Genomic DNA, 238851 nt, shown 5'->3' on the forward strand with positions numbered 1-238851 from the left:
CTTTGACCTATTACAACTTTGTTAGGAATAGTGGGATTTCCACCAAACTTGGTTGGAGCATATATGCTATATGTTACAGACTAAATCGTTGCAAAATTTCGTGGTGCTAGGATAAACTTAAGAGGAGTTTCGCAGCTAATTACTGAAAATTATAGTTATATACATATTATTAGATTTATTTGAACATCGGTGCGTTCGGAGCCTAGACCCCATATAGTAGCAGTCTCTTGATTTTTTTTTCAGATTTTTGGGTTGGGTAGTTTCTGAGAATGGGTCCGTTAAAGGCACGATCATTTTCAACCCCCTGACTCCCCATCTTCCTAACAAATGTCAAAATTAATACTAGCTTTGGAAAGTACTAATCGGGGCCTTTCCTTTGATACACCACATGCCTATATTTGATGAAAAAAAAAATTCACACCTCCCTTTCGCACGTATGGAGACGACTCCCCTTTAAATTTGACGTAGAACGATGTAACTCACTGTATACGCGGGTGTTCACAGTTCTCACCTTTCTACCAAATTTGGTGTCAATCGCTGTAGCCGTCTCCGAGAAAAATGCGTGTGACAGACGGACAGACAGACAGTAAACTGATTTTAATAATGTTTTGTTTTACACAAAACCTTAAAAAGCACTTCAGGATATCAGCTATGGATCGGACAGCGTTAAATTTTTTCCTGAAAAGTCCCTACCACCCCACAATAAATATTAGTAGATTTGACTCATAGTTCTTTACTTACTAAATTTACTAACTTCAATCCAAATATTCATCTTAATAAATTAAAATTATACAGTATTATCGAGTCCAAGTTAGTTTTTTGGTTTACGTTTCATAAATGTAGATACGGAGCAGAACGAATTCAAACAATAATATTAACTCAGATATCTCACCGTTCCCTGTTCTCTTAACAATGACATGTATGAAGCATTTAAGTAATTTTTTACGCTTCGTTTTTCGCGCCATGAGAAATACATTTTTTTCATTAAAATATAAATAAGATGAGGAATGCAGCAACGATAGAAACTACATTGTGTTCATTTACAGCTGGTAAATGTTTATTATGAATTCATCCTAGGGGCCCAGTTAGCGAACGAAGAACAGTATAAGAAATTTATCCAGTCAAACTGCTTTTTATAGGCAGAATACGAGTTATTCTAAAAATCAGATTTATTAATACTTTAAGATATGATATTGCCATTTTTATTTATGGCCATTATGCCAGCATTATCTGCTTGACTTCCCTTCTTGATTTAAGGCACTGCAAGCGGTAGAAATGAGATTTTAATGGTGCATTTATTACACCGTTTATTGACAAGGAAGCTAGTGGACAGTCAGTGATGGTTGCTGATTAAAAAGCAATTTCCCAAAGTACAAGCACACAATGCTCGAGATTACATCATGGTGTTCGTGGGAGGGTGTAAGTGAAGTCATGTAAAAGTGCATGTCAAGTGCAATTACTGTGGGATCTGATAGTGCGTACATCGGTGGCATGAATTCATATCAATGAAGATTTCATAGCTGCATTGCCGCCACCTCCACCAGCAACGAAGTAATTAACGTTCAACGAAAAGGCTAAAAAGCTTTACGACATCAATTTAGCCGCTGGCTGGTACCTTTCCATTATTTGCATGCCCGTGATGCTAGTGTTAGGTGCGGAGCCCGGTCACCGTGATTTCTTTCGTTGATTGAATCATAGTTGAGCTCGCGCATACACGGTTTGCGCTATTACGTCCGGGGCCCGAATTTGCGCTGAAATTCGTATTCCGCTCGGTAAGAGAGAAATATTTAGTTAAAATTCATTAAACTTTTGAATTTTTCCCGAATGTACCTTCCCCGCTTTTTCACTGCTTTTGGCAAGTGTCGAGGCTGCTTATTGTGGTTCTCCAAACAGAGAAACACTTTCGTTGAAACCACAAAAAATTTCACGTCCAGTAGTTAGTAGTTAGTTTCCAAGCCGCCAAAGAGTTAAGTCCAGAGGTGCTCGGGTCAGAGTCTCATTCGCAGTGCATGTATGTAAGCTGATCGCCAAATGCTAACGAAAGTTCGAATTCTTTTGTTGTCTATTTCGTCTACTTAGAGTCCGAGGGAAAAGTGCTCCGAGCGTGAACCTTTCTTGCGTAACACTTGGACGCAGAGCCTCACAATTGTTTGCGAGCACACTCGATATTGCTACCGGTAGTCGTGGGCCGGCGAAAAGTCATTTTCTAGGACTTTTCCTAACATCCTGACCCGAAATTCTAAATGAGCGCACCCTAATATCCCTGCTCACATGCCACACGCGTAATTTGTCCTGCCGCGATGTTATCGATATCTTAATATCTTCCTAGTGATAGTCGCTACTGGGTTTCGTCCGTCGATTCGAATATTATCGCCGTTATTATATTATCGTTACGAGGTGTTTTTTGTTCCTAGTGACTCCATCGAAAAGGTAAATTGATGAGTCCGCCCGCCAATGCAAGTTATGGGAGAGCAAAATTTCGGTTGTTTTTCTTTGATTCGATGAACTTTCACTTCACATTCAGTGAAGTCTAGTCAACCGGAACGGAACGGTCTACGGAAGCGAAACGTCGAAGTTACGGCGGAAAGGTCATAAGTGCAAGTATTAATGATACTAAATCGCTGATATAGTGGCTTCTCCCAGGGTTCGCATTTGTTCCCTGAAGTGTCTGATTCGGTGATGTGCAGAGTTTGCATAGCGTGATATCTTTCAGGTTGCATTCCTATAAAGTTCTTGTGTAAAGGGCGGGTAGTGCAAGGTAAAGTTCTCTCTGGATTACGAAGCAGCCATGGTGCAGTGGTCTCTCGTCACAGCCGGAATCGGGGTGTTCGCGGCTACATGTGGAGCCATTCTTGGATGGGGTGTCTTCCCGTGGATGGTGCATAAGAAGGTGGCAGAGGTAAGTACCTTTCATAGTACTATTTTAATGGACATAAACATTTATTCTATTTTTGGATACACTTTCGTTTGAGATAAACACTGAACCCCTCGACATATGAAGCGTCGAAAGAAATACATCGTTACATCGTTGTCTCTATGTATTCCCCTGTGAGTGTAAAAAATGTAACGTGTTTCGAGAGACCGGCATAAATCGTAATCTAGTGGACCATATCGCATGTGGAGAAGATTGAAATACCATAACCTGAATTTGGATTAATATCCGAAGACACACCGAACCGAGTAATTACATAAACCGTCTCTAGACGCCAAACACTATATAATGCAGAAGATGAATCTTCTAAATTTTAAGCGATTTGAGAAACAGCGATTCAGTTTCGGTTATGAAGGGTTTTGTAACAATCTGTGACATAACCGAATTCGCGAATTCCATAAAAGTCTTCTCCAAAATAAAGCTTTGACCAGTTGCACTTGGTTAAGATTGGGAGGTCGATAAATTGGCATTGTTACATTTGAAAGTTACCAGTGACCGTTTGCTTGCCTTATTGCAGGCATATATGGTCATGGCATATTAATAACGTTGACCAAGCCAGAGTGCAATAATTTGATAGTTTATTTTGACAATATACGATTTGCACTAAATTTCAATTTCAAATCACTTTGACTGACTGACTGAGCTCTTTTCGGTGTTCATTTGTAATTCTGAGTAGGAATTCTAGATTTTTCCGTCAGATAGGTGTAACCATCTTCCAACAAACTTTATTTTCACTTTTTATTTATCTGTTTTTTGTGCTTCAACCTATCACTTGATTATGCTCTCGCCATAAGCGAAATTAGGCCGGTTGCAAAGTTTCCCACACCTAATTCGCTAGTGAAGAAAATTGCTAGCGATATTTCAACAAGTGATTCAGATGCTTATTATATAAAACCCTCGCCAGTACCGTGAATGTTGTGAGGTCCGCTAATGCTACTAAATCGAGATATCATGATGAAATTAGAAAAGATACAATTTGAAAACTTTACAAGCAGTAGATTCTGGACGCAAATTAATTCATATATGTACATATGTATGTGCATATGTATATACAGAAACTTTTTGGATTTCCGGAAATAGAATTAAACAGACGATCAACTTTTACACGATTCAAGCGCGATGATCAAAGTGACTGCGCAGCGGTGTCTTGATCACGTGCCTGAGTTCGAATTGTAGATGTTTATGTTTAGCTTTGTGCTTGTTTCACTGCTGTGGGCTGACCACTAGCATGGCGTTAATGATGATAATGTAGCTGAAGCATGCTGGTATAAAAGAGATATAGGAGAAACAAGAAATAACTAGGTAGGAAATTGCTCCAGGTAAGAAAAATTCTGTTATTTTTGCTAGGTAAAGAAGTTTGGGGACAAGACTTGAAAATGGAGGAGCACTGTATGAAGAATAATACACTTGTGTCAGCATTTGCCTGCAGGATGAGAGCTAAACGTTATTTTCTAGTTCTCGTAGAATGTTAGACCATTCAAGTTTTTAATTTGTACTTACACAAACAATGTAATCCCCCAGTTGATTTGAAACAAGTCGGGAAACCGGAATCTTGACGCTTCAGGTATAAAAGGTTTTGTGTTTCCCTATGTGAGGAGCATAACTTCTCCATTTGCTTATAGCATTGATCCGAGATATTAAAATCGCTGTCCTGGCCAGGTTACTGCCATTGCCAGAACTCAGCAGTTTAAATATCTCGAGTCAATGCAATCAGCCAATGGAGAACTGCGTAATGAAATTGTTTCACGCATTAATGCAACCTGGATGAAGTGGCATTCCCCAACTGGTGTTCTTTGTGATCGACGTATCAGCGCACGTCCCAAATCTAAAATTTACTGCAATGTCGTCCGTCTGCCGCTTTCTATATTTCTGAGTGTTGGCCGACTATAAAGGACAATGAACGGCGTCTTGCGGTAATGGGGACGAAGATGTTGCATTGCACTGGTGGCGTGACATGTTTTGATCACGTCTGAAATGAGAATATCCGCGATCGATATGGGTTTGCACCGATCGAGAGAGGCGTTTTCTGCGAGAGAGGCGTTTTCGATGGTGTGCTCACGTAATTCACGCTAACGGGAATTCAATAACCAGTATTGGTCAGAACATCGAAGGCACTGGTAAGCCAAAAAGTCGGCCAAAACAATGGTGGTTTGATACACTGGATGGGGATTTAAAGGTCTCGCGATTACATCCTGATCAGGCATTTGATAAAATAAAATGACGAAACCCATCACCACGAGCCGACCCCGCTTGTGAATTGAAGGCTGAAGAAAAAGAAAAAGATGTGAGGAGCGACGAGTGCACGATAGCTCCGTGTCCCATAGCTAAAAATTCCATTGCCCTCCATTTCCTAGAAAGCGATTTAAATTAATCATTTGATGGAAAGCCCTGTATTGATAATAGTCAATCTCATACGCTTCACATTCTGAGTTTAATATTATTAGCAAATGCCAAGAATTTAACCAACACCAAATATAAACAAGTTCGAAACCGGAAGCTGAACGCTTCAGGTATGAAAGGTTTTGTTTGCTTCTTCTGTGAGTATATTTGAGTGTAGAACACGAATTTACACGGTAAAGACAACTTTGAGCTACTGTAACTTTGTTACTAATAGCATGATTTTGATAAGATTCGGAGATAATATGCTTCATATTATATTTTATACTACCATCAACTTCTATAACTCTAAGATAAACCTAAGGGGGTTTTACTCAATTTTCCCAAAATAATGGTAATATACTATTATTAACTTAATTTGAACAGATATCTATATGGAGAGTATTTCGAGGCCTGCGCACCCTCTTCATGTTTTTTTTCAGATTTTCCGGTTGGGTAGTTTTTGAGAATGGGTCCTTTAAAGAAATCATAACTTTCCACCCCTCCCACTCCCCGCCTTTCTAACAAATCTCAAAACTCATGCCAGCTTCGTAAAGTACTAATCGAGCCCTTTCATATGATACCCCACATGACTATATATGGTAAAAAAAAATTTACACCGCCCTTTTACATGTATGGGGACCTAAATCTTAACGTAGAAGGATATCACTGACTGCATGTCTGGGAGTCCATAGTTGCCACCTTCTCACCGAATTTTGTGTCAATCGGTATAGCCGTTTCTGAGAAAAGTGCCTGTGACAGGCTAACAGACAGACAGACATTTGAACCGAGTTTTGCAAACAAAACCTTAAAAAGGGCTAGGGAGAATTAGATTCTTCTTGAATGGAATTTTAATGTTTCACTCGAATGTCAATTATTCTCGTTAATTATGACGTCAGCATCTTATTTGTATGGCTTAGGATGCTGTTAATTAGCACGAAATTGATAAGTTTGAACTTCTATAACTTTGACACTAATAGTTGGATTTTCATGGAACTGCACGAGACTGTCCTCTATGTCGATGCAAAATTTGGTACACCTAGGATGAACTTAAGGGGAGTTTTTTAGTCAATTTCTAATAGTTGATAATATACTATTAGTAAATTTATTTGAGCAGATACCGGAATAGGACATCTCCCGAAGATTAGATTTCACATAAGTGTTTTAAACAAAACCATAAAAAGGGCTGCAGATAAATAGATTCTTCATAAATGCGGGTAATTATGACGTCAGCATCTTATTTGTATGGCTTTGGAAGCAGTCAATTCGCGTGAAAGTTTGAACTGTTATAACTTTGGCGTTAATGGCCAGACTTCCACGACATTGAGTATGTATATAGGAAATATTGTCCTCTATGCTGGTACATTTGAAAGTCCAAGGATGAATTTAAGGGCGGTTTTCCAGCAAATTCCTAAAAAGTAGTAATACACTATTAGTAAGTTTATTCGAGCAGATATCGGAATGGGACATATTTTGAGGCCTAGATTTCATCTAAGCGCACCACCCTGAAAAGGTTACAGAGTGAATCCTACGTGCTAATAACTTCTCCTACACCATTTACAGAACAGACGCGAAGAAAAGGAAGCCAAAGACGTGAATGAAACTGACTTGATGCCAGTTCGAGTTATCGGATCTATGCAAACCGGTCAAGATGTTAAGTGGAAAACAGACTGTGTGATGATGTGAGACCTTTTATGAATGGGGCATGGGAACTTCTGTACCTCTAAGTGCGGCATGCCAAAGCCTGCTCCTATCTGCTGGCAACGAGAATGACAAAGCTGCAGGATTACCACTATATTTTTCTCGTGCAAGAGCCATGGGTGCGATTTAATAGAATCTGTGGCATTGGATCAGTAAAGGGGGTTAGGATCTTTTACGATGAAAGATCCATAAGACCGAGAGCTTGTGTTTTGATGTCAAGGCGGTTAGAGGGAACCATGTTGAGAAAGTTCTGTTCCTAGCGCCTAGTTAACGTACATCATCGTGCAATACCACATTAATGGCAAGAGGAAAAACATCATAGTTGCCTCTGCTGTCTGGCCATAATTCACTAGCTGTGTATGTTTTGAATAGAAATATAGGATGTGTGTCCAACCTGTAATGAGGAAGCGGAATCCACGGAACACCTATGGACGCATCAGATGTTTGGTGCCGATGTGCTCCAGCTGCAACGAGCAGCATCACATCCATTAACGGAAATCCTGCGATGCATTAATGAGTTCGGGATATTCCGCTAGACGGCAGAGTCGGTTACAATGAGCCACCACGGTTTGAGTGCTCAGAGGCTAAAGTTTCTCCCCCACCACAAACGCACACACATACACCAGCATACATGTCATCTAAGTAATCGGGTATGGTAGCTCGCACCTAACAAAAAGATAATATTTGTTTGCAAACTAGTCCCTCTAGGAGGTTCGATGCCATGCAAAACCAGAAAGGACTTAATGAATCCCTTTGTAAAATGCTTTTCTGTATTCGGACGAGGTGCTGTTATCATCTGTGCTGCAACACGATACAGGCGTAGGCTTGCTCCTTGGGGAGAACCGTGTTGGCTTGGAGATACGTATCGAAGGATATAAATTATTCTCTTTTCTTTCGTCAGTGCAGTGGTGAACTCCTTGTGCCAGAAATTCCACACCTGTCCAGACCAGAGCCACTTCACTTTTACGGGGTTGCATTGCTGAATGGATCTCTTTTTCGGTGACATCCATAAAATTTATACTCCACCATCCCGCACGCCGAACACCTTCGGCGGTAATGCACTCAGCTTGGTTAGCATGTTGGGCGGGTAACCTCCATTCTTTTGGTACCATAACCGAAACCGCATTATTTGTATGCTCTGCTAGGATTCATTGAAATATTTTTAAATCTGGTTTCTCCGTGTTTCTGGAAAATTTGTTTTTGAGTATGTCCCAAAATTTCAAACACTTGCCTTTCATTGGGAGTAGCATAGTTTCGGTAAATCCTTTGTACTTCTGTAATTGCCAGTGTCGATTTCAGTCAACCTAACAATGTCCTACTTCAATAAGTCATGCCGAATGTTGCAAACGAGGTTATCATTGTGGATCTCCTCCAAACCGTTCAAATAGAACTGATTTTTTTTGCTGTGCAGGCTGACACCACAATTGACTGCTGCTGCAATAGCGGGACATCAGCACACACACGAGACGTAATCCCATTGATTTGAGATAGAATTCTTGAAGTTGCTGGAGGAACATGAACCATGGGAGTGGGGAATGCTTGGCATATGCAAAAAATCCATTCCCTAAAAACCTATACACGTTTTTTAGTAATCATTTTGAATCTTTGCGAACATTTTGATCTTCTAGCGAAGAAAAGTGCTTCTTTTTTCTATATTTTTTTTTTATTTTTTAACTCGCTCATTTGCGGATTGCATTTGTCTCTTCCTCATAATTTCTCGGGGAACGAAAAAGGTTATTTATATGTATGTGGTGGCTTCAGTTAATATGGCGGGAAGATGCCGTGGTAGAGTAGAGACCTCAAAAGGTTGCCCTTATCAACGTCGGTGTCAGAAGAAATATTGGTTGGTCACGAATTTCCTGATAGTGGCTGTAGACATTTTGTACCTGGTCAAGACCTTTCCTCTCCATCGAGGCACTCAGGGCAAAAGGTTTTCCGTTCCGTACACGCAATTGAGCGAATATTTTGGTATATTTTTCCAATGTTCAACTTCGCATTTCGTTTCTTAAATTCTCGCAATATTTCTTTTGTAATATTTCCAGTTCTAGGGTGGTCGCATCCACAGCAGAACGCATTGATTCAGTAAACCACTTGAAAAAGAGCTGTGTGTATGTTGTTTTGCCTGGCTTGCTTATAGGTAAAAAAAAAACAAAAAAAAAGCTTAATTTTCATTTAATCTCGAAAACACACTGATGAAGAGGGCAGCTGGTCCCCGAAATATCCCTATATGAAAAATTTCAGCATTCTCGGAAAATTTAGTATTTCATTGGTTCTATTCAATACTAGCAAAATGTAAAGAATTGAAGATTTCATGAATTTTTTTATCTAAAAATGTTGAAAATGAAATTCGAAGTCATTTTAAAGCTGTAACTTTCGAAGTGCCATTCTTTCTGCCGGAGGGAGAGTGCCGAACTTCTCTTAATCTATCTCAATATGATTCGTTTTGAGGCAGTTGAAGGATTACAGTATGGGACAAGAATCGCTACCCATAAATCCTTATAAACGCGTTTCTCTCAAAATGGCATTTTACAAGTTATTATCTCATTGTTATTACCGGTATCTGACTAAGTAATGGTCCACCAGCCGCAAAATGCACTGTAGCTTCCGAGGGTGATGAATACAAAATTATATTTACACAACATATCAAAAAGTATCTTTGCTAATTACACGACAATTCGATAAGTGACTAGTATTCAAGTCATCACATATAATGTAGCCAATAAGCTATTTGTACTTGTTAGCAGCTTAATATTGTCTTCAGAGAGTGTTAGTTTCTGCTTATTTAATTTGGGACCCGGGGAATTACTCACGAAATTTTCACATTTACACCTTCTGAAAGCTAACGATCGTTTCAATAACTTCATATTTCAAGCTGATTTGTAGAAAATACTTTACCTTTTGATTAATACCAATTGCTACGCCACCCCCAGAAATTTGGGTGAAATACTTTATTAGTAGGTTTTAGTCAAGTTATCAATATGATTGCATTTGCAAAAATCAATCGGTTGTTTCAAATATGTTTTCGAGATGCAATCCATAGTAAACTTTCATCATCATCATCATCAAGAGCGCAACAACCGGTATCCGGTCTAGGCCTGCCTTAATAAGGAACTCCAGACATTCCGGGTTTGCGCCGAGGTGCACCAATTCGATATCTCTAAAAGCTGTCTGGCGTCCTGACCTACGCCATCGCTCCATCTTAGGCAGGGTCTGCCTCGTCTTCTTTTTCTACCATATATATTGGCCTTATAGAATTTCCGGGCTGGATCATCCTCATCCATACGGATTAAGTGACCCGCCCACCGTAACCTATTGAGTCGGATTTTATCCACAACCTGACGGTCATGGTATCGCTCATAGATTTCGTCATTGTGTAGGCTACGGAATCGTCCATCCTCATGTAGGGGGCCAAAAATTCGTCGGAGGATTCTTCTCTCGAACGCCGCCAAGAGTTCGCAATTCTTCTTGCTAAGAACCCAAGTTTCTGAGGAATACATGAGGACTGGCAAGATCATTGTCTTGTACAGTAAGAGCTTTGACCCTATGGTGAGACGTTTCCGGCGGAACAGTTTTTGTAAGGTGAAATAGGCTCTGTTGGCTGACAACAACCGTGCGCGGATTTCATCATCGTAGCTATTATCGGTTGTGATTTTCGATCCTAGATAGGAGAAATTATCAACGATCTCAAAGTTGTAGCCTCCTATCTTTATTCTTCCTGTTTGCCACCATATGTTTGTTTTGCCTTCATTGATGTGCAACCCAAGATCTGGCGCCGCCTGCTCGGTCTGGATGAAGGCAGTTTGTACGTCTCGGGTGGTTCTTCCTATGATGTCGATATCGTCAGTATAGGCCAGTAGTTGGGTGGACTTAAAGAGGATCGTACCTCTTACATTTACCTCAGCATCACGGAACACTTTCTCGAGGGCCAGGTTAAAGAGGACGCATGATAGGGCATCCCCTTGTCGTAGACCGTTGTTGATGTCGAATGGTCTTGAGAGTGATCCTGCTGCTTTTATCTGGCCTCGCACATTGGTCAGGGTCAGCCTAGTCAGTCTTATTAATTTCGTCGGGATACCAAATTCTCCCATGGCCGTGTACAGCTTTACATTAACGCAGACTTCACGATTTCGCATAATATGTACACAGGGTTATCTCCTAAACGGAGTGTAGCGCATCAATCCTTCTCCATCATTGCTGGTTCGGTGAAATGTGCTTCCTTCCAGGTCTTCCCAAAGAGCCTACCTTTCATCTCTACTGTCCTGATCTCTTTTGGTGCTAGTGGTCCCAGGACAGGCCGACGAAGAAAATATATCCAATGTCGTTGAAACAAAATGATCGGATTGAGTAACAATGAACCTTGGAGAAATGCTAGGGCGTTCACCTCAGTCGACGTGGCAGGACAGGCCCGGGTCTTGTCGAGAAATAGATAAGGATTCTTAACGCATGGACGACATCAGGACGTAAGTAAATTAGTCCGAGCAAAACAAAATTTCTGCACGTTAAGTATTGGCACCGTGACTGGAAAGACCCGGGAACTCGCAAGAGCCTTTCGGCGCATTGATATCTGCGCTCGACAAGAAACCCGATGGTCTGGTGCCAAAAGCTGCGACATAGAACGCGAACGCGGTAAAAATGGCTATAAACTTCTCTATTTTGTGTATGGGCTACACTCAGTGCGGTTTTGGCATCGCTACCTCAGAGGATTTCTGTGACGCCATTAAAAAAGTCGAAAGATTTGGTGATCGGCTGATGAAGCTCACCATTATATCGGTTGATCGCACTATTCATTTCTTCACCGCGCAGGCTCCATAGGCAGGTCGACCTGACGTCGAGATGGATGCCTTCTGTAATGTGCCTGCTGATGACTACATCATCATTGCAGGTGTCCTTAATGTCCATGTGGGTGAAAAGGCAGAGGGTAACAGGTGCCGTAGGGGAAAGGGGTTTGGAGCCCGCAATGAGGGTGGCGAGCGTATAGCCAATACTTATGAACACATGGTTAAACAAACGATTATCTGATCTTCCTACATTTTAAGGTGGGAATAGTAAAACGCAAATTGGACTATATTCTCATAAGACGCCCACATTTTACCGCCGTCACTACCGGCCATTGACTGCCGCCTTACCAATCAAGCCACCGATAAAACAGCGTGAAGAACGTACTGGCCCGCCGCGAATTAAACGATGGCGATTTAGTGAGAAGAAAGAAGAAATGATTTCACTTACGCGATTATCAACCATTACGGAGGAATCCTGGAACCAAATTAAAAACATGATCCATATACAACCCTCGGGGTGACTAAAACAGGTAAGAATTTCATCAACCGATGTACTTGGTTTTGGGATGACGATCTTGAAATGAAGGTCCATGAAAAGAAACGCCTCTATTACAAATTTCTCGACGATAAAACGCTCGTGAATTGGCAAATTTATAAGAATGGCAACCGGGATGCAAAAAGAAAGCCATCGTTCTCACCCAGTCTATTACACAGATCTTTACGATAAACTGGACACTCGGGATGGCGAGAGCAATAAAACGAATGAAATCGGGAAAAGCAACAGGAGCTGATGACATCGCATCTGAACGCTGGAAAGTGAAGAGCTGTGACCCAACCCTGTGAATTGAATTCTTCAATCGGTCTGAGTGTAATTACGCGGTGTTTATAGCGTTAGCGAAATAAAAATCAACACTGGCGAATAGGAAAAACAAGTTTTTATTGTATCAAATTGGGTTACTGAGAAGGGTAGAACACCATCTGACTGGCTAGCAAATACCACAGTTCCAATATGGAAAAGAAAGGTTGTCCAGCAGAATGTTCAAATTACCATCAGATCCGGTTACGTTCCCATACCATGAAGATTTTTGAACACATTCTTGGCAAGAGAAGACCTGCGGTGCTACTGACGCTATACACGATACGCGGTTACTCAAGGAGAAACACCGTGAGAAGCATCGGTCTCTTTACATTCCATTTCTGGATCTAGAGAAAGCATTTGACCGTGTACCACACGAACTCATCTGGTATGCTCTACGACAATACTTAGTATCTGAAGAACTCGTGTGCTGGGCTTAACAGCGCTAGCACAATCCGAAAAGTAAAGTTCGAAGTGAGGCGGGTGTATCAAAACCGAACCATGTCTGTGTCTCTCATCAAGGAAGAGCCCTTTCAACGCTCTTCTTTCTTCTTGTTATGGATACTGTCATACGGGACATCCAACGTCCAGCGCCCTATACACTGCTTTATGCAGATGCTGTTTTTCTAGTATCCAATAGCAAAAATGATCTCGAGCAACCTGGATGAATGGAGAACTACTATATGAAATTGGATCACGCATTAGTGCAATTTGGATGAACTGGTGCTCTTTGTGATCGACGTATCAACGAACGTTTCAAATCTAAAATTTATCGTAATGCCGTCCGCTCTGTCGCCCTTTATGGTTCTGAATATTGCTGAACTAGTAGCGTGACACGTTTTGATCACATCCGAAATAAGGATATCCGCGATCGATATGGGGTTGTGACGATAGTGGAAAAATTGTGAGAAAGGAGTCTTCGATGGTATGGTCACGTAATTAGCGGTAACGAGAATTCACTTGCCACGATTGGTCTAAACATCGAAGTCGATGGTAAGCGACTAAAGGCCAGCCAAAACAACGGTAGCTTGATACGCGAGGACCCGGGGAACATTCGCTTCGTGAGCATGGCAAGCATGTCCAAAACGAATTAGATACCGGCGGTATCCGCCATGCTCGGTCAGAAACTAGGTCAAGTGATAGTGGACATCTCCATGCTTGAGCATAATCTAAAACTTGATATTTGGAATCACACCTTTCCTTACAGCTGTACCTGCACCTTCTCAGCCAAAATAGCAATAGGCACCATTGCCCTAACTGCGAAAGCTGCTTCGTCTGATATTGTTCAAAATGCGTTTGCGACTCTTAATGCAATGAGACTATGTACTGCAGATAATTATTAATAATTAATTATCTGCATAGAGAACTTTGTCCAAACTGGTGCTGCGTACACATTCTGGCTAGCAACAGCCTCTTGGGTTTGGGTCCACGAATACCCAGCATAGTGCCAGTTAGTGCAACTAAAACTAATCGATGATGCAGCAGAACACCGAGATATTTGATAAACGGCTTCGACTCTATCACATCGTATCCCGCATGAAATCTTGCAGTTGCTCACTAATGCAGCCCCAGACCTGTATTCCGGCAACTTATCCATGTGATACCAGCCATTCCCTGACTCTCACATGGGCAAAACACATCTTCAAAATGGTTGTCTATTATCAGCTGGATGTGCCCACAGGTTAGGGCTCTTACAACATGCTTCCATTGCGCTAAGGGGGGAAATAGCTCAGTATTTTTTGATATCGTCCTGCCACCTTATACCTTTAAATGTTTTATTTGCCTGATTAACCTTTGCATTGATAGCATCCACTGTTGATTGCCAGCGCGAAAACCGCACTGTTGTATGGACATGCTTTCTGTCGCCCCTACAATCGGTTGCAGCCCAAATCATCCACTAAACAAATGGGTAGGTTGTTGGTAGCAGCACCAAGAACTACGTTTTCAACAAATTCGGAAACCTGCTGCCTTCTTCCAAACAGCTATTAAAATTAGAAATGAGCCACTCTGATTTTGCTTTTACCACCGGTTTCAAAGTCATGTTGGGTATTCTGTCCAGCTTCAGCCGAGTGCTAGCCCCTAACTTTGCGTAGGCAATGGTGAGCTCTGTTCTGCTGGGATATCTTTTGGGGGAATGCTCCTACTCGTTCACAATAGTGCATTTGCTTGGCTGTGGAAACAGAGATGTCATTATTTTTCGTAATAGAACTGGGCATTTGATCTGCGCGGCCCTGCTTCCTTCCCTTCACACAGTTCCCTAAAGGAATTCCGTTTGCTCTCATGGAATGCGGTCCGCAGCTTTTTCCAGCATTGTATTTGTATATTTATTTATTCCAGCTTTTTCCAAGCATTGTATTTAGCGTTCCTGTGTGCAATTTTCTGCTCATTATTCGTGCGTTGGTAATTTCTTCTTGATCGCAGGCATTTAGCACGTAGCCCACCAGGGTTTCGTCTGAGGGGCGGTATTTTCTACATTGGCAAAGGCTGCGACCATGTTACTGACAATTTGCTCAGATTCTTTCACTGTACCCGTGAGCATCGAACTTACCTTGAATATCTTAGCGAAAATGTCCATGACAAACATCTTTAAACTCTCACTATCCCTCGGATACTCTATTCTCCGGTCTTGAATTACACTTAACAGAATAACTTGATGGTCGCTATGGGTGTAGGGTTCACTAACTTGCTAGGCAATTACTCTCGTCAAACTACTGTTTACGAAGATAAGACCATTTTTTTGAAATTGTATGGTGGAAAAAAGTCATTGCGCATGTTCGACTTTCTTCGGTACGTACGCGAGAAAAATTCCGCGTTAGCTCTGGTGTAACTGCCATGTATGTGAAACAATGCATTGATGTGTGACTATGTGGCTGTGAGTACATGTTTATGAGCAGAACTGCTTATGGTTTGCCATATGGTACGGGGAAACGCACAAGAAAACCATCTAGGTTGCATTGATACACCATACATAAACCAAAAGGGCCACGGCCCAATTAGCTACCTCGTCCCTGCCACGCGAAGACGCATTGGCATTCCATGACCCCGAGACACTTGATTTATTCCATCTGTGTTTAGCCTTGATAATATCTTCATTTTTCGAAAGGGATAGGAACTTCCAATATTCACAAGCGCAATGTTCAGCAAAGAAAAGGCGTCCAACAATATAAGTCCCCTATTATTAGAAACTTTGCTACCCCACTCGATAAACTATAGGTTGAAGTCTTCGATGATGGTGATCGTGCACTTACTTCTAACACGAGTTCTTTTAACATCCGCTCATATTCCATCCTTATTGAGCTTCGCGGAGTGTTGCAACTATAAACACGAAGATCGTTCATATTGACTCTTACAAACCGATTACCAGGTGTTGTGATTATTTCTTCGAATGGATATTTTCCCGTCCCCTGAACTCTTGGACTGACTGACGCAGTGATTATGGTTTATCTGAATAAACCTTATTTCTTTTTTTCACCACTCCTTGAAAATTGGACTGTTTCGCCACACGCCTGCAACAATCAGATCTATATGACCGTACAAGCATCTAAAATAAATAGTACGAGATATTCCCTTCTAAATTCTACAGGCAACCCATCTGATCTTAACTTTGCCAGCCTCCAGGAACTCGTTTGGCCAAATAGCTGGCAAATTGACTGTTTCCGTTTGCGTGTCGTCGTATGATTTGCGAAAATTTTTTAGATACTCCCGCTGCCTATCAAGTTCTGGTAGTAAAGCGTCCTTTCGTCTTACGTCTTCCTTAGCTCTCGGAGAAGCTCTCCCTTCTCTCTGATTTTTACGGCATTGTCACTTAAATCGCTTGGAGTGGATCTCGGATCTCTCTTGAATTTTCGCCAAATCTTAGCGCAATAATATAACAATCGCGACCGGATGGGGTTCTTTCGTTTAACATTTTTCTTTGGCTTCACAATGGGCCAAACATTTGCTCCCATATTGTGCTGTTTAATTTGTGTACCCGATTCGAAATGGAGGCGCTGCACTTCCTCTGCTACTCTACGAGTTCTCTGCTAGTCTCTCCACTTTTTTGGTGTTGGAAGCTTTACCTCAATATCAGCAGTCCTTTTTCTACTCCTCTTTATGCTCTCTACAACTTTTCACTTTGAGCTTGTTTGAGAGGCTCCCTGATAACAGAAGTTTTTGCAGGTCAATAGATTCGCTATAGAAACTTCTGATAATTCTGCATGCCACATACATTGGGCCGGCAAACATAATTCGCTAATGGCCTTTTCGCAGAAGTTCTCAAGATTTGAGATCACTGCCTTAGTATAGCAGGGTATGTATGCTTCGGCCAGAAGAAATCGTAGAGCGCGCGCTCTTACCCATCTCCTTCAGGCAACTTTCCTGTCTAACTACTTTAGCTAACCCTGCATTATTTTTCTCTTCTCTGTAGTGTTCACTGTAGAAAGCCATATTTTAAAAAATCTCTCACGTATGTTACCCACAATTCTTTGTCCTTTGGTTTGAAACTGGGAGTCTTTCGTAGTTCAATTATCTAGATACTTACAAAAAAATACCATTAACATCTATGAACGCCAATCCTTGCGTCGCATACTTGATCCACTAAAGGAGGGATCAGAATAGAGAACCACATCTGTGACGATCCGGTCACCATGTCAGTCAAACTTTGCAAACTACAGTGGGTACGTTATGTAGAGCGTATAGATGGCGTTAGAATCGTCAAGCGCACGATGAGATCCAAAAGGAAAACTACAGAAAAAATGGGAGGACACGATATATGCGTGACTACAGAAGCTCGGGATCAGCGGCCTGAGATTTTTCGGGTCAATGTATTCTGGAGGTCAAGGCTCGATGTAGGCACCTCATCCCGGTACTATACTGCTTCCGTTGGAAAAATTGAGGGTCAGTATGTAAAAAAGTTATTTCGATCGCATTACATGAGTAACTCTCCAAGCAAATACTGATTTTAGGTAGAAATTTAAATTTTAAATTGGATAGCGTGTCACTGGGAAGGGCTACCCTAAATGAAACTTAATCGCTGAGTTGCCTTGACATAAAAACTTTTCTGGTTACCTTGAAAATGTAAAACTGTTCACGTTACTTTCAAGGTTGGACTTACTTAACTCGAAGGCAACGAACGGTGAGTCCATGGTATGAGTTGCAAGCACCAATATTGGAACTTAGTAAGACAGTCACGTAGGATTGAGTCAACTCCTAATCACGTAAATGTTGACAAGCTTACTTGGTGAAGTATTCTCTTTTGATATGGTGGGTTAATGTAGATTTTTGTACCCATTTTATTTTAAATTCAGATTTTCAACAAGTCTTAGAAGGGTTTACAACCTTTCAGAATTAAAAATATTCCTTCTGAAATTAGTGAATCCTTGAATTCTGAATGAATAAATGAATCTTCAAATTTTCACCGGATTAATCAATAATAATCAACCCCTTTTTTAAAGCTTATCAAAAGTACTATACTGTATATGTTGTATTATGTACTATACTCGTATATTTAAAATTTATGAAAAGGGGTATGTCTCTGAAGCAGCAAGGTGAATTTATTATATTTCATGGCCTCTAACATCCTCAAAAGTGAATAAATAAATAATATTGGGTATATGTACAGGTATATGCGTTTACATGACATTATTTGGAATGGAAACCTCGAGGGTCTGCAAGCCAACCATCCATAAAAATGTGAACAATTAAACTTTCTGTCCAGGGTTTGAGCCATTCACTGTACTTCTATCAACGGTCTATCAAGTTGAGTACACTTTTGGAGGTGCCAGCGGAGAGTGCTGTCTGCCGAAGTCGCATGGTCTCCCCAATGAGCGAGTGTGAAAGTATCACTCGTAACGTAACATTTGATTTGGTGAATTCGAAATGTGCGCCCCAGCTCGCGCTGGGAAGAAGTAACTGATATTGTTGTTTTTCTGGGTTTGGGGCTGAGGAATTGGACGGAACAACACATGTCCGATATCAGGTGAATTAAGGTAAGGACTACCGGGGCAATTAGACGAGGTGCACACATCACCACACACAGTGCCCGACGACGTGGGGTCACTTTTGGTAGGCAGTCGAAAGCGAAGCTATTAACATGTAGTATGTGTGCATGTATGCTTGTATAGCATAATTGTTGAGCGCGAAGCTGGATCGCCGAGCGCCTATTATGATGTAAATTTCAAAACCACCATGAGATAATGATGAAGGGGAAATCCCGCAAGTATTTATTTTGATTTTTGAATGCATATCCGCACACTCACACAAAATCGGTTGGTGATATGCTTTGCGAATTTTTGAAAATTTTAGGTAATTGTAAATTACGTATGGTGGTGAATCTTTGCCTGTGTTGGAAATCTTTTTGGATTGGAATCGTATGAAACCAGCTTATTTGAGCTTCGCTGTACATACGTATGATATTTTAGATGATAATCAAAATGTTTTTGGTTGCAAATAAAGAATTTTAACAACTACCTGAAATCACCGCAACTATCCAATAAATATATACATACGCGCATAATTGACATAATGCCTGTTTGTTTAGAGGCTGCTAATGCAGATAAACGGTACCTACTATCTATCTATAAATTTAGTATACTAGCTGAACCCGGTAGATGCTGTTCTGCCTGGGTATATTTTTAAGAACTGGGTATTTCCTTCGAGTACTGGAAGAACTGAACCAATCTAATGATAAATTTGTCTTTGTAGTTTGAATATCATCATCATCAACGGCGCAACAACCGGTATCCGGTCTAGTCCTACCTTAATAAGGAAATCCAGGCATTCCGGTTTTGCACCGAGGTCCACCAATTCGAAATCCCTAAAAGCTGTCTGGCGTTCTGACCTACGCCAGCGCTCCATCTTAAGCAGGGTCTGCCTCGTCTTCTTTTTCTACCATAGATATTGCCCTTATAGACCTTCCGGGTGGGATCATCCTCATCCATACGGATTAAGTGACCCGCCCACCGTAACCTATTGAGTCGGATTTTATCCACAACCGGACGGTCATGGTATCGCTCATAGATTTCGTCATTGTGTAGGCTACGGAATCGTCCATCCTCATGTAGGCCAAAAATTATTCGGAGGATTCTTCTTTCGAATGCGGCCAAGAGTTCGCAATTTTTCTTGCCAAGAACCCAAGTTTCCGAGGAATACATGAGGACTGGCAAGATCATAGTCTTGTACAGTAAGAGCTTTGACCCTATGGTGAGACGTTTCGGGCGGAACAGTCTTTGTAAGCTGAAATAGGCTCTGTTGGCTGACAACAACCGTGCGCGGATTTCATCATCGTAACTGTTATCGGTTGTGATTTTCCACCCTAGATAGGAGAAATTGTCAACGGTCTCAAAGTTGTATTCTCCTATCCTTATTCTTCTTCGCGTTTGTGTTTGACCAGTGTGGTTTGATGTTGTTGGTTGATTCGTCTTCGGTGCTGACGTTGCCACTATATATTTTGTCTTGCCTTCATTGATGTGTAGCCCAAGATCTCGCGCCAATCACCGCCTGCTCGATCTGGATGAAGGCAGTTTGTACGTCTCGGGTGGTTCTTCCCATGATGTCGATATCGTCAGCAAAGGCCAGTAGTTGGGTGGACTTGAAGAAAATCGTACCTCTTGCATTTACCTCAGCATCACGGATCACTTTCTCGAAGGCCAGGTTAAAGAGGACGCATGATAGTGCATCCCCTTGTCGTAGACCGTTGTTGATGTCGAATGGTCTTGAGAGTGATCCTGCTGCTTTTATCTGGCCTCGCACATTGGTCAGGGTCAGCCTAGTCAGCCTTATTAATTTCGTCGGGATACCGAATTCTCTCATGGCCGTGTACAGTTTTACCCTGGCTATGCTAGGCGGCTTTAAAGTCGATGAACAGATGGTGCAACTGTTGTCCATATTCCAACAGTTTTTCCATCGCTTGCCGCAGAGAGAAAATCTGATCAGTTGCTGATTTGCTCGGAGTGAAGCCTCTTTGGTATGGACCAATGATGTTCTGGGCGTATGGGGCTATCCGGCCTAGCAAGATAGCGAAGAATATCTTATAGATGGTACTCAGCAACATGATACCTCTATAATTGCTGCACTGTATGATATCCCCTTTTTATGTATAAGACAGATAATGCCTCGTTGCCAATCGTCAGGCATTGATTCGCTGTCCCATACCTTGAGTACAAGTTGATGAACCACTTGGTGTAACTGGTCGCCTCCATATTTAACCAATTCGGCTGTAATTCCATCGGCTCCTGGCGACTTATGATTTTTTAGCCGATGAATTGCACGGACTGTTTCTCCTAAACTTGGTGGTGGCAATATTTATCCGTCGTCTTCATTTGGCGGGACCTCCAACTCGCCGATGTTCTGGTTGTTCAGTAGTTCATCAAAGTACTCAACCTATCGCTCCAATATGTCTATTCTGTCCGAAATCAGATTTCCCTCTTTGTCTCGGCAGGATGAGCATCGAGATGTATAAGGCTCCATCCTGCTGACTTATTGGTAAAACTTCCGCACCTGATGTGGTTGCTCTCTGTACTTTTCTAGTTCGCTTCTCCGCTCGACGGAGTTCGCGATAAGTCTCTGCGCGTGCCGGCGTTCTTTGAGAATAAAACATTCCTCGGTATGCAGCAATCTTCCGTTCCGTTGCTAGCTTACATTCATCATGAAACCAACCATTCCGACTCTTTTTGCGGCTGGGGCCAAGTATGTTTGTGGCCGTATCCATGATAACGTTTTTCAGGTCCTCTTTTGACTGCGGTTATTGCGGCATCCATTTCCCTCTTATAGGCGTTGAGAAGGGCTGTGTTATGGATGGTTTCAGTGATAACTCTCACCTGATTGTCAGAGGGGATTCTAGGTGGTATTGTTATTCGAGTTCGGAGCACCATGCCAACGAGATAGTGATCCGAGTCTATATTGGCCCCCCCATATGTTCTGACATTCATCAAAGCTGAGAGGTGGCGCCGTTCGATCAACACGTGGTCAATTTGGTTGAAAGTGGTCCCGTCTGGAGAGGCCCACGTATTTTTGTGGACTGCTTTCCGCGGAAACCAGGTACTTCCAACAACCATTTCGTGTGACCCTGCTAATTGAAAAGTCCGCAGTCCGTTATCATTTGTATTTTGTATTTTGATGTAAGCAATCGGACCCAGCGTATCGCGTGAATTCGGGCTCCTTCGCTAGTTGGCTGTTAAAACCCCCAAGTATGATTTTGATATCATATCTGGGACAGGGTTCGAGGGTTCGTTCTACTGCCTCGTAGAAGGTATTCTTCTCCGACTATGCAGTCTCTTCTGTAGGGGCGTGAACGTTAATGAGGCTTATATTTCTAAACTTGCCTCGCAAGCGCAGGGTGTATAGCCGTTCGTTTATGTTTTCAAAGCCGATAACAGCGGGTTTCATTTTTTGGCTGTCTAAAAAACCTACTCCGAGCACATGGTTTACTGAATGGCCACTATAATATATGGTGTAGTGGCTCTTCTCCAGGAAACCGGTCACTCTCCAACGCATCTCCTGTGACGTTGTTACATCAGCCCTATATTGGGACAGGGTATCGGCTAGCTGCTCATCAGCTTCATCTCTGTACAGGGAGCGCACGTTCCATGAGAAAATGGGCAAATCGTTATTCCGTTGTCGTTGCCGGGTTCGTCGTTGTGTAATCCGTCCAGTCCGAGGCTCCTGTTGTGGCTTCGTAACAAGTTGTTTTCCGTGTAGGGTTGTCAGCCCTACCCAAACCCCAACCTGGAGGACCAGTTGGTACAATTTGTCCCGTTTTTAAGCGTGGGAGACTCTTCTTCAGTCTTCTCCGTCTGCAGCTTTTCGTTAAGAAAGAGCTTCCAGCGGCCACCACGTGGAGGTGGAGATGGGGTTTGGTAGTAGAGCTGTTTTTGTTGGTTCAGAAGGCATTTCCCAGGTTTTATGCTCCATCGTGGGTACCAATCCAAGTTTCGCCCTGGGACCTATACTACTCTTTGACCGCAGTTTGAATATGGTTGTTAAAATACGATATTTTACAATATTCATCGCTCCAAACGATATTATCTGAAACCGTGCATTGCATTTCCGAAAATGCATCTCGCTATTCTGGTGTTCCTGCGGGTCTTAAAGTAGAAGCTGTAATTCGTTTTGATTCCAGCCGCGAGTGTCGTTCTCCAGGTATTTAGGCTGGATTGACTGTTTTCAGTGGGGCTATAAAGGGGGACCTTTCTTTTTTTTTTTGCATAATTTCTCTCCCTCCGGGTGAAATTCCCAAATTAGAATTTTTCCCTCTCCTCTTGGAAACGCCTTACCTTTTCAAGGAGGGAAGGGTTAACGCTGTGCTTTGTTAACGGGGCTGAATAGAGAGTACCACTCGCTTAGAAGCGCCCCAACTTTTCAAAGAATGATCGCCACTAGTTCTCATCGAAATTGTAGAAGTCTTCCCTTCCCCCTCCACTTCGGAAGGAGTTGGAAATTCAGCCTTTTCCATCCTAACTTCACCTCAGTTTATAGTTCAGCTGACACGAATTCGGTATCGGGTTGTTTCTGACGATTACCGCAAAGCCCGCTCTCTTGACCTGGAAGCCTCTTTCTGACAGGAGCATTACAATTCTACAGCGCTACGTACCAATGGGGGTTTCAGACATAGTGGAGAGGTATTGTTTCTACAAGCAATTGCACGCAGTTCAGGAGAAGCATCTTAAAGGTGATATTATAATCGTGATGGATGATCTGAATGCCTAGATGGGATTTGACAACACCGTGCTCAGACATGTTATGGGGTGGCACGGTCTTGGCGACCGTAACAGTAATAGTGGGAGATTTGTGGTTTTCTGTAGCTTCCACTGCTTCAGCATTGGTGGTAAATTGTTGAGGCACAGAGCCTGCAATAAGGTCAGTTGCGTTTCAACTGATCGACACCGTAGAAGTAATCAGATTGATCACTTTGTGATCAGCAGTAGGTTTAGGAGTTGTCTCTTGGATGTGGGTAACAAGAAAAGTGCTGACATTGGCCTCGAAAGGATTTCTATCAAATGGTAATGTATGTTTGTTCACGTATTGCGTCCGCCACTTCTCGCATGGTTGGAGGTACGTTCAATATCGGCCGCTGGTATGCTGCACCTGCCGCTTAACAGTGGGAGAGTAATTCGTCTGAGCACATCGATGAACATTGGGGTGCCATTTTCTACTCATACGGAAATGCTGCGAATCCAAGACCTTTCCCAGAGAACGGAAGACAGGAATATAATTAAAATTCCATATAAGGCACCCCCATCTGGCGTAATCTGCGCAGGAGGGCGAGTCCGTTGAAAATAAAGCCTATTGGCAGAGCGACATATGATGGTACAAAATATTATGTGCTACACCGAGCTATTCGGTGGAGGAAATTGTGATCCAAAACGAGGTGCATTAGGGTTGCATCTCGTCACGGGTATTATTTCTTTTTGTTATCAGTGAGGTTCCTCATTCTGCCCTTCATTTTTTTATAAAGGAGGTCAGGTACTTACCTGTACGATACTACACTTGGAAAGTGTGTTCTTGTATTACGAATCATCATCATCTTCTTCATGGCACCAAGTCTTTCTTCGATAGAGCAGTCATGACAACTTTACGATGGGGGTACGATGGGAAATGTTTCATCGAATATATTTTGAAATGCCATCTTCAATAAATACCTAGGTAATGCACGTTAAATGAACAGCTATAGGCCTGCTACCAATCCTACCCTCCACGTTAATAATCCTCGAACAACGCAAGCTAGTAGATGACAAAAGATGAATAAACTCGCCGTTCATCTTCTTTACGTCCTGCGTCCTGAAATAAAGATGAACTGAATGTTTCTATGCAACAGGCTCGTTTCAAACGTATACGATTCTATTCGGTTTAATTCATTTTAGGTTCAGTTTCAGTTCGGTGCCTATTCGGCACCTAATTCATACCGCATAGCACCGAATGCTCCGCCGATATGAATACAATGGAAATACAATGACGGCTACAGTAGCGAAAAAGAACTTCGAATTTAGGATGGATGGAACGCTACGCGTATGCTCCCTGATCAGAATTGACGTTCTTAGAACATCCATTGAGTAGGTTGAAAAGTAGTAATAAGTACCCAGGAAAGGAAATTATTATGAATATTCTGAAAAATGACCACTCGAACTCACATTATTTTAAAAAGTGGAAAAAAGTATGGAACACGAGAATTTGGCAAAGAGAGAGAGAATGTCGGCCTCACCAAATAGGCCATAGCCACAAAGGTACGACCGTGTCTACGTTATGCGACATTACATTCAGCGCAACTGCCACGACGCCCCATGCCTATATAGCACTAGCGTGACAGCCAACTGTAAACAACCGCATGTTATGACATTTTACCAGGTGGATATAAACCAAAACTAAAAAATCGTAACAGTCAACTGAGTCCATTATGTGCAAATGGTACGTGACACTGCAAAATATTCTCTGCCAGGCAGCTCGGCCGCGTCACGTCGCGCGAGAAAACCATTGGAAGCGAATTCTTTATTGCACTATGCATTCGCATAGTGCAATAAAGAATGCTATGCTAAAGAGGCTATGGATAAGGAAAATGCTGCATATAACTAATATCAAGAGCGAAATACAAGGGTCAAACACGAGACAACTATGTACAATCAAGACTTTAGGCGCTGACGGGATCTGACCTACTCCACCACCTACACTCGAAGAAGTCAAGGATGAACTACAAACGCTGAGAAAAAACAAACCACCGGGAGTGGATGGAATACTACTAATAGGAACAATGAGTATTAAAATTTTGCCACAAAAGTTTCATTTATCCTATTGATAATAAAGGTGACAAACTCTGCCATGACAATTACAGAGGCAAATCGTTATAGCGTGCATGTTACAAAGAGTCATCAAAAATAGTTAGAAGCGTTCGAGCCATCGCTTATTATATATAATGCGTCACCCTTATCACCCTGATAACGATAGCTGCATGTTAATAACTAACTACTGACGTATGGATTTAGTCTGCTCTTTTTGGACTCTCTTAAAACATCATATACATAATTCCTTAATTCGGCCACCGACCTCTAGGAAGCAGCTAGTGTTATAATTCCAGAAGAAGATACTTATTTGACTCAGGTACTCATTTGCAGCTGTGTCGACTGGTATCCGGTGTTCTGTTACGATGCTGTCATCGCTCAACTTTTTGAAGGTTTTATGGGACACAAAGTGATATTAAACTTATTGATCTATCTGCTACACTTTTCTCAGAAACGGTTCTACCTATTGACACGAAATTTGACCAGAAGTTGACACCACCTATATTCAAACTATTTCCACCAACAGAAGTAACTTTTCACCCGAAATATACGACAATATTTACTGCTAATATGTGTGTTACAATCACTCCCTTTTGGGCGGGAGAACTAGGCTCCACCAAAGTCGCTTAATTGATTTATGTTAGGTCCTGAATGAACTTCAAACCCGAGAGAAATTCCCCTTGACTGTCCCCCACCCCCTTTCCTGGTGTACAATCCATAAATGTATACCGTAAAATGTAAAAATCGTTTCGCTTACTCAACTAGGATGAGCATTTTCTCCACCATCACATATAATCATAAGCCACATTTCGCGTCCTATCTTCCAAAAACAGCAAATTCCAGCTGACGTCTGTCCATCCAAGTGACCAGCGGAAAACATCATTGACAGATCGCAGCGTCAGTCAGTATTGATATTAGGCCCCTGCCAGTCTGAAACTAGTTACCAGATGAGATAACTATCGTATTTACGTATTGCAAGAACAGAGACAATTTGCGTCCAAACTATTAAAACTCATTTCATAACTTCAATAAAACTTCAATGAGCCGCAACCGGCTCTGGTCAAATTGCAAAGCTAAATACAAGCATTGGATACCATAGTTACGTAGACATCTTTAAGTTACTCGTACCAGCATTGTCTTTTAATTAGCAGCAAAACCTTAGTTTACCATAATTTTGGTCAAACCCTCAGCAAAAGTAACTTAAGCTCCATAAATGAGGGAGTAATGGTTTGATGGTTCCCATTAACAAAACAGAAATTATTCCCATTACTTGTCGCCAATCCCAGTGACCCAGTGAAAAACTATTATTTCCTAATATTTTATAGAAACGATTTTACATCAACGGCAAATTTTCGCAATCTTTAAATGATGAGTGATTTCGTAAAATAGATACAATAGACTTGAATAAAAATGTTGCAGTTATTTCTGCGTGAATGGTGACGGTACTAGGGTATTGCAAATTTTAAAAATTGTCACGAAATATTGGTTACAATTGCGTCAAAGAAGATCCGCAAATTAATGAGTTTTTGGTTGTGGGATTTTATTTATTGTTGGGTGAATTTGCAAAACTGCAAAAGTACCAGCAACATTTCTAGAAAAAGTGTAACCTCACCACGAATTGTAACCTTCTTTGTGCATGCTCATGCTCAAATATTGTTTGTAACATGATCTCATCGGGAGACGTTACTATTTTGAGGACAGTATTTTCGTTTCTACTGCTTACAACCCAGATTTGGAAAATCTCGGTCCTAGCAATATGTAATTCATGTAATATTGGCAAAGTACATGAATGAGGTTGTGCGAAATTGTTCTGTTCATTTACGTACATAGTTCTGCAATCTTCGCCTGCTAACCTCTTTCGATTTGTGCTAATTCCATTCAATTATCGCTTGATCAACTGAAAATAAAACTTTTCTTGGGTAAACTCAATTTTAAAAATTCTTTCACATTATTCGTAGTTAAGTTCTCACTATTCGGAGAAAAAGGGACAATTAGCATATCCATCCTTCGCTGACCTTGAATTTATCATCGACGGCCTACTTGTCAATGTGGCCGTCCTTTCCAGTAGTCCTTCTTGATTTTTTTTGGGATCAGTACTAAGTAGTATCATTTTGGCCCGTTTTGACAAAATCTTCTCCGACGCTTGGTTGTATTTTTTATCTGTGAAGTTGTCAATTGGCATCATTCCGGATATGATGAACGCTGCATCGTCTGAGACAGCCCTGAAGGCAGAACACAATATTAGGCTGTTCTGCAAATTTGCCGTGCCCTTTACCAAACCCGGGCCACATAAAGCAAAATCGAGCTCACTACCCTGGCTATTAGTAGCAAGTATACCGGACTCTTCCTACGTTCGTCATCATCCCTTTGTCCCAAGCATATTGCAAGTGTTGCTCATAGTTAAACTTGCCTCCTAAATATTTGATGGTTGGCTTGGAAGTGAAGATATGATTGCCAATGGTTCTGTGTTTGTGATTTCTCCTACGGCATTTGCTGACGAGGACCTCTTCCGCTTTTTTCACAAGTGCCCATGCAGAGCTCTAACCATGAGAATAATCCAGCATTTTCTAGATGCTTTGTAAATACATCATCATCATCATCAACGGCGCAACAACCGGTATCCGGTTTAGGCCTGCCTTAATAAGGAACTCCAGACATGCCGGTTTTGCGCCGAGGTCCACCAATTCAATACCTCTAAAAGCTCTGGCGTCCTGGCCTACGCCATCGCTCCATCTTAGGCAGGGTCTGCTATTGATATTGCCCTTATAGACTTTCCGGACTGGATCATCCTCATCCATACGGATTAAGTGACCCACCCACCGTAACCTATTGAGTCGGATTTTATCCACAACCGGCCGGTCATGGTATCGCTCATAATTGTAATTACAACTAGTGCTACGTCGTCGACGTAACCCACTTCCGGGGGTCAGCGCGCAACCGGAACATTAAGTACGTCATTATACATGATGTTCTTCAGAAATGAGCCCAGTACGAAGCCCTGCAGGACATACGCTTAAACGCTGTGCACCTGGGGTTAATATTCAGCGTAATACTATAGCCTTCTTTCAGCTAAACAACTATTGACAATAGCAGCGAGATAGCTGGGATCGCCAGGGATTTCCGTATGAAGCTCCAATTGGCCGAATTAAAATGTCATGTCAAGAGTCTAACATCTGGCGGCAATTATAAAGGTTTCCTCGGATTTGCACTCTTCGAATAATCCAGTATGAAGTTCACTTCGTGCATAAAAGCCTCATTTGGTAAACCATCCAGACCCGCAGCTTTGTTGTTTTCTATTCTACTATAAATCTCGCCCCGTGGCGTAAGCACCCCTTTCCTCTGTCTCTGGATGATTTTAAACAAGAGTACAAGACAGGTGACCTGTTGAGATAAACGGGTCCTAAATCATCCTAGCACGATTCTGTAAGCACTCGGAACGGGTTACGTTCGCCTTAGAGCAAAGCATAGCTTTCCCTTTGCCTGCGTTGGATGATGCGGACTTCCGTATAAGCGTGACATTTTTATTCGTTAATACAAATTTCCGCCCACTCCCTCTGAGGCGCCCATAAGCGGGGCACTCAATAGTCCAGATTGCCGTCTTTAGAATCGCATACACTTCAAGAAAGGAAAGCCCACTTCCTGTTTTTATTCCAAAGCTAGACACCTGCTCCAGAAACATTTTCTGTTTTTGAGTCATCGGTGTAGAAGACGTCAGTATATCCTGACACGCATTCTTCTGGTTCGTCCCAGTTTTTTCTTCGTTTCAAGATAACAGCATTTCTTCTACCAAAGAGATGTATAGGGATCTGAGAATCGGAAGGCATTGCGAAAACTAGATTCAGTTCTTTCAATGACTCTTCAAATGCTGTGTGTCCCCCACGTCCATTGTTGCCCCATAGATATAATCGAATTTGTCTACGAGCTCCTCTCCTTGCAGTGCTCTGAATAAACAAATTCAAGGGCTGCAAATTGAGTAATGCATTTAAAGCTGCGCCAGATGTCGCGCTCATGGCACCGGGGATACCTAGACATTTCTTTGCAGTGTGGCTAGTCTACAGCGAGAACTCTTTTGTTTCACCTAAACCCACCACACTACGAATGCATAAGCGAATATCGGCCTAATAATAGCAACATATATCCACATTACTACCTCAGGCCTAAATCCCCATGTCGCGACAAAGGTCTGCCTTCATAGCCCATAAGCTGTGACAGCTCGTTTCATCTTTATCTTTAAAGAAACGTCTTATCCAGAATAACTGCCAGATATTTCACTTTTTCGGAGAGGTGAAGGGTTGTAGTCCTCATCTCTGGAAGACAAAGACCATTCAATTTCCCTCTTTTTGTAAATAATACCGTTGTGGTTTTATTTGGATTTACTAAGTCCATGCCTAAGACACTAATTGCCAATCAAATCAACGGCGCGTTGTGTATTTCTACACACCATTCCGAGATCTCCGAGACAAGCTAAAGTGATAAAACCAAACAGCTTTCCTCCTCTAGGATTGCATTTGCTACTACCACGACAAATATGCTGAGAGTTCAAGGCCACTTGATTCTGCATACACCACCAGATCCCACAAAGAATTATAGGGTAAGTAAGCAGAGGCAAATATGACATTTCTCCTGGGTCCTGGGTATGACAGGTCCTGGAAACAGAATTGTCTCAGTACGGTTGCCTCTAACAATTTTGACATCAGAACACCGGCTCTCGGTCTCTGGGATCTTTCATCGAAGAAGACCCTAGTCCCCTTTACTGATCCAATGCCACATATTCTGTGAAAATAAACCCATGGCTCTTGAACCAGAAATACATAAGGACAGTCTTGCAACTTTGCCAGCTTTGCCGCCAGTAGATAGGAACAGGCTTTTGCATGCTGCAGGTTAATTTGACTAACTCGTTGTTGTTTGTTTATAAGTGCAATCTAATATGAAAACCGCCACTAACTGAAAAATCTGCTGCGTTCAGTGTGGATCTCACCGGAGTTACCAGCCTGTCCTCACGTTCCGCCAAAAGTTCCGCTTTCTGTGGATCTCGCCACACTTGGTGGTGTAGCAACGCTCATATCCTCATTCCCAAGCAACTTCGCCTTCTTTCGCAGTGCCTTCCATTATCGTCGGTTCGGAGCCCTTGCAGGTTCACGGAGTCCGGGCTGTGTGGATCCGATTTTACATACCGGCGTTAGATCAGTTGCCTCCACATTACCAGCTTCCCTTTCTTCCCTTTTTCCGTGTACTGGCGGAAAAGAAGATTTTGACAGGCAGGCCTGTAGTCCCTTTTCCTTTGCGGCTAAAGTTTCCTTCTGCCAAGCCTTTCTTTGCCGTATTTCGGAAGAGTTAGGCAACAGTATCGTCGACAGGTTTGCCGTAGTCAGGTTTGCAGTTCTTCTCATTAAGGGAGTTGCTGTACTATCATTTTTGGGTGGCCGCGTCGTAGACACCGGGTGTAGTTTTTCCACTGAAGTGGAGAGCCTGTCTTCCACAGATTTCTCCGTAGGGGAACATGAATTAAGTGAGGCCTCCAAAATCCGTGCCTCGGCCAAGACCTGATTTCTCAAAGTCGTGGGTGGATTCGAAGTCTGTGACTTCTTACTCCTTGGAGAGTTACAATCTTTTGTTACTTTACGGGTTTTTGGACACCCTTAGTGTAGTAAACTACCAGAAGCTCCCCCACCACGACAAGGTAGTGCCCGAGGGAAGTTAATTGGCGGTGCTTGTAGCTGTGTAGCAAGATTAAGCTTCTTGGGGGCACGGGATGTCATTGCGGAGTAGCAATGAATCAGCTAACTGGCCCGTAGCCTTTGTGGTCCATGTATTGGTTTGGCGGGTTGTCGATGGCGCTTAGATGGTTTTCTTGTGTATGTTTTCTAATCCCATGTGGCAAGCTATAAACAGCTTGCAGCCACGTGTCTGGACATCAACGCACAGAATCACGTACATGTACGAATAATCGAAGAACGCGGCATATGCACAATACTTTTCTTCCCTCAATGGGTATTCTTGATCTAGGCATTTAACTTATTGGCCAGTCAGCCGATGCAAAATCTCCAATTTCATCAATTTCATGGTTAGTAGTTTTATAGTCCTCAACACATATCCTATAACTAAAGGAGTGTGTCCACGATACGATCGATTCGCTAACGATACGATACGGCAAAATATTCCCTAGTGTAATTGCAAGATATACATTTTGAAAACACTATTATTATCTTATGTCAGACATAGCTAAATGTCTCTGGTTGCCTCAGCCAACAGACGGACAAACGTATGTGCCTGTTTCAGATATCAGACAAACAAATGTCTGTATCCGTGCTAGACAAATTCTGTCTACAATTAATGACTATTTCAGATAAAGTCAGCTGCTGCCACTTGCCACTTATGAAATACGTATATATAAATAGTTTTGTTTCTGAATTAAGAACAGTCTGATGTCTGAGGCAGACTCAGACATTTGTCTATTACAGAAACATATTTTGTTTGCAACAGACATTTAGTTGAGGCAGATATTTGTTTGACTCAGGCACACCTATTTGGCTGACTGACGTCTGAGGCAGACTCAGACATTTGACTAATGTCTAAGCAGACATTTGTCTGATACAGAAATACACTCTGTCAGTGTCAGGCGGATGTCTGATACAAACACGTACATATTTGTCTGTCTGAGATCTGAGACAGATACAGACAATTATCTGATGCAGAAACAGACTTTGTCTAAGTCAGATATATGCCTGATGTTTGAAGCAGGGACAGACATTTATCTGTCTGCTGACTGAGGCAGCCGAAGACATTTGTCTACGTAAGACATAAGTTAATATGTTAGTAGTTTTTCAATATGTATGTCTTGTAATTACACTAGGCAATATCCTGTCGTGTCGCACCCGGAGGGTGTTAGCCAATCTGTCGTGTCGCGTAATTAATCATACTCAGTGGGTGTTAGCAAAACTGTTAGGTCGTTTCGTGTCGTTTCCAGTGAGCGTGCATGCCAAATACATGATTTCCCAAGGCTAAAAGCAGAATAACTATCGTCAAAAGAAAGTTTCGAAAGAAGAAACTATAACACTATAAAGAACCAACTATTGTAATTTTTTTAGATTTTTCGGTTTGATAGATTCTGACAAAGAGACCTCTTTCGCTGCTCATATGTGCGTGTTTGCATTAAGGTGTCCAATGTTAGTATGGTCCTGGCAAGGATGCTAGAGCTAGAGTGGGGGCTGGACATGGCATGGCAAATACCTGTATAAGTTAAAACTGGATAGCCCACCTAACTTTCCTAACTGCGACGGTATTCCGGAGAACAACGGAGAGAAAAATTCTGATTCGTAGCTAATTTGCTTCGAGTAAAGCCTTTGATTGATGCTTAGTGGTGGCAGCGCTTGTCCGTCGTTTTCAGGTGACAGGACAACCAGATCGCCGATATTCTGGTTATTGAGCAGCTTATCAAAATACTCAACCTATCATTCTAATATTCCCATATAGTCACTGTGTGTCTCGACGTGTATATCGCATCCTGGTGACTTGTTGTTAAAACTTCCGCGTTTGGTACGACAGCGATCATCGTAGTATATTAGAAGTGGAGGTTCACTGAAAACTATATTTGTAAAAATAGTTACTTCTTCATCAGTTTTCCGGCGAAATACACCCAAACGGCTCCAAGATCATGAGACGCTTGCCATAACTGTCGGAAACAGTCCGACACCGGATATGTGTTTGCCAATAGACATTCCAGAAGACAAAAGCTGGGTAGCTTACTTGCAGGAACTTTTGCAATTCAGGTCTATTCGAACTAGTATAATTTCCATTCCAATGACGAATTCTTTGGTCGTTCATTTATTTCGTAGTAGAATTTGTGACAAGCGCGTTCAATTTCGGAGTTCACATAAACCGCGTAATAGTATTAGTATGTTATGTTATCGTTTGCAAAAAACAGCTTCCCTATTCTGCTCAAGTAGTTCAGATTTGATAGTTGAAATTTTGCTGAGTATGCAACGGATTACGTCAGCATCGAAAACCAACCAACCAACAACATCAAACTGCACTGGTCAAATAGGAAGAATAAGGATAGGAGAATACAACTCAGAGACCGTTGAAAATTACTCCTCACAATCACAAACGATTAACAGCTACGACGAAGAAACCTGCGCACAATTGTTGGCAACGTTTGGAAACGTCTCACCATAGGGTCAAACCTCCTACTGTACAGGACTATGATCTTGCCAGTTCTTATTTATTCGTCGGAGACTTGGGTTCTTAGGAAGAAGAATTGCGAACTCTTGGCCGCTTTCGAGAGAACAATCCTCCAAAGAATTTTTGGCCCCCTACATGAGGATGGACGATTCCGTAGCCTGCATAACGACGAAATCTATGAGCGATACCATGACCGTCCGGTTGTGGATAAAATGCGGTTCAATAGGTTACGGTGGGGGGGTCACTTAATCCGTATGGATGAGGATGATCCCACCCGGAAAGTCTATAAGGGCAATATCTATGCTTGGAAAAGAAGACGAGGCAGACCCTGCCTAAGATGGAGCGGTGGCGTAGGTTAGGATGCCACACAGCTTTTAGGGATATCGAATTGGTGGACCTCGGCCGAAAACCGGGATGTCTGGAGTTCCCGGTTCCCGGTTGTTGCGCCGTTGATGATGATGATGCAACGGGTTGAAAAATTTTCTAGATAAACTTCGGTTGCTGAGTGTTTTGCAAGTTATCTAAAATAATACTTGTGTCATCGATTGTTAGCTGAATGCACTTCGCGGGGAGTCGGCAGGTGAAGCACATTCCCGGAAACCGACAACGCTGTCGTGGGGGTGCAGTGGACGTGTGTTTTTAGAGTAAATACTCTTTTCTGGGTAAATTCTCTACCTTTGCTATAGGCCGATAACGGCATAAATAAGTAAATTGGGACTTTGAGTTACACAGAGTTCCCTGGACCCGTACAATATTTTTGGGTCAGCGATTCTTATTTTTCTTTGCACTGAAAAAAATGAATGAAATTCCTTTAAAAAGTAAGAAACGCCGATTTTAATATGCTCAGAATTGCTTGAAGGTTTCCCTTTTGAAAAGCTGGTTTCAGTGTGCACTTTCATTTTATATATTTATTTATAAAGATAACAAAATGATCAAGAAGAGCAAAATACAGTTTGTTTATTCGTTATTACTTAAAATATTTTTTACAACATCAGAAAAGTAAAACAATGAAAATTCTTGATTACAACCCTGCTGCGCCACATGTTGATGCCCACTGTAGATAATGTCAACCTTATATACTACTCTTTTCACTGGACGTGAAGTTATTTGCTTCGCCCAATGCAGAATTCTTGTTTATAAGCCCTGAGGATGTTATAAAGTATGAACCAAAAATTTGGCCAACAACCATTACATAATGGTTCGGCGCTCCGAATTACTATTATAGTTCTCAATTTGCAGTGAACCAAAAGGCGATTTAACGACGAGGATTTCGGTTTTCCACCCACTCCTTTTCTAGCCCATACATAATTTACTACATAAACACCCTTCCTAACCTCACCTGCACTTAATGATGATATGCATACTTCATATTGACATGCCGTATGGAGATCGTATCACCGGTCTGTGCTTGACATAATTAATAAAATTGAGGCAATCGACGTAAGGATTAGTTACTGTTTGAAATACATTACAATACACTACAATTACGCACGTGACCGCCATGATTGCATAATTGTAATGGATCGACGCTGGTTGATTAGATCAGAAATAACTCATTTCAAAAGTTCGTATTATTCCCAATTTTATTTGTTATACTGAAGTGGATTTACTCTAATTATAGCAATATTGATGCTGAGATAAGACACTCACTCCTTGGAGATTTCGTTATTGAAAGCTTTCACGCAATTGCTTCGAATTGTTCACGAAATGGTTATATTCGAAACGTTAAATTTCCTACTCGTATGATTTCAATACGCAACCTTCATTTCAAATGCCCCTATGCATATAAATTAATTTCTGCTCGAGCCAGTGCATGTCTATCTCTGTTAAATGCGCTACATCAGGTGAAAAATATGAATACGATAAATAATTGAAAGGTCATTTGCAACAGAGGGGATTAAGTCCTCATACTCTGGATGACATATCGCTTGCATGTCCATATATTCCGTGTTTGTATATTTTCCGGTAGCTAGTTGGCGTAAACTCTTAGATTAATTGCAACCTCTGGAGAACAACCATTAGTATCATTGGAAAAGTTGAAAATGAAAAAGAATGAAACTGAATTAAGTTGAAATAGCTTTCAATTTCAAGGCTTCCTAGTTGCTGGTTACCTCATCACGCTATCAGTTTCATATCGACGACCTATTCATGTGATATAAATTTTTCTACGCCCTTTACACAAAAATACATGAGTTCGTACATTATATTGATCGTTTTTCCCGCAAGCAAAATATTGTGGAAAATCTTACCTTCCAATAAGTCATCTGCATCTTCATATAAAATAGTCGCATTCCTAAACTTGAAACCGTTTCAAGACTGCATGTTACAGCGGTTAGAACAAAGGCGCAGTACTGTAAAAAATAAGGCGCTAAAGGATCCTAACACTTAGAATAGATCCCAAACTTTTTCGGCGGTAAAATTTTCTATACGAAAGATTTAATAAATACATGCTTATATATCAAACAAATTGAATATCAGAATACCAGAAACTTGGCACTTCGGGTATAAAGGTTTTATGTTCATCCTTTGAGAGAAACTTTCTATGTATGTCTTTCCACTCGTACAGAGCTAAAAATTCAAAGTTAGAGTGCAATAATTTCACGTTAAATGCAAAATGACCTTCTATTACTCTGTTAATAATAGTTGGATTACTTTCAAACATCCAGGAATTACGTTTTATATTTTCCTTTCCACTAACGACAAATTCTGTTCCAGGATATTATCCTTTTAGGGCTGGTAAATTTCTAAAATATAGTAATATGCTATTATTAACTTTGTTTGACCAGTAGCAAATCGGGGTTCTAGGTGGCACGGAATGTCATTGCATATGTGGAGGTTAGGTGCAAGGTAATAATTGGCGCTTACATCGATGACGTCTAGATGGTTTTCTTGTGTACGTTTCCTCATCCAATGCATCACATAGATACCACAATACCAACAGCATCAAAAAGATAATTTCGTCGTCAACATGGGTAATGCTTTTTTTCCACCATACAATTTCAAGCACCGCATCAAGAGACGTCATCAATGGGTCAATATTACAATGTGGAACACTATGCTTTTCACGACTGAACAATAATCCACAAGTATATTCCGCATATTGCTATACATAGCTTGCACTTTCTACGATAATACCGGTCACGACCAATGAATCACATCGTCCCTCCCACCATAGATGAAGCTATCACTGAGAGCGACACCACATTTGCACCGAATCAATCTTGATCCCGCTAATTTTATCTTCCCCCTTATACAACCAACACAGATAAATACAAGTCGGGAAACCGGAAGCTTGACGCTTCAGGTATAAAAGGTTTTGTGTTTCCCTATGTGAGGAGCATAACGTAGTTCTCCATTGGCTTATAGCATTGACCCGAGATATTGAAATCGTTCAGTTCTGGGCAGGTTACTGCCATTGCCAGAACTCAGCGATTTAAGTATCTCGAAGGGCAGGTTACTTCCATTGCCAGAACTCAGCGATTTAAATATCTCGCGTCAACGCTATCAGCCAATGGAGAACTGCGTAATGAAATTGTTTCACGCATTAATGCAACCTGGATGAAGTGGCATTCCCCAACTGGTGTTCTTTGTGATCAACGTGTCAGCGCACGTCCGAAATCTAAAATTTACTGCAATGTCGTCCGTCTGCCACTCTCTATAGTTCTGAGTGTTGGCCGACTATAAAGGACAATGAACGGCGTCTTGCGGTAATGGGGACGAAGATGTTGCATTGCACTGGTGGCGTGACACGTTCTGATTACGTCTGAAATGAGAATACCCGCGATCGATATGGGTTTGCACCGATCGTGGGAAAACTGCAAGAGAGGCGTTTTCAATGGTGTGGTCACGTAATTCACGCTAACGAGAGTATTGATCAGATTACATCCTGATAAGGCATTTGATACAATAAAATGACGAAACCGATCATCACGAGCCGGCCCCGCTTGTGACCTGAAGGCTGAAGAAAAAGAAACGATGTGAGGAGCGACGAGTGCACGACAGCTCCGTGTAATATAGCTAAAAATTCCATTGCCCTCTATTTTCTGGAAAGCGATTTAAATAAATCATTTGATGGAAAGCCCTGTGTTGATAATGGTCACCTCACACGCTTCACGCTCTGAGTTTAATATTATTAGCGAATGAAAACAATTTAACCAACATCAAATATAAAAAAGGGCCAGGGAGAATTAGATTCTTCTTGAATGGAATTTAAATATTTCACTGGAATTTCAATTATTCTCGTTAATTATGACGTCAGCATCTTATTTGTATGGCTTAGGATGCTATTAATTAGCACGAAATTGATAAGTTTGAACTGCTATAACTTTCCCATTAATAGTTGGATTTTTATGAAACCTGGCATGTGTATGCACGAGGCTGTCCTCTATGTCGGTACAAAATTTAATACACTTAGGATGAATTTAAGGGGAGTTTTTTAGTCTATTTCTAAAAGTTGATAATATACTATTAGTAAATTTTTTGAGCAGATACCGGAATGGGACATCTCTCGAAGATTAGATATCACATAAGTGTTTTACACAAAACCTTAAAAAGGGCTGCAGATAAATAGATTCTTCATAAATGTGACTTTAATATTCCACGCGAATGTCAATTATTCCGGGTAATTATGACGTCAGCATCCGATTTGCATGGCTTTGGAAGCAGTAAACTCGCGCGAAATTGCTAAGTTTGAACTGCTATAACTTTGGTGTTAATTGCCTGATTTCTATGAAATTTGGGGCATATACACGAAATATTGTCCTCTATGCTGGTACAGAATCCGGAAGTCCTAGGATGAATTTAAGGGGGGTTTTTCAGTAAATTTCTAAAAAGTAGTAATATACTATTAGTAAGTTTATTTGAGCAGATATCGGAATGGGACATATTTTGAGGCCTAGATTTCATCTAGGCGCACCACCCTGATTTTTTTCGGATTTTTGGGTTGGGTAGTTTCCGAAAATGAGTCCTGTCTCACTTCAAATGCGTACATTTTGACTCCTTACTCACGCACTTTGCAATTTATGCCAAAACTAATGTCAGTTTCGGAAAGTACAAATCGAGACCTTTCATTTGATACCCTACACAACTATATCCGGTGAAAAAAATTTTTGAATCCCCCCTTTGCATGTATGGGGTGCCCTCCTTTAAACTCCACCTAAATTTATGCCACTCGCTGTATGCGTGGGATTTCATAGTTCCCATCTGTCCACCAAATTTCGTTTGGATCGGTTTAGCCGTTTTGGAGAAAAATGCGTGTGACAGACAGACAGACATTGAATCGATTTTAATAAGGTTTTGTTTTACACAAAACCTTAATAAAAAACAAGACGGGATACCGGAAGCTGGCTGGTTTTCTATTCGTACATGTGAAGTGCAAAAGTTTCAACGCCAATAACTTTGTTAATAATAGGTGAATTTCACTCAAACTGCCCAAAGTTATGCCTTATATTATCCCTTATACGAGTACCAAATCTTGTACTTCTAGGATGAACTTAATGGGGGTTTTCAGGTAAATTTGTAAAATATAATAATATGTTATTATAGACTTCATTTGAACAGATATCGGAATGAGATGTATTTCGGGGCCTTTTTTGAGGTGGAATAGGTGAATGCATTTACGCACAGAGTATTCGAGTCCCGCAACCATACGTCATCGGACTATGAACTAAACACCTTCCCAACATCAGATAGCTAGCCTAGAACCCTTTGTCACATTACTTCGGGTTGGTCCCCGAACTCTCCTGCCTTGCGGAACCTTCAAATCAAGGAATTGCTTCCACCAACGGGAGGGGAGAGGGGGAAGGGAACTGTCAGTTTAAGAAATCCCCTGCCATCCGGCTCCTCCACCGGTCGAGCTCTATCTTCTTTGCTCCTCAGCATTACCTTAACAATATTGTCTGGAGAGAGGTCCTCTGTTTAGATAGAGCTGCTGGCGAATCCCATCCCACCTTTCACAAGAAAAGTGGAATGGGGGGGGGGGGGGGAGGCTAGATTTCGTATAGATGCACCATTGTGATTTTTTTCAGATTTATCAATTGGATAGGTTCTAAGAACGAGACCTGTTTCACTTTTGGGGCATACATTTTGAGTTATCGCTTCCCTATGTTTCACCCAATATCAGAAATAGGATCAGTTTCGAAAAACACTAATCGAGGCCTTTAATATGATACCACATATGAATAGATTCTACGAAAAAATTGTACATCCTCCTTTCGCCTGTATGGGGAGCCCTCCTTTAAACCCAACACACACTGCTGGCTTTTTACATATGCCACCTTCTCACCAAATTTCGTGACAATTGGTTCAGCCGTCTTCGAGTAAATTGGGTGTGACCGACAGACAGACAGACTGAAAAGCAAACATTGAATTCGAGTCCCAAGGTAAAAGTGATGGAGTGGGTATTTTTATCCGACTAGTACTGTCCTTAGCCTTCAACAATCCCTTTGACAGCTTGTGATTCCTGAAAATCTCACCTCCCTAAAAAGTAATTTCTGATTGTACACGTCAATGCCAACATTCTTAGTTCTGAAGTCGGGTATTTACTTTTCGTCTGGCTTAGCAATCGGCTGGCGTATGTCACTTACCATCCTTTCTGGTCAATTACAGTATCCAGAGCTTCACCGCTAGCACCTGGTACTAAACCAAACTCCTTATTGAATTGGGGCAAACCGGCGGCGCAACCAGTTTTCCTTTTAACTTTTTAAAAAATTTTCGCAGTATTCATTCTTTTCGAATTTCGCTTCGACTTACCAGTCAATTAACAGGAGCTGCAATGTTTGGAAAACTGGGTATAAACCTTCGATAGTAATTGGCTAACCCATGTTATGATTTTACTTGCTTTGTGACTTTTCGGCCATGGGAAGTTCTTGAGTGTTTCTTGTGGTATGGGGTCGGAACTAATTCTTGCTTTTGGGCAAACGTCCCCTTCTTCAGCAGGAACTAACATTTGGCTGACTGCAAAATCAAATTGACTTTAAGAGACCTCAACTTTCGGTTGCGCTCATTCAGATTTTTGGCAAACAACATCACATCATTCAGGTATACAAAGGTTGTCTCCTAAACCGTAGATGTTGGTACAAAAAACTGAATGCAATTTTACCCCTATCGCACTAATTGATAAGTACCTTCCGCCAAATCAAATTTAGAGAAATGTTATATTTTCAATTCCTGAGCTCATCCAAGATATTATCATTCCGCGCAATGAGTAGCACATACATGGGTACCACTTTCGTATTTACCCGAAAAATTCTTTGGTGCCAAAATAAACGAAACTTTTAAGGACTATTACTCGGCTCAATTCTATTGGCTTCCAAAAGTTTATTCAGTTGTCATCTACATTCATCCTGGTGAGGCTGAGGTATCCGGTACTATGGTTTATTCGCTAGTACCGCACCGAAAACAGGGGCATTATTAAAGACTTGACTTCCATGATTGTCGACTTTTTGGAACTCCAGGTACAACTGACTAATATCATCTTTCTCTTCCTATCCGATAGCTGTGACGTCTCCCTCGATTCCCCCGCTAACATAAGTGGTCTACCCATATCAACCCTCCCTTATTCCCTATCCCCTCTGGGACCTAACCTGCGCCTCGATTGCTATGTGTTTTCAGACTACCTTCACTAGCACTTCCTATATCATTCACACTTACATTTTTGCACTTCTTGCGTAGTACGCAGGTTTTTCCTGTTTATTAGTTTTTCGAATTTCCCGTTGGATATTTTTGGCTTCCCTTAACTACCGCTTCTAATAACTCGCTACCCTACTTAATTTTTCCTATGTCTTACACTCTCTAGTAAGTTAGACAACAGAGTGCCAACAATCTCAACCACACAAGAGTGTCGCTCTTTATAATCAGTCGGATGCCGCAATATACTTTTTAACTGGATGACAGTATCGGTACACAGGCCTCTCTGAATTTGAAGAAATTGAAAAGAACAAGTTCTTCCTTGGTTAACACGTTTGTCATCTAACCCGCAGAAAGCACACAATGGCACAATACTAAAATTGTCCAAGAACAATACCACCCCTAATTTTTACAGTTGAGGTCGGAACTTAAAGACCCATCAACACAACATTTTTTACGTAAAGACTAATAAAAATTCGCTAAATTGATACTTTCATTTGTAATTGATTAATTTGTTAGGGATGTCTTATGTGAAATTTCCGAACCATCAGTGAAAATGAAGACCAGAAAACACAGTTTTAATGATGATAACCCGCCGTTGAGGCTGTTGTGAGCTTATCACTTGCATAACGTTAAGTGTGATGATAGTGAAACTGAAACACTGTCTCGCTGTGTGGATGCCCTATACTCCACTAAGGAGTGAACAGGAAACATTTATACTTCCACAAATCCTGCCAGCAGGAAGTCGATGCATTCTTTTCCACGGTTTTCGACGTAAATTGTAAATGTAAACTTTTAATGAAAGCGAAAACTGCGTTAAAGTGATTTAGAGTTTTTAGACAGGACAGACGGCCAGCCTAGCATTTTCGCAAAATCGGTCGGTACAGGTGACGAAGCGTGGTTCTATAAGTACGATCCGGAAACCAAACAGCAGTCCATGCTATGGAGCCCGGATAAGCCAATCCCGCCGTCAAGGCAAGGCAACAAATGTTCACAGATATCAATTTATTCCACCAGGACCAAAGTTGTAACTGCTACTCCTCTGGAAACTGATCAAACAGTAACAGCAAACGTGCTCACGACAGGTTTTCAAAAAAGGAGCTACTTTCTACATCATGGCGAGCTCTCAGTCTTCAATGAAATTCGTCCAGCTCCATACTCTCTCCATCTAGCAACGTATAATTTCCGGTTCATTCGAAAAATAAAAAAAATGACAGGAAGCGTCTTTAGTACTAATGAAGAGGATAAATGCAATCAAAGTCGAAAACGGAGCTTCAGAAAGACGATTTCAAGGAATGCCTGTAAAAGGGCGGTCTACAGACTCAAGAAATTCATTAAAATCAAGGGAAATGACGTAGAAAAAACATTAACTGTTTAGTAAAGTTGAGCAAAAATTACCATTCGCTTATTTCTTCATATAAATTTAACGAGCTTTTGTTATTCCCCTCGTATATATATATATTTTATATGAATAAAATATTTAAAAATACGAAAAGAAAGAAGGATACACTATTATCGGCAGCGCCAAATTGTGTTGGCCCTTCTCTCCTCTGACTTGAGCAGTCCTCTTGGTTGTCAGTGGCCATAAATGAGGTTCTTCAGGATGGTGGTCATGAAAAAATGCAGATTTAAGGGATTAGATTATCTCCCTAATAATGATAGAAAATTGATGAGCTGCTCAGATTTTTTTGTAAAAAACCGAAGCTTTACCCTTATCCAATGATAGAAAGTCGGTATAGAACTTGATAATAGAATATCGAAAAAATCTGGAATGGAAAAGGAGAAATCTGATTCTGAAATGCATAATTCCGGAATTGACTTGGAAAAATCTGAAGTTGACTTGGAAATATCTGAATTGGTTTGGAAAATTCTAAATCAGACTTGCAAACTTTATATTACGCAATTGAAAGCAGTATGTGTATATGTATACTGAAGACATAATTACTATGTTTATCCTAAGCAAACAAATATTCCACATTACCGCATTTCGCACATTACGCATCTGAATTATGCCGAAATACATGTATCGCATGTATGTACGTATTCATCTAAATCGAATATGCACTGGCCACATATATACGCATACATACATATATATAGAAATCAGAATTAGATATCTGGTACCGCGTAATAGAGTAACTGAGACGGATTTTAAAATAACTAAAACAAGTTGGAAACCGGAGGTTCGGCGCTTGCGGTTTGTTTGTTTCTTATGTAAGTATATTTGATTGCAGAACTATCCCATTTGTATGTGGTCCGTAACGTGTATATATACATTTAGAAAATCAAACTACTCACTTTAGTAGTAATATAGTAATATACTATTATTAGCTTAATTTGAGCAGATATCAATATGAAGACTATTTTGAGGCCTGGATACCGTGTAGAGGCAACTTCCCGATTTTTTTTCAGATTTTTCGGTTGAGTAGTTTCTGAGCATGGATCCATTAAAGAAATCGTCATTTTTTACTTCCCGTATTCCGCGCCTTTCCAACAAATGTCAAAACTAAAAGTGACATGGAAAATGACAATTCGGCTCTTTCATTTGATATATTCGATGAAAAAAATTGACACCACAGTTTTGGATGTATGAGGAACCCCTTAAAACCCAAAAAGGTAACTTACTGTATGTATCGGCATTCACAGTTCCTAACTTCTCATCGAATTTCGTGTCAATCGATACAGCCATTTCTAAGAAAAGTGCGTGTGACAGGGAGACAGACAGACAGACATACAGATATACATTGAACCGATTCTAATTATTATATTAGGTTTTGCTTTATAAATAAAACGTTAAAAATCTAAAAACGTAAAAATAAGATATTCACAAACAGTTACCTATATATTTTGGCCTTTAGTACCTACAACTTTGACTTGATTGTGGTACTGATATACAGTATATTATTATATGTACTTATGTGGAGTAAATTTTATATATGGTGTCCCTAGTAATGGAATGTATTTTGCCTAGATTCTATATAAGTGCATCATTATCATTTTTTTCAGAAATTTCGTTTGGGTATGTTCTGAAAACGAGACCAGTTTCACTTTTCGGGACTCACATTTTAACCTCTCGCCTACTTATATTTCACTCCTGATATAAAAAATAAAATCGGTTTTGAAAAGTACTAACTGATTCGTGCCATTTGATACCGTAGCCCTATTTGCTACTTGCTATATGGGATTCACATAAAATTTGGTGGCAATAGGTTTAGCCGTTTCTGAGTAAATTGGGTATAACCGGCAGACAGGCCAGTAAACAGGCGGACAGACAGACATTGAATCGATTTTAGAAAGTTTTTATTCCACACAAAACCTTAAAAAGTAACTTTGTTAATAATATGCAGTAGAATTTTCACCAAAATTCGAAATATAATGCTGTTGTATGCGTTTTTTGTGCTCAATGTATGGGACAGCGAATCAATACCTGACGATTGGCAACGAGGCATTATCTGTCTCATACATAAAAAGGGAGATATCACACAGTGCAGCAATTATAGAGGTATCACGTTGCTGAGTACTATCTATAAGACATTCTCCACTATCTTGCTAGGTCGGATAGCCCCATACGCCCAGAACATCATTGGCCCATACCAAAGAGGCTTCACTCCAGGCAAATCAGCAACAGATCAGATTTTCTCTCTGCGGCAAGCGATGGAAAAACTGTTGGAATATGGACAACAGTTGCACCATCAGTTCATCGACTTTAAAGCCGCCTATGATAGCATAGCCATGTGTACATATTATGCGAAATCGTGAAGTCTGCGTTAATGTGAAGCTGTACACGGCCATGAGAGAATTCGGTATCCCGACGAAATTAATAAGACTGACTATGCTGACCCTGACCAATGTGCGAGGCCAGATAAAAGCAGCAGGATCACTCTCAAGACCATTCGACATCAACAACGGTCTACGACAAGGGGATGCACTATCATGCGTCCTCTTTAACCTGGCCTTCGAGAAAGTGATCCGTGATGCTGAGGTAAATGCAAGAGGGACGATTTTCTTCAAGTCCACTTAACTACTGGCCTTTGCTGACGATATCGACATCATGGGAAGAACCACCCGAGATGTACAAACTGCCTTCATCCAGATCGAGCAGGCGGTGATTGGCGCGAGATCTTGGGCTGCACATCAATGAAGGCAAGACAAAATATATGGTGGCAACGTCAGCACCGAAGACGAATCAACCAACAACATCAAACCGCACTGGTCAAACACGAAGAAGAATAAGGATAGGAGAATACAACTTTGAGACCGTTGACAATTTCTCCTATCTAGGGTGGAAAATCACAACCGATAACAACTACGATGATGAAATCCGCGCACGGTTGTTGTCAGCCAACAGAGCCTATTTCAGCTTACAATGACTGTTCCGCCCGAAACGTCTCACCATAGGGTCAAAGCTCTTACTGTACAAGACTATAATCTTGCCAGTCCTCATGTATTTCTCAGAAACTTGGGTTCTTAGCAAGAAAAATTGTGAACTCTTGGCCGCGTTCGAGAGAAGAATCCTTTTGGCCCCGTACATGAGGATGGACGATTCCGTAGCCGTCCGGTTGTGGATAAAATCCGACTCAATAGGTTACGGTGGGCGGGTCACTTAATCCGTATGGATGAGGATGATCCCACCCGGAAAGTCTATAAGGGCAATATCTATGGTAGAAAAAGAAGACGAGGCAGACCCTGCCTAAGATGGAGCGATGGCGTTGGTCAGGACGCCAGACAGCTTTTAGGGATATCGAATTGGTGGACCTCGGCGCAAAACCGGGAAGGCAGGCCTAGACCGGATACCGGTTGTTGCGCCGTTGATGATGATGATGTATGCGTTTTAATGTTTCTAGGATGAACTTAAGAGAGGTTTCCACTGAATTTCCAAAAATATAGTAATACATATATTGTTATTAACTTTATTTCAGTATATTTGGCAGCGACAAGGGTCATGAGATGATGTTGTTAAAAAAAAGAAAAAACATTAAAAATTACAAGATGTTACCCCAATGGTATGAAACATCCAGATGGGGTGGCTCATGGCGGCACATTGATAAATTAAACAATACTACTTAAAGGGTCATTCCATGTGAAGACCGTTTTTTGGCTTTCTTTAGAAATTTCTTGTGAAGAACTGGATAAAGGTACAAATACGAATTTTTCGACATAGATTTGTTGATATCTTGAGCGTGCATAGTAATTCGATCGCATAGTTGGTTATTGAAATACAGAGCGATTTATACACCCATTTCCAAAAAAAAGTGTTTTTCTGCTGCCACGCTAGAGGGCGCTGTGATCATCTTAAAGAAAAAGGTAAACGGCATTTTAACGTACAGTCCGCAAACTAGGATTATTAAAAAATATTAAAAGCTAAATTTTTGGTGCCTTGTTAAACTTTTTTTTTGTGAATTTTGGTGTTTTTTCACGGCTTTTTCAGTAAATAAAAAAAACTACTGAATGAATCGTAATTATCCTAGTTTGCGGACCGTAGAAATTTGTTCTGAATAAGGCGTAAATATTTCAAAGAATTTCGTTGGATAGATTTTGGGCTATGGTGGCAGCCGCTTTTCAACATGCGGTTTCAAGAAAAACGCATGGTGCGATTTTTAGCCATAAAACCTTAACTGACCATTAATCTGCTACACCTAATCAATAAAACTTAGGTTTCTTCAAGAAACACATGTACAGCTTTGGCTGACATAAATCTGGCATGTGACTTATTACGTATTTAACACTATAATTTCCGAATGATTCCAAATAAACATATATTCTACACTATATCTAAATATAATTGATGCCAAGAAAAAATCGATTCCGCGGATCCGACACACGAGATGATCCCCTTAAGCGGGCCATCCGGTGAGAAGAGAGTACTTTTTCCTTCTTTGCGATTTTTTTACGAAAAAGTGGATAAAGATACAACAAGTCGGGAAACCGGAAGCTAGATGCTTCAGGTATGAAAGGTTTTGTGTATTTCTTTTATAAAGAGATTTGAGTGTGCATTTGCCCCGTTAGCATATAGCACGTAAAATATGCATGTATTATGTGAAAATAGCCACTTTCAAGTGATATTGATATTCATAGTCTTGAATTTGCAGAGGAGCTACGGTTTTGACCTAGTATAACTTTGTTAGTAACAGTGCGATCTTCACCAAATTTAGCAGGATCATGCTCTATACTATAACCTACATTGCTGCAAAATTCTGTGATTCTAAAGTAAACTTAAGGGGGGTTTCCCTGTCAATTACTGAAAATTATAGTAATGTATTATTATTAACTTTATTTGAACAGCTATCGGTATGGAGGGTGTTTCGGAGCCTAGGGACCATATAGTGGCAGCCCCCTGTTTTTTTTTTCAGTTTTTTCGGTTGGGTGGTTTCTGAGAATGGGTTCGTTAAAAAAATGACCACTTTCAACCCCCCGCACCCCCCACGTTTTCAACAAAAGTCAAAACTAAGACTGGCTTCGAAAAGTACTAACCGAGACCTTTAATTTGATACCCCACATGAATATATTTATTAACACCCCCCTTTTGCATGTATGTGGACCCCCCCTTAAATTCGTCATAAAAGGATGTAACTCACTATATGCGTGAGCGTTCACAGTTCCCACCCTTCTACTAAATTTGGTGTCAATCGCTATAACCGTCTCCTTTTTTTTTTTTTTTGAGGAGGTGGAAATCTTCAAAAGACTATGGCCTGGGCACGTCAGAGTGTGGGATTTTTACCCACTAAAACCACCCCCGACTCCCCCCTGCCCCGTGGGACCACCTTTAGGTATTACATTACGGGGCGGAGTTAGCTTACTTTAGCTAGGTCTCCTTCCGTCTACCCGCGGGGTTCATAACCGCGTCTTCCTCACTTCTTCTGTTTTTCGCAGTTTTTCCTGGATTACAGCGATCATGGAATTGATCGCATCCCAGTCTTCCTGACAGGCTACCATTCTTCGGACAAAATTTTCCGGTGATAGCACTTCACCTAGAGTTTCCTCCAGGTTCCTCCTTTCTTCCACGAACCTAGGACACTGGAAGAAAACGTGCGCCGGGTCTTCTGGGACCCCGCAGTTTGGACAATTAGGCGAGGTGTCCAATTTAAACCTGTACAGGTATTGACGGTATCCTCCATGGCCGGTGAGAAACTGGGTGAGATTATAATTGATCTCCCCATGCTTTCTCTCCAGCCACTCCCCGATGGAAGGGATCAACCTGTAAGTCCAACGACCCTTTTCTGACTGGTCCCATCGCTGTTGCCACCTGCTTATGGATCTCTCCCTTTCGGCTTTTTTCACCTGAGATAAGGGAGAGATGGACCTGGTGTTATAAATGTTCATCATTTCGGTTGCCAGGATGTCAATCGGCATCATTCCCGAGATGACGAACGCTGCATCGTCTGAGACGGTCCTGAAGGCAGAACACACCCTTAGGGATGTTCTTCTGTAGACCGCACTCAGTTTATGTGTATTGCCTAAAACCTGTAGTGCTTTTCCCCAAACTGGGACTGCATACAGCATGATAGAGCTCACCACCCTGGCTATGAGCAGCCTGCAAGTATGCCGCGGGCCTCCTACGTTCGGCATCATCCTTGCCAGAGAAATACTCGTGGTGGATACTCGTTTACAAGTATGCTCTGTGTGCTGCTTAAAACTAAGTCCTCCGTCTATCATCACCCCCAAGTATTTGATGGCCGGCTTGGAAGTGATGATACGATTCCCGATTCTAATGCAGGCGTAATTTCTTTTGCGGCGCTTAGTGATGAGGACCGCTTCCGTCTTTTCCTCCGCGAGTGCCAGTCCAGCACTCTCTAACCAAGCCTTAATAACACTGATTGCTTCGCTTGAGTACAACTCAGCATCCTCGAGATGCTTTGCAACCACAACCAGTGCTATATCATCGGCGTAACCCACCACCGTAGCCTCCTCCGGAACCGGAAGGTTGAGCACATCATTATACATGATGTTCCACAGTAGTGGGCCCAGTACAGAGCCCTGGGGGACACCCGCGGAGACAACGTACTCTTTGGATCCGTCATCGGTATCATACCAGAGTGTCCGCTCTTTCAAGTAGCTATCGATAATAACGGCGAGGAAAGTGGGAACACCAATCGTCGCCAGAGACTTTCGTATAAGGTTCCAATTGGCCGAGTTGAATGCATTCCTCACATCTAGGGTCACCACCACGCAATATTTGCTGGTACAACCCCTTCTGTGAATTGCATTTTCGGCCAAGCCAGTAACCATTTTGATGGCATTGATGGTTGATCTGGCTTTCCGGAACCCATACTGTCTATTTGAAAGGCCCCCTTGGCTCTCGACGACTGGAAGTAATCTATTATAAATGGCCCGCTCCAACATTTTCCCCATAGTGTCTAGAAGACATATGGGTCTATAGGAGGACGGTTCACCTGGAGGTTTGCCAGCCTTAGGCAACAGTACCAGCTTCTGCCGCTTCCATGGTGCAGGAAAAATACCCTCCGACATGCACGTTTCAAACAGCTCCGCGAACATATCCGGTCTACTTTTGGCGGCACGTTTGTGAGCCTTATTCGGTATGCCGTCAAGACCCGGGGCTTTACTGTCGCCTATTCGACTGCAGATCTCTAGCAGCTCGTCCCTGGTGACTGGTGGAATCGGCGTCACATTCAGGGGGCGCTGGAAGGCGTCAGCACCCCCCTCTTGCTGGGGAAATAACCCCTGGATTATTTTCAACAAGAGCATAGGGCACGTGATCTGCGGAGACGATCGGCCTCTGAATCGTCCTGTCACGATTTTATAGGCGCTACCCCACGGATTTATGTCCGCTTCCGAACAGAGCCCCTTAAAACATTCCCTCTTACTCCGCTGGATGGCGAGCTTGAGGTTCTTGCGAGCTTCCCTATAGGCATGCTCCTTTTGCCCCTGATCGATCCTACCTATTGCCCTCTGAGCCGTTCGTCTGGCTCTGTGGCAAATCGATCGAAGATTGGCAAGTTCACTATTCCACCAGTAATTGGGTCTTCTAGTGGGGAATGAACATCTCCTAGGCATCGACGCGTCACATGCTTTAGAGATGCTCTGTGTGACATGGAGAGCTCTATCCGTGGAGGTGCCTGCTTTGCTAGGCAAGTCTAGCCACACCTCCATGAATGTCTGCCCATCCATCGCTTTGGCAGACCATCCTGGTGTTCCTCTGGATTTCGGCTTCCGGGGTGCGGGTCTCCTGCCTTGTGGCTCCATCCTTAGTTCAAACGTGATTGCCTGGTGGTCGCTGTACGTGAAGTCCTCACTAACTTGCCAGGACATGTCACGTGCTAACGCAGGGCTGATAAAAGTTAGATCTACAATTGACCCAGTTCCCCCTTTCCGATAAGTGTTTATATCGCCTTCGTTGGCCAGAACCACATCCAACTGGGCGAATGCTTCTAATAAGCACCGCCCCCTTGCGTTAGTCTCTTTGCTGCCCCACTCGATAGCCTACGCATTAAAGTCACCGGCTATCACCTTTGGACTCCGTCCCTTTGCATCGTGAACAAGATCGTCTAACAGTTCTTCAAACTCGGGCAGTGTGAGGCTCGGTGGGGCGTAACAGCTATGTATATATGAATATACCGCTTATTTTTGCCCACACAAAGCCTCTAGCCGCCTGACCCATGCTATATTGTATGGCTTGACGACCGCACGCCCATATCGCCACTCCACCAGTCGAATCTGTGACCCATACAGCACCGTCAAGATTTCTGTACGGTTCACTAATGATAGCAATCTCCATTGCGGATTCGTAAGTGGTCTACGCAAGCAAATCTTGTGCGACCCTGCAATGATTAAGGTTTATTTGTATTAACCTCATTTTTTCACTGCAGTTAACGCCTTCCTAAATTCTGGGCATTTCCCACTTCCGGCAATATGCCGGTTATCCCTTTCCTCCTTTTCTTCGCACAAAATGCATTTGGGGTCTCTATTGCACTCCTTAGCAATATGTCCTTTTTCCCCACATCTTCGACATCGATCGGACCGATCGATGCCGCTAGTGCATGCCTTCGCGAAGTGTCCAAACATTAGGCATTTGAAGCACCTTTTTAAGGAGATCTGTTCCCTTAGTCGGCAAACAACCCATCCAATCCGAACCTTCCCCACGGCCAACAACTTCTGCGCTGACTCCACTGGCAGTCGCATTGTGGCCGTTTGAGTACCGCCATAAGCCTTTCTTAGGCTCACGAGGGATTCTTCCCTGAAATCCTCCAACTTGAATTGTTCCTTCAAGGCAGTGCAGATCTCTTCTCTGGATGTTACCTCATCGAGATCCTTGCACTGAATATAGATCTCATGTTTTTGGGAACGAACCGCGACATTCTCCCCAAGTGAGTTTAAAACTTGGTTACGAAAGTCGTCAGTTTTACCCACGCTGGATTTTTTCAGCTCAAACATGAGATCACCTTTCTGGGTCCTCCGGATTTTGCTAACATTTCCGCCTAGGTCTTTTAGGTCGGGGTCAGATTTCACCTTCTTCAGTATCTCCGCATATGTTAGATGTCCTCTGCTGGAGATTACAATTGCCTCCGGGCGAATTCGCACCTTTGGTTTCTTATTTCTTTTTTTATTCACGACCTTAGTCCAACCATCGTTCCTATTTTCTTTCAATTTCGGTTCGCTAGCCGACTTTCATACTTTTGGTACTTTGGGCCTTTCTGAACTTTTAGTGCCCTTTGTTGGACTGGTCTGGACTGGTCAAGACCCCTTTTTTCCTTTTTGGGGCCTGTTGATTCGCCAAAGCTTCCCCCCCCCCCCCTTGTCTCTCACTCTTTTACTTGAGCGAAGGTCGGCGACTTTGTGCTTGGGTGTCACTTGGGTCGCCTGTGACACTGTTGAGGCTGGGATGTCCGGCTTTTCCTTAGGCTTTCTTATTTCTTCCTGTGACCTATTATAAAGCACCCTGATGGCTCTCACCATGTTCTTAATGGCTTGGTGCACGTTGTGCTTGTCCTTGATGAATTCGGACAGCTCAACTATTTTAGTCCCAAGCTGCATAAAAGGTAGTTCTTCTGGGCCAGGGCTCTGTTCTCGGTGAGTCCTGGCCAGACTACTCCTTTTACTGACTCCTTCACCTTATTCAGTTGCTGAGCTCCCATGAGCTTTCTCTTTTTCCGGCTTTGATATTGGAGGAGATCGTAAAATTGATGTGCTTCTCCTGAATGGATCTATCTGCTGCTGCTGGAGTACCTCTTGATCAGATCCGATGGGTGTCGAAATCGCCTTTTTTGGCCAGCTATCTCCTTTTAGCCCATTATTCTTTGCCTTTGCAACTGGTGTTCTTGGCAGAGTTGTGCTTCGTTTGAACACCTCCTTCTCCAAATCTAAAACACTTGTAGTATTAGATGCAACGGTGGCCAAGTTGTCCACCACCGAAGCACTGCGGTCAAGGGATATCGACGGCCGGGAGCCCGCTTGCTCACTCCCAAAAGCCGTCGGTACTGGGGTTCCGAGCCCCTGCACCGTAACTTTACTCCTTCTCAATTCGTCCATGTTGGTTTTATTTTCTGGGTGTCCTTGCCATAGCCATTTTGGTCCACGTACCAGAGATGAGCAAAGACTAGCCTATGCACAGTCAGAAAAGGAAAGTGCATGAACACATATTTACACATCAATAGGTATGCCCCTATCCGCCACCTGGGGTCGCGCCTGATGGGAGATCTGGCCACTCCTCACAGGGCTATAACCGTCTCCTAGAAAAATGCGTGTGACGGACAGACAGACAGACAGACAGACGGACAGACGGACAGACAGACACACTGCACCACAATACACAAGTGATTGTAGTTGCAGCAGCGACATATCAGAACACAGTCGAGATGCAATCTCATCATTGATTTGAGATAGAATTCCCGGAGTTGCTGGAGATGCATAGAGCCTGAGAATACCTGGTCTATGCAAAGGATCCATATCCGAGAATTCTATACACGCTCTTTGGAATTCGTCCCAAACCTCAGCGGAAACCTCAGCTGGACGGTGGAGAAGAGTGCTTCGGCGAGTACTGAACCTGTTGCCTGCAGTGCGGCGTGGTGTTGTTGATGCCGCCGCCTCTGCCCCCATCGACTCTCGGTCACCAGTTTCCCCGATGACCTCAAGTCGAACACGCTCCCTGATGGTGGCCGGGATTGTGTCGCTGCGAGTAATAAAGCGGTACTGGTCTGCGACTCGCTGCACAGTCACGTGCGCCAATTGCGGGAAACGCTCGACAAATCTCTGGTGCAACAAGGGGCGGTAAGATGTTGTACCCGCCCCCGCCGTTATTTCATAGTAGGTGCGGATGATGAAGAGGTTCATTTCTTCAGTCCATTTCATCCGCTTCCAACGCGAACCTGCTGAAGTGGTCGCCACAGTTTGTGGCGAAACAGCTGCAGCAGGCGGAGCTGTGTTCCTGGTCGTCGTGGCGCCTAGACGTCGAACCGCCCCACGACTAGCAGTTTCGACGCCGTGCTGTCCATTACGAGAGCCCGACCCAGTCACCAAGTCAGACGACTCCCGCCGGTTATCCGTACCGGACCTCAAATTTCTCCTTCTTCTCATTGTTGGTGGTGCATTTTATCCCTAGCTGCCAGGTGTTGAGATAGCTTCCTTAGTGAGTAATCTGCAAGACTGCAAAGTTCCTGCACTTTCCTCACCTACCCCCTGAGACGCTGTGGTGGCGTACAGCCATTCAGACTGAAGCAATCCATCCCTCCTCCTTTCACAACCGGGCTTGGGACCGGCTTCGGCAGAGTTATTATTATATATTATATCCGAGTTATCACAATCTCGGCAGATGCCGGATTTTACCTAATACTAGCACTAAGTGCCAAGCATTTAGGCTCGGACGACCCTACCTACTTAAAAACTAAAGGGGCACTGGTGGTGGTGGCCGGTGGTAGGTCAGTGGGAGAATCCGTCGAGTACCCCCCGCAACATCGAGCACGTATGCAGAATGGTGTACTTCTGCATGGTTTGAACCAGACTGTGCGAAAGTCCCAGGACATCAAGGGAAGCCGTCAGGGATTTAGGTACAATACCTGTAGCTGACAATATTATGGGAACTACAACCACCCGCTCGAGACGCCAAATTTCTTTGATTTCACGAGCCAATGGCTCATAGTTCACCTTCTTCTCCACGTATTTCCGTTCAATGTTGCTATTATGGGGGATAGCAACATCAATAATATACGCGGAGCGACCCGTCTTGTCAACTAGCAGTACGTCAGGCTTGTTGTGTGCGGTATGGCGATCAGTCAGAACTTGCCGGTCCCAATACATACTGTAAGCAGAACTATCAAGTACTGCTTGCGGCTCATATCGGTAAACCGGACATGTCCCCGTGATCAGCCCATGCTTATATGCAAGGTTTTGATGGATAACCTTACATACAGCATTATGCCTGGTGATGTACTGCACCGGTGCCATAACAGTACAGCCAGAAATGAGATGGTCCAAAGTCTCTAACGCCGAACCACACATTCTGCACTGGTCGTTCTCCACCCGTTCTTTCATGATGAGCTTTTTATAAGCTCGGGTGGCGACCACGCCATCCTGAATGGCACACATGAACCCCTCCGTCTCAGCAAAGAGCTCCCCAGCACACAGCCACCTGTTCGACAGATGCAAATCGACAAATGGCTGCCAAAGACAATTCACGTGTTTACCGTGCATTGGCTTCGACTTCCATTCCTCGATCCGCTCCTGGTCCGACTTCACCCCACTCAGAGGATTGAAAGATCGATCCTTCAAGTTAAGTGGAGTCAGTCCACAGTCTGCCTTACAGGCAGCCGCATGCAAGGGGCTCGCCTGCTCTTTACTGTAAAAATAAGCGCGCAGCGAGTCGACTTGCGATGATGTTGCGCCGCCACGTCAACCACGCCCCTACCTCCGATGTCACGAGGCAGGTTCATCCGCTCCACGGCAGACTTTGGGTGATGCATTCGGAATTTGGACATAGTTGTCCGTATCCGCCGCTCGACGTTTTCCAGGTCGGTCTTCGTTCACGGCAATATTCCGAATGCATAAGCCTGTGAAGGGATAGCGAATACATTCAACGCGCTTATTTTATTCTTCCCCGAGAGATGCGATTTCAGCACCAGCTTTACACGTCGCAGGAATTCGGACAGCAGAGCTTCTTTCAGATCACCAACTCGAGCATGAGTTCCTTGCAGAATTCCTAGGTACTTGTAGAAGTCTGTCTCGGTCATAGCTTCGATGTGGAGGTCACCAATGCTATGTCCGGCATGCGGCTCGTGATGACCTTTGCGAATGGCTTGGATTCGACATTTGTCTAATCCAAACTCCATCCGAATATCACGGCTGAACATGTCTATTATTCGCAACAGACTTCTAAGATGGTTGTCAGTACCAGCATACAGCTTGATGTCATCTAGGTACATCAAGTGTGTCAGTTCGCACTTAGCACGTAGGCCATATTTTATTGCAAAACCATGCCCTCTAGCATCATTCAGTAGCCATGAAAGGGGGTTCAGTGCCATACAAAACCAAAGAGGACTCAATGAATCCCCCTGGAAGATGCCCCTCCGAATACGGATGGGCTCTGAGGTATTAGCACCCTCAGATGTACGGACTGACAAGGTGGTATGCCACCCTTCCATGACTGTCGCCAAAAACTTTATTAGTTTCGGATCAATGCGATACAGATGTAGGATGTCGATTAGCCAGGTATGCGGAACGCTATCAAAAGCCTTGGCATAATCGATATAGCAACTGAAGAGGTTTCTTTGGCCTCTAGTTGCTTGTCCTACAACTACCGAGTCGATAATGAGTTGCTCTTTGCAACCCCTTGACCCAACTCAGCAGCCCTTCTGCTCCTCGGACAGAATTTTGTTGGTCTCGAGGTGCGCATTGATCCTTCCACTAATAATGGACGTGATGAATTTGTAGAGGATTGGTAAGCAAGTGATCGTTCTTGTGTCTGCGGGGTCCTGCACCGTGTCCTTCTTAGGGATAAGGTAGGTAATTCCCGCAGTGAGGAAAGGTGGAAATTCCTCCGGCCGACTCATGACCTCATTTATACTGCGTGCCAACCGACTGTGTACGTTGGTAAATTTCTTATACCAGAAATTCTGCACCCGATCCAGACCTGGGCCCCTCCAGTTCTTCGAGATGTTTATGGCTCGTCGAACTTCCTCTTCGGTAACATCCGCGAAATTCATGCCAGGTGTATTGGCATGGCGGGTGCCTTCGGCGGTGATCCACTCAGCATGCTCTGCATGCTGGGCAGGTAACCCCCAAAGTCCACCCCAATACTCTTTCGCTTCCGTCACCGAGAACTGTATTGTCTGGGCGCTCTGTTGGGATTCGTTGAGAGATCTGAAAAAGCTCCGCTGGTTCCTCGTGTATGTTGCATTCTGGACACGTCTGGAATAACTTTCGCCATACCGTCGTAGCCGACTGCATATGACAGAAAGTTTCTGTTTTAGTGTGTCCAGAATTTCAACTACGGGTGTCTCACAGGGGATGGCATAGTTCCGGTAAACCCTCTGCACTTTATTTCTCACCCGTCGGCTGGCATTGCCAGTGCTGATCTGAATCAGTCTAGCAATATCCTGCCTTAGTGAGTCCCGCCGACGTTCTAGACGAATTTTCCATGGTGGATCTCTTTTGTCACTCAAACCAATAACGCGAAAGCGAATCTTCTGACCGTGCAATCTGATAGCCGCAACTGCACCACAATACACAAGTGATTGTAGTTGCAGCAGCGACATATCAGCACACAGTCGAGACGCAATCTCATCATTGATTTGAGATAGAATTCCCGGAGTTGCTGGAGATGCATAGAGCCTGGGAATACCTGGTCTATGCAAAGGATCCATATCCGAGAATTCTATACACGCTCTTTGGAATTCGTCCCGAACTTCAGCGGAAACCTCAGCTGGACGGTGGAGAAGAGTGCTTCGGCGAGTACTGAACCTGTTGCCTGCAGTGCGGCGTGGTGTTGTTGATGCCGCCGCCTCTGCCCCCATCGTCTCTCGGTCACCAGTTTCCCCGATGACTTCAAGTCGAACACGTTCCCTGATGGTGGCCGGGATTGTGTCACTGCGAGTGATGAAGCGGTACTGGTCTGCGACTCGCTGCACAGTCACGTGCGCGAATTGCGGGAAACGCTCGACGAATCTCTGGTGCAACAAGGGGCGGTAAGATGTTGTACCCGCCCCCGCCGTTATTTCGTAGTAGGAGCGGATGATGAAGAGGTTCATTTCTTCAGTCCATTTCATCCGCTTCCTACGCGAACCTGCTGAAGTGGTCGCCTCAGGTTGTGGCGAAACAACTGCAGCAGGCGGAGCTGTGCTCCTGGTCGTCGTGGCGCCTAGACGTCGAACCGCCCCACGACTAGCGGTTTCGACGCCGTGCTGTCCATTACGAGAGCCCGACCCAGTCACCAAGTCAGACGACTCCCGCCGGTTATCCGTACCGGACCTTAAATTTCTTCTTCTTCTCATTTTTTGGTGGTGCATTTTATCCCTAGCTGCCAGGTGTGTAGATAGCTTCCTTAGTGAGTAATCTGCAAGACTGCAAAGTTCCTGCACTTTCCTCGCCTACCCCCTGAGACGCTGCGGTGGCGTACAGCCATTCAGACTGAAGCTATCCAGATATCGGCATGGAGGGTATTTCGGAGCCCAGGCACCGTATAGTGGCAGCCTGCTGATTTTTTTCAGATTTTTCGGTTTGGTAGTTTCTGAGAATGGCCCCCTTAAAGAAGTGATCACTTTCAACCCCGTGCGCTCCCCACCCTTCCAACGAATGTCAAAACTAAGATCGGCTTTGAAAAGTACTAATCGAGGCCTTTAATTTGATACCCCACATGACTATATTTGATGAAAAAAAATTGTACACTCCCCTTTTGCATGTATGGGGCACCCCCTTAAATTCGCCGTAAAAGGATGTAATTCACTGTATGCGTGAGCGTTCACAGTTCCCACCTTTCTACCAAATTTGGTGTCAATCGCTATAACCGTCTCCGAGAAAAATGCGTGTGACGGACAGACGGACAGACAGACAGTAAACCGATTTTAATAAGGTTTTGTGTTTTCTCCGAGAAAAATGCGTGTGACGGACAGACAGACAGACAGTAAACCGATTTTAATAAGATTTTGTGTTTACACAAAATTGAAAAATGTTGAAAGGTAAATTTTTGGCGCCTTGTTCAACTTTCTTTTTTGTAAATTTTGGTGTTTTTTCACGGTTTCTTTAATGCATAAAAAATCGTCCATTGAATCGGAATTACCCTAGTTTGCAAACCGTAGAAACATGTTTTGAATAAGTCGGGAACATTTCTAAGAATTTCTTTGGATAGATTTTGGGCTATGGTGGCAGCTGAGTTTTAACATGCAGTTTCGAGAAAAAAGGCATTTAAAAATTAGAATATGGTTACTAACCATAAAGTCTTAAGTCAATAAACCTTCGGTTTCTTAAAAAACACATTTAAAGCCTTAGTCATTCGAACGTCGTTCGGACTGGTAAATTCGCACTTCATTATGACGGTTAACGTAAACCTGACATATGACATTTGTTTAACAGTTATTTCTGAATGACTCCGAATATCGAAAAATCAATTTGCCCGAAAATCGAGTCCTTGGATCCGATACACGGGATGACCCCCTTGAAGGATTATTTTGAAGTCCATCCCTATGCGACCTCCACCAAATAAACGAATAGATAGATGAATTAAAAATGGAGCATTTTGTCAAGCAGTAACTGCAATGTAAACAATACTCACTCACTTAGAAGGGAAGCAACTTTAGGCTGCCTTAAAGCGTGTGTGCTACTATCTTTCTTTGGATCAACAAATTTCAAACCAACCCCGAAGATGGAAGTCTTTATGAAAGAAATTGAAGTCAGCATTGGAAATTCACATAATGCAACGTAATATAAGACATAACTTTCATATATATATTTTTTTTTTGTGCGTACACGGAGGTGGAAAATCTTAGAAAGACACGACCGCCGCAGCTCCGCCGCCCGAACGGCGGAACAACAGCGGGCGCGTGTGGGATTCACACCCACTAAAAACCACCCCCGGTCTCTCCAGCTCCAGCCCCGCGGGACCACCATTGAGGTATTACTTCGCGGGGTAGGTTTGCTCTTAGGCACTCATCCTTCTCCTATTTGCAACTTTCCTCCTTCTTTGTTCCTTCTGCAACTCCTCCTGCATTTGGATGATTGCGGAGCCAACCGCAAGCCACTTCTCCTCGGACTCCAGCATCTCAGTAACCAAGCTCTCCGGGGTCCCGCTCCTGCCCAGCACCTGGTTTAAGCTCCTTCTCTCCATCGCAAATCGTGGGCAGTGAAACATCACATGCTCTGGATCCTCCGGTATGCCATCGCATCTGGGACAGTTCGGAAAATCATCCAACCCAAAGCGGTGCAGATACTGTCTGTAGCAACCACCGTGTCCCGTGAGGAACTGGGTAATGTGGTAGTTTGTATCCCCATGTTTTCGCTCATGCCACACCCTAATGTTGGGAATGAGCCTGTGCGTCCACCAACCTTTCGCAGACTCGTCCCATCTGCGTTGCCAGAGATCAAGCGACTCTGACCTTGCCGCATTTCTACGCTGTGCATGCCCCTCCATATGTCTTGCATTGTACAGGACACTCATTTCGTTGGCCAGAATGTTAACCGGGATCATGCCTGCCACCACCAATACTGCCTCATCTAATGTGGTTCTAAAAGCACTGCAAACCCTCAAAGCCATCCGCCGGTAAACCGAGTTCACCTGCTTCCGTCTCTGAGAGTTTGCAAGCGCCTCTGCCCACACAGGCGACGAGTAGAGCAGGATGGAGCGCACCACTCCGGCTAGCACCAACCTCCGACAATGTTTCGGCCCACCAATATTTGGCAACATTTTTGCAAGTGCCGTGCTGGCCCCGGCTGCCTTATGGCATGCATACTCTAGGTACTCCCTAAAACTCAATTTGGTGTCAATTATTACCCCCAGGTATTTGATAGCCGGCTTTGATACGACCGTATGTCCACCGACCTCCACTTTGACAGTGTTATTTTTCCTGCGTTTCGTTATCAAGACCGCTTCCGTTTTCGCGTCCGCCAAGGTCAGCCCGGCCTTTTCCAGCCATGACTTTACCGCTCTCACTGTTTCCGTTGCGTAAACCTCCACATCTTCTGGGTGTTTTGCTGCAACAACCACAGCTAGGTCATCAGCAAAGCCGACAATCGTAGTCCCCTCTGGGACGGGAAGAGCAAGCGCCCCATTATATATGATATTCCACAACAGGGGACCAAGTACCGATCCCTGTGGTACCCCGGCTGTGACAATGTCCTCTTTGGGGCCCTCATCCGTCCCGTACCAGAGAGTCCTCTCTGAGAGGTAGTTTTCCACCAAATTCGCTAAGTATCCGGGGACACCTATGTCAGCCAACGCCCGTTTAATTCTATTCCAGTTGGCCGAGTTGAATGCGTTTTTGACATCCAACGCCACCACGGCACAGCAGCCGCCAGAAATCAGTGCACCTTTTGCCAGGTTTACCACCATTCCAATTGCGTCCACCGTAGAGTGAGCACGTCGGAAACCAAACTGGCGTTCCGACAAACCATTGCTGGCTTTGACGATGGGCCGATGGCCCGATGTTGTAGATGACTCTCTCCATCATCTTCCGCATTGTATCCAACAGGCAGATAGGACGATACGACGTTGGGTTTTCAGGTTGCTTGCCAGGCTTCGGAAGCAACACCAACTTTTGCTTTTTCCACTGGGCGGGGAATATTCCTTCTTTTAGGCACGCCTCGAAGGTGTTGGCGAAAAGGTCGGGCCTAGTCTTTACTGCCAGTTTCAAAGCTCGATTGGGGATGCCATCTAAACCTGGGGACTTGTTGTCACCGAACCTATCACATATTTCCCGCAGCTCCTCCACAGTTACAGGCGGTATTATGCCGTCATTTGGCTGGACAAAAATTTGCCTTCCCCTATTTTCGTGGTGAGGGAACAGAGTGGTAACAATCTGTTTCAGGAGGCACGAACAGGTCACCTGGGGTGATTTCCGAAGCCTTTTCATCACCACTCTGTAAGCCTCGCCCCAAGGGTTTATGTCGGCATGGTCGCACAGTTGTTTGAAGCAGTTCTTTTTGCTCCTTCGAATGGCTTCCTTTAGGCGGCCACGCAATTGCTTGTGTGCCTCCTCTCGACCGTCGCCACCGGGTTTTCCCCTGAGCCTCTGGCAAAGCCTCCTTGCCCGAAAACATGCGGCTCGCAAACTTGCGATTTCGTTGTTCCACCAGTAGTTGGGTTGCCTACTGGGGAGCAATCGCCTTCTGGGCATAGTAGCATCGCATGCTTCCGTCACCGATCGAGTGATCTGGGTGGCTTTCTCTCCAGCCGTACCATTCAGGGATATGTCGGATTTGAGCAGCGCGGAAAACGTGTCCCCCTCGAACGCTTTCACTGTCCAGCCAAGCATACCACCCGGCATTTTGCGAAAACTCTTTTTCGAGCTCGATCCGCCCTTGATCTCTATGCAGATTGCCTGGTGGAGGCTGTGAGTATAGTCCTCACTGACATACCAAGCGGTTCTACTGGCTAAAGTGGCACTCACGTATGTCAGGTCCACTGTAGACCCCAGGCCCCTTCCCCGGAAAGTGTACGAAGACCCAACATTCGCCAGTACCACGTCCAGCTCCGCGAATGCTTCGAGGAGAACAACTGACATTAGTTATCTGGCTGCCCCATTCAAGAGCCCACGTATTGAAATCGCCTCCTATTATGATCGGCCAACGTCCTCTTGCATCCAAAACAAGAGCAGCAAGCATCCGCTCATACTCGACGAGTGTAACGCTGGGTGGAGCATAGCAGCTGTAGATGTGGATGCCCTTCACCTTCGCTCTGATGAAGCCCTCCTCCGGGTGCTCCATTATTTCCTGGAAGGCTTGTTCTCCACAAGTCCACAGCGCTGCTTGGCCCGTTTGGTCTTTGACCCAAACGCTACCACCGTGGTTTCGGTATGGTTCACTTAGTATGGCCACATCTATGTTTTTCTCGCGGATGGTTTGCGCGAGTAGATCCTGCGCCGCCTCGCAGTGGTTGAGGTTGATTTGTATCAACCTCATCTGCGATTTGTGCTAAGGGCTCTCCTGTATTCCGGGCACCTGCTGCTGCCTGCAATGTGCCGATGGTCCACACCCTCCTTTCCTTTGCACAGTAGACAATTTGTGTCAGCTCCGCAGTCCTTGCTGATGTGGCCTTCCACTCCGCATCTCCTGCATTGCTTTGACCTGTCGTTTGGGTTAGTGCATGACTTCGCAATGTGACCGAAGCCAAGGCATCTAAAGCACCGTTTTAACGCCACCTGTTCCCTAAGGCGACACATAACCCAGCCTATTCTCACTCTCCCTGCTACTAACAGTTTGAGTGCGTTCTCCACTGGTAGGCTGATGATGGCGGTTTGTGTTCCCCCATAGGCTTTCCTTAGCGTTTTCACCACTGACTCTTGTAGTCCGGCAAGATCGAACTGTTTCTCCAACGCTTCGCGAACCTCCTCCTTCGTCGTGATTTCATCTATATCTTTGCAGATTATAGTGATCTCCGGTCTGCTAACTCTTATGTCGGTTTCCTGCCCTAAAGTCTTCCCGATTTGGCTTAAGAATTTGTCCGCGGTAACATCCTTGGATTTCTTAAGTTCCAACATAAGATCTCCCTTCTGTGACCGTCTAATACGGCTGACGTTGTCTCCCAAATTGGTGAGTTCGGGGTCTGCCTTCACTTTCCTGAGAATGTCGGCGTATGACCCTTCGCCTCGTTTGGAAATGAAAATCACCTCCGGTCTAATCTTCTTCCATTAGATGCCACAGTAGCCAAGGTTCCCACTACTGAGGCACTGCGGTCGTTGGATATCGACGGCCGGGACCCCGCTTGCTCACTCCCAAAAACCGCCGGCACTGGGTTTCCGAAGCCCTGCACCGTAACTTCATTCTTCTTCTGCTCCTCCATGTTTGGTTTTATTTCTGGGTATCCTTTCCATAGCCAATTTTTATCCACGGGTGGGCATTTACTTCCCACCTACCCGGCCTGCGCATAAACATGCCCATACACGCACATCTCCGGATGCGTGCATGTGCATGGCCATGACACATTCGCCGAGCATTCCCTTATCCGCACGAAAGGACGCGCCTGATGGGAGATTTGGCAACTCCACACAACCTTCATATATATAATACATATATGTTTATATATAGTACACAGAACATAGCATCGGACGACGTAACATAACAGTTGCCATTTACAATTGCCAGAATGCAAGATTTGTTGCAAAAAAAATCTGAGTATGAAGCAATATGCAATATACACGTATATAAGCGTAGCTATGAATTTATTTTTTAATTATTTGAAAAGAAAAAAAAAAGAAAAATAAAATGTTTGTCCGGTCTGCCATCGGAACACTATTACCACAAAAATGCTTAGTCTTGGTAATCGAACGAACCCCATTTTACTCACTCAAGTAATCTTCAGTTGCACTGTTTCAACAATTGGTAAAGTAATATATTATTCGATAAAATATTATGCAATGTTAGGTCACGCGTATATAAAATGGGTTATTATGACATTACTCGATATATGAACTTACGTAGAATTTTAGATCGCATAAAATAGGAAAAATAGACTAGCAAATTCCTCGATCTAAGAACTAGCCACTCCCCGGGACGCTGAACCTCAATAACCACTCGTCGAGCTCGCCTAATCAGGGTCTCGTGTTGCGAGCTTCACAATTTGTTTACTATTATGGCCCATTTAATCAGAGCTCCTTTAGTAATTGCTAATGCTATGTAGTGTCATGAGTACATATCATTTTTTGGCATTGCTTAAAATACAAATTTTACTGAGCTCTGCGTAGAATGATCATCCGATAATTTGCAACTGTAAAAATAGTCTCGCCTTTAGTACCATGTGTTAGACTTTTTACTTTAATTTCATTATTTCTTATGATGCTTTAGTGTGCATTAAATCCACACAAAAAGTACAACTTTAATTTGTAACAACATTATTAAGGTAATAGTAGGTTCTGTGTTGCCGCAAAAAAGAGGGCTTTGATCTGAACGTAGTTACGAGGCTATGAAATCACCAAACAGAGTATCAAACCATCGTTGTTTCGCCTGGCTTTTGGGTCGTTTCCGTGAGCATGAGGCCTCCCGTTAGCGTGAATCACGTGGCCATACCATTGAAGGCAACCCGCTTGCAATTGTTCGGCAATCGCTGCAACCCCATATCGACCGCTGATATCCTTATTTCGGATGTGATCATGGAGTGATTTGCGTCAAGTTCAATGTAACATCTTCATCTCCATTACCGCGCCGCTTACTAAATATATATATAGCACGTGACGGGAATCTGTTAATCTGGGCTTTTAAAGCGGTCAGAATGAGTAGATTGGCATTTACTGACTAGAAGATGAACAGCAAGTATGCTTTAATGTGGTGTGACTTTATTTGTTACAAAACGCCACCTTAGGCATAGGAAAACTGTTTTTAAAGCAGGACAGCTTAAAGTACACTTCCTTCTCGGCACGAAAATCATCATCAACTGCGGAACAACCGGTATCCGGTCTAGGGCTTGCCTTAATAAGGAACTCCAGACATCCCGGTTTTGCGCCGAGGTCCACCAATTCGACATCCCTAAAAGCTATTGCTCCATCTCAGGCAGGGTCTGCCTCGTCTTCTTTTTCTACCATAGATATTGCTCTTATAGACTTATCGGGCTCATTCATATGGATTAAGCGACCCGCCCACCGTAACCTGTTGAGCCGGATCTTATCCACAACCAGACGGTCGCTCATAGATTTCGTCGTGATGTAGGCTACGGAATCGTCCATTCTTCGGAGGATTCTTCTCTCAAACGCCGTCAAGAGTTCGCAATTTTTCTTGTTAAGGACCCAAGTCTCCGAGGAATACATAAAGACTGGCATGGTGAGACGTTTCGAGGGAAACAGTTTTTATAAACTGAAAGAGACTCTGTTGGCTGCCAACAACCGTGCATGGATTTCATCGTCACATCTGTTATCGGTTGTGATTTTCGACCCTAGTTGGGAGAAATTTTCAAAGGTCTCAAAGTTGTAGTCTCCTATTTTCATTTGCTTGTCGCAGAGAGAAAATCTGATCTGTTGCTGATTTGCCTGGGGTGAAGCCTCTTTGGTATGAGCCAATGATGTTCTGGGCGTATGGGGCTACCCGGCCTAGCAAGATAGAGGAGAATATTTTATTGATGGTACTCAGCAACGTGATACCTTTATAATTGCTTCACTTGTGATATCCCCCTTTTTATGTATCAGACAAATAATGCCTCGTTGCCAGTCGTCAGGCTTCATCTTGCTGACTTGTTGGTAAAACTTCCGCGCCTGGTGCGGTTGCTCCCTGTACTTTTCTAATTCATAGATTTGTTGGTTCTCCCAGGCTTCGTTTTTCCGTCTGTGAAGTCGCTTCTCCGCTCGACGGAGTTCGTGATAAGTCTCTGCGCGTGCCCGCGTTCTTTGAGAATGCAACATAACTCGGAATGCAGAATTCTTCCATTTTGTAGCTAGCTTACATTCGTCGTCAAAGCAGCTGTTCGGACTCTTTTTGCGGCTGGGGCCAAGTATCTTTGCGGCCGTATCAATGATAACGTTCTTCAGGTGGTTATGAAGATCATTTATTGATGCTCCACCTCCAGAATCTCTGTCATCAAGGCTGAGAGGTGGCGGCGTTCAATCAGCACGTGGTCAATTTGGTTGAAAGTGGTCCCGTCTGGAGAGGCCACGTATATTCGTGGACCGCTTTCCGTGCAAACCAGGTATCTCCAACAACCATTTCGTGCGATACTGTTAACCGAATAATCCGTAGTCCGTTATCATTGGTATCCCTATGTAAGCTATGGGAGCTGACGTATCGTCTGAATATGGGCTCCGTTCCTACTTGACTGTTGAAATCTCCAACTGCATCGTAGAAGGTATCCTTCTCCGAATCTGCAGTCTCCTCTGTAGGGGCGTGAACGTTTATAAAGCTTCTAATTCTAAACTTGCCTCCCAACCTCAGAGTGGATAGCCTTTCCCTCATATTTTCAAAACCGATAACAGCAGGTTTCATTTTTTGGCTGACCAAGAAACCTACTCTGAGCACATGGTTTACTGGATGGCTGCTATAGTATATGGTGTACCGGCTCTTCTCCAGGAAAGCGGTCCCTGTCCAGCGTATCTCTTGTAATGCTGTTACATCAGCCTTATGTTGGGGGAGGGTATCGGCTAGCTGCTTAGCAGCATTCGGTCTGTACACGGAGCACACGTTCTATGAGAAAATGCGCAAATCGTTAATCCGTTGTCATTGCCGGGTTCGTCGTTGTAAAATCCATCCTGTCCGAGGTTCCTTCCGTGGCTTCGTAACATCAGTTTTCTGTGTAGGGATGTTAGCACCCCCCCCCCCCTCCAACCAGAAGGACCAGTTGGTACATTTTGTCCTGCTTTTAGGCGCGCGAGACTCCCCTTCATCTTTCTCCGCCTGCATTTTCTCATGAAGAAAGAACTCCCAGCGATCACCACGTGAAGGTGGAGATAGGGTTTGGTTGTAGAGCTGCTTGCTCTTATGCTCCATTGTGGGCACCAATCCACATTTCGCTCTGGGACCTATACTACCCTTTGACTGCCACGACGCGGCACGAAAATATTAATACTTAATTGTGCATGTTGCCAGTAGGGCATTGCATAACTACAATACCAAATGCAATGAGATGAATAAATTCTTATTGCATCTGAGGATCAAGAGGCTAAGGAAGGTTATTCTATATAAGGTTTTGTTACATGCCTCAAGAGAAAGGGTGTTGATCATGGTTAAACACAAGTCGAGAAACCGGAAGCTGGTCCCGTCAGGAGTGAAAGGTTTTGTGTATTTTTTTTATAAAGGCATTTGATTGTGTACTTGTCTCATTGGTAACTAGCATGTAATATACGTATGCATATAATATGAGAGAATATTCATTTTCGGGTGATATGTAAAAACTAAGACCTGTTGTACTAACTCAGAGCTTTCATTTGATACCCCGCATGACTATATTTGGTAAAAAAAAATTTACAATACCCACCTCCTTTGCTTATATGGCCCCCCCCTTAAATTCGACGTGCAATTATGAAACTAAATATATGCGTGAGCGTTCACAGTTCCCACCTTCCGATCAAGTTTTGTGTCGATCGCAATAACCATCTCCGTGAAAAATGCGTATGACAGACAGATAGACATGCAGACAGTAAACTGATTTTAATAAGGTTTTATTTTTTCCAACACCATATGAAGGTCCTACGTCAGCAGAAAATTCTTGTAAAAAAATGTGAAAACTTTCTTACCTTAAGTGCCGAGTTCCCATTTCGAACTTGAAATTTGAAATTTCTTATTTTAGTTAAAACTATCACTGTGGGTGCTCATTACTGACTCGGAAACAACGGTTTCAGTTTTTCGCTGAAAAGGGAGGGATGTCTAAGAACTTACGCCAAAGTAATTGAGATAGGCAAACGTTACTGTGTTGTGATAGGCTCCTAAAAGAAAATCGGTACAAAACTTGAATTTACTATCCAGAATAAAATTGTCCTATGCTATTTATTTTCTAAATGGTGCTTTTCTGCTTTTCTTACAAAAAAAAAAATGATTTGGATCGTGTAGTAAATACTGCTTACCTATTAACATAATGAAGTTATTGTCGCTTTCAAGTAGGTATCTTCCTATACCACTTGACAGCAGATGTTTCAACTGGTTTTCGGTTAAAACCAATTCCATCAGCAAAACTATTGTATAACTCTAGGCTAAATTATAATAACTATGTAAATCAGGCGAACAACCGAAAGACAAAACAATCTTCAAATCAATTACTGTCCATGTAATTACTCTTAAATAAATCAACAATTGTCGAAATTTAGACACTACATTTTTCCATGCTAAGAAACTCTTCGCATCCAATCTACTCGCATTATAAAGTAATCACTTCACTTTCACCAACTTTGCATGTCTGCATCACATACCTACAGTCATACACACAAATATAAATCACACATTTTCATGTGCAAAAAAGTGAGATGTATGTCACTGAAGGTGGTCAATGATTTTGAGAAAATGAATTATTGCTGAAAGGTTGAAAGCCCAATCAATGGGTGAAAGTGCAATTTTTGGGAAGTCATGAAAACAATTAAGGCCCACTTGAGTTCTCTGAAGACTCAAATAGCTTGATTAAGTTTATTCAAATAACTTCGAATTACATGTAGTTCCTTTCGTAGGTAGTGGCATTTTGGCAAATTCCACGAAGAGAGGTAGTTTCGCAATTTGGTTTGCAAATAGAACAATTATTTCATTTTCACTGTGAAAACAGCATGCTTATATAATTTTGGCTATATTTGAATATAAAATTTAAATCACCGAGAAACTGCCATAAAAAAACAAAATACAGAGACGAAAACTGCACAAATATCTTAATATGCGAATGAAAATAGGAAATAATATAATCTGACAACTTGTTATTCGCAAGTTTGACAGCGCCGCTATTATTTTTTTAAATCACTCTGGCCAAACTTCATTGAAGTTAACACATTTCAGAAGCAAAATGATCTGTGCTCAGCCCTCTCAAGCTGTGCTGAAGTTATTGCTCATTTTTTATCAACGTCAGAGGGCGCAAGGCTAATGAGTAAGCTGTAAGGATAACGATATATCTGAATAAAGATTATCATGGGCTCACAAAAAAAAGCTAGTTTGCCTGCTAGTCTTTGTAATTGCGATACCAGCGGGACCCGGGACATTTCGTTTTGATTCAGAGGTGTCCCCATTTCCAAGTTTTTGTTTATTGCTATATTTGTTTGTTTGTTTATTTGATATATTTTGCAATTTTGTATTACTCCCTTTTTTCAGTTGGACATTATCATATTTTAAAAGTTTTCTAAAATTGTATATACACATCTGTGTATTCGGTAAAAATAACAAAAAAAAAAATCCAGTTCGTTTCAATTTTTTTTAGAATCTGTAATCAATTATTGTCCACTGTATAGTTTCTTATTCTTTCCTCTTTTATCAATTCTTTGCTTTCGGAGGTATTGTTTTGAACAAAATTCTCTCTCGTTCTCCTAATCTTCGCTGAACATCATGGCATCGTGCAACGTCATTATCGAAATTCGTATATTCTGTTTCATTTCCGCAACATTTTGTATAGTATTATGTCCATTCGACGGTAAACCCAGCTGTTAACTGCTGTTAAATACTGTTGGTATCTTCTCTCATCTCATTCAATAGCTACGCACTTGGTTGTGGCAATGGAAGATAGCACAACGCTGGCCACACTGCCTCCTACTGTACCGCCACGGTCTTTAATAGAGTGCATTAGATGTACCATTAGCCGTTTATGGTAGTACACTTTTAAGTTTTCAATAATGCCTTGAACTGGAGTCTGTACTTTAGAAGTGCAATCAGGGGGAAGAAACAACGATACTTTCAAGATATATTCCATTTTTAAGGTTTTGTGTGAAACAAGTCCTTATAGAATCGATTCAATGTCATAGTGTCCGTCTGTCTTTTTTTCGACGTTGCGAGGTGAAAAGGTTGAAATCTACCTATGGTCATGCGAGGCTTTTACTCACTAAAACAGACCTCCTGCTCCTTTGCATACCCACGGGACTGACATTTCGATATTACGTCAAAGGGCAGGATCAGTTACGAACTGCGGCTCGTATTGGTACTTCTCATTTTCCTCCAATGTTCCTTTTTCCTTAGCGTGTTTTGGATCGCCTTCATTAATATTTATTCTTGCAAATACCGATATTTCAAGCAGGTAAGAAAGATTAACCAGCTGGATGCTTATGAAAACTGGTTCATTAGCAAATAACCGGTTGACACTAGGGTTAATTCAGATCTGGGTAATTGCTATTCCCCATTGTTTAAAAAACTCTTCAAGAAAACTAAATGAACCTCTTCTCCTTTCAGGATAGAAAAATTAGCTATTAGAATGTAATTAAATATTTATTTGTTATTCTTCTCGTGGAGAAACTCTATACCAAGTATTTGGGAGTGCCTAATTTGGATTAACACTCAATTATTTTACACCTGTTTGCAGAGTTCAACGCATTTTCCACATTAAAAGTAATTACCGAATACGAATTGCCTCTCCGAGAGTCCACTCTCCCTTTCGGTGATCGGTATAAGCCTGTTGTAGATTATCCGCTCGAACAGTTTACCGATGTCGTTCAATAGGCATATAGGCCTACAAGACGATGAATCACCCAAAAGAATTAGCACTAGCTTCTGTTGCTTTCACCTTTTCACGAAAACCCTTTCTTTGAAAAATGCCGTGAATATTTGTGGGAACCAATTTGGAACCGTCTTGACCCGCCTTATTCGGGATTGCATCTAATCTGGAGTTTTATTCACCGCAATCTTTTTCGCAGCATCAAAAACTTATTCTGTGGGTACCTCGGAAATTTCGTCGGGAACTAATTGAACAGTGGGTAGGCTCGATCCACTTGAGGTTTGTTTGAAAAGAATACTAATGATATCTTGCGGCAAATTTAGGTTCGTGATCGCCGGTAAGCGTTTATCCTTGATCGATGCCATGACTGTTTTGTACGCACCTCCACATGGCTCAGAGTCTGCTTCATTGCATAACCTCTGGAAATTTTCCGTTTTACTTCTAGAAATGTCTACTTGTTGTACTACTCAGGTCGGTTCCTGCTATGTTGACTACATCTCCCGGCTTTAAGACGAATTTTAAAACATTTATCAATTTCGGAATTTCATCAGAAGTTGGCTATTTCTTGAATACAGTGCGACGTAACATAGATGCTTTCTGTATTTTCTCAACAACATGCATGACCTTTTCTTCTGCGTTTCCCATCGGCTTTGTGCCCTGCAATAATATTGGTTCGAGCATTCGATCATCGACTTTCTTGGATATCAAATCTCCGCTCACCTAGCAATTAAGTTCTTTGAAAAGTGTCTCGCTACCAAACGTAAGGTATATTAGTGATTCCATATTCCGTCTTCGAAAAGTATTGACCCCGTGGTATTTGCCAGGACGATATTCAGTAGTGAAAATGCTTCAAGTAATATGCGACCTTTTGTATTTGTCTTGCGGCTACCCCAAGCGTTGAAATCGCCAGCAATTATAATTGGGTTGTGGTGACTTGGATCGGTAACAAGTCTATCGACTATTACTATGAATACATCTTGCGTGAGACTTGGCGCAGCATAGCAGCAATATGTATTAATGTTACCTACCTCTGTTCGTGTGAATCCATCTTCTGGGCTATTCATAGTCTTTTCAATGGCTCGGCTTCCGCAGCTACAAATTGCTGCTTCCATCTGATAACCAAACACTCTATTGATCGCATATGATGGTGACATCAATTTTGGTCTCTGTTTTGTTACACTTTGGGAGAGCAGATCCTGGGCTACCTGACAATGGTTCAAGCTCAGCTGTAGGCAATTTATTTGGTTGGTTGGTGGTTGCTTTGGTGCTGACATTGTCACCATATATTTTGTCTTGCCTTCATTGATGCGCAGTCCAACATCTCGCGTCGCCTGCTCGATCTGGATGAAGGCAGTTTGTACGTGTCGGGTGGTTCTTCCCATGATGTCGATATCGTCAGCATAGGCCAGTAGTTGGGTGGACTTAAAGAGAATCATACCCCTCGCATTCACCTCAGCATAACGGATCGTTTTTCCAGGGTCAGGTTAAAGAGGACATATGACAGGGCATCTTCTTGTCTTTGACCGTTGTTGATGTCAAATGATCTCGCCACTGATCCTGCTGCTTTAATCTGGCCTCTCACATTGGTCAGGGTCAGCCTAGTCGGTTTTATCAATTTCGCCGGTATACCGAATTCTCTCATGACCGTGTACAGTTTTACTTTGGCTATGCTATCATAGACGGCTTTAAAGTCGATGAAAAGATGATGCAACTGATGTCCATATTCCAACAGTTTTTCCATCGCTTGCCGCAGAGAGAAAATTTGATCTGTTGCTGATTTGCCTGGAGTGTTGCCTTTTTGATATGAACCAATGATGTTCTGGGCGTATGGGGATATCCGACCTAGCTGAGCTGAGAATATATTATAGATGGTGCTCAACAACGTTATACCTCTATAATTGCTGCACTGCGTGATATCCCCCTTTTTATGTGTGGGACAGGTACTGCCTCTTTGCCAGTCGTCAGGCATTGATTCACTGTCCCACATCTTGAGTATAAGTTGATGAATCGCTTGGTGTAAATGGTCGCCTCCATATTTAACCAATTCGGCTGTAAATTCATCGGCTCCTGGTGACTTCTGAATCTCAAGCCGTTAAATTGTACGGACTGCTTCTTTTATGCTTGGTGGTGGCAGTATTAGTCCGTTATCTTCAGTTGGAGGTCCCGATTCGCCGATGTTCTGGTTGTCCAGTAGTTCATCAAAGTACTGAGCCTCTCGTTCCAATATGCCCATTCTGCCGGAAATCAGGTTTCCCTCTTTGCCTCGGCAGGATGAGCGTGAGTAAGGCTTCATCTTGTTGACTCGTTTGTAAAATTTGCGCGCCTGGTGCGATTGCTCCCTGGACTTTTCTAGTTCGCAGACATCTTGGTTCTCCCAGGCTTCATTTTTCCATCTGTGAAGTCGTGATAAGTCTCGGCACGTCCTTTGAGAATGCATCCTTACTCGGTATGCGGCGTTACTAGCTTACATTCATTGTCGAGCCAGCCATTCTGACTTCTTTTGCGGCTGGAGCCGAGTATGTTTGTGGCCGTATTTATGATAACGTTCTTCAGGTGATTGTGAAGATCATTTGTTGATGCTTCACGTTCAGGATCTCTCTTGAATGCGGTTATTGTGGCATCCATTTCCCCCTTATAGTTATTGCGGAGAGCTGTATTGTGAATGGCTTCAGTGTTAACTCTCACCTGATTGTCAGAGGGAATTCTGAGTCGTGTTGATGTTCAGGCTCGGAGCACCATACCAATGAGGTAGTGATCTGAGTCTATATTGGAATGTTCTGGCATTCATCAAGGCTGAGAGGTGGCGTCGATCGATCAACACGTGGTCAATTTGATTGAAAGTCTTTCCGTCTGGAAGGGCTCACGTTAGATTTTGGATCGCTTTCCGCGAAAACCAGGAACTTCCAAGAACCATTTCATGTGACACTGATAATTGAATAATCTGCAGTCCGCTATCATTTGTATTTCGATGTAAGCTATGGGATTCAACGTATCGCCTGAATACGGGCTCCGTCCCTACTGGCTGTTAAAATCACCAAGTACGATTATGATATCATACCTGGACAGGAGCTAAGGGTTGGTTCCACTGCCTCGTAGAAGGTATCCTTCCCCGACTGTGCAGTGTGACTGTGTCTCTGTATATCCGAAGCGTTTAGCTTCTGGTGTTTCGTTTTGTTTATCAAAGAAATTAATCACAGTGGAGTTTCACAAATTTCTAGTTTCCATTTACATGGTGTTCTATCGTCACGCAATTTGTGTAATTAGTGTCGAGATAGGATGCAAACTTATCAACCACCCATGCTATAATACTTTTGTTTGCAGTCTCAATTGCTAAAATCTGAAATCTGTTGTTGGTGCTGAATTGTCGGATTTCCTATTGCATTAGACGATTATGAACTAAGCCGTCTGTTAACGATGGGGAAGAAGCACCGACGTGTTTGGCTGACGGTGGGCTATATACACCAAGATCGGTATAGTTATTATTCAATTTATTCAGGAGTTTATGGTCCGTTTTGGTGACAATCTCCTTTGAGTCATCTGGTTTTCGGTGAATTCATCTTAGGTAAACAGAAAGTCAGTTGTTTGGCATTGTGCATATTGACGGTGCATAAATGTGTAAATATCTCAGCGGATTATACAAACATCTGTGGCCTTTGCAGTAATTTCGAACTTTCACAGTGACTTAACAGCATCAAAAGATCGAAGGTTTTACCGCAACCCAGCCCTTCCGACGAAATACTATTGGATCTAGCTGACTTCCCATGTTGAATTAAAATTTAAACTTTTTGTAAAGCTTTTAGGTCTTCTCTATACTGTGTTCAAAAACAGTGGACAGTAATACACAAATTTTTCTTTTCACGGTTTTGAATGTAAAACAATCGGTCTGTCTATCTGTCTTTTATCAGAAACGGTTATTCCGATTGACACAAAATTTCGAAAGAAGGTGGGAACTTTGCACGCTCACACATGCAGTTAGTTACATTTTTCTACATTGAGTTTCAGGGGGCTTCCTCATACATGCAAAAGGGATATGTGACATTTTTTTCACCGAATGTGGTCATGCTGCATATCAAATGAAAGATCTCGATTAGTACTTTAGAGTACGGGGACCAAAGTGATGATTTCTTTAATGGACTCATTCTCAGAAACCATCCAACCGAAAAATTGACTATAAACCTAGAGGTACAGTAATATAGAATATAATATAAAGCATGATTTAATACTTCGTTTTGTTGTTTGTTTGATCAAAATCGTATTATTATTAATAAAATTGCTGTAGCTCAATTTGTCTTTTCTTGCTGCAACCCAAAATACTAAATATCAATTGACATACTGAATATACATATACATTAGGGGCTACGTACAAATGGGATATTTCTTGTCTCAAATATACTTACAGACGAAATAAAACAAAACCTTCCAAACCTGAAGGGTCTAGCTTCCAGTTTCCCGACTTGTTTTAAATAATTTCATGGATTAATGACCTTTTTTCGTTTGTCATTTGCTTTCGAAGAAATGATGCTCACTTTTCACCTGACCATCAAATATATTCATTGTCATTCATTGTCTGCAGGTATAAAAGATTTTGTTTCCCTGTGGAAGAAACGATGAGTACATTACAGTTCCGTGTGCACATAGTTAAAAATTCAATTGCCCTCTATTTTTTAAACAACAAATAATTTGATCTGAAAAGCACTGTAATGATAATATTCAACCTCATACCCCTCACACTTGAAATTCGAAATTATCAGCAAATGTGAAGAATTTCATCAATAACAGATCCAAACAAGTCGGTATATTGGAAGCTGGACGCTTTGGATGTGGAGGTTTTGTGTTCACCTTGTCTGAAAAATTGCCTATGCATGGCTTTCCATTCGTACATAGGTCAAAATTAAAAATAGTCCTTAGCTGTATACATTTTCAAACTCTAACTCCACCGTTGATATTAATTTACTGGGTTTGATATGATGACCTCGTCCATGTCTTAGAATGCGATAAACTCACGGGAAATGCACAATTTTGACGTTGTTAATAATAATTGGATTCCAAAAGTGTGTACTATACTATTACGTGTAATGGTACCACATTTTGTACTTCTGAGATGAACTTACGGAGAAAATTTCGTAAATATGGTAATATGCTATTATTATCTTTATTTGAGCAGATATCGGAATGGTATGTATTTTGAGCCTAGGTTTCGAATGGATGTACCATTGTGAATTTTGCAGATTTTTCGGTTGGATAGATTCTAAGATTGAGACCTGTTACTCTTTTTGAGGCATACATTTTTAGCCCTCCCTGTTCTGTTTCAATCAGTATCAGAAATAAGATCAGTTTCGAAAAGTACTAATGGAGTCCTTTTATTTGATACTCTACATGACCATATTCTGTATAAAAATATTTTACAGAGAGACAGAGCCACTACCTTTGATCCTTCACTGAATCGGCTCAGACCCTATAGCTGCGTTAAAACTGACAAAGACATCCTATAATTTTCCAAACGCACAAAACTAACTTTTTGCCCTCAGCATCCTCTAAAATTTACAGTTTATCCGCATTCTGCTTTGTTAACATTCAAATTACTCCAATGACCTCAAATTGAGTACACAAATTAATATTCGATTTTTTTTTACCTCTTATGCGTCTACTTAACATTCGTTTATTCAGGGTTGTATTAGATTCATTTTCTATCGATATTTATAGATTTTTAAAGCTATAGAATATACGCATATACGTACACAGCCTAAATATTGAATATCCATTTTCTATTTCTATATTGTCTAGTTTAATACTCGCATAAGTTAATATAGTATTTTGTATTTTAAATCTTTTTTGTATTTTAAAACTTTGCTAATATCATATTTAGAAATAGTAGATTTGGTTTAAATCAATATACGGACACTCGAGTTAGTGCAGTTGCTTTGTTATTAGTTCATAGAACACAAGTGCGTATTTAAGAGACCGGCAACGTTTACAGCCTTCCTTGTAATGTGACCTATCCACCGCTAGTTCCGCCTTTTAATTTACATGTCTATCGAAACCTGTCTGATATGCCGACACAGTTCATTGTTCCAGATTGTGTCAACCGGAGTACTCCGATGAGATACCATAGAGGGATGTTATCGAAAGTTTGGAGCTTCCGAGTAACAGCGGCGGTCACTGCCCACGTGCTGCTCCCATGAAACAATACAGAAAAGACATTGGTGTGGAAAAACTCAACTCGATGTTGGAGTTGGGTATCTGTATTTCCAGATTTTGGACAAAACAGGGCAGGCGGATCTAACATTAATAATGCGTCGGGTAATATTAAGTTCAATATTAACGTCAGCAGAAACAACGCTATCAGCATAAACATATGAATTGTCCTGTCTTGAAGAAAGAGGTATTAATTCCTCCCGCATCCGCCGAATAAGTATTAAGAAGATCGTCGATTATAAAATGCAACCTAGTTGCATTCCTCAAAGATTTTACCTCGGTGGAGCATTTGGCAACTGACATTTGCTCCATCATATATCGCTGTCAGTGTCTTGGAATGCCTTTCCAGCGTACAAATATACTCAGCTATTAAGTGGTACGATAATTTAGCCGTTTTTAAGGTTTTGTTTCGCAAACAAAACCTTACTAAAATCGGTTCAATGTTTGTCTGTCTGTGCGTCTGTCTGTCTGTATGTCTATCTGTTTGTCTGTCTTTTTTGTTTTCGGCCTTGGAGGGTGGAAAGGTTCAAAACTACTGCTCGCTCCTGCCACGCAGTTATGTGAGACTTCTACTCACTAAGACCACCTTTTTCTCATTCCACTCTCCCCACGAAATTCCTATAAAGTATTGCGTCGCGGGGCTGGATCAGCTTTTAACTGCGGCTCATTATGGTTGCCTCCCTTCCTTGTTTTCGTCGTAGTTCTTCCTGCCTAAGCTGTTGGTGAATAGCTTGCAGTTCCCTTACAACCTGGTTCTACGCATCCGTTGACTCCAGCATAAACTCCACAATGTTTTCGGGTGTTAAACGTTTGTCTGCGACCGCTTCCATTCTTATTTGGTGCGCGGTGAACCTGGGGCAATCAAATATGACATGCTCCGCATTCTCAGCCACGTTACCACATCTTGGGCAGCATGGTGATTCGTCGTGACCAAATCGATGTAAATAAGCACGATAACTTCCATGTCCACTTAAGAATTGTGTTAACTCGTAGCTTAATTCCCCGAACGAAACCAAACCATCTCCGACTATCCGGAATAATGCAGTATGTCCAACGACTAGTTTGGGACTGGTCCCATCGCTTTTGCTACCATTCGATAGCTTCCCACCGTGCCGGCTGCCTTCGAAATGCGCTAGACTCTCCAGCTGCATACGTTTTGTCGTAGAGTCGCCGGCCTTCTTTCGCCAAGATGTCTATGGGGAGCATCCCTGCTAATACATATGCTCCTTCTCCTGATGTTGTCCGATACGCACTGCATACCCGGAGTGCACTTAGCCGATACGCCATTCCCAATTTTCGGCAGTTCACTTTGTTATTCAGAGCAGTTGCCCAAACTGGAGCAGCGTAGAGTAGCACGGAGCTGACTACCCTAGAGAGCAGAAGACGTTGACTTTGTCTTGGCCCACCAATGTTTGGTAGTATCCTCGAGATCGTTGCAGCGATGGAAGACGCTTTAGGTCCGGTGTATTCAATGTGTCTTTTGAAGTTGAGTCTTCTGTCAATAATTATTCCCAAGTATTTGAGCGATGGTTGGGAGTAAATTGTTTTTTCGTCAACTTTGATTTTCACAGTTCTTTTCTTGCTAATGAGAACTAATTCTGCTTTATGTTCAGCAAGTGAAAGGCCAGAATCTCCCATATCGTTTCATTTGCATAGATCTAGATCTCGTTTTGGTGCTTTGCAACCACTGTTATTCCGATATCATCGGCGAAGCCAATAGTTGTCACATTGTCCGGCAGGCGTAGCGTCAACACTCTGTCTGTCTGTCTGTCTGTCACAAGCACTTTTCTCAGAAACAGCTATACCGATTGACACGAAATTTAGTGAGAAGGTGGGAACTGTGGACCCTCAGACATGCAGTGAGTGATATCCTTCTAGGTTGAATTTAGGGGGGTCCCCATACATGTAAAAGAGCGTGTAAAAATTTTTTCAGCGAATGTAGCTATGTGGGGTATCAAATGAAATGTCTCGATTATTACTTTTCGAAACCGGTCTTAGTTTTGAGATTTGTTAAAAAGGCGGGGAGTGGTAGGGGTGGAAAGTGATGATTTCTTTGACAGAGCCATTCCCAACCGGAAATCTGAAAAAAATCATGAAGCTGCCTTTATATGGTGCCTAGGGCCTCAAAATACTCTCTATATCGATATCTATTCAAATTAAGCTATTAATAGTATATTTCCATATTTTTGGTCAAATTGAGTAAAACCCCCCTTAAGTTTACCCAAAAGTTATGAAAGTTGGTAGTAGTATAAAATATAATATGAAGCATATTATCCCCAAGTTTGATCAAAATGATACTATTACTAACAAAGTTACAGTAGCTTAAAGTTGACTCTCCCCTGTAAATTTACTGGAACTAAATATCAATATCACACTAAAGTGTGTAGTCAGACATGCTAAATGCATATACATAACGGGCTACGTACAAATGGGATAGTTCTACACTCAAATATACTCACAGAAGAAGCAAACAAAACTTTTCATATCTGAAGCGCCCAACGTCCTTTTACTGGAATATAATTCGATATCTCTCGAACTTCGCATCATCCCTGGTTTGAAAAGTGTGGGCGTCCACTCAGATTGAACTTGTTACGAGACACCTGTCGCAAATAATGTGTAAACAAGATTTATTAATTCACATTAGGATAAGATGAACTCGATTGAACTGATTGCCGGAAGGTGCGAAGTATAAAATATACATAATGCACACGAATTGGCTTACATAGAGGCAGCCGCATTAGATTGTGTTGTAATTTACATATTTACCTGTAGTTTGTGCCAATGTTGGCTGGCATTTTAACTGTTATGCGAAAACAATTAATGATCTATTTTGAGAGATTAAAGCTCGGAGAAAGTGCTGACAGAAAGAAATATTGCCTTAAGAATTTCAAATATATTTTGAACAGCTTTTGTTGGATGGTAATAAATCATTGATTGGGCAACGGCCTAAAGTTGAACCTGGATCTTAATTCGTGTTAGAGCGCTTTATTTCGAGTTTCAAGGAACGGTTTGTTAAGAAACAATGTGGTCAGTATGTTCACCCAGGATCACTAATTGATATCCAATCTGCCAGTGAGATTTCAACTGTGTCCTTCTGTTGGGGAAGTCCCTAGCCACTAACCGATCCGGGCATGTAGCATGGCAGACTTTGATTAAGAAAAAAACGGGGCAAATGCTTCTATTATAGAAAACATCTTAATCAATGCGAAAGTTCAGCAGAAGAAAAAATGCTAGCCTTGTTATTGTATCATAGTTGCTTTGCTTCAGTTTTAAAAATGTCCATACAAAAACGAGAAGGCCCGCATAAATAAATATGATGTTGGTTGGTTCGCATGTTATGAAATGGCTTTCTTGGCAATAAATTGTGTACATTTGGTCAAAACAGCTTCCATGAAGGCCGTATGAGATTAATTTGTTCATCACAACTGTCCAGGGTGGAATGCGTACTACTTCAGATGAAGGAATTTTGAAGTTAAACTAGTATTCTAGTTTCGTGACGAAGATAAATTTCTACTTTGACTCAGCATGTGGAGATAAGATGAAGATTAATGGCATTCAGCTAAGAAAACGGCATAAGCAGCGTAACATGAATACATATTGAATAATTGTTGCAACAAAGACAGCTTTTTGCAAATGTCACCATGAACTGTATCTTCAAGATGAGTATTGTGTTGTGTTGATTTTCCAAATCATTTTCGCTTTCACTAATTGCTCACCTCGTGGGGAAAGTTTCTGCATTGTGACTGGTCGTCATTCTTACCCTTCTGATGAGCACGCGTTGCATCCTTCACCTTCACTCGACATGGCCTGATAATCATTGGAAGCATTTCCAAGTTCTGGTTGGTTTTCGCACTTACGGATTGAAATTTCATAGTACAGAACAAAGGAATTTTTATATTTTTGATGAAGTGATTGTATCTGTAATTGACAGCAAATTTGAATTTAACACGAATTGATATTTGGTCTCTGAAAATTTCAAATTTGCAAAGTAGAGAGCATGGTTTTCCTTAATGTCGTTTGTTTAAAGTTTTGTAGGAAATGAAAAAATTAAGGAAATTTTTATGGATTGACATCGACCATGCTTTCAAATTATAAATTTCTGAGGAAGCTACTTAAGATCAAAAGTACCGTATTAGCGGGAATATCGGTGTTAATGGCCACTGTGCCCAGAGGAGTCACCCAGCAAACTATATAAGGTGAAAGGTATTTCGGGGGGTTAAATATGATTCGGAACGTTAGGCAGATTACCTGGTATTCCTCCTGCGAAAAGTTTTGTAGTTGGTAGATCAAAGAAGCACACTAGCCACCGGAACACGAACATTTCTGAGTAGGCAACACAAATGCTAGCAAAAACAACAAAATTCGAAGTAAACTGAAGCAAACTACACGGAGAAGTGAAAGAAATTGTTTTAAACGACTGTATGAAGAAATTGATAGACATTATGGTTAAAAAATGAATTAATGTCATACAAAATCGAAGAAAATCGCAATCAAAAATTGTTCGTTAGATTTACGAAAAAAACAAAAATACAACTACTATTCGTTAAAATTTAAAAAATTGAAACCAAAATTAATAATTTCAAAACTAACAGAGTTGATTGATTTCATAAGGATGTTCAGTTCATAAGGATGTTAGTGTTCCATTGAACTCGATTCCCCCCGTCTAACAGAATATCCCGGATTAATTTATGTATCGCAGGATTTCCGGTAGTGGATGTGATGCTATCCGCTGCTGTTGCACTACATCAGTACCATAAATCTGATGTCTGATGCGTCCATAGACTTTCCATTCTTTCCACTTTCCCATTACAGGATGGGCACGTAACATCTTGGATAATTTCTATTCTGAACATATGCCCAGCTAGTGAACTATAGCCAGTCAGAATGCCCACAATACTTTTGCAAGTCTTTCTGCTTTTCGACAGGATAAACTTTGCAATATGTTTTTTAGTTCTGACAGGAAAAGTTTCGTGTCTCTAGAAGAATTAAGGTTTCGCCACCTATCATTATGACAAGCTTGTTCCCAGTTTTTGATTGCAGCATCAGCCAATGCTACCGATACCCCAATTACTGGTTCCGGTCCGGTTATGTGGGAAGTTGAAGCCTCTTTTGCTAAGGCACTCGAGATTTCATTTCCCTCTATACGACAATGACCAGGTACCTAAAATAATTCCACCGTATTGAATTTAGAAACAGAGTTCAATCCGTTTCTACATTTCTGAACTATTTTTGAAGTGATCATAGGACTACTCAACGCCCTCAATGCAGCTTGATTATCGCTACAGATTGCGATTCGCCTGTCCTTCAACCGCTCATCGGTCATCCAGGTCGCCGCCCCTAGGACCACATACACTTCAGCCTGAAAGACCGATGTGCATTGTCTCAAGGGAAACGCCTACTTCTCGTTTTATTGGAGAAGTAGACTCATGCTCCAGAACCATTTTCTGTTTTTGAGCCACCGGTGTAGAAGACGTCAGTATATACTGACACTCATTCTTCTGGTTCGTCCCAGTATTCTCCTCATTTCAAGATAAAATGATATCTTCTACCAAACAGATGTATGGCATTTCGAAAACTAGATTCAGTTTCCCTAGTAACTCTGACAATGCTGTGTGCCCACCGTAAATCTAATCGAATTAGTCTATGAGCTGTTCTAATTGTAGTGCTCTAAATAAACAAATCTGACGGCTGCAAATTGAGTAATGCATTCAAAGCTGCGCCGGATTTCGTACTCATAGCACCGGTCGTATCCAGATACACAATTACAGCGAAAACTCTTTTGTTTCACCTTGACCCAACACACCACGGATGTATAAGCGAACATCTGCCTAATGATAGCAACATATATCCGCATTACTACCTGAGGCCCAAGTCCCCATGTCGAGGCAAAGGTCCATCTACATAGCCCGTGAGCTGTGAGACCCCGTTTCATCCTCCACATGTTCCAAAGAAGCTTCTTATCTAAAATAACTCCCAGATATTTTACTTCTTTGGAGATTAGAAGGGTTGTACTCTGGAAAGCAAAGACAATTCAATTTCCTCCTTTCTGTAAATAATACCATCGTGGATTTCCTGAAAGACCATGCCTAAGACACAAACTGTCAACCAATCAACGGCTCGTTGTATATTTCTATACTCCATTCCGAGATCTCGACCAACAGCCTGCACAGCCACGTCATCCGCATAAACTTGAACGTGTATTGGTAGATTTTGCAGTTCGCATAGTAGTGAGTTGAGTGAGGTATGAAACCCTTGAGCCTTTTCCGTTGTCCTATATAAAACAAAATGTATCATCAACAAAACAAGAAATCTGATAGATTCCACATTGTCCTTGACTTGGATTAAACTGTTTATGCTTACTAATGAGATGTTCAAAAATTCTTTATACTGTATATTATACTGTGTTAAATTCTTATTTGATGGTAGTATATTTTTAAAGGTTTTATATAAAATAAAACGCTATTAAAATCGGTTTACTATCTGTCTACTTGTCACAAGTACTTTCATCAGAAAGGTTTACTCCTACTGATATTACATTTGGTTGGAAGGTGGGACCTGTGAATCTCCACGTCTGTAGCGAGTAACATCGTTCTACGTTGAGTCTAAGGGGGGTCCCATACATACGAAAGGAGGGTCTAAATGTTTTGCACCGTCACGTGCCGTATCAAATGAAAGGTCTCAATTACTTCTCAAAGCTGGTTCTGAAATTTATTGTAGGGGTTTGAAAGTGGTCACTTCTTTCACGACCCCCATTCGCATAAGTTACTCAATCTAAAAATAAGAAAAAGTCGCGAACCTACCATTATATGGTATTGAAGCCTCAAATTACCTTCATATAAAGTTAATAATAGTATTAGTGATAGTACATTGGTGTAATTTTTAATAATTGATTGCGAACCATGGAACTGCTGGATCTATCTTGGATTTCAATTTGAACTTTAAATGGTGCATTTTCAATATATTTTACTTGTTTCACTACGTGAAGAACAAAATTTATTTTTCAATTCCTCACACTGTACTACTACCATAAGCGCATGCATACCAATTTTGCCGTTATTTCCTTATCACATTCGCCCTAATAATTGAAATTTTATCTAATAGAAACATAATCCAAATTAATAATAAAATATTGGCGAAGAACAAATTAGTCCCCTGCCGGTAACCAATCAACAACTCAATTTGATCAAAGTTCATGGGATAATAAGATGAGAAGACTATAGGTTTCCTGATCCGTCGATTTATAATGCCCATTGAAGCAAGTATCTTTACGAAGGTAAACTCACATCTTTATTAATTATTCAAAGTTCCCAATCAAAGTAGCATGACTGTATGATTGTATTAATAAATTCCAATGAGGAAGCGATAATTACAAAATGATAAGAATAAAGATATGCGGGAAGTAATCGTTGATTTTATTATGTTTTCCTCATTATATGGTCAATTAGATAAAAAAAGCAAATGTCAGTACAGTACAATACAGTTAAACATTACTTTTATGGGGTAAGTTCTTTTAATTAAAATATATATAAACACATATTTATATATGATGCCCTTCTGAATTCAAATCTATTTTATCGTTCATGATACATAAATTAGAGAAACCATTTAATATTTCTCGGAAAATATCAAAGCCAATTAACTAGATGAAACCTAAAAGATAGTGAGTACCTCTAGCTTAACCAGTTTTTGTCCAATGATAAAACCAGAAAGCATAATCAATGATTCATCAATCCAATTAAATAGGCAGAAGTTTCATATTCACGATGAATATAAGCATTTTTGTTTGAAAGCATTAACCAACATACATGTTATATTATTTATCAAAAGGTTGTCAAGAAAGTTCTTACGGTGTTTGTTATTTTACCTTGAAGCGATCAGAGAAAGACCTTAATCGGGGCCAAACTGCATTTTCCAATACCAGAGAGAAAATCGCTTTCACCAAAGAAAAATTAAGTGTTCTTAAGCTAAAGATGCTATTGAGCGTTTTCCTTACCTCCCAGGCGTCCTTAATCTTCATCTTAGTTTCACCAACGCGCGTCATGTTTTGGCCACTTTCTACTGATTTTCAAATCTAATACGATTTTGGTTACGGTGTTTATACTGGCCTTAACTTTTGTGCATCTGCCCACCTTGTAAAGTACTTTACTTCAGGATATTGACCATTTTCGAATTTCTCAACGTCAAGAAGTCTTCTCAATTATATCTCCGCGTCTTTATACCTTCAGAGGTGTTCTCAACTTTTGACTACAGAGAAATTGCTGAAAAAGTGTTATAATCGTCTTTTAGAATGCAAAAACCTCTAACGACTAGTGTGTTCACATCAGTGAACATTAAAAAATAGCAAAAGAATAACATATAAGAGCTTATCAGGAAGCCCAATGCATACGTTTCTGGTGAAAGTGAATGACATGAAGGTCTCACTAAATTAATGAATTCAACAACGTAATTGGGCTGGCAGACGCATTCTGATTCATCCATTTGTAAAGTCAAATGATAGACTGGCAAGATAAATTAATTATTCTCTGCCGTCTGTTTTGCTAATTTATAAAATCAATAGACAATACAATTTAATAAGAATCCTGGAAGTAATTAATATCGGCCTTCAGAGAAAAGATGTCTCTGATTAGCTGGCGTTTGTCAAGCGAAAAAGCGATTAGCAAGTTTTTCCAAGTAATACATATATATGTGTGTGTGTTTGAAGTGGGGGAGAGGCAAAGGTTTTGAGTGCTCAGACCTTAGTGGTCCATTGTACTCGATTCCCCCGTCTAACAGAATGTCCCGGATCCGTCTAAGTATCGCAGGATTTCCGTTAGTGGATGTAATGCTATCCGCTGTAGTTGAAGCACATCAGCACCAAAAATTTGATGTCTGATGCGTCCATAGGAGGGGCACTCAAATAGAAAATGTTCCTCATTACAAGACACGTATCATCTGAATGTATACCTAGCTAGTCAGAATGCCCACAAAACTTATGCAACTTTCCCTTCTTTTTGACAGATTATGTTATCTGTCCTGTCTAGCAGCACTAAGGCTTCGCCACCTGTCATTATGGAAAGCTCGTTCCCAGTTTTTGATTGAAGAATCAGCCAATGCTACCGGCACCCCAATTGCTGGTTCTGGTGGTTCTGGTCCGGGTATGGGTGAAGTTGAATTCTCTTTTGCTAAGGCATCCGAGTTTTCATTCCCCTCTACACCACAATGACCAGCTACCTAGAATAATCCCACCGACTTGAAATCAATCGGTTTCTACATTCTCGAACGATTTTTGAAGTGATCAAAGTACTACTCAACGGCCTCAATGCAGCTTGACTATCGCTACATATTGCGATGCGCCTGCCCTTCAACCGCTGGTCAATTATCCAGGTTGCCGTCTTTAGGATCACATACACTTCAGCCTGAAAGACCGGTGTGTATTGTCCCAAAGGAAAAGCCTACTTCTCGTTCTTATTCAAGAGGTAAACTCCTGCTCCAAAAACCATTTTCTGTTTTTGAGCCATCGGTGTAGAAGACTTCAGTATATCCTGACACTCATTCTTCTGGTTTGTCCCAGTTTCCTCTTCGTATCAAGATAACATCATATCTTCTACCAAACAGATATATGGGAATCTGAGAATCGGAAGGCATTGCGAAAACTAGATTCAGTTTTCCCAATGATTTTTCCAATGATCCGTGCCCCCCACGTCCATTGTTGCCCCATGTGCTCTAAATAAAAAAATCCAAGGGCTGCAAATTGAGTAATGCATTCAGAGCTGCGCCGGATGTCGTGCCCATGGCCCCGGTGATACCTAGGCACACAGTTATTTGCAGTGTAGCTAGTTTACAGCGAAAACTCTTTTGTTTCAACTTAACTTACTACGGATGCATAAACGAACATCGACCTAATGATAGCATCATATTACATATTACATTACTACCTAAGGCCTAAGTTCCCATGTCTAGGCAAAGGTACATAGTCCGGAAGCTGTGACAGCTAGTTTCATCTTCACCGCTACATGTTTGTTCCAAAGAAGCTTCTTGTCTAGAATAACTCCGCCTCATCTCTGGAAGGCAAAGACCATTGAGTTTCCTCCTTTTCATAAATAATAACATTGTGATTTTATTTGGATTTACTTAAAGGTAATGTTTAAGACGCCAACTGTCAATCAAATCAACGGAGCGTTGTGTATTTCTACACTACATTTCGAGATCTTGACCAACAGCCAGCACACCCACGTCATCCGCATAAGCTTGAACGAGTATTAGCACCTTTTGCAGTTCGCGTAATAGTGAGTTGATCAGCATACTTCACAGAAGTAGCGATAGCACACCTCCTTGAGGGCAACCATTCGTCGCTTCCATTGTTAGGTAGTGATCAACATCTACTTCAGTACACAACAATCTCTGCGTTAGCATAGCGTAGATCTACTTCATTAGAGTTTCGTCAACACCATGTTCTCTGGCGGCATCACAGAGCTTTTGGAAGGGAATACAGTCAAAAGCCTCTTCAATGTTCACGAACACCCCATTGCTCCCCCTACAGCCTTAGCCTTCTTGCGAATGTGACACTCAACCAGTCTCTCCAGACATTTCAGCGAAAATGATGTTAGGCTGATTTGCCTGAAGTAGCCCAGATCAAGACATCCTGGTAAAATATTTCTTAGAAGTTGCTCTAAGTACTCTGTACCCTATTTTACCATCGATGTGTAGATGCCATCCATGCCAGGCGCTTTGAAGTGCTGAAATGATAGTATAGTAGCTTTATAGCAGCTCTCGCTTTTTCATTGGTAATGCCCCAATTCTCCTTGCAACACCTTCGTGTTGAAAGGTTTGCAGAAACCTCTTATATTCTCGCCTTGAATTTAGGCAGTCTTCATCTCTATTGCTTTTGCAAGCACTATTTAAAAGCCGTCTGGTTGATTTCCTAAGTTTCTACAGTTCTCGGTTTCACCATGGAACCGTTTTTCCGTTTTCGGTTTTTCGTCCAATCCGTTTTCCTAGGATTCCGTGTTTGTATTACAGGCTGTTCGCCTGCAATAGTTAGACTACATTCTAAGTTACGGTGATGTGAGGGTAAGACTTAATCTAGCATTCACCAGTTTCTAATCAACTCTAACAACTTTGAAATCGAGATTGTTAGGTCAATTACTTCACTTCTTCTTGGCCCCACGAACGTAGGGGCGCACCCTACGTTCGCGGTCACCAGACCAGCTGAAGTGATAAAATCAAAAAGCTTCTCTCTTCTAAGATTGCATTTGTTACTGCCCCAAAAAACATACTGAGCGTTCGCCTCACAACCTATTAAAAATTCAAGGCCCCTTGATTCCACATACACCACCAGATCCCTTGGTTCTTGCGTCGGCCGAGGGCAGAAAGAATCATAGGGTAAGTAAGCGGGGGCAACTATGACGTTTCTCCTCTTACCATTAACCTGGTATTGTAAGTTGGCCGCAACAAGGTACTGGGAACAGAATTGTCTCAGCATAATAACAATTTTGACATCAGAACGCAAGCCTTCGGTCTCGAGCATCTTTCATCGAAGAAGATTCTAGTCCCCTTGGCTGATTCAATACCGCAGATTCTGTTAAAACGAACCCATGGCTCTTGAACCAGAAATATATAAGGACAGTCCTGGAACTTTGCCAGCTTTGCCGCAGTAGATGGGAAGAAGCTTTGGTATGCTGCAGGTTAAGTTGACTAACTCTTATGTTTGTAGCCATAAGTGCAGACTAATATGAAAACCGTCGCTAACTGAAAAGTCTGCTGCGTTCAGTGTGGATCTCACCGGGGTTACCAGCTTGTTCTCACCTTCCGCCGAAATTTCCGCTTTCTTGGGTCGGATTTCTGTGGATATCGCCACATTTGGTGGTGTAGCAACGTCCATGTCTTCATTCCCAGGAAACTTCACCTTCTTTCGCAGTGCCTTCCGTTGTCGTCGGCTAAAAGCCCTCCCAGATTGGCGGATTCCGGGCTGCATTGATCTGTTTTCATATACCGGTGTTAGACTAGCTGCGTTCACGTTGCCAGCTTCCCTTTCTTCCATTTTTCCGGGTACAGGTGAAGGAGAAGGTTCTGAGAAGCAAGCTTGTAGTCCCTTCTTCTTTGCGGCTAAACTTTCCTTCTGCCAAGCCTTCCTCCTCCGTATTTTAGAAGAGTTAGGCAACAGTGTCATCGACAGGCCGCCGTAGTCAGATTTCCAATTCCTCTCATTAAGGGAGTTGCTCTACTATTCTTTTTGGGTGACCCCGCCGTAGACACCCGGTGTAGGTTTTCCACTGAAGTGGAGAGCCTGTTTTCCACAGATTTCTCCATGGGGAACATGAATTAAGTGAGGTCTCCAAAATGATTTCTCAAAGTCGCGGCTGGATTCGAAGTCTGTGACTTCTTACCACTTGCAGAGTTATAACCCTTAGTCTAGTAGTAAACTACCCCAAGCTCCCCCACCATGACAAGGTGGTGTCCGAGGGGGAGCGCAATATACATGGTATACATATACCCTACCCAAAATATCGTCCCGCCTTAATTATGTACATTTACTAGAGAGGTAGTCTTGTCTGCATAATTTATCTTACCGTCCATGGTGGAACTCGGATTTTGCGAAACAGAGGAAAACGACAAGCAAGAGTGGAGAGCACAAGCATTTGTGAACAATCTAGCCGTAATAATAATCGGCGAATTCGTGGTAACAGTATGCTATTGCCTGTTTTTGTTTTTTTGTTTTTTAAAATCATTTTTATTTTTAAGAAATAGGTAACAATAGTATATGGATTGGAAAAATGAACAATAAAAAACAATCTTTTAAAATAACAAAAATAACTTAAATCTAATGGCCACTGTGGGCTCTCAAAATTTTTGAATAACGATTTACAGACAGAGAAGAGAAACAGTAAGAAATGAAAATCTAATTTTACAATAAGTTGTCGGGAAATGGTCAAAAACCCGACAGAATTCACTTGGCCTTAGTGGCAAATAAAGAAATATAAAAAGTAATAATAAATATTTAATCGCTTCAAAAGACACTTTTAACTTAAATTATTGTTCTTAAAACTATCATAATTATAGATTTTATATTACACATTTTTTCTTTTTTTTTAAAATAACATCCATACAAAAAAAAACAAAGAATAATAACGTATGTATTTATAAGTTACAACTGGAGACAAAATCAGCACCCGTTCAATGTATACATATTTACAAAGCCCCACCAAGAAACAAATAGCAGGACTGAGCACGGCCACCGCTAACCGGCATCCCGCAGCCACCAGTACCAAGATTTCTCTTTTTCATCCCGCTTAATGTCAATTGCTCTCGCTCTGGAGTATCTCCAGTCGAATCCCGGAGCCCCCACTGTCAAATTCGGGGGGTATTCTATCCTTTTGTCCGTGGCCCGCCTATGTATATGATACATAACCGGATCACCGGCAGAATCAAGAATTAGATCATTCCTGTCAAGATACACGAACGCTTCGGGAGGAATGAAGCCTGTCGTGAGAGTTTTCTCGAAATACCCGTCATTTGGGTAGAACGGCTGCGAAACCCAAGGGTTTTCACCATGCGAAGCAGATCGCACTATATGATTCCGAATCAATCTGACGATAACTGTATCGATTCTTGGCACAGCAGCAGCTGCATACATCACTTCATTAGTTACATAGTGCTCATAGTTTGACGAAGCAGTCCTATTAAGCCCCGTGCAAGCACGCAGACATTTCCTTTCAAAGATCCTTATTTTCTCCATTTGGCTATCACTCAAATTAAACCAGATAGCACACCCGTAGGTAAGCACCGGTCTAACTAAAGTAAGATAGCAAATAATCTTAACCTTCCGGCTAAGATGTGGAGCATAAAAGAGTCTTCGAAGAGACATGAATGCCTTGCGAGCGCTTTCTAGCGCGACTTTAACGTGCTCGTTAAATTGGAGACGCTCGTCAAGACGCACACCCAGGTATCTAACGCACTTCTTATGAGGAATGCGCTCTGAACTATCCTCGTTCGCGACAATGTGGAAATCTCTCCAATTCCTTTTCAAGTTCCTACTGGCATACGCCAAGGAATTTCGAAACAGAATCGTTTCACACTTTTGCGCATTGATTTTCATCCGCCAACTGTTCGTGAAGAACTTAATATCATTGAACATCTTCTGAAGTTCAACTTGCACCTCAGTTACCTTCTTGTGCGCCGTGTAGGCTATCAGATCGTCAGCAAAGGCAACCAACGACCTTTTAGGAGATTTATTAAAATCGAAAGAATTGAGCAATTCGCCGGCAAATACCGCAAAAAGTGTAGGCGCAGTCACTGTCCCTTGCTGTAATCCATTCAGAACATGAAATTCTCTGTTAGTAGTGAGATTTCCGTCCGTAATAACAAAGCACTTGCCATACAGCATACTACACATCATCGCTACGAGGTGACTGGGAAACTCATTCTTCAGGAGCCTGAAAATCAGTCCATCCAACCAGACGGTATCAAAGGCTTTCTCCATGTCTATAAGGCAAGCGCCTACGCACTCACCATTGTTGATCCGCCAGCAAATATCAGACGTTACCTTCGTTATTGCATGTATTGTCGAATGTCCAGATCGAAATCCAAATTGCACGTTCGGCAATAATTCCTTCTTCTTGATATGCCCGTTCAAGGCTTTCAATACCAAAACCTCAAACACCTTGCTGATATGCTATTGCCTGAGTGCAATACTCCATGTACTGTTGGTATCTCCATAATGGATTCATGGTGAACGCTAAGAAGACTGGACTAGTTAGGTTCACTAAGAACTTCAGGTGGAGCAGCTCCACGCTATCCACTTAGCAGGGGCGGAAATGCAGCTGATACAAACAGTAAAAATATTTAGGAGGACGCTGCAGGACTACGATAGGTAAGGCCTGGTGACTTTCACAAACAACGATTTATTGGATGTATACATCCATAACAAAACCCATTTTGATGTATGCATGCGTCGTCTGGTGGCCGAGACTAAACTTTACTAATAGCAAGAAGCTGCTGACGTAGATACATCGAAGCTATCATTTTTTTCCTCTCCATTGGCGAGAGTTCTAAGTGCTTGGAGCTGTGGCATCATTAAGATTCCGAAAAGAGCACTCGTTCTTTGTACAACAATTGAAGCAGGCCTCGCCTTTATTTTCTGTTGAAGCTTTGCAATGTCAAATCCTATGTATTTCACTAGTTATATATGTGTCCAATCGAAATCTTTGTTCACCAAAAATTAAAAATTGAAGGTGATATTGGTTAGGCGAAGGAACCTTTCCAAATGAAACGGTTATGTAGCTGCTATTTGCTTTTGGGTTGTTTGTGAATCCTTTTATCAGAATTTTAATTTACTTCATTGTCCCGCTCAAAGAAAATCCCAAAACACTCTTATTAATTAGGCTAATGCAGTGACCTATAAACACTTAAAGAGGTCGTTGTAGTTCCGCTACTATTTCGGCCACAAGGGTTGTGTCAAAAACCATTCTGACTCCGCTAAACATCCTAGAGCATCTACACGGTTGTTTCACCAGAGCCGGTTTTATACCAGGCAGCTTGATTAGAATCGAAAACCAATTAAACTTATTATCACGAGTACATGCATTCATGCAGTCTATGAAACTTTGTTAAGGAACGCCAGTCATCCCAGGTTTGCGCCAATTTTCGCTGTTATCAACCAACCATCAACGGGACTGAAAATTTTCCTGTGGGGGGTCAAGAATTCGTTGAAAGATTCTTCTTTTGAATGTGCTGATCTTCTTGCTAAGAACCTAAATATATGAGGAATACATGAGGACTGGCAAAATCATTGTCTTGTAGAGTAAGAACTCTGGTATTTAAACTAAAACTGTACATGGCCATGGGAGAATTCGGTATCCCGATCAAATTGATGAGACTATTAGGTTGACCCTGACCAATGTGCAAGGCCACATAAAAGCACCAGAATCACTCTCGAGAACTTTCACCAGCATCAACGATCTAAGAGGGGATGCCTAATTATGGATCGCTTTTGACCAAGTCCACCCAATTACTGGCTTATGTCGACGATATCGATACCATAAGAAGAACAAGCAGAGATGTACAAACTGCTTTTATCCAGAACGAGCACATTAATGAAGGCGGGACGAAATAGATGATAGCGACATCAGCACCAAAAACCAATCAGCTTCAAATGTTACTGGTCAACTGAAAACAATAAAGAGAGGAGATTATAACTTTTAAACAGTTAATAGTTTCTAAGATCTAGGATTGAAAATTTCAATCTGTAACAGCTACGATGATGAAATCCGCGCACAGCTGTTGGTAGCCAGCGGAGCCTATTTCATCTTACAAAAACTGTTCATGTATTCCTCGGAGAGTTGGGTTTTAACAACAAAACAAAACCCACCCGAGGTAAATTACTCTAATAGAGACGTGAAGTCTCAAGGCAGAGTGATACCACCGAGAATTCCAATCCTAGGGCCAATACCAAATCAGCAACAGATCAGATTTTCTCTCTGCGGCACCTTTCTCTTCATGTCTACCCAACTACTGACCTACGCTAACCACGTCAAAATTCAAAGAACGAACAGCATCGAATCGCACTGGTCCAACGAAAACAATCAAATAGGGCTCCTATTGGGACTTTGGGATCGTCGAAAATTTTTCCTATCTAGGGTCGAAAAACACAACCTATAACAGCTTTGACGATTAAATCCGCGCACGGTTGTTGGCAGCCAACAGAGCCTATTTCATATTTAAAAAAACTGTTTCGCTCGAAACATCTCACCATAGGGTCAAAGCTCTTACTGTACAAGACTATGATCTTGCCAGTCCTTATGTATTCCTCGGAAAACTGGGTTCTTAGCAAAAAAAATTGCGAACTCTTGGCCGTGTTCGAGAGAAGAATCCTCCGAAGGATGAACAATTCCGTAGCTTACATAACGACGAAATCTATTAGCGATGCCATGACTGTCAGTTTCTGCATAAAAACCGGCTTAACAAGTTGCAGTGGGCGGTCACTTAATCCCTATGGATGAGGATGATCTAGCGCGCAAAGTCTATAAGAGCAATGTCTATGGTAGAAAAAGAAGACGAAGCCTGCCTGAGATGGAGCGATGGTGTAGGTCAGGACGCCAGACAGCTTTTAAGGATATCGAATTGGTGGACCTCGACATAAAACCGAGATGTCTGGAGTTCCTCATTAAGGCAGACCTAGACTGAATACCGGTTGTTGGGCCGTTGATTCCTTTCTAAAAATAAAACAGCAAATAGAACTTTCAGCTTTAGCTCCAGACAATAAAAAAAAACTTAGATTAGATTAGATATCGTCTATTTAAATTTATAACATTTAAGTATTTGTATTTATATTTATAGTTTCATTATCGTAGAACGAAATTCCTCCTTGTCTTCTTATATATATTTTTTTCTTAATACTCTCTTTACGTTTATTTAAATGTATCTTCTCAGCTAAAAGCGTACTACCTTTCATTTTTTTTTTGGGGGTATTTATTTTTTAATATTCCTTATTTAAGGCGCTCATATCCATCATAGATACAAATTTACAATAACTGTGGCCGGAAACTGAACGCAGAACGAGTATATAAACCGATTTGCGCATTTTGTGGCTTCTTCCAAAATCTACAAATTTTTTTGCCAATTTTTTCCTCTGATTCGACATGGCTAATCATTAGATATCTATCGAGGTGGTCAGAAAACTAAGGAATGGAAATCAACGCGAGCACCTCTTTTGTGATAATAGGAAAAGCAAATATATAAGGAACATAGTCCCATTCTTTCAGGGCAATTAAGCCCAAATTCTTAGATATACAAGAATGATTATAATAAACTACAAAATTAGAAATTATTATTTATAAATTTAAGCTGAAAATCGGCATGGATAACCGGATAGACAGAATATATCCTCAAAGCTAACATATCAAAATTCGCTCTATTATACGCTAAATTGATTCTCGATGGAAGTCATGATATCATTGTAAATAACTTCAGTTGGAAATACACGCACCACGTAGCATTGATTCTGTAACGGTTACCTTAAATTTAGTGTAAAATTCTTTACTCGAAATACTCAAACCTCTGAAGAATTTTTAGCCCCTTAGCCTATATAAAGACAAAATTTATGAGCATCACTATCACCGTTTGGTTGTGGACAAAATCGGGCTCCATAGATTACAGTAGGCGGATAACTTAGCCCGTTTGTGTAAAGATACCAGCTCCACTTGAGAATCGAGGTGGTTGAGGTCAAACCGTTAGTCTGCAAGGAACTCATCTGAAGTGGAGGTTTCCACCAAGCCCTGCAGGGGGCTATCTGGTATCATAGGAACCAAAATGTCCCTTTCAAAGCATATACGCCAGGAGAATTCCTTGTTTCGGCCCAGTTATTTGCGGTTGCCTCCTGGTACTAGTGTTCACGGTGATTGGGGTTGCGCTGATATCATCATCAAAATACAAGCAATTTTAATTACTCTTGTTGCTTGTGAAATAAGTAGTATTTACACACAGTGCAGTAGTATGTTATCACATCCAACTTTATTACACTCACAATTCCACCTACCTAAAACAATATAAAAACAAAGACTTAAATATGGTGCATGCGTCCCTCCATTGTTATTAAAATCACAGTAAGTCGACAAAAAATTTTGTATTATTAATTATTTTTATTCAAAACGTCGCATAATGAGAGGATTGCTTTGAATGAATCTGATATGATGAAACTCGTAAACTAAGAATTTTCTTGTTCGATATTCATTCGCTTCCATTCGCCAATGTTTTTTTCATTCCACCAATCCATCGCCGGACGTAGGTTTGTCTTGAATTAGTATTCTTTCGGCCGAAGATATTTTCCATAATCAATTCAGTCAAGTACATAAAATTTATGTTGCTAATCGTTACTTTTCATGTTTTTTCAGAGCGTTATCATCAAACAAGGGACACCACAATATGAAAGATTCCTAGCTCTCCCGCAACCGCTATTATTTAAGGTCTACATATTTAATATTACAAACCCACAGAAAGTACAAGAAGGTGAACTGCCAATAGTAAAAGAGGTTGGACCCTATGTATATAAGTGAGTAAAAGATCTTAGATTGTCACGTTTATATAATACTTTACAAATTATGTTCACACAAAACAGGCAATTTAGAAAAAAAAACTGTTAAAGAATTTTCTGACGATGGAACGTCGGTAACATACACACAGCAACAGTTTTACGAGTTCGACGGGAAAGCATCACAACCCCTTGTTGAAAGCGACCGTATTGTTGCCCTAAATATGCAAATGAATGTAAGAACTTATGCAATTTCCTTAATTTTGAATTTGAATTATTAGAATTTTTTGTCGTATCAAAAGTTCACTTTTTACCCAATTGCAAGTTAGTTATGAACCAGCTATCATAGATACAATAGAATACATGCTCTAGATATTAAATATCACGATGTCCTCAGAAAATTAGTGTAAGTTGTAATCGTTTTTATTGCACTTTTTGCAGGCATTTTTACAAGTCTTTGAACGAGAGTTAACAGATATCTTTAGAAACTTTTTAACGAAATTCAATAGAACACTTGATCGCACACCTATTGTCCGAATACTTAAGCGACTTCTGGATAGGATACGTGGGAAACGTAAAGTAATTTTGTGATAATAAATTGCGTTCAAAGTATTGTTTTGCGGATAAAGCATGCATACCGCTTGCGCTTATACTATGTATCTTGGGGCGAAAGGTGCAAAGGTTGAATCTGCATGCATTCTGCTAATGTATTGATGTTTGGATCCCTAGTAGAGTTAACAATTCTTGTAACGAATAAGCCCTACTTTGATCACGAATTCTTTGTTCCACTAACTGGAATAAAGTGTCATTGTTTTTTTTTTAGTAATTTAAACTCCACCATTTCTACGAAGTGACTCTAGGTAATTTTTACGTTAAAAACATAAGGATAGATATTTTTTAATAACCGTATTTTTGGTAAATGCTTCGGGTAGCGAACTTGCTCAACTAGATTGTACAGATCAGAAATTAAGATTTCGGGACTTCATAGTTGACTTCTCCTATATGAAAGCTGAGTTCTTGTGAAACTTCGAAGTGATTATGTAATTGGGAGAGTATAGCTTTGGAGAAATAATGAGTTACATTCGCTTCTATGCTTCTAACAAGTGGTGTATCAAATAAAATTTACATTACCATGCGGAATTAAGGTATATAAGGAACATCAGCGCGATGATTGTAGGAGTAGAGTGCTAGCGTCTCAATATCGTTGCCCTGGGTTTCAACCCCAGTCATCGTAGAAGTTTGTGTTCGTCTCTGTGCTTGCTTCGCTACTATGAGCTTATCACTTTCACAAAAAAGAGGTAGTGCCGACTCTTGTGGCCTGTTGTGCTTTACTTGAGTCAAATAACAGAGAAAAAAAAATATAATTCCAACTATGCCTATCCTTGAACTGAGAACAATAGGGGCAGCGGAGCACTTGCAAATTCACACATTTTTTTGCTTCTTTCTGTTTTGAGTTCGACTATAAATGACTAATTGACAATCTAAGTGCAAAATTTTTTTTTTAACTCCCTGACTGCTTTTCTGATCTGACTCCTTTTCTGGCCTGATATCGAAAAACAATTTTCGCTGTTTCCTGACTCACCTGACCTCCATCTTGAAGACAGTGCTTCATCATTCAACTGTTTTAAGTTTATATTATTTGTTACATGTTACATTGTCTTTTCGTCCTATTTTACTGTTTAATCCAATTTTATTCGAATTTTGACATACATAATGTCTTAATTTTCTAATAAAAAATGAACCTCTGTTTCACCCTTACCCAATTAGTGAGAGTAACCGTTCTGGAAATGTGAACCAAAAAATGAAAAAAGACAGAATTTCGGAAAATAAACTAAATTGAAATTACGTATTACTTTTCGTAACATTCTGGTTGATATCTTTACAGCAGCATAACTTATTTTAGAAAGAACCCCTTTTAAAGGGCTTATGCGGTCTTTTGTGTAAACACAAAACCTTAAAATATGTTTACGGTATCTCTTTCTGTTACAAGCATTTTTCTCGGAGACGGTTTTAGCGATTGATAGCGATATAGAAAGGTAGGATGCAGAAAGGTGGGAACTGTGAACGCTCACGCATATAGTGAGTAACATCCTTTGTGGCATCTCCTGTCATCACGACTCTGGAAAATGGAGAGTAGCAAACGATATCACACTCTCAGATCACAGACGCATTGATTTCGTACTGGCCATGGATCCACCTCCACGCACTCCATTTCGGAATCCGCGGAAGACAGATTTGATGATGTATAAAATAGAATTGAGCGTCCCGGTCACGATCCCTGGGAAGCGCATCAAATCCATTGCTGGGATTGAGAAGACAACCCAGATGATCACAAGTAGCATGAGAGAAGCTTTCGAAGAAAACTGTCCACTCAAAATGCCAAAGAAGGGTAAAATACCATGGTGGAACTCGGATTTGGCAAAACAGAGGAGAACGACAAGGATGCTCCTCAATCGTGCTCTGAAGTGTGAATCAGTCGCTAGCTGGAATCGCTATAAAGAGACACAGAAGGGTCTAAAGAAGAGCATAAGATCGGCTAAACGATCGAAGCGAAGAGACTAACTCTCTTGAGCCAACTTCAAAGCTGAAGCGGATTCTGGTCAAAGAACGTAGCCGCCAGAAACTGGGTTATTTACGTTTACAGAACGGGAGGTACATAGAAAGCGATGAAGAAACGGCAAACCATTAGCTTGAAGTGTACTTCCCAGGCAGCATCCTAAATCTAATCTCGGGGCCAACAGGTGCATACGGCCCTCAACCGAGAGACTGGAGTCTGGCATGCAGAGTAGTATCACTGGAGCGAGTGAAATGGGCACTTAACTCGTTCCATAGATACAAGTCTGCAGGTCTGGATGGCATCATTCCTGTGCTAGTAATCGAGGGAACGAATGCCCTGGGTCTACATATTCAGAATATATATCGCGCATGCCTAGCACACGCTTATATTCCAATTAAATGGCATACTGTGAAGGTGTTATTCATCCCCACACCAGGGAAACCCACCTACACAGACGCAAAAAGTTTCCGGCCGATCAGTCTAACGTCCTTTCTGCTAAAAGGACTAGAAAGACTAGTAGATCGATTCATAAGGGATACACACATTCTTAAGTGGCCATTTCACCATAGGCAACACGCCTACCAGAAAGACGAATCCACGGAGACAGCACTCCATGAACTTACGGCAAAAATTTAAAAGGTGATGTTCGACAAAGAATACGCCTTAAGCGCATTCATGGACATCGAAGGTGCCTTTAATTATGCCTCATTCGCGGCAATTTGTGATGCGGCAAGTCAGCATGGAATCGAACCGCTGCTAATCAGTTGGATCCTTCACATGCTAGAGTGGAGAAAAATCCACATATCGGTTGGCCAGAAGTCTTTTGAAGCAGGATGCCTCAGGGGCTGCCCACAAAGAGGGGTTCTCTCTCTACTATTATGGCTCTTGGACAAAAAAGTCTTCGCGCAAGCATTTGCGGGCGACGTAGCCGTAATAATTACCGGCAAGTATGTGACACAGTATGTGACCGCTTGCATGCAACGCTGCAAGAAATCCACAGTTGGTGCCTCCGCAATGGGCTCACGGTAAACGCTAGGAAGACTGGACTAGTTATGTTCAGTAGGAACATCAGGTGCGGCTGGTATACGGCGGAAATCCAGCTGGCACAAACAGTCAAGTACTTAGGAGTACATTTCGCCTCCAAGTTAACGTGGAAGCACCATATCCAGGAACAATATCAGAAATCCTGCAGATTGCTCTGGTGCTGTAGGAACCCGATAGGTAATACCTGGGGACTTTCACGAAAACGGATATACTGGATGTATACATCCATAATAAAACCCATTTTGATGTATGCATGCATCTTCTGGTGGCCAAGACTGAACTTTGCTAACAGCAGGAAGCTGCTAACGCAGATTCAGAGACCTGGTTGCCTAAGTATTACTGGATCAATGAGTACTACCCCGACTGAGGCACTTGAAGCTATCCTAAATTGACCTTCCATTCACTTGGAGGTGGAACGGAAAGCATTCAACGGCGCATATAGGCTTGATACGATTGGGATGTGGAAATTCCGTCAAAAATATCCGGTAGCCCTGATACCGACCGATCATATGGTTTCCAGATTCGTCTTTCAAAAGACATACACTGTCGTAATCACCGAAAGAGAAGAATGGTCGACAAATGGCCATGAGTCTTTATAGATTACAAACTTAACAATCTTCACCGAGGGGTCAGTCATGGAGGGTGGATCGGGGGTAGGGGTGTTCTCGGAGAATCCGATCCGGCGAAAATCCTTGTGAAAGAGCCTAGGGCCACTAGAGCCTGTTCAAATAAAGTTAATAATAACACATTACTATCATTTTTAATTATGGGCAGGAAAGCCCCCCTTAAATTCATCCTAGAATCAGAAATTTTGCAGCAATATAGGCTACAGCATAGAGCATAATTCCACCAAATTTGGTGAAAATCGCGCTATTACTAACAAAGTTATAATCGGTCAAAACTGTCGCTTCTGTGCAAATTCAAGATTTTGAATGTCAATATCACTTGAAAGTGGATATTTTCACATAATATATGCATATATTACGTGCTACGTATTAATGGGACAAATGCACGCTCAAATCTCTTTATAAAAGAAATACACAAAAAGGTCTAGCTTCCGGTTTTCCGACTTGTTTTATCTGTATTCCTTGTCAGGGCTGTGCCCACAATGCAATTCAAACGATGCTTCGAATTCTGTAGCTCTTAAATTTGATACTTGCAATTTGGTTTCCGCGTCAGGAACGGGGCCCCTGGATTTGCTCTGTGCGCAATCTTCGTTACCAATCAAAGTTGAGGAGAATCTCTTCATTTGAGACAGCAAGGAAATGGTTATATCCTATTTCAACAGTATCTGAAGTTGATCATTGGGCTAGTGCGTGTGGGTCATGGGAGGAGGCGAGTAGCTCATGTATCATCATTTCTCTCAGTGCCGTAATGCAAGGCGAGCACAAATCATCCCTGATAAGGATCCCCCAAGATTTTTCACCGAGCTCAACCAATTCCGTACCTAGTGTGCTGGTCGGATTGTACTTAAACAAAACGGTCAAAATATCGCTCATTTACTTTTTTCGGCATTTACAACAGCTCCTGTAGAAAGGGGAAAAATCTCTGGTCACGAGGGTAATAACGGAGAATATCTCATACATAGTACTCGGCAATGTAACACTTCTTTAACTGCTAGAATGGAGGACTCCCTACATAAGAAAGGCATGAAACAGACAGACAGCCGGAAATAAGATTTCTCACTTTATCTCGACAAAATGCGCATCGAAATTTATATGGCTTCATGCGAATCAGTAGTGCGGTTGCTCCTTACACTACTAGAGCGCTCAACTTTTTCGATTTTTGCTAACTTGCTTTTTCTGTCTGTTAAGTCGTTTCTCCATTTGACGGGGTGCATGGTAAGTCTAGGTGTATTGAGATAGTTGCATTTCCCGGTATGCAGTATTCTTCCGTTTTGTTACCAGCTTACAAATCGTTGTCGTACCAGTCTTTCCAGCTTTTGTTGCGATGGGGGTCAAATATGTTTTTGGCCGTATTGAAGTGGATGTTATTGATAATTTTATGTAAGCCATGGCAATTACAGGTCCCGTCCGCACGGGGGTAAAATCTCGAAGTATTTTTTCGATATTATACCTCCTCTGAGATTATTACTTGCACAACGTTGAGTGTCATGATTTTGAAAGTGAAGCACAGTCTGACTGTGTGGATACCTTATACTCCACTACGGAGTGGCCAGGAAATACTAATACTTAGTTCAGGCTTCCAGGATTCATTCTTCTGTCTCCTAGAAGGTCTACTTCTCAGACTGCAAGGTGGATATTTCAAAATATTCGTCGTAAGCGCAGCATGCATACCCCGTACGATGTCTATCCTATTTTCATCCTGAGATGTTTTAACGTAACAGGGAAGTTCAGACTAATGCTAACTCTTCCGTCCTCTTCCCTCAAGAAAACTTAGGACTGGCTACGACCAGGATCCTAATTTTCTAATTTAAACATTGCTCTGTTTTTGGAAGGAAAATATTGCCAAATCAATAATTTTTATTAAATTTCCCTATAATACAGAAAAACTAAACTTTTTGGAGTTGTGTCTCGTCCACACACACTTTTAATCAACGTCAGGATGATATTGAATATTTATATCGGATAGCTAAATTTAACATGTTGTTTGTCAAAAAAAAGAGTTAACCTGAATACTTTCATTAAAGGTGAATTAAAACAAAGCCCAAGATTACAAGGCCTTGATAACCAAAACGCGCTGCACACTTGATACTGCTATGTAAATACACTCATAAATCTCCAACGTTGCACTTCTAAACTCTATCAAAGAGTAGCCTACTCGTAATAGAAAAAAATCCTGACCAGCAATCTTAACAACCTTTTAACAATTAAACGAAGGCCACAAACGGCCTAAAAATGCATGCAAATGTTTAGTTTTTAATCGGTCAAAGACTTGCTGTTTTTAAGCCTGGAGCTGTTTTTTGCATCAACGCATTTTTTCATTTCCATTCTTCTAACATCAACATCTCATCATCCTATTATTTACGTGATCGCTAGTAACTCATTTCGTTCGTTATTATTTATGAGTTGCTAATCGCATGCTTTTCAACACGCCGCCAATGATCGCTAATTGATTTCTGCTTTTTTACTGGGATCTGGACTAACATACTAACCAAGAATCCACTGTAATCTTTAGTCTGTCCTGCAGATTGCCGAAAATGATCCTGGCTTGAATCTGTTGATGGCTCAAATTAATGCTAATTTGAATGGCGTATTCAATAGTCCGACCTCAATGTTCGTCTCAACCACTGTGCGTGAATATCTTTTCGAAGGTGTGCGATTCTGTATCAATCCAACAGGACTAGCCCGTGCCATATGCAAACAGATCAGGGATAAAGGGACCAAAACGATCAGGGCGTTAGACGACGGAAGTTTGGCGTTCTCATTTTTCAATCACGTACGTACAGAAGTAACTGAGACCACTTAGAATTGCTAACTAATAACTCTTGCTTGACTCTAGCTCTTGAACTAGACTCAAAACAGCAAGAGCTGAGTACCACATTGTAACCACCATAACAATTTGTATATCGATTTTTCAGAAAAACCGAACTACCGATGGTGTCTACGAAGTGCACACAGGTCTCAGAGATCCGGAAAAGGTACTGGAAATCGAAAAATATGATGAATTGGATTCTCTTCATGTTTGGCTCAACTCGTCCACCGGTTACCCGTCCGTCTGCAATATGATAAACGGCACTGACGCGTCCGCGTATCCCCCATTCCGTCGACCTGGTGATTCAATGTATATTTTTAGTGCTGATATTTGTCGGTCGGTCGAATTGTATTACCAACGAGAAACTAAATACAAAGGAATCCCGGGATTTCGTTATGTCACTCGTGGCTTTTTAAATGAAATCGGTCCAGAATATGCAAACGAGTGCTTTTGTGTAGACCGGTTAGTGAACGTTACCAAAAAGAAGAATGGTTGTTTGTACTCGGGAGCATTGGATTTAAGCGAATGTATAGGTGAGTTTTGTATTCATACTCTATATATATATCTAAATCTACTTGCCACGAAATTCCTTAAAATATACAAAGCAGGGCATCACATTATATTAATCAGATACAACAGCTTTTATAGTCGTCTTTCCAACTTCATAGTTTGTTAGTTTATTATATAATAGAAAAACAACAACAAACAAATAGAAAAACAAAGAAGATACGATGACCTTCTGAACAATTACCTGATTAAATAACCCCTACTACCAGTAACCATTTACTCGCATACCTAATGGTGAAATCTTTTCAAAAGTCTTCGAAAGAAATTAAATTCTTCTTTATGGTTTAGAATACTGATTTAGTAGATTGACTTTAGCTTATAGGATTTTTTTGTCTCCTTATTGAAATTGACTATACGAGTCTTCAGTATTACAGTATTACGTCGTGGTACTGGATCACAAATTATCCGGCACTGATGTTCACGTTTGTGCTCCTCTGTCGTTCATCCTTCCGACTTCTTCCTGCCTAAGTTTCTAATGGATGACTCCTAATCCCTTTTCGACTTCAATCCATATTGCTTTCGAATTCAACATACAATGCATGGTATTTTGGGCCTCACGGTTGTAGCTTCCAATGCAGCTTTTAAGCTGCTAATCCCGGGGATTGAAATAAATCGACTTTGCGTCCTCTGCAATATTCGGGCGCTTTGGGCCATATGGCAATTCGTTATGCCCAAATCGACAGACGTATGCTCGGCAACCTCCGTGTCCGCTCGAAAGCTGTGTTAGGTCGAAACCTACTTCACCGTGTGATCGCTCTATCAATTTCCGAATATCCTATATGATTCTGTGGTTTCAGCGGCCTTTTTTGACTCGTCCTCCCTCTCCTGTCATTCATCGATAGTTTCAGTTCATGCGAGCTGCGGCCGATGGGCAGGAGTTTCTCCGGTGAAGACGTTGTTTTTCTCTCGCCAGAATATCAATCGAGACTATTCCTACTATCACGGAAAGTACTTTTATAAGCGCAACATGTTCGGAGTGTACTTATCCGATGCGCAGCTCCAATTTTTCTCTAATTTAGTTTATTTTCATTGCATCTGCCCACATTGGGGATGCATTTAATAGGATCCATCCTCCACCCTTCCGATAACCTTGGACCTCCTTATAAACCTTCGTGCACACTTCATAAGTGATTTGAAATTCAGCCTGTGGTCAATCAGTACGCCTAAGTATCTAAACGTATGCTTGGAATGTTTTACTTGTGTTCCAATTTTGATTTTCATGAACGTGCACTTTCTCCGCTTGGTAATAGCCCAGCGCAGAGCATCATTCTCCAACCAGGACTTAATGTCCTGGTTTGCGTCATCTCCATCAAGCTTGACTTCTTTGAGGAGGCACCATCAATCATCACATCAGTGTCGTCGGCAAAACCAATGCAGACCACACTATTTGGAAGGTCTAGTATCAGTACTCCATTACAGATAATAATCCACAAGAGTAGATCTAGGACGGACCCTTGTTTGACTCCCCATGTCATTCGATATAATTTCATTCCATCATTCGATTCGCAGCACAAAAGCCTATCAATTAAGAAGTCGGTACTTCGGCCCGACTATGTTGGCTAGGGACTCAAGTATTTTTCTCCATCTCGCGGAATTGAAAGTATTTTTCTCCATCTCGCGGAATTGAAGGTATTCTTCACATCACTGCACTGTATTTATCCTCGTCAAGTGCGGCTATCTGTTGTAAACGTCCCCTTTCGAAAACCGAACTGATTCTTAGCGAGACCGCCTTCCTTTTCGGCAATCGGAAGTAATGTGTTATTTTTTCGGCACGTTGAAAATATTGTCTAGTGGGCCTAGAATGTCTTTCCATCTTACGGAATTAAAGGCGTTTTTGACGTCAAGTGTTACGAGGAGCAACACCCGTCGAGTTCGGCGGCTATGTGCCTCTGCTCGTCGAACGAAGTCTACGACCTGCATGACAGCATCAATTGTCGATCTCCCTGCTCTAAAACCAAATTGCCGGGGAGATAAATCTCCGGCAGCGTGTATCACTTCAGTGAGTCTACTTCTGATGAGCTTTTCGAGCACTTTCCAGCAGCGTCAAACATACATAGTGGGCGGTATGAAGACGGAAATTCGGTGTCGTCTTTCCCTTTATGGATCAGTGCAAGCCTCGCAACCGTCCAACGAACAGGAAAAATGATCTCTTTCATGCAAGCATTGAATGCGCCGAACAGTAGGTCTGGCCGGTGTTGGAATACCAGTTTGTATACCTCTGCTGGAATACCATCGGGTCCTGGCGCCTTCTTGTTTTTCATAGAGAGGACCGCCTGTTCCAACTATTTTATAGAGAAAAGTGGACAGTCCTCTGCGCTCTCCGCGCCGACGTCATCATCCCATACGGGGTGCGCAGGGAAGAGTGCCCTTACAATGCGGTCCATCTGCTCGGCCTTAAGTGAACACGGTTTCCGCAGAACCCCGATTTTTCGGATTACCAGTTTGTATCTCCATTCACCTCGTCGACCAGATCTTGCCAGCAGCGAGCTTTGCTCTTGTTTATTTCGCTGCGGAGTCTCCTTTCAGCTGATTTGTACTCCATCATTATGGTACATGCCTTCTACCGGTCGCCTAAACGTTGTGTTAAGCGGCGGAGCCTGTGACACTCCTTCCGGAGCTCTGCGATTTCCACTGTCCACCAATACATGGAAGGGTTGCCGCGCCGCGATGTCTTCCTGGACGTGGAGGCTCGCAGACCGTAGTTATCAATTTCATAACTGAATTTACGACAGTGTCAGCTGCGGCGCCACCGCCCCCAGGAGTACCTTCCAGCGTGGCCCCACCTGTTCCCAGAGTTTCGACAAATTTCCCGGTGTTCACTTTCGCATAGAAAGATCGCCGGGGTGGCGCACACCGAGAGTTTGCGTCCACCACTTCGAAAGCAATGTATTGGTGATGACTTGCCGAGAAGTCTTCCAGAACTCGCCACCCGTCCACCAGCGACACCAGGTTACACCAAGGTTACGTCTAGAATACTTCCTTCGCAGCCCGGGCGCCGGAACGTTGGGGTGGATCCGGTATTTGGAACTACCAGTCCTGTTCTCGCCGCCATTTCCAGAATTCGTTTCCCTCTGGAATCCATGTGAGGCATGCCCCATTCAAGTGCCCTAGCATTGAAGTCACCCCCGACCAAGATCCGCCCATTCGTGCTTATGATAGCGTCCTCCAAAGCATCAAGCCTCCGACGAAAGCCCGGCATTGTCTCATTCGGCGTAAGATAGACACTAAAAACCGTTATCCCTGAACACCCAATCCAGACAAAGCCGTCCCCTAGGCCTTGGGCTGGAGTCCATCTTTTAGAAACCAATCATAAACGATAGTCGTAAGACCAGCCCATATCCAAAGTATTTTTGACGTTTCGGTAGTAAGGTAGCTTCGAAATTTGTAGGTTGATAACCCACAAATTTCTATTCCTTTTGGTGGCCTTCACAACAAGTATTGAATACTTTGAGTGTACTGTTCGATAGTGTCAATGCTCGTGGATTAAATTGTTCTACCTCATGAAAAGTAAAGTTGGAAGTGTGGAAAGAATTCGAAACCGTTCCGAACCCCGGTCAGTGTCTATCAAGGAAGCGGCCATGCTGCTCTATACAGATCTCTCACTAAGCTAAGCTGGAGGAACTAGCCAAAAATGAAATGAACGTCTTATACAGTGCCAAAGTTTTTGATAGCCGACCTAGGCGATATTACTTTCTATGTTTTGAGTGCTGTCCTACTAGCAAAGAAAATTAACTTGCTATTTCAGAGATGAAGATGTTTTGTTGAATTAGTGACATAATACGGTATTTACTCATCCGAGGTAAGGACCAATCAATCGACAGTATGCTCATATAATCTACGCTGATGAGAACTAGCTAGCTAAGCTTGGCTTAAACATCCAAACCGATGGAAAACGACCCCAAGGACGACCGAAAAGGCGATGTCTTGATACGCTAGTTGATTTCTGTCTCTTGACTTCTTGACTCGAATATAATTAAGCCTATCACTGAAAAAAAGTTGCAAAGTGCCGAGCTCCTTACCGAACGAAATAACGGCTAAGTAGGAAGAAGGTTAATGGCAAATGACGGTGCGCTTTTCCAAAATTAAGTCGACCTTTACGGTTTTTAGCGGAATTATATGTGTTGAGCATGAGCCCGATTAAAAAATCTAGCACGGTGCAATGTTCAATTTGCTTCCCAAAGTCTCAAACTTACGATGATTATTTATAAAACAGAAAATATTGGCATTTCAAGTTTTCGGGACAAATTTTACTTCTCTTCCGATAGCTACACCTTGTTTCCGGCCATCGCTTCTATCAATCCCTTGCTTTAGAAACCTGGCCTTTTCGCCTATTCTTCACAATCTCATAGTTTTGCACTTTTGCTTCCTAACTTATTCGGTATTTTATCTATTTTTTCCTCGCCACTGGTTTAGACGCGTTCATCCTATCCTAACTGCATTACTTTTATATAACGTTTTCATGATTTTGTGTAAAAACAAAACCTTAATAACGCCTGATTGCTTTTTGACTGTCTATCTATTTTATGCATTTTCCTCGAGAGATTGAATTTGGTGGACATATGCAGGTTGTGAGATCTCACCAAGGATATGATTTTTATGGTGGTTGAAGAGGGGCAGATAGGGGGTGCAATTAATTATTGTTGTCTCCAAATATGGCCGTATGAAGTATCAAACGGAAAGGCTTGATTATTGTTTTACAAAATAAGTCTTAGATTTGACATTGGCTGCAAAGTTGGGGAGTGGCGGATCAAAAAGTGCAAATATAAAACGTGGCGGAACTCATTCTCAGCAACTAATATCAACACAAAAGTCTGAAAAACTCACGAAGGTGCTTTTTATAAAATCTATTCCCCAAAATAAATTTTGTACCGATCTCTGTTCAAATCAAACTAATAATAATATATGTATTATATGTACATATACCCCACCTTAAATTCATCCTAAGATTATAAACTTATGCAAAGACATAAGGCACAATACAGGACATAATACTGGAAAGTTTGTAGGGAATTCTTCTATTCTACTATTATCAACACGCGAGCTAAATCTAGTAGAAAATTAAAGTAGAAATAACGGCTTGATCGCGAGCATGAAGCCGTAAAACTCCGGACCTGAGTGCCGCGATCGAAAGGGAGGATCCAGGATGAATCACATCAGTAGAACTTATATACTTGCGGGCAGACCTTCGCGGTGAATTTCGCCATCTTTTTAAATTTTTGGGACAGCTCTTCCATCTTGATCGTCTCCGCCCATTTAGGATGACTTCTCAGACCATCGCAATCCCATTTAGCTTTTACAAATGGTGCCCAACGTGGGCCCCGACATTTGCTAGGCTAAGACCAACATTTTTCTAGATTCAAAGCCAAACATTTCCTAGGTTGGAAAAATTGGATGAGTGGAAGATAGCTTATTCCCATTCAAAAGTTCGTATTGATGTCTGTCTAGCATAGAGATACGTGCACTTGATTTCATCTTTCCAGTTTTAGTTTGCCCGCATATTTCGCCACAAGCAATTGCTCCTATGCCTCATTTCTCCTGTCCTATGCTACCTTGTAGAGTAGAGTTTCCCATCCTTTCCTTATAGTATAACACGAAAGTTGAGTTATTCTTGTAAGTGTGCTGCGTTTTGTTTAAAGAGTAAAGCGTAGACCTCACAAGAGAAGTCTCTCAGGTGTCGATGGAGATGAGTTCAGCCTCTGTAAAGTGTCTTGCCCTGACCTTCGTTTGTGTGATGTTTTAAGGCCTTAGGTCTCGCAAAGGAGTATCTCTTAAGTTTCTGAAATACGGGCCTTGTTGGCAGAAGGCGAAAAGGCGAAATGTGGATGACAATTCTCTTTAAATTTCTACGCGCGGTTACTAATCCTTTATCTCATGTGCAGAGGGAGAAGCTGATGGTCTGCGGGGCTTTAGTTGGAAACGGGGGACTATAGGAATGTGCTATCCCCGGCCGTCCCCAAGACTTTGCATGCGATTAGTTTTCCGAATACAAGGAAGGACGGAGGGTGAAAAATAAAATGTTTTTACTCCTGTGTCAGGTTAGGGAAGCGAAGTGAACGCGTACTATGTTGGGAACGGAGGATTGTAACGAAGTGCTATACTTGGCCATCTACAAAATTCGTGCTTTCTCGTTTCTGATATCATACATGGAATATTCGCGTTTCAATATTCATGGTGATTGAAGAGACGTCTTTTCTTCCCTATCGGGACTGGGATGTTGGTTTGTGACAGGTATTCGGCTGGAAACAGCGGTACGTAGCGTCAGACTGTGTCTGGCTGTCCCCAATACTTTGTCTCCGGTCAAATTTCCGACATCAAACAGCGAAGATTAAATTGGCGCGAATTTCGCCGTGATTTCGTTTTCATCTTCTCACTTGATAGAGAAGAAGGAATTAATGAGCGTGTAGCATTTGGTTAGATTAGGACGATGGCAGCTAGGTATGAAGTCCGGCCGCCCCCAGTTCACGGATTCCAGACAAAGACGAGACGACGTTTCGTTGTTTTCCCTATTGAGTACATTTTGTACATTAAGAGGTTGAGATGACGCTTTGCCGCCAGTGAGTTTGCGGGAAACTAGGAACTGGATTGGAGGGATAAAAGTTTCTCATTTTTTTTTTAATTAACAGGTTCTTTTCATTTTTTCCTCTCTTTTCTATTCTCTTTTCTTCTAGTTTATTTTATTTCTTTTCTCATGAGCGTAGACTCACCTTTCGGTTTCATTGAGCGTGGGCTCATTTTTTAACCTTATTAAAATCGGTTCAATGTCTGTCTGTCCGTCTGTCTGTCTGTCACAGACACTTTTCTCAGAAACGGTTATACCGATTGACACGAAATTTGGTGAGAAGGTGGGACATGGGGACCCCAAGACATGCAGTGAGTGATATCCTTGTACGTTGAGAAGGGGGGGGGGGGGGGGTTCCCAAACATGTAAAAGAGGGGTGTAAACATTTTTTTCACCGAATATAGTCATATGCAGTATCAAATGAAAGATCTTAATTAGTACTTTTCGAAACCGGAATTAGTTTTGAGATTTGTTAAAAAGGCGGAGAGTGGGAGGGGTGGAAAGTGATGATTTCTTTAACGGACCCATTCTCAGAAACTACCCAACCGAAAAATCTGAAAAAAATAATGAAGCTGCCTCTATATGGTGCCCAGGCGACAAAATACTCTCCATATCGATATCCGTTCAAATAAAATTAATAATAGTATATTACCATTTCTTGGGAAAATTGAGTAACATGCCCCTTAAGTGTATCGCAGAGTTTTAAAGTTGGTAGTAGTATAAAATATAATATGAAGAATATTATCTCCAAGTTTGGTCAAAATCATACTTTTAGTAACGAAGTTACAGTACTATTATTATTATTCTGTTAAGGGAAAGTCGCACCGCGTCCTTGAAGAACTATTATGCCCCTTTTACTGGTTATAGTGTACCTATTGATCATAGTATCTCAAGCAGGCCTGTAACCGTTAGGAACTTTAGTATGTTCCCTACTTCCAGATCTTTCAGCTTTGCATCTGGTATTAAGTGTTCTCCCAGATGTATCGATCTACTTTGCACAAGTGCCAGACACTGTCCCAGGACGTGTATAGAGGTTTCGTCCTCCTCCTCACAAAACCTGCAGGCAGTGTCCGTAGATATCCCTAGCTTCCCTAGGTGATAGTTCAGCCGACAATGACCAGTGATAATTCCCACTATGATTCGGAGGTTCTTTCTGGTGAGGTTTAAGCAATCCTTTGTGCGCATGGGTTCGTATCCCCCAATAAGCACCCTGGACTGCTCCATCCCTGGTAGGCCCGCCCAATATAGTTCCCTCAACCGTCTCTTTTCATTTCTTCGATTCATAGCCATGAAACCGTTTCCGATTCCACAGAAGGGTTCTGGCCCGTGTAAAGGCGTCCCTGCTCCACTCTTGGCTAGTTCGTCCGCTGCCTCGTTGCCTTCCAAACCAGCATGGCCTGGAACCCAAAGCATCCAGACCTTGTTGGACGAGCCGAGTGTATTCAGTCTCTCAAGGCATTTTTTAGTCCATGGATCCCTAGTTTGGAGCGTAGCACCCCAAGCATTAAAAATCAAAAATTGACTGACGGTTTCGTCCAGGGCAGAGGCAAGTCATCAGACGCTGCCTCACCTCTGCCCTGGGAGTTCCCGAGCTTCCGAATATGGTCATGTTATATATCAAATGAAAGGTTTCGATTAATACTTTCCGAAACCAGTATTAGTTTTGACATTTATTGGAAAGGCGGAAGTACGGAGGGTGGAAATAGATTTCTTTAACGGACCCATTCTAAGAAACTGAAAAAAAATATGAAGCTGCCTCTATTCGGTGCACAGACCTCAAAATACTCTCCATATCGCTATCTACTCAAATTAAGTTAATAATAATATATTAGTATGTTTTGGGGAAACCGACTAGACACCCACCTCAAGTTTATCCTAGACGTACCGTATTTAAGTGGATTTGCTCCATATTAAGACCACGTTTTCTCTTATTTAATGCCTAATATTCCCAAATTATCCATGATTAAGCCCATTTTACATTTACATGTCACTTGAATTCTAACATAATGAGGCAACTTTTGTCAACATTGCAGGTTTGTAAGTTTAATGTACCGTTACAATAATTTATATTGAAATTTAGGTGCAAAATCGATTTTGAATTTTTTTTTTAAATTTGAACATTTCTATCTTTGAAGCCATGATGACTTTTACAATTGAAAAATATCCATTCCTAAAAAATTTTGTGCAGTTTCGGAAAATGTTAACAAAGTTGGTATTAATTGATGGAGGGAATGGGAAATTGTGTTTTTTTTTTTGGAAGGTCAAGCTTTTTGACATTATTCGCCATAAATCCTAACCTAACTGTTTAAGGGTAAAAGATAGAGTACCCATTTTTTCAATTTTCCTCAAATAAATGGTAATATCCACCATTAAAATTTGTGTAAAGCGTGTAAAGCGAACCCATAAGAACGGCGGAGTTGGATATATCAATCAATATTTTGAATTTTTAGCTATTTATGAATTAAAACGTGCATAGAAAATATTCGTAATAACTTGTTAACTATAACTTGTTATCTAGAACTTTCACGGGCAATTTCGCCATCTTCTAAGGTTTTTGGGATAGCTCCCAGTTCTTGGTCGTCTCTTAGTGATAAGACGGATTCTTTTAAACCCTATTTGATAATCTGCTATGATTTTTTGAGTATACAGTTCCGTTCTGCTCTTGATAATCGACAGTTTATCCAGAGACAGTTCTCTGTGACCCTTACAGTGACCAGTGGGTAAGAATTTGACCTCAGAATCTGAGTCTGACTCAGGTTCTCCAGCAATGAATCCACGATTATTCCTTCACTCAGGGTCGAATCATCACGATTAAAATTTAATCCTTGTTTTTATTTTAATATATTGTTAGCAATCACGACATTTGCTTTACCCATGTTCTCGGATCGCAGCCAGGTTACAACTTCTTCTTCTTCGCAGCCAGATCAAAACTTCTTCTTCACTCAACCATCAACACGGTAGTCACGCCTCGGTTTCGAGTTTCATTAACATACTGTTTCCATTCAGATTTTTCCTCTAGTTTTCCAAACGATCTTCCTTACTGAGTCCCCTCACTGCGATGAGGTAGGCAATACCCGAGGTAGCGGAAGCATGGGGGAGTAGATTTCCCTCGGAACATTTATGATAACAGCTTCTATCTTTTCCGAATAAGGTGCGATTGACTTGCTTTGCCCCACCTAGAATTTCTCAAGCACCTGTTCCATTATCGAGAAAGTCGATTCTTACATTAGAATCAAAATGGAATGGACTTTCAAAATAAAAATTGTAGTCAATTTATAATTGGCAATATCTGAGGAAACTCTCATGGTCATAAAAATTATAAATCGTAAATCGTATTCATAGATAAATTTAAACGATGTTTGCAGGATTTCTTTACTTGATCTTCATCCTTTAGCTGCGTTAATATTCCGATCTAATCTGCAAAAGTTTATGTAAGCCCGCCTATGAAGCATCTAGACAAAAACTAGTCTACCTTGAAGCAAATATGGATTGTAAGGTAATGGTTTGCACAATATTCATGGGCTTTAAAACTGAAAATACACTGATATTGCGTATTGACCGATAAATCAAGCGGACATTTCTGTTAAGAACGGAAATCAGCAAATAGAATCAGATTTCTAGTTTCCTCTGTTGTGGTCTTCTCAATTGTGTTATAATATTTATATATGCAACTTGAAATTTTCCGGTTGTTTTCGTTCATCACAGAATTCAATGCACTTCGATCAATCACTTGGAAGCTTTTTGTAACCTGATTCTGGTTCTGTGAGAATGTGAAACGATGAAAAGATATAATCGTCGCAAGTTCATTGCCACAGTCTTTATGTTAAATTGGAATTTGACGCAGATAATAGCCCAACTAGCTAAGAAAAAGTTTAAACAAAGCTATCATATGCGTACATGTGTTTGTGACCATGCATTTGCATATCATGTTTTCCACCACAAATAGGAAGTAACACTACAGCGTACGCCTCGATAAAGTTGCTCGACGACAGGATTCATTCAAAGTGCATCACAATATTGATGGCATTAATTCGTATTTATGCAAAGATTTCATAAGACAAATATCACTTTTCAAATTTTTTACTGAAAGAAATATTGATGAGTGTTTTGCTGTTTTCCATATTCTGGTATTTTCAGTTTTATTGCTATTGATGAATTATAAAAGTTACTGAATAACATTTCAGATAGAAGTTAACGACAAAATAATCTTTTGATTTAATAGGCTGTAGATAGAATAAGCATCAATGATAGATGAAGGAATCCAGTTTTGTGTCTTCTCTATCAATTCGTATAGGAAGGTGAGCCATAAAAACTTTTGAATGGAAATAGGGAAAAACGATTTTCAGTAGCAAAACAGCTCACCTGCAATAAACGACACGGAAGTACCAGGAACGACAGTCTGACGCATTTTATTTTAAAAAAAGCATCATAGGTCGCTGATAATCAAAGCATCGTATTAATTTTATGGCCTCCTCAGGATGCAATAAAAATTGTCCCCCAAAGTTAACTTCCACTACAACATATTTTGAAATAATACGCGTCGATTATTCACAGTCGTATTTCTAGAAAAAAAAATTCAACTAAGCACCCGTTTTTATATTTTCCTTCTAGTTTTGCCTTAGGTCGCAATTATAGCTTACGAAGATGTCATTTTTATCCAACCACCTATTAAACAATAATCTGATAGCGGGTACGAGTGAAGAACCAGTTTTTAGTCCATATTAAAAATATTTATAATTTGCTGTTTATTCCTAAGGAAAACATTGTAGACTTCATCTAAGTGAGGATCATCTGTTGATTTCCATAACAATAGTCCTTCGGGAGCAATAATTTGTCTTGATTATTGTGATCTAACTTGATCTGTATCAAGCTAAGTCTACTCGTCTACATTTTATTCGTTCTGACTGCTAAAGCGTTTTTAAATAAATACATTATATGCCGCCTTATTAACATTCCTCACACTGTCTGAAAAAAATAAACTTTCTCGTGGGGCACTGTTCGATAAGAACCATGTGTGCTGAAGAGCAGAATTAAATCCGTTCGCCATTCCCAAAGCACCATTGTCTATCACGTCAAATTGGTGCTATTTCGAACTGTCTTTGGGGCCTATCCTCTAGACTTGGATGTTAAGGCTACAATTACTTATAGAATTATGACTACAAGGTTCGAGTGAAGTTTAAAGAGCATCTGCAAAGTGATACACACCAACATCATCATCATCATCATCATCAACGGCGCAACAACCGGTATCCGGTCTAGGCCTGCCTTAATAAGGAACTCCAGACATCCCGGTTTTGCGCCGAGGTCCACCAATTCGATATCTCTAAAAGCTGTCTGGCGTCCTGACTCACGCCATCGCTCCATCTTAGGCAGGGTCTGCCTCGTCTTCTGTTTCTACCATAGATATTGCCCTTATAGACTTTCCGGATGGGATCATCCTCATCCATACGGATTAAGTGACCCGCCCACCGTAACCTATTGAGCCGGATTTTATCCACAACCGGACGGCCATGGTATCGCTCATAGATTTCGTCATTGTGTAGGCTACGGAATCGTCCATCCACATGTAGGGGGCCAAAAATTCTTCGGAGGATTCTTCTCTCGAACGCGGCCAAGAGTTCGCAATTTTTCTTGCTAAGAACCCAAGTTTCCGAGGAATACATAAGGACTGGCAAGATCATAGTCTTGTACAGTAAGAGCTTTGACCCTATGGTGAGACGTTTCGAGCGGAACAGTCTTTGTAAGCTGAAATAGGCTCTGTTGGCTGACAACAACCGTGCGCGGATTTCATCATCGTAGTTGTTATCGGTTGTGATTTTCGACCCTAGATAGGAGAAATTGTCAACGGTCTCAAAGTTGTATTCTCCTATCCTTATTCTTCTTCGCGTTTGTGTTTGACCAGTGCGGTTTGATGTTGTTGGTTGATTCGTCTTCGGTGCTGACGTTGCCACCATATATTTTGTCTTGCCTTCATTGATGTACAGCCCAAGATCTCGCGCCGCCTGCTCGATCTGGATAAAGGCAGTTTGTACATCTCGGGTGGTTCTTCCCATGATGTCGATATCGTCAGCATAGGCCAGTAGTTGCGTGGACTTGAAGAGGATCGTATCTCTTGCATTTACATCAGCATCACGGATCACTTTCTCGAAGGCCAGGTTAAAGAGGACGCATGATAGCGCATCCCCTTGTCGTAGACCGTTGTTGATGTCGAATGGTCTTGAGAGTGATCCTGCTGCTTTTATCTGGCCTCGCACATTGGTCAGGGTCAGCCTAGTTAGTCTTATTAATTTCATCGGGATACCGAATTCTCTCATGGCCGTGTACAGTTTTACCCTGGCTATGCTATCATAGGCGGTTTTAAAGTCGATGAACAGATGGTGCAACTGTTGTCCATATTCCAACAGTTTTTCCATCGCTTGCCGCAGAGAGAAAATCTGATCTGTTGCTGATTTGCCTGGAGTGAAGTCTCTTTGGTATGGGCCAATGATGTTCTGGGCATATGGGGCTATCCGGCCTAGCAAGATAGTGGAGAATATCTTATAGATGGTACTCAGCAACGTGATGCCTCTATAATTGCTGCACTGTGTGATATCTCCCTTTTTATGTATGAGACAGATAATGCCTCGTTGCCAATCGTCAGGCATTGATTCGCTGTCCCATACATCGTCAAACCAGCCGTTCCGACTCCTTTTGCGGCTGGGGCCAAGTATGTTTGTGGCCGTATCAATGATAACGTTCTTCAGGTGATTGTGAAGATCATTTGTTGATGCTTCATCTCCAGGTCCTCTGTTGACTGCGGTTATTGCGGCATCCATTTCCCTCTTATAGGTGTCGCGGAGGGTTGTGTTGTGGATGGCTTCAGTGTTCACTCTCACCTGATTGTCAGAGATAGTGCCAACGAGATAGTGATCCGGGTCTATATTGGCCCCACTATATGTTCTGACATTCATCAAGGCTGAGAGGTGGCGGCGATCGATCAACACGTGGTCAATTTGGTTGAAAGTGGTCCCGTCTGGAGAGGCCCACGTATGTTTGTGGACCGCTTTCCGCGCAAACCAGGTACTTCCAACAACCATTTTGTGTGACCCTGCTAATTGAATAGTCCGCAGTCCGTTATCATTTGTATTTTCGTGTAAGCTATGGGAGCCAACGTATCGCCTGAATACGGGCTCCTTCCCTACTTGGTTGTTAAAATCCCCAAGTATGATTTTGATATCATATCTGGGACAGGCTTCGAGGGTTCGTTCTACTGCCTCGTAGAAGGTATCCTTCTCCGACTCTGCAGTCTCCTCTGTAGGGGCGTGAACGTTGATGAGGCTTATATTTCTAAACTTGCCTCGCAAGCGCAGAGTGCATAGCCGTTCGCTTATGTTTTCAAAGCCGATAACAGCAGGTTTCATTTTTTGGCTGACTAAGAAACCTACTCCGAGCACATGGCTTACTGGATGACCACTATAATACATGGTGTAGTGGCTCTTCTCCAGGAAACCGGTCCCTGTCCATCGCATCTCTTGCAACGCTGTTATATCAGCCCTATATTGGGACAGGGTATCGGCTAGCTGCTCATCAGCTTCATCTCTGTACAGGGAGCGCACGTTCCATGAGAAAATGCGCAAATCATTATTCCGTGTTCGTTGACGGGTCCGTCATTTTAAAATCCGTCCTGTCCGAGGCTCCTGTTGTGGCTTCGTAACAAGTTGTTTTCCGTGTAGGGTTGTCAGCCCTACCCAACCCCCAACCTGGAGGACCAGTTGGTACAATTTGTCCCGTTTTTAGGCGCGGGAGACTCGCCTTCATCCTTCTCCGTCTGTAGCTTTTCGTTAAGAAAGAGCTCCCAGCGGTCACCACGTGGAGGTGGAGATAGGGTTTGGTAGTAGAGCTGTTGGTGTTGGTTCAGCAGGCATTTCCCAGGTTTTATGCTTCATCGTGGGTACCAATCCACGTTTCGCCCTGGGACCTATACTACCCTTTGACCACCCAATTCAAATGTAGTCGGGAGGCATCGTGAGCATGATGAGTAATGACACGCAGTTCAGAAGAGACTACTTAAAGGTGACATTGTGATCATATTGGATGCATGCCAGGCATAGTCTCAGCGACCGTAACTACAACGGTGAATCATTTGTAGACTTCTGCGACTATCACCGCCATCATCGGCGACACATTGTTGGAGCGCAGGACCTGCCAACAAGTCATTGGGGTTTTCATTGACCAACATCATTCAATCAGATCGACTGTACCGCGATCATTAGTATATCATGGAGCTCTCTTCTGAATGTGCATAAAAAAGGGGTGCTAATATCGGCTTCGAAAGGGATCACCATCTGACGGTCGCATTGGCCGCCATCAAAAATGCCGTTGTCTCTGTTGTGGGTGACTGATTGCGGAAACGTAGGGTTAATCAATAAACTCCAGGATTTGAGGGCTTTGTTGTTAGCTGCGAGCGGAAGTGAACGCAACGCGATAGGGCTCTATTACCGGCGAAAGTACGAGGAGTACAACGTAGAATCCACCATAACAACAACATTACGCTGGGGAAGAAAGCAGAAACTGATGCAAATTGATTTGATTTCGGCATTATATATCGCATCACGAAAGAGCTTGCAAGTCGCCGTAATTCTTTCAATGGTCTTATGAGAAGCGTTAACGGTAGGCTTCTCTTGCACTATAATGAGCATCTGAGCAGATGGAGGGATCCATTTATCACGATTCGTATGACATCCGGTGAGGTTCCACCTCTCATGAGAGTTATGGTGAACCTCCCGCTGCACGGAGTAAAACCGCTGGGCTCGACAGTCTCCCGGCGGAACTCTCCCGAACAGCTCCTGCAATTTCAGCAGAGTTGTTACTTCCATCTTTCCCAGTGAGTGGAAGAAGGGGTGGTGGTTAAAATTCAGAAAAGGGACAACCTCCTTGACAGCAAAAACTTAGAGGGGTATTTGTGTGCATCCTTCTATCACAATAATATTAACTAACTTGTCCTCGAATTCATCAAAGAACATTTCCAAAATTTGATTCTTAAAGAACAGATTGGTTTACGTTTCCAATCGTCCTGCATCGAACACATTAAAACCATGTAGATCATTGTGGAATAGTGTGAGTTTAGATTATCAATCCACTTGCTCTTCATCGATTTCGGGTAAGGTTTCGATGCCATAAATAGCGAGTGCATCTTGGAGAGAGAGAGAAGCATTCCAGGGATACTTATAGCTATTATCAGAGCAACATGTGATGTCGTGTACCAAATTGAAGTAGAACCTCTGAATAATTTGGAGTCCGAAGTGGGGTCGCCACTGCTACTTAATAACTTGTAGCTTTCATTATTTCATGCATCATGTGATGGGGTATTCTGGCCTAATATAATAACTAATGAATGGGTCAGGAACTGGAAGTGGCACTGGCTAGGTTAGATATTAAGGAAAGGCGACGATTCCTTTGAGGGTTATGCCATGCAATGGAAACAGCCGCCCTACCACGGCGTGGCGTAGACAAGAAAGAAGAAGTTGAGACACATTGACAGAAACTGACAGTGGCTTGAGTTGGCCGAATATGCCCCACATAGGGAACTATGGCGACGATATCAGTAGAGCCGCAAATGTATTTTCACTGACCGCTTCCGCCTAAGTTGATTACCCTTTAAAGGTTCCCCTACTATAGTTTTAGACATAGGATATGCTTGTTATATTTTCCTCCCTCTGAGTACGTAATGTAGTTGGAATTATTCTCTTTATTGTTCACTGATAATCAAATAAATATATATATGTTTGTATATGTTGTATATGGTAGCATCATATCTAGAGTTAAAAAATCGGTGCGACCATTACCAGAGAGAGAAAAATCCCATTAAAGCAAATAAAACGAACTACTAGGCCCTTTTTCTAATGCCCTCAAAGAAATTAGGCCGAAAAGTAAACTCCGCATTCACAAGAACCTAAGGCCATACCTATTCTGATAATGACAAGGATATTATAAAGCCACTGAAGAAGAAGAAAATATGCTTTGACTATTAGACAGTTGTACTCTACTTGAATTTGAAAGCTGGGACCTCAATCATAAAATACAAAATGAAATATTTGAAATTCCTAGATAGTTATATTCGGAGAAAAATTATTTAAACGCTCATCCTCCCTTCTTCGTAGGTTTAGGAAGGCTCGTAAACTTAGCCTGCCATTCACTGCATTGCGTATCCATCGAAGAAATTGCTTGCTTTCTAATGAAGTGCCTTTAAAAGAGATTATACCGACTTTAGTAAAGTTTCGTTTTACATGAAACTTTAAAAAGTCAATCAGCCGGAAGCTAAACGCGCATATTTGAATTGGAATTATTCTCATTTGTACCTAGCTCTTAAGGTTTATGCTTTTGATTTATCCGACGATTCACTTTAGTATGACACTTACATTCAAAGTCTAGGAATACAAGAAATTTGCACAAAAGTGACAATTTTGACCTATTATAACTCTGTTATTAATAGTGTGATTTCCACCAAACTTGGTAGTATTATGCTCTATTACAATATATAGACTATATTAATGCCAAAGTTGATGATTCTAGGGTAAACTTAAGGGATGTTCCAATATACTATTATTAACTTCATTTATACAGGTATCGGTATGGAGAGTTCTTTGAGGCTTAGATAGCATGTGTATGGACCGCCATGTCTCTTTTCAGATATTTGAGGACCTCGCATTTCTCTCCTTTGAAACCAATGTCAAAACTAATACCTGCTTCGGAAAGTACTGATCGGCCATTAATTTGATACCCCACATGACTAGTTATATTGGATGGAAAAAAATCTTACACACTTCTTTTGACTGTAAACTCCTCCCTCCCCCTTCAACTCAATATGGAATTATGTTACTCAATGCATACAAAAGAATTCACAATTCCCACCTTTCTACTAAATTTCGTATCAATAGGAGTAACCGTTTCTGAGATATTAGGTGTGATAGACAGACAGACAGTTAGCCGACTATAATTAGGTTTTGTTTTGCACAAAACTTTGAAAAGGACCTTGCGAATTCCTGCTTCCACTGTGTAGAAATTTCTTTATAATTTGAAATTATAATGATATTTCTCAGCTGTGGGATCACTTTTTAAGGTTTTGTTTGTTTGATGATTTCTTTAACGGACCCATTCTCAGAAACTACCCAACCGAAAAATCTGAAAAAAAAAATGAAGCTGCCTCTATACGGTGCCCAGGCCTCAAAATACTCTCCATATCAATATCTGTTCAGATTAAGTTAATAATAGTATATAACCATATTTTTGGGAAAATTGAGTAAAACCCCCCTTAAGTTTATCTCAGAGTTATAAAAGTTGGTAGTAGTATGAAATATAATATGAAGAATATTATTTCCAAGTTTGATCAAAACCATACTATTAGTAACAAAGTTACAGTAGCTCAAAATTGTCTTTACCGTGTAAATTTACAACCAGAAGTACTAAATCTGATATGCTAAATGCATATTCTTAACGGGCTACGTACAGATGGGATAGTTCTACACTCAAATATACTCAGACAAGAAGCAAACAAAACCTTTCATACCTGAAGCGGCCAGCTTCTGGTTTCCCGACTTGTCATTTTTAAACTGGAGAACCACCGCCAATAAGTTGCATCGGTATGCGCAAATTGTTTTCTCTTGATTTCCTTCTCTTTGATGGTAGATTTTACAACTCAAATTGATGCTTTTCTATAAAGGACGAAATAAGTTTTGTCTTTCATAAATGTTTAAAAAAATGTTTACATGTTTGCCTTCCAAATGAGAAATATTATTAATTGTGTTCAGTCCCTTTCACTTTATTACTATTTTCAATCGTATTCTAAGAATACCCCAGGTAATACTAAGTCGCACCCCCTTTTCATCGGCTACAAGTAACCCACATGGAAGGGTTTAATGATATGGTCCACATACCATCCGTTGCCGCAATCGATACATTTACGTTCTAATATTTTCTTTCAAAAGAATCTCATCGCAGTTCATTGATTCGCATTAGTTCTAAGTTCGATCATCTTCTCGACTTTGCTCAAGCTGGACAATTTTACATATGCATCAATACTTTACGAAGGATTTCAACCACGGGATCTTCACTGACCAAGCCAAGGAAGTAATGGAAGACTGAAACGGGTGTCCCTTTCTATTCCACTGAAAACTGGAATTCTCAGTTTATTTGATTAAAAACATTTGCACCTGGCATGCGTGCAACCAGAATGAATTCGGCACAAGCTGTGGTCTTCCCAAGGCCCAAAACTACGTGACTTAGTGCTAAATGGTCATTGTCAAATTGGTATCAAGCTCTAATTTAGTAGCGATGTTTTTCTGGTCACTAACAAATTTTGATATCGAAGACATTTCCGCATGAAAAATATCATTTGCATGGCAACATGAGTCCGCATTGAAATTCACCAGAAATTAACTCGAATCCAAAACTTAACGATTATGGTATGCTTTGATGTTATCACCAGAAATAAATTACTAATTAGTATACTTGGTAAACAACTACAAATAAGTTTTTTATGGATTTTTAAGGTAATTTCAAGAAAGTAATAATGCATCTTCCGTTGTAGAAATTTTAAATTAAGAATTTCTGTCCCATAACAGGATAATCAATCTTAACTTGCTGTGTTGTATTTAGATGTTAGGAAATATATTTATTTGCTTGTTTAGTGTTGAAACGATCAAAATACTTCTAATGACATTTACATTGTGATCAAAGAATTGCAATTTATAAAATTCCCATAAATTTATCAAAAGACACTATTCACATATTAAGTATAGACATATAATCTATAAGAGTGATAAACTTCGACGAAAAGAGAACGTTCAAGGTAAACTTTATTTGGAAATAAAATATTATAAATAAGAAAGCAATTAATCACTTCTCACTTTCAAATTTGCAAAAAAGACTTCGCAAAGAATGTCATGTAAAAAAATTCATAGATTTTGCTACTTTATCTCATGCAACCCTGTGTTGGTTGCTTCTTTCTACATTTATTATATTCGTTATGCATTATAACTGTGTAGCTAAATATATTTGCCAAAACAAATTCTAACCTAACACAATACATGGTTTAGAATTATCATGCTGAAATGCTTTGAATCATTTGCGAAGAATACAAGGCCAAATAAAACCCAAGAAATTGCTAAAGACCGGGATAATTCCTGTTTTCCTATAAAAGAGAAAAATCTTCATCTTCTCACTTACAAAGACCCAATCTTGCATTAAACGGGTAGACTCACGGCTAGCGCATAATAGTCTTCACAAGAAGACGCTTACAATAAAGTCGTAATCGGGATTGTTTAAATTAAACAATTAAGTGCAGTTCAGTCCGCCACTTCTCACAGGGTTGTGGAACTGCGACTCCCTAAGTTCAATATCGACCGCTGGTATGATTCAACTGTCGCTCAATAGTGGCAGAGCTATCTTACTGATCGGTCGGCAGTTATACTGAGTAATCCGCCTGAGAATATCTATGGTGGGATTCGATTGGGCCGCCATCATATATGCTCTTTTCTCGGGTGTTACACAGGTCGTGGGTCACGTGCCGAAGGGGTATCATAAGAGCTAGCTGACTGCGGAACCCTGGTAGCGGATTGATGAATGGACGGATTTGAAGGCTCTACTACGCAGCAAGTGATGGTGGGCTTGACGGGCTTGAACTCTAATACCGAGCGAAATGCAAGAGGTTCAGCGAACAACTGAAGAGGCGGAAAGAACACTTCACCACAGTTCTTAATAGCATTACATTCAGTAAAGTTCCTCCTCTTGTGAATGAAATGGCTATTCACCGTCATATACGGATACGGACTGTTCTGCTAAGCAGAAAAGAAATCATTTCGGCCACCAATGCTCTTAAACCGGATGGAAGTGGTTAGAGCGCTGGGCAGTTTCAGGTACTGCAGATCTGCGGCTCCCACTCGTACAGAAATCTTGGCATCCGAGAGATTTTTCAGAGAACGGAAGAAGGAGACCCGTTTTGAGCGTCACAATTGGAGAGGTATCTGCGTGCTTCCTGTTGTTGCAAAGATAATCGCTAAAATAATCCTGGAACCCATCAAAGAACATCTCTAAAGTTTGATTGAGAGAGAGACTGGTTTCTGCTCCGAATCCTCCTAAATTGACCACATCAGCACCCAACGGATCATTTTGGAACAGTTAACTGAACCTGCTCTTCATCGATTTCAAGGAAGCTTTCGTTAGCGAGAAAATGGAGTGTATCTGCAGTGGTCTAGGCAGGAGGGGCACTCTAGCGAAACTAATAAATTTTATCAGAGCGACATATGACAAGGCAAAAGCTCACGTGCCTAACCGAAGTAAAATCCAAGAGAATTTTAAGATGCAAACAGTCCCAGAGTCCCTCAGGGTTGCATCCTGTCGCCGAAATTATTTCTTGATGTTCTTCATGCTGCCTTGTCCGGAGAATGTAGAAGAATTTTCTTCTCTCGACCGCAATTTTTCTTGCTAAGAACCCACGTCTCCGAGGAATACATAAGAACTGGCAAGATCATTATCTTGTACAGTAGGAGGTTTGACCCTATGGTGAGACGTTTCGAGCGAAACAGTTTTTGTAAGCTAAAATAGGCTCTGTTGGCTGCCAACAACCGGGTGCGGATAGTCATAGCTGTTATCGGTTGTGATTTTCGACCCTAGATAGGAGAAATTTTCAACGGTCTCAAAGTTGTGATCTCTTATTTTTATTCTTCTCATTTGACCAGTGTGTTTTGATGTTGGTTCTTTGGCTTTTGGCGCTGACGTTGCCACCATGTACTTTGTCTTGCCTTCAATAATGTGCAGCCCGAGATCTCCTGCTGCCCGCTCGCTTTGGATGAAGGTAGACTGTACGGCTCAGCAGACTGTACACCTCGAATCTCCAGGGCCAGGTTGAAGAGGCCGCATTATAGGGTATCCCCTTGTCTAAGACCAACATTGAGTGGTCTCGAGAGTGATCCTGCTGCTTTTATCTGATCTCGCACAATGGTCAGGGTCAGCCTAGTCAGTCTTATCAATTTCGTCGGAATAGCTCTCATGGCCGTGTACAGTTTTACCCTGGCTATGCTGTCGACTTTAAAGTCGATGAAAAGATGGTGCATTCGAACAGTTTTCCATCGCTTGTCGCACAGAGAAAATCTGATCTGTTACTGATTTGCCTGGAGTGGAACCTCTTTGGTATGGGTCAATGACGCTCTGAGCGTATGGAGCTATCCGACCGTACAGGAGAATATCTTATAGATGGTACTCAGCAACGTGATACCTCTATAATTGCTGCTCGCAATGACATCTCCCTTTTTATGTATGGGACAGAAAATGCTTCGTTGCCAAGCGGCAGACATTAATTCGCTGTCTCACAACTTGAGCATCAGTTGATGAACTACTTGGTGTAGTTACTCGCCTTCATATTTAACCGATTCGGCTGTAATTCCATCGGGTCCTGGCGACTTATGCTTTTTATGCCGGGGGATTGCACGGACTGTTTTTTCTATGCTTGGTGGTAGCAGCATTTGTCCATCACGTTCACTTGGCGGGACCTCCAACTCGCCGATATTTTGGCAGCTGAACAGTTCATCAAAATACTCAACCCATCGCTTCAATATGACCATTGTGCCGGAAATCAGATTTTCGTCTTTGTCTCGGCAGGATAAGGATCGAGGTTGGTTGGTAAAGCTTCTGCGCCTGGTGCGGTTGCTCCCTGTATTTTTCGAGTTCACAGACTTGTTGGTTCTCCCAGGCCTCCTTTTTTCGTCTGCCAAGTCGTTGCTCCGCTCGATGGGGTTCGTGATAGGTTTCTGGGCATGCCCTCGTTCTTTGAGAATGCAACATTACTCTGTGTGCAGCATTCTTCCGTTCTGTTTCTAGCTTACATTCATCGTCAAACCAGTCGTTCCGACTTTTCTTGCGGCTGAGGCCAACTATGTTTGTGGCCGTATCAATGATAGCGCTCTTCAGGCGATTGTGAAGATCATTTGTTAATGCTTCATTTCCAGGACAGGCAGGAGCTGTCATGAAAATCACCCACAAAAAAGTTAAACATTTTCTGTAGGTAAGCTGAAATAGCGGCTCCTAAAATCAAAGATTTTGACAAGTGCTAGTCAAAAATTTGTGAAAATTAGATCCTAAAACTGATCACAGACGTAAAACCAAGTTCGCACGCTGGATTCGTTTTGTCTGCCACATACGGAGCAACCGATTTTGCAACTTCACTTGGTTGCGAGATCTCGAAGATTGCACATCGTCACGTCGTGAGGTTCTTTACGTTGTGGACTCTTTTTGAGGGTACATAGTCGTGAATTTGTTAGGGTTTTTCGTTTTTGATACGAAATGCTTATAATGCAATAAAACGACCTTTATGTATAGATTAAAGCGGCTTAAGCAAGGTAATAATGTGCATAGAGGAAGTGCAGATATAAACATGCAAATATGCCTCTGCCATCTTTTACCAATAGTTTAATCGCAATTTAGTCGATCAGCTTCCTATTTTTCTGTGCGCATAAATTTCCTTGTGGTCAATACAAACATTATAATAAAGTTGCGGAATCACCAGTAAATGATCAATGAAAATAATTAATTATAAACAAAAAGCAATTAATGGCACATTGAGTTATATGGCCATTGTCGTTTCTTCACTGATATTTCTTTGATTTAGAGTTGCATCTTAGTTAACTTCTTTGCCTTAGTGTCACTTCTTAATCGATTTTTCTTTAAATAAAATCGGAAATGAAGCAAAGGGTAAGTTTCATAATTTGGCATTTTTAATAATTAGGAGACAAGATTACAAAGTCCAGTTATATGGCAAAACAATCTCTAAATAAAGTGAATTTGTTGAATTTGTATGTGAACTTATATTTCAATGCGTTATAATACAAACACGTCAGAAGCAGGAAGCTGAAGGCTTAAGATATGAACGGTTTTGTGTATTTTGTTGAGGGCAGAACTGTTCCATTTGTACGTAGCCATGTCAAATTATTCACTCTAATGAGATATTGATATTATTGTTGTGGGTTACAGTAAATTTACACGGAATGGACAAACTATTGCAAACTTGAGGATATCATGTTTCATACTATATTATATATAAAATTTAATAAAGTTAGGGAGCTTTCTAGTAAATTTCCCAAAAACAAGGTGACATACTATTATTAACTTAATTTGCGCTGATATCGGTATGGAGGGTATTTTGACACATGAATACCGTACGGAGGCGTGATCTTTTTCAAATTTTCCGGTTGAACAGTTTCTGAGAGTGCATTCCTCGCCGGCAAGTAACTAAGACCAACATATAGGTGATCTTTGCCACTCGACAAATTTATGTTCAAACATTTACCTCATTAGAATTGATAGTAACTAATTCACCTGTCACATCTCCTCTCCTCGAAACGCCAGTTTGAACATAGTTACATTTAGTTCTGTAAATGGTCGAGTTAAATTGTGGTTTTCTCCGGTTTTAAAGAAGTCGTTCAGCCAAGTTTCAGTGATAGCAAAAATATCATATTAAAATGGCAAGATTTAGCACGAGGTAAATTTACTTATTTTACTTCTCAAATCGCAGCAATTATGATGGAGGAATTTAAGTATGTTTGTAGGTGTCTCCTTTTGCAAACAGGATATGTGTTTTGACTATAGACTGGAACGATAAGTTTAGAGGTCGCATTTGACCTGGTTGTAAGTCATTCCAAGTTGTTCGTAATAACGGTAGAAGAAGATGCGTAAAGAGTTAACGTCAGTAAGTAGACTCTCCTGTTGAATCCGGTTTCCAGTTTTCCGCCAAAGCAAGGACTTTCATGTTCATCATGCATGTATACGAGAAACAGGTGGACACTGCCGTAAATCTTAAAGCTAGGCAGCCATACAAAATCTTGTGGTACATGCCGGAACCTACAATTTGATATAAGGCGACTTGAAATAGCACTTAAATTCATAAGCGGAAGTAGTGACCTTATGTACATAACTTGCAGGGAAAAGTAGCTCCCTTTAGATCTCTGATAGTACTACCCACAAGCAAAGTCTCGTTTTTGTATTGTTTTTTAGCCATAAGAACTTGATAGAGCTGGGTCTTGGACTACAAGTATAGGAAAAAATAACAGCTCAATGCCATATGTGCAAACGTTTTGGATCTCGAACAATGCGAACCGAATTTTGTAAATTTTCACAAATGAGACGCTATGTTGTTGATTACTATGATAATTATATAGCAGTTATAGTGCAGTTTATAAAATACAATGATTTGACAAAATTCACGTGTATCAACTGAAAAACCACACATTATTTCATACCCACGGGAGCGTCCGGGAAAGGAGAAAAATTTACTAAATTATATTTGTAGCCACACTAACCAGGTGTGTTTATTATTAATCCATCCAACACTCAAAAATTTCAATTACTTTTACAAAAATAGCAAGGCATCATTCATTACACAGACATCGATTATGGAATCAAAACACACCGTTATTTGCTCAGATTAATAACCAATGGTTTGATTGCAAAGTAAATAGCAGCTACTACGGTGGACGCATATTAAGTAGTAGTGGTGGCAAGAAACGGCCTTGAGTGGGCAGGTCACGTTCATAAAATTAGAAATTTAACACAGGCGATACCTGCGCATATTCATCTACACGTTGTACGCACTGAAAGCCAAGTTGACAAAGTTTACGGCCAACGAGTGGCTAGAAGTAATTATATAGTAATAAAGTAATTATATAGTAATGAATATAAATAGGCATTTACCTAGTAGCAAGTGTATCTAATGATGTAAACGGGATTATGCAAATGAAGCAAAATCATCTTCGAATGCTTGTGAGCTCTTATTTGAAATTTTCCGAAAACATTCAACCTGAAGTTTGAAAATTTACTTTTATTTGGCGCATTTTCTACGGGATGCATTTGGAAGACTCTTACAACAATAAAGACAAGAAGAGCAGACCTTGAACTTTTTTATCCCTTCAAAATTCCGATGCTGGAAGTATTTGTCCCAGAGAACGTCCTATGTCAGTCAAAGACGAGCAAATATGATATTATACGGGTATAACCTCCAATTTGGCTTTCTTTCCATCTTTTTCGGATATAGATTGATAAGAGTAACCATATCATCTACTAAATCGTGGTGCTCAAGAGAAGATTCAAGATTTACTTGAGTTATTCGTATACCAGTCAACATGAAGTGCGCAACCGATAGGAGAAGAAAAAATAGTGACGGAGTATAGTCTCTATGGATTTCATATTGAACTTTGGATTACCTGGGGACTTTATCTTATAAAGCACATAAGAATTTGTATTGTTATGTGTCGATGTCGATAAAATGTACATTTTTTCAAAACGCCTCTCTTGCACAGGGTACAGATACAGCTGTTCAAACGAAAGTTTAATCAAAGCAAAATGTCAGCACTGAAAGTAGATAACGTGGTCAGTGCTGGAGACTCTAACCAGCAACTAGCCTGTTGCTTTTCGATTCGAAGCATCTTTCATGGTTATAGTTATTATCACTGCAGCGGCATAGACCCCGCAAATTCTTCTCTAGAAATAACAATCAGGACGGGCTCTCTTCTTTTGAATCAAGAATTCCTTCTATGAAGTTAATCGCATTTCTTGAAAGATATTTCAGTTTCCGAGGATTTTCTGTTTTTAAGGATCTGTGGGAAACAAAGCCTAATTAGAATCGATTCGATGTCTGCCCGTCCGTCTGTCTATCCGTGTGTCTATCTGCCTGTCGCACCGATTATTTATATCGCAGTATTGTGACAACTATTTCATGTAGAAAAGGTGGTTATCGCAGATGATAATTCCACCGACCCCTGTCCGAACCATCGAAAAACTTACGGTCACCTGAAAATTTAATTTAATTTAATTCATGCCAATTTCTGTTTCGAAGATAGTGTTAATAATAGACTCCCTTTTGTAATAATGCACACCATCCCATACTCTACGTGCCTTGTCACAGAATATCATTCTTCCTGCTACGCTCATGCCTACGCAGAGCGACCATTGAAGCCCTTAGCTTTTCATGCTAATTGATGCAATTATACGTTTTCGTACTAAGCGTATTCTCCTGTTTGAGGTATAGCCAAGAACTTATTTTCCACCACAAATAAAACTAATTTTGGGCAGCGGTCTAATGTTCATCAGTATCCTCTGGTATGTTATTCAAAAAACATGTTCGGTGTCGCCGTCGGCAGAGCAAAGCTACGATATACAACAAATTTTCGACTCCGTCGATATTCTGGTCCTTAATGACCAGTTAGGTCATCCTATTACTCACTGGTGTTTGCCTACGAGAAGAAAAAGTATGGGCAACGGGATTCAACTTTTGCGGATATTACTTTCGAATTCACCACCCCTGAAATTTTACCGCAATGAAACACTCGTCATTTTGTATCATTAGATATTACTTTTTTGATAACTGTTATTTTCTCCGGAATGTCCCTCCTATGAGCATTCCATATATATTTCCTGTTCACCCTGTCGAAACGAGGCTTCAAAATCCTAACGATTATCTCCTCCTTCCACTCCCCGGCGAAGATCTGATTTGCACTTGCGAATGATGTGGCTCGCCACCATTTAGGGGCGTCAATGCCAACAATAATTTTCGCCTTTGTTTGTTTTTGTTCGTTGCTGCACATTACTGTGGGTTGCCAAATCATCTAGCAGATTTTAAATTTAACCGAATAGAGGTGCTACCTGCTCATCATCATAAATGAGAAGCCTGCCGCTGACTTCCCTTAAGGGACCGTCGAGAGGCTCGTGTATATATTAGGTGGTTGAAAGGCATAGCATCTGAGTACTCGGACCGTAGTGGTTCACGGTATTCGACTCCTCCATCTAACGGCATATCCTGGATTCGTTTATGCATCGCAGATTTCCGTTAATAGATGTGATGCACCGCGCTGCAGCTGAAGCACATCAGCACCAAAAATCTGATGTCTAATCCGTCCACTTCCTCTTCCTCGTTGCAGGATGGATACGTATCATCTTGAAGAATCCCTATTCTGAACATATCTCCAGCTAGTGAATTATGACCAGTTAGAATACCCAAGATATTTCTGTAAGTTTTCCTACTTTTCTACAGAATAACTTTTGCAGTATGTTTATTTTTGTCTAACAGGAATAGTCTACAGCAACATTTAGGCTCCGCTGCTTGACTTCCTCCTGGACCGCTTAGCGGCTGGAGCGCTAGACTATCGTAAGGAAATAGTAAATTTTGCGTCGTGACTTGACATCGGACACCAGTGGACTGGGCTGTGACCACATTGCCTCCTATCGGGTACTGTAATCCTTGAATAAAGAGCTCTTACAAACTTCAAGGCACCCCCCAAACGATTATTGTTATTACTTCTTTCCAGCAGCATTCCTTTTTTTAGTAGGAAAGTGAAATACATTTACGCACAAAGTTTTGGACTACTGCCTCACATTTACTACTGGGTATAACACCCCTTGTTGAGGCACTGACACGAAACCATCTAATACTTTACCTCAGGCCAGGCCTATTCAGTGTAGCAGCACAACCCCATTGTTCAGGGAGCCCCAGCTACCCTGGTGTTTCTCCTATCCATCTCATTCTTTTTCTCATTAAAAATACCAAATCCAGTGTAATGCGCTACTCTATTCCATGTGTCCTCGCTCTGCAACATAGTCTCAATTATAGTTTTCGGACACATGATCCCCTTCAGTCATCAAATGATGGCAATAGCAGTCTCAACTTCTGCATAAGAGAAAAGTACGGCAGGCATCATCTGTGCGGTAAATGCGGGCAAGACTGCAAGTACTGTGTCCGCTTAACAGCTTTGTTAGGCAATTGCCAACCTCACCGTGCTTTCAATTAAGATTATGAGATGCGCGGTCCATATACCCCTGGATTCGTTTTTTCACGATTGCTGCCATGCGCTGAGATTGCGGGCTCTTGTGGTATATGGACCCCGTTCAGGCGAACGAAGAACGACCAGAATAACTCCTACTTTTACCATTATAGTTGGCTCCGGGACGATCCGATAGGCGGACGCAACTCACAAAATCCCTCACCGTTATACTTGGGCTAGGTGCTTTCAGTATTTCCCCTAATTGAGGGTATTAGCACATACTTCGGAACAATTAAGAGAGATGTACTAAACTATACTCATCATCAAAAGTCCCCTACACTGAATATCACGGTTCCAATCGACAAGAGCATGGTTTGCCAACCAGAATAAGGAGGACTGTGTTAACACTCTCCTTAGTCAGGTCGACCACTTCGGTTTTCGCAGAGCTAAAGTTAATCCATGTTCAGTCAACCACCGTGACTGCGACAACCAGCCCCATCATATAAGACGTTTCAAAGGTCCGAATTAAGGGTAGATTCATAAACTGCTTCGAAATAGCCCTAACTTTGCACTGTCCTTCGTGCCTCGTAGTGACTCAGGATCGCCTTTGCCTTGTGTATTGGCACACGGGTGACGAGTTTTCCTCTGCACCACTCTGCACACGACCAGGTATCCACACAAATTCCATCATGTTGAATCCAGAAACAGAGATCAGTCGGTTTCTACATTCCTGGACGATTTTTGAAGTCATCAAAAGGTTTATTGATTGATTTGCGCCGCAGATTGCAGTGAGCATGTCCTTCAATCGTTCCTCAATCACCTAGAAAAACCTCCATCTACCTTCTGGTTCATTCTAGTTTATTCTACATTTGAGGATAGCTTTATATTTTCTACTGAACAGATGTAATTAGAATGCATTAGGAAAACTGGACTCTGTTTTCCCAATGCTCTGCACCTCTCACATCCGTTATTCCCCATCATCATCAACGGCGCAACAACCGGTATCCGGTCTAGGCCTGCCTTAATAAGGAACTCCAGACATCCCGGTTTTGCGCCGAGGTCCACCAATTCGATATCCCTAAAAGCTGTCTGGCGTCCTGGCCTACGCCATCGCTCCATCTTAGGCAGGGTCTGCCTCGTCTTCTGTTTCTACCATAGATATTGCCCTTATAGACTTTCCGGGCTGGATCAACTTGTTACGAAGCCACAACAGGAGCCTCGGAATGGACGGGTTACACAACGACGAACCCCTTACTCCCAATAGATATAAATAAGTTGGTATTTGAGCTGCTTTCATTAGAGTGCGCTGAATATATAAATAAAGTGCTGCAAACCGAATAATGTATTTAAAGCTGCGCCTAATGTCGTGCGCACGATAAAAGCTAGACATACAGTTGTTTGCAGTTATGCTAGTTTAGAAATAAAGCTCTTTCCTCTTATCTTTACCCATCACCCTACAGATTCATAGGCAAGCCTATTAATCCCAAGATATATCCACATCACTACAGGACTAAGGCACAAGTCCGCCTGCACAACCTATAAGCTGGCAGATGTTAAGCTAATCTGTCTTAAGTTCTTTGGGTTTGAATAGATATCGTCCCAAGCTTTCGGTAAGAATACTACCTCAACCTTTTGTTAAGAGGTGGGCAAAGCAAAGTATACTAGAAAAATATTTTTTAGTAGTTGCTCTTGATACTCCATACCCTACTTGAAGTGTTCACTGGTAACCACCGTTCTCGTAGTGCTCCAACTCCCTTTGCAACACTTTTGTATTGACAGGTTTCCAAAAACCGTCAACTCTCTCTTTCCTACTTGTGTTTAAATACTTTATTACGTTTACCTCGGACAACAAGACTATATACAGAAGATTTATCGACTAGTGCATTCTTCGAAATTTTATAGTGAAGACAAATCATTGCGAATTTCGACCGCGATGTTATTGTGGTAGAAAAATTTCGTGCATAAGGTCTGGCGTTTGTGCCACTTATGTGATGCAGCGCATTTGTGTGCGTCCACGTGGTTGCGAACACATGTCTTCAGACATGTGGGGTTTCATAGCTGTTTATGACTTGTCACATGAGATGGGAAACACACACAAGAAAATCATCATACAAAATCATTATCATTAACGACATTGGTTACGGGCCCAAGGGCTACCAAGTCCCTACCCCAAAGATACACAATGACATTCCGTGCCCCTCTGTAGCTGGATTTGGTCCTCTGGTATATAATCTTCTTTGCCGGTAATAGAACAAGCCTCTTCAAAACGCTCTGAAAGTGAGTGGTTCAGATTTCCGAAGTGATATTCTATCGCGAAGGAGTTTTTAGTGGCCTAGGGAATTGCACTTTGCTGCTAAGAAGTTCATTAAACTTTTACCAACCCTTTCTCTACAGCGTTGTCAGCAGAAAAGAACAGACTTTGGCATACTGCACATTGATTTGATCAATATTTATGTTCTTCGACACAAGCATCGTCTTATATGTAATATAATTATTCGAACCCCTCATGATCGGTATCTATGAAAATGACCGCCTCGGTTGGTGCTGCAGTGCCCATTTCCCTATTCGCAAAGGGTCTCATCTCTTAATGCAAAACATTCTTCTGTTTATAATTTTATCTGGCTCACTGTGTCCGGTTTGCATAGATCTGATTCCATGAACTGGCATCGAGCCATCTGAATCAGTTTTGTTCACTTCTCTTTCTTCGCTTCGCTTTCTTCCGCTTGTTCCGTTAAGGGTGTAGGAGAAGTCTGCCCTGTCATCCCTTCGTAATTGGGAGGCGCCATATGTTCCGGCACCTTATGCACTGTCCTAGCGTGCAGATGCATTGAGGAGAGGCGTACTGCAACTAGTGCAATTTGCTCTAATTCGTATGAGTTAAAGCCCGTCATTGTCCCGCACTTTCCAAAGAACAATGATGCTCTACAGTTTTCTGATATGATTGAATTTCAATCTTTTCGGAAAGAAATGAAGCATCATATGGTGGCCACTTTAAGGCAGCTTCATCGGTGCACTCCAAATGGAGGAGCCCATCGCGAAAAGCTGGCTCTTATCCAAGATCCAACATTTTCTCCCCAGGATTGAATCTAGAACTGATTGTCAAGTTGAAAACTGGTTGGAATTCCAATTATCGAAATTCCATTGTATGAGAATTGATGAAATTCGCAACAAACCTATTAAATGCTCTCTGCTGCATGAACTCATTCAAAATTCCTACCTTAAAATATTTTTACTTGTCAAATGTGCACATTTCACACGTGAAGTGTGTTTTCACGGGCATAATTAATCATTGAATAAATATTTAGAGGGTCAAAGTCACCTTGAAAAGTGCAAACACAAAGGCAGTCCAGTGCTGACTTGTTTGCTAATATTAAGAAAACAATGGCATGAATCTCACCGAATTCCTCCTTTTGTTTGTCCGTTGAATTTCAATCAAACCAATGCGCATCATTCACTGAATTTTGATAACGATTTTTTCATGATTAATAAGTTCATAGATGTGGTTTTGGCGGAATAAATTCCATGCGAAACAAGAAGGCATGCCATACCACATGCTGGATCAATTCTCGCTGACATTATGCTTAAATGGTAGCATCTTTACTGATTAATGTTATCTATTTTCATCCTCAAGACCATGACTACAAAAAATTTTCGAGAATAGACCGATTTTGCAACCTAAACTGGAAAAGTTCACCAGATTGACGGGAAATCAAAATATCACTCTGTGGTCTAATTTGAATTTTATTTATTCTGTTTACGCAGATAAAACATGCTTCCTAGTGGTGATACCTGACTAATAAGTAGCCCGGCGATGCTGGGAACACATACATATGTATGTATGTTGGTCCGTTTAAAAGAGAATAGCACGGCGGAGAAGCAAGAAAACATGAATGTTTTTTAGCAGAAATGTAGGCAATATTACTAAAGAGGTGGGCAATGTATGGTGACTCAAACTTTTTATTTTACATATAAAGAATATCCACGAGGGCTCATAGAAGATCAATCATTATTTCCAAATTAACCTTATAAAAAATATCTGATCTGCTAATCATTCAAGGTTTCTTCCGAGGACAGACTCCACATACGGTTTTAGAATATTGGTAAAGACATTTCTCGCGACTTCCAATTGGTTTTCGACCAAATGAAATGAGAATAAATTCTTCTGTTTTGAGTCAGTTGATCCGGAAATATATATCAATTATTTCCTTGAACTGACTTGACTGACTTCACTAATAGAAAATATAACTTCGGCCTAATTGGCTTGCTTCTGCAAGATAACTTTTCTACCAACAAAACAATTTGGTTTTCTCCTGCCCACTAGAGTATAAAATCTGACATCTCAACTATCTTACTAAATTTTGTGGGAACATAAATTGACAAGAATACAAAACGATTGGCGATAATTGTTTCTAGTTCTTACATGAAGTAGTTTGTGAGGAAATCACCAGTCAATTATTTTCAAGTTTTCTCTTCAATTTATTTTTCTTTTTGTGAGTTGTTCAATATCTAACGAAGTAACTAAAACATAAGTTATTTTAAGCTAGGCTGAGACATTCTCTACTACATCAATTCAGAGAATTTCTTTGAAGGCTTTTGTGAAACTAAGGACGTCTTCTAATGGTAGACGGTTTGCAGATTCATATGTGGAAATGGCGTCTCCTTCTCTTGAATTCATTTGATTTAGAATGTTTTATATAGGTTTACTACCCCAGGTGCTTTGTTTCCATTGCGAGAGCGCGCAAGACAGTTCAATATGAGATGGAAGGCGCACTTGTCCGTCTGGAATGTAATCATGGTCTGGGAATCAAGCTAATCCTATTCTGGGTTTTCCGAAAAACGCCCCGAATTCTATCACCCTTCTTGGACTGAGCCTTTGCTAGTAATTTTGAGAATATTCTTTTCAAATTTGAATCTGGAATATATATAGTCTGCAGTCATTTACCAAGGGATTTTGAAATCGTTATACGATTGGTCACCTACATTTCTAATAGGTCCAAGGTATCAAGTCGTAAGGGACGCAATTTGAATTAAACTTCTCACGTCATGTGGCAGTGTTCGTTATATTCTGTCCTGAATAAAAGCAGTTAACAGAGCCTATTTCAGCTTACAAAAACTGGTTCGCTCGAAACGTCTTACCATTGGTTCAAAACTCTTACTGTACAAGACAATGATCTTGCCAGTCCTTATGTATTCCTCGGAAACCTGGGTTCTTAGCAAAAAAAAAATTGTGAAAAGAATACTCCGAAGAATTTTTGGCCCCCTAAATGATGGACGATTCCATAGCCTACATAACCACGAAATCTATGAGCTATACCATGACCATCAGGTTGTGGATAAAATCCGGCTCAACAGGTTGTGGTGGATGGGTCACTTAATCCCTATGGATGAGGATGATCCCACCCGGAAAGTCCATAAGGGCAATATTTATAGTAGAAAAAGACGACGAGGCAGACCCTGCCTGAGATGGAGCGATGGCGTAAGTCAGGACGCCAGACAGCTTTTAGGGATATCAAATTGGTGGACCTCAGCGCAAAACAGGGATTTCTGGAGTTCCTTATTAAGGCAGGCCTAGACAAGATACAAGATGAATCTAAAAAGATTTTCAGTCAATTTCCCAAAAATATGGTAACATGATGATATTATCGTTGTTTGAATAGATACGGGTAGATTCATAATGTTTTTCAAATTTTTCGAATGCGTGGGTGATTAGTATGCCAATACTTACTTAAATACTTAATATTCATGGTTTCTATTAAGTTTAGTGCAATCCGAAATATTCAGCAAAGTTGCAAAAGAAGAATGGACAATGACTTCTCCCCACAAGTCGCCATGAAAGGCGCACATTTGGTTTTGTCAGTTTTTATTTGCATTTTAACTTTGTAGCGCGTGAGAACTCCTAAACTTACATGAATAAGTTGACAACCTAACAAGTGACACTCCAACCAACAGACTTGCCGCCTTGACCTCATCAAAACTGTGGTCTCATTATCATCACCACATCTATGGACCCAGACTAGATAATAAACTTTACCACATCTATATGGTCCTACGTTAGATATACTGTATACCTCTATAAAAGTGGAGGATATTCTCTATGTTATACAGATAGTATTGATTCCTAGCCTGAAAAGCAAAAATGTTAAGAGTTCCATGGCGCGCTGCCGTATCTGCATTTCTCAAGAATGTTATATCCTCTTTCCCTCTCTTTCCGGGTCCCATTTGACTCATACATACAAGCCTACCGGGCCGGATAGAATTATTCCTGTTATAGTGGTAAAGGGAATGGATGCCCCGGGTCTACATATTCGAAGTTTATGTCGTGCATGCCTAACACGCCTACATTTCAATTTACTGGAACAAGAAGGTGACATTTATTCTTAAACCAGGCAAACCCATCTGCATGGAAGCAAAACGATTCCGACTGATCAGCGTCAATTCGTTTCTACTAAGAAGGGTGGAAAGGCTAGCAACTCAGTTCATAAGAGATACATTCATTCCTAGGTGCCCACTTCAATATAAGCAATATGCCTACCAGAGAGGCAAATCCACGGACACAGACACATATGAATTCACGGAAAAAATTGAGCCATGGGCATCGAAGGTACCTTCAGTTCTGGTTCATTCGCGACGATTTGGGACACAGCAAGACAGCGTGGAATTTATTCGCTCTTATCCAGTTCGATCCTTTATATGCTGCGGACAGAAGTCTATTGAGGCAGCATGTCTTAGGGGCTGCCTACAGGAAGGCGTTCTCTCCCCTTTGTTATGGCTTATGATTATGGACACCTCCTGAGCGGTACAAAGATCCGGCGTCTCTGTAATGGATTCAGGGTGAACTATAGAAGACAGGACTAGTTATATTGATTAAGAACGTTAGGTGAGGCTACCACGCGATCTAGTGCTGTTAATTCATAGGGCAGCACCAAGTTTGGTGCTACTGTTAGCAAAAAACACGGTTCCTAGATATACAAATTGATCCACGCCTTTGACGCTCTGCCAATTAATGCAAACAGGGAGAGTACGATGACCCGTCAGACTGGGAACGTTGGTTTTGATGGTGTTCTTCAGTGCAACTTTACTTTTAAAACCAGAGCCGTTTGGCCAAAGTACATGACCCGGAGAGGGAGCAAACAGGTGTCATGAATGCCGTCGAAGTATTTGAGGAAAATACCGTTCATTGAATTCCTCGATGTTCTGTGGACATGGCAGCAAATGTAACGAGAAGAAGAAATGATATCGGTGAGATGCAATCCTGAAAGACTCCGCTTTTACCTCGATCAAGCGCGTGACATTTTGTGCCATTATTTGACAATAGCCATTGGTTTCCCCGGAATGGCGCCTCCTGCGTAGAGCACGCTAAATACAGACCCTGTACGATAGGCATAACCTGGGAATTTGCACCACAACGGATTAGTTGGAAGTGTGCATCCTTATTAAAACCCATTTTATTGTATGAAACTCAACTTTGCTAACAGGAAGCTGCATTACTGGAGCAATGGGTATTATGCCGGCCGCAGTACTCGAAGGTGTCCTAGATTTACATCAACGAACATCGCTGCTTCTGAGGAAGATGCCGGACCACAGGCAGCTTTTATCATCCGGCTTCCGAAATCCGCAGGCAGAAGGTAGTTGAATAGGCGAGTTTCAAGGATAGTACAATGGGCTAAACAAAAGGCCTAAGTGCTTGGAGCTGCGTGAAATGGGCTTCTTTTTTGATTCGACCCTGTCATGAGTGGTCGCGTTGACCCCACCGAAAGCCCTTCATTCTGTGATCACTTTCCAGCGATGATGATACCTGATGTGGTTCGTTTTCACGTTTCATCTTGAAGTTAACGGAAAATATCCAGAGTGCGATTTCCTTAAATGTCGGTGTTTCTTAATTATCAGTGGCCAAAATCAGAAGAAAATTCAGTAATGTTCGTGATGAAGCCGAGGTTTTTCAAAGTAGTCAAAAAAACTGCAAGAGAAAACGGAAGGGGACTCAAAGGGAGGGTAGGTAGGTAGGTATCAGTGGCCGCGCCGAGGGGCCCAATTAGCGCTTTGGTGCGCCGTTTTGATGCCACAAACTCCTTAGACCGTGACTGTTGTTATAGGAACAGGGAAGCAGAGTCCAGCTGGCTCGAATCTTCAGAGCCAGCTCGTAGCATTCACGAAGGAAAGCAGCTCTCCGACCCTGCAGCTAGAAATCTCACTGAGGTCCCCAAAGAATGGTTTACCCAGTGTCCGTAGCCTGACTCGAGTCAGAGTTGGGCAATCGCAGAGAAAGTGCATGAGGGTTTCCCTTCCTTCTCCGCAGCTTTGGCAATGCGTGTTGTAGAGTAAGCCGAGCCTAGCGGCATGGTCCCCTATGGGCCAGTGCCCCGTGCAGACCGCCGTAATCTTGAATGCATTTGCACGCGTCTGGCACAGGAGCTCTCGTGATCGGGCTATGTTATAAGCGGGCCAAATTCTCCTTGATTTGGCACAGCTTGTAAGCCTTCGCCATATCAGGCCCGCGGCTGCTAGGTAGTGCGAGTAGACTCGGCCCCGACAGTCGCCAGCGGAACACCGACTGTATTCCCCGAGAGACTGCCAAGAGCAGAGCCTTGCCTGGCCAATCCGTCAGCAGGCTCGTTCCCCTCTATGTTCCTATGCCCGGGAACCCAGAAGAGAGTGATCTTGAGCGTGCCATCCAGATGGTTGAGCGTGTCTCTGCACTGCCCCACCAACCGGGAAAATGTCGTCGTTGAATACAAGGCCTTGATGGCCGCTTGGCTGTCGGTCAGAATCGCTATGTTACGCTTGGGGCTCGAATCACGCTCCAGCCATCGACAGACTTCCAATATCGCCAGTACTTCCGCCTGGAATACACTGGCGAAACCTGGGAGACCATACGACTTGGATACACCGTGTGTGTTCGAGAAAACTCCCGCGCCGACTCCATAGGCCGTCTTTGATCCGTCCGTAAAGAATACTGTGTCATAGTCTTGCAACACGCCGCCGGTCTTCCACTTTGCCCTGGTTGGAAGGCCCACAGCAAAGTTTCTCGTGAAGTTCACCTTGCGTGTGACATAGTCCGTGGGGGATGCACAGATTTCTCGAGGTATTTCATCTAGAATGTTGCTGTGGCCGTAGGACTTCGCTGCCCAGCATCCGGACTCACGTAGTCTGACGGAACTGCACGCAGCAACATATTTGATGTGGAGGACTAGGGGAGAAGATGCAGGAGTAAATTGATAGCATCTGCCGGGCAGGACTGCAGAACCCCCGTAGTACCTGCACACTCGGTTCTTTGAATCCTATTAAGCTTCGTTCTATTATATTTCTTCTTCAAAGCCTGCCATCATACAATAGATCCGTACGTCAGGATCGGACGCACTACGGCGGTGTACATCCAGAGAACCATCCTCGGCCGGAGACACCGTTTCTTCGCAAAGGTTCTCTTACAGGCATAGAAGGCTATACAGGCCTTCTTAACTCTCAGTTCTATGTTCATTACACCCAGATACTTTACATTAGAGGAAAGAACCAATCTTTGTTCATTCAGCCGTGGTAGATGGAATTCAGGTATCCTTGTCTTGGTGGTGAATAGCATCAGTTGCGTTTTGGTTGGGTTGGCACACCTTTCGCAACGCTCCTTCCATGATGTCGCTCATAATGGACAGAAACATCCCTGATACTAATATCACCAAGTCGTCGGCACACGCCATCACCTTCACCCCGCTGCTGTCCAATGTACGTAAAATTTTGTCCATTACTATTAACCAGAGCACCGGTGAGATAGCACCACCCTGGGGCGTGCCTCTGTTCACAGCTCTGGTCAAGTGGTTGCCTCCCAGATCGGACTGGATTATCCTGGTACTCAGCATGGATATAATCCAATGCGTGAGATACCCCTCCAATCCAATACCGGTCCAAGCGAGGTTCTGACTCACAGTCCTCCTCGCTGGAGGGAAAGTGCGTTTGCACCAGCAGCTCCAAGATTTCGTTAGAAGATTCCGTGCAGGAGCCTTCCGACTTTTTAAGGAAGGAAGGACTCTTATGTTCCTTGGACAGAATCTTATTGAGTCTCGCGGATTCACTAGTGCTTTCAATGTTCTGACAATAGTCTAGCCGAGACCGCCTCTTGGCGGTCCTGATGGCCGACTTGTACTTCTTTAGGCAGTCCTTGTATGGCTGCCAGTATTTTTGCCTGTAGCAGATGTTGAAGATTTCTCTGGTCAGCTTCCTGAAACTAGAGAGAACTTCGTTCCACCATGGTGGCAGGGTCTTTTTGCTGTACTTAGTAGGGCACGAGACTTTGAAGGCGGTATCAAAAGCCTTCTCCAGAGCCCCAACCTTTGACTCCAGTTCGTCTGTCGTGCCAATCCTACCAATTTGCGCACCGGAGAGTTTGTTCTTAATTACCTGACCAAATTTTCTCCAATCGATCCTCCTGGGGTCTCAAATGGCTTGGAGACCTCTGCGGCGAGATCTAGACTGAAGAGTATCCAACTGTGGTCAGAGAAGGATCTCTGATCAGACACTCTCCAGTCCTCCACCCTAAGGAGGACCTCCTCCCGACCGTCACAGTTCTCCGAGCAGGGGAAATGAAAGGTTGGTGTACTGCCCCTGTTACACACCGGTAGATTTGAAGTAATAATAAAATCAAAGAATGACTCACCTCTTTCGTTGATTTCGGAGCTGCCCCAAAGCGTATGCCTTGCATTTGCGTCGCAGCCTATCAGCAGGTTGGCTTTCTTTGCTGCTATGGTGTTCGCCAGATGTTGTAGTTCTTCTGGCGGAGCTGATCGGTCGTGAGCCATGTACGTCGAGGAAATATACACGTTCTCTGCCCCCACCTGCTCCAGCTTGACCACAACTAGGTCACTGGAACTCAGGTCCGAGCACAGGAAAGCGTGCAGACTCTTCCTCGCAAGAATACATGCTCTAGGTTTAGTCTGATCAGCGTCTCCTGTGCTGTGGAACAAATTAAAATATTTGCTCAAAGGGAAGACAGACTTATTTTGGGAAAGGCTCTAGACCTTCTCACATCTTTCTGCCATATATCAACGATCTGCAGCTTCCTCGTACAGAATATACCTTCATACAATACGATGCACCTTAATGTACATCCAAAACCAGCAGGAATTATCTAAATTCATTGAATCTGGATCTACTGTCTAGGCCTTTCCATTATCCGGCCTTCAACCCAATAGAGAATTGTTGGACTTATTTGAAACGCGAGATATAACAGTTGGACTGAAAAGTTCGTAGGCTAACGTAGAAATAAAAAATGTTTGATAAAATTTGATTTTATTATTCAATATATTTGCTTTGAGTGCCATACAACGATTATAAAGGTCATGCAATTTCCCGATACCCTTTTTATAGTAAGATTTGTTTTTAGCCTGAAAATAGGCCTAAGTTAAATTAAATTAAATTAATTAAATTCTTTCCAGCGGCGTTTGAGAACAGAAAAAATCACTTGAAGTGAGATCTGGAGAATACGTGGATGCGGAATCAAGTCGAAGCCTAATTCATGCAATTTTGCCAACATGTATTGTCTTGATGAAACAGCACTTTATTCTTCATCAAATAGAAACGTTTTTCCGCGATTTCATCCTTCAAATGCTCCAATAATGTTCAAAATATTCGATAAATATTATACCATGCGCCTCCCAAAATAATGGTGCCATAGCCTTTCCAGCCGACAGTTACGTCTTTACACGCTTTGGAGTCGGTTTACCACGTGCAGTCCACCCAGATGACAATCGTTTTGATTCTGGTGTGAAAAAGTGAAGCCATATTTCGCCTATTGTTGCATATCAAGGCATAAATTTGGTTTTTTTTTTATGGAAGAAGAAGAGCAAAGCATCAAACTCTGCTTAGAACCGTCAGCTCGTTGTTATTTTTCGTCGACAGTGAGCTCGCGTAAGACCCACTTTGAACAGAGCTTTCGCATACCCAAACATTCATGCGCCATATATCGAACATGTTCCTTTGATATCTTTACTGCCTCAAATACCTCGATCAACTTCACTTTGCGATCATTCAAAATTATTTTGTGAACTCGGTGCTTTCACAGACGACTTGCGTCAAAATGTACTCCTACTTGATTAAGACAGTTGAATGTTTGCAACCCACAAGGTGGCAGCGTGCTTTACCCCACTTACTGCTACAATTAGATCTCGACAAAACCATAAACAGCATTCGGCGTGAGTGCTTACCCCGCACAAATTTTCCGAGTTATATAAAAAAATTCAGCCGAACATTAGAAAATGTCAAAAATATGTGGGCTGCTTTAGTAGAAGATTGTGATTCAACGATCAGGATATTAAATAAACAGTTCTAGATGGAAAAAGAAACCGCCCCTAAAATAATTGCAGAAAGCCTTAGAAATGAGGTATTCGCATCATGTCACATCCGTTAACGGCGAAGCAAACAGGAGACAGAGTAACCTTTTGTCGTAATCTTTTTTAAATAAAATTATTATTAGTATTTTTAAATAAAATTGTGACCGATAATGAATCCTATTATCTATGACCCCGAAAGCAAACGCCAGAGTTTAATTTGAGTTGGTCCAAATTCAGAAATGCAAAGAAACCTTTTCTTCCAGAAGTCCCAAGTCAAAACTTTATCATCCCTCTTGGCAAAAAAAAAGAAATAATTAATGCAGAATTACATAAAGGGGTAATGGATCAGCCCCTCGAAATGATTTTCGACGTTCATCCAGATTTCTACGCATCCAAAGTATGGTTTCTCTTGAATGACAATGTGACAACTCATAACGCGAAATTGAGTCTCCACAAAATAAAATAAAGGTTACCATTCTTCGACTTGATCTGACTCGAGTCGACTATTTATTATTTGCCAAGTCAAAACTAAAATCTAATCATAGAAGCAAACTACAAATATGCTCTAGAGGGGTAGACGAAACGTATACATCGATGTGAACCGTATCTATATAAAATAATTTCAATAAAATCTTTTCCTTTTTTTCCGAAGACCAGTCCTGAAATTTAACAACTACACTGTGTAATATTCGACTCAAATAAGCCGCAACCTTCCAGGCGGATTATCATAATTTTGATAAGCTGTAGTATTGAAATTCTTTTCCCTCATATTATTCCAAAAAATTAAGAATAATAAAATATTTCAGTATATCCAGAGCATGAAGTGGATGCTAGTTCTCATGATACAAAACATCGGAAAATCATTCAGCACCCAATATGCCAGACAAGTGCCGTTTTATTATTCTAAAACTTGAGGATCGCCCGTTCAACAATGAATCCATTGCATTATGCAATTGCTTCTTTAACTGAATCCAAACATTTTTGAAGGTCGTCTTTTGTCTAAATAAATAGCCTGGTAATAAGCTGCATGGAAAGCATACTTTTATCCATTCCTTTCGTGCATGTGGACACTTAATGAGACACCGGCCACAAATGATAAAACGAAAGAGTTAAGCGAGAAACTTGATGAATAATTTACCAATAATATTCAACAGTCATTCAAATACACAACCTTTCGTCAACAATCAACGCAAATATAATAACAATAAACACTTTTTGTTTTCGATCACGTACTGCATGAAGACATTAACCTTCTACAAACTCATGAAGTAGAAAACTGTTACAACATGGTAGTTAGCATTATCCTCACGTAGTGGTCAAACGGAATGAAGAAGCACTTTCGCAGTTCTATGTAATTTTGAATTATTCCTTCACGGGGTAAAACCGACTTCAAAATATTGACCTGAAATCAATTTACTAAAGGCAGGCCTCGAGAATTTCCCTGCTTTCCAAGGTATTATAAATGAGATAAGATCAAGGACTTGGAAAACTCTAGAAGATTGATGGCGAATTTATTGCTAATTTGACACCGAAGCTACTGGGTAAACAAATAGAAGCTAACAAAACATGATTTCTGAGATAAATTAAAAAAATAGATATAAATCTGCTGAAACAAGCGACATTCGGCTGTATAGAGCCACCTCGAAACTATGCATTCAAAATAGCTTAATAGAGAGTTTAGATCTATTTTTTCGAAGATTAATTTTGTAACATCATCATTAAAACTATACGACGTACAAAAACTGCCACACAAGCCTGCCCATGGTAAATGTCGAATGCAGTTTTGATAATTACCGTTGCGTTAAAATTCCAAAATTACTCAACTCCTTGATAATTAAATCAACTTTGATAGTGATATATGGTTGTGATAAAATAACGCTGAAAAAATGTCCGGTAATGAAGAAAGTCGTGCTAAGATGTTTGCAACGTTCAAACTATCTTTATATCTACGGATTGCAATGTTTTTTAGGGTCGATTAATTAAAAATTAAAATTCACAGCATTGAAATGTCGTGGCTGAAAGATAGTGGACTAATTTTAAAAATAAAATAGATGCCACCGCAACGCAGAAATCAGTGCAACCATTTGAAACTAAAGCATTGGCCTTTGCTCAACCGAGCAATCATGGAGGACATTCCATTCTGCCCACACAAAAGTTGCAAATGAAAAGACTAAAACATTTATAGCGAATTATTTTCTTTATCTTATGATTATGAAGAAAATCGTATTATGAAGAACATTCAAAGTACAATTATTTTCGTTTTAACATCGATAATGCTGTTTAAATGAGTAAATAGGGCATTGGAGAGCTGCTAACGGCGAAAGCAAGTAGTTGAACTTCTTCATAGAGTTCTCAACCTCACCTGACACTCAGAAAATTTTCCAAGTGGATGCTGTGATATTAAGAATTATATAAAATTCGAATGGCGCCATTAATGCTAAGCAATATTGATTTCTTTATAGAACATCGTCAAAGAATATCGATGTGGTATGAATTTACATGAAAATTTGGGATTAAATTCGTATTACTCTCCTTATCAAAGGTTATGGGTTGAGTACTTTGATGAACTACTGAACAACCAGAGCATCGGCGAGTTGGAGGTCCCACCAACTCAAGACGACGGACAAATACTACCACCACCAAGTATAGGAGAAATAGTCCGTGAAATTCATCGGCTTAAAGGAGGAGTAGAGTTGCCAGGAGCCGATAGAATTACAGCCGCATTGGTTAAATATGGAGGCCACCAGTTACACCGAGTGGTTCATCAACTTGTGCTCAAGGTATGGGTATGGAAATCAATGCCTGACGATTGGCAACGCGGCATTATCTGTCTCATACATAAAAAGGGAGATATCACACAGGGCAGCAATTATAGAGGTATCACGTTGCTGAGTACCATCTATAAGATATTCTCCGCTATGTTGCTAGGCCGGATAGACCCATACGCCCAGAACATAATTGGTCCATACCAAAGAGGCTTCACTCCAGGCAAATCAGCAACAAATCAGATTTCTCTCTGCGACAGCGATGGAACTGTTGGAATATGGCCACTAGTTGAACCATCTATTCATCGACTTTAAAACCGCCTATGATAGCATAGCCATGGTAAAACTATACACGGCCATGAGAGAATTCGGTATCCCGGCGAAACTAATAAGACTGACTAGGCTGACCCTGATCAATGTGCGAGGCCAAATAAAAGCAGCAGGATCACTCTCGAGATCATTCGACATCAATAACGGTCTACGACAAGAGGTACGATCCTCTTTAAGTCCACCCAAGTACATGCCTACGCTGGCGATATCGACATCATGGGAAGAACGATCCGAGACGTACAAACTGCCTTTATCCAGATCGAGAAGGCGGCCCAAGATCTTGGGCTGCATATCAATGAAGGCAAGACAAAATATATGGTAGCAACGTCAGCACCGAAAACCAACCAACCAACAACATCAAACCGCACTGGTCGAGCGGGAAGAATAAAGATAAGAGACTACAATTTTGAAACTGTTGATAATTTCTCCTATCTAGGGTCGAAAATTACAACCGATAACAGCTACGATGATGAAATCCGCGCACGGTTGTTGTCAACCAACAGAGCCTATATCAGCTTACAAAAACTGTTGCACTCGAAACGTCTTACAATAGGGTCAAAGCTCTTACTGTACAAGACAATGATCTGGACAGTCCTCATGTATTCGTCGGAGACTTGGGTTCTTAGCAAAAAGAATTGAACACTCTTGGCCGTGTTCGAGAAAAGAATCCTCCGAAGAATTTTTGGCCCCTTACATGAAGATAGACGTTTCCGTAGCCTACATAACGACGAAATCTATGAGCGATATCATGACCGTCTGGTTGTGGATAGAATCCGGCTCAATAGGTTACAGTGGGCGGGTCACTTAATCCGTATGGATGAGGACGACCCAGCTCGGAAAGTATAAGGGCAATATCTATGGTAGAAGAAGAAGACGGGGCAAACCCTGCCTAAGATGGAGCGATGGCGTAGGTCAGGATGCCAGGAAGCTTTTAGGGATATCGAATTGGTGGACCTCGGCGCAAAACCGGGATGTCTCTGGGCTTCGAACTAGCAGCAACTTGAGAAAGTTCTAGCGCACGAGTCATAGGCTTGAACTTGGAAGTAACAATATCTTTAAGCCACTCCGCTTCTATCTTTCAAAAGGTAGGTAGACGTTACGCATCGCGCCTTTGCTCCTTGGAAGACCAAAAAAGTTGAGTTATTAAAATATCCACATGAATTTCGCATCACAGTTCTGTACTTTGCCTAGTCAATTTCTGCAAGTGCCCTGGAAAAAATGGAAAATATTATTTCTAACTTCCTTCTTCCTTCAAACAACAGGATTTGATTATTTGAATACGGTCCCATTCTTACGGTTGGTAGCAGTGTTAGCTTCGAAAGAGCTACGAAAAAATGTTCGAGCCTTTTTTCCAGAACTAGATACACGCCGAACTACAAATAAGTCGCAATACCAGAAACTGGGCGTTTCAAGTATAAAGGTTGTGTGTTAATCTTCTGTGAGGAACTTTCTATGCACGTTTTTCTTTTCGCGGGTAGCTATAAATTCAAAATATTCCTTTATGTATGTATTTCCAAACTTTCAGATATATGTACATATTAAAGACATAAATATTACTGGTGTGTACATATATGTTATATATACGCACCTGAATATCTCCACTTTACTGCATGCACCAAATTCACGTGGAATACACAACTTTGCCCTACTAAATGATATTAGTAATAGCTGGATTGCCTTCAAACTTTCCAGATTTATGTCTTATATATACCAAATTTCGTATTTCTAGATAAACTTTCTAGAGTTTTAGAGAAATTTCTAAAATATAATAATATGCTATTATTAGCTTTATTTCAGCTGATATCGGAATAGGATGTATTTTGAGGCTTAGATTTTGCATAAGGGAATCACTGTGATTTTTCAGATTGTTCGGTTGGATAAGTTCTGAGAACGAGACCTGCTTCACTTTTTGTTGCACACATTTTCTTTCCTCACTTCTCTGTGTTTCACCCAATGTCACAAATGAGATCATTTTCGAAAAGTGGTAATTGAGCCCTTTTGATACCCCATATGTCCATATTCTATGTAAAAAATGTTTGCTCCCCCCTTCGCATATATGGGGAGCCCCTTTGATCCTCATGCAAAATGATGCCATTCGTTGCATGTAAAGGGACATCTAGACCACATGTCCCCACCAAATTTCGCGACAATCGTTTCCGTGTAAATCCAGACAAACAAAACCTATTAAAAAACTTATCTCTCTCTGCATTTCAGAACAAGCGTCATATATTTTTTAAACTTTTCTCACTAAAATAGGTATCATGATCATCATCAGACATCCCACTTTAGTTATTGCCTTATTTGGGTCATCTTCATCTATACAAATTAAGTAATTGGCTCACTGCAACCTATTGAGTCGGATTTTATCCACAACTAATTTTCCTTGCTAAGAAGGCAAAAAATACATGGAGACTATCAGAATGTCTTGTACAGTAAGAAAGTTGACCCTACGGGGATGCGTTTCCAGCATAACAGTTTTTGCAGGCTGCAATAGGCTCCGTTTGCTTCCAACAACCGTCAGCGGATTTTGTCGTCGTAGCTATTGTCAGTTTTGATTTTCCTCCCTAGATAGGAGAAATGATCGTTTGTACATATCTGATAGTTCTCCGATGATGTCGACATCGTCAGTATAGACTTGAGGAAGATGGTGCCTGCATAACTTTTCATTCTTCAGGTTGATTGAATGCATGATAGGGCATCCTCTTATCTTAGCCCATTGTTTATGTTGAAAGGTCTCGAGAGTGATCTTGCTGCCTTTATCTGTCTTCGTGATCAGAGTTACCCAAATCAGTCTTACCGAGTTAGTCGGGATACCGAATTCTACCATGGCCGTCTACAGATAATATCATCATCATCAACAACGGCGCAACAGCCGATATCCGGTCTAGGCATGCCTTAATAAGGAACTCCAGGCACCCCGGTTTTGCGCCGAGGTCCACCAATTCGATATCTCTACAAGCTGTATGCCGTCCTGAGTTACGCCATGGCTCTATCTCAGGCAGGGTCTGCCTCGTTTTCTTTTTCGACCATAGATATTGCCTTTATATACTTTCCGGGCTGGATCATCCTCATCCATACGGATTAAGTGGCCTGCCCATCGTAACCCCTTGAATGGTTTTTTTTTTTGTTAAGAACCCAGGTTTCCGAGGAATACGAAAGGACTAGCAAGATCATAGTCTTGTACAGTAAGAGCTTTGACCCTATGGTGAGACGTTTCGAGCGAAACAGTTTTGTAAGCTGAAATAGGCTCTGTTGACAGCCAACAACCGTGCGCAGATTTCATCATCATAGCTGTTATCGGTTGTGATTTTCGACCGTGAATAGGAAAAATTTTCAACGGTTTCAAAGTTGTAGCCTCCTATTTTCATTGTTTTTGTTTGACCAGTGCGATTCGCTGTTGTTCGTTCTTTACGTTTTAGCGCTGACGTTGCCATCATGTACTTCGTCTTGCCTTCATTAATGTGCAGGACAATATCTTGCACCCCTCCTGCTTGATCTGGATGAAGGTAGACTGTACATCTCAGGTTGTTCTTCCCATAATATCAGTATCGTCAGCGTAGGTCAGTAGTAGGGTGGACTTGTCATTGGTATCCCTATATCAGCTATGGGAGCTGACTTATAGCCTGAATATGGGCTTCATCCCTACTTGACTGTTGAAATCTCCAAGTATGATTTTGATATCATACTTGTGACAGGCTTCGAGGGTCCGCTCAACTGCACCGTAGAAGGTATCCTTCTTCGACTCTGCAGTCTCCTCTGTAGGGTTGTGGACATTTATGAGGCTTATATTTGTAAACTTGCCTCACAAACGCAGAATGCATAGCCTTTCGCTTATATTTTCAAAGCCGATAACACCAGGTTTCATTTGTTGACTGACTTAGAAACCTACGCCGAGCACACCGTTTACTGGATGGCCGCTATAATATATGGTGTAGCGGCTCTTCTCTAGGAAACCGGTCCCTGTCGATTGCATCTCTTGCAACGTTGCTACATCAGCCTTATATTGGGACAGGGTATCGGCTAGCTGCTCAACAGCAGTCAATCTGTACAGGGAGCCCACGTTTCATGAGAAAATGCGCAAATCGTTAATCCGTTGTCTTTGCCGGATTCGTCGTTGTAAATTCCATCCTGTCCGAGGCTCCTGTTGTGGCTTCGTAACAAGTTGTTTTCCGTGTAGGGTTGTCAGTCCTACCCAACCCCCAACCTGGAGGACCAGTTGGTACATTTTGTCCCGTTTTTAGGCGTGAGAGACTCGCCTTCATCCTTCTCCGTCTGCAGTTTTTCATGAAGAAAAAACTTCCAGCGATCCCCACGTAGAGGTGGAGATAGGGTTTGGTAGTAGAGCTGTTGGTGTTGGTTCAGCAGGCATTTCCCAGGTTTTATGCTCCATCGTGGATAGCAATCCACGTTTCGCCCTGGGACCTATACTACAGATACCACACATACTTTTAAGTCTGAACTTTTCTAAACTTTCATCAAGTTTCAGAAGCCATACAGAAAAATTTCTTTGATCGCAGATTCAATATGTCGAACACACGAGTACTATTTTTCCAGACCAGCTCAATCATTCTTATCGAAATATATATTTACGTTTAAAACTAAAAATTGTAGTTTGGGGGAAGCTGCCCCTTGTCTATTAATTACCATCGTTGCCTACAGAATGCAATTATGAGCAACTACAATCGGACAACAACAAAAGGAAATGTGTCATTTGGGAAATGTCATCATCATCATCAGCAACGGCGCAACAACCGGTATCCGGTCTAGGCATGCCTTAATAAGAAACTCCAGAGGCCCCGGTTTTGCGCCGAGGTCCACTAATTCGATATCTGGCGTTCTGACCTACGTCATCGCTCCAACTCAGCCAGGGTCTGCCTCGTCTTCTTTTTCTACCATAGATATTGCCCTTATAGACTTTCCGGGCTGGATCATCCTCATCCATACGGATTAAGTGACCCGCCCATCGTAACCTATTGAGCCGGATTTTATCCACAACCGGACGGTCAAGGTATCGCTCGTAGATTTCGTCCTTATGTAGGCTACGGAATCATCCATTCTCATGTGGGGGGCCAAAAATTCTTCGGAGAATTCTTCTCTCGAACGCGGCCAAGAGTTCGCATTTGGGAAATTTGCCAAAGTTTAAATAAAGAGAATTAAAGGTAGCAATTGCATTTTAATTCTGCATTAAACAGGCGGCCAGACCATTACTAAAATTCGTTAGAAATGGTTACGTAGCACCTGAAAATACAGAAGAGGTTTCAGAAAAATAGCTCATTATGACTCAAATTCAAAACTCTGCATTTGTTGAAAACGAAACCTTATTGAAATCGGTTCATTGTCTGTTTGTGCGACTTGTTTTTCGAATGTGTAAATCTTCCAAAGACACTAGTACGCATGCGTGTGGGATTTTTACCCGCTAAAACCACGGTGCTACTGTTCTCCTCTAGACTCTCCCTTTCCCTTGCGAATCCAAATACTCCGAAATACCGTCGCAGCTGGGACAGTTGGTTCAGCTGTCCAGTTTAGACCTATAGAGGTATTTATAGTATCCACCATGCCCCTTGAGAAACTGCATGAGATCATAGTTTATATCACGATGCGTTCTCTCCGTTCACACCTTGATGTTTGGAATAAAGCTGTGGGTCCATCGTCACTTTCCCCCTCCCCCCCTTTCCACCGTTGTTGCCACCTGCTTAACAATTCCTCCCTTTCGACATTTTTCACGTGACGATCAGGATAAAAATCAAGTCCAGCATAGATGCGCGTCACCCCATCGGTCAAAATGCCGACTGGTATCGTTCCCGCTACCGCCTAGGCCGGTTCGTCTTAGATGGTTCTAAAACCACAGCACACTCTTAAAGCGGTCTTTCTATAAACTCCGCTCGTTTCTTTAGCATTGCATTCGAAATGCCCATCCTGTAGCCCATGCATTGGAGTCACCGGCGATGAATTTTGACCTTCGCCCTTTTGCGTCCAGGACCAATCTGTCCAACATCTCCTCGAATTCAGTCAACGTCAAGCTTGGAGGAGTATAGCACCTATAGACGTATATGCCATCTACAGTCGTCCGTGGTTTGCGAAAGCAGGTCTAGAGCGAGCGAGCAAGTAAATTTTTACTTGGCTACGGAAGCCTTCGGGATCATTCCCTTCGGACTTTTCAGCTTCAGCATAAGATCCACTTTTTAGTTCCTCTGAATCCTGCTTACATTTTCCCCCTCTTTGAGATCAGGATCCGCTTTCACCGTTCTTAGTATGTCTGCGACCGACATACCAACCTTGCTTGAAATGATGATCGCCTTGGGACGGATACTTATCCTCTCCTTCTTCGTTTTAAGCTTTTTTGGCCCAAGTTTGATGGAATTCTTCTGCCTACTAAAGTTTTAGGGCCGTTCCTCAAAGTGGGCGATCCGCATTTTTGCTTTTTAGGAACCTGCTAATTTCCTGGATGTTCCTCTTCCTTTGCCTCTCTTTTTTCTCTGTCCATCCACTACGGTTGAGTGTCATGTGCGTCGACTGCGTTACCGTTGAAGGAGTAATTTTAGAACTCTCCTTCAAATCTTCGTGCGGTTTGTTATATAGACCTCTGATAAGTCTCACCATATGCTTGATTTGCACTTTGTGTTTATCTTTAATAAATTCCAAGCAAACTGAAGGATGGGTTTTCTAGATCGGACTTTTTTTCCACAGCCATTCTTCTTTCTGCCTTTGGCGCAGGTCTTTTTCTGCCTTGGATGTTGGAGGAGATCTCATACTCGTTGAACTTCTCCTAAACAGATCCGGCTCTCGACCCTGAGGAGCCTCCTCTAACCCCGTACGCTCGAATGTGGTTGGTGTCACACTGTTGTTGACGCCCACCGTTCTCCTTGGACACATCGTTCCGTGCTTTTACTGTGTGTGTATTTTGAGGAGCATTTGTTCGGTTTAAGTGAAGAAATCAAGACGTCTTCTTTAAAATATTTTTATATATTTGAAACACATGAAAATACAAATTTATCTATGTTACATGCTTATAAAAACTTAATAATTAAAAGAATGAAAGGAATAGATTAATTTAAAAAATAATAAGATTAGACGTCCTATCCGTTCAACTCCATTTCTGCACTGATCGATGTGATGCATCCGACAGATAAGCAAACCTTTCATACCCGAAGCGTTGATCTTTCGGTTTCTCGATTTGTCTTTATCTTATTTTCTTATTATTGCCTTCCAAAAGTGTCCAAAAATTCGCGGTTTCTTACATTTTCATTTTTCGGTTTAAGGCTTTCTTAGCTTTTTTTGAGTCAGCGATCAGATTATTTGCTCAGAGCCGCTACTAGTAATCAGGAATATCTAAAATGAAACGAAATCGCATTGTGGGACTAGGAAATTCTAAAAACCTAATCGCTAGTATGTTATTTTTTGTAGACATAAATTGTGATTATAAGGTAAGATTATTTGACCTCCAGGAAATGCAAGAATTGGAACCAGACTAACTGGTCCCCACAAAGTTGTCAAAGTTACATCGTTTGCGCATTATAAATTTATACAAAGTAGTGGTACTCTTCAAATCATCTGGTAATACTAAAGATTGCTGCTATGTTTGGCGACTCCTTGATCGCTCTCCACTTCATTGTTTCGCCTATTAACAATTTCTTGGATTCTACTTCCTTAAACTTCATGTCTAACGTTCAATAGTTAATATTTATTTGCTTCTCAAGAAGAGGGTAAAGGCAAAATTGTGAAATAATACCGTTTTGAAACATCATTTCTTCTAGACCTTGTGTTGCATTAATCGAGTTTATTCTGAAGATTGATCGACACTCTGATACAGCCGTTCAGGGCTCGTTCCAAATTCGCTTCGTTGTAATTCAGCCACATTTCCCTGTAAGCCTTTGAAATGTTCCATCTCTGAGAAGTTGACCCAGCATAGCTCCTTCAACCGTTTCTCTTTCTTCCTTGTCATCGCCCAAAACCCCCTTTTCTTGAATTGTCTGTCTCTCTTTTTTTTTTTTTTTTTGAGGAAGTGGAAATCTTCAAAAGACACTGGTCTGGACATACCAGCGTGTGGGATTTTTACCCACTAAAACCACCCCCGACTCCTCCCTGCCCCGCGGAACCACCATAAGGTATTACATCATGGGGCGGAGTCAGCTCACTCTAGCTTAATCCCATTTCGCCGCGTATAGAGGCGCACGTGACGGCGCTTTTTTCCTTTCCTCTGCCTTTCGCAATTTATCTTGAATAGATGCGATCATAGAGTTGACCGTATCCCAATTCTCTTGATGTGGTAGCATTTTCGGCACCAGATTTTCTGGTACCAGCACCTCCCCTAGAGTATCCTCTAGATTCCTCCTTTCTTCCACAAATCTCGGACAGTGGAAGAATACATGCTCTGGGTCCTCTGAGGCTCCCTCACAATTTGGACAGTCGGGTGAGGTCTCCAATTTAAACCTGTGAAGGTATTGGAGATATCCTCCATGTCCCGTGAGAAACTGGGTGAGATTCTAATTAATCTCACCGTGTCGTCTCTCCAACCACTCCTTGATGGCACGAATGAGCCTGTGAGTCCACCGACCCTTTTCCGAGCGTTCCCACCACTCTTGCCATCTATTTATGAATCTCTCCCTCTCAGCGTACTTCGTCTGCGATAAGGGAGAGATTGGCTTCGCATGGTATATATTCGCCATCTCATCTGCCAAGATGTCAATCGGCATCATTCCAGAGATGACGAATGCTGCATCATCTGAGACAGTCCGTCTGTCTGTCTGTTTGGCTGTCTGTCTGTATGTATGTCTGTCACACGCACTTTTCTCAGAAATGGCTATACCGATTGACATGAAATTTGGTAAGAACTGTGGACACCCAGGCATGTAGTGAGTGATATCCTTCTACGTTGAGATGTAAGGGGGGTCCCCATACATGTAAAAGGGGGGGTGTAAACATTTTTTTCACCGAATATAGTCATCTGGGATATCAAATGAAAGGTCTCGATTAGTACTTGTCAAAGCCGGTTTTAGTTTTGAGATTTATTAGAAAGGCGGGGGGGGGGGCGGGGGGCCTATTCTCAGAAACTACCAAACCGAAAAATCGGAAAAAAGTTTATCCCAGAGTTATAAAAGTTGGTAGAAGTATAAAATATAATATAAAGCATATAATCCCCAAGTTTGACCAAATTCATACTATTAGTAACAAAGTTACAGTAGCTCAAAATAGACTTTTCCGGGTAAATTTACTGCAACTGAATATCAATATCACACTACAGTGGGTATTCAGACATGCTAAATGCATATACATAATGGGCTACGTACAAATGGGATAGTTCTACACTTAAATATACTCACAGAAGAAACAAACGAAACCTTTCATACCTGAAGCGCCTAGCTTCCGGTTTCCCCGACATATTTACTATTGCTACAGCCAACAATTAGTTCAACAAGTAAGTAGTAAAGTAGCATCACCTAACTAGCATTTTTTGAGAGCGTATCCTTAAAGGGGCAAAACCGCATACTTACCATCAAAAATACAGCTGCGACGACAGCAAAACGTATTGAAATGATTAGACCAAAAAGTACCATATTATCAAACTGGACTCATTTTTCCTAACCGAAGTGAATATCTAAGTGTCCTCAAAATTTACATTTTACGCTATTAATCCCACGCCCATATATCACATTGCACGCGCACTTCCTGAAGTAGAGAAATGTCATCAACAGATTATTTTCTGATAAACACAATCAGTTTTAATAACAATTTACATACTAATGGTCGTGTGAATCGATTTACCGGACCATTCAAATGTTTTGTTTGTTATTGGAATAATGTGTTCCATGGCGCCGTGATTATCACTGAAAACATATCACCTTCAGCATGGAACCATATGTTTCGCGAAAATCTGAGCTTCGGAATTATCGTGTAATAAATTAGAAAATTATTATCTTTATCTTGCGGTCGTCATAGTGATTCGCATTTCCACTCTTTATCCAGCTTTTATCAATGTACAAGTAAATAGTGATAATACCCAACTGAACTTCGGTTGGTGTCATTTCTACCTAAGGACAGGTCAGAGGTTTGGGACAATCTAATGGCGATTCGTTGTTTCCGCCACAATGATTAACTGAAAATGGTGACTATGGTTTCCAGCCTCTATGGCGGCGACTGTCACTCAATCTCATATAGGAATGATGGATGTGACAGTTGAAATTTATTCCTATTTGTTTAGGAAGATACCTATGAATAATCCTAACCATAATGATGTATTTTACATACATAAATAAAGTAATAATGATAACGGATCGAGAAACAGCGTGAAATATGGTTATGTAAAACACGACAATCTGAACACATATGGGCATACTTGTAGCTGTGCTTCTACACATTAGCATACGAGTTGCTTCGAGACCTTGCTTCCAATAAAAAAATTAAGCTTTTTAATTAGAAATGATGCAGATTATAAATCTAAATACATGAAGCATCTATTTTGAAAAGTCCGTATCTTATTGAAATATTTAAACACAGCTGGCCAGGCACGCGGATGTAAATTCATCTCAGCTTGAGAAAAGCGGGCAATCATTTCAGATTTCTATCAGAATCAGGAACAACTTTAGTTTAGGTCGTCCTATTAGCACTACACTGGTCCGAATTCACAGATCGTAGATCCGGTGACGAATTAATCGACGAAAAACTTTAAGAACAATATACATATGAATTAATTGCCCTAATTACATGTTACTTTACACATAGAAATATATTAGATAAATTGATAACTTCGGGTACCGAAGATTGGTATACAAGGATTACTACAGTCCTGATGCCCCCTAAACAAGAATAAATTCGAACCCTAGGAATTTGAATAGGTTGTCTTTGTTGAAAACGAACCTCTGGGATATTCGGACTTCGAAGTAAGAGGAAACGGCAGATATTGAAATTGAAGTTCGCTCGTGCGAAAAAAGCTGTTTTAATAGACTTCAAATATTCTTTCTTTTAGGGCCAGCTAAAAACAATATCATGATTATCCGTCAGACAGTGTAATGGCATTTTCTTCATCCTTTTTAAGGTTTCGTGTGAAACAAAACCTTATAAAAATCGATTCAATGGCTTGTTTTTTCCCGTCTGTCACACGCGATTTACTCGGAAACGACTGAACCAGTTGTCACGAAATTTGGTGAGAAGCTGCTATCTATGAACCCCTTTACATATGACATGAAGCCATGTGTTGAGTTTGGAGGGGACTCCCCACATATGCAAAAGGTTTTTGAGGTCCACTATCAAATGCAATGCAATGTAGAGAGAGAGCGATGCTACCCACGGTGTTTCTCCTTGAGTAACCGCACATGTATTACGTCAGTATTATCCCCGTCCTTATCAAACACAGTTTGGTTTTGGTAATTCGAAGAAGAAACGCGGTTGTAAAGAACATATTCAAAAATGTCCATGATATGGAATAACAACCGAATAGAACGCTAATTTGAATATTCTGCTGGATAACCTTTTTAAAGTTTTGTGTAAAGCAAAACCTTATTAAAATCGGTTTACTGTCTGTCTGTCGCACCTATTATCTCAGAAACAGTTGCTCCCATTCGTACAAACTTTGGTAAAAAATGGGACGTGTGAATCCCATTGTATGCAATGGGCCTTGAATTATTTCACCGATCGATTTTGACACTGGCTGCAAAGGGGAGGAATGCCGAGGGATCAGTTATTTCAAGCAGCCAAATATCTGAAAAGAAATAGAGTGGTCACCACAAATAAAGTTAATAATAGTATGTTACCATATTTATTATCAGTATATTTTTTTAGAAATTGACTGTGAACCACCTTAAGTTTATCCTATAATCATCAACTTTTGGTCGCACTATCTCTAACAGAGTTATCATCACCATCAACGGCGCAACAACCGGTATCGGGTCTAGGCCTGTCTTAATAAGCAACTCCAGACACCCCGGTTTTCCGCCCAGATCCACCAATTCGATATCCCTAAAAGCTGTCTGGCGTCCTGACCTACGCCAGCGCTCCATCTTAGGCAGGGTCTGCCTCGTCTTCTTTTTCTACCATAGATATTGCGCGTATAGACTTTCCGGGTGGGATCATCCTCACCCATACGGATTAAATGACCCACCCACCGTAACCTATTGAGCCGGATTTTATCCACAACCGGACGGTTATGGTATCGCTCATAGATTTCGTAGTTATGTCCATCCTCATGTAGTTGGCCAAAAATTCTTCGGAGGATTCTTCTCTCGAACGCGGCCAAGAGTTCGTAATTTTTCTTGCTAAGAACCCAAGTTTCCGAGGAATACATGAGAACTGGCAAGATCAAGATCAAGAAGGAGGTTTGACCCTATGGTGAGACGTTTCGAGCGGAACATTTTTTGTAAGCTGAAATAGGCTCTGTTAGCTTACAACAACCGTGCGCGGATTTCATCATCGTAACTGTTATCGGTTGTGATTTTCGACCCTAGATAGGAGAAATTATCAACGGTCTCAAAGTTGCATTCTCCTATCCTTATTCTTCCTGTTTGACCCGTGCTGTTTAATGTTGTTGGTTGATTCGTCTTCGGTGCTGACGTTGCCACAATATATTTTGTCTTGGTTTCATTGATGTGCAGCCCAAGATCTCGCGCCGCCTGCTCGATCTAGATGAAGGCAGTTTGTACGTCTTGGGTGGTTCTTCCCATGATGTCGATAAAGAGAGCGTATGATAGGGCATCCGCTTGTCGTAAACCGTTGTTGATGTCGAATTGTGTTGAGAGTGATCCTACTGCTTTTATCTGGCCTCGCACATTGGTCAGGGTCAGCCTAGTCAATCTTATTAGTTTCGTCGGGATACCGAACTCTCTCATGACCGTGTACAGTTTTACCCTGGCTATGCTATCATAGGCGGCTTTAAAGTCGATGAATAGACGGTGCAACTGTTGTCCATATTCCAACAGTTTTTCCATCGCCTGCCGCAGAGAGAAAATCTGAGAGTTATAATTGGTCAAAATTGTCATTCTGAAATTCTGAAACTTTGAATGTAAGTATCATACTAAAGTGCATAATCTGGCAAACTAAATGCATAAACATTGCAAGTTAGGTACAAATTCCCACGGTTTCATTCGTCATTCTTTTCAACTTCTGTGGCACAGTCCTCTGACGGCAGTACTTTCGAAAGTGGAGGATGAGGTCGGTAATCAATATACCATTCCATTCCACTGATGTCAACAGAAATGTTCAAAATGCGGTGTGCATTCGTGTCAAGTATATACAGATCTTTCTCGACGTCCCATTTGCCAGTTTATCATCAAGGTCATTACGACAGACTGTTTAGGTAGCACCGGTTGATCCCTTTACTTATGGCTTATAAATTTGCTAATTGGAGGGAACCGGAGAAACTTATAATAGTGACATTTTTTCACTGACTTTCATTTGGACATCATCATTCCAAAGGCAAGTACCCACTTACAAAGCTTGGTCACCCCAAGGATTGTATTTTTAGCTGATTGTATCTCTTCCATGTTCCTAATAGTCCGCAGTAATATAAATGAGATCATATATTTTATTTTCTCGCGAATCACCATCATTTAAATTACGCTACTCACGATTTTTCAATCATGACTTAATTTCCAAGATAACAATCCACGGCGGATATTGAAGAGCGATAGTTTCATAGGAAACGGTTTTGCTCCTCAGTGGCGGAGAGAAAACGACGGCGTCTTATGCGAATATAGCCGACTTATGTCCTACTGTTCCGACTATAAAATATAGAAAGACGAAATAACCTTTTAATAGATCATGTTTAGCAACAACAAGATATTGAAATATCCGCAAAATTCACGGGGTGCCCGTGATCCTCATTACGACTAACAAAGCCTTTATCACCATGTCACCGATTGTCTTCTGCAGTCAATATGACCATTAAAATCATCCATCCATAATGGCGATATAATCATCGTCACCAACCAATATTTAACGTGCAGGCAGCAATTTGTGTGGCCCGGACTAATTTGCTTACTTTCTGAGGCGGTCAGTAGGTGAAAACCCTTGATCACTTTTCTACAGGACCTGCACCCGTCCACTTGGCGTTTCTCTTTGGCTTTTTATATGACTTGATCATTTGTTGTAACGACAATACCACAAAGAAATACCGTAAGATTTAGCATAGTGGAGTAATTGTGTGTTGTGTTGCTGGAGACTGAAGAAGCGTTTGAAAGTGCGGTGGGTTAAGTTGAGACAAAAAAGTTTTCACTTTAAACTCGCACTGCAAAGAAGTGGGTATCTAGGTATGACCGAGCACAGTTCTAAATTCATTACTCAATTTGCAGCCTTTGGATATATATATTCAAAGAGCAGCTCACAGACTACTCCGCTTTGATCTTTGGGGAAGCCACGAACGTGGAGGCACAGAGCATTGAAATATCTATGGGAGGACCGAATCCAGTTCTTACAATGGTTTCTAGTTGTCGCTTTATGGCTTTCCTTTGGGACACTATGTAACGATTTTTCAGGCTGAACTAAATGCAACCCTAAGAGCAGCAGCCTGGATGATTGACGAGCGATTGAAAGGCAAACGCATCCTTAAAAACTGAGAGCAAGCTTCTCATAATTAAAGATGGCTGAGCCTAAATGCTTCTTGATACGTCAAACTTTTTTTGTCAGAACCTAGCACAAGTATACTACAAAGTTTTTTCGGTTGAAAAACAGGAAAACTTACAGAGGTATTGTGGGCATTCTGACTGGCCATAATTCACTAGGTGGACTTATGTTCAAAAGATCCGAAGATGATCTTGTCCCTCTTGCAATGAAGAAGCGGAATCCCCATAACATATTCCCTATTAATGCCCCGCCTGTGATCACATCGGACACCACAGCTTTGGCCCTAATGTGCTCCAGTTGCAACGTTTGGCATCACATTCACTAATGGAAATCCTACTGTACATAAAGGTGTCTGAGATATTTCGTCAGACGGAGAAGTCAAGTACAATTAACCATTACTGTCTGAGTGTTCAGAGGCTCTGCTTATTCCCCACCTCAAATACATGCACATACAACTCCAGCTACATTTTCTTCATCTCTCTCATTGATTCCAGAATGTTTTTTCCTTAACTAAGGATGGTACAAACTACACTGCCTCGAACCTTCCTCCCTTCAAAGTAATAGCTCCTTTTTCCCCCCTTTTCTGAAAACTGAATCTAGATCTTTAGAAATTTGCTTTCAGTAAGACATTAACTTCTTTAAAAACTGTTTTAACGCAAATCTAATATTGATTTTTTGTAACTTATGCCTGCATGGGTTAACTGAAACGAAACAGAGAACCTGGATGGATGCTTCTGTAACTCTATAATCCCCGAAAGCTGTGTCATCTGCGGGTCATCAAAAAACCAGATCAATCCATCGTTGTTTCCAGCGGAATTTCGACCTTTAGCCATCGACCGTAATGTTTCTAATTTTCCCTCGATCGGTGCATCCTTATTTCGTATGTGATTTGTATGCGCTACGTCACTGGTCGAAGATAATATAGTCGTCTCCATTACCGCGAGGCACTATTCATTTTCTTTTCTAGTCGGACTTGAGGCGTTCGTTGATACGCCAATCACAAAGAACACCAGTTACGGAACGCCACATCATCCAGGTTGCGCTAATACGAGAAGCAATTTCATAACGCAGTTCTCAATTGGCTGATAACATTAACCCGAAATATTTAAATCGCTCAGTTCTGCAGAGATGACGGTCACTGACAGTGATAGTGCCTGTTCCATGGCGATCGCCCGACAAAAACTCAGTTTCATTCAAATTTGAGCTGAGGCCGTGCTGCATGAGGCGATCATTCCATTTTTAGACGAGTTGTTCGAGATCATTTTTGCTATTAAACGCTAGGAAAACATCATATGCATAAGGCTGTGTAGCGCACTGGACGATGGATGCCCCATGTGATAGTGTCCATTACAAAAACAAAAAGGAGTGGTGAGAGGGCGCTTCATTGATGAACACTGACAGAGACGCGAGGCGGTTTTTATACATCCGCCACACTTCGAACTTTATTTTTCGGATTGTGTGTCGAGCAGTTTAACGCAGCAACGCAGAGCATACCAGATGAGTTCATGGGACACAAGGTCAAACGCTTTCTTCAGATCCAAAAATGTAATGTAGAGAAGCCGATACTTCTCGCGGTGTTTCTCCATGATTAAACGCACAACGTGCATTACGTGAGTAATTCCACAGTTCCTGGAAAAACTCGATTTGATTCACAGTTATTCGAACGATGTCGCGAACACGGTTGTCGAGAATGCGTTCAAAAATCTCCATGGTATGGAGACAACAACCGAATCGGACGGTAATTTGAACGCTTTTCTAGATTGAATTTCTTTTCCAATATTGGAAAGGTCGTGCTTTCTTGCCAGTCAGATGGTGTTCTACCCTCCTCAATAAATTGATTGAAGAACTCACAGAGTCATAGTGTTCAGCCCCAACTCTTCATTCATTTGATTGCTTCCTCCACTTCTATCCCGCTGCCAAATGGAATTAGCTTGATTGCTGATTGATTGATCTAAAGCTTCCAGGCCAAACTATTTAATTTACTTTGTTTTCTCATATCTACGCGCGTGATTGCCGTTAGGACATAGATCAGATATGTAGCTATCTACTGTATTTTAACTAGTAAAGCATCTGAGAAAGATCCTAGCAACAGATGTTGTGCCTTGATCGGGTGCACTGCCTGCTCCAGCCCCAGTCGCCAAGATTAAACTGTTTATAAGTAACTTCACTGAAATGCAATCTTCCAGTGCTTCAAGAATTATGCATTCAACATTATATTAGTGTATATCCTACTTTTTGAAATTGTCCGAAAAACCCCTCTTAAGTTCACCCTAGATGATATTGCGCCATGTACTGGAAACTTTCGCGAAAATACTGCAAAATTTATCAATATCCCGCGAATTTACTGCATCTTAAGTCCTAGAAATGAAATGCTAACGTCATAAGTAAAGAATATCATTGAGTCTTATATATAAAAATGCCACTTTTCTCCAATCCTTTTAAAGTTTTTTTGAAAACAAGCCATCGGTTCGCTGCCTGTTTTTTTTATAGAAGTGGAGAGAATCGAAAGCCACTTTAACTCACCGAAACCACCGCTCCTCATACCTCATACCCCATGCAACTATCTATAGACATTACGTATCGGATTAGTCCTACGGTGAGAGTTATTTCCTCCCTGCTGCTTTTTCATAAGCGTCCTAACCTTCGAAAACTTCTCCTGAATACAGCTTATGGCGGCCCTGACTACATTTCAAACTTTTTGGAATTGGAGAATTTGCCAATAAGGCCTTTGTGAAAATTATCGTCCGTGTCACACCCTAATTGTGTGCCTTGGTTAGAGCGTACCTTACAGTCGTACAGTCTTAGCATATCCTCCATCAAAATATCAATAAGCACCATTCCCGCAACTACGAAAGCTGTACGCATAACACCGAAATATTTGCCAATGGGACCGAATTCTATCACATGCTGTCCCGCACGAAACCTTAGAATTTGCGACTGCTCTCTCAGTCTCAGTCATGTGATCCACCAACTCTAACTCATGTGTTACCAGCCATTCCTTGATCAGGATAACCGATGCCTCATATGCCTAGACAGCATCCTCTAAATGTTTGTCTATTACCACCATGGCGATATTATCAGCATAGCCAATAAAAGCAGCTTGTCGCGGTAGTTTGATGCATAGCACATGGTCATACATCACGTTCTAAACTAGTAGGCTCAACATTGATCCTGGAGGCGCTCCGATGATTAACTAAATATACGTGGATAAATTCATCATTTATTACTTCAGGTACTTCCAATATTCGTAAGCAAAATGTCCAATGAAGAAAAGGCTTCCAACAATATCAGCTCCCTTTTGTTAGAAACCCTCCTTCCGCACTCGGGGTCATATACTTGCGTCTAACATTAGTTCGCTCATATTTCACACTTCTCGTGTTTTGCGGGACGTTACAACTGGAGACACGACCACCATTAATTTTGCCTCATACCAACCGAATACCAGGCGTTGCAATTGTTTCTTCGAATAGGTATCTTTCTGTCGTCCAGTTTCTGCATTTTCCACTTTTGTCAATGGCCCATACCGCCTTATCTTTTGTTGTGTAGAATTCGTTAATAATCCGTCCATATTGAGCTCTTGGACTGACTGGCCCAAATGGTTGTGTGCGGCCACGCAATGGTTGGTTTATCTGGATAAACCTCATTTGCTCGTTTTTGTGTTGATCTTTCCTAAATATCATGCATTTTACACTTCCTGCCGCGTGGCTCTTATAAAGCACATAGCACGCTTTCAGGGTCTTTCTCGCAATTCCTTGCCAGGTGGCTTTTTAACCACACTGCCTGCATCGATCAGATCTATCGTGATTGCTTGTATGGTTTACTATCGCGCAGTCTGCTTGTCTGTCTGTCTGTATGTCTGCCGATGGCACGCACTTTTTTCAAAAATTGTTATCTCTATTGACACGAAATTCGGTAGAGAAGTTGAAATTGTGAACGTTGAAGGACGGCTCCCCAAAATCTAAAAGAGGGGAGAACATTTTTTTCCATTGATTATAGGCTAGCACTACTACTACTTTTTGAAGCAGGGTTTCGATATTGTTATAAAGGGGAGCAGCGAGAGAGTCCAAAAGGGGTTAATTGTTCCATATCTTACCTAGGTTCCGAAATACTGTCCTTAACGAAATTCGCTCAAATAAAGTTAATAATTGCATATTATTATATTTTAAAATTTTACTGTGATCCCACGAAGTTCATCCAAGATCCGTGATATTTTCCAATAATATGGGTTCTGATATGGATACCGGAAACTTTGGTGGAAATCCTGCCATTATTAAAAAAGTTGCGGTAGTTCCTGCCACTTTCGCGTCAAATTAATAGTTCCTAAAGGACAAAATGCCACTACCACATTTGTTTTAGGTAAACTTCTGCACACTTGCTACTAATGTTGAACTCCTAGTGTAAAGCGGATGACATTGGTTATTATCGATACAGTACTTTTCAAAATTGTTTGTGTTAATGGTACTTAAAACACAGTCACAATTGAATTTTTAACTATGTGTCTGTCTTACACTCATATTTCCTCACATAAGAAAACACAAGACCTTTCATATGTGAAGCATCCAGGTCCCGGTTTCCCGACTTCTTTTAAACTGTTAAAACAATCAGAAGCCTACTCAGTCAATCAACCGAATGAATTTGCCTGACATAATTTATATTTTCTAGAACTTCTAAGGTAACTGTCCTCAAAGGCAATAATAGAGATCTCCCTTCCATTTTGAATCACTCCTGCTTATCAGAAAATGAAAATACTAAACTTCCAGTAACTGCCATTGCTGTTCATTGTTTCAATTCTTAGTTAATCAATTTAAGTAATAGTACATATTTGCATCAAAACCCAGAGGTTCGTCAATTCCAAGGAGACTGGCAACAAGCCAAACTTGGGGTTTTACTTTATTTGCAAGAATCTTCCATAATGTTTTAGAGTTCCGTGTTTAGTAGGATCATACATCAAGAAATATTAGAAGAACCTAAAACTCACCCTTCGTTTTATGTAACCTGCGTTGTTCTACCAACAGCTATTAACTCCGTGGCAGTGCTATCGTTTATCGTTTTTGACTATCTCAAATCCACAGCTATATTGCTCATGATTATGGTTGCGCAGTTTTAAAATGGGCAAATCATATACTTACATACAGTCCGTAACTGTGGACTGAAAATACTATAATTTCAACTAACATTTGCAATGCAACGACTAACGAAATATGTATATGAATTTTATGTAGGTAGACACTATCATCTGTAAGATCGTAAAATCTTTTTTTGGAGGAATGCCAAGGAATCCTACATTCAATTTCCTCATGGAAATTAAATAACTCACACAAAACTACGAAATAACTCAACCATAGTGTAACTCTCAAATTTACATAGTTCCCTGCTTCATCCTGAGTATCTGTTTCAAATTGTCCATTTAATGTCTCATTAGGTTCGCTTTCTGTCGATCAGTCATTCACTTATCTGCGGGTTAGCCGCCTTTGCTATAAAATACTGTAATGTATTTGGGAAACACTGTTTATTCTCAGGTGAGCCGCACAATGCCCTCTTTTACGGCCATCTAAATAGGTGTAAATTACGAGAGAGTTCACGATGCGACCATTAAGCTTTCTGAACATGTCACTCGTTCATTTACCGCAATAAATCACCTCAGAAAATAGTCAAAGTTGCTTCAACCGATAGACATTGACAGTATTGTTCGAGAAGACCTAACAGTGCAGTTTTCGAGACCCTCAAATACTAATGGAAAATCTTGTCATGTTTGTTTAAGCAGATCACAGCTACGACCCATCCACTGATCTGGCGATCTTCCGCATTACGGATCATATTGGGGGCTAGCTGATATCGCATGCACATCAAGACGCCTCAGCAGCGTATGCTAATTCAGCTACAAATGTGGCCCCACACACTTGAGATGCACAACAAAGCTTTGTAGGTTTTTAATGCGGGATTTCAGTGACGGTGTAGTCCATTAAAATCCATTAAAAAGCAACTGCAGATCAGACAGACTGGCGGTTCTTGCAGATAGTAATTTCGGAAAAACATCCCACCTAACTGCTCATCCCGTAATCCGTTTTGAAAATTTGGTAAAAAATTCCAACTTTGCAACTTCGCAATCAGTGGAAGGAGACCAACTTCTTTATTTACACCAATTATTTGAGTATTCCAAGAAACCTAATTTAGGGTAACTTGCCAAACTGGCAGATAGCTGTGCGTCTACTGGTGTACCTTCCACATGAAACTCATCATGAGCAAAGAGCAATGAAGGCCTAATGTTACCACCTGAAGACCCAGCTTAACTGATGTATACTGCGATCGCGAATGGATTGCGAGGCGCGACAAAGATTGATAAACGCCATCAGCATTTCGGTATTCCGATATGTGAGAAATAACTTGTTTTACTGGATGTCTTAGATACCCATGTCATTTTTCTCTAAAGATGACTATGCTTTGAAACGATTGGAAGATGCGCGACTCGAAACCTTACGCTCAAGAACAACTATATGTTGAGACGATCTTTATATTGATAAACTCAGTCTCTGCTAAGTCTCCGGATATCAATTACTGTTCAGTCGCGTTTTGAATCGGTAGCACATGCAGTCGCGTACGCGGATTAGCAGTAAGGAAGTGTATTAAGGATAGACTCTCCTATTGAATCGAAGTGGTGTCCACCTCAATAATGGGGTCATTAACAAAAACACTGTGCAAATTATTAACTTTGGGTATTTTGTGTCATGTGGCGGTTGCCAAAGTATTCGAACGCTGTGAACTAGCAAAACTTCTCAAGGATAAGCACAGATTATCAATAGATGAAGTCGCGAACTGGGTGTGCATAGCCCAACACCAGAGCAATTTTAATAGTGGTTTAAGAACTGGAGCTCCGGACAATGGAGCACATGGACTGTTCCAAATAAGTGATCAGTTTTGGTGTTCACCTCCGGGAAAAGGAGATGCGTGTGGAGTGTCATGTGATCGTCTTCGTGATGACGACCTTACTGATGACATCGATTGCGTCCGAAGAATATACGACGAGCATCAAAGGATCTCTGGAGACGGGTATACCGCTTGGACCATGTACACGAGATTTTGTAAAGGCCGGGCGAAAAAAGCAATAGAAGGATGTTTTGAATCACCATACCCAAAAAGAGCTTTAGATCGGTTCGAATCTTCTTTGAATACGTTATCAATCGTGTACAATAAAGCCAAATCGAAGGTCTACACCAGATGTGAGTTGGCCAAAGAACTTAGATACAAACATAATGTTCCAACAGAACAAATTGCCACTTGGGTTTGCATTGCCAAACACGAGTCAAATTTCAACACTTCCGCAATAGGAAGGCTCAATACTGATGGCAGCGGAGACCATGGATTATTCCAAGTCAGCGATATTTACTGGTGTTCACCCCCCGGACAAGGCTGGGCGTGTGGACTTTCATGTAGCGATCTTGAAGATTCTGATATAACAGACGACGTCGAATGCATCAAAAAGATTTACGAAGAACATACAAGAATTTCGGGAGATGGATTCAATGCTTGGGTTACATATCAGCCGCATTGTAAAGGTCGGGCCGACAATTATATACAAGGATGTTTTACTGACATCGACAGCACGACTTCCGAACCGGTACATCAAGTAGGGTTTCCGCAAAAGCCGCATAAGCGTCCGCTATCCAAACCGAGTAAGCCAGGAAAAGTATACACACCATGCGAGCTCGCAACGGAATTAAGACATAAACATAAAATCCCGCTTGAGCAAATCGCAACTTGGGTCTGCATTGCGAAGCACGAGTCCAACTTCAATACTTCCGCGATAGGTCGACTCAATACGGACGGAAGTGAGGACCATGGTATCTTCCAAGTGAGTGATATCTACTGGTGCTCGCCTCCGGGAAATGGCTGGGCTTGTGGATTGTCTTGTGGCGATCTTGAAGACTCTGACATCACGGATGACGTCGAGTGTATTAGAAAAATTTATGAAGAGCATACACGACTGTCAGGAGATGGATTCAACGCTTGGACTGTTTACAAACCCCATTGTAAAGAAAAGGCAGATCGTTATATTCAAGGATGTTTCAGTGATACGGCAACTAATTATGTCACAGAGCAACCTCAACAACGGCCCTCTCAAAGTCAGGTTGTCTCAAAACCTAAGGGCAAAGTGTATACACCGTGCGAATTGGCCAAGGAGCTTCGCTATACGCATAAGATCCCAAAGGAGCAAATCCCCACATGGATTTGTATCGCTAAACATGAATCTAATTTTAACACATCTGCCATCGGTCGGTTGAACGGTGGCGGCAGTGAAGATCATGGACTGTTCCAAATAAGTGATATCTATTGGTGCTCACCGCCAGGAAAAGGTTGGGTTTGTGGATTATCTTGCAGCGAATTGGAGGATTCTGACATTACAGACGACGTTGAATGTATGAAGAAAATTTATGAAGAACATCAAAGGCTGTCTGGGGATGGTTTTAATGCTTGGGCCGTATATAAACCCTATTGTCAAGGCAGATCTGAAGATTATATTCGCGGATGTTTTGCCGACTATGAGGGTGGTTCAGAGAGTTTGTCTCCCGTCATTCCGGATCGCGGAAGTCATAGATCACCCAGCAGGCCGAGCCGCGGGCGAGGTAAAATTTATACTCCTTGTGAGCTAGCAAAGGAACTGCGCTACAAGCATCATATCCCTCTCGAGCAGATCGATACGTGGGTATGTATTGCTAAACATGAGTCGAATTTCAACACCTCCGCAATCGGACGACTCAATGGAGACGGTAGCGAGGATCACGGATTATTTCAAATTAGCGATATATACTGGTGTTCTCCACCAGGAAAAGGCTGGGCTTGCGGATTATCTTGTAGTGATTTAGAAGATTCAGATATCAGTGACGATGTTGAATGCATTAAAAAAATTTATGAAGAGCACACAAGATTATCTGGAGATGGATTCAATGCATGGGCTGTATACAATCCGCATTGTAAAGGACACTCGCGCAGTTACACTCAGGGCTGCTTTGACGATTATTTAACTGAAACCGTCACTAATGCTTTAATACCTGTTGTTGAACCTAAACAGGTTTTAAGAGGTCCGAGCAAGATTTACACTCGATGTGAATTGGCTGATGAGTTGCGATTTAAGCACAAACTGCCTGAGGATCAAATTGCAACCTGGGTATGTATCGCAGAACACGAATCCCGTCTCAATACCGGTGCAATGAATGCTGGAAGTGGAGATCACGGTCTATTTCAAATTAGTGAACTTTTTTGGTGCGATACATCTGGACCTGGAAAAGAGTGCAGAGTAGAATGCTCCAAATTTCGAGATGGTGATATAACTGATGATGTTGCATGTATAAAAAAAATTTACAAGGAGCACTCCAGATTGTCTGGAGATGGATTCAATGCTTGGGTTGTTTACCCACAACACTGCAAAGGTCGAGCGGACAGCTATGTGAAGGGTTGCAGCCAGGTTCCCCCTCAAACTATAAAACCCACTAAACGTCCTCAAATCCCAATCCCAGCAATCACTGCTCCAAGCAACCTGCCTGATTACAGAGAACAATTCCTTAAGCAGAAATTCACCACAAAAGTTCCGTTATACTCTGCTACACGAAAACCACCGGCTTTTGGATCCCGCCAAGATAATGTTGTAGTTACACCAACTTCACAAACATTTGATGACGTATTTTTCTCTAGCAGATTCCCATTCGAGAGAATCAGGCCCACGACTCATCCTAAAATTTCACGCCCGACAGTGTCAACCATCAGACCACAACCCACTTTCCCTCCAGGGCAGCCCGGAACAACTGCAGGATCAAGGTTTAGCTTACCGTCTGCGACCCCAGCACCGGGCCGACTCTCAACTACTAGAAAGCAATTTATTTCTCCAACCGAAGCACCTAAGACTTCCATTTACAATGCGTTTGATTCTTTCACGAGACCAATTATTATTACACCGACAACCAAACAACCCGCAAAAGTTACAACTTCTAATAGGTTTGCTGCATTCGATGCAACAAGCCGCTTCTCAACAACTAAAGCATATTCAAAACCTACGCCCACCACAATTGCCTCTAAGATTACAACGGCCTACCCCCGACAACATACAAGACCCTCACCTACATACTTCGGACGAACACGGCCAACTCCTACTTTACGACCGGAAATCTTCATACCATCTCAAGTGCCGAAAACGTATGACAACGTTTTCGATTTCTATTTTGACCTTTATAAACTTCAACGTCAACCAATCAACATTCCCACACCAAGGTTCCAGGCTTCTTCAGCTCTTATCTACCAAGGAACGACAAAGTCGCCATTCGTGGCCCAAGATATCCAAACTTCTAAAGTTCGGGATTCACTTGCTTTGCGAAACCCGCCGGCATCCACTGTACAGCCATTTGTTTCCAGTGATTTTTCAGCAACGCCGGAGTTCCGCGGTTACCGCTTCGGCACCGCGTATGATAATAAACCCAGCCAATTATTTGGAGGGGCAGCAGTCCCAAGAAAGCCCCTGCCATCAGAAAATATAGAAATAACAAGAAGACCAGCTTATAGGTTTGGACAGTTCTCTCCCATATCTGCTAACAATGTAACCAGGAATTATCAAACTACGAGATTACCAACCTATAGAGAGTTCACAACAGTAGCACCAGTTCTTGATAGCACAAGTCAATTCCGTGGATTCCGGTTTGGACTTGCTTACACTAGTCAAGCACAAACATTGCCGGAGTCATCTACACGGAGACCCTTCTGGGTTGAAGATGCAACTGTGTTTAGTACAAGAAGGCCTTTCGAAGTCGAGGACGCAGCTGCATTCACCTCAAGAAAACCGTTCCAATTCGAAGATAACCAGCACTTTACCAACAGGATCCACCCTACTGAAGCACCAATAAAATTCAGCGCAACCAATGCACCTTTTTCTTTTGATAACTTCAACGGCCCAGACCTCAATAGAGACTCCGTAACAAGAAGGCCGTTCCCCCGCGGAAACTTCGCCATTTCCGAATCAAGGACCTTGTCCAGTAATGAGGACCTTACAACGCTCTCCTCCCAGACGGGGAAACCTTTCGGGTTCCGTTCACGATTTTATCCAGATGATGATTCCGTTGCGGAATTCCAATCAACGACACTTAGCCCTAGAAATGCATTCGACGAGTTGTTCGATCGATTCGTTCACTGAAACGAAAATTTAGCCATGACATTCGTACAAGACTTTTTTATCAACCAATTATAAAAAATATTGACGATTTCGGCGAGCATTTAATCCATTCGTAAATTATCATATTTCCTAGATGTGCACGTCCATGCATAAATCGAAGACGTCGAACCAGGTCCATCGCTTTTTATTAATGTTTAGTTTTATTCATCGCGAGATAATGCCCATATGGCGATTTTTTATAAACAAGACTTATATGTATATGTATGTATGTAATATTAAAAATTCATATCTTGCCGAAATATGATAGCTAGTCCGTAGCGAATAGTGGTAGGTAGTTTCGTCACAAGATAACTAGATACTCGTAGTTTATCTGCATTCGAGTCAGTCGAGTTGACTTCATGTTGCCATAAAATATCATAAGCGATTTTTTTTGTAAATATGCCTTTGTATACTAGTTTGTAAGTAAATAAAGTCAATACGCAGAAATCGAGAAATTTTTTGAAAAAAAATTAGCAGAGAAATAGGCAAATAACAATATGGACAAAAAATACATCTAAAAATTGCACTTGTTCAAAATAACTTTTTAACAGTGAAGCACAGATAAAGTTGGAACAACGTCACAAAAATAGGTTGGTTCTGCTTTAATGCAAAAGCAGCTGGTCGTCCTTTAGATCAGTGACTTGATCTTGAGAGTTTGTCAGATCGAATTTGAAGGTTGACGTCCCGAATAACCTTTTCAATTATTCTCAGACTATCGGCCAAAGCCACGAAATGTCATTACAAGCTGAATACTTGATCGATTGCATTTGCCCAATATTTCTATGATTTTTAAAAGTGCTCCTAGTTTATCCTTGAGTGGGAGTGTGGAGAGGAACAACGGGCCCGTTATAAAATGTAAGTAAACAAGTCATCGTATTTTTCAGGCTTTCCAGATTATAGCAAATTGTAAGAGCAATTGGAAAACTATCATCGTCCTAATGCACTTATCCCCAAAGCGTGTTTGTGAAATACAGGGTCGTCATTTTTCTTGGATTATGTTAGTTCCATTCTCAAATTCTTGAGAAGTATCTGTGGCTGGACTAGCTCTACTGCTGCCCCCATAGAGTGTTTGGCATGTGATTTTCCCCCTGGTCACCTATTGTACCTATTAATTACCCGATTATTACAACCGCCAAATCATATTCCATAACAAGATATGGATGACTAGGGAAGAAAAGGGAAGGGAAAGGAAAATAACTGTGTTTAGACCGACGGGTGACTATCGGCTAATCTCTGGCCTCCAAATTTATTTGCCCATACTTCTTTTCGATCTCGGCCGCAAGGACGACTCAATGTATTTTTTATCCTATTATTATCAACAAGATGTCATTGAATAACATCCTTGACAGCATCTTTTGGGATTCACCAAAAACGCCAGCTTCGTGGTTGTATTCTGCTGTTTGTAGACAGCATGGTGCGGGAAGTAATAGCTGCGAACTATGTGTTTCTCCTATGCTGGGAATTCTAATAATAATAAAAAGAAATAATTCCAAACACCCCGGTTTTGCGCTGAAGTCCACCAACTCAATATCCCTGGCAGCCGTCTAGAATCTTGACCTACATCATAGCTCGATAGGAAGCAGGGTCTACCATGTCTTCTCTTTTACCATAAATATTTCTCCCTTAAGGGGGTCATCCCGTGTGAAGGCTGTTTTATTCATTTCTTTAGAAATTTTTTGTGAAGAACAGAATAGAAGAAGAAGAAATACAAATTTTTCACCATATATTTATTAATATCTTGAGCGTGCACAGTATTTTTTTCAACCCGATAGCATAGTGCATTAGTGAAGTACGGAGCAATTTATACACCTATCTCCAAAAAAAGGTGATTTCCTGCTGACACGCTAGAGGGCGCTGCGATCATCTTAAGGGGGTCATCCAGTGTGAAGGCCGTTTTTTTGGCTTTATTTAGAATTTTTTTCTGAAGAACTGGAGAAAGATACAAATACGAATTTTTCACCATAGATTTATTAATATCTTGAGTGTACATAGTAATTTGTCCAGACCAGTCACATAGTTCGTTATTGAAATACAGAGCAATTTATACACCCATATCCAAAAAAAGATGTTTTTCTGCTGCCACGCTAGAGGGCGCTGCGATCATCTTAGAGAGAAAAAGTAAACGGCATTTTAACGTACAGACTTAACTACAGCCCGCGAACTAGGATTATTAAAAAATATTAAAAACTAAATTTTTGGTGGCATGTTAAACTTTTTTTTAAATTTTGGTGTTTTTTACGGCTTCTTCAATGAATAAAAAAAAACTACTGAATGAATCGCAATTATCCTAGTTTGCGGACCGTAGAAATAAGTTCTGAATAAGTCGTGAAAATTTCAAAGAATTTCGTTGAAAAGATTTTGGGCTATGGTGGCAGCCGATTTTCAATATGCGGTTTCGAAAAAACGCATTTAAAAAGTAGAACGTGAGTTTTAGCCATAAAACCTTAACTGACCATTAATCTGCTATACCTAGTCCACAACCCTTAGGTTTCTTGACGAAACACATGTACGGCCTTGGCTTCAAGTCTTGTCCTTTTAGCGAAGTCATTCAGACCGATAAATACAAGCATGTGACTTATCACGTGTTTATCACTATAATTTCCGAACGACTCCGAATATCAAAAAATCTCTTTGCCCATATATTCTACACTATATCTAGATACAATTGGTCCAACAAAAAAAAATTCGATTCCACGGATCCGAAACACGGAATGACCCCCTCAAAACTTTTCTTCTTGAGCTGTTGCTGCTGGCGAAAGGTTTCAAAAGTGATTCTGGTGCTTTTATCTAGCATCACACATTGCTCACTGTTTGCTTAATTTGTCTGATATATCGACCAGTGAATTGCCAATCCAATAAATGCGAAGGTGAACGCAACATGGTTCCTTGTCTATTCACAGTCACTTGAAATAAATGTCCCCCAAAAATATTGAGTCAAACTTCCATCATGCTTGCTATCTGATCACGAATTGAAAGGGTCTCACTGTTCTCGCTCAAATAGGTGCATCACAAATCTATCATTTACCCAACGAAATGCCACATTTATGGTTAACATCTGCCCGCACATACTCGTATCCGTAATGGTAGGGATGGGATCGTTTTGGAGACTACAGTCCCTTATACGTCATTCACCAAACTTCAAACCAGAACCTGAAATTCAAAAGTAGGGAATATTGCATCAAGTTGAACGGACGCAAAGCCAAGAATAAAAAAAGAAACAAATATTGGCATTTCAGTTGGGGTTTAAGAATATGCTCAAAATCTATTATGCTTGCTTAAAATGCGACTAAAAGGGATAAAAATTTGTTGGCTAGTAACCTCCGCCATTCAAAACTTTACTACTAACAAGACGCCTAGAATAGGAACTAATCTAACGGCTTAGACAAAAGTGAACTTTGATCGATTACTGAAATGTGACTACGCTTCTCATCACCGCTATGGAGGCTCCTCAAAATGCTCGCTTTCTCCAATTCAAGCGAGAATTCCAACGACATTCTGGACCTAAGCGAAGTAGGGTCTCACCCTTTTTCCGTGATTGGTAGCCAAGTGGTAACAGACCCGAATTCCGTGTCGAGTTTTTTTCTGGCAGCTACAGCGATGCGCTCGAAGTTGGTTTTTGACCGACTCAGACTTCTGACTGAGAATTCCGGTCTAGGTTAAGGAGCATCACAATTATACAATGCTATGCACTCCGATATAAGGGAGCAGGCTGCTTTGCTTGACGTTTGTGGAGTTCTGCAACTTCCATGGCCTCGTCATTGGTGGCGCTTTGTTCGAGCACATAGCTTGCCATAAGGACAATTGGATTTCAACTGGGGGACACCGTACGAGCGATCCGATTGGCAACTTTGCGATCAGCAGTAGATTTAAGAGTTGTCTCCTGGATGTACGTAATAAGAGAGGCACTAACGTCGGCCTCGAAAGGGAACCCTATCTGATGGTCACTTACATTCGCTTGCATGTTGGGTTCGCCACTTCTCGCAGGCTTGGAAAACTGCGATCCCCCAAGTTCAACACCAACCATTTGTATGATTCAACTGTCGTTTGACAGTGGGAGAGCTATGTCCCTAATTGGATACACTGAGCAACCTGCCTGAAAATGTCGATTTGCACTGGGCCAGTATTAAAAATTTCCATTATGGAAGGCGTCATTTGCATTGCGGGTTACGGCATGCAGTGGAACTCACTGTCCCAAGATGGCCCACTAGTGGGTTTTCCCAAGAAAACTTGGCGTAGAACAGTAGAGGAAGGGTGCCGGCTTCTCGAATGAATTGAAGTGTAGTTCAGCGAATCGTTAACTATGGCGCGAAAGCATAATTCACGGGCTATATCCTCGTCGTAATATTCATTGATACTCCTCCAACTAGTACAATCCAATATTTAGCAAGAGCCATCCACTACTCCATGAGATGCAAATTACATCTACTGAATTTAGACGTTGTGTTCGATTACTTTCATTTAATTGTTGCACGCTAGTCAACTTGTAGTCATCTTCTTCTTTAGCCCTTATCTCATTTAGTAGCAGGATCGGCTCGTCTAGTTCGGATTCTTTAGTCATGGACTTGTTACAGGTAGAATCGATAAGTTTTTAAACCACCATCTATCAAATCAAGCCATCGATAATTCGGCCGCCATTTTCTACACGATGGGTGCAACTTCTCATCATTAACGCCTGTCTTCATTTCGGATATGATTATGGCTTGTAAAGCAACTGATCCAAATAAATATCTTCATCCTCATTACCGCAAAGTGCGTGCATTGTATTAACTAATCGACCAGGTCGATAGGGCGACAAGGCGAATAAGGCCGCGTCAGATAAAAAAAGACGCTAGTTTAGTAGCACAATTTCATCCAAGTTGCGTTGATACGTGAAATAGTTTTATTTTGCAGTTCACAATTGGCTGAGGTCAACGATCCGAAGTCCTTAGGTGGCTCAGTACTTTGAAGGTTGCTATCCCTGATGTGTGGATCTTGTTCTTGGTTCCATTCCACCTTCCTTCAACGCTATGAGAACGTGAGACAAAATATACCTTGTTCAAGAATGATTTTGCATCTTCAGTGTCTAAGTTGAATGATATGAAAAACTAATTCGTTCCACACTTTCGGATATACAGATTCTTCAAGGAAATCTATGGAGCCGTTTTGCCAAGCTGTATCCCACATAGTCCTTCCACGCAAGGTAAAATTGTATCGAGGCAAATAGCTTTCTCTCTTTTAGAAGACACGCGCAAACGCAAACCCCACCCAGATTTGGATACAGAGATACAGAGTTGTGGTGTTTGGGTTTTTGGTTTCAGTGCAAAAATGTTACATTTTACGTCTTCAATAGCATTCCCGCAGTTTTTATTGTAGTTTATACATATAAAATGTGTGATGCACACTAAAGAAAAAATTGATCGAATGATATTAAATTCGGTTAATCTGATATATATAGTTCAAGAAGCAAGTTGACTACGGTTGTCGGCACAATCCGATCATATACGAATAGTGTGTCGCAGAGTCAATCCTTTTCAAAATAGGGTATAGAAGTTCCACACCAGAGAACGTTTCATTCCTTTTGTAGACCAGTAAACTCGTAAATTTTATATATATCATTTGGAAAGTTGAATTAAACAACAATTTGCAAATTTAGCACCCAAAATATAGAAGTATAGCCGTTTCTTCCAACTTCGCGCAGAATGATATTTATAGGCCCTATATCTGAAGCTATTTTCATACATTGTATAACATTTTAAAAGTTCCACAAAAGGTTTTATCCTGTGGCTTTAAAAAAACAAACCATAGTAAAAACAGTTCTGCGTTATAAGGCAATCAATAAATCCTGCTCCTGCAACCTAAACTCACTACCTGCCTGGCAATTCTAAGCAGTAACTTATTATCGGAGACGTACTAATTACTTGCATAAATAGATATTCAATATAATTACCAAAATATATAATATCAAAGTTAGTTACGCTAAAATTAATGATTCAGGTCAATAAAAAAGCCAAACAAAAAACAGACAAAATTAGGAAGCACCTGTGAAACTAATAAAGAATCTACTGCTAATTAAGATACATTCCGTACCTATCATTTTTCTTGAATGGTCTGCCTAGAAAATATTAAAGTCATTAAAGATCATTAATCACGAAATATTCTCATCTTGACAAAGGTAAAATAACCATTGCACTATTTCACTGTTTTAGCAGTAGAGGGAAAGCAGATGAGTTTGCACAAAAGGCTGGGACATCATCTCATGACTCACCTCAAATGGCTAGACCTTCTGTATCTAATGTTCTCATGCTTTATTTGTATTCACGTCAAAAATAATTTTTTTTTTCTAATTGTTACAGATGCCCCAGTCATACTGACGCTACCTCATATGTTGGGAGCCGCGCAAGAGTATAGGAAACTGGTTAAAGGATTGGAGCCGAATCTAAAAAAACATGAAACATTCATCGAGGTGCAACATGTAAGTAATTGACTCATCATTCATTGTTCTGATGTGTAGAGTTTCAGCTATACATCTGGTTCTTAGCTATGCATGCAATCTTAAGACAATGTCTCACGTTCCAAACTGCAGAAGTATGCATGTGTGGCGTTATATTCTGACTTGAATAAAGAATTGGCGGATGTTATCTGGAAAAAATATTAAATGAATTTATGCGATGTGCATACATATCAAAATATACACACGGATGGTGTGGGGATAAAATCCTAGAAATATCGAATAAGCGATTAATTCCAACATGTTCAGTTGATCAATGTGATTCACGGGGATTCACATCTTCGCCAAACCTCCCGTTCGCTATTACCTTTAATTTCATTTCTATCGGTAAGAATGCAACGTATATGGATACAAGATACCGTGAAGAAAATAATTTCTATTCGCTCCTATTTTTGAGTTATTATCGTTATCCATACACCTTAAGATATTTCTAATTTCTGAAAGTTCGAACTGGCAACAATCACCACGACACTCTAGAGACATAACCAACTACTAACTACCCCATCAAAACAGGAATTTAGGGAAACCCCACTTACAGAGGATCATCGCAGTTCTCGCGTAATTAATCCAACTCTCTTCTCGAGGGCGCGAGGCTACGACCGGAAAAATCCCGTAAAACCTGAAATATGTAAGTATAACGATTTTCGACACCATTTTTTTCACTTTTTTGACGTTTTCGTCGGTGTTTGACATGAATGGACGTCCGGAACAAGACAAATCCTTTTTACAACATTTGCAACGCATTTTCATTAGCAACATAAAATTTCAAACAAACAAAACCCTACTAGACGCGCTTGAAATAAAAAGTCCCGGTCTTTTTAAGGTTTTGTGCAAAACAAAACCTTATTAAAATCAGTTTACTGTCTGTCTGTCTTCTTTTTTCAGGAAGAAGGAAATCTTCAAAAGACACTGGTTTGGACACACTAGCGTGTGGGATTTTACCCACTAAAATCACCCCCGACTCCCTCCCTGTCCCGCGGAACCACCATAAAGTATTACATCACGGGGCGGAGTCAGCTCATTCTTGCTTAGTCACCTTTCTTCTATACGCGGCGCACGCGACCACACTTTTCTCCTCTCCTCTGCCTTTCGCAGTTTAGTTTGGATAGATGCGATCATGGAGTTGACCGCATCCCAATTGAGAGATTGGCTTCGCATTGTATATATTCGCCTTCTCATCTGCCAAGATGTCAATCGGCATCATTCCAGAGATGACGAATGCTGCGTCATCTAAGACAGTCCTGAAGGCAGAGCATACCCTCTGGGCTGTCCTCCTGCAGACTGCACTCAGTTTGTTAGTGTTAACTGAGATCCGCAACGCGTCCTTCCAAACTGGGGTCGCATAGAGCATGATTGAGGACACCACCCTGGCTATAAGCAACCTAGAGGTATTCCGTGGCCCTCCCACGTTCGGCATCATCCTCGCCGGGGCCATACATACATCTGTCTGTCTATTTGTCCGTCTGTCTTTTTTTTTCCGATGGAAGGTGGAAAGCTTCAAAAGCTACCGCAGGCTCCTGCCACACGGTTATTTGGGACTCTTACCCACTAAAACTACCTCCTTCTCTTTCCACTCTCCCAGCGGGACTCCCATTTCGTATTACGTCGCGAGGCTGGATCAGAATTTTTTCTGCGCTCATGTTAATATTCGTGTTCCTCTCGCGTTCATTCTTTCGGATGACTTCTTCCTGCCCAAGCTTCTTTCCTGCTGCAATCACTTTTTCGACTTCGGTCCATATCCCCTTGGCTTTCACCATAAGTTCTATGATATTTTCGGGTGTAAAGTGCTCCCCGGTTGTAGCTTCTAATGTATCCCTTTGGGCTTCGAATCTGGGGCAATGAAAAAAGACGTGTTCTGCGTCCTCTGCAATATTTGGGCACTTTGGGCAATATGGCGAATCATCTAATCGATACAGATATGCTCGACAGCCTCCGTGTCCGCTCAAGAATTGAGTTAGGTCGAAACCTACTTCGCCGTGGGTCGCTCAATCCATTTTCTGATATCCCATATGATTTCGTGAGTCCAGCGGTCTTTTCCTGACTCGTCCCACTTCTCTTTCCATTTCGCGACAGTTTCAGGGGATTCTCCGGTGAGGTATGCTCGATCGTAAAGTCGGTGTATTTATTTCGCCAGAATCTCAATCGGAACCATTCCTGCTATCACGCAAGCTGCTTCGTTAGTTCTGTAAGCGCAACATGTTCTGAGTACACTTATGCGATACGCAACTCCAATCTTTCTCTTATTTGGTATATTTTCCAGTGCATCTGTCCATACTGGGGCTGCATACAGTAGGATCGAACTGACCACCCTCGAAATAAGGAGTCGACGGCTCGGCCTTGGCCCACCTATATTTGGTAGCATTCTCACAACCAGCGCTCTGATGTTATATGCTTTGGTTGCTGCACCCTCCACATGCAATCTGAAATTTAACCTCTGGTCAATCATTACACCTAAGTACTTAAGTGCAGGCTTGGAATGAATTGTTTGCCTTCCAACTTTGATCTTCATGGAAGTGCACTTTCTCCGCTTGGTAATAAGTACTACTTCCGTCTTATGCTCTGCAAGCTATAGACCTGCATTCTCTAACCAGGATTTAATCTCATAGACTGCTCCATTTGCATAAAGCTCGATCTCTTCGAGAAGGCGTGCAACAACCGTCACAATAACATCGTCTGCGAAACCAATGGAGGCCACACTAGTAGGAAGGTCTAACGTCAGTACCCCGTTATACATAATAATCCACAAGAGTGGCCCTAGGACAGACCCTTATGGAACTCCGCAGGTCGTTTGGTATGATTTCCTTCCTTCATCCGCAGGTCGTTTGGTATGATTTCCTTCCTTCATCTGATTCGCAGCACAGAATCCTATCGATCAGGAAGTCGGCTACGATACGCACCAGGTACTTCGCCACGCCTAAGTTGATTAGGGATTCAAGTATTTTGCTCCATCTAGCGGAATTGAAGGCATTCTTCACATCAAGTGTAATCATTGCACAACATTTGCCCTCGTCAAGTGCGGTCTTAGCTGTGTTACCTACTAGGACAAGTGCATCTGTTGCAGACCTCCCCTTTCGAAAACCGAACTGATTTTCGAAGAGACCGCCATCCTTTTCGGCAATTCGAATTAATCTGTTATAGATTACTCGTTCGAACAGTTTGCCAGTATTATTTAGAAGGCATATCGGCCTGTAGGACGAAGCTTCACCCAAAGGTTTGTTTGGCTTGGGGACTAGAATTAATTTCTTTGCTTTTTCCATTGTGTAGGAAATGCTCCTTCTTTAAGGCATGTGGTGAACGCCTCGGCAAACATATTTGGAACTATTTTGACTGCTGCCTCGAGCGCTTTATTGGGGATGCTATCTAAGCCAGATGCTTTATTTCCAACAATTTTATCCGCAGCTTCGAGGACCTCCTTTTCGCTTACCATGGGAACTTCGACGGTATCTACCTCGACAGTGGGAAGGTTAGCGGTACTCACATTCTGTGGGAAAAGATCCGTTACTATTTCATCAAGCAGAGTAGGGGAAGAGATCGGTGGGGAGCGTTTGCCTTTAACTTTTGATATTATGGCTTTATAAGCGCCACCCCAGGGGTTCGTGTTAGCTTCATTACACAGTCGCTTTGTCTGTCTGTCTGTCTGTATGTCTGTCCGTCACACGCATTTTTCTCGGAGATGGTTATAGCGATTGACACCAAATTTGATAGAAAGGTGGAAAAGGTGTGAACGCTCACGCATACAGTGAGTTACGTCCTTTTACGTTGAATTTAAGGGGGGTCCCCATACATGCAAAAGGGGGGTGTACATTTTTTTTTCATCGAATATAGTCATATGCGGTATCAAATGAAAGGTCTCGATTATTACTTTCCGAAGCTGGTCTTGGTTTTGACATTTTTTGGAAAGGTGGGGAGTGCGAGGGGTTGAAAGTGATAATTTCTTTAACGAGGCCATTCTCAGAAACTACCCAACCAAAAAATTTGAAAAAAAATCTGCAGGCTGCCACTATATGGTGCCTAGGCTCCGAAATACCTTCCATATCGATATCTCCTCAAATAAAGTAAATCAAAGTATAATTCTGTAATTTTTCGCAATTGGATGCAAAACCCTTCTTAAGTTCATACTACACCACGAAATTCTGCAGTAATGTAGGCTATTATATGGAGCATGATCTTACCAAGTTTGGAGGAAATCGCACTATTACTAACAAAGTTATAATACGTCAAAGTTGTTGCTTCTTTGAAAATTCACGACTATGAATGTCAATATCACCCGAAAGTGGATAGTCTCACATAATACCATATATGCATATATTACGTGCTACGTCTTAAGAAATACACAAAACCCGACTTGTTTTATCATAAAGTACATACACATTTCATAAAAGGAATATATACTCCACGTGATCCAATTCTTCAGTTCGAGTGAGTGATGTCAACTTGATTCTTCTTAGCTCCATTAGTTTTGCGCACAAATTCGTACCATAATATGATCAACAATATAGGAAGAAGAAAGAAGGAAGGAATCCTATAATTCCACTACCTAACTTAATCTTCTAATCTTAATCCTACTGATCTGTTACACAGGGAGAACCTACCACTCACCGGCCAGCTGGTTCTTGACCAGAAAGACAGTCTTAGAGGAACTGGATTATTGCGACTGCTAGTGAAGGTCGTTGCCAAATTAAAGGCACCTCTGTCATCTCGTCACCCTAAACCAGTGGTTAAGACCCCTAGGGACCTCGAAATCTACACCAAAGTTCTGGTGAGGGCCGATGCCAACCCAATGCCGCTGAAGCCACCATACGGGAGCCTTAATGAGGTACTGGAGCCTGTAAAGCACGTTTTTATTTCTGTTGCCAATTTGTTGGCTTTGCTTTTCCTATAGTTCCTAGGGGTCAAAAGCCTAACTAGATTGAGAAAACAAATTTGCCACTAAAGCAGACCAGCTGGCGAGGGGTACAAAGTACGTCTGGCAAGGGAAGTTCTATAATGTCGTAAAATAGCGATGCATTGACCATTCTGGTCCCAACTAAAACCAAGGGCTTTTGGTAAGGAAGCAATGCGTAGCCATAAAAGAAAACGCTGTAGAATCGGTTGGAAATAAGGGATACCCAGACATTGATTCAGTAACAGGTGATGTGACAGTATCAAAAGATTACGATCGAGGTGACGGCGAAGAGCAGTAAACCCCATACTATAAGAAGGTTGGTCAAGATTATAAAACCTTGCTGAAATCGGTTCACTATCTGCCGGTCTGCTTTTCGGCCTTTTTATAGCTAGTGGTGGAAATTTCAGAAAGACACTCCTATGCTCGGTGTGGTAATTTTACCCGGAAATATCACTCCACTTTTTCCTTCCCGGTGGAATAGTCACAAAGCATTACTTCGCAAAGGCGATCGCGTTTTAAGCAAACAAAGCTGAAGGCTTGATCCCGCTCTTCGCCCCCTCTTTGCGCATTTAGCTTTTCTGATTCCACCTTATGCCCACCGGATTTCCTCCGACTTCATCATTTCCCCAGAGATTCTCTGTAGGTTTAAGCTAACTTTGAAAGAGTCCAAGCTCCACTTCACTGTCTGGCTCGATCTCTTTCAGCGAAATTCTGAATAGCAAAACATACTATGCACTGGGTCCTTAGGTGTGCAAGCACATTGAAAGCAATAGGAAGAACTAACCAAACCGAATCGGTACAGGAACTTCCAATAACCACCACGTCCCGGTGGTAGTTAATTTCGCCGTGTTGTCGCTAAATTCACTCCTCAATACAGAGAATCAATATGTTGGGTAACCAAGTCATGCTATCGTTGCTTATTCTATTTCAGTGACTCTCGCTTGCCGCTCTTTGTTATTCTGTATCCTTTGAGGTTTTCATTCATTCTACTTCATTACTTACTGCATTCACTTACCATAATGTTAATCGGGACCATTCCCACAATAACACACAAATCCTTAACGCCATTGAAATGTACAGTAATATCTTTAGATAGTCTGGACAGCTGAGTGGTTAGGGCACAAAGCTGTCGTACGAAAGGTCGCGGTTCGAATCTCACTAGTGGCAGTAGAATTAGTATCGTGATTTGACGCCGGATATCACTCAACTCAGCTGTGAATGAGTACCTGAGTCAAATCAGGGTAATAATCTCGAGCGGCGCAATTCTGTCCACATTGCTCCTACACGGTACTACAATCCTTTAGTGTACCGTTACGGTCTTGAATGAAATGCTCTAACATATTTCAAGGCCCTGATCCAATATGGATTGTTGCGCCAACGATTATTATTATTAATATTTTTAGGTTGTTTAGCGATGAAGATCTTAACCAGATCATCCGCGACACTGACTATCTAGCCTCCATCACACGAGAAAGATGAGGATCTCAGTGTATATTATGTTTCCCTGGAGGAGATCCAACACTGAGGGCTGTAGTATTCCAGCTGGCTCAATTGAACACATTTTGAAATCTATCATTTCCACGGCGCAGCATTTATTGGGAAGTTTCAAAACCACGTTTGTGGCTTCGATCGTTGGTTGAGCTTGATGAAAACCAAGCCCTTTATTCTATAATAATAAGGAAAACTCTATTATGAATGTTTCTCTTAATTACTACTTGCTCCAATGCCGAAGTCCAGACAAGAGCTGCATAAGGAAGGGCGAACTGCTCTCCAGAGATAATACCGAAGCGTTGCCTTGGGCTACCTCTATTCAGCCACATTTTTGCCAACAGTGTTGTAACTCCAGGGGCGTTTGTTTCTAAACTCTCAAGAAGTAGCTTGAAGCTTAGTTTTTGATGATAAGTGAGGATGGCTCAGTGGTTAGAGCGTCAGGCTATCGCAGCGAAAAGTCGTCGGTTCTAATTTCACTGTTGCCAGAGGAGTTTGTTGAATGTCCGGCATCAGTCGACTCAGCTGTGGATGAGTACCTGAGTCAAATCAGGATAATAATCACGGGTGAGCGCAATGACGGTCTTGAATGAAGTGCTCTAACACACTTCAAGGCCCATATTCATTTGGATTGTCACGCAAGGTTTATTTTCCGAGTTATCACAATCTCGGCAGATGCCGGATTTTACCTAATACTAGCACTAAGTGCCAAGCATTTAGGCTCGGACGATCCTACCTACTTAAAAACTAAAGGGGCGCTGGTGGTGGTGGCCGGTGGTAGGTCAGTGGGAGAATCCGTCGAGTACTCCCCGCAACATCAAGCACGTATGCAGAATGGTGTACTTCTGCATGGTTTGAACCAGACTGTGCGAAAGTCCCAGGACATCAAGGGAAACCGTCAGGGATTTAGGTACAATACCTGTAGCTGACAATATTATGGGAACTACAACCACCCGCTCGAGACGCCAAATTTCTTTGATTTCCCGAGCCAATGGCTCATAGTTCACCTTCTTCTCCACGTATTTCCGTTCAATGTTGCTATTATGGGGGATAGCAACATCAATGATATACGCAGAGCGACCCGTCTTGTCAACTAACAGTACGTCAGGCTTGTTGTGTGTGGTATGGTGATCAGTCAGAACTTGCCGGTCCCAATACATGCTGTAAGTAGAACTATCAAGTACTGCTTGCGGCTCATATCGGTAAACCGGACATGTTCCCGTGATCAGCCCATGCTCATATGCAAGGTTTTGATGGATAACCTTACATACAGCATTATACCTGGTGATGTATTGCACCGGTGCCATAACAGTACAGCCAGAAATGAGATGGTCCAACGTCTCTAACGCCGAACCACACATTCTGCACTGGTCGTTCTCCACCCGTTCTTTCATGATGAGCTTTTTATAAGCTCGGGTGGCGACCACGCCATCCTGAATGGCACACATAAACCCCTCCGTCTCAGCAAAGAGCTCCCCAGCACACAGTCATCTGTTCGACAAATGCAAATCGACAAATGGCTGCCAAAGACAATTCACGTGTTTACCGTGCATTGCCTTCGACTTCCATTCATCGATCCGCTCCTGGTCCGACTTCACCCCACTCAGAGGATTGAAAGATCGATCCTTCAAGTTAAGTGGAGTCAGTCCACAGTCTGCCCTACAGACAGCCGCATGGAACGGACTCGCCTGCTCTTTGCTGTTTTCCAGATCAGTCTTCGTCCACGGCAATATTCCGAATGCATAAACCAACTCGAGCATGGGTTCCTTGCAGAATTCCTGGGTACTTGTAGAAGTCTGTCTCGGTCATAGCTTCGATGTGGAGGTCATCAAAGCTATGTCCGGCATGCGGCTTGTGATGAGCTTTGCGGATGGCTTGGATTCGAGATTTGTCTAATCCAAACTCCATCCGAATATCACGGCTGAACATGATTATTCGCAACAGACTTCTAAGATGGTTGTCAGTACCAGCATACAGCTTGATGTCATCTAGGTACATCAAGTGTGTCAGTTCGCACTTAGCACGTAGGCCATATTTTATTGCAAAACCATGCCCTCTAGCATCATTCAGTAGCCATGAAAGGGGATTCAGTGCCATACAAAACCAAAGAGGACACAATGAATCGCCCTGGAAGATGCCCCGCCGTATACGGATGGGCTCTGAGGTATTAGCACCCTCAGATGTACGCACCGATAAGGTGGTATGCCCCCCTTTCCATGACTGTCACCAAAAACTTTATTAGTTTCGGATCAATGCGATACAGATGTAGGATGTCGATTAGCCAGGTATGCGGAACGCTATCAAAAGCCTTGACATAATCGATATAGCTACTGAAGAGGTTTCTTTGGCCTCTAGTTGCTTGTCCTACAACTACCGAGTCGATAATAAGTTGCTCTTTGCAACCCCTTGACCCAACTCGGCAGCCCTTCTGCTCCTCGGACAGAATATTGTTGGTCTCGAAGTGCGCATTGATCTTTCCACTAATAATGGACGTGATGAATTTGAGGGTTGGTAAGCAAGTGATCGGTCTTGTGTCTGCGGGGTCCTGCACCGTGTCCTTCTTAGGGATAAGGTAGGTAATCCCCGCAGTGAGGAAGTGTGGAAATTCTTCCGGCCGACTCATGACCTCATTTATACTGCGTGCCAACGGACTGTGTACGCTGATAAATTTCTTATACCAGAAATTCTGCAACCGATCCAGACCTGGGCCCCTCCAGTTTTTCGAGATCTTTATGGCTCGTCGAACTTCCTCTTCGGTAACATCTGCAAAATTCATGCCAGGTGTATTGGCATGGCGGGTGCCTTCGGCGGTGATCCACTCAGCATGCTCAGCATGCTGGGCAGGTAACCCCCAAAGTCCACCCCAATACTCTTTCGCTTCCGTCACCGAGAACTGTATTGTCTGGGCGCTCTGTTGGGATTCGTTGAGAGATCTGAAAAAGCTCCGCTGGTTCCTCGCATATGTTGCATTCTGGACACGTCTGGAATAACTTTCGCCATACCGCCGTAACCGACTGCATATGACAGAAAGTTTCTGTTTTAGTGTGTCCAGAATTTCAACTACGGGTGTCTCACAGGGGATGGCATAGTTCCGGTAAACCCTCTGCACTTTGTTTCTCACCCGTCGGCTGGCACTGCCAGTGCTGATCTGAATCAGTCTAGCAATGTCCTGCCTTAGTGAGTCCCGCCGACGTTCCAGACGAATTTTCCATGGTGGATCTCTTTTGTCACTCAAACCAATAACACGAAAGCGAATCTTCTGACCGTGCGATCTGATAGCCACAACTGCACCACAATACACAAGTGATTGTAGTTGCAGCAGCGACATATCAGCACACAGTCGAGATGCAATCTCATCATTGATTTGAGATAGATTTCCCGGAGTTGCTGGAAATGCATAGAGCCTGGGAATGCCTGGTCTATGCAAAGGATCCATATCCGAGAATTCTATACACGTTCTTTGGAATTCGTCCCGAACCTCAGCGGAAACCTCAGCTGGACGGTGGAGAAGAGTGCTTCGGCGAGTACTGAACCTGTTGCCTGCAGTACGGCGTGGTGTTGTTGATGCCGCCGCCTCTGCCCCCCATCGACTCTCGGTCACCAGTTTCCCCGATGACCTCAAGTCGAACACGTTCCCTGATGGTGACCGGGATTGTGTCGCTGCGAGTAATAAAGCGGTACTGGTCTGCGACTCGGTGCACAGTCACGTGCGCCAATTGCGGGAAACGCTCGACAAATCTCTGGTGCAACAAGGGGCGGTAAGATGTTGTACCCGCCCCCGCCGTTATTTCGTAGTAGGAGCGGATGATGAAGAGATTCATTTCTTCAGTCCATTTCATCCGCTTCCTACGCGAACCTGCTGAAATGGTCGCCACAGGTTGTGGCGAAACATCTGCAGCAGGCGGAGCTGTGCTCCTGGTCGTCGTGGCGCCTAGACGCCAAACCGCCCCACGACTAGCGGTTTCGACGCCGTGCTGTCCATTACGAGAGCCCGACCCAAACACCAAGTCAGACGACTCCCGCCGGTTATCCGTACCGGACCTTAAATTTCTCCTTCTTCTCATTTTTGGTGGTGCATTTTATCCCTATCTGCCAGGTGTTGAGATAGCTTCCTTAGTGAGTAATCTGCAAGACTGCAAAGTTCCTGCACTTTCCTCACCTACCCCCTGAGACGCTGTGGTGGCGTACAGCCATTCAGACTGAAGCTATCCATCCCTCCTCCTTTCACAACCGGGCTTGGGACCGGCTTCGGCGGAGTTATTATTATTTTGGTAATGACTCCTAGGTATTTGAGGAACGGGTGAGAATCTATGATTTGTCGACCAATCTTAATATTTATCGATATTCCCTTTCTTTTTTAAGGTTTTGTGTAAAACAAAACCTTATTAAAATGGATTCAATGTCTGTTTGTCTGTCTGTCTGTCATACGCATTTTTCTCCAAAACGGCTAAACCGATCCGAACGAAATTTGGTGGACAGATGGGAACTATGAAATCCCACGCATACAGCGAGTGGCATAAATTTAGGTGGAATTTAAAGGGGGGCTCCCCATACATGCAAAGGGGGGATTCAAAAAATTTTTTCACCGGATGTAGTTGTGTAGGGTATCAAATGAAAGGTGTCGATTTTTACTTTCCGAAACTGATATTAGTTTTGGCGTAAATTGCAAAGTGCGTGAGTAAGGAGTCAAAATGTACGCACTTGAAGTGAGACAGGACTCATTTTCGGAAACTACCCAACCTAAAAATCCGAAAAAAATCAGGGTGGTGCGCCTAGATGAAATCTAGGTCTCAAAATATGTCCCATTCCGATATCTGTTCAAATAAACTTACTAATAGTATATTACTACTTTTTAGAAATTTACTGAAAAACCCCCCTTAAATTCATCCTAGGACTTCCGAATTTTGCACCAGCATAGGGGACAATATTGTGTATATATTTCATGCAAATCAGGCAATTAACGCCAAAGTTATAGCAGTTCAAACTTAGCAATTTCGAGCGAGTTTACTGCTTCCAAAGCCATGCAAATCAGATGCTGACGTCATAATTACCCGGAATAATTGACATTCGCGTGGAATATTAAAGTCACATTTATTAAGAATCTATTTATCTGCAGCCCTTTTTAAGATTTTGTGTAAAACACTTATGTGAAATCTAATCTTCGAGAGATGTCCTATTCCGGTATCTGCTCAAAAAATTTACTAATAGTATATTATCAACTTTTAGAAATAGACTAAAAAACTCCCCTTAAGTTCATCCTAAGTGTACTAAATTGCACCGACATAGAGGACAGCCTCGTGCATACGCATGCCAGGTTTCATGAAAATCCAACTATTAGTGGGAAAGTTATAGCAGTTCAAACTTATCAATTTCGTGCTAATTAACAGCATTCTAAGCCATAAAAATAAGATGCTGACGTTATAATTAACGAGAATAATTGAAATTCGAGTGAAATATTAAAATTCCATTCAAGAAGAATCTAATTCTCCCTAGCCCTTTTTAAGGTTTTGTGTGAAACAAAACCTTATTAGAATCGAGACGGTGTCTGTCTGTCCGTCTGTCCGTCTGTCTGTCTGTCTGTCTGTCTGTCTGTCACACCCGATTTATTCGGAAACGGCTAGACCGATTGTCACGAAAATTGGTGAGAGTATGTAATCTGGTGATCCCTTTACATGCAGTAAGTGGCGCCATCTTGTGTTAAGTTTAAGGGGGGCTCCCCGTACATGTGAATGGAGGGTGCAAATTTTTTTCTCACAGAATGTAGCCATGTAGGGTACTTTTCGAATCTGGTTCAATATTTGACATTAGATGAAACATAGGGGAGTGAGGGTTCAAAATATGACCCATAAAAAGTGTAACAGGTCTCGTTCTCAGAACCTATCCAACCGAAAAATCTGAAAAAAATCACAGTGGTGCATCTCTACGAAATCTAGGCCTCAAAATATATCCGGTTCCGATATCTGCACAAATAAAGTTAATAATAGTATATTTCCACATTTTAGAAATTTACCCGGCACCCCCCCTTATGTTCATCCCAGAAGTACAAAATTTGGCATGTGTGTAATGAAGAATATAATGCACAGTTTGGTTAAGTTTGAAGAAAATCCAACTATTACTAACAAAGTTATAGGGGGTGAAACTTTACAATTTTTTGTGAATTTCGTGCACTCTAGAACCTGCATGACGTCATCATCACATATCAATTCGTCAATACCACAACGAAATGAATTCTTATGAATTGGGTCGCAGACAATTATTTTGTTTTAGTTTTTTAGTTGGTTGTCAACCAGACATGTGTGTATGTAGGTATATAATATATGCGTGCTAATGAACTTTGCGGGTAGTGCCTAATTCAGTTAGATATAAGACGTAAATCGGAAATATGGGTACGATAAATTTAGATACGTGCATATATGTGTACAGTAGGTAATAGGCAGTTTGTTTGTTTAGGGTGAGCGTGATATCTATGGCTCTAATATGTACGTTTGTCTCGTAGTTTGGAAAAATATGAAGGATTATGTTGGATTTGTAACTATATATGGACAGAAAAATGTGCGCCTCTCACATAAGATGAACACAAAACCTTTATACCCGAAGCGCGAGCTTCCGGTATTCCGACTTGTTTATATTTGATGTTGGTTAAATTGTTTTCATTCGCTAATAATATTAAACTGAGAGCGTGAAACGTATGAGGTTGACCATTATCAACACAGGGCTTTCCAACAAATGATTTATTTAAATCGCTTTCTAGAAAATAGAGGGCAATGGAATTTTTAGCTATATTACTCGGAGCTGTCGTGCACTCGTCGCTCCTCACATCTTTTTCTTTTTCTTCAGCCTTCAGTTCACAAGCGGGGTGGCTCATGATGATCGGTTTCATTTTATTTTATCAAATGCCTGATCAGGATGTAATCGCGATACCTTTAAATCCCCATCCAGCGTATCAAGCCACCATTATTTTGGCCGGGTTTTTGGTTGCTTACCATTGCTTTCGATGTTCTGATCAATACTGGTTGTTGAATTCTCGTTAGCGTGAATTACGTGACCACATCATCGAAAACGCTTCTCTTGCAGTTTTTCCACGATCGATGCAAACCCATATCGATCGCGGATATTCTCATTTCAGACGTAATCGAAACATGTCACGCCACCAGTGCAATGCAACATCTTCGTACCCATTACCGCAAGACGCCGTTCATTGTCCTTTATAGTCGGTCAACACTCAGAACTATAGAGAGTGGCAGACGAACGACATTGCAGTAAATTTTAGATTTCGGACGTGCGCTGATACGTCGATCACAAAGAACATCAGTTGGGGAATGCTACTTCATCCAGGTTGCATTAATGCAAGAAAAAATTTCATTACGCAGTTCTCCATTGGCTGATAGCGTTGACTCGAGATTTTTAAATCGCTGAGTTCTGGCAATGGCAGTAACCAATGGAGAACTACGTTATGCTCCTCACACAGGGAAACACAAAACCTTTTATACCTGAAGCGTCAAGCTTCCGGTTTCCCGACTTGTTTGATGTTTAGGGCAGCCTCAGTTTTATCCATGAGAGCAGCTTCTAGCCTGCATCTGATTTCCCAAATTTCCTCCTTTGCCAACATATCAAACTCCATAATATCTTATGCCATGAAAGGTCATTCTAATGTCATCTACGAAGCCAATGACAATGATCTTTCTGGGAAGTTGTAGCGTCAAAATTTCGTCGCACATTAGGTCCACGGTGTGAATCGCAACACAACAGCCTTTCCCGGAGGAATTCTTTGACCATGTGGACCATCTGCTCATATATTCAGCATCACTTATCTTGCTCCATTTCACAAAATTGAAAGCATTCTTTGCATCGTGAGTGTTAAAAATATCCCAAATGCGATCGTTCAATATTCAAAATATGTAAATATGTGTATGTTAGACGGGAAATCTAAAATTAGGTGAAAATAAGACTTACATCATATTCCCTTCGCTAACGGTAGCACCACATATGTAGTAAGGTATGAAGAGCAGAATGATATACGCCAATTATGGCATCTTTAATTATAAATATTCGATACTCTACTGAGTCATATGTTTTTATTAAAGTTAATGCCTTATCGACTGGTCTTTGGCGGAGGTGAGGGAATCACGCTATAATATTAAAACAGGTGTAGCGAAGATCCTATTATAAGAATCCAGTCATAGAAGCTTTACGCAGCTTGAAGATTTTCCGAGGATCCATTCATAATGTTATACGCAGAAAAATTTAAATCTGAATTCTATTTGAGGAATTTTAAATAGCAAGCTACCGTCACAAAAGAATTCCTCAGCAGAAAATTGGAACCTTGATTAGTGTCATGTTACCGACTGTTCTTCGATGAATAGAAGATGCTGTTTATCAATATTGGCGACGAATTGACCCCTTACATTTGCAACTGATAAAATACAATGACGAAGAATAGTCTCTGATCATTGATGAATTATTATTAACAATAAAGATAAAAATGGTAATTTGAAGTGAGACTTTAATGGGCGCCCCCCGAAATTTACGTACTTAACAAAATGGAAACCCAAACAAGTTCTCTCTGAGAGAGTTCAACAACAGGTCAAATAAAAGATTGCCAAGGCCAACATTGACATTGAGTGTTTTTATGGGAACTTTGCGAAATTTGTTGTTTTTACCAGCGGGCAGAAGTTGTTCTATTAATTTCTGATAAATAATAACACCAACTATGAATTAACCGATAATGATTCTCTGAAAGGAAATCCTTGAGTTTTGCTTCTCTATAATATACATGTACATATATGTATCCAAACTTAAAAGTGAATGGATTTTTGTATCTATTTGATCTTAAGCGACCAAAATCCAGTGAAAGCATTCTATAAGCCAAACTTTAAAGGTAAAGGCGAGAGAAATAATTTTCAGAATATCATTTTGAAATATATGTACGTATGTCTTCTAGACATTTTCATATCAAATTATAGGAATGCGAGATTTATGCTGAACACTAGATTATGAAGGCTATCCACAACAATTAATAAGCCATTGACTATGTAAGTGAAGGTGGTCCGTTTTTAACGAATTGCGGTTAGTAGATATGTACTTATATACAAGTCTACATATAAACTTCTATAGAAAAATTACCTAAAATATGATCCAAAGCAGACTGGAAAAAGAAATAGGAAAATTTATTGTCGATTCTGTATTTAAGGTTTTGTGTAGAACAAAACCTTATTAAAATCGGTTTACTGTCTGTCTGTCTGTTGCACCCTGAAGTGGCCAAGGCTGTTGTCCCGAATTTTGGTGAGGACATACAGGAAGTGACCCCATTTCGTGTTTATTTAAAAACTCGTCTTCAAGAGTTGAGAAAAAATTTGAAACCGAAATCAACTCCTCTAATTTGGTTTTTAAGGTTTTATGTAAACACAAAACCTTATTAAAATCGGTTTCCTATCTGTCCGTCACACGCATTTCTCTCGGAGACGGTTATAGCAATGACACCAAATTGCTAAAAAGGTGGGAACTGCGAACGTCCACGCATGCAGTGACTTACGTCCTTTTACGTTGAATTTAAGGGGGGCTCCCCATATATGCAAAAGGGGGGTGTAAAATTTTTTTTTCATAAAATATAGTCATGTGGGCTATCAAATGAAAGGTCTCGATTAGTACTTTCCGAAGCCAGCCTTAGTTTTGACATTTGTGGGAAAGGTAGCGAGTGCGGGGATTGAAACTGATCATTTATTTAAGGGGGGGGGGGGCATTCTTAGAAACTACCCAACCAAAAATGTAAAAAAAAATATGGTGCCTGGGCTCCGAAATACCTTCCATACCGATGTCTCTTCAAATAAAGTTAATAATAATATATTACTATAATTTTTTATAATTGGCTGGAAAGTTCATCCTAGCACCACGAAATGCAGTGATGTAGGCTAAAATGTAGAGCATGATCCTACCAAGTTTGGTGGAATTCGCACTATTACTAACAAAGTTATAATATGTCAATATTGTTGCTTTTTTGAAAATTGAAGATTATGAATGTCAATATCACTCGAAAGTGGATACTCTCACATATATGGATATATTACGTGCTACGTACTAAAAAATACACAAAACCTTTAATACCTGAAGCATCCAGTTTACGGTTTCCCGAATTGTTCCTTCTGAAAATTCGGAACTCACAAAAAACACTAACCACCAACTTCGAGTCAGCTGGCTCGCCGGTTCATCTTGAACCCAAATTCCTCATCAGCTGAAACAACGACGATCGAGCATACTTCCTTTTGTTTCACACAAAACCTTACCAATGGTTAATGGCCGCTGGAATATTAGAAAGATGCTAATATATTAAAATTGAAAACATTTAAATGGATTTTAAGGCTTTGGAGGGCGTTAATTGTCAAAAAGAAAATAAAAATGATCAGTCGGGATGGAAAATAGAGAATTGGAAAGGGGATAATGGTGGTTTTGGAGAAAGTTAGTTGGAAGAAAAAATAAATATGCCGCATACAAAGAAATGAATCTCTCGTCAGCTCGTCACAGAACAAGGCAAACGAAATGATGTGGAAGCTGCCAAGTCGCGTACACTACATCTCAAAATTAAGATTTACTTCAACAACCAACCACATAATCACTGCATAATCGCATCAGCAAATGTTAAAAGAGCTTCTAACGAAGAGCAGACAGTACTTTTTATTTTATTTTGTAAAAATCTAGACCAGGCGGCATTCTCAAAGAACGAGGTATTTGCTACCCTTCGAAAAATCAACCAATTACTTGTCAACACCACAAAACATCTTAACGTTCATAAATTCATAGCTGGGAAACAAAAAGGATACTCAAAAGGCCCCAGAAGGTTGCAAAGAATAGTTTGCAATCAATATGGTAGCTGTGAAGCAGGCTATCCACTAACGCCAAAATATCTGGATAGCTTACAAGATTATAAGTCAACTTGTGACACTACACCTCATTCGTGGCTACTATGTACAAGCATGAATGAAATCAATCTGAATTTAGTACTTCTCGTCCAACTAATCAGGCGTTGAATCCAACAAGGCAACTTTTTAAGCCCGCCCTTAAATCCGCAATTCCATATTTTGTGTGAAAGAAAACGAAAACCAAGTCCGCCATGTTTGACTTGGCATTCGTCGAAATTTAGATTGAGCAATTTAATGTATGATATATTCTTCTTCTACTTCAGTCTTTGTCTCGTTCAGGAGCAGGGTCGGCTTGTATTCATTCGTTGCACCACTTTGCTCAATGATTGGTCTGGTTTGAATAGGGACGCGAAACTCCAATTACTAGCTAACGTATCAAGTCATCGTTGTTTCGGCCGGAATTTTGGTCCTTTCCCGTCGACTTTGATGTTCAGACCAATATTGGCAAGTGAGTTCTGCTCGTCAACGCGAATGTGAAAGAAGAAAACCAGCCTTTGCCATACGCCTACTTCCGGTGTAATTCAGTGGAGTAACACGGATTTAGAGTCTGCCAGAGAGTTACTATCCCCCGTCATCAGGCAGTAGAGAGAATTGTTTGATATGAATACATTGAACTGTAATCATGTGCATTCTCTTATTCAGGTTTTCTATGAAAAATAATCTTCTAGAGCCTTTCTTATAGCCAAACAACGACCGAATTACTAAAGCGTGTTGAACTTGAAAAACCAAAATAACATACTCTGCCAGCATATGTGGATCATGCAAAGCGGAAACATGACCATCGACGCGATGATTCCTTTAGAGGCTCCTTAGTCGAGCCGCTCTTTTATTGCAAAGTCAATTCTTATGAATGTTTCTCATCTTTCCCTGCTCCTCTAGCCCAAAATATTAGTCGTTCCCTCGACTCTTTTGCTACTTCCTTAAGGCAGATAGAAAATTAATGATAATCGAATGTGATTCTTATCATTAAAATTGTCGCAAGCTTTCCCCAACTTTGATCCCGAACCGTCGATCCTAAATTTACAATGATAATCGTTAGCGCAACAATCCATATTGCATCAGGGCCTTGAAGTGTGTTAGAGCACTTCATTCAAGACCGTAACGGTACACTACAGGATTACAGTACCCTGTAGGAGGTCGACATAATTACGCTAATTTGACTCAGGTACTCATTCACAGCTGAGTCGATCGGTATCCATCATCCAGTCACGATTACAAACCCCTCTGCCACCAGTGAGATTTGAATCGTGACGTTCCGCTACGACAGCCCAGCGCTCTAACCACTTGAGCTATCCATATACTGATCCTAATTTTAGGCAAGAATAAAGAGAAAATGGTTCGCTATATACTGAGAGCCATTGGGACCACTTCTATAGACAAAGATAACCTTTTTTGTCTATAACCCATAGGAAAAAGGCAGGAAGTGGAAATTTCCGGAAGCCAGGATAGAATTTGTGGTCTTTGGAAATCATCATCTACCATGGTCAAAATAGGTGCGATCGTCTAAAAATACTATCCAAAGTGGGAAAAATTCAACGAAATTCTGAAAATTTTGCAATGTAACCATTACATGAGGATTATTAGTAATGTGGAATTGTGTGGCACGAAACAAATGCAGTTCTCATTTAATTATTAACTCCGCCTGACCGATGACCCGAGGCAAGGCAGTTGTTCATGATTTACAGCTTGTGGAATTCACCAAATCATTCATTCTGAAAAAAAAGAGAACGAGAAAGTACAAGGCCTAAATTTGGACGATACGATTTCAATTGTCTTTAACGAGATGATTGCAGACAAAAGCGCTTTTAGAAATATATATTGTATATATATAAGGCATTTGCTTATTACACGTTGGTCGTTAATGTTTCAAACTGAAGTGTTAAAATAGGCATACCCAGAAAGTTAGCTCCACTTCAAAGAATTGCGCATCCAATTATCACATGTGGTTTGGGCGAAAAATCCAATGTGTTGTACATCCAGATTTTCGAAGAATCGTTGCAAACTCTACACAAAGAATGATTGAATTGAACCTGCCAGCCTAGCCAAGAAATGGAAATGAAATCAAATAATAATATAGAATGTAAATGCCGTAAATGTGAATAGTAAGCAGTAATAACTTAAGTTAACAGTAAAACCTTTCTATACCCTTTTCTGTATTTTTAAGGGGGTCATCCCGTGTGAAGGCGTTTTTTTTTTTGTTTTTTTTAGATTTTTTTTTTTTGAAGCACTGGATAGAGATGCAAATACAAATTTTTCACCACAGATTCATTAACATCTTGAGCGTGCATAGTAATTTTTCCAGCCCGATCACATAGTGCGTTATTAAAATACGGAGCAATTTATACACCCATCTCAAAACAAGGTTTTTTCCGCTGCCACGCTAGAGGGCGCTGCGATCATCTTAGCGAAAAAAGTAAACGGCATTTTAAAGTACAGATAGTCCGCAAACTAGGATTATTAGAAATCTTTGGCGCCGTGTTAAACTTTTTTTTTTGAATTTTGGTGTTTTTTTACGGCTTCTTCAATGAATAAAAAAAACCTACTGAATGAATCGCAATTATCCTAGTTTGCGGACCGTAGAAATATGTTCTGAATAAGTCGTGAAAATTTCAAAGAATTTCGTTAAATAGATTTTGAACTATGGTGGCAGCCGATTTTCAACATGCGGTTTCGAGAAAAACGCATTTTTAGCCATAAAACCTTAACTGCTATACCTAGTCCAGAAACCTTAGGTTTCTTGAAGAAACACATGTACGGCCTTGGCTTCAATTCTTGTCCTTTTTGCGAAATCATTCGAACGTCATTCGGACCGATAAATAACGATCGCCGTAATAAATCTGGCATGTGACTTTTCACGTGTTTAATACTATAATTTCCGAACGACTCCGAATATCCAAGAATCACTCTGCCCATATATTCTACACTATATCTAGAAACAATTGATGCCAAAAAAAAAATTCGATTTCGCGTATCCGACACACGGAATGACCCCCTTAAGGCCAAAATCTAATCTAAAAATTAGCAAGTTATAAACCGGACCCAAGCCTTTTAAGCCGGAAGGTTTCAGGTAGTGTGGTTCTACAGTAGAATCCCAATAATTGGTATGGTAAAGGGACTTACGATTTGGTACAAAACATCGGGATTACCAATTATCAGGAGTGCTTAATAGAGAAAATTAACTCTGGGGTCCGGTACGAGTTAGTCGGAAACACGAATAATTAATGTAAGAATCATTGGGATTGCACTGTAGTTTAATTTTATGCACGATTAGTCCATTTTTAAGTAGCTAAATTGAGACTACGCCGCTACTACATGAAAAATTACCACCACTGTTAGTCTGAAGCTTCAAGCTTTTATCAATTCATGTCTCCATCGTCATCAGGATACTCTGGCCTGAGACAATCACAAACGAAGAACTTTATAGGCATATCTGCAAGATACCCGTGGACGTATTGATTAGAAGGTAGAAGTGGCAGGAGATAAATCGCATATTAAGGAAGAACAACAACTCCATTGCGGGCTATATCATGTAATGGGACCCACCATGCCAGGATGACCAACGAGTGGGCCGCCCTAGAACTACGTGGCGTAAAACAGTGAAGGGGAAATACATTACTAGGAATAGATAGCAGATTTGGTTGATACGATATGTCTCATATGTCTCTCACAGTTTATGGTATCTATATAAAAATAATGCAAATTTTAACTTAATTTTTCAAGCCCCTTTTATATGTACTTATACTCTTATTTTATAGTCTACTTGTGTTAATATCCGCTCCACGCAGGAGTTGAGCATTATTTAAGAAGAAGAATGCAGAAATTACCGATTAAATCAAGTCCAAGAAATAAAATGAATCGATTTTAGAATTAACTGAAAAACTGAAAAAAGGAAATAATTTGCCATGAATCAATTTCTGATTCCGCAGCAGTGTGCCTACTCCTATGCTCGTCAGCTTATCCACATCCTAATTGCCCAATGTGGCCTGGAACCCAGACTATATACACCATATTGAGCAGCCCGAGCATGTTCAGCCTCCGATACCAGTTTGGAATTCATCGCTGGACCCAAGTGCCTTAATACCTGCTTGCTATTAATAGCAATGTTCTTGAGGTTGAAGAGAACATATCTATCTATGGCGTATATTTCCGCATGAAATATGCTAGTGTGCTTACCCATTGTTTCAAAGTACATTTTCCTTGGAACAATGACCTCGGGGTTCGTTGCCTTTGCTGTGAGGGATCCGTCAGTTTACCTAATAATCAGTTGCTGCCGCGCTCTCCCGGTTTGTTCTGTTGCTCCAATGTGTTTAACACTTCTTATCGAAATGAAACCTCGTTGTTATTTTTTATCAGTAGTTAGAGATACCGCCTAGAAAGAATACCAAAATTCCTTCGATTTAGGCAGCTCCCCGTCTCGTTGATACTACTGAGCATTTGTTACCTGCAATTCTATGAAGAGGGGAGGAGTCAACCCTAGAAGAAAGAAACGATGACAGGTAGACTGGTCTGAAAAATTTGGGGTAAAAAGGATCCTTTTTGCCCGCTTTCGGTATAAAAACTACTACTAGATATTGCCCTGTCTTTGACTATAGCTTTCAATGATTTGTTTGTGTGATTCTCCACAGAATTCCCTGAAACTGTTCCATTATGCTTCCCTAATCAGGTAACCATACGTCGTCAATGCCTTTTTGTACCTCTGTCTGGTTGAAGAGTTTTCGGATCTCCGTTCTCATTCTGGTTAGGCTTCTGCCCCACCAGAGCATATCCCTTGATGCGATAATGATGGCAGCCTACATTGTATGGTAACTTAACGAGGTTTGCCAGCAAATTTAACACATTCATTTTACAATATTTAAAGTACTAATTTATGTTTATTAGAAAAGTCCATCTTTTTTTTGCATTTTTCAACTCCTTACACCCACAAAAATGAAAGAAATAGTGTAAAATAGAGTGAGTACAAGCGTGAACGAGTTTTCAGCTCTTCGTAGCTACTCTCGCAGCTTCATGGCGTCCATTGAATATCTTTTCTTTTTAAAATACGGATTTTTTCTATTCATTGGCTTACATAGAAAAAGATTAATCAGTTGTAATTGGTAAAACTCGATTCCAACCGGTTTTAATAAAGGTTAATGTTATTTGTTAACATATTCTGCTTTTTCAAAGTCACACCAATTTTCTTTCTCCTCCACAATTTTTCATAAACGGTGGTTAATTTTCTTGTAAGACACCATGCACTCAGTTTTTCCAAAATTTGCACTTCATAAGAATTTCCGGAGGCCCACCAGACTAAACAAGTCGGGAAACCGGAAGCTCGGTGCTTCAGGTATGAAAGGTTTTGTTTACTTTTTCTGTGAGTATATTTGAGTGCAGAACTTCCCATTTGTATGTACCTCATTATGTACATGCATTTACCATGTCACACTACTCATTTCAGTGTAATATTGATATTTAGTTGCAGTAAATTTACACGGTAAAATCAACTTTGAGCTACTGTAACTTTGTTAGTGATAGTATCATTTCGATCAAACTTGGGGATAACATGCTATTATATTCTGTACTACTACAAGCTTTCATAAGTCTGGGATAAACTTAAGGGGTTTTTTTTTATTAACTTAATTTGAGCAGATATCGATATGGAGAGTATTTTAAGGCCTAGACACGATGTAGAGGCAGCTTCATGTTTTTCTTTCAGATTTTTCGGTTGGGTAGTTTCTAAGAAAGGGTCCGTTAAAGAAATCATCACTTTCCACCCCTTTCACTCCACGCCTTTCTAACAAATCTCAAAACTAAAACCAGCCTAATCGAGACCTTCCATTTAATACCCAACATGACTATATTCGGTAAAAAAAAATGTTACACCCCCCTTTTGCATGTATGGGAACCCCCCCCCCCTCCCTAAATCTCAACGTAGAAGGATATCACAAGATTCCGTGTCAATCAGTATAGCCGTTTCTGAGAAAAGTGCAAAACGAAACCTTAAAAACAGAAGTAACATATATAGTCAAACTCCCGATCGTCTAAGTTCCTAGACCGCAGTGCTTATCATGCTAACTAGAAAAGAAGGAGTCCCCTCAAATGTCACTCTATGACCATAAAATCACTGCTTTGTAACTGTCAAGAAGCAAACATGGGAAGATTAGAAGGAAAATCATCAACACAGACATAAAGCTAGATTTACAACAGGGAATGATGGAGAAGTTGATCTATGGGGCAATGTGCAAAAGTTCTTGGCAACCATATTTCCTGCATTCAAGACTAACTGCTTGCTAACTCGGACAATCACCGACAAAAAGCTAACAGAATTATGGAGTCCTAAAGAGGTATGCACTATTCAAAAGAACATATATAGGTAGCACAGAAAGTCACCAAACCCTGTTTCACTGCCCCACTGAGCAACATAAGGTGTACCTGATGTAGAAGGGCTGTTGATGAAGCTTACAAAATAAGTACAAACGTTGTCACTACTAGTGAGCTTACAAAGTTAGAAAAACCTGAATAACCCTACTTGGGGTACATGTAAAACAGAGGGCAATAAAATGACTAATCGTAGAATTTAAATGCTACTAAATTCACTGAAACCACTTGATATCCCCACTTTTGTAAACGGCAGGGGAGTCAAATGATAAAAAGTCAATATCGAGCCTTACTTTTTCCAGTGGAACTTTGGCGCATGGACTGCCTTGGCGGATTAAAAAACACTTTACTTTCAATGATATCAATGATCAGAAAGCTAGAAAAAACTAATCAAACATAAGAACCTGTTCTAAGGACTCTAACCCTCCACTGCAATGAAATGTTTTCACACATCATAAAAACCTTAAATGGGTCATGAGGAGCTTTTGTGATCTAGTGAATAGGCAATAAAGAAACAGAACTTAACTATTGGTGCAACGAAATCATGGGTAAGTTAAAAGGGCACCTACACAACACACTATCAAAATTATATCTAAGGTTAGGAAAGTAATGAGAATTAAGTGCAATTATGGCAAGCAACTGCATGCGGTAACAGCGTCCAGCCGTGGAGTGGAGTCTTCGGAGCGGCCCATTGAAAGGGAAGAGGAGAAGAAGGGAAATTTGCTTACGCTGATAAGACGCAGTAAATGTGATGGTAGACTTGATACATGGGCACAAATCGTCTGTAAAAAAGTAGAATATGGATTCAATGACAAATGACATGACCTATTAGACATAAGGCACTATAGGTGAAAAGTTGTCAATATAATAAATAATTAACCCTCCTGGTTAATTACAGAGCACGGCTCTTAACAGAGCTATCTACACCGTAGTAGTTTTTTAGTGCCGATGATAAGAGGTAGATCTGGGTAGATTGAGCCGAATTGAGCACAGCAGCCAGGAAGTTGCACAAACTGCTAAACCTGGCATATGTGGGTATCACTGGGGCAACGAGGACGTGCCCGATGACATCCCTAGATGTCCTCCTCCTCTTCGTCTTCATATACAGATGCAGGCAAAAAAGGCACTCTGCAGAATGTCCAAAGGTATCATAATCGAAGAAGATTGACATTCTTTCTAGGCAGTATTCCGGATTAATGATATCAGGGAAGAAAGAGGAAGTTTCATTTCAACAAGAAATTTGAAACACGATTGAGTAACAGGACAAACTAGGAGAGCGTAGCAGTAACATACGGCTCAAACCAGTATGGTTACCTGACACACTGACGGATCTCTCCCAACAGAGGAGTAAGCACACAAGTTTCACGTCGAACTATTGGCCACAAAAAAAAATGTGCCTCCTTTATCTTCGAAAGAAGCTGATCGACAGCCAAAGGGCCATCAAGGCACTCAGGTCTAACCAGGTGAACTCAAAACTGGCATGGGAATGCCTTAATATACTGTACAGAAGGCAATGAGGCAGCGGATGAGCATAAAGGTTCCATTGGTGGAGCCGCAAAGAAATGCAGAGGAACGGCTGAGGCAAATATACTAGGCAAACTATCCATGAATGGGACAGTCCAGAGTTTCCATCTTAGTAGCAATACTCCCGGTCTATTGCAGGCTAAATTACCACCAGGAGAAACTAAGGTAATTGTGGACACTATTTGCAGATTTTGTGAAGCGAGTAATGAAACCTCCATACATGTTCAGGGACAGTGTCCAGGGCTTGTACAAAGTAGGTTAATTGACCGAGGAGAATATTTGATACTAGTACCGTGATACGTGGAATAACACAACCCAGCGCAGTGTATACAATAATGCACAATGTAGCATCAACATACGACGGAGTATGGAATATGAATCATCATCAACGACGCAACAACCGGTATCCGGTCTAAGCCTGCCTTAATAAGGAACTCCGACATCCCGGTTTTGCACCGAGGTCCACCAATTCGATATCCCTAGAAGCTACGCCATCGTTCCATCTCAGACAAAATCTGATTAGTCTTCTTTTTCTATCATAGATATTGTCCTTATAGACTTTTCGGCCTGGATCATCCTAATCCATACGAATTAAGTGATTCACCCACATCCATCCATTGAGCCGGATTTTATCCACAACCTGACGTTAAAGGTATCGCTCATAAATTTCGTCATTGTGCAGGCGACAGAATCGTCACCTGCATGTGTAGGGGGTCAAAAATTCTTCGAAGGATTCGCGGCCAAGCGTTCGCAATTTGTCAAGCAAAGAACCCAAACATCCGATGAATATATGAGAACTGACAAGATCATTGTCTTGTACAGTAAAAGCTTTGACCCTATGGTGAGATATCCCGCGTGGAATAGTCTTTCTAAACTGAAATAGGCACTGTTGACTGCCAACAACCGTGCGCGGATTTCATCATCGTAGCTGTTATCGGTTGTGATTGTACAATATGCACTTGAAAAAGATACCGACCCAGTAGTTTAGGTAAAAAGAACAAACTTTAGCAAAGTAAGAATTTTGCTTAGTAAACACTTTAGAAATGTGTTTAAGCAAGAACACCAGTAAATAAATCGTCTATTTCCACCTGAGCCACGGCACGTATTTTTGCTTCTCTGAACTAGAGGGTAGCTTCACCAACTCAAACCAGTGCGATAGAGCTTTCACTGCACTGATAAGCAAACAACAGCTATTCTGCTGCTCGCTCCTCGCCTCCCCTGTTGCTCTGGATGATGAGCCGCTGCTATCCTAGCTGCTCGCTTCAGGCGCCTACAAAACCTCCATCGTGGATTAGGAGACCACCACTATCAGTCAATTTTCGAATGGATTAAAGAACATCACACTAGATACCAAGCTAAAACGCATGGAAGTAGGGAACATCCTCAAATTCGTGTTGGTTATAGGCTTGGTTAACTCAGTTAATATATACACTATAACCATTAAAGTGGAAAAATAGGTCTTCTAGGACATGGTACAATTTCCAGAGACACTATTATTATGCTCTTTTAGGTATCCTAACTTTCACATGCATTACAAACCCTCTTATTTGGACATATCTGCTGAATATCTCATGAAGCCGCAGATTGCAGATTTTAAATTTTCTCTGTCATAACAATCTGTGTCCGGATGGCTCAAGTGGTTAGAACGCTAGGCTGTGGTAGCGGAAAGTCGCAGTTCAAATCCACTGGTGGTACAGCCAGAAATGAGATGGTGCAACGTCTCTAACGCCAAGCCACACATTCTGCACTGGTCGTTCTCCACCCGTTCTTTCACGATGAGCTTTTTATAAGCTCGGTGGTTCCCCAGCAGCCATCTGTTCGACAAATGGCTGCCAAAGACAATTCACGTGTTTACCGTGCATTGCCTTCGACTTCCATTCATCGATCCGCTCCTGGTCCGACTTCATCCCACTCAGAGGATTGAAAGATCGATCCTTCAAGTTAAGTGGAGTCAGTTCACAGTCTGCCTTACAGCTTTTTACAGCTGTAAAAATAAGCGCGCAGCGAATCGACTTGGCGATGATGTTGTGCCGCCACGTCAACCACGCCCCTACCTCCGATGTCACGAGGCAGGCTCATCGGCTCCACGGCAGACTTTGGATGATACATTCGGGATTTGGACATAGTTGTCCGTATTCGCCGCTGGACGTTTTCTAGATCGGTCTTCGCCGACGGCAATATTCCGAATGCATAAGCCAGTGAAGGGATAGTGAATACATTCAGTGCGCTTATTTTATTCTTCCCCGAGAGATGCGGTTTCAGTAACAGCTTTACACGTCGCAGGAATTCTGACAGTAGAGCATCCTTCAGATCACCAACTCGAACCTGGGTTCCTTGCAAAATTCCTGAGTACTTGTAGAAGTCTGTCTCGGTCATAGCTTGGACGTTGAGGTCCGGCATGTGGCTCGTGATGACTTTTGCGGATGGCTTTGATTTGACACTTGTCTAATCCAAACTTCATCCGAATATCACGGCTGAACATTTCTACTATTCGCAACAGACTTCTAAAATGACCATCATCTAAGTACATCAAGTGTTCGCACTTAGCACATAGACCATACTTTATTGCAAAGCGATGCCCTCTTGCGTCATTCAGTAGCCATGAAAGAGGATTCAGTGCCATACAAAACCAAAAGGGACTCAACAAATTCCCCTGGAGGTGGTATGTCACCCTTCCATGACTGTCGCCAAAAACTTTATTAGTTTCGTATCAACGCGATACAGATCGATTAGCCAGGCATGAGGGACGCTATCAAAAGCCTTGGCATAATCGATATAGCAACTAAAGAGCTTTCTTTGGCCTCTAGTTGCTTGTCCTACAACTACCGAGTCGATAATGAGTTGTTCTTTGCAACCCCTTGAACCAAATTGACAGCCCTTCTACTCCTGGAACAGAATGTTGTTGGTCTCGAGGTGCGCATTAACCCTTCCACTAATAATGGACGTTATGAATTTGTAGGGGGTTGGAAAGCAAGTAATCGGCCTTGTGTCTGCGGGATCCTGACCTGTGTTTTTCTTAGAGATAAGGTAGGTAATCCCCGCAGTGAGGAAGGGTGGAAATTCCTCCAGCTGACTCATAACCTGTTTTAACTATGTGCCAACCGACTGTGCAAGCTGGTAAATTTCATATAGCATCCCTCCAGTTCTTCGAGCTGTTTATAGCTCGTCGGACTTCCTCTTAGGTAACATCCGCAAAATTCATGTCATGATCTATTCAGCATGCTCGGCATGCTGGGTGGGTAACCCCCAAAGTCCACCCCCATTACTCTTTCGCTGATAGCCGCAATTGCATACATAAGTGATTGTGATTGCAGCAACGGCATATCTGCACACAGCTGAGATGCAATCTCATCATTGTTTTGAAATGGAATTCCCGGAGTTGCTGGAGATGCATAGAGCCTGGGTAACATGTTGTACCCGCCCCCGCCGTTATTTCGTTGTAGGAGCGGATGATGAAGAGGTTCGTTTCTTCAGTCCACTTAATCCGCTCCCTACGCGAACCTGCTGAACTGGTCGCCCCAGATTTTGACGAAACAGCTGCAGCAGGCGGAGTTATGCTCCTGGTCGTCGGGGCGGCTAGACGTCAAACCGCTCCACGACTAGCGCTTTCGATGCCGTGCTGTCCATTACGGGAGCCCGACCCAGTCACCAAGTCGGACGACTCCCGCCAGTTATGCGTACCGGACCTCAAATTTCTCCTTCTTCTGATTAGATGGATTTGCATTTTATACCTAACTGCCAAGTGTGGGGATAGCTTCCTCAGTGAGTTATCTGCAGGACTGTAAAGTTCCTGCACTTTTCTCACCTACCCCCTGAGACGCTGCGGTGGCGTACAGTCATTCAGACTGCAGCTATCCATCCCTCCTCCTTTCACAACCGTTATTATTATTATAATTAATGCTTTCCCATTTTGAAATTTTCCTAATCTTTTTACGCTCATATTTTGTTATACAGGGTGCGGCAGCATAACTTCCTTTTTTCAAAACTCAATAAAAACTATTGTATGCATCGGAAAATATTTATTTATTTTTTATAATGTAGGTACATGTTTAAAGTTTTTATTTACATTGTTTTGGAGATCAAATCTATTAGGTGACGTCCCCCATTCTCCATACATTGCGTAAACCGGTTTCTGGCGTTTGTCATGACTCTTGTTAGCATAGCAGGTGTTATGTTGGCAATTTCTTTCTGGATGTTGGTCTTCAAATCTTGTAGGGTTCGTGAATGGTTCACATAAACACGGGATTTCAAAAAACCCCATAGAAAAATATCACAAGGAAACAGATCGGGAGAGCGTGCCGGCCATTCCAAATCGCCTCTAATTGAGATAAGGCGCTCTGGAAAGAGTTACCTCAAAACAGCCATCGATGCTCTTGAAGTGTGTGCTGTTGCACCGTCTTGTTGGAACCAAGTGTCCCCCAAATCCAAATTTTCTAGCCGTGGGAAAAAAAAAATCTGTAGCATGTTTACATACCGGTCCGAATTCACTGTCACTGTAACCTCATTTTCCTCAAAAAACCAGGGACCAATAATTCCAGCTGAGGAAATTGCACACCACACTGTGACTTTGGGTAAATGCAAAGGCTTTTGATGCAATTCTCGAGGGTTGGTGTCAGCCCAGTAGTGCATGTTTTGTTTGTTAACCGACCCATACAAATGAAAATGGGCTTCATTGCTAAAAAAAAACAATAGCACCCTCGGGAACGACATCAAGAAGAAGCTTACACGCGTTCATCCGAGAATTGAAGTCACGTTCTGAAAGTTCCTGCACTATCGCCATCTTATAAGGATGAAAATGAAGATCATCACGAAGAATTCTTCTCACAGAATGATCGGATAGTCCAAGGGCAGATGTGTGTTTGCGCGCAGAACGCCGTGGCGATCGCAACATTGACGCTCTCACTGCTTCAATGTTCTCAGGTGATCTAACGGGCCGAGGGACTCCAGTTCTTCCGTTTGTCGCACTTGCAGTTTGTCTGAATGTAGTGACCCATCTAACAATTGATTTCCAGTCTGGGACGGGCGCCAACGGGGCTAAATTAAAGCGATTACGAAATGCACGCTGTATTGCAATAACCGAACATCCGCTTGAAAAGTAAACCTCAACGGTAAAGGCACGCTCCTCACTATTCCAACGCATGATGGCGACTGAACCGTGTCGGGACAAAACTTTACAGTATCCCCTCTTGAACGAGACAACTAGCGCTCCGCTATGATATCAACTAACTGAGTGGCGCGCATTTTAAAAAAGGAAGTTATGCTGCCGCACCCTGTACTTACTCATTTCTCCAAAAAATATTCACATCTACCACTTAGAACTTATCAAAATAATTTCAGGATATGGTATATAATTCATATACATGTATGCATATGAAACTTTGTTTCACATAATCCGATGCATTACTGAATTTATCATTTTCTTGCAGCTCACCGGGACACCTCTGCAAGGCGGCAAGCGAGTGCAGTTCAATATGTTTCTGAAGCCAATCAACCAAATTACACTCACTGAAAACCTGACGACATCGTTGGTTCCCACTATTTGGGTGGAAGAGGTAACTGTCCCTCGTCTCCAATGCAAATCAGGCACTAAACCTTTCATTTTTTACAGGGCATCGCTCTCAACCAGGAAATGGTCAACGTCCTGAAGAAGAGCCTCATCAACACGTTGGCTGTTCTGGACATTGTCCACTACACTCTATTCATCGCAGGGATAATTGTGGCCGTAGTGTCGGTAGTCATATTTATATCACAAAGACAGAAACGCGTTGCTGTGAAATGAGTTCCCAGCGATCTGGGAATCGAACTTCAGTGAATAGTTCTTTGTTGTTAATATTTTGTTATTATCATTTCTCTTTTATTTTATTGAATATCTTAAAATAGTGAAGACAAATCTGTGAATACACAATTAACTTGTGATTTTGATTAGAATAGAAAAGTGTGAATATGATCAAATAAGCGCCAGTGGAAGCAGACGGGTTGGAGTTTCTGTATACATATATAGAGGCGAATCCAGGGGAATAGGCGTGAGTCAATGCAATCGTTACCTCTCCTCTACTTTTGATGTCACCACCATTTATCCAATCGTGTCTATTAAAAGATTTCGGTTACTTTACTTCGTAGGACACTACACAACGTTTGATTGGTGTAAAATAAAAACATGATTCGTACCATAACCGATTTTTTTCTTGATTTTGTTCCGATTTAGATTACCTAGTTTGATATCAACCATGTGGGCAACAAATCTGCAACAAAGTATTTAGTCAAGGATGTCAAGTCGAGGTCCCCTTTTGTTCTAAGTTGGAGTACGACCTCATTTTTCCTCAATGGAGTACTAGGATGATAACGAAGGATGCAATAGAGGCGAATCATCGAGAAACTGTCCTCGTTCCAAAGACTCCCCTATTCCTGGTGGTGGTGTCATGAGGAAGACACCCTTGAACTTCCTGATACAAGAAGAGGCTTGCAACGTACAGGCTTCAGTTGAGTGGTATGTGAGGGCTGAAAATGCCTATGTAATCACAAACCATAGAGATAAATATGGTTTTATGTCAGCCAAATACTTCTAAAGTCGAATGTTAGAGAGTACTGGAACCATTGGTGTGGTAACCATCTAAAGACCCAGATTTTGTGGTACACTGATAGATCTCAAACAAAAAACGCGACTGGAAATGGTATATATGAAGTAAATTAATACACAAAATGTCACAATCCCTAGGATGGCATGCCACGGTTTTTTTTTCAGACGGAGATGCCTGCAATAAACTTGTGGGACAGTTAAAAGCCGTCGTATCACCAACAAAACATCCAAAATCTGGCGGCCCAGAATAGGATAACGTTGAAATGGATAGCGGGGCACAAAAATATTAATGTCAATAGGAAGAGGTCCTTAACGCTACTTGTGAGAACGGCTCCTACACTTGGAATCCAACAAAACCACAGAAATGAAAACCGTATCAGACGTCGCCCATTGGTCGACTTGAAGGATTTAACCGGCCCAAAGTCGAATTTCAAAAATAAATTGCGGAGGTAAAGGATAATCTCAATAACAATAACATACCAACCATGTTCCTTAACTTGGTAACATGTACCTGTAGGGGTAGTTGAAAATTGCCCCTCTTACGAAGTTTACGTTCTGTTGTCAGCCCTTTCAGTGTGAACATTAAAACAAAGTGAAATGTTGAGTTGCTTACCAAATATTTTAAATTTTGATCATTTAGGTAAGAATCCATGTTTCTTGATATATCTAAATAATGTTTAACAGATTTGAATACTATTCCTAGAACTTCAAAAGGGGCCGTTTTGTAAAAAAATATTTCATTTTTATATTTAGGGGACATTTTGTAGAAATTGTCTGCGGATAGCTGCGAATGGCAAAGTTATCGAATTTTTCTTGAATAAGACCATATTAGGAAAAATAATCGAATTTTGTTTCAAACGCAATAAAGTAGGATTTTCTTTGTTTTAAGTATGGTTGGTACTTCTGGTTTGACAGTAGTGGCTCGCAGATGTCTTTGAGAACGAATGTGTTATTGTCTAAAATTGTGTAGGTGTCTAACTTTGACAAAAATTCGAATATCTGGAAACCACTTGTTATTATTGCGATACCCCAGATAATTCCAGCAGTTTGAAACAATGACTTGCCTATTTTAAAACGTCTATGGAAGAAAAATGGACAAGAGCCCATAGAAAGCAAGTAGCATTCCTTAAAACGATTATAGTTTGGTCAAAACGGGACCAAGTCCGCGTTTTCACATTCTTGTGAGAAGACCAAAAGAAGAAATCCGTTCTTTACTTAATGATGAGTTAAATTTTTATGGAACTTAAGCAACGCTGCAGATGCGAGAAAAAAGGGTAGCTTCAAAAACATTAAAAGAAATCAGTAACTCTCCGACTGGTTCAGGGAAATAGAAAAAATTTTTACAGAAAACCTGATCAAGATGAGATTACACTATGGTACTAACAATGTTTATTGAATCGGATTTAATAACTGACAATATGAATTTATTAGAAATATCAACAAATCCTTCAATCCATTCAAAGATGGTATGAAGGTCGCAAGCACTGCCCAGAAAGCAATATACTATACTATATATGTGATATACTATATATGCTAAAACTTTGGTAACACACATGATGATAACACTGGCATTCCTTGAAAATCCTCAATTAGCTATCGACATAACAAGAATAAATTTTAATTTAATATTAAAATATCTAAGAACATAGATCCGAAGTACTTGAATTGCTTAGTTTTCGGCAGGCTGCTACCGCTGACAGTATTCAGTCGGAAACCATGCTACGTAAGGCGATCATTCCAGTTTTGAACAAATTGCCGGGCATCAGCTTAGTTGAGAAGAAAACATCATCTGCATAGAGCTGCGTGTAAGGCGCGGGACGTTGGGTGCCTGGCGTGACAGTACCCATGACAGGAACGATGAGGAGTTGCGAGAGACATGAAAAGGTTTTGATAGACCTGCCACTCTGGTCGTTAAATCAATAGAGTTTTTCATCACAGAACTCTCATATTACAGGTCTTGACACCGTTGGTCCAGTATCTTGAAGAGCACAGATTTCAAGTTCCTCCGTCTTGACCAAGATTTTTTCACAAAATTGCACTTGGTAGGACTGAATGCCGAGGTACGGGAAGAACCGAAACCTCCGCACCAGTATCGATGAGGTAGTTGCGCCTGCTGAGAGGGTCGTAAATTGTGAGGCGACATGGTGCTGCGCTCTGGGTGGCCGTCGCCAGGACCCCCCGCGGACCTAGTTTTTTGCGGCAGGCGTGAATTTGCAAGGGATGGTATACTTGGTGGCTTTATCGCCGAATCTGCGGTGGTACCAGTAAATACCCCGGTCCGTGGACTGTCCCGACGACCTGCTACCCGAACGCCCTTTTCGGGTGGCAGACCGTGAGCGAGCTCGCGATCTGGCGTCCAAACGCTGAGCGTCCAACGTCGCCCGCATCTCGGCCACACTGGCTATCTCGCGCCTCAAGTCGCTCACCTCATCCGACGGTGGTTGAACGGCCACCATGATTGGGCGTACGTACACCTCCTGCACCTGGTCGGCCGTCGCTGCCAGTTCCTCCAAGGAACCGGAGACCCAAGCGAGGATCGCCTGGGTGCCCTCCGGGAGCCGTCGCAGCCAAAGCGACTTGATCAGGTCATCGCCGATCTTGCTCCCACCCAATTGCCTCATTTCGCGAACCAATTGGCTGGGAGTATGATCACCCTACGTTAAACCCGCCAGCAAGTGGTCTAATTTTGCCGGCTCGCTTGCCGACAGGCGCCTGATCAACTCGCTCTTGAGCTGCGTATATGATGTCGACTTCACTACATCAGACACCAGAAGAATCGACTCTTCATCCAGGCCGACCACCGCATAATTGAAGCGGGTCGCGTCCGATGTGATTCCGGACATTTGGAACTGCGCTTCCAAATGTATGAACCACAGCTCCGGGTTCCGCCTTGTGGGTCCGATGGGCCTGTCGCGTCTTTGTTGTCGATCGACATCTTGACTAGTAAAAAGGAAACTTCTTTTCAACGCGAGTGTTAAAACGAAAACGCAGTGAAACTGTTCTAACTACACGGCAGGCCGAACCCACAAATTCACGCACGTACAAAGAAATCCCCACCGAAGCGGACGCTTTTCAGCGCAGACCGAAACCACTTCCCAGAACTTCGCCCAGAGAGCGGACAACCAACGATGATCCGCACCTAAAATGCCTGAACGCTGTCTCTTGCAGCGGGCATAATATTTATTGACTTTTTTTTTTTTTAAATAAATAAATTCAACTAAAACAAACAACAACAACAAATTCAAACAACAAAATTCAACAAATTACAACAATGATTCGCTGCTGCGGCGGTGAAGGTGACGACTGCTGCGGTGTTGATGGTGAAGGCGGCGGCGGCGTCGATGCTGGAGACGGCTAGCGTGGCTGCGGCTGCTTCTCTGGTGACTGCTGCGGTGTCTTCGGCTTCTGCCTGATAGCGGTGGCTGTTGAGATGAAGTCAATTGTGGCCTTATTTGAGTTTAACACCGCGGTTGCCAAATAATCGTTCATTTTCTAGGTTGCTGCTGCCAATGTTGAAAGGTGGTCGCGCTCGTTGAACTTCTGATGCGTCGGCTCTCCGAGTGGTTCTGGATACGTGGCAAATGATGGGTTCGCTGCTGCGAGTCAGAATTGCAACAACGGTGGCGGAGTCTTCTGACAGTGCCGACACTTTCAATTTTCGCATTCGCCACTTGTTGAGTGGCCTCAGTCGCTGCAAACGAATTGCTCTCAGTTACACAAGTAATGGGATATGAGAATTTTTTTTTCCTTCATGGACAAATTCTTGCATAGGAACTAATGTGAATTTCCTTTCCTGGATCAGTCCAGAGAATGTCAACATGATCCAACTAGGAGTCACAAAACAATCAAACAATATCGAATTCTCGGCAATGGATTTTTTTAATTTTTAGATCCGTTACTCAAACTTTTTGTTCGGGGTCACCAATTTAACTAAAATAGTCAATTTCTTTGCAAACCACAATTTTTAGGTACACCGGAACATAGACTAGGTTTTTTACAATCAATACTCGATAGATGAAATAATTAGAATTTATTAATTTTAATGAATCAGTAAGAGCAAACGACTATTTACACGTTAGAGGCAGAAGAGAATCATCTCGCTTTATGTGTTTCTTTCTGCCCCTAACTCATAGCACACTTTCCTCGCTAGTCTTTCACTCCCGTGGTGAGCTCTACAAAGTAGATAGTTCCGCGCCATCTATAATATTTGTTCGCATTCGCAACATTCGAAATAAATTTCGAATGCTGCGAATCCTGCCGCACCACAGGACAAACAATAAGTCAACAAGCTGAAGAATAGGGTATACATAACCTAATTCTACACGGAGCACTCCTCTCCGTCCATTTATTTCTAAATAATTTCACTACTCATCTCTAAACAAATCAAATATATCCGTACTCCATTCGCTTCATTCTCACATTAACCTAATGTAACTTGAGGACGAGTAGCTATTTGACTAGAACTTTATCCAGGCAAATTATTCACAAAGCTTGCCCATTTTTTCGCAGCTTCATGATTTGTTTAATCATCTAAACCGGCTTTCATAATCTTAATTTAAATATTTGATGTCCCAAGGCAGAAAGTTAGTGAAGTTGATGGATGATTCTCGTATGACGTTATGAATCTTTAAGGAGGGAAACCACATTAAGAGTTTTTCAGAAACGCCTTTTTTATTGCCTAGATCGTTAACTTAGTCGTCGCAGAATATCCTGCAAAAACTTCAAAGCGAAATTCGTGTTGCTTTAGAGCTTATGAGCGTGAAATCGGGTAACGGCTCAAGCCCGGGTGCCCAGGATGTAATCGCTTTATGTCCTTATGTAATCTCGCAGCCCAATGTAAATAGCCTATTTATAAATTCTTGACATCAGTCCTTCCTACGAGTGCATTTGGATTTGTTGTAACCATACTTTGTTAGTAATTAACAGTGAAAAATGCCTTCATATCCTAAGGGTGACTTTCCAAACATTTTTTTCCAAACCTGTTTTTCTCAAAATGACGTTTTTTACATTTGCAGGAATTCTAGCTTAAAAAGTAATAAACCAATTATTACGAAATTTGTGGGTATGAGTCTTTACAAAATTGCCAAGAATATAAACCAACAGTGTTCAGCATTACGCTCGCCCGAGATTATTACCCTGATTTGACCCAGGTACTCATTCACAGCTGAGTCAAACCACGATACAAATTCCACTGCCATCAGTGAGATTTGATCCGAGACCTTCCGTACTAACCACTAACCACGCAGCTATCCGGACACAATGTAAAATTAAAAGCTCATAGTCGCAGATGAAAATTGGTGACGCTAGAGTCCCGGCAGTTGGGGAACTCTAGTTATGACCTTCAGCGGAATAATGCAGCGTGACTTTTTTATTCTTGGTCTGAATTTTTCAAAAAAAATTCTCAAAATATGACTATACATATTGTCCGAATTTGATTGAATTCCAATCCTTTTTTCTACTAACAACAAAATACCAAAAAATCTTACAAATTGGCCTTCTAAGGTGGTTTTCCCCTTTAGCTACGATAGCGAGTGCTAGTTTGTAATTATGTGTTTAATGGTGAGAATTGGAGTTGAATTGACACTAGGTTCTTGTTATTGAAAGCCATTCCCAGTCATCCTTGTGTTCCCACGAACGACTATAGTCTGACACATTTGGGAATTGAAAGCCCGAACCCAAAACAGCGATCACGAGAAACTAGCACTCAACCATAGCTAGATCAGAACTAATAAATGGTGAAGACAACTGTTGCTGAACTTTGACCTGGAATTTCCGCCCATGTGGAAGCTAAAAGTAGCAAAGTGAGCGGATGGAAATATGCGACCTAGCGTGATAACTGAGAATATCTTATGGATGGTACTCTGCAACGTGATACCTCTATAGTTGCTGCACTGCATAATATGTCGCTTTTTATGTATGAGACAGATAATGCCTCGTTGCCAGTCGTCGATGTTTTGGTATGTTAAACAGTTTATCAAAATACTCCACACATTGCTCCAATATGCCCATTCTGTCGGAAATCAGATTTCCCTCTTTATCTGGATAGGAGGTGTACAAGGTTTCATCCTACTAAATTGTTGATAAAAGTTGCGCACCTGGTGCGGTTGCTCCCTGCACTTTTCGAGTTCACAGACCTGTTAGTTCTCCCAAGCTTCCTTTTCCGTCAGTTAAGTCGCTTCTCTGCTCGACGTAATTCGTGATAAGTCTTCGCACATACCCAAGTTCTTCTTCTTCTTCAACGTTACTCGGTATGTAGTATTCCTCAGTTCCGTTGTTAGCTTACATTTATTGTCGAACCAGTCGTTCCGACTTTTTTTTGCGACTGGGGCCAAGTATGTTTATTTGCCGTATCAATGATAACGTTCAGAGCTGATTTCAGGACCTCTGTTGACTGCGGTTATTGCGGCATCCATTTCCCCCTTATAGGTGTTATGAAGGACTGTGCTCTAGATGGCTTCAGCGTTAACTCTCATCTCATCGCTACATCCCTACTTAGCTATTAAAATCCCCAAGTATGATTTTGATATCATACCTGGCACAGACTTCGGGGATTCGTTCTACCACCTCGTAGAAGATATTCCTCCCCGACTCTGCAGTTTCCTCTGGCTTGAGTGTTAATAAGGGTTATATTCCTAAATTTTCCTCGCAAGCGCATAGTGCATAGCCATTCACTTTTGTTTTCAAAACTGATTTGCTAGATGGCACTATAATATGTAGTAGAGTGGTTCTTCTCCAAGAAACCAGTCCAACGTATCTCCCACAAAGCTATTACATCAGGGGCAGGGTATCGCTAGCTGCTGCTGTTATCGGCTTTGAAAACATAAGCAAACGGCTATGCACTCTGCGCTTGCGAGACAAATTTAGAAATATAAGCCTCATTAGCGTTCACGCCCCTGCAGAGTCGAAGAAGGATACCTTCTACGAGGCAGTAGAATGAACCCTCGATGTCTGTCCCAGATATGATATCAAAATCATACTTAGGGATTTTAACAGCCAAGTAGGGACAGAGCCCGTATTCAGGCGATACGTTGGCTCCCATAGCTTACATCAAGATTCAAATGATAACGGACTGCGGATTATTCAATTAGCAGTGTCAAACGAAATGGTTGTTGGAAGTATCTGGTTTGCGCGGCAAGCGGTCCACAAACAAACGGTGGCCTCTCCAGACGGGACCACTTTCAACCGAATTGACCACGTGCTGATCGAACGCCGCCACCTCTCAGCCTTGATGAATGTCAGGACATATAGGGGGACCAATATAGACTCGGATCCCTATCTCGTTAGCATGGTGCTCCGAGCTTGAATAGAAGGAAATCTGATTTCCGACAGAATGGGCATATTGAAGTGATGGGTTGAGTACTTTGATGAACTACTGAACAACCAGAACAGTTGGAGGTCCCACCAACTGAAGACGACGGACAAATACTGCCACCACCAAGTATAGAAGAAACAGTCCGTGCAATTCATCGGCTTAAAAATCATAAATCGCCAGGAGCCGATGAAATTACAGCCGAATTGGTTAAATATGAAGGCGACCAATTACACCAAGTGGTTCATCAACTTGTGCTCAAGGTGTGGGACAGCGAATCAATGCCTGACGACTGGCAAAGAGGCATTATCTATCTCATACATAAAAAGGGAGATATCACACAGTGCAGCAATTATAGAGGTATCACGTTGCTCTATAAGATATTCTCAACTATCTTGCTAGGCCGGATAGCCCCATACGCCCAGAACATCATTGGCCCATACCAAAGAGGCTTCACTCCAGGCAAATCAGCAACAGATCAGATTTTCCCTCTGCGGCAAGCGATGGAAAAACTGTTGGAATATGGACAACAGTTACCCCATCTATTCATCGAATTTAAAGCCGCTTATGATAACATAGCCAGGGTAAAAGTGTGCACTGCCATGAGAAAATCCGGTATCCCAACGAAATTGATAAGATTGACTAGGCTGACCCTGATCAATATGCGAGGCCAGATAAAAGCAGCAGGATCACTCTCAAGACCATTCGACATCAACAACGGTCTAAGAAAAAAGGATGCTCTATCATGCGTTCTCTTGAATCTGGCTCTCGAGAAAGTGATCCGTGATGCTGAGGTGCTGAGGGGTATGATCCTCTTTAAGTCCACCCAACTACTGGCCTATGCTGACGATATCGACATCATGGGAAGAACCACCCGAGACGTACAAACTGTATTCATCCAGATCGAGCAGGCGGCGCGAGATCTTGGGCTGCACATCAGTGAAAGCAAGACAAAATATATGGTGACAAAGTCAGCACCGAAAACCAACCAACAAACAGCATCAAACCGCACTGGTCAAACAGGAAGAATAAATATAGGAGACTATAACTTTGAGACCGTTGATAATTTCTCTTATCTAGGGTCAAAAATCACAACCGATAACAGCTACGACGATGAAATCCGCGCGCCGTTGTTGCCAGTCAGCAGACCCTATTTCAGATTACAAAAACTGTTCCCCTCGAAACGTCTCACCATAAAGTCAAAGCTCTCACTGTTCAAGACAGTCCTCGGAGACTTGGATACTTAGCAAGAAGAATTGCAAGCTCTTGGCCGTGTTCGTAAGAAGAATCCTCCGAAGAACTTTTTGACCCGCTACGTGAGGATGGACGATTCCCGTCAGGCTGGGGATAAAATCCAGCTCAATAGGTTACGGTGGGCGGGTCAGTTAATCCGTATGGATGATGCTCGCTAGCTGCTTGGCAGCTTCTTCTCTGTACCTCGATCGCACGTTCCATGAGAAAATGTGCAAAGCGTTATTCCGTTTTTTTTGTCGAGTTCATCGTTGTGTTGTCAATCCAGTCCAAGGCACCTGTTGTGGCTTCGTAACAGCTTGTTCTACATGTGGGGTTGTCAGCTCAACGAAACTCCCAACCTGGAGGACCAGTTGGTACAATTTCTCGGGTTTTTACACGCAAGACTCACCTTCATCCTTCTCTGTCTACAGCTTTTCGTTAAGAAAGAGCTCCCAGTGGTCACCATGTGGAGCTGGAGATAGAATTTGGTAGTAGAGCTGATGCTGGTTCAGCAGTGTTTGCCAGGTCTTATAATCCATCGTGGCTACCAGCTTTTCTGTCTGTCTAATGTACACTTTCAGCAATATTTATGGTAGAAAAAGAAAGCGAGGTGGACTCTGCCTGAGATGGAGCGATGGCCTAGATCAGGATGCCACACAGCGTTTAGGGATATCGAAAAGCGCAAAACCGGGGTGTCTGGAGTTCCTTATTAAGGCATGCCTAGACCGGATACCGGTTATTGTGCCGTTCATGATGATGATTTCTAAAGTGCTGAACCTCCAATTTTCGACTTGTTTAAAAGGACACACGACAAAAATCTTCTCTACCTCCAGCCTAATGTATTTTTTATTGGAAAATTGTCCGAAAATTCAAAATCCCGCGTTTCTTTAGCTATATTTATGAAGATTATTATTTTTTTTTGTTGCTTTGAAAACTCAAATCGATTGCTAGATCTCTTTAGAAACAGTTACATGATCACGCAATTACAAGCAATGCCTTTCCATAGTCGAGACTCCACGCAGAAGTCAGAAAGGAACGTAGATAGTGTCTAGATCACAACAAACGCATTCAGTCGAAGGTTCAACGGAAAGGCCAATCGAGCAGGGGCAATGCTTGCCTAGCTTACTAAGTGCAGGCCTTGATAAGATTGTTCTCTATTAAGGTGCAAAGGCAGTACAACTTTTAGGATTAAAACGTGGATTGCCATCCAAGATGGGGCACAAAACCTGGAAACACCACTGAAGCAGCACCAACGGTTCTGCTACCAAATTCTGTGAGTAAGATGAAAATCACCATGATGATCGCTAGGAGCTTTTTAATGAAGACATCTAAAATGGTGTTGACTGTCTTCCAAGTTGATCTTGAGCTAGCGAATCTACCCGGAAAAATTACCTCCCACAAAGTCACAAGTCACAAGTCCAACTAGCAATATTACGAAATGATCTTTAGAAGTAACTGATTGTACGGAAAGGGATCCATAAACAAACGTAAACCTCTCCACAAGGGACCACTTCCAATCGAATTGATCAAAGCTATTAATTAGGATCATCATCATACTCTGAGCTAAAGTAATGACATCGCCTCGAATTCCATTGAAGCAATCCAGGACGAAATCCTCTAACCATCTGAAAGGTTGAATTGTATACCGCAATAACAGCACCTATCAGATTTCCTGGAGGCGAAGCCTCAAAAACAGATCTTCACATACATATGGAGGAATCCGGGTCACATGACAGCACACCAGCCCCAAAGAACGCTGACCGTCGCGTTGGCTTATTGCGACATTCTGTAAATTTGAAAACTCAAAAAATAGTCTGAGAACTTGAGAAGTATAGGGAACGGCCGCACCTGGTGCGGGGATTTTACTAACACATGGAATTCACCCTGCCGAGATATATTAAATAGCAAAATCTGATTCGTACCCCGACATCGGCCATTCATTGGTACTATGCGAATCAATTGAATTGCGAATTTACTTCATACTTTATACTATATTACTACGACTCTAGGATAAACTTAAGGGGGCTCCTAGCGAATTTCCCAAAAGCATTGTAATATACTATCATTAACTTAATTTGATCAGATATCGGTATAAAGAGTATTTTAAGGCCTGAATAGCGTTTAGAGGCAGCTTCCTGCTTTTTTCTGGTAGGTAATTTCTAAGAATGAGTCCGTGTAAAAAATGATCCCTTTGTAGCCCCCGTTATCCCCATCCTAATCGAGACTTTTCATTTGATACCCCACTTGAATATATTCACATCCCCCTTTTGAATATAGGGGGGCCTCTCCTTAAACTCAACGTAGAAAGATTTAACTCACCGCGTGTGTGGGCGTTCAGAGTTCCCACCTTCCCAAATCCCCACTTCCAAAATCGATCACAGCAACGTTTGTCCGGTTGTACCCTATGATTATGAAAGCTGACTGGCTCCCAAAGACAATGAACGCCACCTTGCGGTAAGGGAAACGAAAATAAAATACGCTGACTTCGTCCGAAACGAGACATCCATGATCGGATATGGAATTGTAGCCATCGTGAAAAGTGGATGTCCACCAAAAGGCCCAAGCAACAATGGTTTGATACATGACAATTTGAGAGCCTTCCGGCTCAACGCGTTCAGGCTTATGACCGAGAAAACTGTTGAACTCGATCTAAACTAACCCACCACCACAACAAAAACTAAAGAAGAGGTTGGGCATATTGAAGCGATGGATCGAGTATTCTGAGTATTCTTCTTGTTGAGCTCAATTATATAATTCTTAACTTAAGAACCATAAGTTACCGAGAGCAGATGGAATTACAGTCGAACTGGTTAAAGATGGAGGCAATAAACTGCACCAAGCCGTCCATCAACTTATGCTCAAAGTTTCTACCTCAAACATAAGAAAGAAGATATTACTCAATTAGCAAATAAGTAACGTTGCTACCACCTGCAAGATTTACTCCATTATCTACCTAGGCTGGCAGTGAGTCTTCATGTGCTCCTAAGAGACTTGGGTTTTGAGCAAGCAAAATAACAAGTTGTCAGCCATATTTGAGAAAAGAAAAATGTTTGGCCACATAGAAGAGGATGGACGATTTCCTAGTCTAAATAACGAAGGAATCCATTTGTGATATCGTAATCGGTTGATTATGCCTGGAATCCGGCTTAATAGGCTATGATGAGGAGGTGATCTTTTCCATATTGAAGACAACGCAGGTCGGAGAGTCTATTGGGGCTTTATCTATAGTAAACGAAGATGTGGCAGACACTGCCTCGGACGAAGTGATGTTGTAGGAGAGGATGTGTCTGTATGTGTTTGTGGTGGGGGAAGCTATAACCTCTGTGCTCAGAAGCTGAACAAGATGAGGAATATATGTGACCTCGTCATTTTTTCCTCAGGTCAATTTAACCACCGGCGGTTGCATTCAAACACATATTTCCTCCACAAATAAGCAATTAATAGTGAAAAATCAATTATGGTCAATACACATTTGTATTATTTAAGTAATGATGTTTCAAACAAACATTGCGGTCAATCAGCAACCGTGTGTTTTGATAGTTGCCTCTCAACTCCTACTTTTTCGCCAAAACCTGATATACCTCCACAACCATTGAGGATATCAGAATCCCTTTCCACCATGTCACCAACTGGATCGCTTGTGTGATATTCGCAATTTCCAATCAAACAACAAGTTTCAGCCACTTACAATAAGTTTAGTGGCTGAAGCTACTCGGCTGCGATACAAGATTGCCGTTGATCACTCTGACCACTCATGCCGTGGTGGCTCACTGTACTCGAGTCTTCCGTCTAACAGAATATCCTAGATTTGTTAATGTATTGCAGGAGTTCCGTTAGTGGATGTGCTGCTAGCCGTTGCATTCACATAGAAAATGAATAATTCCTATTCTGAACATATGTCTAACTAGTGAATTATGGCCTGTCAGAATGCCTACAATACTCGAGCAAGTCTTCCCGCTTTTCAACATGATAAACTTTGCGGAATGCGTGTTTTGTTCTGGTAGGAAAAGTTCAGTGTTGTCGGTGTAGAAGACGTGCTTATATCCCGCCACGCATTCCTCTGGGACTGCCCAGTTCTCTCTATGTTTCAGGGTAACCTCATATCTTTTACCAAAAAGATGTATAAGAACGCGAGAATCAGAATCATTGTAAGATCTGGATTCAGTTCTGCTAGTAACTCTTCCAAGGTTCTGTGCCCCACGAGTTTGCAATGAAAACGTTTTTGTCTCACGTTAACCCACCACACTGCGAATGCATAAGCGAACATCAGCCTTATGATAGCCACGTATATCCACATTATCACATGAGGCCTAAGTCTCCATGTCGAGGCAAAGATTTGTCTGCACAGCCCAGATGCTGTGAGAGCTCGTTTCAACTTTATCTCTACTTGTTTGTTCCAAAAAAGCTTTCTATCTATAGATCACAGATATTTCACTTCTGGAGGTAAAGTGCATCCAGTGTTCTTGTTTTTGCAAATAATATCATTGTGGTTTTATTTGAATTAACTGGAAGTCCATGCCTGAGGCACCAACTGTCTTTCAAATCAACGGCACGCTGTATATTTCTACTCGCGGTTCCAAGATTCCGACCAACAGTAAGCGCACCCACACTATCAGCATAAGGTTGAGCTTGGATTGGCAAATTTTGCGTGTCGATCAGCATACTCCACAGAAGTGGCGAAAGCGCACCTCCTTGGGACAGCCTTTCGTTGCTTCTGGTGTTAGGTAGAGATCGACACCCACTTCAGCACACAGCAATCTCTGCGTCAGCATAACACACATTCTCCAAACCCTTCAGCAAGAATGCAATCAAGCTTATCTGTTTGAAGTTTTTTGTTTCTTTCTTTTTCTTCTTGCTAGAAAAATATTTCTAGCAGTCGCTCTAAGTGCATACCTTCCTTTAGCATTGCTGGATAAATATCATCCATGCCAGGGGATACCGGACAACTACTAGGGAATCAGTTAATTCAGGCAGTTGATATCACGATATTGGGGGAGCAAGCGCACAAGCGACTAATAAAGTTACACGTAAACCGTAGATGGTACGTCACGAAAATAGAAAGAATTCGGAAAACCGGAAGCTGGACGCTTCAGGCATGAAGGGTTTTGTATTTCCCTATGTGAGAAACGATGACAATTGCGCTCTATGTTTAAAGAACCATTACCACACCTGAAAAACGCTGTATTGTTAATAGTCTATCTCATACGCTCATACTGTTCACCTAAAGCAGAATGTTGTTAATTCGATTGACCGTGGCCACCATCGGTGTTGTCCGTGGCGGAGCAAGCCGTGATTTGAGAAAAATAATGAATTTTGAAAAATGCATGAGTATAATGTCAATTTTCAAGAAAGAGAGTTTGATCTTCACAACCACCTGAAGATGGATGCGGCCACAAATATACTTGGCCCCAGCCGCAAAAGGAGTCGGAACGGCTGGTTTGACGATGAATGTAAGCTAGCAACGGAACGGAAGAATGCCGCATGCCGCAGAGACTTATCACGAACTCCGTCGAGCGGAGAAGCGACTTCACAGACGGAAAAAGGAAGCCTGGGAGAACCAACAAGTCTGTGAACTAGAAAAGTACAGGGAGCAACCGCACCAGGCGCGGAAGTTTTACCAACAAGTCAGCAGGATGAAGCCTTATACACCTCGATGCTCATCCTGCCGAGACAAAGAGGGAAATCTGATTTCCGACAGAATGGGCATATTAGAGCGATGGGTTGAGTACTTTGATGAGCTACTGAACAACCAGAACATCGGCGAGTTGGAGGTCCCGCCAACTGAAGACGACGGACAAATACTGCCACCACCAAGTTTAGGAGAAACAGTCCGTGCAGTTCATCGGCTTAAAAATCATAAATCGCCAGGAGCCGATGGAATTACAGCCGAATTGGTTAAATATGGAGGTGATCAGTTACACCAAGTGGTTCATCAACTTGTGCTCAAGGTATCGGACAGCGAATCAATGCCTGACGATTGGCAGCGAGGCATAATCTGTCTCATACATAAAAAGGGAGATATCACACAGTGCAGCAATTATAGAGGTATCACGTTGCTGAGTACCATCTATAAGATATTCTCCACTATCTTGCTAGGCCGGATAGCCCCATACGCCCAGAACATCATTGGCCCATACCAAAGAGGCTTCACTCCAGGCAAATCAGCAACAGATCAGATTTTCTCTCTGCGGCAGGCGATGGAAAAACTGTTGGAATATGGACAACAGTTGCACCATCTGTTCATCGACTTTAAAGCCGCCTATGATAGCATAGCCAGGGTAAAACTGTACACGGCCATGAGAGAATTCGGTATCCCGACGAAATTAATAAGACTGACTACGCTGACCCTGACCAATGTGCGAGGCCAGATAAAAGCAGCAGGATCACTCTCAAGACCATTCGACATCAACAACGGTCTACGACAAGGGGATGCGCTATCATGCGTCCTCTTTAACCTGGCCCTCGAGAAGGTGATCCGTGATGCTGAGGTGAATGCAAGAGGTACGATCCTCTTCAAGTCCACCCAACTACTGGCCTATGCTGACGATATCGACATCATGGGAAGAACCACCCGAGACGTTCAAACTGCCTTCATCCAGATCGAGCAGGCGGCGCGAGATCTTGGGCTGCACATCAATGAAGGCAAGACAAAATACATGGTGGCAACGTCAGCACCGAAGACGAATCAACCAACAACATCAAACCGCACTGGTCAAACACAAACACGAACAAGAATAAGGATAGGGGAATACAACTTTGAGACCGTTGACAATTTCTCCTATCTAGGGTCGGAAATCACAACCGCTAACAACTACGATGATGAAATCTGCGCACGGTTGTTGTCAGCCAACAGAGCCTACTTCAGCTTACAAAGACTGTTCCGCTCGAAACGTCTCACCATAGGGTCAAAGCTCTTACTGTACAAGACTATGATCTTGCCAGTCCTCATGTATTCCTCGGAAACTTGGGTTCTTTTTTTTTTTTTTTTTTTTTGGAGTAGGGTAGTAGGTGAATGCGTTTACGCACAGAGTGTTGGACTCCCGCAACAGCACGCTGGCGGACTACCAACTAAACACCTCCCTGTCATCAGAGAACTAGCCTGGAACCGTTTGACACATTACTTCGGGCTAGCCCTCCCGCTCTCCCGGCTTTGGGAGCCTTCAAGTCAGGGAATTCCTTTCACCAACGGGAGGGGAGGGGAGGAAGGGAGTTGCTAGTTCAGGGAACCCCTTACCGTCCGATCCCTCTGCCGGTCGAGTTCAATCTTCTTCGTAGTAAGAAGAGCCCGAACATAATGCGCAATACGATTCCAGCTGCCAGCGCTCTTCAGCATCTCTCTGATAATGTTGTCTGGAGAGAGCTCCCCTGTGTCTGCATAAAGCTGCTGGCGGAGGCCATCCCACCTCTCGCAAGAAAAAAAGGTGTGTTCAGCGTCATCCGGCACTCTATTGCAGAACACACAATCAGGAGATCGCGCCTTCCCAACCCTGTGCAGGTAAGACTGAAAACCTCCATGCCCACTTAGAAGTTGGGTAAGGAAGTAATCAATCTCACCGTGCTTTCTGTTCAACCACGGGTCTAATTTGTCGATGAGCCGCGCAGTCCACTTGCCCCTTGGCTCATTTTGCCAAGAAACTTGCCACTCGTTAAGGGTGCGTTGACGTTCTTCACGGGCAACCACTTCTCTTAAGTTTTCGCCCTTACGGCGATAGATAGCTTTGCGCTCCTTGGCAAGGAGGGCAACGGGGATCACTCCCGCAATCACCATCACAGCCAGTTCGGAGACAGTGCGATAAGCAGACGCCACTCGCAAAGCTCCCCGCCTCTGCACTTGAGCTAGGCGTTTACGATGCACCTCCTTGTCAAGGGCATCAGCCCATACCTCCGCACCATAGAGAAGGACGGACTGCGTTGCTCCCATGAGGAGACGTCTCCTAGTTGATATAGGGCCGCCCACATTCGCCATTAGTCGACTCAAGGCCGCGACTCCTGCTGCAGCCCTGTCCGCGGCTGCTTTGATTTGCTCGAAGAAGCTCATCTTCGAGTCGAGCATTAAACCAAGGTATTTAACCGCTGGTTTTGACTCTATAGTCAACTCGCCGATCGATATGGGACGCAAGGTCGGGATTCTCCTTCTGGTCAGGATGACTACTTCGGTTTTCTCCAGCGCAAGGTTGAAACCGTGAGCAGTCATCCATCCGCTTACCCGTCGCATCAATATGCCAAGTCTGCTTTGCGCCTGTTCAACAGTGCGTCCGGCAACAAGTGCCGCAACGTCGTCTGCATAACCGACCAGGCGCGACTCTTCAGGCATATCGAGTCTCAGCAGACTATCGTAGGAAGCGTTCCAGAGGTCCGGCCCTAGGATGGATCCCTGCGCTACTCCCGACGTGATTTCCATCCTCCTCTGGCCCTCTAGCGTCTCATAGAACAGGGAGCGGTCTTTCAGGTAATCCCTCAATATCCGCAAGAGATAGCTTGGCACGTGAAAGGAGTTCTCTAGTGTGCCCAGCATATCTGTCCATCTTACGGAATTGAAGGCATTTCTGACGTCAAGCGTTATGAGGAGCACTATCCGTCGAGATCGGCGGCTGTGCGCCCCGGCTCGATTAAACGCATCTACGACCTCCATAACAGCATCCACTGTAGATTTCCCTGTTCTAAACCCGAACTGCCTTGCGGATAAGTCCCCGGCAGCACGGATCGCTTCAGCGAGTCTACCCCTGATGAGCTTCTCGAGCACTTTTCCGGCCGTGTCAAGCATACACAGCGGTCGGTATGCAGACGGGAGCTCCGGATCTCCTTTACCCTTACGGATCAACGCGAGTCTGGCCACTTTCCAGCGAGAAGGAAAAATGCCCTCCTTCAAGCACGCGTTGAACGCTTCGAGCAGCAATTCTGGCCGTTGGCGGAACACCAGTTTGTAAACTTCCGCCGGGATGCCATCAGGGCCTGGCGCCTTCCTGTTTTTCATAGTGAGAACCGCTTCTTCGAGTTCTCCCATTGTGAAAAGGGAGCAATCCACGAGGCTTTCCGCGCTGTTTACATCAACCCGTACAGGGTGTCTGGGGAACAATGCCCGCACAATGCGGTCCATCTGGTCGGTGCTCAGTATGCAGGGCTTCCGCAGAGCCCCGATTTTCCGAGTGAGCTTATAGCCAAGTCCCCACGGGTCATCATTCACCTCATTAACAAGATTTTGCCAGCCGCGAACTTTGCTTTTATTTATAGCGCTGCGGAGTCTCCTTTTTGCTTATCTATATTGTGCCTTTATGGCACATGCCTCCTCGTTGGCGTACAAACGTTGTGCCAAACGGCGGAGCTTATGACACTCCTTCCGTAGGTCGGCAATTTCCGCCGTCCACCAGTACATAGAAGGCTTGTCGCGCCTGGGGCCTCTCCGGGGCATGGAAGCCTCACACGCCGTCGTTATCAGATTCATCACTGAATTTACGACGGTGTCAGATGCGACACCACCACCCCCCGGAGTGCCCCCCAGTGCGGCCCCCCAGTGCGGCCCTGCTCCTCCAGAGCATCAAGCCGGCGTTGAAAGTCCGGAATCGACTCATTCGGCGTCAGGTAAACGCTAAAAAACGTTATCTCTAAACACCGGATCCAGGCAAATCCGTCCCCCCGACCTTCGGCAAAAACACGAAGTCGAACGTCGTCCCGAACCCAAATGGCAGCGGTGCCCGATAAGTCCAGATACCATGAGGACGGGTCCTTGTTTCGGTATTGCTCGCTAATCAGCACTAGATCAGCATTTACTTCCGCAGCGAACTGCGCTAGCAACTGGTGAGCGGTTGCACTCCGGTGCATGTTAATTTGCAAAATGCGGATCATGGCGTTCGCACCCTAGCCCTCTCCAATTCCGCCCTGAAGATCGGACACCGTCCCGAGCCCGCAGTGTGTGCGACGCTTTCGCCAGACGCACCACGATCCCTGCAGAGAACACAACTCTCGCTTTCCTTGCAAGTCTTCGCTTGATGACCCGCTTGGCCGCATCTCCGGCATGCTGTCCTCCTGTCCGGACCCTTGCAAGCTGCTGACGTGTGTCCATAGTCCAGACACCTGTAGCACTTGGTGGGGACTATCCGCATTCGTACCCTGCATACTACCCATCCGATTTTGATTCTCCCGCTGTTAAGGAGTTTCTTCGCATATTGCTCGGGGACATCCACCACGGCAAGTTTTTGGCCTCGAGCATTTACAGAGGTAATAGCTACCCGGGCATTGGTTACCTCTGGGCATTCACGCTTTAGCGCCTCCTCTACTTCGACCTTTTCTGTGAGGCAGTCAAGATCCCGTATTTCCAGAGAGCACATGGGTTCTAGGCTGGAAACAAGGGCCTTCTCCCCCAATAGCCCCTTGACCGCTTCGCAGAACGTGCTCTTGTTGGTCGTCTTTGGGCCCAGTTCGATGAGAACTCCACCACTCCTCGTTTTCCGTATCGAAGACACCTCTGCTCCGTTCTCCTCGGGTTTCATCCTGTAGCGGATTTCACTAAGGACTTCCGCAAATGTCTTGCCTTCCGTCGGCTTAATGAGCAGAGCCGACGGTCTAGTCCTTCTTCGTTTCCTCGTTTTTTCCGCTACTGGCTTTGGGTTGGCAGCCTCGTTGTTTTTGGACAGACGTGTCTCTGGCGCCGGAGTCCGTTGTTTCTTTTTATCCTTTTTCGCCTTTTTTTTTGGGCCTTGGAGACTACTTCGATAAAGTCTCCTTCAGGCACGTCGTCCTCTTTCCGCTTTTTCCCCTGTTCACTTTGCAGAGGGCTATCTGCGGTCCGTTTGACGCAAGCAGCATTCTCAGCGGGGAGTGCGACTGCTTCTGCTCTACAATCGTCTTCCGCTGCTCTCCACGTGCGTCTATAAAAGGAAACGCGGTCCAGTAGTTCCTCCAGTTCCATCAGCCCGTTTTTGACGCCTTTGCTGACGTTTCTCTGAAGGAACGTTGCCGACCGCATACGCTTCACCACTGCTGCGCACTTTCGGATGAGCCTTTCCTCTTCGGCTCTAGCGAAGACGGTCGAATGCATTTCCACTCGATTTGTGCCCAAATCCATCTGCTCAGGACTAGCGTTTCTCACTGAGCTTACTTCCAGGACAGGGGCACTGCAAGGTAGTGGAGTTGCCATCCCCGCACGGTCAGTCGCACCACTTGATGAGGCTTCCTCTTTATTTGGGCGCCCCGGTGTCTCATCGGGTATATCAGCCCTCGTTGCCTCTTTCACTGGTCGCTGCGGTGAACGACGCATCTTTGTGCTCCGCCCAAACGCACCCAGCTCTTCCTCCTTGTCTATTGTTTCGTCGTTTTTTTCTATAATTTTCAGAATATTCTCCATGAAAAAGTTACCAGCGCATCGTGTGCAAGGGAGCGGGCCGCAATAGTCAAGAACGGGTATACCCTCGGGGACACAGCCCCTACCCCAGTTCCCTGAGGCCTGACCTACGCTTAGCTGATCCCGGAATTCACGGACGGATCAGCGCTCGCTCGGGGCAACGCGGTCTACTAACACCGGTTCAATGCACACTTCCCGACCAGGGTCCCGAAGGGGCTGACTCCTGATACACGTCGCAACTACCACCTTGGCAGAGCTACGCTCACATCACCCCGTCGACGCCGACAGAGAGTTGTCGACGGCTCCGGAGACTCCCAGTGTGTCCCGACGTGTACCGGTCATTCGCGGTTCGCTCTTCACCGAGAAGCTTTCTCGAGGCTACTACCTAGGACGCAGGTATGCTGCCAGCTAGGGGGCAAAACTACTTACTCGGGCACCTCGGGGACGTCACACCCCGTATCGTAAGCGACCCGTTTAAAAATCGCTTACGACCCCTGAGGGGAAACTTGGGTTCTTAGCAAGAAAAATTTCGAACTCTTGGCCGCGTTCGAGAGAAGAATCCTCCGAAGAATTGTTGGCCCCCTACATGAGGATGGACGATTCCGTAGCCTACACAATGACGAAATCTATGAGCAATACCATGACCGTCCGGTTGTGGATAAAATCCGGCTCAATAGGTTACGGTGGGCGGGTCACTTAATCCGTATGGATGAAGATGATCCCACCCGGAAAGTCTATAAGGGCAATATCTATGGTAGGAAAAGAAGACGAGGCAGACCCTGCCTAAGATGGAGCGATGGCGCGGGCCAGGACGCCAGACAGCTTTTAGGGATATCGAATTGGTGGACCTCGGCGCAAAACCGGGATGTCTGGAGTTCCTTATTAAGGCAGGCCTAGACCGGATACCGGTTGTTGCGCCGTTGATGATGATGATGATCATATGGAGTTGGGAAGACCAACAGCTGTCCGAAAGTCTGCAGATACCCTGTTGCATAAGTTGTTCAAACTCTTTCCGTGCAATAGCCAGCTTCTGGGGTAGTAGGGGACGCATCTTCGAGAAGATAGGGGAACCAGTAGTGTCAATGCACATTGGGTACATATTTAGTCTTCTTGGCGGCGAAAATATCAGCCTCGCCGGTCTTCGTCTGCTTGTTCAGGATGCGTCGGAAGTATTTCTCGTCGAGGTGCTCTGGAACCTTGTATTTGCTCAAGTTCAAGCGGGTTTGTCAGGCAATCACGTATCGCTGAAAGATGCGAAGAAATGGGCAGCCGTTCACTGTGTACGGGCCGGTCACCAACAACAGACTAGATTTCAGGACCTTGAGGAGGACGACTCGCTTGCCTTGGTGGCGTCCAGCGAGCAAAAAACTTAAGGGGGTTTCCCAACCAATTTCAAAAAGTCGGTAATATGCTATTAGGAAGTTTGTTTTCATTTGATAGCCCACAAGGCTCTATTCGGTGCAAAACAAACTGTTTGCGTGAGTTTTCATAGTTCCTATATGTCCACCGAATTTCCTTTGTGTCGGTGTAGTCGTTTTAGACAAAAGTTCGTGCGACAGACAGACAGATAGACAGTGAATCGATTTTAATAAGGTTTTGTTTTGGTAAAATAAAAAAGGACAAAACCAATGAGCACCGGCGTACCAACTTTGTTACATGAAGCAAAGTGAATGGGTGAAAATGAACATTGTAACATACCGAGTACTTCCAATATGGGCAAGAACGGAAAGATAAAGATGACCAAAAAATGGCCAGAAAGAAGGTTTAGTCGCCAATGGCAATCACTTTACAAGACTGAAGGACGTTGGAGGTACTATGAGTCATATCAGGGGAACGTGCAGAGGGTGCCCGAAGTGAGAATTAAGTAAGTTAAGTGAATGGTTTTCGCAGCAGATTAAACGAGGTGTTGAGTTAACAAACTAAAATAAAAGTTCGAAGATAAGAAATAAGTGTGACAAGCAAGGACCTAATCGAAGTCACATTACGGTAAGATAACCTCGCTGTATTCAAAAAGAAATTCTCCTTAGTGATCTAGAGCATAAGAAACACAGGCATCGGTTATCAGCTCTGCACTGAGAACTGAGACTCTCATTGTGGAGCCGCGAAGAATGTTATGTAAAGTGCACGAATATGTAAATGATTCCCTTGTTAGAAGGATCAGCGTTTGTCCGGTATATAGGAGATTTTAATAAGGTTTTGTTTCGCACAAACCTTTAAAAATAGTTCATAGTCGGTTTTCGCAAAGCACTTGAGGGTCGAATGTTAACGCCGATCTACGTCGCGTTCGAGAAGAAAGTTAATAAGCCCGTAGTAAAGGAAATTCTTCTGCAGACTGATTATCTCATTATAATTGTAAACCAGCCGACAGGGTACGATAGTAAACTCTTTGCTCTGGAATTAATTAAGGGGGTCATCCCGTGTGAAAGTCGTTTTTTTTCACATTTTTGTGAATTTTTCACCATATAGTCATTAAAACATTGAGCGCACGTAACAATTTTTTCAGAACGATATAATTGCTCATTATTGAAGTAATCTTCAAAAAAAGTGTGTTTTGAGCGCCACCCTAGAGGGCGCCCTGATCATCTGAAAGAAAAAATAAACGGTAATTCAACGTGAGTGTACTACGGGTTACAAACCAGGATTATGGTGTTTTTCATTCTTTAATGTATAAAAAAACGGCCCGATGAATCGTAATTATCCTAGTTTGCAAACCGTAGAAATATGTTCTGAATAAGTCATGAAAATTTCAAAGAATTTCGTTGGATCGATTCTGGGCTATGTTGGCATCCGGTTTTCAACAAGCAGTTTCGGGAAAAACGCATTTAAAAATGTAAATGTGATTATTAACCATAAACTTTGAACTGACAATTAATCTGCTACGCCTAGTCCATAAACCTTTCGTTTCTTAAAAAAACACATGGGGCGAAGTCGCACGTCGATCGGAAGGGTAAATTCCGCTTTATTACCACGATCGACATACGGCACTCTACCTTTTTAACAGTGTAATTCCCAAGCTTCTTTGCCCTCTGCGAAATACGTGTGCCAATGCTACTTCAATATACTTCCCCAATATTCGATGAGTAACCTCAATAGACGCCGCTGATTCCTGACTTATGTTGCATTCTTACCATATCTAGGTTGACTTTTGCTATACCGTCACAACTAGCAACCTCCGGATAGTAGTGGAAAATATGACTATTTTCGGTGAGTCGACATTCACTTATCTGAGTCGACGCAAAAGAGTCAACATTATTTTCACTTTGCCTATAGCACCGTGAGGAAAGTTTCGTATCCAAAACTTAACAAGTCGGCAAACCGGAAGCTTGACGCTTCAGATATAAAAGGTTTTGTGTTTCCCTATGTGAGGAGCATAATGTTCTCCATTGGCTTATAGCATTGACCCGAGATATTTAAATTGCTCAGTTCTGAGCAGCTTACTGCCATCGCTAGAACTGAGCGATTTAAATATCTCGAGGGGCAGGTTGCTGCCATTGCTAGAACCCAGCCATTTAAATATCTCGAGTCAATGCTATCAGCCAATTGTTTCACGCATTAACGCAACTTGGATGAAGTGGCATTCCCCAACTGGTGTTCTTTGTGATCGACGTATCAGCTCACGTCCCAAATCTAAAATTTACTGAAATGTCGTCCGTCTGCCGCTCTCTATAGTTCTGAGTGTTAGCCGACTATAAAAGACAATGAACTTGAACTTGAGTGTTATCCGACTATAAAAGACAATGAACGGCGTCTTGCGGTAACGGAGACGAAGATGTTGCGTTGGACTAGTGGCGTGACACGTTTTGATCACATTCGAAATGAGGATATCCATGATCGACATGATCGTGGAAAAATTGCGAGAGATACGTTTTCGATGGTGTAGTCATGTAATTCGCGCTAATGAGAATTCACTTTCCAAGATTGGTCTGAACATCGAAGTCGAAGGCAGGCCGAACCAACGGTGGCTTAATACGCTGGATGCGGATTTAAAAGCCTCCAGATTGCATCCAGATCAGGCATTTAATAGAGCCAAATGGCGAAACGGATCGCGACGAGCCGACCCCGCTTGTGAACTGCACATAGGCTGAAGAAAAAGAAGTATAAATCCAGGGTATCCGTTCCCCCATTACTAGAGCAGGAATAATGCCGTCCAGACTCGCAGACCTGTATCCATGGAATGAGTAAAATACCCATTTCATTCGTTCTAGTGAAACTACTTTGCATGCCAGAGTTCAATCTTCCGGTGAAGGTTGTATATATCTGTCGGCCCCGAGATGAATACTGCCTGGGAAGTACACTTCAAGTTAATGGTTTGCCGTTTCTTCATCACTTTCTATGTACTTCCCGCTTTTTAAATATAGAGACCCCAATTGCTGGTTACGTTTTCGAAAATGATCCGCTTTAGCTTTGAGGTTTGTTTCCATGCCGATCGTTTGGCCGACCTTATGCTCTTCTCTAGAGCTTTTTCAACTTCTTTGTACCGAATCCAGTCAGCAGCTGAATCAGACTTTAGAGCTCGGTTGAGGAACACCCTTGTCGTTCTCCTCTGTTTCGCCAAATCCGAGTTCCACTATGGTGTTTTACCCTCCTATGGCGTCATGAGTGGACAGCTCTCTTCGAAAGCTCCTCTTATGCTAGTAGTGATCATCTGGGTTGTTTTTTCAATTCCTGCAATAGATTTAATACGTCTCACAGGGATCGTAACTCGGGTCCTCAGTTTTGTTTTGTACCTCGCCCTATCTGTCTTACGTGGATTCCGAAATGGAGTGGGTGGAAGTGGACCTATGCCCATTAAGAAATCGATGCACCGGTGTATAGAATTTATGGATTAAATTCTATTATGATTTATTAAATTAAGCAACATTATATTACAAATTATTCCTCTTCAATGACTGCCAACCAACTGTCTTTTCTTTTCTTTTTCACGTTTCTCGTCACCTACTCTGTTACCCACTCCTGCAGCGAGGTCCGAACTGAGTGGAGCGCCGGTGACGTCATCTGTCCGCTGGTGACATCACTCCGCCCCCAAATGAAACGGAGGGGTTTCAGCGACCGAATCCGGAACTGTGTTCACCATCAGTCCTTGAAGCGAACACGCCGTTGTTTAGGGTTGCACACGGGCTTCAGCCTGGACAGGGAGACCGCCTTTTTGTGTCCACCGATCTCGAGCTGGAAGAAATGTTCACCCCGCTCGAGAACGCGGTACGGGCCTTCATAAGGAGGCTGCAGCGGCTTCCGGACGGCATCCGTCCTGACCAGTGACTTTGATGCGTCGGAGATTGTCTCTCAGCAGACGCATCAACCCCGATTCTGTGAGACCCGATCTCTTGTCGAAGACCGGATCACTTGGAAGTCTCGGGTTCTCCTCGTATACCAGCTCCACGGGGCTGGCAGCAAATTCCTCTCGGCGGGTTGTACGTAGGCCGAGTAGGACGAGAGGCAAGACTTGGGTCCAGGACGGATCGTCGCGTGCCATAATGGCGGCTTTCAGTGTCCGGTGCCAACGTTCTAGCATCCCATTGGATTGCGGGTGGTATGCAGTAGTCCGCTGGCGTTTAAACCCTAGGAGTTTGCCTAACTCCGAGAAAAGGGTGGACTCAAATTGCATTCCCTGATCAGTGATGACCACTGCAGGGACGCCAAAGCGAGGTATCCACTCTCGACAGAGGGCTTCGGCACATGATTGCGCCGTAATGTCTTTCAGAGGTATTACCTCAGGCCATCGCGTAAACCTGTCGATGATTGTGAGACAATACCTATAACCGTGCGAGTCTCCCAAAGGCCCTACTATGTCGAGGTGTATTGTGTGGAACCGCTTGGTAGTGCGGAGGAAGCCCACTTCTTTCCTTACATGCCTGGAGACTTTACACTTCTGGCATGCGATGCACTCTCTGGCCCAGGAATTGACGTCCTTATTCATAGAGGGCCAGAAGTATTTCTCGGTGACTAGCCGATTTGTTGTCCTGATGCCTGGATGTGCTAAGTCGTAAACTGCGTGGAACACTTCCTTGCGAAAGGTGGCCGGAATGTATGGCCGAGGTCCCTTTTCCGAGTCTTCGCAGCAGAGAGAGAGGTTTGAGCCGAAGATGGGCAACTCCCGAAATTTGTATTTGGGGTTGGATTTGAGGCTCTAAAGTGCTGCGTCATCCTCCTGCGCCTTGGCAATAGCCGAGAAATCGAGTGAGGCGGGGATGTTAACCTCGGAGACACCAGACAAAGCGTCAGCAACTATGTTGTCCTTGCCGGACACGTGCTGGATGTCTAACGTAAACTGGCTTATAAAGCTCAGGTGCGAAGCTGACGAGGGGGCGCTTTGTCGGGCTTCTGTTTCAAAGCATACGTGAGAGGCTTATGGTCCGTGAACACTGTGAACGGCCTGCCTTCTAGGGACAAACGGAAGTATTTGATGCTCAAGTACGCGGCGAGCAGTTCGCGATCGTAGGTACTGTAGTTCCGTTGAGCGGAATTCAACTGCTTCGGGAAGAAGCTCAACGGCTGCCAAACTTGATCCACCTTTTGGTGAAGGGCAGCACCCACTGCGATGTCAGAATGCCAAGAGTGTAGCGTCGGCCAGTTGTTGACGGGATTTTTCAAACGCGCGGATAGCCTCTTCAGACCACACGATCTCTCGTGTGTCCTTAGTTTTGGGGCCAGACAAGTGCGCGTTCAAAATGGACTGGTGATGGACGCCCTTGGGCAGGAAACGACGGTAGAAGTTTAGCATGCCCAAGAACCTCCTCAACTCCTTCACTGTCTTTGGACGCCGGAAATCAAATGGCCGAGGAATTTCGCCTGTTTTTGGAGAAATTTGCATTTCTCAACGTTTAGGACTAAACTGGCCTCAAGGAGACGTTGAAAAATGCTCTCGAGATGGGCTAAGTGCTCAGACTCAGTGGAAGAAGCGACCAAAACATCATCCAAATACACGAAACTGAAATCAAGGTTTCGCAGAACTGAGTGAATGAACCTTTGAAAGGTTTGCGCCGCATTGCACAATCCGAAAGTCATTCGGGTGAACTCGAAGAGTCCAAAGGGTGTGCATATTGCCGTCTTTGGAATGTCTTCAGGAGCTACTGGGATTTGGTGATAAGCCTTGGTTAAGTCCAAGGTCGAAAAGATGCAACAATTCGCGAGGTGATGCGCAAAATCGTGGATGAGTGGAATTGGTTATCGGCCAGGAACAGTCTGTGCATTTAGCCTTCTGTAGTCCCCACTTGGGCGCCATTTGCCGTTTAGCTTAGGGACGATATGCAGTGGGGAAGACCAACAGCTGTTTGAGGACCTGCAGATACCCTGTTGAACGAGTTGTTTAAACTCTTTCCGTGCAATAGCCAGTTTCTGGGATGGTAGAGGACGCACCTTCGAGAAGATCGGGGAACCAGTAGTGATAATGTGGTGCTGCACATTGTGCTTCACTGGTTTGGAGAGACTACACTCGGTAGTAATCTGGCTGAACTTTTGGAGAAGTGCCCGAACACGAGAGTCGGTAATGTCTTCTAAAAGAACGGAAAGATTATTACCTGGGTGAAATACCATTTGTCCCGACGAATTAAGGTTGGTCGTGGAATCTATAAGAGACTTGTTTTGCAAGTCTACCAGCAATCCATAGTGACACAGGAAGTCTGCGCCTAGTATGGGGAAGCTGATATCCGCCAGGATGAAACACCACGAAAACGTCCTACGCAAGCCAAGACTCATGTCCACTTGCCTATACCCGTATGTGTTTATGCGGGAGGAATTTGCTGCCGCCAGTTTGAGCGGTTGTGGAAATAGTTGATGTTGCCGAGGTACGGGAAGAACCGAAACCTCCGCACCAGTATCGATGAGGTAGTTGCGCCTGCTGAGAGGGTCGCAAATTGTTAGACGACGTGGCGCTGCGTTCTGGGTGGCCGTCGCCAGGACCCCCCGCGGACCTAGTTTTTTGCGGCAGGCGTGAATTTACAAGGGATTGTACACTTGGTGGCTTTATCGCCGAATCTGCGGTGGTACCAGCAAATCCCTCGGTCCGTGGACTGTCCTGAAGACCTGCTATCTAATCGCCCTTTTCGGGTGGCAGACCACGAGTGAGCTCGTGATCTGGCGATC

At 42.1% G+C, this 238851-nt stretch overlaps 2 protein-coding genes and 1 long non-coding RNA gene across 4 annotated transcripts; 2 read left to right on the forward strand and 1 right to left on the reverse strand.

The window, feature by feature from the left end:
- Positions 1 to 1589: 1589 nt before the first annotated feature.
- LOC119648162 (sensory neuron membrane protein 2) lies at positions 1590 to 210474 on the forward strand. Its single transcript, XM_038049738.1, is given in 11 exon segments — positions 1590 to 1772; positions 2415 to 2899; positions 95434 to 95591; positions 95658 to 95676; positions 95678 to 95806; positions 96012 to 96149; positions 102310 to 102570; positions 102713 to 103139; positions 178994 to 179112; positions 209739 to 209864; positions 209921 to 210474. Coding segments are annotated over 10 exon segments (1659 nt in total). The 5' UTR covers positions 1590 to 1772; positions 2415 to 2788; the 3' UTR covers positions 210092 to 210474.
- LOC119648163 lies at positions 67507 to 68006 on the reverse strand. Its single transcript, XR_005249025.1, has 3 exons — positions 67827 to 68006; positions 67672 to 67688; positions 67507 to 67611 (listed from the first exon to the last, which is right to left on the reverse strand). It is a non-coding gene; the product is annotated as an uncharacterized LOC119648163 (long non-coding RNA).
- On the forward strand, positions 168018 to 173366 carry LOC119648161. 2 transcript variants are annotated; one of them, XM_038049737.1, is made up of 2 exons: positions 168018 to 171107; positions 171161 to 171333. In XM_038049737.1, exons 1-2 carry the CDS (start codon positions 168141 to 168143, stop codon positions 171197 to 171199), a joined length of 3006 nt encoding a protein of 1001 aa, XP_037905665.1. In that variant the 5' UTR covers positions 168018 to 168140; the 3' UTR covers positions 171200 to 171333. The 2 variants fall into 2 exon arrangements, with proteins under 2 accessions (XP_037905665.1, XP_037905664.1); XM_038049736.1 differs by having other exon boundaries at positions 168018 to 173366.
- Positions 210475 to 238851: the final 28377 nt, after the last annotated feature.

Source organism: Hermetia illucens, chromosome 2, assembly GCF_905115235.1.
Source record: "Hermetia illucens chromosome 2, iHerIll2.2.curated.20191125, whole genome shotgun sequence".
Taxonomy (NCBI): Eukaryota; Metazoa; Arthropoda; class Insecta; order Diptera; family Stratiomyidae; genus Hermetia; species Hermetia illucens.

Coding starts and splice junctions, on each gene's coding strand:
- LOC119648161 (XM_038049736.1), top strand. CDS start 168,141: ATGGGGTCATTAACAAAAACACTGTGCAAATTATTAACTTTGGGTATT.